At 38.5% G+C, this 246828-nt stretch overlaps 2 protein-coding genes across 12 annotated transcripts; both read left to right on the top strand.

Annotated features, from left to right (window-relative positions):
- Positions 1 to 7140: 7140 nt before the first annotated feature.
- Positions 7141 to 12633, top strand: CALCB (calcitonin related polypeptide beta). 8 transcript variants are annotated; one of them, XM_065065279.1, is made up of 5 exons: positions 7165 to 7294; positions 8420 to 8515; positions 8811 to 8942; positions 11676 to 11863; positions 12154 to 12633. In XM_065065279.1, exons 2-4 carry the CDS (start codon positions 8430 to 8432, stop codon positions 11836 to 11838), a joined length of 381 nt encoding a protein of 126 aa, XP_064921351.1. In that variant the 5' UTR covers positions 7165 to 7294; positions 8420 to 8429; the 3' UTR covers positions 11839 to 11863; positions 12154 to 12633. The 8 variants fall into 8 exon arrangements, with proteins under 8 accessions (XP_064921352.1, XP_064921351.1, XP_064921350.1 ...); XM_021300283.2 differs by lacking the exon at positions 7165 to 7294 and adding an exon at positions 7882 to 7976 and having other exon boundaries at positions 11676 to 11854; XM_065065277.1 differs by lacking the exon at positions 7165 to 7294 and adding an exon at positions 7883 to 7976.
- Positions 12634 to 31390: 18757 nt separating this feature from the next.
- Positions 31391 to 177462, top strand: INSC (INSC spindle orientation adaptor protein). Of its 4 annotated transcripts, none has more exons than XM_021300265.2 (14): positions 31391 to 31608; positions 73061 to 73154; positions 107474 to 107819; positions 108307 to 108359; positions 110009 to 110132; positions 112569 to 112682; positions 119541 to 119666; positions 151666 to 151837; positions 153196 to 153374; positions 166509 to 166575; positions 168583 to 168738; positions 169401 to 169477; positions 171441 to 171609; positions 175450 to 177462. In XM_021300265.2, the coding sequence occupies exons 2-13, from the start codon at positions 73102 to 73104 to the stop codon at positions 171567 to 171569; spliced, it is 1596 nt and encodes a 531-aa protein (XP_021155940.1). In that variant the 5' UTR covers positions 31391 to 31608; positions 73061 to 73101; the 3' UTR covers positions 171570 to 171609; positions 175450 to 177462. The 4 variants fall into 4 exon arrangements, with proteins under 4 accessions (XP_021155940.1, XP_064921338.1, XP_021155950.1 ...); XM_065065266.1 differs by lacking the exon at positions 175450 to 177462 and adding an exon at positions 172403 to 172535 and having other exon boundaries at positions 31461 to 31608; XM_021300275.2 differs by lacking the exon at positions 31391 to 31608 and adding an exon at positions 37315 to 37450.
- Positions 177463 to 246828: the final 69366 nt, after the last annotated feature.

Here is a 246828-nt window from a genome sequence, read left to right as displayed (position 1 = left end):
AGCATGGATAAATATGAACTGAAAGTTATCAAAAGTAGGTGATCAATAAAGCCTTGAGGACAGATGAAATTACTTAAGAAAGCAGGTTTAGGGCTCCAATGGCTATCCAAGGGCAGGATTCCTTGCCAGTTTCTGACTGATCAAGTGTGGGGGCAGCTTGTGCTGAATTGCTTCTTTGGGAAGGTTTTACTCATCTTAATCACAAATGGTCAAATGAACAAACTCATAGGATGAGTAAAGGTTTTTTTATTTCAATTATAAAAAAGATGGCTGAGTAATGAACCCCATTAAAGAACATATCTTTATTAAATTCTAAAACATTCTAGTCATCAAGATTTACAATTACTTTGCATTGTAAATTCTGTAAGGAGAAGTTGGAGACAAAGTAACAGGAAATGCTTGTGTTCCTGTCTTCTCAAGAAAAGCAGAAAGTAATTCTTCGACGAGGAGTGACTACACATACATAAGGTTTGACTTTTGAAGAAATATACTGACTGATGTGGCTGTTCTTTTGGTAACAATATTAAGATTCTGATGATAACTGTTACTGTTACACTCTTGAGAGAAACAGTAAGTAGTTTGCAAGTTGCACTAAATATCTCACCAACTTGTATTTAGCAACAGTTTGAAACAGGCTTGGGCTTTCTTACTCTTTAGCATTGACATCGTTGCTGTACTTCTAGAAAACAAGGTAAACCTTGATCAAGCTAAAGTGCTTTCCCTTCCTCTAATAGTGTCTCTTGTCCAGTGAAGTCATGCCATTACTGATAAAATGTCATACAGGAAAACAACTTCTTTATAGGAAGGAATGTAAAAAAATCTGCTATTTTATTTTATTTTATTTTATTTTATTTTATTTTATTTTATTTTATTTTATTTTATTTTATTTTATTTTATTTCTTAGGGTGGGACAAGGAAAAGAAAGAGTTCTGTATAGATGTGTGTAAAACAGGCATGCTTCTCATTGAAGAATTAATTTTATAAGCCCACTGACAAGTTTAGAGTCACTTGCCGATGTTATCTGTTACACTCACATAGCTCTGTCTCATCAGATCAGTTTCTAAGTTACAGTTCTTTCCTTCACTAAGCCTATAATGATGTTGGTGCTTTATAGATTTGCTAAACCAGAAAAACATATCTCAGAAAACTATGGCACTGGTTTAAAGACTGTAACTTAAAAAATATTTTTGGCATATTTTATTTGCTGGCTCTTTCAGAGTATACTTAGATCAATTTTATGCATAAATTTACAAATGTATATTTTTAATTGATAGTCTCATATGAATATTGGTTCCCAGAAACTCTGCTGTAAGTAGATTAACACATATTATGTTGTAATAGCCTTTGCCTTCATGTACTATTTACCAGCACTGAAAGGAGAGAGATCTTTTTTGGTCCCAAATGTAGCTGAAGGTAGAGGTTAAATCAGTGCCTTTGCACAAGTGTCTTTTGCCCAGCTAAGAAACAATTGCACCCCGTCCTCCTCAAGCAGAGGGCAGTGCTGGGAAGGGCAGGGATGTGTAGCCGCAGTATCTTACAACATCGGGGCAACTGAATGGTCCTGGGAGGGACTGATGGAAATAGTAAGTTACACTGCGGCTTAATCAGACCTCGGTGTTGTCAAGATAAAGAAGGAAACCATGATGTGAGATCTTCCACCTTTCTTATAACCTGTAAAGAACAAGCATGGGATTAACTTGAGGATTTAGGGTATAGTTCCACGCCATATTTTTGCTGACGTGCTCTGATGACATATAAGATAGTAGCATAACACTTACACAAGCAATCAAAGTTTTATAACCACCCTGTTGCTTAACAAGGTTAGTTTTCTGTTCTGAGGTTGTTTACCAGAAAAGAAATTTGTTCAACTCTTACCTTACCTGCAGACTGCATAAAACTGAAGTGGAAATAGGTGTCGATTTTGAAATATTTTCAGAGTGAGATTTTCCTCTGTAGTTCATCCCGTCTGTGCCACCCTTGTCACACTGCACATCTGACCCTGGCTGTATTGGGTGAGCTGCGAGTCCCTCTGAAGGGATTCCCCTTGTCGGCCTATTGGAGGTGCAGCCTGGACAGAACTGGGTCTGGCTGCAGCTCCGGGGAGTTCTGCCAGTTGTCAGAGGGTTGTCAGAGGTGCTGCCAGGTAGCATGAGACAGGGCTGGAGCCTCCGTGAGCCTGCTCAGAGTGTGAGCTGCTGTCATGCAGGGCAGAGGGTGCCAGAGCCACAGCCATCCGCCCTGTGGTCTGCCCCTGTGCCCTTGCCAAGCGAACCTCAGTGCAGGACAGCGTGACCCAGTTTGATTTAAAAGATTATTCTGTGCTGGATTTGGAATATATACAGGGAAATTGCTGCAAAACCTAACGAGTGAAAAGGCTCAGTAGGAATGTTTCAATGAGATTAAATCAGTGCAATGCTGGTCTTCCATTTGAAGTGTCTTACATACTTCATTCTGGAAGCTTGTCTAAGGTGTTTCAGAAGAACAGAATTTGCTTCCAGACTGATTCACAGAGTTCCCAGTAATTCAACAACAGTTCCACTTTCTGAAAAGTAGTCACTGAAGCAGCTGAAATCCATATTCAATGCCCATTAAAAAGGAGACACTTTAGTCCTGAGATCTGTATCAATGTTTTGGTTCTCCAGCAATACATATTTTTATAAAAACAGGCTCTTGGTTTTGGGCCATATTCAAACCAAACTGCAAGATGGACGCGTAAAATATCAGCACGCTCTCCTGAACAGAGTGCACTAGCAGATGTAGAACTTACCAACAATAGGTAGAGTGTAAAGATTCTGGTCTTAAACACAGCACTCCTGCTCACAAACAGATTTCTTTTATATCAACACGATGTTGTTAACTCTGGCTCAGCTAAGATAATTTTCTGCAGAATGGACTGCAATGAAATGTTAGCAAGATGCTTTTGTGGGAGCTCAGTAGTGCTCAGTTTCTCCCACATGGCTTTCAGAGTCTTCTTAGGTGGCAGCATTTTCTGGCCGTTCGTGGAGACAGGATCCCAAATTGGAGACTAGACGGCCACCAGAAACACGAATAAGTAGCCCCCCAGCTTCTCTTCATACAGAAAGACTGTGTGATTTTTTACAGCTGTTTTTATCATGAAATGTCCTTACTTGAAAAAGACTTAATGAGGTGCTGTGAAGAACAAGCTTAGTGAGAGCAGAGACCTGGATCATGCTCACCTGCTTTGGGAAGAACTTTCCATGTCTGTGGGTCATCCCTGCTTACCCCTTAGTTCTGTAGGGTCCTCTCTTGTCAGATAGGAAATTTTGTCTGCAGCTCACAGTCTTGTCTGTCTTAAAGAATTACATTTTATTATTGGACAGAAATCTCAACAATACATAAATGTGATATTTTTGTTTAATAGCATGTCAGCTGGTAACATGTAAGAACCTCACTGCAGTGTCTATGGCTTGTTGATGGAATGGCAATATTTAGAGTTAGAGAAATGGTTGCACTTTAAAATGTAAACAAAATAATATAAAACAGAAGAAGTATCTAGTGTAGAGAAAATCACTTGAAAGAATGACAGATTTTTCTTACAGCTTACAAATTCAAATACATTTATTTGATAAAGAAATTCCTTTTGCTTGGAGCTGCAAATTCCATGAGATAGTCTGATTTCTTAAAAATTCAGTCATTCTATAGCTCTTCATTTCATCTGCTTTGAACCTATACCCATTGATTATTTTACCTGACATATTATCAGGCACTGAAAAAAACAGAACAAGTTCCTTGGAACAGATTGTTTCAGTAAATGTCTTGCTATACTAGTGCAGTGCTCATAAGTACCCCTCTGTGCTAGTTTTTCCACGAATACTTGACATCTAATTTTGGATTTGTCTAGGAACAGGAGACCATCATCCAGTGAAAAACACTTATGTTTTTACAGCTTCAAAAACAGGCAAACTGGTCTTTGGAGTTCTTTGTACTGGCTAAACTGTCTTTCTTCTCCATCTTATGTATAAGAGAAGAGAGGTTTGTAAAAAGAAAATATATCTGGCGAGATCAGATGATGTACAGCTGAGGGGAAAAAACAGGACCAGCGCTCCAGCTGGGAGTCCCTCCATTAGCTTTGGCAAGGAGCAGCCAAAGCTCTTGCCAACATCCAAGTACTATTTCATCTATACGTGCACAAAAGTAGATCTATTGGCACTCATACCTGTTGCTTTAAATTTACGTTTCTTCCTGTGAAAGCTTAAAGTAGCAACGCTGGCATCTGAAATGCTGTCATCAGTGCACCCTACAGGCTGCAGCCCGAGGCTGAGTCGCCCTGGCAAGAGAAGGGCTTGAACTGACCGGAATCAACCACAAGATGAAATGTAACTTTCTTTTTCTTCTTTTCTTTTTATTTTTTTTCCTCTCTGAAGAACCGAAATATGCTGTTCCAACAGAGTCACCTGGACTTTTTAAGGTTAAAACAGGAGTATTCTATATGGATACGAAGTAAATAAAGCCCCAAAGTGAATGTGAACGACTAACTGTTAACATAGAAAGAGTAAAGGAAAAGTGGAGCTGGGGAGAGAGAGGGAGAAAAATGTCTGATTGGGAGCCCAGTCATTAAGTTCCTACACTTTATGTCTGTTGCTGTAGCTATACAGGTCACGTTAAAGCAGCAAAAGCGATGCTGAGCTGTTTCCTTAGGTGCTACCTAATGTTTGTGAATGCAGCCTCAGAAAACTAGCTTAAAAATCACGATAGGAATTGTGGAATTGAAATAAAATACTTAAACTGCTTCTCCCGAGAGGATTTCTGTAATGAGTATATGTGCGATAGACCTGTTATTTAAAACGAAAATTTGAATTTGTGTGTGCGGGGGTGAGGAGGAAGCCGGCCAGCGAGGAGAGCGGTGCCCGTAGAGCGGGCTATGGGGCGGGCAGGGGCGAACTGGAGGGCCGGGGGGGGCGGCGCCGGTGCTGGCACCCCATATCTGCTCCATCAGAGCCTCCAAATCCTGCTTGTGGGTACGGAGCAAGCTCGGACCCGCCGTAGCCCACACACCGTGCATTTAAACGCCCCCTTTTCCCCCCGGTCCCGTGGTCGTTTCCCTCCAGTCACTGCGGGCAGCAGGTGAGCTCGGCACGTCGGGGCGCACGACCTTCCCCGCCCCCGGAGGCTGTAACTCATGAAAAACTACGAAGACGTGTTAGAGAAAAACAAACAAACAAACAAATTACTGGTAGTCATCTAAAAAAAACCAACCTCAACCCCCCCAACTGATTTTGCAACCGTCGTTCTGCAAAACGCACATGGAGAGGTTGCGCGGCCCAGCCGGCGGGCTGGCCCTGTGCCGGGGGGAAGGGGAAAGGGGTGGCTGGGCGGGTGCTGGCACCCCGAAAGGCTGGCAGCACGGCAAGGAGAAACTCCCATCGGATGATCAGCGACTCGCGTGTGGTTTTCAGTATGTCCCTGTTCCTCTTCGAACTTCAAAGATAAATGCAACAAAACAGCACCCGGCCCGCGCTTCTCCCCAACTTCGTTCCCCTCCCGGTGAAACACGCGATTCCCGTGTCATCGGGAGCGACCAGTGTCATCGGCTTCTGCAGAAACATAAACGAATAGCCGCCAGGAGGTCCCCAGGAAAGCTCCCCCATCCGTTTTAAGTAGAGAAACGAGCGATCAAGATGCGTTCGTCGCCTGCCTCGCGGTGCGGCCGCGCAACCTGCGCGGTGCTCCGCTCGCTGCGTTCTCACCGCCGGAGCCCGCGGTGGCGGCCCAGCAGCGCTGAACAGGCGGTAACGCACCGCGGGCCCTGCCCGCAGCTACCAGGAACGATGAAGAGTCGCGGCAATGCAGGGAAGCGAGGGCAGGGGCGGGAGCGGGCGGCGCCGGCCCTGGGGTCCCGGGGACCGACAGCACCTCCCCCTTCTGGCCGCGGTCCCTGCGCCCGTTGCCGGCGGCTGCCGATGCTCGGATAGCGCCTGGGCATTCCCGCTGCTGCGGGGGCACGCACCGGCGGTGCCTGCCGGTGCCGCCAACCTCGGCAAATGCCCTGAGAGTTGTGGTGGGCAGGAAAGGCGCTCGTTAACCCCGGCGCTCGAGGAGCGGTGGAGGGGCTTTCCGTATCCAGCCGCTGAACAGCAGCCCGTCCGACCCGCTGCTCCCCCTGCCCCACGGCCGCTCTGGCGGACAGCAGTGTCCTTCCACCCATGTGTGGTGTCTTGACTCCCCTGCCCCACCCGGGGCGCGGGTGGTGCGGCCGCCCCCGCCGGCCCGGTACTTGCTGCACCTGAACAAACATCCTGCGCGGGCAGGTGCAGCGCCGCCGCGCCGTGACAAAGGGCCCTCCGCGGGTGATGCATGGGGCGGCGAGCAGCTGCCCGGTAATCCCTGCCAGTGGGTCTCAGCGTTACGCTGAGGAGGCGACCCCCTCCCCTTCCCCGGTGCCTCTTCTGTGCGCCGAAAGACACTGCACCTGTTCGGGGACAGAAGTGTTATTACGATGATGCTGATGGCTTTCCTCGAGGACCACGAGGTCACGCCGCCGACCAGCCCCGGGTGGGGGGGAGCGGTGCGGCCCCGGGCTCCGGGAAGGAGCGGCGAGGTGTCGGCCGCAGGCGTCCCCTCCCCTGCCGGGGAAACGAGGAGGTCCTGGGGTGCACACTTCAGGCAGGGGTCGGCGCTGTCTCTCCCGCCTCGGCAGGAATCGCGGCGCCCGGGGAGACGGCGGCCGCGGGCACCTCCGTACATGGTGCCCCTGCCCCGCTGCGCACATCCCTCCTCCCCAGTCACCGCCCGTGCGGGACCCCCGCCCGCCCAACCGCCGCTGCTGTCGGAACGCCGGGAGAGCGGCTGGGTACAACCGGGCTCTGCGTTGAAGCCGCGGCGGCTGCCAGGCGGGTGGGGAGGGCGGCTCCAGAGGGAGAAATCCCGGGGAGGGAGCGGCCCCGCTCTGCAATGCGGTTCCTCTGCTGCAGAGGTCGCCACGCGTGAGCGATCCCGAGGGGAAACGGGGGCGAGCCCCGGCCGCGCGGCGTCAATGGTTTTCCCGCACACCCCGCAACGCCCCCGGCGGCACCTCGCCCCTCGCCGAATTTTTTTGTGAATGGGACGCTCACGGAGTGGGGCATGACGTCACCGCCGAGCCGGGCTCTGGAGCCCAATGGCAAACCGGGTCCCGTCGGGCGGCCGAGACGGCGATTGGCTGGCGGGTCCGCGCGGGCGCCCACGCAGGCTGCCGCGGCGGCAGGTATAAAGCGGAGCCGGCGGACAGAGCGCGGTACCGCGGTTCGGCGGCGCCAGCGGCAGCGGAGCCTCACCCACGCAGCACCGCCCGCCGGTAAGCACCGCGCCTAGGGCACCGCACCTAGGGCACCGCACCGCGCCTAGAGCACCGCGCCGGCTCTGCCCGCCGCTCCCGGCGTGGGGCGGGTCTCGCCGCGAGAGCCCCGTTTTTCCCCGGGGTGCGGAGCTTTGCACGGGGCCGTGGCGCCCTTGCTCATGTGCTTGTGTACGCGCGTGGGCACGGAAGCGAGTCAAGGAAGGTGGGAGAAAGTTAGTGCTCGGTCTCTCTTCCGTTCCCCCGCCGACACGACGTGGGGTGTCCCGCCGGGCGGCTCTCCGTGCACAGCACTGCCGGTGCTCGGCGGGGGCTCTGCCGGTGCTGGGCGCCGTCCGGGGCGCCCCGGGGACCCGCGGGGAAGCGGCGCGTCCTCTGCAAGGTGCCCCGTCGTTCCGGTGAGCCGCAGCGAGAGCTGGGAGCTAGTGAAACTGGAGCTGGTGCGGGAGTTAATGGTGTGCTTTCTTGAGTGGGAGATGCCGATGCTATGAGACAAGAGGTGGATCTCGGAGATCTTCAATTATGTATTTTTTACTGATTTTGTTCCAATGACTTATTTTTTAACTGATAATTTTTCTGGTTTCAGAGTGTATGTATTTGTTGAAATTAAAGTACTTAGTCCTTGTAGTATAATCCTAACTGGGATATTAGCATGCCAACTGTCAAGAAGCAGCAGCTTCAGGTAAAGTGCCAACAGTGGCACTTCATTCTTAAAAACGTTAAACACTAAACATTTTTTTTATGTGACTTTTACCCTATAACACTGCCTGTTCGTGCTGGATACACTAACCATGATGTTGTATGCAGTAGTTAGAGGAACATGTTTTCCACCAGTTTAAAGGAAAGTCTGCATTAAGTTGAACGCAAATAGCTGTATAGAACTGCACTCTGAAAAGCTGCATTTTTATCCCCTGTAATAGTGCTAAATTATTTTAAAGTTTTGACAAAACTAAACCAAAAAGGCAATAATCAAAATAAATGGAAGCTAATAATACTTAGAAAAGGGGGGGGGGGGAGTTAGTATTTGTGCTACTTGTGGCTAGGAAAGGATGACCTCTTCAGTAGATCTTATAGGATTGAAAGGGTTGGAAAACAGCCATTGCTTGATGTACCTCTTTGTTGTAGAGAGGAAATCATGGTTACGCTGAAGATTTCATCTTTCCTTGCTGTTTATGCCTTGGTTGTGTGCCAGATGGAGAGCTTCCAGGCAGCCCCAGTCAGGTAAGAAGCTGCTCCTGTTGCTGAGTGCTGCGTCTGAATGGTGTCAAAAGACTTAATGTTTTTTAGAGATCCAGGAGGGAAATAGACAAAGTGACTGAGAAAGCTGGCTTTTTTTGATGCTATTTTTGACACTGTGGCTTTTAATTACATATCTAAAATGCTTAATGCTGCGCATGAGTCTGGTTTATGTATTCACACCAGTGAAAGACACTGTCAATGACAAACCCCTCTCTTCTGCGTGGATCTCTGCAGCAGTCTGGATTTTATTCATCCTGTTCTGTTTGCCTCTGCTTAGACCTGGCTTGGAGTCCATAACAGATCGAGTGACGCTCAGTGATTACGAAGCTCGGAGGTTATTAAATGCGCTGGTGAAAGAGTTCATACAGATGACAGCAGAAGAGCTGGAGCAAGCCTCTGAAGGGAACAGGTAAGGACTGCAGTCCTGGGGCAGGAAGGGACGGGGGGGGAATATTAAGGGTTTGATATTTAGCAAAAGCCATTTGAGCAGACCCTCTGCAGGTGAAGATTTGTTTTCTTGGGGTTATGGCTGACTGTGGTCACCTAACTGGGAAAGGATGATACTGCAGAGACATCCTGCTGGTGGTATTGTGGAATAGCTTCCACCCAGTTAACCTGCTTCTATCTGTCTTCTGCAACTGAAAGTGGAGGGCGATTTGAGCTTGAATGAGGGGGTTGTGTTTAAAATATAGCAGCAAAAGGTACGTCATCCTAGTGAGATTGCTAGAGGCCATTCAGTCACTCTTGGATTCTCTGTCGTGAAAGTGCATGCGATTGTGAGGCATGGAAAGTCCCTGGCAGGGGATGTGTTCCTCCTAATGCACGCAGCGCCACTCTCTCCCCTAGACCAAAGGCATGCAAGAGCATTTGCATTATCCTAATAGGATTTGTATTGCAAAGCATGGTGGTGATGTATGAGAGACTGAACAGCATGCTGAGTACATGGGAAATAAAACTCCCTGGCCCCTGACTATGAGCATCCAAAAGGCTAACGATCTTGCTTTTCAACAAAGTTGAATTCATTGAAAAGGAGTGTTTTCCTTCTGACTGCATTTGTATGAGCCTTCCTTGCATGGAGTGTCATGTGGAGGTGTTTTATTTATTTATTTAAGTTTCCTAACCGTAAGTGTCTATCTAGGGAAGAAATGCATGAAGGTGCATGTTTGAGATTACTCTTCCTTTGGGCATGTTGTGTTTGTGGTTTGTTTTTCTTTTCCCCCCCTGCAGCCTGGATAGACCCATTTCCAAGCGCTGTGCCAGTCTGAGTACTTGTGTGCTGGGCAAACTGTCTCAAGAATTGCACAAACTGCAAACTTACCCTCGCACTGACGTCGGGGCTGGAACTCCTGGCAAGAAACGAAATGTGCTGAGTGACGTGGAACACGAACGCTATGCAAACTATGGGGAACCCCTAGGAAACAACTAAACATGCTTATTTCTCCCCTTCTCCCTTTTTTTTAACCTGATGCATGTGAATCTAATTTTGATTGCTAATTTTGCTATGTTCATTTGATTCTGTTTTTGACAGAGAATGTTTGAGATGGACCTAATGTTAGGAAGGCAGAGAACATAACATGCATACCAAGCTAGGGGAAAAATAAATAAATAAAAATGAACAGCACTACCTTGAGATTTCAAATTATTTTCTTAGACCCTGTTTAAAAATGAATCTAAAGAATGCTCTTCATTTCTGGCTGCTAAATATAGAAGTAGACTGTTCTTTTGTGCCTGCTCATGCACTTGTTCAATAAACCTATTTTTCTATAAGGATTAGATCTGCTTGGCTTAATGACTTGTCTTAAAATCTGAGATCTCTAGATAAGCCCAGAAAAAAATTATAAGTTGTCTTAATGTTCAATCTCAGTAATTAAAGAGAACTTAGAAATTGAAATCATAGGCATTCATTGATATGTACTAATGTGATGAGGCATGCATGCAATCTTGTTAGTAAGGATCCTGAGAAGCAAAGGAATCAGAAAAGCCTTGTACAGACTTGTTCAAACAAACTAGAAATGTAATCCTGTTTAAAACTGGGTACTGAACACTTCCAGGTAAGAATTTAATGTTCTTTTCCTTCTTCCTTCTTACTTTACAACAGGCCTTTAAACTAGTATATTCAAAACTCTCTTTAAAATATTTGCATTAATGCAAGACAATATAATGTAAGTAAATTAAGAGACAAAATCCCAGATTTACAGCTCTTCTCTTGCAGTACTGCATCTCTCTTTTATTCAGAGGCTTGTTCCAAAAAGTTGACATTGATGTTAGGAGCAGTATTTGTTGTTGACATTAATGAACTGTCTTGTAATGCTTAGCTGAGAAAAAATCCTTCCTACTTCAAGAAAAAGTCATTGCTAAAGCAAAGCAGAAAATTGCTTCAGGTGAGGACTGTGTGAATGCATATGCCTGGAAGTTCCCTGTCTGGCAAGGTTATTAGCTGTAGGCTGGACTCTGAGCACAGAACTAATTCTGTTGAAGTCTGTGAACTACTCCCATGGTGAAGTGCTGTGGTAGACAGGGCTGTAACTCCAGGTAAGGGAGGTTCTCATTAAATACGTGGAAGCAGCATGTTTGTGTGTGGTTCAGCTCTGAAAGCAACTGGTCAGCTGCTGTGCCAGAGCCACCGGCAAAGCCCCTGTAGTTGTCAGTGATGCCAGGATTTTGTGTGATTTCTGGGTATTGGGGAGCATAGGTGTTAAAGTGAGAAGTTAAAGACAAGCATCTGCTTCTCTTTCAGCAGCGTTACAAACAAAACACAGATGGAAGCTTTTTGAGGAAGTGGGGATTGGTTCAGTGCTCCAGACCTGGGCCTCCTCAGCACCTCTCTGTTGGCTGTGATGTCTTGCTAGAGGCAAGCAATGGCCCAGGTGCTGCTGAAAATCTGGCTTGGCTTAGTCTTCAGTCCAGTTGCTCAAGAAAGGAAGAGCTCCCTACCTTTTGTAAACTGAGCCTGACACTTGGGAATCATGGACATCTTTTAGAGTTTGTAAGCTGTCAACATAGAAGTTGCAAATGCTTGGCTGCATAGCAAGCCTACTCCTTCTGCTATAGAGAAATCTTTGCTAGGCATAGTATCCCTTACTGACATATTGTTGTTGAGTAGATACTTCAGGAACTAACTCCCTGTTTTCCTTTTGAAAAGCAGTGTAACAGCACAGAAGAGGGCATGCAACACAGCAACCTGCGTGACCCATCGTCTGGCGGACTTTCTGAGCAGGTCAGGAGGAGTGGGCAAGAATAACTTCGTACCAACCAACGTGGGATCCAAGGCCTTCGGCAGGCGAAGAAGGAGTGTTCAAATATGAAAAGCTGAATGATAATGTAAATATGGTAAATACATTGCAATAAACAGAATCTGCAATGCAGACGACCTGTGGCATTGCTGGATGAGTAACAGATCTCTGAGAAAGCAGGGCAAGTAATAGTATTAAAATAAAGTGTAACAAATACAACAGTAACATGTTTAGCCTGTGAAGAAGGGCTTTTGTAGATGTCCTGCCTAGACAACTAGCTTCACAGTGCATTAGCTAAATGCAACAGTTTAGTTGGAATGATTCGTCTATTTTACCAGTAACATTCTGTTATTAACATATCAGTAACTCTGGGTTTGTTTCTTTCAGATTGCCATGAAACTGAAAATTCAACTTTAATTTCTAACAAAAGCAACTCTCCTCCATAAATCAAGACAGCCAAAAAGAAGATTAATTTTGCATCCTAATATTGAAAATGTTTTATTTAATATAAATGAAAACACTTCTGTTATGTATAGTACAAGAGAATCTAGTTATTAAAGTTAAATTATTGTATATCCTTTTTATATGCAGCTCTATTTCAAATAAAATGTGACAGCATCTATTATTTATTTATCTTCCAGCTTATATGTGATCTATGCTACTTATCCTGGCACTACTGCCAATACTCGGGGATTATACTAAACTGCTGCCTGGCAGGGCATATGTGTATGATATGGTGTGCTGTGCCTTGATGTAAAACAACTAACCTGATTGTACAGTATGTTTAAAAAAAAAAGCCCAAAACCCAGTTCAGTATTGTATCATTTGTGAATTTATGCAAAATTAAAAAAAAGTATTTTAGATACACTTGGATTGAGAAACTGATTTTTTATTTGAACACACTTCTGGAAATATCTGGCACTAACCCAACATGGTTGCAGATCAGATGGCCCATTGCTCTGCTGCAGCCTTGTTAACTATAAATACTAGGGTTTGAGTTGAAAGTTCAGAACAGAAAGAATAGCTGCCTTTTATATGTATTCATAGAGTGGTAGCTCAGAAATATACCACTTAGTGAGACTTCTGCTAGAAAACAAGCAAACAAAAAAGAAGCCACGGTTACATTTAATGAACCATCCAGACAAACTTCATCATGTGTGTGTTAAGACTAAATGTTTTTATACAGGATGTAGTTCAGATGAAATGGCCTAACATGCTTTGTAGATTTGATTTTTGCCTAAATTTGAAAAAGTGAATCAAAAAGGGAGAGAAAAAGGAGCTATGGAAATGTACATTTCTTTTAAGCAATCCCGAAGCAGAATCTATTTAGGGCTCAGGGATAAATAATTAGAGTGAGTAGAGAAGAGAGTAGCTGGAAGCAATCCATGGACTTCTAAGTGGTGCTGCCAACTTCCTTCTCAAAGCTGCTGCTGTTTCAGTTTAGTAGCTGAGTCAGATATTTGTTTAGATGTGTTTTGTGCTCCACAGCCAGACTCTAAAATCTGCTTCCTCAGTTCAGATGAAGATCACCCCACTGCGCAAAGCAAAGGTGAAGGCTCTCATGATATCTCTGTCTGTGTCTGCTGCAGGTGCGATAGCAAAAAGAGAAGCGTGGTCGCGCAGATGTAGGCGTAGCCAGTCAGGCCACCCAGTGACGACACCTCTATACCGTGCTCATACATGGTTATGTTTTTACACCTCGGGGAATATTTCAGCCCTGGTAAGTCAGTGTAAAAAGTAGACCTTGTAGAAGATATAAACCAGTTTAGAAGGAGAAGTTCTAGTGCCTGAATGGGCAATGGAGGAATGTTCAGGCTTGGCTTGAAGATCTGTTGCCCAGAGATAGTCTAGTGCTTTTTTCCATTTTTCTCCGAAGAAAAGTTGTTTCCTACTACAGCACCCAACAGCTTGATCTTCTCCAATATAAAATGCCTAAGCATTGGGATGAATACTTGTAATTTAATGATTCCTATTCAACAAGAAGTGAGACAATGTTCACAGGACCCTTCTTGCTTTAAAGTCTAAAGGCTCAGGCAGTTTATTTTATCCATTTACAGCCCTTTTCTGTTGAGACAACTGAGGCTGCTTCATGTAAATGTATGACAGTTGTGTTCATCTAATCTAAAACCTGCTAATCCTTCTTTTCAGTTAAACAAAGTTACACATTTTTTTTTCTGTCAGCTAAAGGGATTTCCTCAGACTAATAGTCTATGCCAAATCACAAATGTAACATGTAAAAGAGATTCCAGTAACCTTGCTGCCTGTTTTTATACTGTCCTGATTGGATAAGGTTGGATTAAACTTTTGATACTTTGAGGTATGAACACTAATATTTAAATGTTTTAAATTGTAAGGCAGCGAACATGGCAGAAAGAATTGCAGAGCCACTGGAGGCTTGTCAAATGCTTTGACTGACTTTGTGAATAAGTGAAGAAATTGCTTCCATTTTTAAAAAAGTGTTTTTCTTGATAATATTAGCCAAACTTGTCAGCTCTTAAATAAACCCCACAATTCTAACCCAGGAGAAAATCTATTTAGAAATTAGCATTTAAGAAGAGAAAGTATGGTTTCTAATGTACTTCCTTTTCCATTTTAACTGCATTGCCATTTTAAGCATGCTGAATGCTGGCAGAAAACATCCTGTTGGTGCAGTATGTGCGAGTGGCACCAAACCCCAGTTACTTCGTGTTCAGTCAGCCAAGACAATACAGATCAGTCATGCACGAGTGTGTGTATTCTTGTTTACAAGGCAGTATCACCACACCTCTGGTTTGATTCTGATGTTTTTACATGCTTGATAGTATATGTTTTCTTTAACAAATAGGTGTTTTTTTTAAAAAACTGTGTGCAAATGAAGACTTTGGGAGTACACTTTGCAAGTAAAGGCAAAGGGGGAAGGAATTTCTGGGGAAAAAATTTCTGAGAAAGAAATATCTGAGGATAATTTATTGCAGACCGTTTTCATGTCTTTATGGAATTATTCATGTCATTATGCATTAATTTTGCAGATTATTTTCTAGTGGTTTATTTTTCAGTACAAATATAGCCACAAGCACCATGCAGGGGCAGGAAAGGTGATGAATTTTGCCCCGTCCTCTGCTCTGAACTGATGGGAAGTAAAAAAGCACCATCTTGTGGCCAGTGGATAAGCACAGTGTAGGCACAGGGATGCCTCTCAGGTGAGGTATTTATCCACCTGCTTTTGCTTTTGTCTGGCTGGTGGGTGCAGCTTCCAGTTGGACACAGGTGGGTGAGCAGGAGCAGCCACTGTGGCTGGTGCTGTGAGGAAAGCTCACCTGCTCGCCTCCTGGAGCAGGCTGTGGGCATGGGGACATGCAGGAGGGTGTTGTGGACTTGGGGTGTCACAGGCCCCCAGGGCAACTGTGCAGGCCTGTGGCACCCTATGGGGTATCAGGCAGGTGATAACCAGCTGCTGCAGGGCCCAGGTGATGGATAACAGAGGAGCTAATACCAGCGCTTGTCCTCATGGACCTTTGCAGCTGCCAACACGGGGCTGCAGGAGCTTTTCTGCTGTGTGCTTTTTGCCAAGGGGCAGGTGGTCTCCTGCTCATAGTTCTGACTGAGGTTTTGGTTCAGGATCACACACCAGGCCAGGACATGGCTGCATGTATCGATAGAGCATCTTTTTAAAATAACCCAAGTGGCCTTTCACTGTGGCTCTCTCCAGATATTTAGATCCCTTTTTTCTTCTTCCGTTAGTGGAATTTAATTCATCTTCCTGAAAGCTTCCATCATCTGCAGTGTGAGAAAGGAGCAGAGCTAATGCTATTGCTTCTGACAATGAACACTGCCAAAAACAACTTATAGCAGGCAGTAGTAAATTTTGGTATTGGTTATTTAATCCAGCATTATCATGTCTAATTAGCAGATTGAACATCTCTACAAGGGGAATAGTTTAAAACATGCTGAAGAATTTGAGTTTGCGTATTTTTCTAGACTGAACTATTTCAGAAGGGGAGAATACCCGTCAGAGATGAAGTGGGCATTTCAAGCCTGATTTCATCCCTGTTGAGTGCTGCAACTTCTTTCCAAGCTGGTCGTGCTCACCGCTTCCGACAATCAGGTGAACCCTGCTGGAAGGGGTCCACAGGGCACATATCTGCTGCCTCTTTATTGTTCTAAAAGGCACCACATCATTCCCCTGTTCTGCACAGAATTGTCCTCTACTTTGGACGTTCCTCATGCCTTTTAACATTATTCTCTTCTGCAGAAAATGTCCAAGTCATATAGTACCATTTTTCTTTCAGAAAGTAAATAATTCCCATTTCTAAATTATGCCAAACACTGCAATGCTTTCTCTAGGAGAATTCCAATCCATCCTTGGAGTAATAAGAATCATTGCAACATTTCTCTTTTCTTTCTAATCTTGGCTTTATCACAGTTCCTGTTTGCACCAATCAGTCTTTTGGCTCGGGCTGAGATGTGATCCCAGCTAACTTATTAGTGTCACCTATACAAAAGCAAATGCTGCCTTTAAAATTCTGAATGTGTACCTCTGAGCAGGCTTTTTTCCCCACTAATGTGTGAGAAAATACTCATAGATCCCACTTGGTACTTCATTACATTCACATTGGCTGTCCACAAAAGATGATTAGACACTTGCTTGTTTGGCTTTTCTATTTCCTCCTGGTGTTGTGTTGCATTTCTTCTTCTTTTCAATGGCTTTTCCTAATAGCATCTTGTCACATTAGCACATAAGGCAATTTGAAATTGCATTAATCTATTCAGTGTCCATGAACTACAGCATATATCATATATGCAAGAAATCCATTTAATCTTGCAGGAGCTCTTTGCAAATCTGCAAGCCAGTCATTTCTGTGGCAAGGAGTACAGTCATCTGCAGGTGACAGTCATGCATGGTAGACATAGGTACAACAGTCTTGAGTAACCCCTACCAAGGTTGTCTTGAGTAACTGCTCCCAAGACTGCCAGCAAACATAAGCTCTCTAGGAGCTGGCAGCTATACTATAGAAAGGAAATTGTATCAGAATGAAGCAAAAGAGAGAATTTGTGTAATTACCAAGTGTGGATGCTCAAGTGTTTGTGAGCTGCCTGCCAGACACCACAGGCATTTCCCTGAGAGGCTTGCAGTTCACATCAGAGCACAGGCAGGTGGAGAGGACAGGCAGATCAGTTTTCATAACACAGTGTTTTGTCTCCTTTAGCTCTAGTTAAGTGTTGTTGGCCATCCCCTCCTGTCTTCAAGTCTCCTCTCAGTCAGGTGGGGAGGGTCGGATGTCCTCGGTGCTGGGGGCTGGCAGGCTTTTTTAGAGCAAGTTGCTCCAGGGCTGGAGGTGCTGTGGGAGCAGTTTGTGTCCAGCCCCTCCAAGCAAAAGAAAGTGGGATTGACAACTTCTGCTCCTCCAGGCTGGAGCCCCAGCCTTGGCCTCCGGCTGAGATGTTTCCCCACTGCCTGGCCTACCATGTCTCCTGAGATGCCAGCGCTGCCATGGCAGGAGGGGGAGCATCAATGCACTGCTGAGCTGCCTCTCATCAGCTCCCGTTTCCCCGCATGGGAGCAGCTGTGGTGCTGGGCATGCTGGATGGTGCCTCCTCCTCCTCTCCCACAGCCAATGGAGACAGCCAGGGACCTCAGCTGTCCCCATCTTGGTAGGTCCCACTGACCTGTGTTTGTTGCACAGTCAGCTGCCTTCCTGCAGAGCTTTGCTACAAGTCATAAATCATCATCATAAGACTTTTCTTTTGCTGTTTAGAAAACCGGATATTTTGCCTACTTTTGGTTTGCTTCCTCTCAGGCCATTTCTGCTCCATGAAAGAGCTTCATCCTATGGCTCTGTGGAGCCTTTATAGCCTTTTTGTAGCTTTGCAAACACTTTGAAAGTCCAAATCAATTATATCAATGACATTAATTCGCCCATTATTCTGCTGACAAGCTCGAAAGGCTGCTATAGGTCTTCACTGTCTCCTGTAGTGGAAGGAGCCAATAATTCTAATTAGCATATGTTCCTAAAATAGTTACATAGATAGTTTATATTTCCATTTTTAGCTCATGATATAACTGTGTTTTTATATTGAACAACATCATAGTTATTATTACTAGTGGGCAGGAATGGCCTGTTACTGCAAGTGAATCCCAAACAAGTGCATTGGAGGAAGGATGACAGCAGCAGTGCAGTGACTTTCATGGGGACAGGCAGATTTTGTCTATGGAAGAGACTCAGCAGCTTAGAGGTGCTTTTTAGCATGTCAGTCCTCCTACTGAGGCTGACGACAATGATGCTGGTGACGTTTTTGAGTGTGTGTATACTTTCCAAGCAAGGTTTTTAGTCTTAATGCAGTCCTTTCCTCCTAGACTGAAAAATTCTTGTTTATCGTTTTATAGTTAAAGGCACTATCCAAGTGTTAAATTAGTTATGAAAATTAATATTGATTTGTGTCTTTAATGTAACAGAAGCAGAGTATTAAATGGAAAAAGGAAATAGATCTGACCTCCAGATGCTGGAATTGGAGTTTAAATGAAAACCGCCTTAATTTTCATTTAAAAGACTTACATATAAGCAGATCAGAGACCAAGCCATTTGAATCACTTTACGTATATTGACAGTGAAGTCAAAGAATTTTTCATAAACTTCATGCATTTCCTGCTTCTATTTCAAGTTTTTTCCTGGTGAGGTTATACACCTCAAGGTGCAAAAGTTTTGCTTGCATTATCTGAAGCTGCCTTTTGGTTCTTTTTTCCTAAGGTTCTCAGAAAAGGCAAAATGTCTATATTGTACCTTTTTCCCACTAGACGGTGGCAGAGCTACCCTGTTTTCCCAAAAATAGGACAGCGTTTTATATAATTTTTGCTCCAAAAGATGCTTACTTTTTTACACGTATAGCTGCCTGAACACTATTTAAATTGACTTTTTTATGAACGGTAACTAGAATTTATTTTTGGAGTAAGGCTTATATTTTGGGCTTCCTCAAAAATCCTGAAAAATCGTGCCAGGGCTTGTTTTCAAGGTAGGTCTTATTTCTGGGGAAACAGGGTATGTGTTGCTCCTCAGGTACTGAAGCAATGGTTTTATAATTGTGCATTTTAAAACCCCATGCATTTAGTACTTAAGTAACTGAAATGTCTTTGTGACTGAAGTTCTTGATAGGGTTAGTTTCCCTATTCAGTTATTCCAGCGACTTTCTGAAAGATGATGGGATACAACCTTATAACAACAGCACCTACAGCTGCAGTGCTGCTAACTAGAAGTCTCAGCACTGTGTCCTGTCTCTAGGTAGCACAGGTCAACAAAGTGTCCCACTCGCAGAAAAGAACAGCCCAGGTAGCTTTAAGGTCCCCGAGACTTGCCTCTCACTGTAAACACCAGTGTTTATCCACACCAAAAGTTTTATTGCTTATTTGAATATTCTTTGCAACATCTGGAGAAGCGATGCTTTACAGGATGCCACTGCTGCCACTCTGATAGTACAGCAGGTGAGATTTAGGTAAAGCTTCTACTCTTACAGATGTTATCAATTTGGCAGGTAAAAAGTACTTCTAGTTCAGGAGCATTTCGTGATAAATCAAGACAAAAGTTAACCTGGGTTGTCTCTCACAGCCAGCCAGCATTTACTCTCTTAAGCTGTGCAAGAAGCCCCCTTTCTCCTTCAGGGTCTCTAGTTATGGACACCAGGCTTGTCTTTTTTTTTTTTTTTTTAATGGGCACACTCCCTCCTCCCTTCTCCCTCCGCAGACTTTGTTTTCTAATCAGAAATTCAGCCTGATGGGGCTTCACAAAGCACAGCCTCCAGCATACTGATTAAAAAATGCCGTGATTTGTACATTGGGTACTTTCTGCTGTGTACCATTCTATGACCTTACTTAACTTTATAATTAAGTCGGACTAAGAAATTATATCCCATAAGTCTCACAACTTACTTTTTTTTCCCCTCAAGCCTGGCATATCCAGTTTCTGGAATTCAGGTGGCATATCTTGGGTGAGCTGGAGATCCTTTACAACATTCATGGAGGACGTTAAATTGATAAAAATACAATTTGTACCCATAAAGCCCATTTATATTGTCACAGAAGTATTAAGTGCCTTTAAGGTAAATGAGATTCTAGGCTAACATTTTAATGTATTTATTTCAGTCTCAGGTAAAAATTACATCTGGGAAGAAGAGAGGAGAAGGCATTTTGCTGTCTATTTTAGTAAGTTTTTAGTGACTTCATGGAAATTAAAACTATACAAACGCACTCAAGAGAGTGATTGGTAAATACATCTTCTAGAAGCTAGAGGGCATAGGAGACACAGAAAGTCTCCGATGTAACTCAGTCATCAAGAGGTATGAGTCATTTAGAGTAACTTTTTGTTGTTTGCAAATAAAACAGCACTTGATAGTTAAGTTGAAACTGATTTTGTTCTCATTCTGAAGAGAAGTAACTCAAAAGTAGAAATATCTTTCTGGACCTTTATCAGTTTTGCAGATGGTCTAAAGGAACATCAATTTTTTGTAAAGTTATTGATCTCAATGAAGATGTTAATACATTCTTCCCATTTTTATTTCAGAATAGTTTAGTAATAAGTCTATTTTCTGCAGAAGCTCCTACCATTAACTGTTAAATAGAGAACTACTAAAAATTGTTTTAATGGAGAAGCTGAAAGGTAAGTTCATGAGCAAAAGAAGCATTGCTATTGAATGGAACAACCATAGACTTCAGATTTTCACTTGTCTAGCTGATCCAGTCAAAATATTTGGTAACTTTTCTTCACCCCTACACACTATTTCTGTGATGGTAAATCCTGCTGTGTTTTGTGTTCCAGTCCATGTGTCCGCTAGCATAATACCTGCATGAGAGGGATACTGGCAGACTTTTTGCAGTATTGACCAAGCCTTATTGTGTTTCCATTTTGAGAATAAGTTTAACAGGGCTTACCCTGATTGTGTAAGAGCAACAGAACATCCTGAGCTGCTCCTTGGAAGACCTCCCCAAATTCCAGTGTGTTTTGTTTCAAATTCAAAGTAATCCTATGCAAGAACTGAACTTTGCCACGGTCTGTAGAAGAGCTTTGATGTAGATATTGATTAGTTTATGCTGAGTTTCTCAGGTCAGCTGACTTTCTCAAACAGAAAATCAAAGGTACCGTGAGCTTGTAGGACTTCAGCATTGAAGAAAAAATTCCCTCCAGCCTTTGTGAACTGCTACATTTTTCCACAGGTTTTATACGTGAAGTCATATGGGTGCTGATGCATGGGATGATATTCCAGTAAACAAAACAGGACTGGTGGAGTAACAAAACTCCACTGAATTATTAATTGGGTCCTAATGATGCAGTAAGAGTTACTATGGTGAACAGCTCTGAAGACGGGAGCAGTACAAGGCGCAGTCCTGCCTGTGCCATGCACCTCACCTGTTTTCCTGGTAGGCCTCTGCAAAAATGCATACCTTATGTAAAAGAACTAGAACAATCACGTTTGGTAGCTGTCCGTTACTCCTCTAGAAATAATCAATCTAATTCCAACAAAACAGTTGAGTATATACTCCAGTGCCCTGGACATAACATTAAAAGCACGTTCAAGTGCTTTGCTGGAAAGTAATGGACTTCTACACACCTTTAAAGAGAAGCACGTCTTCAGGCTTGCTGGCTCAAATGCAATGTTACTTCCTAATAAATGTCACAGATAAATACAGGAACAGAGAATGCATCAACACAGAGCTGGTTCCATAAACCAGTGCATACCAATAACGCAATTTCAGCCCGTGAAGTATTTTCACAGCTGGCCTTTGGAAGCTGAGGAACTGTGCAGCCTCATCGAAAAGGTAGGTATCTCGAGGTGTGGTCAGGGTTTAATAATGATCAGTGATGTGCTAATGTACAGAGTGGGGAGGCTAAAGGAGGGTGTTCCAGCACAGGCACAGAAGCTGGGGTGGAGAAAATTGCAATGGTTCACTTTTGAAGGGTGCTGGGAGGGAGTTTCTGCTGAAATCTGCCAATAGTGGTGTTGAGCGAATCAGTGTTTCAGCCTAGAGCTCCAGAGGAAAAACTATGTTGGGAATGTGAGGAAGGAAGGAACCCCCGTATAGAATGAATTTGGAATCAAACTCATCTTCCCCAAAGAAAGTTTGTTCTTCAAAACCCCCTTACAAACTTTGGTGGAAGAAATAAAATATTCAAAATTACTGCATAATAGTCTGACTGCGGGTCTCCACTCATGGCAGAGAAGCACTTATAGGGAGAATCATGCTGTCATTTCAGATTTGTGCTGGGCTTGAATGTGGTAGTGATGAGTGCTTTAAGAAAATCCAAGAGCAAAATGACAGGTGATAACACAGGGTTTGAGAAATACAGAGTGCCATGAGGGCTAAAGGGTTATAAAATACTGTTCGTTGAGTGGCATCTGCACTGTGTACTCAGTGAGGCAGAACCTCATAGACAAAGTACAATATAAGCATATAAGTCAGGGCAGCATTTTGAATTGTGAAATAACAAGTCAAGGAAAAGCTGGAGTACTCAAGCTTCCCCACATGTGACCTCATATTTTAAATAATGTATTTTTAACACTGTATTAGTATAAAATCCAAGTACACGGTAACATGCAGAATAATTTAACTCAGCTGATATCCCCTGTCTGGCTTCCTTCTGATGGTAGTTACTGCTAAGAGCTGTTGTACTACTTGAAATTCTCCAAGAACAAGGTACAGATATTGCTTCACCATCAAATGTTGCAGAATATTTGATTTTTTAATCCTCCAGTGTTTTTTAAAAATATAATTTACAATTTCTTACTCCGTTTTTCATATTTATAAAGGGGAAAGTAAAACTTATTAGGATGCCTTGTAATCCTAGAGTAAAAATTAGCAAAACAATCCAATGCTTTGTCATAAGAAGCCAAAAAGTTATTTGCTTTGCTACTGGATGTCTAAGCATATGGCTACTGGAGTATGTGACTCTGCTTAAGGGCATTTTTTTTTCCTGATAGCAATTTGCAGGAGACTGATACATGGTTAGTTCTAAAATTGCAGGTTTTGATTTAAAGCAATATTATCCACTTCGTCCAGTAGAAGACTGCTGTCTTTGCATTTTCTATAGCTGATGCACACACCAACTTCGTTGGCTCCATTTGGTGAGACCATGTTGCTAGGCAGAGGCATGGAAAAGTTCTAGAGTTGATTCCTTGAAATTATAGGTATTTATGTCTTGCCACTGTCACAGGCCTCCTCCTTCCTGCCTGATGACTGGAGCAATCTATGGTATGGGGGTTTAGCACTTTATTCTCTGAGCTTGACTTCTAAGAGATCATGATTTACAGGGAGCTTCACTGGGAAACCATTTATTCTAAAATGTTATGTACTCATGAATTCTCCTGCACAAAAGGCTTGCAATTTTCTCTGTCTTTTTCTTTTTTTCTTTTTTTTTTTTTTTTTTTTCTTTGTCGAAACTTTGACTATAGGGCTGAAATAGGATGGTGTTTAGTTACTGCTTCTCTGAACTTTTGACACTCGCTGGCTGTCTTCTGTGTGTTATTCCCTACCCAGCCCAGATGTTTCTGCACATGAACCACCTAGCCATTCAGCTTATTTTTTTTGGATGGCACAGCCTTAATTTTGTCTTGTGATGGAGAACATTTGAGCATGGAGACTGCCCATCTTTTGTGGAAGGACTCCAGTGGCCGTGGCATTCTTGCATGATTGAGTGTGGTTACCAAGACTCATAACATTCAACTGCTGCATTAAAACTGACCTTGGTAGAAGTTACGTGATTTCTGTAGCATTTCTCCAGGTTGTGTTTGGTGCACTGCTGTTTGTTCCCAAGAGACTGTAACTCAGGCTCATGGAAGTCCCTCAGAAATGGCCCCTGAGATTACTGGCACTCCTCCCAGCCTGTGTTTGACCAATGCTGCCTGTAGCCTGTGCTCCCAAGAGGCCTGGATGTTTTAAGTCCAAATTCAGATCTCTTCCTCCCTTGAGACATATGTTGAGAGGGTTATACTCTCCTTGAGCATGACCAGTAGTATTTCCAAAAAATATGTTAAAAACTGGTTGATCACTCCTCAGACCAGATTTCCAAACGAGCTCTGCACCCAGCAGGTCTCATCAGGAGGAGGTATCCAGGCTGAGAGCTGCAGCCATAAACAAGACAAAATGGCATTTTTTTCCAGAAAAGCTGCCTTTGGCCTATACTGGCAAACCACTTGTTAAACTCCTTGTTTTGGGCCATAGTGCTTGTATGGGTGAGAAGAGCAGGCAGAAACCTCGTCTCCTCCTCAGGGCTGTTGGGGTAGGTCTGAGAAGTGAAAATCTGGGTTTCCCCTAACACCAGTGGCTTTCTCCATTGCTGGTACAACACCTTTTACATTATTAAGTTGCTGGAATAAACACATGAAGAAGGCAGAAAAGGAGAAAGGAAGCTCATGTTTGCTAGTCAGGAGATTAGGAGCAAACTAAAGCAGGAATTTTGCAAGGGCTGCGGTGTGTGCCTTACTGCAGGCACTGCCAATAGTCCCACTGCTGCGGGAGCAGGACAGAGCAAGGCTAACCAGAGATTGAGAACGCACATAAATGAGACTATATTGAAAGTAAAATAGAAAGAGATAAACTGGAAAGAGCTCAAATTCAAACGTTTAATTCAAAGAGGGAAGATTATTCTGCTTCTTCCCTGTTCGAAGTTTTTGGGAGGCCAGTTCTGGCTATAAGCTGTGCAGAGCAAGAAATGTGCCCTAATCTTAACAGAATTTGACACGCTTTTAAAATTGCATTGGATGCAATGAGAAAGAGAGGAAAAAAAGAAATCCAGGCTCAGCAGAAAGGATGGTTTTTGTTGTGTGAATGCAGTTGCAGGTTGCAACCACATCCAGCAGCCAGGAAAAAAAATAGTGTGCTGTTGGTAGCATTATGAGGACTAAGGAGCATTGGTGTCAATGGCAGAGCATATGAACAGTCCGAGAACTTACAATGAGAACAATTAATACCAGATTCCCAAGAAGGTGGTGGAATTTGCCAAGCATCCAAAAAACAACCAGACCATTTTCAGGTCCTGATTATTTCCTAATGAACTGCTTGACCCCAAGGGCCTATAGCAGCCATGAAAGTCTGCCTTTGCAAAGCCTCTTAGAATAGTTCCATTCAAATACAGACGTAATTACACCTCTCCTCACAATATTACATTTCAAATATCCTCCCAGTAATCAGAATTGCTGCAGTGTGTGAGGAGTGAAGAGCTCCTTTATCCTTACAGCAGAAAGCATCTGAACTGTTATGAGCTGAAGAAGCTTTATAATGGGAAAGGGTAATAGAAAAGGCTTTGAGGCATCATCACGGTCACAAAAAAGGCATGAGCAAATCTGAGCCTGAGAGTGAGCGACAATGCTGTGCCTTTACTAGAAAAAACTCCAATGGTGAGTGAGTGAGAGAGAATAAGAATCCCCTGCTTCCCCCACAGAAAATAACAGCTACAGAAAAGTTGTTGTACATTTCAGTTTGTTCCCATGGTTTTAATCTTCTAATTTGCTCTAATTATGCCTGTTCAAGGCTGATTTATGTTTGGCAACTTTACATTAAAAAAATGTTCCCAGTAACAGAACAATGCTCATGCTTTCAGACAGGATGAAGTGAATACAACATTTTCAGATGCAATGTGAGCCAGTCATTTGGGCAAACTTTCCATGAAAGTATCTCTGATAATGCCTGCGCATACTGATTTTTTCCTTATTTGCAGTAGGCTCTTGGTTTTATGTCTCTGCTTGATGAAGAGCAGAAATGTTGACCTCACAAAGGATTTTTTCTAGTTTGTTTCTCAGGGTTTTTTTTTTTTTTTGTACTACTACATAATTTATTTAACAACTGCATGTTTTTTACATGACCAGTATGTAACACAATAGTAAGCCTCTAAGTTTCAACCAGCTGTCCTGTGTTATGTCGTGACATTCAGAGCTCTGCTTTCCAGAGTGGAAATGAGTTTTTGTCAGTCAGACTCAGCATCCTCACATTGGGATGGTCACATTACAGCAGGAGTAGGACATGTCTGACAGCCATGTAACTGGGAAATTCTGTAAAATCCTGATACCTCATAGATACTGAGATCCACAGGTGTTATCAAAATCAGCATCCAGGTGGTTTCCTGTGAAGGAAAAGGTGAAGAATTAGTTGGTATCTTTTGTAGAAACTACCAGTCACTGTGAGCTGGAGATGAGCTGGAGGAGTCTGGCAGAAGGAAGCTGGGGAGCCACAATGGGTGTAGTATGGTAAGGAACTGAGATTAAATACTAATATAATAAACAGCATGGAAATCTATAGGAAAATAATGCTTGGTAGTTCTGCTGCTCGTACAGAGATATGGACTTTGCAGTTTCTCTTCAATGGGTATGGGTGTGCATTCACAGCACAGAGGTGGGTTGTCTGGGCAGGTGATGGTTTTTTCAAATAAAAAGCAACTGGTAATGGTAATCTGATCATGGGACAGAAAGAGCACAGAAAAAACAAGTGGTTTGGCTAAAAGAGGAGTCTGCAGTTGCAGCCAACTGGCTTCAAAGGTGTTGCTTTGCATTGCAGAAGGTGACTATTGTGCCTATTGTCACCTACACACACGGAAAGATACACAAAGAGTAAGTGATATTTATAATGGAGGAAGAATTAGTAACAAGTGAGCTATACACTCCCAAGCATTACTGCAAGAAGCTTTACTGAAACAGCCTGCAAACTCTGAGGACTGTAACCACACATAGAAACACACTGAGCTGGCTTGAGTGAAAGCCTGTAATTTCCTAGATTAACAGTTTGCAGAGATATGGTTTAGTACTAAGTAAGGGTTGCTAACTGAAAAAAGAAAAATATTGTTCAATAGATCTTGATTTGTCTAATTATATGCAGGACTTATTTAAAGCAGAAACTAGTCTGCTTTAAAAAAAAACTGTAGTGGATGAATCTGAGTGCATTTACTCTTGGAAGCATTTGGTTCCCACTTGTGGTATCATTTCATTGTTTTTAAAACATATAAGAAGACACACATTCCTTGATACTAAAATGTCTTGTCTTTGATATGGCAAAGGTGATCCCAGGTTATGCCTATGGTGCTATGAAAGTAGCATTTGACATAACAAGGGGAATTTTATATGCCTATGGTCATTGGTATTTCTGAGGAGAATGGCGAGAATGGGCTGAATACTGAGGGCTTTGTCTAAGGGAGACTCTGTGGAAAGGGCTCTGGATCTGCATGGCAAAGTGTGTGAGCTGGAGCCATAGCTCTATGGAAGCCGTCCAGGCATGATTTCCCTGTCCCACTTGGTCTCCACGAGTCGTGGGAACTGTGGGAATTTGGCTTCTTATGAACCTACTAATGAAGAGTGGCAGGTGACAAACTCCTGCTGGATTTTTTTCTCCGTTTTCATTAACCTCTGTATAGATATTATTTTAGTTAAAATAATCTTGACAGCATCTATGAAAAAAGCTGTGGGGTTGCAAGAGCAATTAAAAGTGTTGTCAAAAATGATAAGCAGCCTGGTATCACAGGAAGGAAATTAACACTCTGACCAATAATGGAACAGTATTCTTAATCCAGAGCTTTTTGTCTCTCAGAAACTCCTGAAAATGGATGGATTTTGGGGACCAAGCAATTTTACAACAAGACAGTTAAGCAATAGGTATCATAAAGTATCTCCATGTTAAAAGTCAGTGTCATACTGGTGTAACAGTGGCTGACAGCCAGCAGTCAGAAATGTAGTATTAATTAGACATTAATAACGGTATATGTGCAAAGCCTCAACTATTTTTCTAAACTTTGGATATCAGAAAGGTTAGGAATTGTGTTCAATATTAGGTCATGGCAGCGGAGTTTAACAACTATCTGTATCAGTGTCAGTGGTCTGTTTTGAGTTGTCCCCTGTGGAGAGAAGGAAATGCTGGCAGGCTGCTCCCTGTTGTGAGCAAGACAGGGTTTGAGAGCCTTCATTTCTGGATTATGTCACCTTGAGTCTTATTTTACTTGGGAGCTGCACTGAGCACATAAATGTACAGATCTTTTAGTAAATGACAAACTCCCTAAATCATAGTATTTCGCTCATCCTAAAGGCGCTGTTCATCCTTTTAGAACTGGCACTGCATTTAGGTAGGCACAACAAAAACCAAACCCTCTCTGCTGGCCCAGGTTGGAAGGTGCATTCCTCTCCCCAGCCACTCCAGGTTCAAGTGGTGCAGATGGAGTTGTGGTTGGGTCCATAAGAAAGGCCACCCAAGGAGAGGGAAGCTGTAAAAATTGCCATGTTTTTACTGTGGGAGGGGCTGCCAGGCTATTGAACTAAGGGTTGCACTCAAATGCCTCCTCATGAGAAGAGAAATGGGAATAACCCATCAGGAGGCAGCAGGCAGGGCAGATATACTCAGGCTTGGGGATGGATGAAGCTGTCATTATTCAGAAACTCTGAGTGAAAAATGGTGTTAAAAATTATTATGGTTTCTGGGTACCAGTGCGGCACTACCTGAGGTAAAATGCTTATCTAACTGTGGCAAGGGCAATGGGTGAAGGATTACCAGGGAATATAGAATCATAGAATCACGGAATAGTTTGGATTGGAAGTGATCTTCAAACGTCATCTAGTCCACCCCCACTGCAATGAGCAGGGACATGAACTAGATCAGGTTGTTCATATCCCTGTCCAGCCTGGCCTGGAATGTTTCCAGGGTTGGGGCATCTACCACCTCTTTGGGCAACCTGTTCCAGTATTTCATCACCCTCATTGTAAAAACTTTCTTCCCGATGTCTAGCCTGAAAGTCCCATCTAGTGTGAAACCGTGACCTCTTGTCCTGCTGTACAAGGCCCCGCGAAAAAGTCTGTCTGTGTCTTTCTTGTAGGCCCCTTTTAAGTGAAGCCACAATAAACTCTCACCAGAGCCTTCTCTTTTCCAGGCTGAACAACCCCAACTCTCTCAAACTTTCCTCATAGCAGAGCTGTTTCATCCCTCTGTTCCTTTTCATATCCCTCCACTGGCCCCTCTCCAATAGGTCCATGTCTTTCCTGCACTGAGGGCTCCAGAGCTGGACATAGGACTCTGGGTGGGGTCTCACCAGAGCAGAGTGGAGGGACAGAATCTCCCCCCTCAACCTGCTGGCCATGCTCCTTTTGATGCAGCCCAAGGTATGAATAGCTTTCTGGGCTATGAGTGCTCATTGCTGGCTCATGTCCAGTCTTTCATCCACCAGTTGCTCCAGCCCTGGTGTAGCACCTTGCATTTGGCCTTATTGAACCTCAAGAGGTTTACACAGGCCCACTTCTTGAGCTTGTCCAGGTTGTTCTGCATGGCATCCTGTTCCTCAGGCATGTCAGCTGCATCATTCAGCTTTGAGTCATTCGCAAACTTGCTCAGGGTACACCCAATCCCACTGTCTATGTCATTGATGAAGATACTAAACAGTACTGGTCTCAGTACAGACCCTTGAGGGATATGACTTGTTACCGGTGTCCATCCAGACATCATGCCATTGGTGACTACTCTCTGGGTGCAACCATCCAGCCAGTCCCTCATCCATCAAACAGTCCACCCATCAATCCATACCTTTCCAATTTAGAGAGAAGGATGTTGTGGGGGACTGTGTCAAAGTCTTTACAGAAGTCCAGGTAGGTGACATCTTTCTTTGTCCACTGATGTAGTCACTCCATCATAGAAGGCCACTAGGTCAGATCTTTGTAATTAAGAGTTAAATGGAGAAATTAAACTCCTGTGTAGTCAAGAAAAGGGCTGACAAGTTTGGTAAAGATAATCCCGCCTTATCCTTATCCTGCCTCCCTAAATGTAATCTAATCAGATCTGTACCTTAGCAGTATAGGTCTTCCTTTTGCCCTTCTGCCCCCATCCCCATGTCCCAGCTCATGCTCCTCTCCTTCACATTTTCTTGGCCCACTCTCAGCAAACCTGAGAATTAAAGGATGGGATGATGTCATGTTCCTGGTCAGGGAAACCTGTGTAGTAATGTTCCTGAGATGTTTCAAAGGGAAGCAAGTTTCTTGTCCTGCTGAAGCTCTAGTAGCATGTTGGTTTGTCTGGTAATGTGTGTGCACCCGTCTGCAATGTGCACTCATCTGCACAGAGGGTTTTTTCTCTCTCTTTTCCATCCCTGAAATTAAAATGAATCTCTTCATTCAGCTGAAGCTACATCTTTTAAGAGCTGTGATTTGAGGAAGAAGGAAATAAGTAGCAAGATGTTAAAGAAAGAGCTTATTCCTTGCTTGTTTTGCAATGTCCAGCAGCATAAAAAGACTGGATTCTGTTATACTAGAGACCAATTCAAAATGTAGCAAGAGATATTTCCTATCCCAAGTACATTCACACTGTAACGAAACTTGAAACATCAGAGCAAAGAAGCAACGTGTAAGTATGGAGAACCCGGGAAACAGGGGACAGTGAGTGCTTCTTTTGTTCTCTGTTAAAAAGGCACTGTTTGTTCCCCACAACACTTACTGTTACGATTGACTATTGTCTTCTAGTGCATCTCGATGAAGTCTTTGACCTGAAGGATGATGACAGCCAGCAACAGCTTACTTCATGGACTAGGTCAGAGAGAGCTTTCTACACTGAAGGAGTATTTTGGAAGGCAGCCCAGCATGCAGTGGTGGCTGGAGAAGCCCTAAGACTGACCAGTGGGGTAGGGTGGTCACTCGGTGAGCAGAACCAGGAGAGAGGAATGTAGAGCTACAAAGACAACTAAAAAAGAGCTATTAGTGAGTAGGGGAAAAGGACAGCAATGCAGGATATCAAAGGGGGACTGATGGGAGCAGAATGACAAGCAAGCCTGAAAGGGGCAATGGGTGAGGAAGCTGGACCAGAGAAGGAAGGCAGTAGGGACAAAAGTTCAGCCTCCTCGATGATGTCAGGGTTTTGGGGAATTGAACTGAAAGCTTCCCTTGTGAGGAAAGTCATGTATCTGGAGAGCTCAAGGGATCAGTAGAGATGTACATTGCATTTCAGTGTCAGCTTCCAGAGTGAATATACACAGGAAATAACCATACTGTCTTACTGATATAAGAAGAATAAAAATTAAATGTGACAGAAGAGAAACATATAATTTCCAAGGTGTTTTCCTACTTTACAAAGTCAGAGGTTTAGTTTATTTTATAAATCAGCAATAGGCAAAGATGTGAAGTACTTCTAAGGAAACACCTGTGTTGAATAAAAACATTAACATACCAGATATAACATGGGTGGTAAAACAAATGTTTAGTTTTCCATGTAAATATATATATATATTTTTTTTGCTAAAATTATTTAATTAAAAAGGCTAAGCCTACCTTTATGGAAAACACGTTGTGTTTTGTGTCCTGACAACAGTAACATTTAAAAACACAAAAGTTTTTTACAGCTTTCTTCCAGTAAACCACATCTGGATTTTTAACCTCGTTGAAACTTTTTATTGTGCTTCTACATCAGACTTCATTTGTGCTTCTATATCAGACTTTGCTGTAATGGAATTGTTATTTATTTATTTGCAAATTTATCTAGTTCCTTCTTTGTGGATGATCTTATGTTTAACGTGGTCTTTAATTACATTCCTCTACTAGCTGACCACTACAAAATTGAAATCCTCACCACAAATCTGTAAAAATGTTTCCACTTGCGCTGGGAGACAAAAATAGAATAATTCCATGTCTTTTTGGACGGATGCCTAGCTGAAACTATGCAGGGTTTGACTGACAAGAGGATGTAGTCTTTGCTGAGAGCACTTTCTTTAAGGTCCTTTTTAGTCTTCAGGAACATTTAAGTAGATGAATGAAGAGAGGATTTAAGCTAGTTTCCCTGCATTTTTGTTAACTTTGCCTGTTTTTTTTGTAACTTTTATCTTCCGCAACAAAATCTTTTCAGCTCATCGGGCTTACTGAATATATAATCGCAAGCTGGTAAGTAGTAACTTCAGGAGTTTTGATTTGAAATGGCACTCTATTCTTTGTGTACAGCTGTGGTAGAAGAATAAAACCCCTTTGTGCGGCTAAGCAAAAGTAGAGTTATTTAAATGCTCAGTATTTGCCAGGGTTATAACTGTGAAGTATAGTCTTTCAGTGGTGAATAAATACAGTTAACACATAGCTCAGCCTGCAAATGCAACGGAGAGACTTCGCTTGAGTAAGTTCAGAATTATTTTGCATCCGAGCGAGCTCTCCCCACTGTGCTGCATGGCAAGTTATCCGTTTCCTGGGGAGTGTGGATGGGAGCTTACAAAGCACAGCAGGTAATTGGCTGCTTCAGTTGAAAAAGAAGAAAAAAAAAAAAAAAGGGCATATTTGTCAGTATATACAGAAGGAAAATGAGAACAAATGGTAATTATTACCAGGTGATAATATTTGTTCGTAGTCTTCTGAGCCGCCTGTGAGATTAAATCCATACCGACCCTCTGTAAGAACAGTGAGTGTGTTAAATGGGATGTTCAGGCGACTGAGCAACTTTTTTTGTCAATGTATTTTGGACTGGAACTTTCGTATGCTTTGAACGTAAAAAGGAGGTAAATGTGTATGAGATAACACAGTTTTTCAGAATGTTTTCTTCTGCAGTTCAAGACTTGTGTTTCCGTATCTTAGTGTATATTTTTGTATCATTATTTTGAATGATATCTTCATCTATGTGAACCATACTATCTCCGGTCAGTGAGAAGTGAACATAGCTCAGCCTTTAGGCACTTATTTCTGTATTTCTAAAACTTACTTACACTGATACAAATATTTCCTCTTGGAAAGGAAAAGCTATTATTAGGTTAGATACTTTTTCTCAGTTGCACATGTGGCAGTTTCTACAGACAGACTGAAAAAAGCTGTAATGGTGTATCTATGTTTTTGTTTAAGGTATTTACCTCCAGATGTGGTGTGGAAGTATGTCAGCAGTGTATAAAGACAGTTGTACCAGGTTTCTCCTAAATCAGGGCCATTTTCATGAAAACCTTTTTATTATCTGCTTTTTCTTTCCCTCCTCTCTTTAAATAAATGAAGCATGAAGTCAAGACTGATAGATGCTAGAATAACGTAAGCTCTACTTTAATTTTCACAATATAAATACATTGGATAAGAATATCTGATGAGTCTCACAGGAATTGGTTGGCATAGGAGTATAATATTCACTTAAAAAATCTCTGCAGTTTCATGTTGCAGAACTCCAGTTCTTAGGCAGCTTGGTTTTAATTTGTTTGCTGAAAATCTCACCAAGAAACCTATGCACTGTGTTGGAAGTCAAAATTGTGCTACACATGTAGGAGGAGACTAAAATGAAATATTTCATGGATTTGTTAGGTCTACATGACTGTATGTAGGAAGGATACTTGGAAGACTGAAAAATAGATTTTTAGCACTTCATTATCCTCACTAGTTTGTTTCCTCCTCTTTTGTAAAGAGGAAATAAAATTTTTTATTTTCTTATTTTATACACTATTGTATTCTTTGAGGTGGCTTTAAATCCCCATAAGTGTTGCACAATGTAAAATGTGTACTAAAGCATTAAGGGAAATGGGGTTAAGACATGCAGTGTCTAATAAAGGGTACTAGTATTTATTGGCAGTCATCCTTTGGCCTGCGTAAATTCCTTTTCCAAAGGGCACTGACATTGCTCTTGCTCTCTTTACAACCATCACTCTGTGTGCAGGTGCTTTTTTTCCCCATTCCCCTTTTTTTTCCGTATGTTTTTTGAATGCCAAATTCTTAATGTGTCAGCTCTGGCAGAAAGCTTGGGTGATGAAAGAGAAAAGAAAATGGGCTTGAAGCAAGTTGCTGGAAAGGCACATATGGGATGGCATAGCCATGGGAAGCTCTTTCTTTTTAAGGAGTTGAGTACCAGTCTTCATGCTGACTTAATGAATACAGGAGGAAGCACATATTTTTCTTGGGCTTGGAAAGCAAATGTGGTCTTGGAGTGCAAGGTTTACTACCAGTGTAATCAGCTAGAGTAACATGAATTACCATGTGCCAACTTTCTTTTACCTCCTGTGTACCTGGCCCAATTAACTCAATTCTTCATTCTTCAGTCATCTCCCCAGGTGGCTCTCTGGTCTTAATGGGCCATAAAATAGGTGGCACTGGTCCATATTGAAATGTCTTGTGGTGTAGGGGGTCTCATAACCCTTCAGAGGGGTCCCTGAGAGTCTCAGAGGTGGCAGCACTGTCTAAAAGGAAATTCAGAGGATGAGTACCTGTGGTCTCTCCCTGATTGCTGGAAGGCTGTCTTTGGGTAATGTAGATCATCACATGAAAGCTAGATTGGTTTGGGAGAGCTGCACAGAGGACCCAATGGAATGAACTTCTCTTAGGCACAAAGGGAAAAACTTCAGCTGGGATTAGATACTGTTGTCCTTATCTCTTAAGCAAGGAGATTTCTTCTTTGCCTCTCTCTCCCTCCCTCCTGAGTAGCGATTAACCGTAACTTTTCTAATTGGACTTCTAAACGGATTGTGCTAAGTTGCAAGTGGCTCAGCTGTTTCTCTGTTACTTGCCTGTGTTTTCTGGACTCTAAGTCTCTATCTGGAGATACTGATGGAGTGGAAGGTAGCATGGAACAGATTGTCTGGTGGAAGGTGCTCACTCTACAGACATCAAAGTCCAAAGAAAAAGCCCTGGGAAGGCCTGAACTTCAGCAGGTGAAGCTCTGCATGGAGGGAAAGCACCTGGTGCTGGGAACCCAGTAGAAGGAAAGAGTTCTACAGGTTTTGGGTAGGGTCATGCTTGAAAATGCGTTGAAAACATTTTAGCAGGCTTGTGACCTTTAAAAGAGATTAGAGCTAGTTATTAGTTCATTTCTACCTCAGCAAGTTTATTGAGTAGATGGTCTGTATTAAATGTAAATAGTATGCCTGTGTGAGCTTCTGTGGGTATGCAGGACCACGGTGCCACATCTGGTGGCCTAAATGGGCATCATAGAATCATAGAATGTCCTGAGCTGGAAGGGACCCGCAAGGATCATTGAGTCCCACTCCTGTTTCCGCATATGGCAACCCCACAGTTCACACTATGTGTCTGAGAGTGTTGTCCAGTCTCTTCTTGAACACTGTCAGGCTTGGGGCTGTGACACCTCCCCGGGGAGCCTGTTCCAGTGCTCCACCACACTCTGGGTGAAGAACCTTTTCCTAATGTCCAACCTAAACCTCCCCTGCCATTCCCTTGAGTTCTGTCATTGGTCACCAGAGAGAAGAGATCAGCACTTGTCCCTCCTCCTCCCCTTGTAAGGTAGCTGTAGCCATGATGAGGTCTCCCCTCAGTCTCTTCCCCTGATTGCAGAGAAACTATGTAATAATCCATCTCACTTCCTTCTCTTTGTGTTTAGGAGGAAAAGGGTCAAGTACTGCTCAGTTTACGATGTCTAGCTTTGAAAAGTGACCACAGCATTCAACAGACCAAGTTTCTTGCCTGATGCACTTCAGACATTGACATTTTTTTTTCTCAAAAATGCTCAGTTTTGGGCCTTTGTCCCCAGTTAGATCAAATGACAACCATCTGGTTTTTGTGGTCCTGATTGCTCTCTCACATGGAGCCGCACATGGCCATTTGCAATACCAGAATGATAACTCATCGAAATTGCAACAAAACAGAGTTACCAAGAAAAATGTTTGGTCAGACTTGGTCAGACACCAGTGAAAAGCTACTTTGAGAGAAATGATGCTGGTTTTGTAGGCTCATGTCCCCAGGCTGTGTACCCTGGCAGAGCCCTAATATAGTCAGTGGAGCCATGTTAATTTGTCTTTGGCCAGGATAGCCCCTTATAGTTTTACATAAGTGGTATCTACATGAAGGAAAAATAAAATCTGTGATCTTGTATCATACAAGTGTGTTTGGAAAGCATAGAGATTAAAACTAGAGGTACTGGTGCTCATCAGATTTAGTTTAGGGACCTCTCCCTGCAAACCTAAATCCACCTCACTGACTTCAAAAATTGTTAGGGAAACATGAAACTCCCATATGGTGATAGGTCACTGATAGCTAGAAACTGCTCACTCTGATACTTTTTGGATTCTTGGCCAGGAAAGAGTTAAAACTAGTGCTAGAAGGGAGCCGAGATACTTGGAGTAAGAAATTTCCAGAGGGGGATGTGCTGGCCAAGGTTGGCCTCAGCGCCTTCAGCTGTGCTTCTGCTTTCTTAAGGTGTGAAACACGTAACAAATGCCTGGTCATGGGGGTTCATGAGGCATGGCTCACACCAAAGTCATTTGGTATTTGCCCAGTTGAAGCATCCATAAATTTTGGAAGTCACACCTGGCTTACCCTGGAGTTGAGGCACAGTGCAAGGCTGGCCAAGAACCATCTGCATTGCCCACGCCAGGCTGCCCAGCTGCCCAGGTCGAGTGCATGTGCACCAGCAACACAGGTCCTTGATTTGACTATGTGCATTAGCTGGGACACAGATATGCTGCTTTTCTCTGTGCAACCGAGTCAGGGTTAATAAAAATCTGTTGCTTTATTTTATGAAAAGGAAGAAAAAATCACACCATTGGGGCAGCATGGAGTCCGTCTCCCTTTAGGGCTTTGCCAAAACAAAATGGTGCATCTTGCCTGAGGCAGGACTTCGTATGCTGTCAGGGCTCAAATCCCCATCTCTTTCCAGAGCTGTGCACCAGACCTACAGCCTCTGTCACCAGCTCTGTGTCTTTCCTCATAAGGATGCAAACTTCTTTCAGCTTTTCTGCAGGGCACTAGCTGCTGAGGTCCTGGTGCTGCAGGGAGGCCATGGCCTGGGCCAGACCCAGGGAGGCAAAAGTAGGAGAGCTAAACAAACCTTGGCTAAAACAGATAATCTTTTGGATATTCTCTTAATTCCTGTGGGGTGTTGAAGGTTTGCTGAGGGCAGCCAGAGAATGCGTTCAGCTCCCTCCAGCCAGCTGCGTGTGCCTGTTGGGGGACTTAAACCTCACTGAAACAGTACGGCTGTGTTTGTCTTATTATTCACTTTAAAACATGGATCATCACATGTTAATTATCCTTCTCACACAAGTCAAAAGAGCTGTATGATTTATAAGTAAGAATATTACATGTGTTGCCTTTGATACTGCGTAAGTCAGGCAGTAACATGGCACAGACTGTGTTCAAGGAGCCTTTCCTGTAGCCAAGACCTGCACTGGGACTCATGCCTGCAGCACACAGAGCTGGTGACTAGATCTAAAAAATAAAGTGTCTTGGAGGCATTTCTTGAGAACAGAGCATTTTGCAAGTACGGTATTTCTAACCAAGGAGAACTGCATTAGGAACAACTTCTTTGTTTGCTACTTTCTGTTCCTAGGAGGAAGCCGCTTCCTTCCTCTCTTCATTTAAATCCTTTGCTACTTTGACCTTCACCTGTGCAACTTGCTCACTGAAATCCTCTCAGGAGGATCAGTGTCAGCTCTAATAAGCCAGCTGTCACTTTACACCAAGCAGAAAGTTAATGTTTCATTTGTTAAATGGGCCAGTTAGAATACATTGCCTTTTTCTACCATTTTCAGTTTTCTTCTAGGGGAAAGTGTTTTATGTGACTGAAAGTGCATAAAGTGGATTTGAAGCTGCAGATTTAAGTGTCTGGAATGAAGACTGTTATGTAACACTTTTCTTTATCAGTTTTGCTGAAATATGATCAATGTTACAGCACAGGATCTGGTCACAATTAATTTTCTTGTGTTTCCAGTGAGAAGATAAGAGATACACTGTGTAAGGAACGCGCTGGGAATGTCTTTTCTTTACGAAGCTGCACAGGAAGGCACAGGGACAGTAAGATTATTGCACAGAGCTTCCAGCTGCTGATGTAAGGCACAACACTGCTTCTTGTTGGGATTTTTGGTATTGACTTGACTGCAAGCAGGACAGCTTTTCTCTGTCATTTCTTCTGCTGTGTTTATTTATTGCTCCCATTCCACTGCTGTTTTGTGCTGACAAGCACAGCCTGTGCTTCTCTACACAGGTGGGTTAATTTTACACTAATAAGTTTGGAAAGTATTTGAGAGTGAGTTTTGAAGGGAGTACCTTTTTTGTGCCTTTCATGCAGAAGTTGGTGTTTGAGGTTTGAATTCAGTAGCTTATGGAGTGCTGTTTTTAAGTGGTGTTTGACAGATATGAAATCAGTGCACATCACTGACCAACCACCTCTGTGGAGACCAATTTGAAAGAGAAAAAGAACGTGACGGCTTTGCTGGGTAAGAGGAAGGCCATGGCTTTTTCCTGTGAATGTGCAGGTTGTATAAGTATGGTTGCTTCTGTGGTTTTAACATTATGGATTTTTTTTTTTTTTAAATATGCAGAAACCAACCTCGAATGTAGAGCTAAAATACGTACCAGAACTAGTTGTAAGCCACTTGTGCACCTTTATTCTCTGGCTCTGCAGTGAAAATATATAAAACCAGCCCCTCTTCTCATGTAAAATAAGGCCCCTTGGTGATGCTCTTGCAGGGACTGTCTGCTCAGTTTTCAGGGCACCTGAGAGCCTTCTTGCTCTGTATTGTTTGGTGGTGTCTCCACAGTGATGCAGTAATACCCCATGGGCAATTCTTCAGGAGCTCTTCAAGCTTCTCCTGAGTTGCTGCTGTAACACGGGAGCCTTTTCCAACAGAAGCTAATGGACAGCAAACTGCTTAGTAGACATTACAGGAGGGTGCTCTAGCTTTGCCCTGGAGATCAGCCTTTCACCCCACTGGCCACAGAAGCAGGGAGGGTAACTTGTCTCTTTGTTTCTCGGGATAGTTTTGTTCTTGTCTCATGATCTGCACAGCGTAGAAACTCAGGGCCAAAATCCCTCTTTGTTAGCACCTTAATTTATGCTCTAAATGAAGTGCTTGCAGTAACCGAAAACTAGCTAAGTCGCCAATATATTGTCCATCAATCTCTCTGAGCTTCGAGACTGCATGTGTATGACAGGTATATGTCTGTCTTCTGTGCAAGTATCTCTCAGTGTGTCAGGAAAAGCCTTGAAAACTTCAAACACAGATCCCTGTGCTTGGCTCTGCTCTAATGGCAAATAGATGGTTCTGGTTTTGTTTGTTCCGTTTTCTAGATTTTGTGTTAAAGTTTTTATTGGATGCAGCTGGCGGATGTATTTCTAAGGTGGTGACTCTTGTAGACTGGTGAATCTGCTCAAATAATCTCATTGAAAATGCTTGCAACTTTCTTGGCTGGAACACCACCTTACTCTCATCATTCAAGTTAGGCTTTCTGCAATCAGTTGTGAGAAAGGCATTTTTCAAGCCAGGGAAGCTTTCTCTGTTACGTGTGTTAATGATTAACTGGTTTAATAACTTTAAGACTACATTTCCTCCCTGCACTGTGTCACTCAGAAAAGCAGTGTTGGTGAGCACCCATAACAGTCACCAAATATGAGGGTCCTGGGTGCCTTGCCGCAGAGGTGCCACCTGTGCAAAGAAGTAGGATTGCAGAGGAATATTTACCACAAGAAAACAAACAAAATGAAACCTGAACTGGCTGGACAGTCAACATCAGGTGATTTGGCACAGAAACATAAGCCACTGTTTTTTTTGATCCAAAGTATCATTTTGAAATTAATAATGTCTCTGAAACTGGAATAAATCTTAAATATTCTTCCCAGTAAAGTGTTTTCTGTGGTTGAATTGCTATTTTGTTATCCTCTACAAATGGAGAAGCAAATAACTTCCTCTGAAATTCAGAATTCGGAGAGAAAATTTTGCACCCTCCACTTGGGAAGGTGGGGTAACTTTTTGATTCTTTTTGTTCTGTTCAACTAGACATAGTTGTGCATGTTTGCTGGTCACCCCACCACAAAAACAGCAGACACAGATAATTGCCACCTGAGTGGTAAATGTGTTCTCAAGTGTGTGCTGGGATTAATACAGCTGATACCTATGAGAGATTGTTTCAGTCAAACAGCAGATGCTCTAATTGAGTTAGTATTTTTTCTCCTGAGTATATAAATCTGTCCTCTCCCCGACTTCCTTTCTCAGAGCACTCCCAAATCTGCTTTCTTTTTCTGTCCCTAAAATGCCTTCAAGCCCCCACTACTTGACAACCCAAAAAAGTGTACAACTTTCCATTGAGGTCTTCAGGATAGCTGTGTACAGTGAAGATTATCTCATGTTGGATCTGTTTAGCTCCAGCCAAAGTTAGGATTTGTACAATTATTTTCATAATAACCTGCGGGACCCAATGCATGTTGCAGCAAGGTCAACAGTGAAATAGGTCTGGGTACTATGAACAGGTCCAAAATGATGTAACAGTAAATTGTAGTGCCATTAAGTGTCTTGGTGGTGTTGAAGGGCAGCAATGTGACAAAAATAGTCTTTGGTCTGAGAGTCATAGAGATTGTTTTCTACAGATGTGAAAGCAGAGACAAGATATGCAGTAAATTGCTGGGACTACTATGAAGCCTGTTGCCAATGTGTTAGCGTTCCCTATTCATAATAAAGTACAAAAATGGCAAAAGGGTTTCATCGTAGTTGTGAATGTGCTTCTGTTACATTTTATTTTTGAACAAAAATAAGACAAATATGCAAAACAGGGATGACAGAGATGCCATTTCGCTCTCAATTTGATCATTTAAATTGCTAATGCTTCTGGATCCTCTGTGCTCTCTTCACAATGATGGGTGGAGAACTAACCACCATCTTAATTTTGATGCTGATCTGAGCACGGTAATAATCCAGATGAGGTTAAGTGAAGACTGACAGGAACGTGCTGGTTGTCACATAGGAGACTCTCATTACAGCGTAATTCCTTGTCCAAAGCAAAGACAAAACTTCAATGATGCTCTCTGGGTTTGTGTACTTTGTTGCAGTGCTAATAGATGTAAAACAGGAGTTCAATTCTTTCTGAAAAGCAGCTTCATTCAATTGTCTTTAGGAAATAGTTTTAAAACAAACAAAAACGCAAACCAAAAGCCTTGCTTTAGAGGTAAAAGAAAACACTAGGACTTGAGACTCCTATAAATCTCTTTCTAAAAATGAACCTATTTATAAGCTGCATAAGATAAACACTATTTTTTCTCTCTTTTTAATTGTACCTTTGTGGGAATGGCAAATACCCTCTCTGTAGGTTCAAGAGCAGCATCAGAGCTCGTGGATTAGTGCTCTGTTATTCCATCTCTGATCAAAAACTCCCATGTACAGAAGAAAGGACTTGTGACAGGTTGTGATCAAGATAATATCTTTTGATTTAAGAATATTCTTTTTCTTCTCTTAGTTTTTTGGGGTTTCCATGGATAAACATGCCGTCTAAAGGAGATGCTTATAAAACATGCAATTTCCTGGGGTGAAGTTATTTCACAAACACCTCCTGGCAGATTTTGGAGCTATTTCCATGGAGACGCTAGCAATTCTGCATAAAGGACACGCAGGATAACTGTTTGGGATTAATCAGGTTCCCTGTATCTTGAGTTCTCCTTCATGGTTTCTGCTTTTATGATACTGGTTGGCAGCTCTTGCACCTGTGTATACATGGTATGAGATAATTTTCAGCTTTTCTCTGAAATCTGGCATTTTTTGGTCACAGCTAAGATGAAATTATTATTATTTGTTTCTATTTTCAGCAGAGTTTTATTTGCCATTGTCAACACCTGAGCACAAGAAGCTATGTCACAAAATAATAGTAAATAAAACTTATTATAAACAAAACAAAAACATTGATTTGCACTGTGAATCTCTGTACCATTTGCCAAAGATAGACTACCATTTAATGAGCTTTGAAAATAGAAACATTAAATTAACCAGGTCTATTTCTATGGAAAATAAATGAGGGAATTCTTATCGTGTGAATAAATTGTTCTTTTAGAATACTGTTTTGTACCATTGCTTCAAGTACCATTTATGAAATCTCCTCATGAAAAGCCTCTATAACAACCAGCACACTGGGTACGGAAAAGGCTCAAAATTCCCAGTTTCTTTCAAAAGCAAATACAGTGTGTCCAAAAAAAGAGAAGAAGGGGGGAAAAAGAGTAAGGAGATAGAACTCATTTCTTTTAATAATAACTGAACTAGCCAGGGGAGAAAAGTCATATAAAAGGGTAATATGTAAAGAGTTTTTCACACTGATTCAAGTTTTCTTTGTTAAAAATATATTCAAGTTGTCTAGAGCTTTTTTCAATTTAAAATACTTTCTGCCTTTCTTTACCTCTCCTCCCTCCGACCGCAGCCTAGGCACCTTCAAACTGAACTTGATGGAATGGGCACAGGGGTAATTGGTTTGAAGAAAATGAGATAGGGATGCGAAAGAGGGAATAATATTGCTAAAGAGAGAATAATGCTGCTTGAAGGAGGGAACTGAGCCACCAAAGTGCTGTAGAAGTATTCTTTTAGCTTTCAGGTTGTATTAACTCAATTGCTTTCTTAGTTATCACATATACTAGATATAAGTAACTATAACTCTAGGAACTGACCCACCAAAGTGCTGTAGAAGTATTCTTATAGCTTTCAGGTTGTATTAACTCAATTGCTTTCTTAGTTATCACATATACTAAATATAAGTAACTATAACTCTAGATTTTTGGAGAAATAATGAAGTGCAACTTTATGTGCCAAATCAATCTGTTCATTACTTGTTATGGATTTGATTCCATAAACAAAGTGCCCATCAGTGGAGATGAGATCATATCTTAAATGCCAGAGAAACTCTGTAACGGCTCCAGGTCTCTGTAAAGCAATACCTGCCTCCTCTTGACCTGACTGCCACTTTTGGAGAGAAAATGTTGAGTTGATGCCTGTTCCTCTCTCTCTTTTCTTCCCCCCACTTCTCAGAAGGTGTCAGCTGTCCAGAGAAAGCACAAAGGGCACAGACTAGAGTCTTCGTAGAGGGGAGACCTGTAGTTTGGCTCACACTCTGATTCATTGAGGCTGAGCCACTTCATGGTTTCCAGTAAAAATGAAAAAAGTACATTTGTGACAAAGGCTTTTCATTTTGATTGTTGTGGAGTTTAATTGCCTCAAACTGGGGCCAGCCTTTTTCTGTCTTGCAGTTAAGTAACTGGCATTTATGATGGCTTGCAATTACTGTGCAAGCTATCATTTTTCCTTTTCAAAAGTCACCATTTCTCCATGTTCACTACATTAACTAAGATATCACAATTACACACATCTTCAGATGGTACTGTGGTGTGATGAGTGTAAGGAAATGTATTTTGGGGGTTTCTGTGATAAACGTTCTTACAGAGCCAAATTTTCATGGGTGTCTGAGGAGACAATCTGGTTCATTGCAAATACTGTAATGCCTTTCCTATGAAGACTTTAGGTCAGCTATTAATTTTTAAGTGACTTATATGCATATGTAGGTAAATATGAGGTAACAAACATAAGTTAGTGAATAACCCAAGTGTCTTTTAGTCATAGGCACACATGAGAACAGGATCCAGGAGTCAAGAAAGACCAATATTTTTTTCCAAATAGGCAGTGGTCTCAAACACTGAAATTAAAACAGATGTGCAAGGAGACCACTTCCTACAGAAACTGCTAAAACAGCAGATTGGCAGTGCCAGCCCTGGGAAAACTGTGCTGTCTTGGTGTTTGTTTGTTCTGATTTGCCCTTTGGCTTCCTGGAATTTGTAGAGTTCTAACTTAAATATGTGGTACCTAAAAGCAAAGAAAGAATAAATCCATATCTTTCTTTTTTGTCAGGGGTTTGCTATTTATTTTTTCAGGCAATGCGCAATCTGCACATGACACACTGCAAGTGGGAAGGCAGGGGTTTCGTCACTGTCTGATCTCTGATATGTTGGGTTCCTAACAGCTTCAGTGTTGTGGAAGCCAAGAGATATTTACAGATGGATTTGGATGTGTAAGATCTACTGCAAAAATAGATGCAATTTTAACATAACCTTATGCAAGACACATATAAATTCTTCTGCCTTTTGCCAGTGAATTAGCTAGGGATGTTGAAAAGTTATCTCGCCTCTCTTCTGCCAAAAGCTGTAGGAGACAACTACAGTACAGCCTTTTAAGTCTGACAACTTTCTACTCTTGTAGAGCTAATTTGTCAAGCTCTTTTTTTTTTTTTTTTTTTTTTTTTAATAAGAGACAAACTTTGCAGAGGGTTGTTGATTAATAGCTTATTATACAAATGTCACAGAAGATCACTGTTTGGTTGGTTTGTTAGTGTTAACAGAGATGTAACAATAACAGTGTACAAACAATTTGATAGCTTGATGTACCAGAATGGCCAAAGACTTCAGCTTCTTGCTTTAGTTTGTTCTTGACAGAGGCTTTCATAACTTCAGGGCAGCTAGTAAACACTTACTTCATTCCACATAAAGGGCAGAATCAGCTGTGTTTATTGTTGAACAATATACTGTTGATTTGGGGAAGAAGAGACTAAGAGCAGCAGGGACACAAAATCCTGAAGCCTGGCTGTGACCATTGTTTGGCAGCCCATCTAGCATGAGAAGTCTTGTCTCCTCCTCAAAGTCCTTTGGAGTTCAGGACATGCCAGTCTTGGGTTCAATCTGCTTTCCCATGTCTATAATTTTTTTGTGGTCTGTTTGTTTGCCCCGATTTATTCTGCGTATTTGCTCATGCTTGTGCCTTGCCTGGTGGAGGGGAGGCTGCAAGCCCTACCTACAGCAGCACCACTACCAAAGACCTTCTGTCCCAAAGACCACACATGGTGTTATATGTGGCTTCCACTGTAATAAACCAAATAAGGCAGCCACCCATGTAGGACTCAAGAGCTGATTTTTTGTTTTGTCTCAGTAGTGGTTTTAACAGTGTGTTAGTACTGTGTGCCTATCTAATATTAACGAGAGAAAGACAGAACACAATTTAAAATTTGCATTTTATAATGTCTTTAGTGTTGCTTTGAAAGATGGGAGAGATCCAAATGAATTGCTCTGCAAATTCATTTGTACCGTTGATGATACATGTGCTTACATGACAAGCAGTTAAACTTGAAGTGATTTCTTCATGTGTTTATAAAAATTCTGTGGATGGGCAGTTAACAGATAATTATTGATAAAATGCTGAAAAGGTTATGTAGTAGTTAACTTTGAGTGAAAGAAGATTCAGTTCTGTAGAAATGTCTGTAATCTCTTTAATGACTTGGATACTTAAAAGCTCTCTTAGAGTCATCTGAAATGTTTTATGCTTTATAAACTTGGCACAAAAGTGTCTGGTATTACAGTTTACAGTAAGCTTGCTTGTCTGAGGAGTGTGGTACCAGGGAGGCCAGACACTTCCAAGGTGTTACTAATAAAATCAGTTATTGCCTCTCTGTACAAGTACACAGCGTGCATGGAATGAACAAAGCCCCCTCTGCCTCCTACTGTCCATGAAGCCTGCGAAATGAGAGGGTCCTTTATCTAGCCAAAGAAGTAGCTTTGTCTGTTCTCATACCTCTTGGAAACAAAAAGAAACTATACATGGCTTTGGTTGTGGCTCTGATTTGTTGGTAGCTGTGTGCAGTCCTTCCTTGGACTGTGAGCACCATTTTGTGATATTGCCCTCAAATATGGTGCAAACTATTACACAAATACTTTAAAATACCAGCAAACAGTGAGAGAACTTTTGAGATGTGTATGGTTTGTCTACAATAAAACGTTCTGAAATAACAAAAGTGATTCATCTTAGAAAAGAAATTCAGTGGAGTAGTGTGAACACTGAACAGTTGACCAAACTTCAACACAAGTCAGGTCTGTTGACAGGAATCCATCATTTTTTGAGGGGCTTAGTGTATTTTTCTAGTTAGTGCTGATCAATATTATTACACTGTAGTCCTTGTTTATGGCATGAAAAAAAAAAAAAGATATTGGTAAAAGAAAGATTAATATACTGCTATAAAATCTGTTAGGTGTCACTGCATGTAGCTGTAGTTTATTATAGTGCTACTGCCGAAGAGTAAAGCCCAGACTTTGAAGTGCCACTAGAAATTGTAGGTAATAGTATAATTAGAGCAAATGCAAGGTATGGTCTTTTTTTAATGTTGCAGTATCAAAATAATATTCTATGGTCTGACAAACTTTTGGTGAGGAAAATAAGTGCTTGTGCTGAGAAGAAGTCAGTAGGTCCACTTGATAAATGAGGTTCACAATAGTGGGTCATTGTATTTATTCTGGAGAGCCCTTATCACTCCTTTGGGATGTCAGTGTGGGATGAAGTTCTCTTTGAGCTTTGTAGTGCTGATTGCTGCAGTGGTAACTCTGCTCTTTCTAGCGATATGAAAAAAGACATTTCTTGTTGGATAGAAAAATGAGATTAACAAATGCCCATTTGGGATTTCATGACCAAATCCGTGTGCTCATGCTGTTCTGTGCACTTGCAGTTGAGTTTGAAGCCCCCAGGAAGTGTCAGACTATGGCATTCTAAGTCCTGTGGCTGTGTCTCTGCAGTAAGTATGGTTCACTTCAAAAGTGCTTGAACTACACTATGTGTGATAGAGATACACTTGGATTTCCAGCATTACCGATACATGGCATATGACCAACAATACTGGAATGTTTCATGTATTAATAGGCTTATTGTGTGTTGGGAGATCCCAGATGAATGGAAGCTCTCCTCAGAAATTCTGTGCGCAATGAATTCCTACTTTATGCATGGAGAACTTAGTTCTGTGTGGGTTTCAGATTTTTGTTACAAGGTAAAGACTAGTGGGTGTGCTGGGTTGGTACTTGAACTTGGGAATTTTTAGTGGTGTCTCTGTGAACTCATGTCACAGTCTTATATACTTCAATATATTTGTGTTATGTGTGTGGTTTTTTTTTTTTTTTTTAGTCCTCCTAGTAACCCATCTTTCTACTGATACTGTGAGTTTTCATTTTTGATGTTCAAAATACCCCTGTCTGTGCAAATAATTTCTGTATGTCCAGTTCTGGGCCCCTCAGTTCCAGAAGGACAGGGAACTGCTGGAGAGGGTCCAGCGTAGGGCAACGAAGATGATTAAGGGAGTGGAGCATCTCCCTTATGAAGAAAGGCTGAGGGAGCTGGGTCTCTTTAGTTTGGAGAAGAGGAGACTAAGGGGGGACCTTATCAATGTTTATAAATATATAAAGGGATAGTGCCACAAGGATGGAGCCAGGCTCTTCTCGGTGGCAAACAATGATAGGACAAGGGGTAATGGGATCAAGCTGGAACACAAGAGGTTCCACTTAAATTTGAGAAAAAACTTCTTCTCAGTAAGGGTGACAGAGCACTGGAACAGGCTGCCCAGGGAGGTTGTGGAGTCTCCTTCTCTGGAGACATTCAAAACCCACCTGGACATGTTCCTGTGCGACCTCACTTAGGTGTTCCTGCTCCAGCAGGGGGATTGGACTAGATGATCTTTTGAGGTCCCTTCCAATCCCAAACATACTGTGATACTGTGATACTGTATAGGATAATATTTTAGAGGATCAGAGGCTGAATGATGAAAAGGCAGACACTTCTCAGGCACTATGCTGTGTTATTCCCACAGTGTGCTTGACACGTTGTTCATATGTTAAAACAGCCTCCCAACAGACATGTAGCCCTTGTGTCATCTCTCGTTACCAAAAAGGACAGTACATGGAGAAATTCAGGGTGTTAGGAAGGAATGAAACAAACTTGCACATAACCAAAAGCAGCCTCATTTTGATGTCCCTTGCTTTTCTTTTTTCCTAAACGATAAACTAATTTCTATATGAGTTTGTGAGTTGTGACATCATTGTCCTGTGTTCAACTTCTTATTCACAAGATTCTCTCCACTTGTACTATTTTTTCTGTGTGAATCTGTCATCATTTGCAAAACCATAATTTGCCTACAAGTATGTATTTTTCATACTATTTCTTCATTGTAACACACATATAAAGTCTTGGTTCCTACACATTATGTTTCTAGTAAGAAAGCTGAGGAAGTCTGTGCAGTGTATTGCTGTATCTCATTTTTATCATTTGAAATAGGTTGCCAGCTACAATCTGTATATACTTAATTTGTCTAAAAAAAACGTGCTGGCCAAATTTTCACATTTTAGAGTTATTCAATTTACCCTAATGGTCTTTCACTGAGAATTATGTTCACACAATGGAGGATAAAATAGACTGAAAATTTTTCTCAGAGCTATTAAATTTTTGAACTTGATGAGTTCTCATCCGGTCCAGAAAATACAGGTTTCTGAGTGTGTCCCTTATACCTGTAAACTTGGGCAACCAGGAGCTAGATTTGTTGTAGCTACTGGAAGATGAAGGAATAGTTTAAAGCAAGAAATGAGAGGAATGTGATTATTTCTAATCTAGAATGACTGGAGGGCTGGATGACCAGCTTGTGTCCAAGTGACATAACGTCAGAAGCACAGCTGTGCTGAGGCAACTTGGGGGAAGCAGAATTCTGCATCTGCTCAGCAACAGCACCTTTCTAGGTAAAACACTGCAGTTATCTCCTTCTCAGAGCCTGAGAGGAAACCAAAACTTTCCAAGGCTGTAGTTTTGTTCTTGAATTCTTTATATAACCTTTCTCCTACCTCCCACAATACACACCAAACAAAATAAGCCAATCCCAAAACAAAACACCAAACAAACAGAAAACCCCCTCAACCCAAAAGAACAAACCCTAGTGTTTTTAATGACATACTTCATAACGAAGCACTGCTAAAGAGCTTAATGCATATACTCAGCGTAAAGGTTGACCATATAACAGCACTGAGAAACTTGTATTGAAAACCAAAACTGCTCCAAAACAGCCCTTAAGGTTGGTGTGCTGTGCAGACATTACCTACAAGGCATTAAAAAACTGTTTTGAGTCTAAGCAATTACGTGTGGCTACAGTCCTTTCAGTATTGTTCTTACTGAAAGCTTCTCTATCACGTTTCTCTTTAATTTCTTCAGGAGCTATGTCAAAGGCTTAGAAACCACTTTTACTTTATGCATTTTAGTGGAGAAACAGCAGCTGTGCTGAGGCCTCTGGTGGCCCATGCTCCAAACCACAGGGTGTTTGGACAAGCTAAAGGCAAGTACCGAAGGACAATGCAACTTATTTCAGTGAAGATTCACAAGCAGCTTAGCTGAGAAGTGCTGAGGTTGCTGGCCCTAATGTAGCAAAGCACTTAAGCAGGTGTCAGGTTTTAAACATGTGACATTTTTCATTCTGGTTCCTATGGACATCTTTAAGTACTTTGCTGGATTAGAATCCTGGCAGGACTGAAACCCTGGATATCTTCGCATATAAAGCAGAGTAAGTTAAAGCAAGAATTTATTTGGATTTGTAGCTTTTCCTTAAATTATATAACATAGGTATGCTATTTCCCTTTTGGTTATTCTTGCTTTTTTTGTGCTTGAAAGAGTTTACTGGTTTTTATAATATTGAAGATTCCACATTCTCTTGCTATTAGATGTGCAAACCTGTTTAAAGATCTTGAAAATAATAGAAGATCCCAATAAAACCCACAAAACTGAAACCAACAGAAAAGACTTTTTTTTTTTTTTTCCCAGAGGTTTGAGGCTGTTCATAGAGAGAACTGCAATATTTTCAAATAAGTCATTGCAGAGTGGAATTATTTGTATTCTGGCCTGCAATAAAGACATAAGTTATTTAGCATGAAGCCCAATATAATGCAGACCTAGCAACAGCTGAGCTTATGCTTTTCCATTGAAACAAAATGTGTGCAGGTAAGAACTTGCAGCTAACGGCAAACCATCATAAATGATGTAGTAGTTGTACTAGAAAATGACTGCTGTAGAGCCTGATTCTGCTTATGTTTCATGATTGCATTACACACCTCTGTGTGTCTTTGGTGAAGATACCTTTCTCTTTTGTAGAGTTTCTTCATGCTGTTTTTATCTATTATTGAAGAAGGAATTGGGATGCTGGATGGCAAATGCTGTATGCAATTAATTTTTCAAAAGGTGTTAGCTGTTAGCATAAACCAGCTGAATTAAATGCTAATAACCATCAAATGACTTTTCAGCATAGAAGAACATATGTTCCTTCTGGCTGATGAGAAGAAAGCTGAACCAATGCTGGGAGAGCTGTCATGGTTCAGGCAGCAGGAGCTGGACTGTACTTGCCCAGTTTATGCTGTAGTAGCTTTGCAGCCTTCCTGTTGTTCTTCTAAAACAGACTTTTACACATTGACTGAGGGTCTCCTTTGGCCCGAACAGAGGGAGAATGCTGCAGTTTTTCAGAGCAGAGGGAAGTTATTCAGGCAGAGAGGGGTCTTGTTTTCGGCTCTAGGTACTCTGTCTTCCCAGCTATTGAGTCTGTCCAAGACAGATGGACTTCAGCAGTTCCCAGTACTGAAAACTAGGTCAAGGAAGAAACCAAAGATGATATGATTTCAGGAAGCATTTTACTTAATGAAATAAAATATATTTTTAACAATTAAGTGCTGATCTTTTGGAAATGACCACCATTACTGCTGTTCCTCCACCTGAATGGATGTGAACTTGTAATTCCAAAAGCATACCAAATAAATCAGCTCCCAAATGTCGTACTAGTTGCCTTAATCACACCACAGACCTTATTATTATTTTGAGGTTTCTTAGATTTTCAAAAGGACTGAATCGACCCCTTCATTTCTCTTCTAAAAATTCCATTTTGGTAACAAAACACCATCTTAGCTTTTGTTCCTTGTTCCAGCAGAAGGAAAAAGAATTAAGTCTACTTTCAGCATTATGTCAGCTCCTGGCCAAGGCTTTTTTTAAAGAATATCTGATATTCCAGTTGTATTCAAACAGGTAAGTATGCTAGTGTTCACAAAACCTGTGAAATAAGTAGAGTCATGAGCTGTTCATCCCCTTCCTGGTAAGTCTGTTAAATGCGTGGTAAATGTCTCTTGGAGCACTTCTTTGACCTTAGCTCTGCTAGTGCATCTTTGTTTAGGTTAGTGAAGAGGGAGGAGGTGTAAGACATAGCAATCTCTTGGGCAATATATAGGGTTTTTTGTGTTTGTGGGTTTTTTGTATTGTTTTTTGTTCTTGTTGTTTTGTGGTATGGTGGTGTTGTTTTTTTGTTTTGTTTTGTTTGTGTTTTTGTTTTTTCCTCTTTTTTCTTAGGAGAAGTATATCTGCACTCAGTGCAGTATACAGAGGCAACATGCCCATGCAGGGCTGAAGTATTTGTTACTCTGCAAGCCTGCAGCAGGCAGAGACACACTCAACAGTCCAACAGATAGCTTGTAGGGTAAATGTCTGCTCATTTATTAGGATGGATTAAAAGACAGAAAAGTAAATGCCATGTCTAAGTACTAAGCTGTGCAACCATGCTGTGAAAAACAAATTGAACTTTACATCCATATTGTCTTAGCATACTGTCTTGTCTGTTCTTGAGTTATAGTTTTGAAAACTACTTTTAAACCTTAATGTGAGCACTTTTGTGTCACAAAATCCAAGGGAACAGTTTATGCTTTTAAAGGGAAGGATTTCTTCTTATTCACTTTTTGGGCCATCCAATTACTTTTAAGTTTCATGGGATTAAACATGCTTGTAACTGTGACAAGATGAAGTGGACACCAGAACCAAAATCTCACTCTTTGACTAGAAATGGACGCTGTCTTAATTCACAGTGATAGGGGTACCTGTTTTTTGCCTTCTTTAAGCTGCACTATTTTAACTATGGTAGTAACTAAAATGGTGTTTTATTAATAATGAAACATCAACTGATTTATTGGATGTTTTGTGTGATCAAAGTTCTTTGTAGCACACAGCTCACAGTAAATAGTCCCTAAAAGCTGTGGATGAAGTTGCAAACCTTTTGGAAGAACAGCTAAATAATTTTCTGCTTTATGTGACATCTCTTCAAACTATTTTGATATTAAAAATGTTCTTCATATAGCCTAGTTAATAGTAACAACATAAATTATTTTCTTCAATAGCTCAGTGTTGATAAGTTTTTAATATTTACAAAATTTAAATTATATATCCCAAAGAGGACTTTTTGAACCATACAGTTTCAGCCTGTGCTCTTATCCTACACAAAAATAAGCTTTTCATTTCTGCATACTGGCCCTATGCTGCAATATAAGATCGGGGTAGGGGTAAAGGGAACGTATGATATACTATACAACTGAGTTTTCTGTGTAGGGAAGTGGTATCCAGAGATGCTGCTTTTCCCCAGGGATGGTTTGTTGCACTGCATATACTGAATTCTAGTTCATCGCCTCCTTCAGGACAGCATAAAAATTTCAGAGAAAATACAACAGCTAGAAATTCACATTAATAAACCTGGGCCATAGCACAATATTCTTAGATTCTAGCTTTCTGTGGCAAGGGGAGTGAGCTTTATTTTCAGCTGGTGTAACCTGGCACTGCTCCATGATTGCCATCTCTTGTTGGAATTCATGCTGTCCTCCAGTAAAAGAGTTGTTGTTGATTCACTGTAGGTTATGTTCTTAATGAATCTATATTACAGCGTTGTATTTTATTTTAGAAAAGTAATTTTCCGATTCGTATGTCAGATGTGTGCTTTGTGTTATCCTAGAATCCATGTTCATCAAATTTAGAAAATATTTCTGACTTTTGTGTGTGTATGTTATCTTTATTTGAAAATCTGATATCTTGAGAGATTTTTTTTCTTCAAGATCTCTTCCATGAGATCTACTTTCATTTGGAGGGGAAAAAAAAATAGATGTAAACTTGTTCACTGGAATCAAATGGCCTGTTGATCATTAGCTGTATTCAGAAGACACTGGAGTACCACCAACAGGTTAAACAGGTAGAAAACATATATGCAAGAACTTTGTTGTTGTCAGAAAGAAACCGCTAGAAAATATTTTAGGGAGCAAGCTTTGAGGGCTGGCTGGGTTGTATACTTTTCCATGCATTGCAGTTGGGAAATCAAACCTGTTCAAAGAGTCAAGCATAGGAAGAATTAAAACTAGGTCAACTTGTCCTCAAAGATCAGGATCTGAGTAATTTGCAAATGTCATCTTTCTTTGTATAGAAGTACTATACTGTCAAGCATACACTGCATACATTTTTTAAACATGTCTTTTCAGCCCAAATGCGAGGGAGTTGGAAGGCATTGATTGTATCAATAGTGGACTGACCTTCTGGTATTTCACTTTTTCTGACTCTTGTTCGTTACAGGCCAGGTGAGATGTTTCAGACTGGCTGGCTTGTTTTGTTTTGCTTTTTTTTTTTTTTTTGAAGGCAGTATTTATTATGTGTCAAAAAAATCATTCTGACATTGTGTGATGGAGCGAGCAGCTGCAATGCTTGATGTCAATCCCTGTCATGGCACTGGCAGACTGAAGTGTGTGCTCTTGAGTTTCTTGGACTTGTCTTTATCAGTATTAGTTTAAGGCACTGACCTGTAAACTGTTAAGGCAGGCAAAAGCCTGCTCCTATAAGACTATAGCCACTAATACCAGGGCAAGCTGAAGACTGAGGTTACATTTTCTTTAAAAGCTATAATATTTAATGCCAGTCTTTGCCTCAGAGCCTGAAGAGTTTCTGTATATTGGATTCTGGAACTGCTGTTTCAAAACTTATTATTGGAATCACAAATTTACTCCTTGCGTGTTGGAAAGGGTTTTAGTTTGTGTTTGCGTCTAAGCTGTTTAAAGCAGAAAGAAAATGAAGATAGAAGAATACCCAGCCTGTTCTGGAGACTTTGTTTTCTTTTGCTGCTTCTATTAGCCAGCCACCATGATTTACTACATCAAGGTGTGGGTATGCTAGAAATTGCACTTACACAAATGCTTGGAATTTTCTGCTGACACTGTGATGGTTGTGTCTTATCCAAGACAGTGCAGGTGAGCAAAGCCACCGTTATCTCCAGGGCACTGTGTTCCACAGGAAAGCAGAGCTAGATGCACCTAGGCATATAGACGTAGCAAAGATGTTGATCTGGCAGCTTTAGTCTCTTGATATGCGATGTTTTCACCTTTACCTGAAATCTCACCAGAAAAGATCCAAATGGTTGTGATAGCTATACAGAGGAAAGAAAGGCAGAAAGTGAGCTTGAAACATTATTTCATAGTGGTTTTTGCATATTTGAACTATCGTGTCTTAAGAAACACTCTTACCTTTGATTTTTCTAGGTCTGATTTCTATCCCTTGTGGTTTCTCCTTCCTCTTCTCCCACACTCTACACGTATTCTGCCAAATCCAGAATAACATAAAAATAAGAAAATAAACTAACTGTCTCTATTGAGGAAGTGGTTTCCTTAGAAATGGTAACCATATGAAAGCTAAAAATGCTGATACCAAAACTATAGTAGAATATATGGATGTGGGCCCTGGAATAAAGGAAAATGGAATCTGTTTGCTAGCTAAAGGGAAAAATCTTGTTGCTGCCTAGGCTTTTTGCCAAAGTGCAGCTGAAGTAAGATTTCTATAGGTGTGTGTTGTGTGGCAGCTTTTCCTCTCTTAGTTTTTATATAAGGTGCTTGTAGGATCATGACTAGGAACAGAAGTCTGGTTTAATTTCATATTCTCATGAGATCATAACGGAAAAGGTGGGTGCATACTTCAACAATTGTATGTGGGACAGGGCTCCTAGTGCTGCCTTCAGCTGTGGCTTGTTACAGCTCAGCTCCCTGACGCAGTTGCAGTGATGTTTGGACAGACACAAGCCAAATGCTGCTCTTGCCGATCCCATTGCAGCACTGAGGAGGGGGTTTGGCAGCTAGAAGAAGTCAGAACAGCAATTGCTGGCAAGAGAGTGGGAGACAAAAACCAGGAGACCCAAGAGTGTTGTTACACACAGAGCTCCACCCTCCCTGCTTTCTCAAAATTCCCACGCTAACCTGCAAAGACACCTTCTTGCTAGCCCTGAGTTAAGGTAGCAATTCAGTATAAACACGTTGTTGGTTTTCATCCTGAAAAAATTTAGATCATCCATGAACGAGATCGATTAAAAACTTGGAGCTGGATTTCTCTAGAACTGTTAGAACATGACCATACTGCACAGCGCTGTTGGACACCAATGTATAGTTGGTGAGGTGTAGAGCTTTACGCTCATCTCTCAAGTAGAAAGATATTTGCCCTTGAAATTCTGTTATCCTTCTACCTTATAAGGTATAAACCTTGGTACTTTTATATCCACTTCATTTTTTTTCTCCTGGGACCTGCACTTTGATGTGAGTTACAAAATCAGTCAATCAATAGTTTTCTTTTAAAGCAAAAAAAAAAAAAAAAAAAAAAAAAGAAATGAATATTCAGCAGCCATAAAATGCTTTGGAGATTGTCTTCTAATAGGGGTGAAATAAAAAGCAGTAGCTGATTAGAATTCCAGAAAACGGGACATCCATTAACTTTAGGAATTTGAGTCTTCATATGCTAGATTTTGTAATTTAGTTCTCAAAATGTCCTTGATTTTTAAGCACTTCTGGAGAAATCATTAAAGGAAGGAAAAGTAAGAGGAATTTAAAAAAGAGCCAAATTAGGTTGATTTACAAAAGAAAAATGAAGCCAACATGGACTGTCTGGTTGAAGGATGCCTGAGTAAAATATAACACAGTACTGTGCCTGAAATGTGCTGAAGCGTCGCCCCATGCCAGGGACTTACTGTCTCCAACACAGACTGATGTGCTAAGCCAGAAGCGTAGGACGCAATGAGACTTTTTCATGGTGCATCTTCTCTGCTTATTTTTCAGATTGGGTCATGGACCTTTTCAATGCAGGTGCCTCCCTAGAGCAGATTTTTCTTTCATATCTATTTTCTTACGTCCTTTGTGTGTTTGAGTGCTCTTACTCCTCTCTTCCGATTTCTGCCTCTAGAGTACATGGCTTAGGAGAGCATTCTTAGGACTTGTGAGAAGAAAGTGACCTCTGGCTGCTGAGAAAGAAAATGTAAAAAAATTGCTGGACTTCCACTTCTACAAAGATGTATTGAACAGCTGCTGACATTGTGGGAGCCGCCCCTGCAAAATCTTGGGGAATCATTCTACCTTGTGCTTGTTTCTATTGAAAATACTCTGTGTATACTTTTAAAAATCTAAATTTGTAGGAACTTTGAAATTATGAAGGAGGCCATTATAGGGTGGCCTACTCAATATCTCTTGTGGAAATGTTAGTTGTTCTTTTATTTATCTAAGTGCTACCATAGCTAGAAAACAATGTCAAAGGTTTGGAGAAAAAATCTCAAAAGAAAATAAAGCAAAGCTTGATGTTATATCATCAGGGTTGGGCTCCCTAATCATCGTGCCATTTTCTAGTTGTTAATTGTAATATGAACGAAAATGCACTGTACCTGCATGAGGTGGAGGAAAATATTACTGTATTTTCGTATAATTTTACTATGGTCTACTGCTCAATGAGAGATTTTTGTGTGCTTTGTAAATAGTAATTGTATATCAAGTCCATTTGGAGCACTGGTCTTGTTTTGGAGAACCTTGTGCACAACAGAGCCAGGGCTCTTCCTCGGGGCTTGGCAGTAAATGGGGATGAGGACAGAGGAGCTGTGAATACCTGGACCTCAGCATTCCTGTCTGTACCATCTGAAAGGAGATGTTAAGTGACTCATTCTAGGCCATATAATTCCTCCCAATGGTTGCTCTTGCATTTTCTTGGCAACAGTATTAGCCACATTCTTAGGCCACCGTGGCCATGTTGTCACTGCTGGTGTGAGTGGTCTACTGAGCTGTGGTCCCACCAGCTGTGTGGGCTGCTAATGCACACCCATCACAGCTTGGTCCTGGGGAAGGCAGGACTTCTCTGTGAAGAGCTGAGGGAAAAACTGAAGTGCCACATTGACTCCTCTTGCCTCCTCCACTTCACAGTCTTCTAACTTTTCTCTCTCCAGGCAGCTTATTCTGAACAACTGTTCAGAAATATGCATACTATTTTGTACACTCAATATTTCATTTTCAGTACTGCTTAGTGTAGCTATGATGTGTAGCAGCTTTACTGGCAACGTACCCTGAATGTCTCAGTTGCTCTGAACTTTACTGTTGGGCTGTCTGAGGGATTTCAGAACTAGAAAAATACAAATGTTAGTTATTTCGGGCACAGAAGTCTATTTTAGTGAGTTGAGTTATTAAAAATGTGGATCCAAACTAACATTATCCCTGGTTTTGTTTTTGTTTATTTAATATGTGATTTTTTGTTTGTTTGTTTGTTTTTTTACAGTTTTGGCTTCCTGGTGATTTGAAGTGCTATGCTAAGTGTTTTCATTATTTTTAAGTTCTTTCTAGATTAAGGATTGGCTTGCAATATGGTTTAGCTCAGTGCCTTTCAGGCAGGTAATTTTTCAGCAGAAATGGAATGCTTCAGAGGATCATCACGTGTTTAAAGAATGTAAGTCCAAGGCTCTTCCTTGTGCACTAGGGGGAACATCAGCAGTTATAAGTATGTGTAGTCTGAGAGCAGGTGGGTGGACAAGGAAGGCATTGTAGGTCAAGCAGAGGCAGCCACTGGACACTGAAAGACCAGTTTTACTTGCTAAGGTCCGGAATTGTTATTACTGTTACTTGTATTACTGACTTGTATTACTGTAGTCTCACATAGGTGTTTCAAATGGAGAGGATTTTTGAGTTTCTGCAAATAATAATGGAGTAATCTTTGCCTAGTAAAAATTTGCATAGCAAACATAGCTTAGAGCCACAGACATTCTGAACTAAAATTTGCTTAATATATTTGGTTCTGGTAGAGCTGGAAATTAAAATCAGATAACTCTTTCATAAAAGGGGGCAGGTAGTTAGCAAAATAAGCAATAAGTATTGAACTGCAGAAAATAGGCTCTGGAGCCATTGGAATGCAGACATTCCTTAGCAATTCCAGAGATGTGTGTAGGAGGTCTTCTGAACAATATGGCCAGCACTTTTGGGTATATGGGTAGCAAATGACTGTTAAATGCATAATAGTCTAGTTACGGTAAGTTGGTCTTTTGACTTAATTCATCATTACAGCCAGGCTGGAATCCCTGCTCATGGAAGTTAGTGAATACATGCTAAGAGTAAGAAGGGTTTCATTGTGCCAGCAGCTTTAGAAGAACTGAAGCAGTAAGAAAAAAAAAAACAAACAACTAAAAAAGTAATCCATTCAAATGTATCCTTGAATACAGATGCTGGCTACAATTGTATTTTCTGTAGTGTGGTGCTAGCAGTCCCCAAGCGAACTCTGCTTGCTGGCATAGGCAAGTGCAACTCCCATTAAACTTAGCAGGAGCTTGCTTGCTAAATTTGGCCCTCTGCCTGCAGAAAATTAAATGCATTAGCAGGTTAGTCAGAGGAAAGTGTTCTATTTGGGGTGCTCAGCACTTGCTCTGAGGCACTTTGGGCTTGCAGAAGAGAATCAGGGCTAGCCAAGAGGGCTCAGACAAATTGCCTCTTCCTTCTTCCCCTCTGTATGAAATGCTGGGAGGCTGTGCAAAGGATGGTCACTGGCAGGCTCAGGATGCCTTACTTGCACCTTGCACTTTGTGTTTGCACCCACAATTGGGAGAACTTCTCCTTTATTTTCTCCTTTATGAGCTAGGGGTTTGACAGAAGATCTCGAAGTCATAGCGTCAGCCTTTTTCTAGGTGTGGTGGCCACTCTAGCATGTGTACAGTGGGGATGGTAATGTGTGTGTGCTCATGTGTGAAAGCACACACCCTTTAGCACCTGGAAAGGAATAGAAGAATGTGTGAAAAAATCTGAGACTGTTTTTGAATTATTGTAGTGTGATTGTTCTCCCTTCTTCTAGGCTATGTTTTGGCCCCAATCTACATTTCTCAAGCTTGTGATTTTTGATTATTTTTCTGAATCTGCTTCTTAATTCATGAGGGCAGCTGAGCTCTCCTTTCCTGGGATTTCATTAATTAAAAAATACCCCACTATCCAAATGCCTTTGGGAGATTCAGTCCTCTTTCTGAAAGTGAGTTAGGCACTTAGTAGTATAAATCCCATTATAAATAAATGGGATTCAGAATTGCCCATGCCTATTACTTTTTTTAATGGAAATTAAACACATGCTAGCATGTGTTTAAAAAAAAAAAAAAAAGTAATTTTTTGTGTTACTTGAAATTTTGCTTAAAATAAAGCACACACAAGATGCTGTTTACTAGCATTCCTTGGATTGTACTATGACTTACTTTAGGAGTGGGCAGAATTATATTAGCTGGAGTTGTAACACTTCAGTCTCTCTTATAATGTTTACAATAAAAATCTGATGCTGACAAGTACTGTGGAGTATATTTATCCTCTTGCTGTGGATTAAACAATTGATTCTGAAAGATTAAAATGCCCCACCTGCCTTCTTGCACACTTCTGTTTTGCCGTGTCAAACAATATAAAATGAATACTGCACTTCCCTCTATCTAATTGAATAATTTACTGTAAATAGCTGTCATTTACTTTAGAGCAGTAGGGGATCATTAGCCAAATGGATGTGAGTAAGTCATGCCTTTAATGCGTTAGAGGGGCCTAAAATGGAATCATCTAAATGGGACCATCAATACAGCATGCTGAATTAAGTCAGAGGCACTTAAAGCTTTAAGTCCTCTTTCTTGTAAATTACACGCTCCCTCGGCAGAAAAGTAATCAAGAACTTGCATAAAATATGGCAACTTTGTTTCAAACCCTTATTTTTAATGAATAAAATAGTACAATTTAGATGACGTGATTGGTAGGTATGACTGTGTTTTGGATTTCCCTCACTTTAATTACCTCCCTTCCATACTGACTGAAGCCTTCTTGCTTGTAAGCAGCTACTTGTGCTGACTAATATTGGCTCTGTTCCGTAAATAAGTAAGATGAGCAGGTAATAAAATATCTTTTCTTGACTTTTATGGGTATATGACCTGATAATTATTTGCAGAAGTTGGTATTTTGTATATGTAATTTTAGAAAGGTCTCAGTCAATCTTAACTCCTAAATGTACAATGATGTTTTTGGCTTATTTCTCCACAGAAGTCAGTGGAAGGGCTGTTGGGCAATTTCATTCATCAATCCTTCTCATTGACTCTATCTGGCCCCATCTAGTTCTTCTATTCAGTTCCCTGTTACCCTGGAAAAGGTTGTTGTTAAATTAAAATAAGAATCCAAACTTTCAATGACATCCTAACAGGAGGTTGCAATACATGTAGCAATTGTCTTGAGGTGCAAGACTTCATTTTGAAATTATTTTAATTAACTGTAACTTTGGTAGTTTGTATTACCCATAAGAGTGTTCCTTTTTGAAGTTTACTGAGGTCCCTTCAACCTCAACCATCCTGCGACTCTGTGATACCAGCTTCTGAGTCAGTGATTTTTGTGGGAAAAAGTGGCACGTTTAAAAACAACAACAAAATCCCTTCTAAGTTTTGATTTCTCTGTGTTTTATTCTTCTAATCTTTTAGGGGTTCTAGGATGAGCATGTTTGTGACTGGTTTTTTTCCATGTTTATTCCCTCCTTATTTCTCCTCTTTGTCATCTTCTGTCAGTGGCCATCCATTTCAAATTTTTAAAAAACCTTGTTTTTATGCACTAGGCATTCCAGTTTCACGTAGATGAACTCTTCAACTGTTGAGATGAAATTTGGGCAGGTATTTTAAAAACACCTTGAGGTTCAAGGGCTGTGAGTAAACAGCCCCCTTTTCCCCAAAAATATTGCAAAAGTAATCTGTCACTGCACTGAAAAGAGCAGAAGAATTTGATACACTGTTACTTCAGAATATGGGGAGGTTAAATAATTTGTTGTGTAGCTGGAAGCTGGTGACAAACCTTGCTGTGGAAAGCAGGATGATTTCCTTATTTTCATTCCCTAGCTGTAACCACTGCCCTATGTTTCCTGTAACTGATTTGTTTTATCCTTCTTAGTGATTTTTTTTTTCTTAAGTTAAATTCATCTTGTGCTTTGAAAATTTTCAGAATGTGCTTATGAACTGCTTTCACTTTTATTGGATGAGTCATGAGTCGAAAGCTCTGTCCTGTAGTTCCACCATGAGTAATGCTTAGCATTTTCTTGGGTTTTCTTTTAGAAGACTATTAAATTAAAAGAAAAATCTGTTTTTTGATATCTTAATGGACAATTAGGTGGCTGGATCTCAGAACAGATTTGCATTTACCACTGCAGTAGTTTTAATTTTTTCCTCCAATTTAAGGAGGCAACTTTTTTTCCATGCACGTACATGTTGCTGGTCATAGCTGTCCACCTTCAAATAAATAAAAACATCCCAGTTTTTGGAACTGCTGTACAAATATTGATTCTGCTTTTGGAGATATTTTTTTAATTGAGGTCTCTATTGACAGCAGCTACAAAAGCCGACCCATGTACACAAGCTTCAAGTTACCTATGTGACATTCAACTCATAGTAATGAATAAGATAGTATGTGGCTTCAGGATTCCTTTTCTTTAACTTGAGCACTGACTAAGAGAGGTCATGGGCTGTTCGCCTGAAACATCTGTGCTTAGTCTTGTCCAGATAATGTGTATCTAAAGAAAAATTCATATGTGCAGTCTCTATGGCTGATAGGGTAGACTGTCAAATGAAAGATCCTTCCTCCTCTTGGATGCCAAGGCGCATCAGTAGATGGGTATTGGCAATACCTAGCAAGTTATATGACATACCTGACCACCAGGTACTTATTGGTATAACATAAGTGCAATTGACACAGTTCTTTGGGTCAAGCTGATGCAAATGTTGGATTCTTGATAGTATCTCTAAGGTTAGGCACCCTAAAAATAATGAAAGCCACACTTGCAGGTGGAAGATACAATCTGTCCTCATGAGGGGTTAGGTACATATCTGTTTTATTGCTTAGGTCAATTACTGGCTTGAATTGTATTGGTGGTATTGGGAGATGATAGGTATTTGGAGATGAGCTGAATTTTCTGAAATACTTCCTTGGTCTTGCCACTCTAGTGTGCCTGGAGGGTTACTAGTGCATAGGCTCGCACTAAAAAGGGCTGAGCAGAATACTTTCCAAATGTAAACCTAATGTGTATCTGTCTGTTTGACTTTCAGTGAAGTATTAAGGAGCATGTTCTGTGGCATAGTCATAAATAACTGCAAAGCTCAGCCAAATTTGTGGATAAAAGCCAAGGTCAAAGTTATGTTTTTCTATGGGGAGAAAAAATAAAGTCCAGTATCTGAACATTCCTAAGCCTAATGATTAGAAAGTCATTGAGTTTGGCTACTAGTAGAAAACACTTGGCTCTAGGACCTTTACTTTCAACCAGTTTTGATGTGTATGTCTCTACTTGTGCCATCACAGACTATTATAAACTCATTATAATAGTGGGAAATATTTATCAAAACTTTAGTTATCTTTGGCAATGAGACTTGTGTTGTTTGAAAGATATTTTTTCTCTTCTTTTGATACTGCTTGTTAGAAAATCATAAGAACAAATAATACAGCAGTCCTGGAACAGACTGTGAAGTAGTTCATTGTGTACTTGAAACTTGTGCGCCAGTTCCTTTGTGTAATAGGTTACCAAACATCATCTGAGGAGCACAGTCAGTTACTGTAGTTCAGCTGATAGATGTGAAGTTGCTGGACTCCATTAACTTCCCATGTATCTGGGAGTTACCAATGAAAAAGAAGATACAGGCCGTAACTTGTATACCTTCCAAATTTGGGGCATTAGTGTCACACGTAAATAGTCACTTCAAATCAAAATACACAGGTCTCTACTGAGCTACAGTACTTGTGGGAATAGTAATGTGTAATATTATAATATATATTACTCGCAATTGCTATAAGCTGGTGGAGGATGCCATGTTGACTCTACAGTATAGCTGGATTTTAAACAAAAGGCAAAACCCAAAAGCCTGAGTGCAAAGCCCTTTTTGCTCTACATTAATGTTTTTGTCCTTGTACTGAGCGTAAGTGACAAACCCTGAAGTTTACTCCTTCCTGGACTTGTTGCAATAGGACAAGGGGTAATGGTTTCAAACTAAAAGAGGAGAGATTCAGGCTAGACAGGAAGAAGAAATTTTTTACCATGAGGGTGATGAAACACTGGCACAGGTTGCCTGGAATGGTGGTGGATGCCCCATCACTGAAGACATTTGAGGCCAGGCTGGATGGTGCTCTGAGCAACCTGATCTAGTTGGAGATGTCCTTGCTCATTGCAGGGGAGTTAGACTAGATGACCTGTGAAGGTCCCTTCCAACGCATACTAGTCTACAATTCCCATTTTCATTGAATCCTTAGTTGTGCAAACTTTTTGTTGATGGACACATTTCTGGAAAAGGGCATCCAGTTTTGTTCTGTCAGGATGGGCAATATTATAAGCTCTCAGATATAGTGCATATGTACATCCAACGACACAACAGGGTGGAAATACACACATACAAAAACCTAAAACTAACATCAAACCCCACAAAAAGTGTGCCATAACATCACATAATACCATTTGATCTTTTTTCGGTTGGCCTTCTGGAGCTTTGCGGAAGTGCTTGACACAAAGACTGAGTACAGCATGTTGACTTGAAGCAAGCTTTGCACTTCCCTCTCCAAGCTGTTCCCAAGACACAACTTGATCTCTGGTGTAAATCTAATCTAATGTGTCCAGGCTGCAAAGTCTCCTGGAGCCTTTAGATTTGCTGGGGATTTCTGAATGGCTCTGAACATGTTTCATCTGCCTTTGAGACACTGAATACAGGAATGATCCTACAGAGCAGTTGCGTCTCCAGTCCTGCTGGGGATTCCCTTTCTGCACCATAATTAGAGCTTTTTGCTCCTTCATGTTACTTTGTGTGAAGGACAGAGGGAGAAGAAAATGCCTGATGATTGGGTACTCTTTGGCAGTGGTTCAAAAATATAAATGCAGTATATTTTCCTTGAAAAGAGAAAAAGCCCACTGCTGCTCTATTAGTTGACCTTTATGCAAAATCATAATGACTAGACAACACAGTTCTGCTGACAGGCTGTCTGGAGGTATCAATTGAAGTTATTAAAGAAAAAAAGCAAGAAATATGAGCAACAACCAAATGTTGCTGTAGCTCAGAAGTTCATATTTTTTGTGTATAGGTGATTTCACAAACACACTTTTTCTTTCTTTTTTTTTTTTTTTTTTTTTTTCCAGCTTGTAGGAAGAAGTTTTTGTCCATCTACTGGTTTGTTGTCTCTGTCTAAAGACAACATGCTTAAAGGTAGAGACGGCAATTGTCATGAAGACAGCCTAGTGGAGGAGAATCACTGTTCAGTGACCTGGGATTCTTGAAAGCACATAGCTCAACCACACTTGCTTTACAAGTTCCTTGGTGTGTGTTGGCTCATCTCATGTGCTTGTCACTAAATTGTATGTCCTGTTCTTGTATTCTAATGAGATACCTTATCAGCAGGCAAAAAAATTAACACCTCTTATCTTCTTCCATTTTAACTTTTCTATACATTTTTGATCTCCTTGTCTTTATTTTATCAATATGTAGAGGAAAGGAGGAAAAAATTATCATGAACTTTAATGACAGAAGTAACAAGTTTGTTTGTAATTCAAATAGAGAAGTTGTTCAGTGACTAGAGAGAGCAATTCTTGGCCTTTTGTATTAACTTTTTGGTCAATGTGTTTTCATCTGTGTTGGTCTGAAGCTGGTTTTAAGGTTTTTTGAGTTTGGACAAAAAAGAGCAACTGCATATTAACTCTGTAAAATGAAAAACTTGATTGCTGCTGGCAAATATTGTGAAAATACCACCACTGTTTACCATGTAATGCCTTGCAATACTTCCAATAAAGATGAGGCTAGTGTGGGCTGTAGCCTGAATTAATAATATTGTTTTACTCATCTCTGTTAAAATGTCAGGTTTTTTTGTTCTTTAGAGGAATATCAATATAAGTGAAGATGTCTTTGAGGCTGCCTGTCTGACTAACTGGAATGGATAATTAAGATGAAATCCTTTCATGAAAGAAAATTGATTGTATACAGAGATGAGCAAGGTATTGCTGTCGTCTTTCCTTGCAGCTAGTGAGTAACTTGTGTAGGTCCTTATTCCTTTTCCTTTATTGAAGTTAAATACAAGGTTATAGTCTTCTCCTTGTACTTATTTGCAGTATTAAACATTGGAGTACTTGGTTTGAGTTCGTACTAGTCTCATGTTTAACTTTGGTTAAGTCACTTAATCTTCATTTCCTGCATAGGGAAAAAAATTCTCTTTTCATTTCAAGCTCCTTTTTTTTTTTTTTGTTTGTTTGTTTGCTTTGTTTTTAGGGGAATAGTGAATCTTAGCTCTAGTTTCATTACACCTAGAAGGCTCATGTTAACAAATAAGGGTAAAACAGTGATACTCTGTATAATTTATTCTGAACAGCATAATCTACACTTGTACAAGCACGTATGTACAAGGTAAGGTGCAATATTCCCCTCCTATTTTTCTTTGTGCCCTGTACAACGGCTAGTTGGAATAACAACCCTTTCACTTCTGATGTCTCCCCAAGGAGACTGGGAAGACACAAGGTCCCACCTCCTGTTGAGGAGGCAAAATGAAATCCTTCAGAGTGGATGTTGTTTGCCTGTGGCTATAGTATCAAGGTAAATCAGACCAAAGCAGGGGAATTTCACTTGAATTAATTTATCACTAATCAACACAAACCTCTGACCTCTAATACACATGCCGAGGTAAGTTTAGGGGAGCCTCCAACTGCCTTATTTTCAAGGAGACCTGGGAAGTTGAAGTGCAGCCATCCACGGTTTTCTCATGGTGGCTGGAGGCTCCTCACAATTCCTCTCATGGTGGCCACAGATCCCTCATCAGCCAAGTCCCAAGTTTGAGCTGGTGCTGTGTCCTGCCACTGAGCTGTTGCTTTACCTCAGGGCCATGTGGAACCAGTTCCAAACAGTGGGGGGGCACCTGAGGGGCCCCCTCAGGGATGGTGTGGGGGTCCTCAGAGCCATGTCTGTGAGGTACTGAATTTACAGCTGGCATGTCCCTCCTTAGTGCCTCATACCTACTCTTAGGGGTTGGAGGGTGGGGGGCAGGAGAAGAAAAGGAAAAAAAATGGCGGGGAATTGTTCTTTGGTCTGAAAGCAGCCAGGCATCTCTGAAGAGAAAGCCCTCACACCACATAGGGCCCATTGATACAGGCACTGCCATGGCTGAGGGTGATCCACAGTGAGGAGAGGTGGTCTGCAAATTATACAGTTAAAACCTGTTTATCTGTTTCTCTTCAGAAATACCTTTGGAACCAAGAGGCCATGGTCAGGCATAAGATGACCCACTGTGTTCGAATTGAGACTTGTGTTGATGCAGGTGATGTCAAATTGGCTGTTTGGTTTATTTTAAGAAGGGATGAAGAAGGCACTATGCAGTCTGTCAGAAAGCAAGGGAAGCATAAATACAGGGGAGTTGTATGTCTCAGCATTTTATGGTAGCAAGTTGCCTTAATATTGCTCTGAGAACCAATAAACATTTTTATATGGTGATTATTCTGCATCACATAAAAGAAAAAAATATAGCTCTGGAGTCCATCAACTTGCCACCTATTATTTGGTTTCTGAACCTCAAAAGTAAATTCTTTTCCAGCAGAACTGCCTCTAAAATGCTAATTGCTAGAATGTGACCACTAATCAGTTTGTTCCCATAATACTGCCATCTTTATAAATTGTTATGACCCTTCCAGAAGGGGAGATTTTAAAGTCTTTCACTGACAAAATGGAAAAAAAAATATTCCAACCAAGTGATTAGCCCAGTAGCTTTTTGCTCAAAATAATTTTAAGGAGAGGGAGGTAACGAAATCTTAAAATTCTGTTATGCACTTCTCTAATTCTTTGTTTTAAATATTTTCATAATGTAGCCCATGATGAGGTAAACTCCATCTTTCTGGAGATTTCATATTTCAATGGGAAAATTTGCTGAAGATACATTGTAAGAAAACTCTTGTCCGGGCAAAAGGAGTGAGCGTAGTGCATGTGATGACAGATCTCTTTCATTCCTAATCTCTGTGGTTATATGTGTACTTCATCATAGGGAAAGCTGAATTGCTGGAGTAACAGGTGTGTCCTTCCCATCTCAGTGCATCCAGATCTTCTGGTTGCATTGCAAATATTCTTAGTATGTTTCCAGAAGATCCACTTGCTGAAATAAAGTAATGGAATGGACAAGTCAGTATCTCTTGCTTTAAGAGCAAATTTTTGCATTGTTGTGATCAGAAAGAAAAAATTATATGGTCAGTGAAGAGATCCTAAAGGCTCTAAAATCAGAAAGCTGAATGAAGGAATCAGACTTTGTATGTAGATTAATGAGACAATGTCTTAAAGGAACAGTTTCACATTTCTCCCCGCTATTCCCCCTTCCCTCCTCCCTTGACATTTTTCATTGGCAATGTTGCAGTTCTTATGCTGTTTTAAGATTTACCAAATAATGTTCCTTGTCTGTAATTTTCAGGATGATCTATTTGAAATTAAATAGATCTTTCTCTGCCTTTTTCTGGCTATATTTCTGATATAGCTGCGTACGGTAAGGCTAAGATGAGAAAAATCCAGAATGGAAGTAGCACAGACTTCAGTAGGCTATGTTAGAGAGAGAGAGATATAGCCCCATCTATTTTTATATTCACGCATGTATTACAACATATACATTATCAATATTCAACATAATAACATAAGGTAATTATAAAATAATAATTTATAAAATATTTTAGAAAAATATTTACACAATGTAATTAGAATAATAATATACAAATCAATTTTAAAACATATTAATATATAAAATATTAATATTGTTAATAGTGATATTATTAACAGAACAATTATATATTTAAAGGGGTATTGTCAAAGTTGTTGAGCTGTGTAGATTATGCATGTTTAAAATTAGATCCTCTCTCTCCAGAAAACAGATAAAAAATGGGAAGAAATAGGTATTAAAAATAATGGCCTGTGTGAGTGAAAATGGATTTATGCTTCATGTTGTACTTGAATTGTAAGGCATAAACTTTTCAGCAGTGCTTTCTCTTCAATTGTTGGTCCTGCAAGAGCAGCTACCATGAATGATTACTGCAGATCACGCCTGTTCCCACCTCTCTCTTCCTCTTCCAGTTTTAATTTTGCATTCTAGGAGTGTAGTACATGTATCTACATACGTGCTCTCATGCTAATACAGCCCATTTTAATACATCATTTGAAGTACTTTTAATTTTTTCTTGCCTCTGGTTTTATGGCTTCTCAGAGTTGTGACACCCAGTTTAATTCCGAGGTGGCTTTTACTGTTGTAATTAATCTATGTCTATACAAGCCTGTTATAATGCAAAATGAGGATAGGATCTTGAGTCCTCAAATGGTTAATGTGGAAAAACTTGTAATGGACTAGACATGTTGCTGAAGGACAGAATGTATGTATCTACATTCTGACCTACCACATAAGTGCTGTCAGAATTTTGCTCTTAGTTTGATTTGTGGCACTCCATTAACAGTTATTCTGTGTACCAGCAGAATGATTCCCAAACTCCCAGAATTGTGAAATGAGGACAAGTCCTGTTTGGCAGAACAGAGATTGTACTTTACTACAGACAGGAACTGTTCATATTAATCAAATGATATCTAGTCTGAAATGACTTTTAGCTAATGACTTTTTATTCTCAGGTTAGCCGTATTGCTTATAGGTAACTTGCACTTCTAATTCTGATGATTATTCATCATCAAAGGCTAGATGTGTGTGTTTCTGTCTTTCAGAATGAGAAATGATGCTCTTGATTGACCTTATTTTAAAAAGTTCTTATTGTTGAAATTATTATGTTAAGGGTTAGAAATGGCGTGGCAAAAGTTCATGGATATGCTTTTTGATTTAAACCTTTATAAGGTTGAATGTGTGCAGTGAATGAACTAAAAATGTGAATTTAATTGTGTGAGTTTCAGGCTTAATTGTTCAGGACATCATTTTGCGATGGCAAACTTCCTCATGGTCGTCAGTAGTAGGAATAAATGAGTCACGCTTATTTCACCTTGAACATGTTCTGCTGCTGTGATACTTTTGTACACGGATGTATTTCTGATAAAGTACTTGGCTGCTAAAATCCTCTTTATTTCTGGCTTGTCAAATATAAGATAACACATTGAATCATGGAGATGAAATTTAAATTGGGAGATTTTACAGTGTTTCTTTTCCTAGCAGATATAACTTCTTTTGTAGGATGCTAAAGAGCTGTGTTGCACTGTAGAAGCTGCTCTCCAGCACTAAACAGGCCTGAGCAAGAGGAGGCTCCCAGCAGGGAGTTCCTGTATAGGCAGGAGGGGTTTGCTGTTGTGGAACCAGGGGTGTGACAGCTCCTGGCTGCACTTCTGTGCTAAATAGGCATTGCACAGCTTTCATGGGTGCTCCCAGGCCTGGTATAAATTAGGATGAAACTCATCCTTCTTCAACTTGCAGGTGGGCTAGCTTGACAGGTTTTTTTTAAGCTGTTTTTTAGTTCTGTGTTAGTTGCCAGCATCAGAGTCTGGTACTTGTACATAAGCAAGTTACCTCTTCCTGCTGGTGTGGTTTTTTGGCCATGAAGGTCACATCCTCTGTTGACACTACTTTTTCTGCAAGCAATGCTCATGTGTTGTTTCAGGTGTGATGATTTGTTTTCTTCTTGTGTGGTAGTTCTCTGAAAAAAGCCTTGGTTGACTGTCTTCAATGAGAATGAAATGTTCTTCGTGGTCTTCTTATCTATGTCTATCTGGTGAACATGAGGAAATAACATCTTAAAGTATAATTCAGTGTTGACATGGCAAAGAGAATGATTAAGGACACAATGAGAGCCTGCTGCCTTGGATACATCTAATTCCACACATACAAACTGCTCTCTACCAGGAGAACTAAACTGATTTTAAGTCCCTATTTATAATTGCAATGCAACTTTATGTGCATTAATTTATGTAAAATACTACGTAAGGTATTAAAAAAATTCGCCTTATAAAAGTCCAAGAGTGACAATTTTATTATTTCAGCAGAAGCGTCACTTGGGCTTGTACCAAAATGATCAGTATTGTGAACTACCAGTAGTGTTATTCTTTTAGTACAGGTTTGTCTAGATGGCATCTCTGACCAGCTGTGGGCCTCGTCAGAGGCCACTGAAGCCAGGGAAAAAAATTAATCTCTGGTGCACAGTTCTGTTAATTTTTCCTGTTAGTATGTATATACTCAATAAATTTGAGTGTGTGTATGTATATACATGCATAACATATATACAGTGCATACATATATTTTTGAGATGTTAAGTTGGAGGTGCATTTTCCTAAACGGTCACTAGAAGACAGGTCTCTGGCTTCAGGCACTGTTTCAGATCTGTAACTCTGCTTGCTGCCACATTGTCCCCACCACCTGTGAGGAGGCAGCTAGTGGGAAGGATTAAGAGGCATGTGGGCATATGTTATAGTCTGCATATCCTTGTGTGCATGTGCTCACGTGCTACATGTGTTGGTTGTGTATAGCCATGGTGTGAAGGCCATTGAAATTCTTGGTGCCTCTGCACAGAGGCTCAGACAGCATTTGCAGCAGAGGCTGTGCACATTGCCCTACCCATGGTTTTGTCCCTCAGAGAAAAAACCTTGGAGAGGTTTTCATGACAGGTTTTTAGCACATGTGTTTCTGTTAGTAACAGTAGATTTCTGTTCTTCCATTTCTGTTGTCCTGTATTTGCCAGAGTAAAGAAGCCTTTGACCCTGAAAATAATAGGATGAGGAGAAGGATGGGGACAGACATTTTAGCAGGGCCTGTTGCAATAGGACAAGGGGTAATGGTTTTAAACTAAAAGAGGGGAGATTCAGGCTAGACATGAAGAAGAAAGTGCCTTTCAACCCATACTATTCTGAATCTATGATTTTTATTTTTTTTTTTTTTTGTAGAAGATGAAACATTTGATACTCTGAATGTTTCTTGCTTTGATTCAAGGTGGTGCTTAGGTGGTCATCCACACAGTTGACTCTAGTAGGAGACCTTCTTTTTAGGAACACTGACTGGAGCTCAGCACTGTGGCCTTTAATAAAAAGCAACATCAACCAAACAGAAGGATTCATCATCTTGTCATGATCTTTACTAGGAAGTATAATTGTCTTGGTCTTACCCAGAAGAGTGCATGAGAACACCAAAACCTGAATGTCTGCCCTTGAGAACCACTATTGCCCAGCACTGGAGGAGCCATTTTGAGCAGAACCAGAAACCTGTACCGTATCGGGCACTGGCTTTTCAAGCTCTCTTGTAGTCATGAGTTTGGGCGGGTTAGCGTGGTACTTTGCTGTACTAGGGTACAGTTAATCCTCTGGCAGACTGCCAGGTGCTTGGGGAGATCATTTCCTCATATTGTCAACATTAACTTGGGCTTAAAGATTCGAGCTAATGTCTAATCATGGTCTTGAGATAGAGTGTTTGGTTAAGATATTGGTGTGACATTTTGTTATTGTTCCTGGAGCATAAGTGACCTCTAAGTAGGAGTTGATCATGTTTTTAAAGGCTCTCAGCCATAATATAAATGTATGTTTTGCGGGAAGACGGTGTATAAAAAGCTGCATTTTTGTCAGGTTTCTGATTTATAGGGAACAATGACATGCAATAATCTAATTTATGTCTGTGTACATTATGTCACTGATCACAAGTAATGGAGTACAAGCAGATGCTTTGATTTGTATGTGTAGAAATTGTGAGCTAATGGTGAAGTAGCTTTAGCTTGCCAGGGGGAAGCTGTTGATTTTGTGTTGGTAGCATAAGAGGGTAAATCCTGTGCCTGGTACAGACCAGAAGGATGTAGCTAGTGTTCATGAAGTCTGTACTTCTGCAGGCTGAAAGACTATTTTCTCAGTCCTTTACATGATAGGGTTTAGGAGAGGAAACTTCCTCCTGGAGATTAAGATTTTATGCAGATGTGTTGATCTTTGATTAAGGGTATCTTCTCAAGACAAAGGTAGTGACAATTTTGATAATTGGCTATTTCCAAAAAATCTGATTATACGATTTTTTGTATTTGGATTACCAACATCTTTGACAAAGAGACGAACAATTTCTACTAGTAAAAAGATATAAAGATAACCAATTTATTACAGCTGTTAGTGAAATCTGTGCATCATAGGCTAAATGCTTTAAAAACCACCAACAACAGGAAGCTTGTTTTTCAAATTGTCGTGTGTCATGGGAGCAGAAGGTTATATACTAGTATTTTCATACTTGTGCACAGCCCTGTTTTCAGGCAGAGCCTTTTAAGTATCTGCAATCTTTTTTAAATCAGCGAATTTGGCAACACTGAAACTGCATATATATTTATATATTTTTTCCCCTAAACAGGTTCTTCTCCCATTTTTCAATGTACTCCTACATTAGATGCATGGACTAAGAAGATTAAGTTTGTTACTTCCAGGAAAATTTGGTGGGTAGGGAGGAACACAGGACAACACCATTACCAAAGCAATCTGGTGCTAACAGTAGACAGCATGTGAATGCATTACATTGGTTGTAATACTTTTATGTACTCAGGGTAACGTTTGTGAGATCTTGCAAAAAAAAAAAAAAAAACAAACAAACAAAAAAACCAACAAAAAAACAACAAACAAGGACATGCATTAGCAATGAGATCAGTTTGCTAGGAAAGATGCTGAGGACCACTCTGTCTCAATTAAGAGCAATTTGGAGTGGCAAATATCTTAAATGCTGGCTGACTCAGCTTGCAGAATGTAGCCAATAACCAAATGGCAGAATTTCACAAGTGGCTACATCAAAAACATTCTTCCTCACTTGGTGACACAAATAGCATTAATTTCCTATGTAAGATATTTTTCTTCAGTAGTGAGATCCATTGATCCAAGATTTTTCCTCACATCTAAGAAAGCATAATTTCCCCACTGTTCCTGTTTCCTCCTCTAAATTAATTCTTCTCCTCTTTGATCTTCATGATCAATATTTTCCTTCAAATATTTTGCATCAGTTTTGCTCTAGCCATGGGGATGAGTGGGAATGACTTCACCTTTTTTTGATAGAATAAATCCTCTCTTGCTTTTGTTGAGAACATGCACTGATGTATAGTAGGTAAGGCCCTGATGTAAGACGGGGCTAATTAAAAGAAGAGGAAGGGAGACAGCAGCCCTCCTTTTTGTGAAAACAAGGAGGCTTTTTCTCCTTCTATCTTGACTCTTTCTAGTACAATAGTGTGTGTATGTCTCTCTTGGTCACCAGGTATAAAGGAAAAACATGGGTGAAAAAGACTTGCACAGCATTTCAAACTGATAGAAAAATGGAACCGTTTATCATGGAAGGATCCAATACTTCAGTAACTTAGGTATCGAGGGCCTTTTTGTAGTTGTAGTACTAAATGATCCTGAACTCATAAGAGCATACACTTGCTGTCTCACACAATCTTTCTTGCAATAACCTAAAGAATTACAATTGTACTATATCTATTTCCTCTAGAGTTCCGGTTAATTCAAAATAAAAGAGACTAAATAATACCTCAATATCAACCCAGAACTGTTCAACCCAAATGGATCTGACCTGTGCAGTAGTCCAGGAAGTTCAGGAGTATGCAAACCCTATGGTGCTTATGGCATGAAATGTACTTAATGGCTTTGGTTAACTGCTGGAGTTCTGTGGTGATGTGAGGAAAGAAAGCCCTTTGAATTGTTTTTGAGTGAGCTCCACAGATCAGAGGAGAACACCATGACACCCCAGACTGAAAACGCCTGAATTTCCCTATGTTTACTAAACAACTGTTTGTTTTCTTTCTAGATTCCAGCCTATGGAGAAGTGCACATAAGAATAGGATAAATATGGCTTTTAAGGGCGAGGACCACTTAGATTCCCTTCCGTTACCGGTTCAGCGGTAAGTGGTGCACTCTTTCATCCAGACTTGTGTGACTAAATGCTTCTAAGGCTGTAGCTGCACTTTTCTTTGAGGATCCAAAGAAGCTCAGAAACTAATTTTTAAACTCATGTAATGTTCAAATATAATGTTGAGAATTAATATGGAAATCTGGAATGCATTTCTCACGGCATTTGCAAATTCATGTACACACAGTCTGGTAAGTCATGACAGTGAATATGTAGTCATTTTAGATGGATGAAAGTATTTGCAGTAGAAACGTGACTGTGTTTACTGGATCAGTTCTTTGGCATGATGGAAGTAAGTTGAACGTCCTGCACTCTGAAGACTGCTGAAAACTATAGATATAATTTTTTAAAAAATCTGTTTGACTTTCTTCAGGTACGATATGATAATGATATGAAGGTTATAGTACAGTCCCTCCAGTCTGTGATGCTCTGGAAGGACTGGAGATGTTGATAACTTGACTAATCAACAGGTCTTTAAAATCTGGCTGTTGACTGGCATCTAGTATCTGTATGTGTGTAGTATAGTTTCACTTCTAGCACAATAGAGGTTCTACGAAAAGAAAAAATGAACAGTGAATACAACAGCCTTCTGCGTTCTCATTGAACTACAGTCTTGACATGTGGCACAACTGTTTTTTTTGGTGAGGGGGATCGGGGACTGTTGAATGCAGAAATTAAATCAGAAATAAAAAGTATTGCAATTGCAATTTCAGTTTTTCTCCTAGTCTTTTTTCTTCAGGTCCAATTGTAATTCTTTACAATAATTAACTGGCTGCTGATGCGCAATCTCAAAATGCACTGCTTTTCTTCATTGGGAATTTGATATTTTTCTACCTTTCCCTGCTCAAGTCTTCCAGCAGATGCTTTGATAATGCCATTAAGCCCACTGTCACAGTAAGACCATATGAGTATATTGTCTTCTGGACGAAATACTATGTTGAGGAGTGTGGTTTGGGGATCCCAGGTGCCAAGGTAACTGGTACTGTTAATTAGATTCCAGCCAAAATTAGTTTTAGGAATTAGTGAGTCCTAGAAGCCCTGAGTAGCCAAGCATGGAGTGGACTAGTAGAAACAGCAAAGAGGTGTCCTGTCTCACTTATTAATCTAATTTTCTTCCATGGGATGGAGCCACAGAATATAATTTCACATGCACGCAGTAGTGAAGACAGACTAATGACTTTGCTATGGAAATACTCGAGCTAACCCAGTGGTCAGATAAGCGGCCAGACATCCAGCTTAACTGCTTGGTGATAATTAACGTATTCCAGAAGCTGAATTCTGGATCAAAAATCAATGAAGTTGTTAAAGCTAACTGCCTTGCCAAGAACTTAGGTTGCAAAATGGGTCACTGAATCCTCTTATTCTCGCGGAAAACTAGCTGCAAACAGAACCAAAGGTAGTAGGTCCTGTGGATGGCTAGGGCTGATCCAGGTTGATGGTGGAAACTCCTGCAGACTCCTTATGCTAGCAACTGGCAATGTGCAGTAGGAATAATGCATGCAGCACTCAAAGGCAACAGCAGCACAGAACTGAGAAGCACTGATTATTTTTTTTATTATAAACCCACTCAACATAATAGCTTTTCCAAAGAAATGGAATTTATGTGAGCTTAGGTTGTTTCTCTGGGTTAGAGAAAGGACAGACACAGATCCTATAGGGAATTTAAGAGGATTAAGTCAGGTTTCAAAATAACTAACAAGATTCAAGGATTATTTATTCTTTATTTTTCCTGTAACCAAGCCCCAGGATTCCAGTTCATGCTCCTGCTTTTTGTGAGAGGGACTTGAATTAACTTAAAGGCATGTGCTGTTGTGTCATGTCAGAGGGGAAATGTAATGCAAATCCAATTGAGGTTAGTCCTGTGTAACACCACATCCATGCCTTGCTTCATGCTTAGGTCACAATCTTTCAGAAGTGAAAACAGATACATCCACAGGCAGGAATATCTGTCTCCATAGGAAAAATGTATGATACACAGACAAACTGATTCCAAGTGTTTCCACAGCAGACATTAAAGTCAACAGTTATCCTGACTGTATGAGGAATTTAGAATTGGGGCCTTAAACCAAGTCTCTGCACTACATAAACTGTTGTTTACACACTTCTCTCCCCTTGGATTTTGTGGGAAATCGCTGCTTGTATCAGGAAGTCTCTAGAGTATTGAGTCACAGTGCGAGTGGTTTTCTAACGCACTGTCAGACCCGCTTTCTCTAATTGACGTCTAGACTGCTATGGATACAGTATTTAAGACTATACTGTATCACAAACAAAAAAACCCAAACCACAAACAAACAAAAACCCAAACAATAAACCCCACAAACAAATTATAGTTACAGAAACTTTTTCTGTTTCAGTGAGTTAGGAACTAACAATTAGTGATACTTTCAGCACTTTACATGACCACAAAAAATAATCAGTTAGCATCAGTGACAGCCAGTTCACTATAGCATGTGAAATGTGCATATATTCCTTAGAGGTGCATGTATCTCAACATTGCAGTAGACTTATTTTAGTATAGCTTTTGAAAAATGTTGTGACTCTTTCCTCATATCTTTCTACTGGTGTTGGTTTTCCATATTTCTGGTGAGTTGTTCCAAATGACAAAGCCAATGTAAAAGAAGATGCGTTTCTCTTCTGTCTCTCCCCCTCCCTCCTGTGTAATGAAAGTTCATTGGCATTTTTGTTTTCTTCAAGTGAAAATTGTAACTTAGCCAGTTTTTTTCATGGTAGTCGTGGTTTCTTGTGCTTTCCACTTTGGATAGTAAACTAAACTTAACATTTGGAGTGCTGAATCTGAAGTCATTCAGTTAAAGAAAGGGTTCTCATAACGAAAAGTGAAATAGAATGCTGTTTTTTCTTCCTGGATTATGTGTTCAATTCAGTATTGTAATTGTGAGAAATATTACTATATTTCCAGACATTATTAGACATACTTTAAAAAAAAAAAAAAAAAAAAAAAAAGAAAGAAAGAAAAGGCCTTCTGTGGAAATTAGATAAAAAAACTGTCACCATCACCACCATCAAAAAAAAGCACAAACAAACCCAAACTCAATCAAACAAAACCAAAAAAAACTGCAACAAAATAAAAATGCCTTCATCTTGCTGAAAGATGTTGGAATTTGGGCTATATATCTTGGAGGTACTCTTGAAAATGAAGAATGGGGTGAGAACAGAGAGAATATGACTTCCTGATTGTTAGGAATGCAATACTACTGGGCTGTTTAATACATTGTCTAAATATCCTTATAACCTCAAAAATGAGAGATGATGCTGGATGTTATAATTTCAACTCACATACAAAGGGTAATGATGATTATTTAAAGGTTTGCTTATAAAAGGTGAACACTTTGAGTATGAGGACCAGGAAGATGAATCTAATAGGTGTCCATGTTTATTTTTTCTGGTTTTAATAATATTATATTGTTTTCTGTGGGAAATTTACATCATCCTTGGGATATAAATGAGAATTTTGATCACTGCTTTAGGTGAAAGAGATGAGGCAGAGGAAGTAGACAAGCCTTTCAAATGTACATGCTTGTGGTTAAGTCCTTTGTAGCATTTCATCTCTCAGAATCACTTGCTTCATTTGACCTCTCAAATCTGGAAAAGTTTGCCATAATGAACTTCTGTGGCAGAGCCAAAAATAGAATCCAGGTTTCCTGTCTCCCAGTTCTTAACCAGTAGACAGTCCTTCCTCCTTTTGTTATTTTCTTCCTTATTTTGTTGAACTAGAGCTCTGAGTTCTATGAAGGAACAGTATGAATGAGGTCATGCCTTGCATATTTATTTCTGTTCATTGCTCCTTAAAATGTACTGTGTATCTGCAGGTGTTCTGGTAACTGCTCTAGAGGATCTGCTCAGGGATTCTGTTATATAAATTAACATGCTGTTTGGAATTAAGAATATCAGTGTTAGAGTATAACTCAGCTCTTAAGAAATCTGAATTTCTTCCATTTATTTCAGCTCACTTTTTGTCTTAAGTAGTTTGTTTTTCAGTGCTAATTTTGTATTTCTGCATGGTAGCTAATGTAGTAGCTGGAGATCTGTTCACTGCATTTGCACACCCTGAAAGGAACTGTACAAGCTGTAGTGACTACGTCTGTTCTGTACACTCTGTAAGATATGATGGAAATTACTGAAGGAAACAGATTTATAAACTCACTTTAGAAAAAGTCTTATTATATGCATGACTTGACAATGGAAGCAAAAACATGGTTAATGTAAGGAAAAAAAAAAATGCCTTTTAAGTCCAAGTAGAATTGTAATCATCTTGCCCCAAACTCAAGTTTAATGAAATAAATGAAGTAGTTACAAAAAACAAACAAAACCTGGGAGTAGGTGCTTGTCAGTGTCATACACAAAAATCACTGTGTGTGTTTAAGTTCAGATTTGAAACTTTTTCTGAAGTAAGAATTTGTGCTGAAGAATGTGCTTCTCTGAAGTGCAACAAGAGCAGGGCTTTAGAAGGGTCTGTGTGAGAAGTTCCCATATGGCTGAGATATAGCAATGGAGCCAGCGTAAGGCCCACACCATGATGGCCCTTCAATTAACAGTAACTTGAGGTACACAGAGCTCAAGTGGAGGAGACACCAAATTTCATAGTACGAAAATCTGAGGACAGGTTCAGCTTGGTAATGAGAAAAATACTGTTCTGCGTCTGTGTTTCCCTATCCATGTAAAAAGACAGATTAAACTGATATTTGGAAATTTATGATGTGTTTGTCCCTTCAGATCCAGAAGAACTGGGGATCACTTAAGGTGGATAAAGAGTGAGGTCTTCAGTGAGAGAATTTTTTGATTAGGTTCAAAATCCCAACACAATACTGAAGGATTTAAGGAATCCACAGTGAGGGAGAGTTGTTCAAAATAACTTGCAGGTTTTCAGTAAGCAAACAGAAAGCAAACAGTTGAAAGACTATTCCCAGAGCACAAGGATCAATGTCTTCCATCCATGAAGAGCTGGGGACCATGTTGTCTTTCACAACTCTAAGTACTTTGCTTGCCCAGTGGGGAAAGAGGTGCTGATTGAAATTATGTTAAAACCTTTATGAAATGAAGAAAAAAAATATTTATGTTTGGGATTAATTGATATTTTGACAGATAACGTTTGGCAAAAATTGAGAGTTGAGACTTGAAGTAGAAGCAAGAGAAATTAAGAATTTTTATACTGCGTAAACTGCATTGATTCTACTTGTATCTTTGCCAAATCAGGAGGAGAAACATGCAGAACTTACGGAACACATGGATGTAACAAGATGAAAAATATGGACGTCTATAATGGATTTTTTTTTTTATAACGTAAACTGTGTTTCTCATCCAAAATACTTAACACTTGACAAAATATTCCTAGTAAGGAGTATGTGTAAAAAAACCTTTGTAAACTAAGCCATGTTTCTACCTGTTCAGGAATTGATTTATTTCAAGGATTATTCACATCAGATTTTACTTCTAGAGCTTCATATGGCCTCTGTAAAATTGAGGTGTTTTGAGAGCATTGAGTTTGAGGTGTAAGATATGTGAAGAACCTTTCAACATGTTTAATATAGTGTTCAGATGTTCTTAAGAAACAGAACCACAAATAAGGCTGTCAGGAAAAGAATGGATCCTACCTATTAAGTTTTTATCCCTAGAGTGTCTAAAACTTCACAAATACTGAATGATTTTGTTGTTAGGTTTGAAGGCAGGGAAATTATGTTGTCCAGTCATTAAAAAGTGAGTTAGATAAAATTGCACAGGTGTGTTCCTTTTTATTCAGCTAGCCAATGATCTCTTTCCCCTTGTATTATGTAGGTGGTGGGAATCTGTAGGTTTTGGTGCCATCTGTTTATCTGGTTTTAAGTTCAAGCTCTGGTTTTGACTGAATTTTGGGCAGCAAGTCGTTTGATCGAATGTCAGTTCGTTGAAACATTTCCCGTTTGGTTATCTACCTGTTTTTTTAGATATGAATCCCTCAGGTGACTTCTGTGAATTAACCTGAATAAAGGTTATTCACTTTTGTCTCTTTATGGTTTATTCTTTTTTTAACCATCTCAGTTCTTGTTGTCTTTCTACTTCATATCTGCATGGCTTCAGCATATCGTTACCACTTCTGTTATTAGTGCCTGTCCTCACAAGACTTGCCTCACCTTTAATTTTTTTGTAACACCTTGACTTCAAGAATCAGCAACACATTTGAAAGTATGCACCACTCTCAGACTGTGCTCAAGTTCATAATTACCCATCAAATCATATTTAAGTACAAGTACTTTAAATGCTTTGTCTAATCAATAATCGTGTATGTCCTTACACTTTTTAGACATCTTCTACAACTGCCGAATTCTTCCTATTTCATGGTTTCCTATGGTGTCTGCTGCTGATAATCAAGGGCTTGTTCTGTATTTCTGGCTTTTCCCACCTGCATCTGCAAACTGAACTTCCTGTCTGACAAGCACTCTGTGCAAAGTAGAAAACAACATTTGTATTTCCTGTTTGCATTATACATGCTACTTACTGTGCATAGATTTTGCCCTGATTATTTAAATCCTACTTTCCCCACAATCAGTTTTATTTGGACGGTGTCAAGAACTTGTATGTTGTGGCTCTCTAAAGCATTCAGATAAAGACTGTAAGAAACTCTTGGAAAAAAAAAAAATGCATGTTATCTGTAATACAAGTGCTAGAGCTGAAGATTTTCAGTGTGCTTATGTGGCTTTGAATCATTGTACTATGACTTTTTAAAAGCCATTCAAGAATGGAATGTTTGCTGGGCAATTGAAAATGTATTTTGAAAAACCTCTTTTTGCAGTAAGCTGTAGGAATAGAGTACTACAGAAGAAAGGAAGGTGCTCTGCCAATAATGCAATAAAGTTACCTTCTGGTGATAAGGGACAAATTCAGTTATTGCATAGCTCAAGGCACTAATGATGCCTCATATGATGACCTTGTATTCTTTTCATTTTACTCAGTTACCCTTATAACAATTCAGCAAACAGGGAGCTTGCCTTACTATGAAGCATTTCTGATTTTAGGGATTTATATTCCACCTATAACCAAGCTGATTACAGGGTTGTTTGCAGGAGTTTTCATGGTGGCAGTTAAAACAGATTGGTGTATCTGTATGGCCCTTCTGGGAAGGATTTTTAGATATGCTGGTTGACTGGATCCAAAGGATGATGTTAGTAAAGTAGTGACTATTGATTTGCCATCATTTGATGGTGTTCATGAGGAATATGAACTCAACAGATTTTTATTTTTTTCTTTGGATGCCTGGTAAAACATCTCTGTTCCTATATTCAGGATGTTAAAACATAGGTCAGCTGTTCAGCTCACAGGCAGTAAAAATAATTGCATTTCACTTGTACTATATGCATTTTTGGGATGTGCAAGTCTGCCAGAATGCAAGGCTTTTCTTCGCACTTTCTTTCTGATAGTTTTATCACTATATCTTTATATTCTGTTGTATAACATGCTGTAGAAACATATTATTTCCTAGGGCTATGCTGTAAAATATTTTATGTTGAATTTTAGAAATCACAAAAGAATTTTGGCTTTTAACCTGAAGGAAATTTGGGTTTGTCCATTATAATAACTGTAAAATTATGGTGTCTTTAAAACGCAAACAAATTGACAAATTTAAACAATCTGTTCAACTGGCCTCACTAGACCTTTTTTATTAAAGTTGGTATTTCATATTTGTAGCTTGCTGCTAGTTGGGAACTTTTCAAAATTATCCTGTACCATCTTTCATCCATCAAGACAGTTAAGAGTTTATCCTGAATCCCACTTGCCAGGGTCAGTAGCATGTTTCATAGTATGTGGCAAACATGCACTGTGAAGAGGTCAAGCTAGTGCTGGTATAGCCTTTATCATAGAAGATGTTTAGCTGATTATTTTCAAAATGCATATTTTTGAAATGTGGGAGTCTTCTGCTTCTCTTTTTGTGTGCTAGAGAAATAACAGTCTCCACCTGCCTGATGAATATCTTGTGTTCGGGACTTGGTCTTGTTTTCAGAAAGGACCCTCAATACAATGTCTTTGAAATAAGTGACAGAATTTGCCTGAATGTTAAGACAGACATAGATGATGCTTTCTGACTGTACCTTCACAACTATTGCATGAAATTTTTATTGTGATGTCAAATTAGCAATCCTGTAAACTTTACACCTTGTAGGTAGCTCTTCTAGCCATTATTTTATGGCTTTGACTCCATGGTTTGTGTTCCTCTGCAAATTTTCCTTGGTAGTAGCAAGAACTTTGCAAATAATTCATATGTTTTTTGTTGTCGGTTATATTTATTTGCATTCAGATTTTCATCATACTTGTTTTTCTGTAGCACATTTCAGAAGAAATGTTGATCAGGTTTATATGTATGTGTTGCACCACTCCAGTTGGATGTCTCTGCTCTGTTTTCGGAAGATATTCTTGCTAGTTATTTCTATGTTTAAGTTTTTGTCTTGCACATGGGAGTATTCTTTCCTCTTTGTGAATCTAGCAGTGTGAACAGTACATTGACATCAATACTTTAATTACTTTTAGTCTACCAAATGTTTTTAGTGCAGTTTGAAACTTGTCTGCTTTGTGAAGTCTTCTAACAATGTAGATGGATTCTTCGAAGTTTGGGGTATATTAGCTGTGCTATGTGAATATAATGGAATTTTTAAATTGTAAGGTAATTGTTCTTATATTGTCATCTTAGTTCTTTAACTCAAAAGTTCACTGACACATTCTAGTTCACTGATGGTGTCCCATATGTTCCCCTGACCTTTCTTCCCTGCCCCCACCCCCCAAAAAAACCCCAACCAAACAAAAAAAAGACAAAAATAAGCCTCTCAAACTGTTTAGTTTTGGTACAATCTTAAGTAAAATATCAGGACATCTTGCTTATTTACCACAAAGGCTTAGGAAAAGCTTTTTAAACCTACCGTAAAGGTTAAATAACTCCTTTGATTGAGTTGTGCAATGATGTTATGCTGTTATGTAATAATGTTTCAGCCATGGGTAGCTGGTAGGAGCCAAGTTTTTGGCTTCTGTATTGTTGATGTGAGCTTCCTGGCTTCAAATAAGATGAAGCCTGAAGTGTAAGTGTACTCTTTTTGAACCCAGTGTATGAGCTATGGGGAAGGGATGTGCAGAAGGAATCTCTCCCAGCAACTGTATGGCTAAGAAGGAAAAAGGAATACAGAGTAAGAAAGAGTGGAGTATGGCAGGATAAGACCACCACAATAACTTGGTATGTCTTGTGGCACCCAAAATAAGTCAAACTTACACTTAAGAGTGGAGGAACTCGGAGGGCTGTGCCTCGAGGAACTCAAGCCTGTATCTTGCAATCATGTCTTGTGTGGTCATAGAGCAATGCTGTGTGTCTGGCGGTGATGCTGTGCTCAAGGGGTTGAGACTGCTCTCAGATGCTGTCCCCTGTGTGTAAGATGCAATGAGCCAGAAAAGGTAAAGCTGGCATTGACAGGGCATCCTGAAACTAACTGCATCCTTGTTCCTATTCTGCTTCATGAGAGCACAGAAGTGCCTCAAACCATGCTTGGGAAACGTACAGAGAACTACGTTGCTTCACTGGCTGCAGTTTTTGTTGTGCATCTTAGAAAATTTTATTTCAGATTTGTTAGCAAGTTTGTCTGTGCATGGAAGAATTTCCAAGTTATAAGGAGTCTTCAGGAAGGCAAGTTAAATAGTATTAGCTGTAAACACTACAGCTTACAAGAAAAACAGAGAGCCTGCAGTGTCTAATCTTTGACTTGGTTCATTTCCAGGTCTTTCTGAACTTTGATGAATTACAATAAAGCGTGTACCTTTGCTTTTCCATTTACAATATAAGGTTAATATTTATTTGTTTTAGAAAACTATTGTGAGACCTTGACTTCCTATGCAATTTTACACATATCAAGCAACCTGAATTTAGTATTCTGCTGGCAAGATTAAAAATTCATCTGTTGTCTGTCATTTTAACAGCTAGGCCATAATTTTATTGTTATCATGTTAGTAATGTAGCTGGAATTGTTCCTGTTAGCCCTGGAAGGCAATTAAGGATGAAATCCTGTCTGTTGAGTTCATTATATCAAAAATATTTTTCCTGTATTAAATGCAAGCTTCAGTGAAGCATTTCAGGGATATTCACCTTCACTGTGCAAACCAAGGGGGAAAGGAACTAAGTGGTTCTCCTTAATGGGAATATACCTCTTCATGCAACTTGAAAGCAGAGATCAAAGTAATGAAGGGATCCTAATGGTCAATAAAGCAGATTCACTGAATTATTGTCATATTGTGAGACACAACAGTGTTGCCATCTGTCTTCAAAAGAACACTGAAGTTTGTTGAAGCCTTATGTTTGATTTGAGCATTATACATCATTCTTCTAGGTTATACTGCTGATTAATCTTCTTAGCCTTAAGCAAAGCACTTTATCTTTCTGTGTCTTTCCTTTCTCCACCTCAGCTGGGGAAACACAATGGAAGTCTTGATTGGTCCATCTCCACAAGTGGCTATTTTAATGATACTTATTATAGCACTTGGTATGTTATAACCTCATATGCCTTATTATGCCTGATAGGTGTACATCATTGCACTGTTGCAGGTTGGTAATGTTGAATACTCCTAGGATCTGCTTTCAGTCAATGTGAAGTGTATGTTTCTTTTCACAAAAAACAGCTTGTTCCTTCCGTGTGTTATATTTTGCCATTATTCTCACAGTGGTATTACCTGGCAAGTGAGTTCACTAAACCCTCTTTACAACCATGGTTATAACAGATGATGATTAATTACACTTTTTTTCTTTTTAATTTCTGAGGTGTTTTTCCACAATCTGGTTTTAAAAAATAAATCACCTTATTAAGGATATTTTAATGATCTTACTATTACTTGTATTCTCAGCTATTTATTAGAAATGGGGTATGATATTGTGTTAAGTACAATATTTGTCACTTCAGTTCACCCTTCCTGGGAATTTCTTCCTTACTTAATTGCCTGGTGTCTCCTAACATGGTGCCCTGCTGCCTGGGGATGGTGGGAGGATCTTGTAATCAGTTGTTCAGTAATGAGCAAATTTAAGAAAGCTAGCAGAACAATGCTACAACTTTGTAAATGGTTTTTTGCTTTTTTCTCTTTCTGACAAATAGTATAATGATCTTAAGGCATATGCTGGTCTGACCCCATTTCTAGTGTCATTAAATTTGCTAGTGTCTGTTAGTGATCGGATTTCTGAGCTTGTATTAACCCTGAGGCATTTGGAGTGGTGGACTGAAACACATACTGGAGTTTAGTATTAAAGCTGAAATGTGACTATCAGCAGTGCTAGTTGATGCTTTTTGCTCCCTACAGTATTTTAGAGAATGTGATGAACTGTGTGTGTATGTATATGTTATTTTATTTAGGGTAATGTGCCTAAAGGACTATAGATATCCCATAATTTACTTAGTTTTAAAGAAAAATCTTTGTCTTGCATGTTTAGGCTATGTTTCATGTTTTGACTGTGCCTAGACCATGTTTCAGGTATTTGAATTTTGTATCTTACCTTTCATGGATATTTTATGGTTGAAGCTATTCCAGGGGTGCAATGGAAACATAGAACACATCCACATCAAGAACATAATATTCTGTCCAACTAAAGTAAATGGAAATATTTTTTTCACTGTCTAAAAAGGCAGCAGGGCTGAGCTCGGAATAAAGATTAGACAGGAAGAAAACAGCGGAAAGCTGAGAAAGTAAAATATCAAAGGAAAAGGGTAAGACCAGGAAATGGCATCAAAGTAGATTGAGGTTATTCAAGAGACGGCAAGATAGTTGAAAGCAACTTTCTGGGAAGTGCTACAGAGCAAAAAGTCCTGTTCAGTATTGACTGTACACACATAAATGTTTGATTTTGGAATTTACCTACTTTGTAGATTCAATTAAAAACACATGGAGCAGGATGTAAGTTACTTTGGTACAGAAGTGAAAATTTATTTTTTTATACTACTTATGCAAGAAGGATAAGCTAATTTCACCTTTCAGTAGTTTAAAAACAAATAAATTGAGAACTAATGGACATTACATTACTACAGATATATGGTTTCTACCTAACCAGGAAACAAACATTCAGAGTGTGATATTCCATTAAATTTTAAATTCTGAAAAATATTCTGCTGAGTGCAGAGCACAAAGTTTACTGCTGACTGGGAGAACTAGACAGTAACTTTTACCCACCTCTGTTGTCTCCCAAGACCCACTTCTCTGGGAGTTCTGCCAGCTTTTGGCCAGAGAGCCTCAGATATCCTAATCACAGAAGATTTCTACCTTCTTTCCCCTTGTAGCATAGCTGAGGAGCTTTGAAAAAGTAGCCAGAATGTTACTTTTATTTTATTTTATTTTATTTTATTTTATTTTATTTTATTTTATTTTATTTTATTTTATTTTATTTTATTTTATTTTATTTTATTTTATTTTATTTTATTTTATTTTATTTTATTTTATTTTATTACTATCATTAGATTTTTATTAGATTTGAGTTGGAATTGTATCGTCTCTATTGAGGAGCAAGAGTTTATATGTGAAGAGAATGATCTTTAGTATGTGAAATTACTGTTTCAATGACTTTTCACTAATTCACCTTTGATTTCTGAGATTTAAATAAATCACAGAATCGAGGAATAATTTGGTTTGAAAAGAATCTCATGAAGTTCCATCTTCTACTTGCACTAAGCTATCTCTGTTTCTTCCCCTCCTTGTTGTGTGGGGCTTTTTTGCTTGTTTTTAAGAATTTGTTTATCTATCAATTTAGTTAATTATTTATCTTATTTATATATTTATTTACATTGATACCTTACATATATTTACAGACTGGTTTTCCAAACTTTGGTCGAATTGATTTTTGTTCTATTGGGGGAGCAAAGGACAGGAAAATAATGGAATTTGGAAGCAATAATATCAGCGAATGACACATGTTCAGATTGTTATTCTTATTTGTTAGGATTTGCAAGGAAGGGAGCCATAGCTGTCTACAGGCTGACTTATAGACCAGGCTTGAATTCTGTGCCAGTGGCTTCAAAATTCAAGATCAGATTTTTCTATGTTTTGTTCTATTGATGCAAAGTGTTACATTTTTCCTTTATTTTGTGAACTTTTTTAAAAATTGTCCCCTTCAAAACTAATTCACTGCTATCCAATTACTAAGACTAACATTTTCAGTATAAAATCTGGAGTGCTGGTCTGTCTTCAAGGCTTAAATGATGAGATCTTGGCAGTGACCTAGTGAATATTACAGGAATCCAGCCTGCAGCAGTCACAAGTCTTTTATTCACAGGTGTTTAAGTTGGGTTCCCAGTCTTGAGAATATCATTGAAGTCCTCAGGCTTCCAGATGTCAAGTAACAATATTTGGATGCTAGTTTTCTTATAGTCCAGTGCACCCAGTGGGAAATCAGGATGGAGAAATATGGAAATGTCTTAATAAACTTTTTTTTTACATTCTTTTGACAGAAACTTCTCTCAATAGTGTTTCAAGCATAAAGGTATGTTTTCCAAATCATTTAAAAGCAAACAAACTTTTCTTAAGCCTGTTGGAACTTCCCATGATGTGGAGGAGTAAGGGCTGTGCTTATGTTGTGAGAGTGAGTCAGGAAGTAGTTAGATCAGAACACTCCTGTTTTTTCTGAGTAGAGATTCTAACATCATATTGCTCTCGGCTAAAGTATCAGGAACAACCTGGAAAGAAATCAGATTTTTTTTAAACTTTTTTTTTCCTCCCAAGCATTTTGATCTACTCAAAAGAACTGGAATCTCACTGAATATTTCCTGTAGTTCAACTGCTGGGTAAGAATTTGACCTCAGTAATTTTGGAAAAGTATCCTTTTCTTGGTAAAATGTGAAGACAGTCTAACTAAGCAAACCGCTACAGACCTGCCGTGCTGTAAAAGAGGGAGATATTTCAGAGTGTGCATTGGACTCAGCATTGTTCTACTGTGGTTCCAGTTGCTGCTAATGCAAGGCCTTCAGTAAATGCTCAAATTGAGCATTTTTTACTATTTAAATTGAAACCTCAATATCAGTTTTCACACCTCTTCAACTGATCCCACAACCAAAAAAAACCAAATTTGGATTTTTAATTTAAGTGGCTACTGTGACATGAGAAGCAAGGACTTCATTTGTCAGTTGTCCCAGCTCCTTGTTTTGGGTTGCATGAACCAACCCTTCACAGCCCACTGAATATCTTCTGCACAGAGGGCCTTTAAGCCAGCAGGACATCAGCCTCGTAGGACTGTTGAGTGCAGCATAGCAAACAAGAGAAAATGTGCCAGAAGATGACATGTGAAGTTTGAAGACACAGAGCAGTCACCAGTGCCCTGTGTGTGTTATGAGGACTGTGGTAAGAGAGGTAAAGCAGACTGACAGCTGCTTCGACTGCACTAGGGTCAGAGCTGTACTGCAGTTGCACACACACTCAGCCTTTGTTAGTGCCAGGCAGAATGAATCAGGCCCCATGTCTTCATGAGGTGAGAAACTGGAGTAATAAAGCTTCATTATTGTCTTTATAATGGCAGATAAGTGTTTAAGCCATTTCTCCTATTCAGAGAATAATTTTAATTGAAAAAGAACAACAGAACTGAGCAAAGGCTTTCTCCTGTTTCTCCCACAAGCACACACATACACACACTGAAATTTAGTTCATAAGCAGAGAACAGAGTCATTTCTCCTATTATCTTTGTGAACTTTCCAGTATTTCTTTCCATGTTGTTTAACAAGTATGCTTACATGGAGGTCCATATGAAGAATATGTGAAACCACCCTTAACCATTTTATTTTCTTCTCCACTGACTACCTGTTTCATCCTCCAAAGAAACACCTTTGGCAAAAATTACCACTTAGACATTAAATAAATCAGGAAAGGTAAAACTGATAAGGTGAAACAAGTGTAATATTCCACAAACATAATACAGCAGTCACAAATACTTTCTGCAGGTATATTAACCTTAGCGTTATTTGAAAAAATATATATAGCCTCCAACCATTCTTGTGTTGGAATACAGCAGTACCACTTCCCAAATTAGGTCTTGAAGTAAGCAGAAGTGAGCTTAGTTATGTTTTATATCTCGAAGAGCTTTAACAGTGAAAACAGCCCATTATCATCAGAGGTCTGTATACAGACCTGCAGCTTGTTAGGACAAGTTTTACTACTTCAAGCAGACAAATGTGGGACAGATTAGCTAATTTATTATAGTTACATAAAAGAAGATATGTTCAGATTTCACACGTTCTTTTATGTCAGATACAGTTGAACTTTTTGTTAATAGGCAGCAAAGTGCTGCTATTTGGTGTGTGTCTGTGTGCGTGTCTGTGAAGCTGCCGTGCCCGGAATGCTGTCACTATTAGTTACCTGCGCAAGGGGCAGGCAAGTGGTACACTGGGCACACTGGTGAAGAGGTGGTCAAAGGGTATCCTAGCTAATAGTAGTGTGACCCAGAGATTATTTAGCATGGCCTAGAGCAGGGGTGTCAAACTCATTTTCACTGGGGACATGTCAGTATTGCGGTTGCCTTCAAAGGGCCGAATGCAATTTTAGGACTGTATAAATGTAGGAGTAGTTACATTAATGTACAAATGAAAATTTCACCAGTGAAAATGAGTTTGACATCCCTGACCTAGAGAACTGTTTTAGGAACATCTCTTCTGTAGTTCTCTCAAGAAATATGAAGGTAGAATCCTGTGTGCAGGTGTAAGATGATTATTTCACAACAGGTTAGGTCTGTGAACAAAATGAAAGAAAATAGGTGTTGTAGGACTGTTTATCAAGTCTTTGCATATTTTTTTCTCAAAGCTGACATAAACCAAATTGACAAGAATACTGAGTACAGTTGGCTGAGAAATGGTTCCTCTATTTGAATATTCCATATTTATTTGTTTTACCTTTGCATAAAGATTGTGTTTCTTGTCTGTTCCACTCGAGTGTTGGAAACCAGCACAGGAAGATCCCCCTTCTCCCAGATAGCTTGTTTCCTAAAAATATCTCTTGAAGTTGTGACTTGAGTCCAAGCTCAGTATAAATGCCCTAATATCTTTCTGGATAAACTTTATATATGTAATTATAGGTCAATGGTTCCAAAAGAACCTGTTTCATGAGACTAACGTTAGAACAGCAAATAGCCAGCAAGTGGAATATGAAGTTACAATGCGTTAAAGCAACCACGCTGTGGTCTGAGTCAGGATATACTTGGCCTGTTATTAAGCCACAGGTGCTGGGTCTTTGACTAGCATGGGTTTCATGTATGTGGAGTCCTGAGTCCTCATTGTGGCTGGAAGTCTGGTACATCAAACCTGATCTGAACCCTTCCCCTGCCCCCCTCCACCCCCCCAAAAAAAGCAGTTGGGGGAGAAGGAAAAAAAGAAGGAAAGATACATATTCATGAAATGGCCAGCTACTACCAGGTCTGATGTGTCAAACAGCATTTTGAGATTTGGTTTATAGTCTCATGAATCTAGCAGTTACTTTTTTCATATGAAGTATCATGGTATTTGATTAGATCTGTGTGTGTTTCTACAGGTAAGTATATTCATACAATGTGGACGAAAGAAAGATAATGACCTAACTGGCATATGCCATGTCATAGTTTCACTCCTGTTACCACCAGCCATCTTTCCAGGTATCTGTGAAGTACAGGAATGACTAGCTCCAGTAAGGTAAGCTGAAAAATCCAGCTATATGTTTAATAGATCAAGGGTGCAGAGTGACAAAGGTGGCATTCCCTGAATACAAGAAGGAGGATACTGCACCATCCCTCTGCAGTCTCAGTAGGACCAATGACACTTCTGTCAGTATTGTTCTTCAAAGCCTTGCTATCACATTTAGACTTGAATAGCGCAGTCTGGAGCATCTCAGGTCTTCAAAGCTTCTGAATTCAGGTCAGATGTCTGGAGGTTGAGGTGGTGGGAAAAGGTGAGGAGGAAAGAGAAAAGCAAAGACATAACCACACAACTTCTGTTGTTACCCTATTTCCCCAAAAATAAGCCCTAGCATGAGTTTTATGGATTTTTGAGGATGTTTGAAATATAAGCCCTACTCTAAAAATAACTCCTAGTTACAGTTCATTTAAAAAGTCAATTTAAATAGTGTCCAGGCAGCTATGCATGTAAAAAAGTAGTAAGTTTTGGAGCAAAAATTAATATAAGACCCTGTTTTATTTTTGGGGAAACAGGATAGTACACATCTGGCAAAATATAGACAGAAGATATTTAATGTTTTACAGATTCAATTATAGAAGTGCATTATGTAGTGGTTTGTTTTCTTTTTTCTTTTTTAGTACTACTTCTACATAGAGAATTGAATTTCAAGGTGGGAAATCATGGCAGGCTATTATTATTTCACTTGTTGTTGTGGATGAGTGGTTTAGAGTCTTGCTTGTCACAGAGCAGTAGTTATATCACTGAAAGAGAAACACGACTCAACAGAGTCCAATGGCAAGGTTCACTCTTACTGTATGGAGGAAATATGCCAAGGAGAATCAGGTGAGAGTTGTTTTAGAGTGACTTATATTTGGACAGGAGATGCAAAAGGCTAGATAGACGTGCTCCTGTTGAGTCACAAGGTTTAGAATGGACTCCCTTGCTTTCTAAACTCATTCTCAGAGAGTCTAGGTGAAGCTGGATCCAAACTTAGTCCCAGACTTGGTCAATGGTTCATGTCTAAGAAACATAGAGGGTAAGGGATTGTACATGTTTATGGCCAAAAGATTGTATGTGCACACTCGATTCTTTATATCGCTTGGCTAGGATTTCAAAGTGCCATTATTCAGCATCTCACCCTGCTTACCTCTCCTTTAGGGGTCTGGTGCCAGGTCACTCTGAACTATGGATCCTGGGACTCTCAGAGAAAGCTCTCAGGCATCAAAGTTCATTGGTGATGAGGATGGGATTGTAGGTCTCTCAAAACAAACTCTCAGGTATCAAAGTTCATAAAAATAAATAATATAATGGAGCAGTAGAGCAGCAGCATCAGCTTGAGCTGGGTGCAGAGATGCTGAGCCGAGCATAGAAGTCCCTGGGTAATTATACCCTGACAGACTATTTACCTGCCCCTCATGTGATGATTCAATCCAATAGTAATATTTGAGTCTGGGGTTTTCTTGCTTGCTCTTGGATTCTTTCACTGTCTTCAGACAGGCCCTTATTATTTTTTTAGCTGTAGAAATTGGTGACAGTCTGTAGTCACTTTGTACTGGCCTTGAAAGTGTTTTCTGTCTGAATGAATTCTGTTTTGCTCAATAAGGTGCAAAACAGGTCTTATCTTTCAGGTGTCATTAGTGGTTTGTGGCTGCTTTGTTTTCATTAAGTAGATACAAATTTGGTAAATAAGAGCAGAATTTTACAAAATATGGTTTAAGAATTCAGCAAATTTACCTTACTAAGTAACATAAAGCAGACAGTATATTAAAAATCACACTACCGTGTAATTCTAAGTTATTTCTTCTATTTGAAATGCACTTACTTAAGCTAAATGATTAATATAAAACTTAAATTGGGCTCATCCAGTGATCTGTGATTAGTAAAAGATCATTGCCCTCTAGCCCTGCTTGTCTAGCAGAGAGAGCTCCAAGTGGGCTCACCCAGGCTGTTGTATTTGTTGAATAAAGTGATTGGCTCGTAGTCAAATTGCACACAGTGGGAAAGGTATGCATGAGACTTCTCGCACCCACAACTTAGCGGTGTTGACTGTGTTGTTCTGCTTCTTTGTGGGTTTCCTAAAAGGAGTTCTGAGCTGCAGCTCAGGCTTTTACCTCCTCTGGTGCCTGTACCAAACTGCTGCTGGTTTGGGGGGGTGAGGGGATGCATCTGTCAGTCTTGTGTATTCTATCACACTGTTTCTAATGCTTGTTTTTTGACCAGCCTTAAATAGGTTAATTGGCATTTGTTTTTAACTGTCTACTGGAAAGGGGTTGTCTTCAGCTTTAGTGTATAGCAGTAGTGAGAAGCAGGAAAGTGGGGGAATTTGCCTGTTTAGTTTGGTGTGTATGGGGTGTTTAATGTGTGTTTTATTGATAACAGAGAACAGAAGTATCTGTTAGTGCCTTTTGAAGAGCACACCTATTAAAATTATTGATTTCTTGAATATATTGAAGATAAATGCTGTATCTTTCCCAAAACAGGAATTGTGTGGATTTGTTCTTGTCTTCTAATTTCAGGAGGAAGCTTCAGTTGCTTTGCTTTTCATGGATAATCTCCAGTCTAATAATGAATTTACTTAAGTGAAACTTTTAGGGGAAAGGGACAGTGGAGAGAGAATCTCCATTACTCTTCAGGTTAGAGATGGCCCAAAATGCACAGTTTCACTCCTGTTTCAAATGTTTTCAGGTTTAGGATCTGGATTTGGGGGTATTGTTTGAGTCCTTCCAGAAACAGGTGTCAAGTGAGGGATGGAATCTGAATTGCACAGCCTTTTGCTTGCAGTCAGTGTGCCAATTTATCTCTGAGCTTCCTGACTTTTTTTTTTTTTTTTTTAATATATCAATGGCTGTTATAGAAAAATATATTCTGCTTGAGAACTGATAGAATTTGAGAAACTATTGAACCATGTGCCTTGAAAATTTTAGGCAGTGATGGCAATCCTTTAATAAAACTATATTGACTTATTTTTGCACTCTGGAAAACAGTAGAACATAGAAATCAGATAGAAAACTGGATCTACTTGCATTTGCTTCTCTACATGGTGAAGTCAATTATATTATTTTCTGGTTATATGATGGCAGCAGGAAAGAACTGTTAATCAGACACTTGACAAATCCACAGAGGGCTTTTTTCCTTCCTCTGCACACTTTACTCTCATAATAAAGACTGAAAAAGGAAAAGTAAAGGAGAATATTCAATGAATAAGCAATTTTTTTTTTTTTTTTTTAAATTTTGTGCATCAGATATGTATTTCCCTTTTGTGAGGAAGCTCTGTTATCCCACAGTAGTTTAAATGAGGCAAGTTTCTTTAGCTAGGGCTGGTGACTATAACAGACTTTATTATGAAATATTTCCTTGCTTCCATTTCTGATACATTTTCACATCCAATTTGCTTGCTCTACTGTGAGGTATCATAAAGCATTGTAGCAGGACAAAACCTAGTTCCACTTATCCTTTAATTGTTTTTTAATGCAAAATATTGTACTCACATAAAATACCCATTCATTTATATTTGGTGCCAGAGGCTAATTCACTGAACCTGGGTTGTATTATTGCAAAACAATGGTGTTCACTATGTTTTTCGCTCCTGTTAGCTGTTTCCCAGGTTCCTTTCATGGCCAATGAAAGTTTATTAGTGCTAGATAAATAATTAAGGAGTGATAATTGACTTATTTTTGTGCAATGATACAAGAATGATGCTTTTTTTCCTGGAAAACATAATTGTTCGGTTTTTATTGCACTGTAGAATGTGAAGCCTGCATACCCTTATTAATCATGTATAACTCATTTGTTCCAAAGTTTCACTGACAGTGACCCAAACCCTGCTCTCACTAAATGAAGAGGAATAAATAGATGTGCTGTTTCATTCTACTCACTAAGAAGAAGGGAAAATAAGAGAACTTTTTTCTACCTTCTCTTCTTGTCATCATTTGTAATACTCTCTCAGTCCCCATGAAAACCACTTGGTTCTATCCTCCAATGTGTGTAATTCTTTTCACCCACTCCCTTCTGAAGATGGAGATTAACACAGGTGGAATGGGGCTCTTAGCAGCAAGATTTGCTCTCTCCCTTGCTCCTCTTTTACATCTGAGATTACCAGAGTTGCTGTGGACAGCAGTAAGGTGAAAAGTCTTCACTAATGATTTATTTCCAAAGAATGAACAATCTGTGAGGCTCCTAACCCACTCACCTTCACTTTCACTAGGAAACTGGGCTGCGGTTGTTTCCTCACCTCGCTCAGTATTTTGAAGAACCCTTCTGAACTCTTGTCTTTTTCAGGTGTTGGAATCCAATTGCTTTGGATTTTATATTTTAATGAGACTGTTCTAGCTCAGACATTTTTTCACACTTCTGCTGTTGTCCCTCATTGAAAAGCAACTTTATGGTGGTAGAAGTAACTACTCATTTCCTTTCTCCTTTTGCTATTTAGCCTTCAGAACTTCTTTCAGGATTGCTTTGAAAAACTTAGATTTTTGCCTTTCTCCACTACATGTGTTACTGTAGCATCTGGAAGGTCCAGTCAAGATCAGAATGCTGTGCACAATGCACAGTGTAAAAGTAAGAAAGTGTCACTTCATATGCCAAGCAGAGGGGAGAAACAAAGTTTAACAGGAAATAAGGAAGGCAGAATGTTGATAGGACAGCAAAGAGGGGAGCCCAGCTTTTTAAATTTCTACTCAGTGAGTCTGTCTATAAGATAACTCTGATGTTCTGAGTAAAGTTATTGTGGCTGGAGGACCACACAAACTTTACTTCAGAAAATACAAGTCTGGCTGTGCACAGCAGATGGAATACAAACATCTCTTATTTCTGCTTGGCTCAAGAGCCTTTCTCTGGTAAGGAAGCAGTGGATATGTAAGCAGAAAGAGCAAAACAGCAGTACCAGCAGAAGGAGGGAAAAGGAAGAGAAATCAGAAATTTGAAGTACATTAAAAAGGCAGGAATGAAACAGTCTTTTCCAATTAGATCAGAACCTTAGACATAATGTGTTGTTTCGGAGGGATGTAGAGTGTAGAAAAGAGAAATGTCATATATATATCTGTGCATGTACACACACACATACACAGAGTAATTAGTGTTATTGTACACTAATTTGGAGCATAAGGAAGTGTCCAGGTGAGGAGACTGACAGGGGAGGTCTGAGTTTACTAAATAGCCTTTTAAGGGGTGATTTGACTGTCTAGGGCTCTAGTCTAGTATACACTGTCAGTTATACTTTTTCCAATGTGATTTTTGTTCAGGAAAACAATTTACCGTGTATGAATCTGAATTCAATAACTGCACAGACTAATATAGAAGGTTCAGTGTGGAGAAGAGAAGGCTGAGAGGGAATCTCATCAATGCCTATAAATATCTCAAGGGAGGGTGTCAAGAGGATGGGACCAGACTCTTTTCAGTGGTGCCCAATCAGAGGATGAGGGGCAACAGCCACAGACTGAAGCACAGGATGTTCCATCTGAATATGAGGAGAAACTTCTTTAAGGGTGAGAGAGCACTGTAACAGGCTGCCCACAGAGAGGTTGTGGAATCTCCTTCTCCGGAGACATTCAAAACCTGTCTGAATGTGTTCCTGTGTGATCTTTGAACCTGTTTTAGCAGGTGGGTTGGACTAGATGATGTCCAGAGGTCCCTTCCAACCCCAACCATTCTCTGATTCTGTGAAATGCTTACTTTATGTAATTACTAAGGAGTAGATATTAAAAGCAGTCATAGTACCATGACTAAATAAAGACTTAATTTGCAGTGCAAACAGGAACATTAACCATCTAATTTTGACTCTGTCAAGTACGTGGAAAGAGAAAGAAACATATCTAAGGGACAATCGATACACAAATGAATCTACAAAAAGCATGAAAATCTGTTCAGGCTGCTGAACTTGTTGGCAAAATTTTTTAGTGACTTCAAGTGAAAGGAAAACATAATGTTTACATATAAGTGGTGAGAGGGAGTGAAATAACAGATAACTGGAAAGGAAGAGACAATAAATTCAAGAAAATTTCAAGTATAAAGTAGCTGAAGGTTTAGGATTAAATGGGAAATGGGACGCCAAAACATGAACCTGCCAAAGATAAATTAAACTAAATAATCTGCTATTGTTCTCTGATAAGGTGAGTCTCCCCATCCCCCCCTTTTCTCTTTTAACAAAGGAAATTCAGGGAGATTATACATGTGGTGATTTACTAGTAAATTCAGAAAACAGTAACTATTAGACAAAGGGTAAAATGGCAAAGGGTAATGGCAAGGGTTATTTTTGAAAGCAGGGAAATAGAAGTAGAATTCAAGTATTGAAGAAAAAGGAGGAGTAACTGAAGTCTCAAGATTATGCATTGAAAGACTAAGAACAAGAAAGTGTACGAAAATCTGTAGCTCATTCAATGAAAAAAAAAAAATAGGAGGAGGACCTATTTATACTAGTTGATAATGAGCTCACTGTGACTGCATTTGCCAGTAAGGTGTGGTGATGAAAGCAGCAAGATCAGTCCCAGGCTGTACAAAGCGAGATGTTTCTGATGGAGATAGGGGTATACTAGTGTCACAGAGCAAGTTACTCTGAGACTTTATTTGTATCAAGCATGATGTCAAGTCTTTCAGTAAAAAACGGACTTAGCAGCAGCTACAGATTTGCCAGGCTGCTTAGGACAGCGGGAGTGGAAAGCGATGTAGTTTCGTAAAAGGAGCCTAAAGAATTTCGCTTGTTCAGTCTTCCAAAACAGAAGCTGAGAGAACATGTTTGCTTTCTAGAAATGCATTGGAAGATAAATTTTTATTTAAAGGATGAAATGAGAATGAGCTGGATCTGAAGAAAATCAGATCAGAAAAAGAATTTCAAACTGTCAAAGCAGTGCAATTCTGGGATAGCCACTTAATAGAACCCTTCTGAGCCCACAAAATTATCTTTAGAGTTGTTTTTTTAAGCCATTTATGAACAAATTATTCTGATCTTTTTCTTTCTGGTATCAGAAGAGTAGACGACATAGAATTTCATTTTCAATCCTTTGCCTTCTATAGAAGTATATAATTATTTGCTTAAATATCAGATTTGTTTGATTAGAAATGGCTTTCTTATTTGAATGAAATGACCTAAGGTATTTTTTCCAACTCATTCCATTATTTGTGAAACTGTTGCTAGTTTCCATATTTTCAACTTGTCTATTGAGGGGTTAATGTCCTACTGCGAATCTTTGAAAAGCCAAGATTCTTTTCTTACCATTTATTTTTTCTTACCCTTTTTTTCTGACAGTTTTAACCAGAGCTGCTGTGCAATAGATATGATAGAGGGTCTCCAAATTTCTGTAGTCTCCTGAGTGATACTGATCTCATAACTCCCTGTAAAATGGTTGTTGCTTCCTTCATTAAGTAATCCAGGCTTTACTTAATCAGTAGGGTTAGGACCTTAAATGAGTGAATAGTAAAAGGTGAAAGGCTAATGGTGCTGCTCATAATGCATGTCATAACTGCTTTGAAAAAGGCACAGACCACTGTACTGTTTGTTATTAAACTACAAAATAAGGCAAATTTGAAAGAAGGTAAAAAACATTCAATGAGCTACTGGCACTGTTTTCATGGACTCTCATGTTAGTTTCCAAATTAGTCCTTGCTTGTGATTGTGTCTGAGCATTTCCATGATCTATGGCCTCAAATTATTTCCAGTGTTGTTTTTCTCCTTCTCTCTTTCATTTCTGTTTCACCCTCCCTGCTAGTTGTTTACAAGGACTTCTCTCTTACAGCATATTGTTCATATAAGGCTATGAGGAATATTGTCCTCGGAAATTACAAGTGTAGCCTGAGCATCAGGAAGCAGTGAACTGGGATCACCTCTCGGGTTAATATCTTGAGCACATTCTCTCCTGCTGATGATCTTGTCTTTTCTGTCACACAATCCAGGAAACATGCCTAGCTGTTTATGGGAGTGAGAACTTTGCATATACTCAGTAGTTAGCAATTTAAATTCATGCTGGCAACACTATCCCTTCAAGATTATCAACCTACTTCAGTCACCAAGTCAGACTTAAAGTCCTGAAAGAAGCTGTAAAAAAGTTCTGAGTAGATCCACCTTGTGATGTTCCATCAGGCTATGCTGTTCTGCTTACACTGGGCTAAATACAGTCCAAAGTAATGGATTCTGTCACTTTGCACAAAGCTAAGATCCCTCAGTTCTGCTATCTCTATGTCTATGTAAATACAGAAAAACTATAACTGTTTCACGTTTTTGTGAGACTCAGGCTGTTATTTGCAAAGAGAATAAGAGTGGTTTGATCTTGCCTCTTCAGCACTGCTTTCGTCTGTGCATTGGAGAATAGTTTCTAACTTCAGGACCTAAACTCAGAGGAAGGGAATGGCTATTTCATCCAGCTCATCAAAGAACAATTTGCCTGAGGAATGAAGGGAATCTGCTTACTCACTACAGAATAAATGATCAAGTAACAAAAGAACCAATGTTTTTCACAAATCATAGTCAGTGGATTTTTTTCTTTCTTTACTTCATGTATAACTCTTCTATCTATCTCACACTGACATTCTATAAATATCATTAAAATGAACACGAGCTGATCCAAGAGACAATTCATTGGATGATGTTATCCTATATATATATATATATATATATGTGTGTGTGTACTTCGTGCAGAGCACAAAAATGCAATACTGCTTGGCAGGTTTGGCTAAGTGACAAATCTCATCTAGGGGAACATCCAGGCCAGTGTAGCTGATGAAGTGCATACTACTACTGAAATGAACTTGTAGAGGAAAGCAGAGTTTAGATGATGATCAGTGTCCTGTTGCAAATAGGTTTTATCTGACCTTCAGTGAATAACAGACTCTCTTATACATAGAATAAAAAGGGCCAATATTAAAAAAAAAAAAAAAAAAAAAAAAAAAGAAAAATTTCTCCATCTCAGAGTTCTACTTAATTTGATAAATTCACCTTCATTTATTGTTTTGACAATGGGAAAATTGAGATTTAAAAAAATAACTGATAGGAACACATTTGGGTGAAGGGACCCATGAACAGTAGGACCTGTGGGAGAGGGAGGACCACAAACATGGTCAGAGGGCTGGAACACCTCTGCCATGAGGACAGGTTGAGAGATTTGAGGTTGTTCAGCCTGGAGAAGAGAAGGCTCTGTGGACACTTTATTGCAGTCTTTCAGTACTTAAAAAGGGCCTCAAGCAGCAGGGACCATGGGAGAGTATGTTTTTCCCTATTTACCGTATTGTCCAAATTGTAGAATGTCTAAAATTGCCTTCTTTCTAAGGCTGGTGGATTCCTCAATTTGGACCAAAATCCATCAGGTCTGATCTGAGTCTGTAACAGCTTATTAAATCTGAATATGCCAACATTACAGGGTTTACCAGCCTAATTCATTTTGGACGTTTTATTCAGTTTACTGGTTTATAAGGACACTGCAAATGCAATAGTATCATTACTAGTATGAATTAATAATACCATATGAATACGAATTCAGCAGATATTTTTCAGTTGGTGATCTTTGTGACAATGTTAGCATACTGCCTGTAAGCAGGACAATTAGTAGCCTTATACTGTCATTAATTTGCCTATAGCAGGGTTTATTTAACATTTCCTTCCTTCTGTCAGGAAATTACATTCTCTTTTACTGCTGTCTTTACTTTCTGTGAACTCAGTGGCTTATGTGCTTGACAAAACAGCTACTGTTTTAGCAATTTAATGTACCAGGCATGAAGTAAAAATCCACAAAACCAGTTTGAACTAGTCCTTTTGACCTCCTGACTATCTCTTCGGTTGAGAGAAGCTGGAAAGAACCTGGCCCTACTTGAATTCTAGCCATGTAAAGAAAATTAATATGTAATAAGTTTATCCTAGACTTTGTGGAAGCTAATCAGCAAGCTGAATTGGTCTGTGATTTTATATTGTCTTCCACATGTTCTATAGTGTGCCAGTAATTCTGGGATCATATAATATTTCTAGACATTTTTAAAGGGACAACTTACAGCAAAGACTTCTCAGAAAATGTGAAGATCTAAGAAAAGCATTGGTGCAGCATTTAATGCTATATTATTTATGTGGCTTTTTAAATAGGTGTGATGAAGCTATGGTTAATTTACACATCATACCTTATATTTTATAAGTGTTTATAGTGTTTTTACTTTCCTTATAGATATTTCTATATTGCTGAATGCATAAGGTTTAAAAAATACAGCAGCCTGCCCACAAATGTTTAGTTCTACGTTTCACAGGCTGAGCTCCCTGCAGAAGTTGGATGGATGCTTAACAAGGCATAAGCTGTCTGTGTTTTAAACACATTTTTCTCAATTGTAGCATTGATTTTGAGGGGGCTGGTGGTTTGATTAACTCCATCATCCCAGGGTGGAGATGCCAAACTGAATTTGGTAATACTAAGTTTCAGTAAATTGCAAGGAAGGGACTATTTTTGGTGTCAGGTCAGGTGAAGACATTAATAGATATTGGTTACCAGAAAAGTAGCAATATTGAGGTATCCCTGTTCAACAAAACAGTTAATACCACTATTGTGATACATACATATTTTGCTTGTGATCTTTGAGTAATTTTGGTTTTGTTACCAGTATTTCTTCATTCTGCCCATTGGCATGCTGATTCCAGAAACTAGAGGTAATTCCTCTATTACTTCTGTTTCATTTCTATGTTGTTTAAATCTATATCTAAATTAAGTGGAAATGTTGAAGCATAGAAGGGTGATTGATGCTGGCTAACAAGAGTTCTGTGTTCTACAACACATTTCAGGATATCTGGCTGACTACAGTGTACCTTTACTTAAGTTTCATTTTGAGAAAAGTTTCAGGGCTGTAGCTCACATCTGTTACAAACTTCATTTGGGGAAATTGTTAAACTTTGGAAACGGTAATGACTGAATATTCATTGAGGCAAATTAAAACACCTTTTTAATATAGCCTGTTAACTTTTTTTAATAACTAGGAACTAACTTGTTTTTATCAATGTTTTCTTGAGGTTTAAAGAATTAATTGTAAGCTTTTATTTTGTCCTAGTGGATTTGGATTGCTGATTTTCTACTGGAAAAGAACAACATAAAATCAAGGGGAAAAAACCCACAGTGCAAATCATTTGACTAATCTTTTAGATTGCCATATCAGTTACAAATATCAAATATTCATAGAACTCTGTTACCTTAGGAATGATTTACAGAGCGAGTGTGTTCACTTAAAAATCAGGAATCTGGTTCGCAGCTACCTTCAAACTATTATGTACCTTCTAAGCTAGCTAACTAGCTCTATTTAATTTTGCTAAATTAAATGCAAATACAATATAATAGATCTACAAGACTCTTATGAAATTAATATTGTGTAAAACAACTTGAGGATAAATGGAAGACACCTCTATGGCTCTTCACTTCCACTTATCCTTTCACTGAGAGCTGAGTTCTGCTGTCCATTGTATTGATGTAGAAACTGGCCCTGGGTATATAGGATATCTATGAATAATTTTGAAAAGATGAATTAGAAAAAAATTAGAGATGATTTATGTTCAAAGATTGGGCTAAATCCATTCAAAAAGTTGTTTGTTGCCAATTAATTACCTACCACTAATTAGAATAATAAATTTGAGCACAGTTGTAAGACTTGGCATTGACTTTCACTGTAGGCTTATCTGGAAGCTATAATAAATGCTATCATTGGAAGCTGTAATAGGTCTGTCATAATAAATGAAAATTGGAAAAAAAAAAAAAAGATGAGAAGCCTCGAAAACATAATTCGACTCAGCAGAAGTCTTTACACTTTATAAATGTGACTGTTGGAATTATTTGCATGAATTGATCGGCTCAGACTTGAACACAATGTTATAAAACATGAAACTTTTGCACTTAGTGAAACTCAGTCCTAAAATGGAGGTATAACTCTTTTTCAGTATAACATTTGCAATTTAAAAAAGAAGTTTATGTGCTGCCAGTAAAATTGTAGTAGAGAGCTCCAAGCTGGAAGTTTTACACAAATGATCTAGTTATTAATTCTTTGGTTTTGTATTCATCTAGCATCAACATGAGATAGAGCAATATTTTATATGACAATCTATCTTGTCTATCCTAAAGATCTTGTGATGTGTCAGTTAACAAATTCCTTATTAGAGGACAGAAAATGACAAAATAGAAGAAAAATGCTGATAACAGATCTCTGAATATGATAGGCCTCTTTTTAGAAATTTCAAATGGGAATTTTTAATACAAGTATTTCTCCAGGATGAACTTTGTCTGCAGTGTATTTATATAGTGCAGTGGTATCTGTATGAAACCAGGTCTGAACATTTTTTGAAGAAATATACTTTTAACATGCTGTTACTCTAAGGTGGTCTCAGCCATTGACACCTAATGATTTTCTCAAAATAAGAAAATTTTTAAAATACCCTGGGTTTTGGCAAGCACACTAGAGTTCAGAGTATTCAAATTGCTGGTTACTTGAGTTCAGCTGAGTGCTCTTGGAAACTTCATCAAATATTTTACAACCTCAATTAAAATATAATGACTTTGAAGAAATGCTGGAGACTTTCTCTTGAATTTTTACTTTGCACTGAATTATTTTTACTGCTATTTTTACAGGAAATGTTGATTTTATAGTGTAGAGTCTAGATAAGTTGTTTTTTTGTCAATATGCCACGACATACTAAATTCAGAAATTCTAACTGGCGGGGAACTACTATCTATGTACATCAGGATCTCTGCCAGTTACCCAGCTGCTGTTTTTTGATTAAACAGAACTGGGGAAAATCACACCAGCAAGGTCTTTTATGCTTGAAACAATCATGCTTAATGTATTTAGCAATCCGAAAACTAGTTATCACAGCAGGACATCACTTTCCTGCTGATGCAAAACTGTTCAGGTTAATTTAAGATAATGTGCAAACACAAAAAGTCTCACAATACTGAGTCACTGAAATATAAAATGCCAGAAGAAATTATATGTTAATGAACATAAAGTAGTGCATGTGAAGAGGGGTAGGGATCAGAAGAAAATCTCTTTCATCATATGTATAGGATAGCGAACCATAAACTATGTATTATCACTCATGGAAAAGATTCTGAAATCAAAATAAGTAGGTTTTCTGCAAGGTAAAAATGAAACAGTCTATGGAAAACACTTAAGTATAAGAGAAAATTAATTTTGGGTACTCTTGGAAAATAGGGACAGTGCAGAAAATGTAATCAAACTGTAGAAATCCATAATTTACCTGAATCTTGGATTATTGCCTGCTGTTCTTGCCATCACATCTCAGGACATATGAAAACCAGGGAAAGTTTTCTGAAAACATGGGGAGGGTAAGTGGATGATCAGAGGAGAGTGGAATCATTTCCGTATGGTGATAGACTGAGTTTCTCTACCTTGGAAATTAGATAACAAAGAGAAGATAGAGTAGAGCAAATAAAATAATTATATGAAGTGGATGAATGTAGAACTATCATTTTAGTATCTCTTAACATGCAAGAACTAAAGAACTTGTGTTATTATCTCCGGGCAGCAAGTTTAAAACAAAAAATAAGAAACACTTTTTCATACAAAAATAATCAAACGATGTGAGACACTGCCACTTGATGTAAAGGCCAAAAGTTTAACCGAGTTCAAAAAGGGTTTAATGGCTACTTTTCATGAATTGCAAAAACATCCTGCTCAGACACAACTTCTGGCTTTAGGAAGTTCCTAAACCACTAATTGACAGAAGATGGGAAGGAGGGGTTGCTCAGCTCTTGCCATGCCTCTTATAATCTTTCTGTATGCATCTCCTAATGGCCATGTTGGGAGCAGGATAATGGGCTAGACAGATGTTTTTTTTTTTTGGTCTAACCCATTATGATGGTTGTTTTTATTTTGCAGGCATAGTTTTTTTTTTTTCCAGTAATAGACAAAATAGAATTTTTCAACTTGTTTTTATAGTTCAGTAAATTCTGTCTGGAATATGATTCTTAATACCTAGTTAGGAATGATTTTAAACTTTATTTTAATATATAAACAATTAGCACACAAATTCATCAGCTGAATGCTTAGGAAGATTTTCTCTAAATACAGGAAGATATGGACGAAGGTAAATAATTTCTGTATTTCACTTCAATAATCATGATATGTGTATTTTAAAACAAAGGTTACATAGGGAGCAGGGGAAGTTTTTTGTGGTTCTTCTCTCTGGAAGGAGGTGAATGGCATTATTTTTGCCATTCTTGTGAGTTAAGGAACACTATATTTCAATGGCAGCGCATCCTAAATTGTACATTGTATTTCTGACAACTACTTGGAACAGTAAGATGAAGGGCAACGGGCACAAACTGAAGCACAGGGGGTTCCATCTGGATATGAGGAGAAACTCCTTTACCTTGAGGGTGACGGAGCACTGGAACAGGCTGCCCAGAGAGGTTGTGGAGTCTCCTTCTCTGGAGACATTCAAGACCTGCCTGGATGCGATCCATTCCAGGTGAACCTGCTCTAGCAGGTGGGTTGGACTAGGTGATCTCCAGAGGTCCCTTTCAACCTCAAACACTCTGTGAGAGTTTCTTTAACATTTGTGCCTTTTTTGTACAACTCTCATTCTTTTCTCTCCTCAGAGTGAAGATTGATTTTTAGGATTAAAGGAAATATGATATTTCTTTTTTCTTCTTTTCTGACTAACCTATTCTAGTTTTTTTTTTTTTTTTTTTTCTGAGTTAATTTATAATGTGGGAGTTTATTTGTACTTACTACGCAGAGATTTAATTAATTATCATAGTGCACTTTAAAAATGAAAAATACATCAGTCTCTGTCAAATTAGTTTATCCTGTACTGCATGCAAACTACACACATCATTATAAATCATGGTCTCAAACTTCTAAAGTTGTTATTTTTGTTTATTAGGAAACCTTGCTTCAGATCCAAAAAGGCAATAAGGGGACTACACATAGCAAGAAAAAAGCAACCCACAATCGATCATGAAATGCAATTACGCAATCTTCAAAGCTGAATGAAATAAAGACCTTAAATAGCAGTAGCCCGTAAAGTTTAAAATTAAAAGTAGTTTCATCACTTATGGTGAAAAGGGGAATTGGATCAATGAAATTGATCTCTTGTATCTTGTTTGCTGTTGATTTATATGAAACTATACTTGAGGTGAGCCTCCTTTTCATACGTATGTTAATAAATGTTGGTAATTTGTGGAATACTACTTCAGTGGTCTGGAAGGACATTTCTTGAGTTCAGCTGATGCTCTGTCTATAAATGGAAGCACAAGAAATAAAAAGGCCTTCCACCTGCTCACCTGTATCTTGGCTAATGTGATTGCAGATTTTGTTCTAACATTAAGGTTTTACACAACACAGAGCATTACTGCTGTGATGCTGAGTTGCAATAAATCAGTATCTGAATTAAAAGAATGTGGGCTGTAAAACAAACTTTCTTTTTGTCCTTTCTGACATAGCATCTTATAAAACTGCAGCATGTATGCAGAAAGTTCACAACAATCTGCTACCCTGTCAGACTAGTTGTAAGATGCCAATAGAAGTTTGGAAAAAATAATTAAGCACATTGTCTCTTGCTTTCGCTTAATTTCATTTCTTCAAATTTCATCTTCACTTCTTTGGAGTTTTTCAGCATTGATCCATCTTTCACTAGGAGAAGAGATACTAAAATTTTGAACTATTTCACGTTAAGACTTTCCAAAATTTCAGGCTGATGAAAACTGCCAGAAAAAATATTTTATTAATTGTAGATCAGAAATCTGAAATTTGTGCTGAGTAAAGTGACCCTTTTGAAAGTGTGTTGTGTATGCAAATTCTGCTTTTGTTGGTCATGTGTGTGTTTGTAAATTCTGGAAAAGCTGGCTTAGAGATATAAAAATCTCCTATGCCATGGAGACTTGCAGTGATTCTTTGAGCTCCTGACCTCCTGCTTTGCTTTATTACTAGTGAATGATGTTGCATTGAGAGGGGATATATTGGGCCTAGTAAGGAACAGGTATTGATAAAGTCAGTCTTTAGCATTGCAACCGTGGTTAATTTCAGAAACTATGATTGAGAATCTTTTAAGCTTTTGCATGAAGATAAAGAAAGTTTAAGTAATTTGAAAATACATTAAAGATTTATTTTTAGAAATAACTTGTATCTTTTTCCCTTAGCGCTATGATTAGATTTATTAGATTTAGCCCATTAGATTTATGTATATATATATATATATTTATACTAATATGTATTATATATCTACTATAACTATGTTTCATATATCTGTGTTTGTGTATATACTTACCAGAGAAACTGGTCTTTTGTGAGGACTGGGGAGGGGAAATGTAAACTGAAACAATCTGAAAAAAAAGAAATTGGATGTAGGGTATTTGGAGATGAACAGTGTTTGTTCTGTCCTTGGTTTGGAATAGAGGGTCAGACAGACCCCTTGGCAGTGATGCTCCTTCTTTGCGGAGCACCCTCCCGCAAAGGGAAACAGTTCCAGCCTCGGGTATGGTAGGTGAGTCAGACCATGAAGCTCGGAGCCTCTGTTCTGTGCAGATGGTCTGAGAGACTGTGGGAGGCAGCAATGGGCCAGACAGACCTCAGAGGGAGGGAGCAAATTTCCAGGGAGTCAAGACATCAGGGTGTTGCCACTAAAAAAGTCCATGAGCTAAATGAAACAAAAGCAGAAACCATAGCCTGTCTCCAAAGGCAAAGCAGGTAAGAATGAATGCGGTTATGGAAACTTCGCTCTGTCTGACCCAGAGTCCTATACCTGACCTTTATACACTGTTAGATACAATGTTAGTAACACTAGTCATGTTTAAGAAAACCTGCCTCCCTACGTGTGTATGGCTGGGGTGAGGATTAAGGTTTTTTTATTAGGATCTGGACATCTCACTGTAAGGAAAAAATTCAATGCAAACCCTACCTCAAGGCTCTGGGGAACGTGGGATCCCTCACATAGATGAATTCGGAACAGCTCAGTACAGCTGCTGTCTCAAGTATCACATTTGAGCACTGGAGGGTTTAAAATGCAGGCCCATTGCCCTTGGGTCAGGGTATACTCACCAAAGAGTTTCTTTCAGCCTCACTGGTTCACAGTACGTTTTTTGTAGCGCGAAAATGTGTGTTGGAAGTCAGATGTGCAAATTGTACAGAGAGTAGTGAGAAAGAAGGGTGAAGGTAAACGACTGGTCAGGAAGTGGAATCCAGCTGAGTTTTGAGGGATTATGATATGACAGAAATGGATATTGCAGACCGTATCATTCACTGTCTTGGTTTGGCTGTGTCAGTGTGGGTGGAAGGGCTTTGGAGAGATGCTGCCAAGCAAAATTTCAGTTAAGTATCTAATAGGTAAAGTTTCCAGAAAAAGCTGACAGTATAGACCCATAAACAACAAGCAAACACGCCCATAGTTTTGCTCTTTTATCATATTAAGGTCTGAATGTACAAGAAACATTTTTGCCAAGAACTATAGTCTAAATTTCTCTTATTTACCTATCCCTAATGTCTGCTTGTTTTTTGCAAATAATTTTATGGCAGAATATGTGATGTGCAGGTGTTTAGAAATCCAAAACCTGTGTTTGGAATACAAAGCTAAACATGTCACTGTGTTATTACAAGCAAATTGTTTGTTCTGTTCATTAAGTTACCTTTTGTCCAGAAAGTGCAACCTAGCAGATGGATGCAACTGTATTTCTGGTGGTTATTCTAAGGTTGTTTTTCATTACCTCATTCTTCCTTCTCTTTCTCGGTCTTCTAGCATGCATTTAATTCAAGTGGACTCTGTTCAGCGATGGATGGAAGATTTGAAGTTGATGACAGACTGTGAATGTATGTGTATTCTCCAGTCCAAGCCAATCAGCATTGAGAAGGATGAACAAAATGAACTTCTCCTTTCCTCACAATATAGCACATGTGATAACTTACAGCTGATATTAAAAAGGGCTTGGATCATAAGCACAGAATTGACCAGAATTGCTCAAAAGCTGGAGAAGAATAGATGGCAGAGAGTCCACAGCATGACAGTAAGAGTCAACTGCCATGTACGTTCAATGATAAATGAATACAATACATTCACTATGAATTCTTCAGAAGAAATGCACCAGGTAGGTTGTCTCACCTATTGTCATGCTTGTCTTGTTTAATTTTTTTGTTGTAATAGTTAAAACTTTAAATAGTGGGTAAGAAATCCTTACATATTTATACTGGTCCCTTGTTTAAGACCTTCTAATCCCTTTTCAGCTATGGAAACATTATTGACTCATTTTGGATCCTGTTTTATCATAGGCCTGATTCTGAATTATAACACTGTTAAATTATATTGCAAGGTTTTGTTTTTGAGGACTACTGGACTAAACTAACTAGATGTCCCATCCATGAGTTCCTTTGCATTTACAATGTAGAAAATACTACTTTTTTATTAACTTCAGTTTTACCTCTAGTTGTTTTATGCAGAAAAGTAGACAGAGGGTGTCCAAATGAAAATTATGTTTCTGGAGGGTTTTCACCTAAATATAATGGAAAAATATTCCGTTTTAAAAAGCAATTGTATATATGGATATTGCTTTAAAACCACTTTTTCTTTCTCTGCAGTTTGAAAAACTCTTAATAGACAAGTGTTCAGAATTTACAGCATTCACAGAAAGGTAATTTAAGTTTTCTAGTTGAAATATTAATTTTGTGGTTTTGTTATGTTGTGAAATTTCTAATGAGGAGTACAAATCAGCCAACAATCTCAAATGTCTGAACTAGGCCCCTGCAGCTCTAAAAGGTTTTCTAAATGTTAGCCTCTGGTGGGTGAAGTGAGTTGCTTTTATCTAAACTGCATCCTAATGAAAGATGGGATCTGCTGTTTCACAAAGAGCCTGGCATAGACACAAAGCTGTGTGCAAGTGGAGTTTTTGGGGTTTTTAGACACCAAGGGAGAAAGTCTGGCTCTAATGATATCGGTGACAAAGTTCCCTTCAAGTTCTGTGGAGCCAAGATTTCAGCTGGTGTGAAAACTTACATTGTGAGACTGTTGTACTGCATGTTCTTCTATGCATATATCAAAGTGTTAGTAAATCAAACTCAAATAAATACACATTGCTTTAATTTGCAATTGTAGGTTTACTCAGCTCCATGCACTCCAGAATGCCGAGACTGGAAAATAAGAATCTCTTTATAATTCTTCTCATGATATTTCCCCACCTATCTTAAGTTATCCTGTTTCCTCCAGCACAGCTCAATCAGTCTTTTTTGATTTATTTTAAACACTCTGCAAATCATTCTACTCGGGGGATCATCAGGGAAAAAGACACCATCTAATTATCAGGAAAGAACATTTCTTGAGCACTACTGCTTTTTGCCAAACCCACACAGCTCAGACTTTACTTTTATATTCTACTGTGAGGCACACTGATTTAACGAGATCTCTGATCTCATAATGTCTGCCCCGAATCAGCCCTCTCCCTCCTTGTCTGTTCGATAAAAAGCTGACATAGGTGAGTGAAAGACAAGTGAAGTGAAAAGGGGACCTAATGTGTAGATGGAGGCACTGATCAACCAAACTATATCTTCCATTACAGTGGCCTGCCTAAGTAGAGTATGTTTCGACAATTCAAACGAATGCATTTCTGTGAGGAAGTATTAGTTATTTCATTTGAACTGTATAAAGTTTTCCATCTTTAACTCATTTATTCAGTAACAGCACAATATCACTGGTTACAGGATAGTTAAACTAATTTTGTGAAGTTGCTGTATGTAATCTTCCTGCATAAAAGGCCAAATTTTACTTTTGAGTATGCTGTTTAAATTTAAATGAACTTTACTCATCTGGGCACACGTTCATTTTGGGTCCTTACCCTACTATCATTAAACTATGGCAAAGAAGGTAAAGAAATTAAAGTTATTGAACACGATTTGGCAATGAAGGATGGATGGATATACATAGCTGCAGCTGAAATGCAGGCATCCTGTAGTGGCTGTAACTAGAAGCATAAGTGGAAAAATAACAGCTACACTGATACAAATACAGCATCTACAGAATAATTTGACCTGCAGTCTGTGAAGTAAATTTTGACCCCAAAATGATTCATTAATGTTCATGAATAAACAAAGTTCCTGCATAGAGAAAGATTTGATTGAAGTCTGGTGTGATGCTAATGGCACAAAGGCTGTGTCTTCATATGAACAGTTGAATTCCCATTATATCCCCATTGTTCACACAGAGCTCACCCACTGCAATCAGCTTGATAAAACAATAGTTGTCTGTTGCGATTTTTTCTTCATCCCTTTCCTTTCTCATTCTTTTCAGGTGCATACAAACTGAAGATGAACAAGCACTGAAGTCCATGAAATCTTGTATTAATGAAACACTCACCACTGTTGCTCAGTATTTTGGCCAGTTAATAGAGCTGGTTTTAGCACATGAGGCACAGGTTAGTTTATAGATTTATTTATTTATTTTTAATGAGGCTATCAAATCGTTGAATATTGAGGGAAAGCATCAATTAATAGAAGGATTATAATTACAGCTCTCAATTTTCAGCAAACTTATGATCAGTAATTCAAATACCTTGCAAAGAGATGTAGGTGTTTGTGTTCTCAAATTCTCCAACAACCTCAAATCTCTACCACAATGGTCTTGTGGATCAATATGTTAGTTACTTCTCCTGATAGGTTGTCTTCATTGCAAGGCATCTAATTTCTGTACAATATCTTGTTAATAAGACCTTTGGACAGATTTTCTCTTCAGGGAGAAAGTGCTTTTCTTTAGAAACCTTGAAAAAAGTCTCTCAGTGATTTTTATTGAAAGTTAAACTTTTTAGAAGACGTTTATATAGCAAGTATATTATAGCACACACTTTAACTGTATTTTGACACTACAGTATTTTGTACAGGTTATATGTGTGTAACCTTCCAGAAACAATGTTGTGTCATTGCAGGCGTGACATATAGTTTCTGGTGGTGATTAAATGTAGATGAATACATTGAGTAATAAGACTGAGACTACAAATGCATTATTTTTTTTTCCATTAGACCATTCTTGAAATAATAACAAGTTGTAACTCTAACCAATCTATCTTGGCTTACACTGTTTTTTTTCTTGAGATCTCAGTAATGCCTTTGCATCCTTCAATCTTCCTGAAATTAAAAAACGCAAATGTAATTACCTTCAATTAATTTGTCCATATTTTAGAGGTGATGTTATGATGAAATGTTATGTTGTCCCTACAGAAAAAGACGAAATGAGAGAGTTACTGAAGAGGAAATAATTAAACAGTATTTACTACTGTGCTAAAACAAAATTAGTGCATGATATTGGTTACATTTCAATGTACCTTGATGCATTAAAATTAAAAAAACAGTTACATCTCTTTCAGAAACATCCCTTATAGTTTTAAAACACTGTTGCTAGGAAGTGAGAATCTCCAGAATACTTCTGCAGAGTTACTGTCAAACTAACAAGCTACTTGCTAATGTGCTGTGGTTAGGATTTATGAGAGCTAAATGAAACGCCACATACGAGCTGAAGTGTGTAAATAAATTTGCATATTGCAAATTCAATGAGTTGCTTGTGGTTGTTTTGACATTTATTCTTTTTAATCTGAAGACTAGTTCCTCATTGCTAACAGTTCTGTCTTTGGGCACTTTGATACCTACCGTCATCTGAAGTCCAATTCCTTTTTTTTTAAGGGAGCAGAATTAATTACTCTGCATCATCTGGTGTGTATTTGCGTGGCTGAAGACTCAGATTAGAGATCATTAATGAAAGCATTTTTGAGAATAGTTTTCTGAGCCATTTAGTCAGGCTGTGTGTCCATATCTGCCACACAAGTGCATTGTCTGTGGGTACTTTGCTGCTCTGGAGCAGACAAAGTGTCTGTGTGAGAGGCCAGAATTCTCAGCTTAAATTGTATACTCAAGAGCTTTCTTTTCCAACCAAGGTATCAGGATTTTATTCAGGATAGGTTCATATCAAAATGTGAACTGATAAGTTATGTCTCTTATGGAATATTTTTCGAAGAGAAGATGCTACAGGTGGGAGAACACAGCCTCCTCAAGGGAAGATAATTGAAATTTGTATCAATGACTGTAAAACGTGGGATATTTCTTTTCACTTCTTTCTAAGTTGGATTAAATATCAAAATGCTTGCCTTCTTCCTTCTAGCAAATATGATTAATTCTACCTCTAATGATAGAATGTACTTTCGGAAAGAGTAGAATTAAACATCATATTCTTCTGACAGCTGTGTTTCTTTATGGAGCTGCAATGACATACAAGGAAAAGCAAGATAACTATTTACAAAGACAAAAATACTTAATCTATTTCATACATTGGAGAAATAAACTCTATTTCTGTAGAGAACACCCTGCGTTGGTCAATGATGTTTTGTGCATACCGAGAACAGTGATGAGCCTAGAGCCTTAGAAATTAATGTTAGAAAGGGTACTGCAATGTTCCATATAAAAAAGTTGGAAATCCTGTATCACCTTGTGATACACCTTCAGCACTAAGACAATTACTTGCCTTCTGAAAATTTTAGTTCAATCCCAGGCCAAACCCAATAATAATTTACTAAATAGCTGAAGAGTTCTTTATTGAATGTTCTCACACACATAAAAATAAATATGAATAGAGTAAGAAAACACTTAAATATCACTATTCTTGGTTATATCTATTCAAATGCAACCATAAACATGTTAGTGTTATCAGTTTAACTCCTGCCCATGTGTGTGGTTTTTTTTCTTTCTGTGGGTGAGAGGTAAGATGATAGGGATTAAACGAACTAGACTTTCTACTCCATTTTGTTTTTAAATATAATACTTTTTTCATTGGAAGTAAATTATTTTTATTATCTTATGTCACACAGAACCTGCTGAGACAAATAGAATTGTCGGATAGCGTGTACATCACTGAGTCAGCGATTAGTAGTTTATTCAGCCTTACCCAGGAAGGTGCTCATCTGTGCCGTATTATAGCTAAGGTAAGGGGATTTATGGATTAATCCAAAGGAAACTAGTAATACAAGTGTGTTGCTTTACTTAACACAGAAGTCATTACAAGTTTTGAAATGTACCGAACAAGACGAAATCCTGTATTTCAGGGGACAAATCTACATTAAAGAACAACTAAATTTTCTATGAGGAACTATTTGTTTTCTTCTTCTGTTGCTTTTTACAAGTCTTAGTTACAATTATACTATTAGATAGTAAATATATATATATGTGTGTAAAATAATAATAATAAAAAATAAAGACCACAACCCCAAAATATTTTATTCAATAAAGCACAATGCTTGTACAAGTAACTGCAGTAGGATGGTAAGCTCCAACAAGCTTCTGAATGCTGATCCAGCTACAGTTGTCTTTGTGCCACCTGATGCATTATCACTCCCTTCGACATCTTAGGCATTTTTCTAGTGTTTCTCCTGAGAGTATCAGACACAGAAGTGGAAAGAAACTTTACAATTGGCCATGCATATAGCTGACAAGTATGCAGTGATACAGCAAGATTCTTCAGCTGTGTGTACAGAGAACATCAGGGATATTTTGAAAGATGTAATTTTAAAAATACTTTGAATTGATTATTTTCCTTTTATGGAGGAACATCATTACAGTTACTTCTGGCAGTGTGTGTTCTCATTCACTGCGTATTTGATGCTAGCTTTTGGTGTAAACAAATTATTCTGCCAAGATCAACGATACTGGCAATCCGTGCAGTGTTGGCACCTTTGAGGATGCTTGGATCTTGAAAAAGTGAGAAAGGCATGGCATTGTGTGAGGTTGAGAATAGGTTAACACCATCCGCAGTGTATACAGGAAGAAGAAAACCTCCTTTCCCCAGCTTTTGCTTATGGAGTGGTGTGCCAATCCCTTGTCCTGCTCAGAAGTGAGGTTAAACAGAAGCATTTAATTCATTTTACTTCTGATCTGCCTTTAGATGGATTTTTGCACCATGAAAGTTACTGCTCTGTTCTGAAGATAGAGAATAAGGTAGACTTAGAAATGCGTGGTGGATCCTGGCAACAGCCTGAGAGGCTTGATTTTTTCTAAGTTGATATTTGAGCTCCACTCAGTGGTATCCAAAAACAATGTTAAAATGTTAAGTATTGAGGAAGTGCAGAACTAACATATGGAGGAAAACTGGTATTGTGCTTTTTATCATTGTGTGAATTCCAAAACAGTTTAATTTAGCTGAAATCTGACCTTCCATAAATCACTAAATGAATTTATTGCTAAACGCTGGATGTGTCACAGGTTTATGAGTGAGGAAATGCATCCCCTTATGCAAATAACCCTAAGTGGTGTTCGGCTGCCAAATTACAGTCGTTACTGCATCACCTGTCCTGTGTGACTCTTTGTGCACTGTGAACAGCATTCATCCTGACTCACTATCATCATTCACCCTCTGTATTGCCTCAGTTATCTACCTCAGTGAGCAAGGTGGTGGAGGAGTTGTAACAGATCAAAATTTTGAATTCAGTCACTGGAGGAGTTAGCTATGACATTGAAAGTTCAGGGTGACTTAAAACAAAAAAGCCAGAACTGTGCCCACTCATTAAGGGGTTAAGAATGTTTTTGTAAAGATCTCAAAATTTCCCACAGATACAAAGTTCCCTTAAGAGCTGTCATTATCTTTGTAAAAACTAGCTGGAGAAATGGAATATTTGTTTACAGCAAAAGCAAAACTCAACAAATGTGTTGATGTAAACTTGATGACTTAGTCTCCGTGACAATGTCTGATTTTGTGGAACACTGCTGATAGCCTTTTCTTGTCCCAAGATATGAAGTACAGCTCTAAAGCACACCAAAGACTTTGACATGCAAACAAAGAACCTCGATAATATTGTAAAGCTATAATATTACAGGAACTGGTTTCTCACTTTACGTTTTGGTAAGGGTTTCAGTATTCTCTTTCAATCCCTCTACTCGCCCCACCCTGCTGCTGAAGTATTTTTACTAAAATTTTAAAAAAGCTTTGAAATGGTAATCCCTCATGCTGAAACATCACCTATAATTTTATTCCACCTGGAGGTTATTTTTTTTTTTTTTTTTTTCTTTTAGCATGTAACTTTGTAATGTGCTGTGAAAGAGTCATGTTGCTGACTCACCCTGGCAGCCCACTAGTTGTTCTCACAAGCTGTCAGAATTATGAAGACTGAAGTCTCTAACACAAATGAGTAGTAGCAAGGGCAAGATAAGAAATGAAAGGAAAAAGCCTAAATACTACTACTGCTACTACTACTAATCACTCTTGAATTCTGACCTAATAGAATACCCAATGTTACGCTATGATACATAGTAATACATAGTTTTCATCTACAAGCAACTTCACTGTTGGCAGCATAATGAAAAGTCCACGGGTTTAGATAATTTTAAAAGCAAAAAAAGATGAGGAAAGGAAGAGAAGAGCCAAGTAGAGAATTACCAGGTAAAAGTTTTAGCCAAGTTTCTTTCTGCAGATCAGTTTCCTACCTTTGGAACTAAATGTTGATAAAATATTCCTCTATCAAGTCTTATAACACATAGTTAAACATCAAACAATTTGACTAACTTGCTGTATCATTTTCTGGAGTTGCACTGCAGGAATGTGTTCACAAAAGTATTTTTTATTATATTGTAGATATATGGATTTTTTTTAAAATTACTTTATGGATGTATGGATTTGATGGATAGACTCCTTGGTAGATGAGGAATGGACTGAATGTTTGCATCAAGAATGGTCAACAGCTTGATGTCCAGATGGAGATCAGTGATGAGGGATGACCCACAGAGGTCCATATTGAGACTAGTACTGTTCAATATCTTAATCAATGACACAGAGGCATCAAGTGCACCCTCAGCAAGTTTGCAGGTGACACCCAGCTGAGCGGTGCGCTTGATGTCTGAGGGACCTGGATAAGCTTGAGCAGAGGGCCCATGTGAGCCTCGTGAGGCTTAACAAGGTCAAGTTTAGGTCCTGCACCTGGGTCAGGGCATCCCACAGTATCATGGCAGGCTGGGGGATGAAGAGATTGAGAGCAGCCCTGCAAAGAAGGACTTGGGGGTACTGGTGGATGAAAAACTGGACATGAGTTAGCAATGTACCAACTATATCCTGGGCTGCACCAAAAGAAGCGTGGCCAGCAGGTCGAGTGAGGTGATTCTGCCCCTCTGCTCTGGTGAGACTCCACCTGGAGTCCTGTGTCCAGCTCTGGCGCCGTCAGTACAGGAAAGACATGGACCTGTTGGAAGCGGGGGCAGAGGAGGGACATGAAAATGATCAGAGGGTTGCAACAATGCCCCTGTGAGGAGACGCTGAGAGAGTTGGGACTGTTCAGCCTGGAAAAGAGATGGCTCTCGGGAGATCTTATTGAAGCCTTTCCATAGTTAAAAGAGGTCTTCTAAGAAAGATAGGACAGACTTTTTAGTAGGGCTTGTTGTGACAGGACAGGGAGTAATGGTTTTTAAATTAAAGGACCGGAGATTCAGGCTAGACATGAGGAAGAAATGTTTTACACTGAAGGTGGTGGAGCACTGGAACAGGCTGCTCAAAGATGTGGTTGATACCCCATCCCTGCAGACTTTCAAGGCCAGGCTGGACAGGGCTCTGAACAACCTGCTCTAGTTGAAGATGTCTCTGCTCATTGCAGGGGGGTTGGACTAGATGAACTTTAAAGATGCCTTCCAACGCAAACTATTCTATGATTCTATCTATTAGATTTCAATCCCAGGATCTTTCATATTAAAAACTATAAATTAGTCCTGGTTGTTAAAACTATAACTTTATGTTCTGAGAGCACAACAAGACACTAAAAACCAGAAATTATAAATTTTGAGCGGACTTGAGCACTTGAAGTAAACTTGTTCTAAATTGATTTGGCTTCATAACAACCAGATGAATCAGTAAAAATCAGTTCTGGAGTTACAACAATAAATGTTGGGACACGGTGACACAGGGAAAGAAGTGTTAATAAAACCATTTCACTGATCATAATTAGAGTCTAATACCAACTGTATTGAACTGGGTGCTATAATAATAGTCTCCTAAAAGAGAGAGAGAGGTAGAAATTATAATGAAGATAGCCATACCTGCTTATCACACTCTTCTTTGGAGAATGCTTGACTATTTGAATCCCATATGGATGTGCAGCAGATCACTTGCTCTGAGAAGCTTCTCATACATCTTATCTTTACCTTTTTGTATATCAGTTCCTTTTCTAGCAAGTATTTACTATGAAAACTTCTTCATAGATCATCTTTAAAGTTAATTATAATTGTTGTCCTCTATCATGAGGAAAGACTTGATGAGAATTCACTGCACTTTGAGTGATTTCAGGCTGAAACTGTGAAACTGAAAATGTTACACCTTAGAGTTGGATGCCTTTTCTCTCTCCTCTTTATTCATTCAACTCACCATGCACAGTGGGGTTTTCTGTACTCATTACTTCCTTCAGATACTTTCTATGGTTTTATTTCAGGTGATTTTGTTATCTATTGCTGGCCCTTCCGGATAGCATCTCAGGGATGTCTCCAGGAAACTGAATTCCTGTTAACCCAATACAGAAGAGAAATAGGTCATCAAGCAGTAAAGCAAGTTCTGTTTTCAGATACTGCTTCTCAGAGTATGTGAAGCCTGTCCTGAATGAAACTTGAATTACAGAAAGAGCAGCTTTTCATGTGTTATTTTGGCACTTCCAGATTTTGACCAGAAGTCTGCAAAGAATAGATAAACGTATGCTTAGACATATCAGGAACTTTTGGAAAGGTGCAGGTTTATTTCAAAAGGAAGCAAAGCTCAGTGCTGTTATGTTTCTTTGTCTGAATGGTACTGTTTATTCATTTGAATAATTTATATGTATTCCTGTCAGATACAGCTTTGTCATCATTCCAAAAGATACAGGAGACAAATCTTGGAAAAGGTGAATAAATTCTGGGGAATGCTGTGATCCCATTGAGGGGAGTGTTGTTGACAAGCCATAGAATCAGGCTTCGTATTTCCTACACATTCCATATTTCACTTACAGCTCTCTAGGTTCATTATTTGTGATCAATATTTTACAGCTTGGTGATGGTACACAGGGCACAAAATAAACAGTTTAGATCTCCTTCTGACAAATGTGATGATAAATCACTTCCTGTCCATCAGAGGCAGAAGCAGGGCACAAATTTCTCATGCAGAAAGCTTGAAGCATATGTGCCATCGCTTCAGCTTTACTAGTGTTGTCCACAAACTTCTGCTTATGAATAAAGTAGAGAATCAGGTCATCTCTGTTGAACCATGGGGACTTTCAAACTGACAATAAAATAATAATTAAAAAATCCCAGTTACTTTAGGTTTGGGGACAACACTGTGATAGCTTTTTTTTTTTTTCTATATTTTTAATGGATAATTCAATTACTGCTTGGGTGAAATATCAATATCCTTTTGTTCGATGCAAAATACGACTGAAACTTTTTTTGTTAGTGTACTGCCTTATTTTTATTTTAAAGGCTCAGGTATATCTTTCTGCAGTAGGTTATATATAGAAGTATGAGATATAAAATAACTCTTAACAGATACTTGTGCACTTCTTACAATTCCAGAAATACATTTTACCCTTAGCAAACCTCAGTAAGCCTACTGTTTTTACTGATCTCATGGAAATTACATATATGTGTGCAAAGACATAATATAAATATTTTATCTTGTAAATATATTGAGGTGTTAATTTTGTCTAATTTTCTTATAAATTGATATATATTTTTGTTAGACTGAACATATAGCTTTGCTTGCCCTATTATTCTCTACTCTATTCCAGCAGAACTATTACACTACAAAAACGCAGAATTCTGAAAATGAGTGGTCTGAATTGTAGTCCAGAGGTTTTATGTCAGTACAACCTGTTGAGATTTCAAATAAGAGACAAGGTGGAGGAGAAAAAGATTTTCTGTGAATCTGAAAAAGAGGAGTGTATATTACACTTGCTCCATGATTCCAACAATTTTAATTTAGTAGTGTAGTCTGAGTACTTCAGTCTGAGACCTTTCATCTTTTTAATATTTTGAATGCTTTCCTTCTCATTATATGTCTGCTCTTACATATTATAAGGCATCTGTAGTCTACCTGATGGCATAACATTTTTAAATGTAGGAGAATAAAAAAAAATACTGAAAGAAGTGCACATATTGTCTGTATTTATTTATATCTTTCAATTTTTTATGTGAACTTTGCTAACACTTATATGTTTACAATCTGTGTTGGAAATTATTAAGTATAGCTACTGTAAGGATGTACATGTACTCATATATTTGTCATTATTGCCATATTTAAAAGAAAAAAATGTAGGAATGAGAATTTCATGTATTGGAGGATGAAGTTATGACTTGTACCTGTATAGAACTTGACAGCTATTTCCACGTTATTTTAGATAGGTCTTCAACCATCTGATCTTCTCTTTCAAATTTTAACATTAAGTAAATATTGTATGGAACTCATATAGAGCAATGGGAAAAAAAAATCAATTTTAAACTAATAGCATATTGTTGAACTGTCACTTAAATGTCATTGTAATTGCTGCCTATTGATAATTCTTGGTAATTTTTGCATGAATGTCAAGTTTAATTTAAGTTGCACTTATAATTGATAAAAGTCAATCACTTAAGCACACCACCTACTGAGGCTATATTACTTTTTCATCACTTAGTGTATAAGCATTAATCAACCTGAGCTCTCTGTGTGAGCTTAACATCCTTTTTGTTGGTGTTGTGATGACAGCTAATTTGGATAAATTATTGAAGGATTCTGCCCACCATCCCAATCTGAGTTAAATACTGGGGAGACATTCAGTTTTACTTCTCTGATTTTTGCTTTTCCCCTGCAGGAAGGAGGTGTCGTCACCCTCTTTAAGATCTGTCGCCAGGATTGTTTCAGGTGCCTTTATCCCCAGACACTGAGAACGTTGGCATCCATTTGCTGTGTAGAGGAAGGGATGCACCAGCTGGAAAAGGTAAGCACTTCAGTGTTCTCTACTGATTGTGTGTCATAAAACAGACAAGTCCTGTTTTTAATCTCTTCTAGGAATTCTAGGGGTGTTTGGTACCATGCTCCATGCTTTTCACTTTTTCTGTGCTGAACACATCTTCAGTTTTTACAAAGTTAGTCCCAGCAATAACATTATCCTATTCAGTTGCTTGCACAAATAAGCTTTCTAAGTGGGGATAATTCTCATTAGACAGATAAATATGCTAGTGATGATGTCAAAAAAAACCAGAGAACTCATAATTTCTGAACTCCCTGAAGTGTTTGTTTAGAAACTCCAGTGTTTCAAATGACCCTTAAAAGACAGAAAGCTCCATACCTCTTTCCATCCTTTCCTGATGCTCAGGTAGGGCATTTGTGAGAGTTGTAATTACACGGAAAGAACCGGGACACATATAGAAACTGACCAATAGAAAAATGTGTCTGCTAATCAGCAGTGAGTCTCATACAGGCCAATTTTAACTGGGATGGCAGACATCAAAACATTATCCAGATAAAATTATATCAAATGCTCAGGTTCCATTCCTTTCTCACTCTTGCTACATACTGCTGTGTATTGGAAAATGAACACTTCTGGTCACTAAATCATGATCTCATCCTTTGTATTTCATAAAACAGTCATCTTCTACAGCTGAATAATGGCCTCTTCAAGTTAATGATAAATGATTTCACTGCCACTTTACATTGACATATCTTGTAATTTACTGCCCTGAATTCAACCAAACCATGACAGAACATCTGCAGCAAAAAGCAAGTATCTGAGCTTACAGTAAATGAAGATGACTTTTTTTTTTCTTTTTTTACATAATGCTGGTTCAGACTGACACCAGAATCAGTCTAAAAGGATCTTTCATTATGTCCACTATAGCAGTGGAATTAATAGAGTTAGAAATGGAAGAGATTGATTCAGCTCACCTGGTCCAATTCCTGGTAGTCTCAACATGCATTTAATGTGGCCAATATCAAAGCTGACAAAACAGGAGTCCTAGAAAAAGTGATAACTCTCAGGCTCATATGTCTTTGATCTGCTTTAATGTTGATCACAAGCAAAACTGCTCAGGGTAAACTTTGTCACAATCAGGACCAGAGTAGGGATTAAGGGATGTTTAACTGAAATCCCTACCCCTGCTTTCAGTAGTTCGTTTTTCACCTGGGCCTTCAATTCTTAAATAATATCTTGGCAAAACCTCAGTCTGTGACATGAGAGGCTGGATGTTAATCCTACTCACCTGACTGAACAGACAGAAGCAAATTTTCTCTACAAGGAGAAAGTGCTAGTGGTGGTTGAAGAACAGAAGCCAGTAAAATGTTATGTCACCAGTAAATAATCTTTCAGCTGGTGACAGCCCAGGTTTGCCAGTTTATAGAGCTGCAGAAGGATAGTAAACAAGAAAGTTTTACTACTCTTCGTACTCTGTTTTCACTGTTCTTGTATACCTATTTAGAAGTGGCAAGACATTCTGACCCTAGGGAGGCAATGGAAAGTACATGGATCAGATGACCAGTATATTGATGTGAACAGCACTCCAGTTTTTCATATTGTCTTCTTTAAATAAGGACTCCTTACCTGGCAGAAAGGGTGGCTTCTATTATCCAACTAAGTACCTGGGTGGTAGGGAAGCATTTAATTTGCTTTAATGCAAATATAATTATGCCACCTAGTGCATTAAAACATCAGTGCAATTTGAATTTGATTTTTAATGGCAAAAACTTCATTCAAACAAAAAAAGCTTGGTCTCCAAACAATTCAGATTAGGTATTTCAGGATTAAAAGAATTATTAAAATATTAAAAAGTATTAAAATATTATCTCTCTCCCTCACCCAAAAAAATCCACCTTCTCCCTTTGTTTTTCAATAAGATTTCACAACCATTAAAGTGTTTGAAAGACCACTTTAAAAAAAGCAGCAGGAGCTATCATTTCTAATGGAACATTTCTCTGGGAGGTGAACTAAAAGGAGGCAGTATACTTTCTGCAGCAATTGCAGTTCTTAATTACTAAAGACATTAGGAATATTGTATATTTATCCAAAGCTCTTTTATCTTTCCAATTCAGTAGCAACACAAGAAGGGTAACAAGAACATCTATGTTAATGCAAATAGTTATTTAGAAAGCAAGCAAGGTATTCAGTAGTTCACAGAAGGCAATCCAAGCAGAGAATACTTTAACATTTTTCTTGCATTTTAAGATACCTGAATATTAGACTTTCTTTATAATTAGTGCAAATCTAATGTGAATTATGTTATACTTGTCTTAAAGTGTTTGTCTTGAGTGGATTTTTGGATTGCTATGTGGAAATACTGTCCTCATTTACTAACAAATAAAAGTAACAGTTGAGTGTTCATTTCTAAAAGTGTAGGGAATTGCCTATTCTAAACCAATATATTTTCAGTAATGAATTATGCAATTAGGCAATTAAAGTAGAAAGATAATGAAGAAGTAGTCTCATTTTGTGATTGAGAATCATGTGTAAATAAATGTTGTTCTGTGAAAACTTGTGTTCCTCAAGTGGTAATTCTGGTGCTCCAGGCTGTTTATGGATGTTTGGTTGTTTGTTACACTTTAAGTTCATAATCCATTGTGACACCAGCAGGTTTGAGACCATTCGTTGGTCTCAGCTGCCTGACCAGTCGCATTTCAGAGGAGTGGTGAGACCCTGGCAGAGCAATCCGAAATTTCCTCCTTTACATCACTAGTGTAGCTGCCTCACCCTGTGCCAAAGACAGTTTTGTCAACTGTGTCTTGTGGAACTTGAGCATGCTAAGTTTTTAGGAGAAAGGTCGCTGCGTCAGAAAGGATGGTTATTTTTGGTCTAGGCACTCCAGAGTTTATGCAGAGACAATATATAATCCAGATATAGATAATATATAATATAGGTAATAGATAATACAGAAAATAGCTGAAATCTCTAAAATGAGAAGAATGGAAAAGACTTTGGAGGAGATGAGCATGACTGGAAACTGAAGAACAGTAGTAGTGCTGCACGTGCAGACCTTTTTGTGTATCCAGCTCTGGACAGAAATGCAATGATATAGAAGGAAATTGGTTCTCAACACAGACATTTGTTGAGGGTTCTAGAGGGAAGAATATCTGAATCTTCACGAGCGTGCTTTGACAACCTAATTCACCTCAAGGGTTCTCATGTAGAAAGGACCGTTGAAGGCGCAGAGCTGAGAAAGGTTAACGTATGCATTTCATGAAACTTAAGGTAAAAAAAAAAAAAAGAAAATGGTGGCCTTGGTTGTCTGATAATGTACATCCTGCAAATTACATTAGGAATAGCTGTACTTCAAATACCATTTTTATTGTCAAGACACACATAAAATCTAACAGATTATTGTCTTCAACATGAAGCAACCTTGCCTGGAGAAAGGGTTTGTATTTGAATACAGTCATATGTCTTCAGCATGTTGTTTGCCTAAAGCAGCTCTTCAGCCCTTTCGCTTCCTGAGGCTGCATTATATTCTTGTTTTGTAAAGTCCTTCCTGTACAGATGCTGACATGTGGCCTCATTAATGTCTAGAGACTCTGGCAGTTTTTCTGCTTCAGGTCTGTCCATACAATGCTTGTTGTTGACTGATGCTAGAAGGCATGGCTTTCCAATTTTTGACATGCACTGAAGCTCAGTTGTGTGATTTTCACTGAGGCAAACTTCCTATGTGATAAAAGAACTGCAGAGTTAGTCCAGAAATGAACAGTAAACAGGTAGTGCAATGTACTGCAATTTCTACTGTGCATGTGAAACATTATTACACTTAAAAGCTGCAACTCAGAAGGGACCTAGATTGAGGCTCATCTGCCACAAAAACATAATGATTTATACAAGTAGTCATTCAAGCAGCTGCCTAAATATTAACACTGTGCGGTGTATGTTTACTTACACTATTTAAACTGCTCCAGAAAGCAAGACACCTGGAATCAACTCATTAAGAGAAGATATTCCAGAGAGGCTGGTGACAACTGTAGTTACTTTCATTAATAAAACCTCCTTTTAAACAAATAACATTGTTTTTATCACTGTGCTTTAAGCAAAATTGCCAAGGTATAGATTACAAATTACTTTACATGCTTCGTTTAAACCACATCATATCAAATTACTTCCCTCCAGAAAAATAATCTGAAGAAAGAGAAAGCAAGTACAAAGTGTCTCATTTTTGTGCTTTGGAAACTATATGAATTTCGTGAAAACTTCTTAAACACAAGTAACCTAAAATCTGTTGTTTACTGTGAACCTGGTCTGATTTTTAAGAACAACTGTGCTTTTATATGGAGTAATAATTTCTGCATAACGGGGATGTAGTATGTCAATGATATATTTGAAAAATGAGCTTTTGGTGAGAATTAAGTAAAATATTTATTACAGAACCTGCAACTACAATTTATTCATAGCTTTTGGGTGAATGTGAGCTGATTAATTCATTCAGCTGTAACTGCTTTGAACTTTCAGTTTCCAACATTAACCTCAGTCAAAGCCGGGGAGTAACTGTTTCAGATGAAGTTTATGTGTTGCCTTAAATTTCAGCTGCTGAAACCACTAAGGTTCGTGTAGCTCAAGGGTGAGACAGAAGTGAGAAATATGGAGAGGGTTTTGATTATGAGAGCTTGGATGGCCTGGTATTGAGGGTACAGTCACTACTCCTAAAATCTGAACACAAAATTTAGCTGGTGGCCCATGGATTTCACTGTCACGGCATATAAATGGTCCACAATCATGAATGTTTTTTCTTTTCGTAGTGTCTGGTATGTGATGGAAATAACTTAGTACCATACAAGAGAGAGAAAATTTGCCTGATCTGAATGAACCATATGGCTGTCTTCATATTTACATATTCCGAATGCAAAATACCAGGAGAAGCAGAATATTAGTAATGGTCTCCTAGAAAAGGTGTGTGAGTGTGCCAGTGTCTAGGAAGGAGAGACCCAGAAGTTGCTACATTAAAAAAAAATATCTGCAGGTTGTTTTCATATTTTAAGTAATGCAGGAGTAGTGTGCAGCTTTCTAAGAAGCAGTGAAATGTTGATTTTCATTATGGCAAATAGCAGCTTATTCACAGGATCTCCAGCAAGGAGAAAATCTCAGGAAGTGCAGAGCTCTGCCTTAACCTGCTGGCCTCTCTCACTCCCCAGAGAAGGGCTTTGTGCTAAAATTTCTTTTCTTAGTTTTAGAACAAGGGATTAGATGGGCTTATAAGATGATAAAAATTGCATGGATATTATATTCTAAAATTAGTTGAATTCAAGAGCTTAATTGTTTTAAGAAAAATATTTTCAAAAAAAAAACCCATAGTTTTCAAAATTTACTTTTAGTTCACAGAAAGTCAAATTCCATGTTACTTTGTCTCCTGAGTGAGACAGGGCAAGGCTGGGCATTAACAACAAAATAAAGGACTTTTAAAAATCATTAGAAGGGGATACGTTGTTGAGGAGTCCTTCTCTTGTCTCTTTCCCACAAGAACAGGTAACATTTAAAACTGTAATCGTTTCTGAGTGGATCATGTTGATGAAAACATTCTCAACACATTTTTATGAATGGGAATTTCACTCTTGTTTGTTCCCCAAAGCAGTTCTTCTGAAGTTTCATGGATGGGAAGAGACTGGAAACTTTCTTTCTGCATGCTTAAAACCACAGAACACTGGCTTGTGTGCTAAGAGCATGTGAGATGATTTAGATGGAAAGAGTTGAAGAGATACATTTCTTTTACAACCCTTTGGCTGATGAGTCAACTCTCCTGGTTTGCATAATGCACTTTTCTCCATCTGAGAACATTGTTTTGGCTCATCTTCTGTGAGCGTTTGTAGCCAGGCTTTGAAATCATGCTTGTAAACTTACAAACAGTGAGCAGGAATGGATAAAGAGATTTCTGTTGTTCTGAATTTTGAGGAGAACCTTTTACAGACTAATTCAAGCAACTTTGGCACGCAGTGCAGAGCACACTGAAACTTAATGTCATTGATAGCTGGAGTTGGGAACTTTGTCTCACTTGTCACTGGGTAATTGTGTATAATAGTTCACAGGGGAATGAAGAGCTACAATGAGACAGAAATATAAGTCAGCTTTAAGGAATAGTGTGGGGAATAGCATTTTCAAAAGCTGCTTCTCACATAGCCTTTTTGATAACCAGGCAAATCTATTTCAGTAGCTGAGTTTGTGGTACAATTAGATAATGTAAAGTTCTACTCTTGCAGCTCTTTAATTTACTGGACACTTCTTCACAGTAAGGCTGTTTAATTAATTGGCAGTGAAAAATGTGCTGGGTTTGGCAAATTACATTTCTGTCAAAGCCCCTGTGAGATTCATTAAATTATATCTAAGAGTGCAGGAACAGCCCTTCCTCAACTGCTGGTTTTGTATCTGTTAGGTGGTGTTTCAAGTTTTACCTCCTGATTATACAGCCATGTATACGTAATTAGTAAATGCAGCTTCTTTCAGCACAATCCCAGATGTAGGGTAGAATACTTTGGAAGTCGTGGAAGGGACTTGTTTCTGAATACTGAAAACCAGTGTGAAAACAGCCTCTCCCTGTGCCCCCCCACCAAACCAACCACTGGTGGCTAATCTATGCAGTATCTCTATTGAAAGCCTTCTGCCAGTTACACAGCAGATTAACATTTGTTTGCTTTATCACAGTACCCACTTTATCATGCAAAGAAAAAAGCAAGGTTGTTTGTTTTGTTTTGTGGTTTTTTTTTTTTTTTTTTTTTTTTTTTTTTTTTTAATTTAATGGGCGTGTTATTCAAGAGACATGGAACTGAATAAAGACAGACATGTTAGTGCAGGATTATGGGACATTGCCAAATCTCTGTAGGAATAAAGTATGCACAAAATGCTTTGGCTGAGGTCACTGCCATTATTCCAATTCTGTTAAAATGACTAATTAAATTATAGTGGTTGTGTTGTTGTAGGCCTGATGGTCTAAGGAGATATGTATCAGTTGCTCTAATAAAAGATATTACCTCTCCTTACAAACCTTGCTTCACTTTAATCATATTATAGATTTTAGAAGAGGGAGAATGGAGCCAGCAAGTGTAGCACTAAAGATAAACATTTTGATAATACTGGTAAAGTAGGAAAATGTGAGACTTAGCTAAGGAGTTGGTGAATAGCTGCATTTGGAGGACACAGATTCTGTTGTTTATCAGTAGATCCTCATTTAGATATCAGGCCTGGCCCAGACTCTGCAAATATATATGCATGCACTTAGCCTTAAGTGTGTGAATAATTGCATTTAAAAACAAAAGAACGACTACCTGTTAAAAATGTCAACAGACATGCATGTCCGTTGTTTTGCTCACAATTGAGGTTTCAGACTGCAATAAGTTTCACACAGCAAATATTACTTGATGGTCACTGAACACATAGTGCTGTGGAACAAAGTGAATGCTTCAAACTCAGATCAAATAGGTTCAAGACTTTTTTGACAAACCTTGTCTGTCTTTTCAATAAGAGGCACAGCAGGCAGTCTATGAAATGATATATAAATCTATCTATAAATTGATAACAAAGGCGCAAGCTGTCTTCTAACCCCAAAATGAACATTTTTTTAAGGCATTTGCCTTTATAGTCCTTTCGTGTCACCCACAGATTTAATCTTTACTTTCCTTTGTCCTGTGCTTAAAGTGACATATTGCTTAAGCATGGATCTGTGATAACATGTCTGCATGCAAGAATTTCATAACACTCAAAACAGGCCTGCTTTTATTCAGGTTTTGTCTTGTTTCTGTAAGATTTGATCAGGAGAAGCCATTGCAGTGGCATTCAGGTATTATCAATGATGTGCTGAGAGCAGATCTTGTCACTGCTCTGTTGTTTTTTTCATGGCTCCAGAGCAGCGTCCAAGCGGAGTGAGAACTGATAAAATTAGGTGGACTTTGGCATTGGTTCCCCTATATGATGCAGTCACTGCAGGAGGAACAGCATTGCTTCTCATCTACCCCTCAGCTTTGTCTTTTTATACATCTTAATTTTTCTAGCTGAGGTGCAGAAAAGAGTGTCTTCAGAATTTTTCTTTTTGTTTTAAAAAGATAAATTGCACTGAAAGAGATTTTGAAAGCAGAAAAGGAAAGTCCTCAGACTATGCCAGGTTACTGAGGTGCACACTTCAATGTGCAAGATCAAATTGGAACATTGCCTGTAGATTGCCATTCCCTGCAACGTCATTTTGAAATTTTGAGCTGGTGCCAGCTTACCACTCTGCACTTGTTTGGCTCCCATATAATTTACACATGGTTTTTGCAGTCAGTTATGTTGGTATTTTATGCTAGCTATTGATTTTATATTTCACAAAGTATTTTATTTAAAGTGCTCCAAATAGCTCTAGATTTATATTTCAAAAGTCAGGATGTTAAGAGAATTTTATAAATGAAAAATAATTTGGAAATCACCATATGATGATTTTTCTGTAATGACTTAAAATATTGCTTAAAATGATGACAGTGATCAAGGCAGCAAAGTGATCCACAAATGACATTTGAAGGAACAGAAGCCAACACATAAAATGACAGGTGGGTTTTCCCTACCTAATAATAATAATAATTATCTATCAAGCAAATTTAATTTTAAGATGAAAGAAGAAGCTTACTCAGCTCCTAAACTGAAGGTAGAGATTAATGAGAATCAATGGAAGCATTTAAAAAGAGTGAGGGAGAGAGCTATTTTGGACCTCAAATATTCCTCCTGTCCCTGATAGAGGCAGAAAAGAAACTGGAAACGCAAGGCCTTACAGAAAGACCTATCAGATGAGTTGCTTTCATAATTCTTCTCACTCAAGAAACTGTTGCATTGCATATCTGCATTTGCATCCATATGTAAACACACATACTAAATGTGCTTACATAACTCAGCTGTATTGCACTACATCGGGAGGAGAGATAGGAGTAAAAATACTTGCTAAAAGAGACAGACACATTAGAAACTCCCCCCTCACAAAACCTCAGTTGCAATTATATATGCCAGTCTAACTGACCCATCCGGCTGCTGACTAGATGACTCAGAATTGTTGATGATTTTTGTGACTCATTGGAAAAGTCCAGAGGGTTTGCTGCTCAGACTCTATTTCTTGTCTGGCTGACCTTTAACCTTGCTTAAAACTGCACTGACTTCAGAATCCCCTGCAGGAAGAAATACGTACCTATGTAGACTTGGTTACACAACAGGGATTTAAACACCTTAGAACCTGATAATGCATTACTAGCGTTATATTATCTTCTAAGGCTTCTGTCACATTTACTTTCCTACCAGAATTAACTATGACTCTCAAAGTTTCCTAGTGCTCTATGTGCTTTCTTGTACATCTATTCTTGCTCACATAACATTGCCTTTGAAAATTTTACACACATTTAATTTTGAAGGACTGAACTTTCCAGATGCACATTGCTAAAAAGCAAGAGGAGAAAATCCTTTCTTCATCTAACTGCAGCTGTGGAACTCCTCACTAGTTTAAAAATACATGTACCTGGCTGGAGGTGCTTTGTATTTCTTTTCTTTGGGGTATACCAGTTGGAAACAGCTCTGTACGTTCCATCTGTCAGAGCTTTTAACTTGTCCGTAAATTAGTTGATCTCGGTCATAGCTGAGGACAACATGACGGGGGCTACTAGACAAGTGACTGGCTTACTTTTATCTGGTAATGAATATTGGTCACCTATTGGGGTGAGAATCAGGACTTAAAAGCACTGCAGAAAATTGGTTATTCTCACGAAACCATCTGTATTCTGCATTAACTTCTCAGCTTGACCACTTCCTTGGGCTTGTTTCTTAGTAGTAGTTCAAACTAACAAAACACATAAACCTCAGCTTACACCTACCTTAGTCCTTAGCTCTTTTCCAAAACCATGTTTGTAATTTTTGTAGTTCATTCTCACAAGTGTTACTGCCCTTCCCTGGGTTCAACACAGGGTTAACAGGCCTCATGCAACATCAGGGTTCACACTTGCTTAGACAGTGAGGCTGTAAGAGACCTGCTGCGACACAGGGTTTGGAGCAGGTGAAAGGCAAGAATCTTTTCTAGCTGCAGACACTAAGTAGCTTTTCCAAACTGGGTCCCAGCAGTAGTGTGCAACCTCTCTATATGGTTACTGAGAAGGAAATTCAGAAATTTGTGTTTTGTGAAATCTCATTTTATATGTATAGAGTTGCCTGTATTTTTTGTTTGTTTTCACCCACTGTTTGCCAAAATTATATTCAGAACACATGGTTGAAAATCCCTTTTCTCTTTCCTCCTCTACAGTATCACGCACTGCAACAAGTTGGGACAATGCTTTACAAAACAGGGGAAAAAGTACATACAGGAAACATTTTTATGATAACACCTTTGACCAGTTCTAGCACTGGCCATTATGATTTAAACTTTTTACCAGTAGATTTGCTTGGTTTAAATGAGTGCTTATCAGTTTAACTTTCTCACCTGAACAGCATCTTATAAACTCAAAACCGTCTCAGGGTTTTGCTGTCAGTATTGGTATATTCTGATTCTGTTGCATGCTCCAAATGCTTACTCTTGCTGGAGCTGAGTTTTTTAGCGAGAGCTAGAGTCACATAAAAGAAACAGAGGAAATCAAATGCAAGGTAAACTGACTAATTAGCTGAAACTTGGTATCCTTCCCTTATGAAATGCATTTTGAGGCATGTGCCCCTAACAGAAATAAAGGAAGTTAATTGTATAAGTTTTTTCTTTTCTCATATATGTTATTAGCTAAGAGCTGCTATGTGGCTTAGCTGAAGCTCACCCATGATATGTATGAGTCTCCCTGTATTTCTTAAAAGAGTGAAGGTTAAATAATAAGTCATGGCAGGTGATGTAGAGGCATGTGTTTGCATCAGTATAAAGTTTTTTTTACTTAGGTTTGCGTGCAGGAAACCACTTAGATCTGGCACTCTGCCCGATTTACACTAAAACTTTCATGTTTCATAAAGCATTTCCAAAAAACATTTAAAGAGCTGTTAGAAAAACAATCTCATCTGTTTAAGATAATCATCCTGGTTTTGAAAAGCTAAACACGTAACAGCATTGCTTATATGTTTGCTCTATCTGCTGTTGTCCATCTCTAAGTTCTCAGACAATAGCTCTTTCACTGACTGTTCCTTACCTTGCTAGTACTGTCTAGAGCTTTTCCTTTGCAGAAGGCTTTCATTTTGTTCATTTGCCATCCCTGGGAATAGATGAGCAAGTTTTTGTACGGATCAGGGTGTACCGATATGCAAAATCAGTCTCAATTTTCAAGAGAGACTTTGCTGCATGCCATAGAATGGCAGGCTTCCCCCTCCAGCTTGCAGTTTGGTGGGAAGGTAAAGTCCACAGATTTATCAGGGCTGACATAAACCTAAACTACAGACTTAAGCTAGGTGACTTGTGTTATTCTTTACTTTGGAAGTAATCTGGAGTCCTGAAAATTGTCTCTTATGCCTTGTTGTGCATAGCTGGTTTTGTTTAACTCTGCTAGCTTTTAGACCTCAGGTAAAAGTTTGATCTGACAAAGCTGAGATGAGGTCTTGCAGAAGGAATCCCTATGGGACCAGTGGGTGGAATTAAGAAAGCAGAAGTCTTTCCAGTTTTTATAAGAGCTCATCTCTGTCAGTTTGTTCTTGCAAAAAAGGGATGTAGGAAAGGTTCCCCAATAACTTGGCTTCACCAGGGGCAAGTCTTGCCTGACCAACCTAGTGGCCTTCTATGATGGAGTGACTGGATTAGTGGACAAGGAAAGAGCTACTAATGTCATGTGTCTGGACTTCTGCAAGACCTCTGACATGATCTCCTAATACTTTAAATCCTGCTGTACTGGGTATGTATGTACTCGTGCCCCCTTTATACTTTGTATATAACCTACAGATGACCTTATTTTCCTTTCACTGAGTACAAGACATTTTATTTGAAACAAACTGTTAGTTTCAATCACAAGAAAAAAGTTTTACACTTTTAAGAGAATAACAAAATTAACAAAGCTCCAATATTTGTCTTATTTTCATACATGTTTTACAGTAAGCCACTGTAAGGGTTTTTTTTCTTACAGCCGTTGTTTCTTAGGGAAACTCTGTGTTGATTTGCTACTTCTTGTGCAGGGCCAGTTATCCAGTGTTAAAACACGGGCAACTATTAGAAGCGTTTTGTTTTCCTAAATGCTCTATTTAGTTGCAGTAACGACATCATAGAATTTGACAGCAGATTTAACATAAAAGGTCAATTTCACTGACAGAAGTTTTAGATCTCCTTGGGTTCACACCCTTTGGGTGTGAACAAGGTTTCACAGGATGTACATAAGGGAAGAACTTGGCTTCCCCTCTAAATCTGCTTTCTGAAGTATTCATACCAATACTGCCCAATCCCGATAAGCTCACTTTTAAACACAGACAAGAAGGCTTGAGGACTCTTGCAGAGACACGTAAATGTGGCATTATGGAGACGCAACAGAAGTTAGAAAAGAACTTTCAGTTGCACCAGCAGGCTTTGGATTACACCCATAATAAAAATAAATGGGTGAAAATGTCATCATAAAGAAATCTGCACATAAATCAAGCTGTTTATGAGAGAAAGCAGTGGTAATGGCAGAGTTATTACTAGCATAATGCAACCTAACCAGTGACCATCGCAATCTGTCCATGAATATTGAAATCTATTACTCGCCCAACGCGATGGCAAGGAATGTGCCGGTTCTCCAGCAAGAACTCACCCCACTGCGATCCCCAGCACATGCTGCTGCCCTGTCTGAGTGCTGGAGTTCCTCCACATCTGTAAATGGAGCTTATTTGCACTTTTGTTTGATTTTTCTTTACACTCCTTCTAGTGCAAGTACAATTTAAAATGTTATCTTATATGCAATGCAAACACATTAAACATTCAAATAACTTAAGGAGCCAGAGGTCACAGTTTTTTTCTTCAGTGTGAGGAGAGCTATATCTTAATGGCTTTGGTTCTGCAGTTTCTTTGCTGAGCTTCCATGCACGTCTTTGCAGCCATATCCTCTGAATGGTGACAAGCACACAGGGTGGGAAACAGCACATAGGGAAAAACATGTGCTGTTACAATACCAGGCATGGTGATGGTAAGCATGTAATAGTGGCATTGCTTAGTGATAAACCTATCCATAATAAACCTGTTGAGTATGTTTTTCTTGTATAGTGGCTGCTTGTATGAGTGCTAAGAGGGACTCTCATCCTCCAGATCCAGGCAGATATAAATGAAGAAGAAAAAGAGAAAGGAATATTATTTTCTGAGAAACAAGCATGTCTGTGATGGGCACTGTAAAAATAAACCTAGCTATACTGGCATAATTTACACCATGCTCCTAGCATTAACCTTTGTCGTACTAGTAAAGCAGTTACTTTTAGCAGATCCCTGGCATCCATGAAATCCAAAGAAGAAAACACACTGTTGTCAGGAAGCTTAAATTCATCATACAGGTGTCAATAAATCAGAGAGAGCTGAGAACCCTCCTGTCTATAACAATTCTGATTCTTTCAAAAGCAAACAGGACACAAACCTTGTAATTACCCTGACCTGAGCCAGCCCTCTGTAGAAGAGCTGGCAGAGAGAATGGAGGACATGGAAGATGAGAAGCATCTGTGCAACGAAACTCTGCTATCTGATCTCACCATGGGAAGGGGAGGTAATGATTTAATGCAGAAAAAGGATAAGGTCACTGGCATCAGTGTAAAGGAGAGGGATCTTCCTCACAGCCAGAGCACTGAGGGGTGCTGCTGTTGTTACAAGGATGATGATCCTGCTGTCATAGCAGAGAATGCTGGGTTCCGTTCTGAGAGCTGCAGCAAAGCAGAAGAGTCTACCCAAGAGCATCTGTCTGTGGAGTCAGAAAATGAAAATGCAGCACTGAGGGGGTTGTTCAGCCTGGAGAAGAGAAGGCTCTGGGGAGCACTTATTGCCACCTTTCAGTATTTAAAGGGGGCTTCTAAGAAAGTTGGTGGGAGACTTTCTAGTAGGGCCTGTAGTGACAGGACAGGGAGTAATGGTTTTAAACTGAAAGAGGGGAGATTTAGGCTGTAACAGGTTGCCTGAAGAGGTGGTAGATGCCCCACTCCTGGAAACATTTAAGGTAAGGTTGGATGGGGCTTTGAACAACTGGCTCTAGTTGAAGATGTCCCTGCTTACTGCAGGTTGGGAGGACTAGATGACCTTTAAAGGTCCCTTTCTACCCAAACCATTCTATGGTTCTACAATGCTAACTTTTTTTGTGATCTTGCTGAAGGAGAAAGCAACTTCCTGTAGAAGCTGAACTCTCCAAAGGTTAGGTAGCTGCTTCCAAATGGCAGAGCTCTTGATGTAGCCTACTTGTTAACTTCAGGGCCTGTGAACACTGATATCTTTGTAGACAGGAGATTGTCTTATTAGTTTTACTAGTCCCTACACTGTTGTCCTTAGTTACAATTTAGTGCTAAAAGCACTGTCTCTAGCCCTCAGGACTTTATACCCTTCCTTCCTGCCACTTTATGCATCCATTTTTTATGAGGAAATATGCATCTTCTATGTATATCTTGAATTTTCAAAGGAGTCCTTCCTGAGAGGAGTGGGTGACAGCTTTGATCTGACTAAAGGCAATGCAGAGCTGGATGCTCATGAGGCTGAAGCTGACATCCTATACCACTGGAGACGTTGTCACATGAAGATGTGCAACTAGAGCCATGCAAGATCTGCACGTGATGATATCATCACGTGCATGTGATGAAATCATTACCTGGTCAGTCTATTGTCTGCAAATCTTGATCTATGCTAAGTAGTACTGCAGTTTGCTGTGTGTAGCTGACAAATAAGTAAAATGAGACAGCAAGGCTGAGGTTGAAGTCTCTGGTAGCCTGACCATTGCTCTGAAGAACTCTGAAGGCAGAACAAGACACTTTTAGAAACTATTTCTGGTGGCTGTGAGCAGCCAGTTTTCCTAACCATTGGTGAGGTAGGAAGGAATATACATGTTCTAGATTCCTGGAAGTAGGACTGGGCCTTTTTCTTACTGGGAAATTTTTAGATCAGCTGTTGATGGAAAGACAGGGATTTTCCATTTTTGTGATAGCACAAATTGATTTATAAACCTGACCTTCTTCCCACCTATGACGTTTCCTTTACGTCAACACACATATGTCTAATAGCCACATACCCATTTAAAGAGCAGGTAGATAGCTATTTTATCTTGTTGCCGTTTTTAGTATGATTCAATAAGTCGGCATTATAGGAGAAACTACGTGGGTGATAGTCATTCCTGCAGAGTTTGCCATGTGTGATGAACAACAGCCTGCGTGCTGAGAGCCCTAGCAGGGCTGTTGTAGTAAAGTGAAAAATGTTGCCTCTGTCTCAATTTTCTTTTGCAAGTACTTCTATTTCCTGTCCTGGGTGAATTTCTTGAACTTAGCATTTTATCTTACCAAATGAATTGCGAACTCTCTTTAGCTAAAAACAGCCACTGTGAGTTTCTCAGCAGTGCAGGAATGGTCAGACTTCAGGGCATTTGGCTTGTCTATTGCCTCTAGCCCTGCACCACAGACCTGTTTTGCTGCAGGACACTGATTTATCCGGCTGTGAAAAAAATGTGGGTCAGATGAAGATTCAGTCTACTTGCTGTTTGCTTCTGTTCATTTCCCTGTTTTGTCATGCAGTCTCTTTCTCTCTTCCTGCCATATATTATTTTCCCTAGAGGAGCCTATACTGTCAGACAACTGCTTACACGTTCTTCTTTTTTGCCTGTCTCTGTGACAATACAACTGATGTTGGCAGAATCATGTAAGCCTATGTTTGTAGGAAAATCTGTGTCAGTATATAGCAGAACTTCAGGAAAGTATTCTGGATTTCTGCTAGAAAAAGGCTAAAATCCTTTCGAAGGTCAATGGCTATAGAAATTTCTGTACTTATCAATGCTACCGTCTACCAGACAAGACTGTTGACAAGAGTGAAAGACCAGACACTGAGGTAAGCTTTATAAACAGTGAGACACTGCTTCCCCTGTCTTCATCACCTTGAAACAATTGTGGGTATGTCAGTTCTGCCAAATGAATAGTATAACAAATGATTCTAGTATGGAGGGATAGCATGAAATCTCCTTTTAACAGTCTTTTGCCTGGAAGATTTTCTCACATTTAGTGTAAGCTCTCAAAATCTTCCACTAGGTAAGGCTGAAATGAAATCTTGTTATTATTTATTTTTTTAATGGAGGCCCAGGAAAACAAAATAAAACAAAATCCAAGTATAGGGATTCTGTGAAACAGACAGACTAAAGGTTACTACATTGTCTAGCCAGAATTTTTGAAAGTAATCCATGGCATTAAAGTTCAGCATTTTCAGATTCCAGGTTAAGTCACCAAAATGAAATTTGATATTTAGCAAGTTGTGGATATCCACTGGCCATCAAATAGAAATTACATTCATTCCGTAAAAATAATACTTAATTGCAATTAAATTCAAAGGTAGGCTAATAATATATTTTCAGTGTTACTGCCATCCTGATGTGCACACAGTTTACAAACACTCACTAAATGTTGTTATGGTCACCTACAGGTTTGTGGTAAGGTTTTACCCTTGTGGTATTTAAGCTGTCATCAAAGCACTTTAGAGGGAGATGTGGTTATTGTCCCTTCAGAGGTTAAAAAATAAGGTCAAAATAGGGTGCTAATTGATTATCAGCCAGCACTGAGGAACAAATCCACTCATGGGGCTAAAAGGAACAGAATTAGGGAAGAATCAGAGAACTTCTGCATTCGAGCCTTTTAGCTGTAGTGATCTAGCAAGAATTAAATCCTCCTTGTATTGCTGTCTCGAAAAGAATTATGATATAGCATTTCAAGGACATAAAAATGAATGTTAAGTCTCTGAATATGGTTGGAAAACTTCATGAGAGTGAAGTGCCAGTTGAAAGTCGGTTTTGCAAGTTTGTTGACTCATGCAGCATAATCCACTCATTGCGTTATACAATAGTGGCACCCAGTGGAGGCTGGAATTACAGCGGAGTTTCTGTTTCTGCTAGCTAGGGCTTGCCCAAATGAGTTTAGGACTGTGGACACAGATTTGGGAAGACAGGTCTGTGAGGACCAAAGCTACGTGAACAACTTAAGTGTTCTCCTAAATCAAGAACTCTTACCTGTCCACTGGGCTTTTAATTTGAAAAGTTCAGGCTATCTATCTATTCACAACAACTTCTGGATAGTGTGAGTGCCTTTTTTCCTACAGGATAGACCCTCTGCACAAGCTGCATTTGTTCTAAAACCTTAAGCAACCTCTAATGTAAGAACATTCTGGGGAGCGGAGGGAATATACGCTCTGCTCCTACTGCCTGGAAAGTAGTGCTTGAATAATGACAGTGTCAGCCTCAGAGGTTTGGAGAGAAAGCGAAGAGCAGTAGGTGTGCATGGGGGCAAGGGGAACAGACGGAAAGCCTGGCTCCTGATTCAGTCTGGGCTTAGATGCAATGGTCTCAATAGACTGGAAGGTATGTGAGAGAGGAGTGAGAACAGGAGGAATGCCAGATGTGTGTCATGTAGGTGGGAAAGAAGTCTGTAGGGAGCATATTTTAACATTTTAAATTCAGGCAATGGTAACAGTAGCATCATCAAAAATAAATGGACATTCATAATAATCTGTAAGCAGATCAACCCCCCCCCCCCATAATGTAGAGCCCTCGATGTGTTACATTGTGTCTGGAATGTCGGATTTCCCTAAAGTATACATTATTTGCTATGATGCTGGTCAATGTCCAGGGGGAATGAGGCTATATGTGTCATCTTCTGGTTATTGTTTTCTCAGCAGAAATGTATTGCAAATACTTGCGGTGAGTAGGGATGTGGGAGTTACTGACTTGCAGTGCCAAAGAGAACAGAAAGAATTAGAACAATGTTCCTGTGTACCTCATGCTGTTGAGCTCAGATTTCAGTTCCAGGCTGCATGCCTACGCAATGTCTGATATTATCAGAAAAATGTGATTAATGAGGATGATGATCTGAGTTCCTCCAAAATTTTCTTCTTTAACTGGTTTAGCACCATCTGTTCCCATTTTTTTCTTATTTGTTTGTTGTTGGTTTGTTTTCTTTTTTTTAAATAATTCATTTTAACTTTTCATTGTAAGTACTGTATGCTTTAACATTTTGGCCAAGCTGGAATTACTTTAGATCTGCAAGGAGAGGCTGAATTCAGGAATTAATTTTCAGGTAGCTGTTTTGCAGTCAAGAAAGAGTTTAAGAAAGAGAGAATGACAAGTTGGACCAGTTTATTTACACACTTTGGAATTGTTTTCATAGGTGCAAAAGTCATTAGGCAGAAGAAGCTGCTTATTAAGTATGTGCTCTGTCACTGTTGCAGTACTATATTTTGCAAGTGATCCCATTAAGTCATGAGGACTCTGTTGATTATGTTACTATTCAGTGTAAGATATACTCTCGTAATTTCTGGAGAAATGACTGCCCATTTAAATGATAATAGGTAGTATCATTACAATGGCATTTATCCAAACATTGTGGTGGTCGGTAAGTAGATTATCTTCACTTTATAGCACAGTGTGTGAGAGCAAAATTAAATCACTCAAGTAAGAACTTGCCTCAAAAGTGTGATGTGAACTTCATGGCTGATCCAAATGTGATGTTGTACTACTGTCTAGGCTGAGGAAGGAATTATAATGAAAGAGAAAGCAAATCAGAGCTGTTGGAATAGGTTTGCAAATTATTTTTATCTCAATACTCATTTTGTTCTGAGCAAAATTATTAAAAGCCGTAGGACGCTTTTTCATTACTCACTAAAGAATGCTCCTATCTCATCCTGTATTCTGGAAGAACTGGTTTTCAAGTCACAGGATTTCACCTAGCAAATACTTATGGATGATGCCACGTGTCTCCTGACTTCCTACTCCCGTTAGAGGAATTTATTGTATGGGTTTAAAGGCTGTAACAAATTGCTTTTCCTCTTACTCAGAAGAGGATTAGTGATGAATTGTGCCCCAGGGAACTGGCAGCTTGTGAATTCCCCAGCCCATGGCACTTCTGTGCTGCTGTGTCAGATTATGTTGAGAAGCCACCCTGCACCTTTAGTGTACTGGTGTTGCCATCTCAGTTGTATTGCAAGTGATACTGATGTTATACTGAGTAAAAATTATTTGTGCTGTTCCCCTTCAGTTAATCTTCCCTTCAGGCTAATTTCAACATGAAATAACACAATTGCATCTAATTTTTGGCACTGTTTTACCACTACTCTGCTAGAAGGATTTCTGTCTTCTATGAACTAGACAAAATGAAGGATTTGCCACAAAATGTGTGAAGAAGGTAAGGCACCTGGGGCATTGGAGAAAGCATTAGGACAAAGAAGTCCAATTAGTCAGATGAAGACTTTCATCCTGGCAAAAGGGCGGGTGATTGAGACATACTCATGTAATTACAATTGATTTCACTCACAGAAAAAAAAAGAAGACACAAAATATGGCAATTGCTGAAAGCGGTAATGGAAAAGGAAGTAATTTTAGAGATGACACTTACTTTTTTCTTTCCTTTTCCCTCTTAGTTTTTAAAGAAAGCTATGAGTGCTGACTTCTAATCCTAAAAAGAAGCCAGTAAGGGTAAGCCTATACCAATAAATGATATTTCAGAGTCACAGGGAAGAGAAAATCACAGAGAAAGAGGAGAGGAGAGGATATAAGAATCAAAGACCTTCTCAGTAACATGGATAAAGATTTACAATTGAATTAAGAAAGATCAGTTGTTCAAGCTCATTAAAAGATGACTGATTAGACTTTTTTTTCTTTTTTTTTTGAGCAAATGGTTTGTGGTCAGCTGTTCTGAATAGAAACATGATTGTGCTTTCCCTTAAAATCCTTCAGGCTTTGGAGTACCTACTGTCTTGTATTTTGCCTTGGCCATTCATCTTGGTTTATAATGACTTTCACATTTTACCTCTGGTTAATGGTGCTTTTTATTAAGACAACCAAGGATCTGGGCCATAAACCTCAATAAAAGCCCAGCCAATATCTCTGTTGCAGCTGGGCCCATAGTCTGTAGTGGGTAGCAATGGAGATGACAAAGAGACACCCTGCAGGCTTTGTGCATAAGGAGTGGGAAGCCTTAGCTTTTTGCTGTGGCAAGGAGCATCTAGAAGGTCATTCGCATCTACTTTGCTCAGTGATGTGACTAATGAATCTCTGGAGTCCATGGTGAATGGATTTTTGGACCTGCAAATATCTGAGTGGAAATCAACAGTTAATTAGAAGCAAATGTATTGTTTCTAAAATTTCCTGGATGCCTGATAAAAGGTGCTTTACAAAGCAGTTTAAAAAGTGTTTTAGAAAAAGACTTGAAAAAAATCTTTGCTTGTTGCTCTGCCAAAGTCTGCATGCTGTTATAAACATACATGTTGTCTTTGGGGGCTGAATCTTAAATGCAAAAATTTTACTCTCTGAAATTGTCAACCAGCCATTGCAACTTCCAAGAATGACATAATAGTGCCAGGAAAGAAAAGCAAGTTGGAAACGAATTTAAGATGTGTGTATATTCAAAGGCAAAATCGTGTACATATGAATGCTAACCTAGCTGCCTTGGGACTGTGAAGACACATCTAGTAAATTTACTGATAGATCTCATGGTTAAGAAGATGTCACATTTTTGTGACAAACTTTTGTTGATAGGTTTTCAGGAAGAACTGCTAGAAGTTGTTGAGCGAAAGAATTTAATTAGACTACTCCAACAGTGTTGCTGCTGTCTTTGCTATTGGCAATATGGAAATTATTTTAATGTGGAACAATATGAAATAAATGTTATTGGTATTTGACTTGGGTATTAGGAAAATCACAGTCACAGACCAAAACTCTATGATGCCAACTATAGTATGTGCAGACATATACACACAGAGTCTCTTAATAACTGTCAATTCTATAAATATTTTGAAAGCAAAAGTCCACTCATTCAGTATAACAGCTGGTGTTTAGGTTATTAAACAGAACTTTAGAGCAGACACTGTGAACAGATCATCTAGAAGTCTAGGCAGTCCAAGGTTATTCGTAACTGTAAAGGCTTCTAGTGAAATTTGGGACAACATAGGGTGCGGAACAATTCTTAGTTCAATGAAGTCCCTGTGGAAAGACTTTCTATTGATGACTCCTAACTTCACAGGGGAATGATAAGACTTCTGTTTGTAAAATTATTAATGTGCCTGAATTGCAAGGCACGTTTCTCACGTTTTGTGTGAAACTAAACCTGTACCATGCTCTTTGTTCATGGAAAGCAAGAGAGACAGTTGTTCTTATCACATCAGAGACTCAGTCCAAGACACAGTTTTGAATAATCTTTAGTAGAATATCTGTTCCTTTAAGCAAATTATATGTAGAGAGCAAAAGAAAATGTGTAAGAGAACATTTTGCTTGGAGGCTACTAATCTAGTGATAAGCAAGAATAAAATGTGCAGATTATTTAAAAAAATGATTTGCACCGATTGTTCTTTTTTTCCTCCAGGATCCTTGTTGGCTTTGAATTTGGCATACTTCATTTATATAGTGTTTTGTTTTGTATGGCTTCCCTTCTTCATCAGACATTAGTCAAAGTAAATTTCAGAAATACACTTAATTCATCTCTGGTAAAAAGTCGTGGAAGTGATATAACCCAGACTTTGTACTGGCTTTTCCCCAGCAGTCGCTATCATTGCTTACAGTGCCAGCTCAATTGTGTTGCGACACTTTCCCATGAAGAATATGGCCAGGGCTCTACTTGCTGCCCAATGGAGCTAGAGAGGTGGCTGAAGGAGCTTTTATCCTAATATAGATAGAAACATGTTCACAGATATTGTTTCCTTTCATTCTTTGTCAGCTGTAGAGCTGAAATAATGCAAAAATATTTGTTTTAATATTTTACTTACAATCTGAATTATTCTAAAATAGATGTCTAAGCAAATAACATTTATTCTGTTCATTAGTGCTGTTAGAAAGGGAGAACGCACTGCAAACAAGTCTCAGGAGAGAATCCAGTTAGCCACTATTTTATTCTAGCATCTGTCAAGGTGCTGTCCCTTGAAACAGCATTTTCTTTTCCCCAGATTATTTGATCTTTAACAGCATTTGAACCTCTTCTACAAGTTTGGTAAACTTTGATCTAAAGTTATGTACTTTGTTCATAAGGGTACTGTAGTTCTGATTTCTAAGTGATGTGTTTATACCCATTTTTTAATTGTCATGCTTTTCTAGTACTTCTTCTAGATGTCCCATGGCTTATCTGTGCTTCCCTCTGAAAAAAAAAGAGAACAGATTCTAATCCTGGGAGCCTGTCCTGGAGCCAGGGGAAGCCCTGTACTGTTCTGTGGAGAGCTGCAGTGGCTCTTCTTCAACTATTTGTGGACTGGCAGGTGGCAGAATCAACCACAGAATCACAGAACGTTGGAGGTAGTAACGGACCTTGACAGATCAACTAGTCCAATCTCCCACATAAAATTTCTTGCTCAGACTTGGGCTTTACATATTTGGATGATTAGGTTGGTTTGGAATATGGAATGAGAGGTTTTTAGTGCTTACGTGAAATGAACCTTGAGTGTTATTGGCAAATTCTAATACTTAGTACTTGCTATTGGAGTTGTTAGGTTCCTTCTGTCATGACATCTCTTGTGAGTATTATTTTGAGTGAACCAACTGACTCATAAATTAGGGACAGTATTAGAAAAACAAGCAGTGAGTGGGTGACAGAAGCAGAACAGTATTTGGGACTTTCCTCAATAACATGCTTGTTTTCCCAGATTTGGGCAACTTCTTTGCTAAAATATGGCAAGTTGAGGTTTTATCTTTGTCATAACATAATGCTTACACATTTCTTGATCTAAAATAACCAGAAAAGGTCTTGGGCTGTTGAAGCTGGAACTTCCTCACTAGGTAAATTCATTTCCAGTGAGTACTGACATGATTTTCTGATGTGAGATCAGTTTATGATCACAAGCCTGACTTGCCAACTATGATTTTGAATGCACATTGGGAGTGCCTCTGTATCAAAGTGCTGTGTTGTAGCTATCTTTGCTTGCTGAAAGAAAATCTCTATTGAAAGTGTAAGCAAATATATGGTTTTGTTCCTACTTCAATGTAGCGTTCAGACACTAGCTCAACTTTAAATATCTATGTTTGCTATCCTCGATAAGGATGCTTATTTCTGTTAAGACCTGGTAAGGGAGCAAACAATATTGAGTAGAAGAAAAATAAAAAGTCAGCTTGTAAATATACCCCATTTTGTCGGCCTTTTAGCATTGTCCTTATTTATTCTCATATAGAATCAATATAGCAACTGTATTTGACCAAAGAGTGCTACTGGGAGGTGTTAATGGAGAGAAAAACCTCTGAGATCACTTTACCTGATGGCTCATAAAGATTCCATGAAAACATCTGATCTTAAACTTGAATTTCTTATGCTTAAAGCAGTTTTGAAATTATTTTATTGCCACTGCAGTCATAGAAATAAATAAATATTTGTAGGAGACACTAGGAGATTTTCCTAACTGTCAGGAGAGGAATCTTAGGACCAAATAGCTTGAGTCTGCTGCAGCCAGTAAAGTTACATCAATTTTCACCAGATGAAAAGTGCTACATTTCTACTTTTTTTTGAAATTCTTGTTTGAATAAGGGTAGCAATTTCCTCTGTTGTTATTACAACATGAATGGATTCTTATTGAGTTGCTCACTAAAAGTTTTATAGCTAAAGTGCTGTGAGTGTTTTCATTATAAATGGCTATCATAAAGCTGTATAACTTGCTTGTAAAAATTCTCTGCCAATAAAAATCTGGCACATACAAGGTCAGCTCTGGAGCTAATTTATTTAAATTAATTTATTAAAATAATTGAGCAGCCATTGTGAAGTAATGAATGTAGCAAACAATTCTTTTAACGTTTGGTGCCTCATAGCATTTTTCATATAAGCAACAAAAAGTTTTAGAAAGAACAACATGGGTCAAACACTCCACCACTTTTGGCAATTATGTGAATTTAGACATAAAAATATTTTTCTGGACAAGTCGCTGAATATATTTAATATATTCTATTGGATAAATGTCCTACTGTTAAGGTGCATTTAATTAGTTTGCACGTGATTCAAATACAGTAGAGGTCTTGCCTTTTAGAGTCTCTGGATACTTTTTAGACTCTCTGGATACTTTTTAGACTAAACTGACTGACACCATTGAAATGAGAAATATTTGCAGGAAAATCGTTTGTCTAAGGTTCTGTTTCTGAATTCATTTGCAGAATCTCATATTTAAAGTAATAATTAAAAAAGCCACATCCTGTACTATTTCCATTGCTCATTCACTCTCTGCCTTTCTAATGTAACTCTCTACTTTCTGGTGTGGTGTTTTCATTGTCCTGCTTTGAACACAGGGTGGGGTTATGTTTGTTCCTAAATTCATGGTATAATGATCTGCTCAAGAATTTGAATCTGATGAGAGGAGAAGTTGTATGTGAAATTACATTAATAATAAATAATAATATGCCCATGTTTTGACTCTTTAGCATAATCATGTTAAGGTTAGAAAGTATTGACTTAAATACATCCAGAATACTTTACCTGAGAGAAGAAAGATACTACGAGGTGTTAGATTAGCGGCTATATGACAGATTCTCTGGCTGTGACCTCCATGCTCTTTTTGGTTAGAGACACTTTCTCATTATTGTAATAGATGAAGAGGGTTCTCTACAAATGTGGCATGCATAGGATTTTTTTTTTCTCATGAAGAGGTACACTAACAGACACTTCCTGAAAATAAAATACATGGTGTCACACCCAAACCTAAATGATACAAAGTAATGAAACATGTTGAAAGAGTGTTGTTCTTTTTAAATGCTAGACACCAGGTGTTTGAGAATATGCCCTCATGCAATTGAGTGTCTGTGACATTATTTATTTAAAACTAGATGATCGGAGCATGTTCTTTTCAGTAAGCACATCTCATTTTCTGGAGTGCCCTGCTATGTATAACCCTGGAGCCCCTTTTTGTTTATAGGGATAGTTGAGGTGTTTGTTTTCTCAGACTAGGATCCTCAAGGGAAAATAAAAATGAGGGCTATGTGAAAACTACTAATATGAAAACTATTAATGTATGGTCTTTCCCTAATTCAGACTTCAGGTCCCAGTATCTTGTTCAGCATTGTTATATAACACGACACTTCCTCTAATTTTGTTGCCAAGTCCTTTTTGTGTCTGTGTGGCTTCATTTTAATGGAATTCAGATCCCAAAGTATAATATATAAAGCCTCATCCATTATTTAAAATAAATAAGTATATACTTTCTGGAATTTGTAATACATACATCAAGAAAATCCTACAAATAGGAATAGATTCCTGCAACTTAAAAACAAGCTAGTATGTCCAGCCTTCCAAAATGTAGCGCAGATGAATCTGAGAAACCTTTCACTTCTTCCTGTGTCACATAACTTAAAGAAATTAATCTGTATCTATCTTCTGTGAACACAAATAGTCCTTCCATATTCTTATATGCTCCTGAGATTACAGATTACACATTATTTTGGTTGTATTTTAACTGTGACAGAGCAGGAAAAAGAGAATGTAACAAATGTTGAGTTCAAAGGCCATTGCAAACATCTTTCTTTTTATATATATATATATATATATATATACATTTTTTTTTTTTTTTTTTTTTTTCCTCAAGCCACCATACTCATTTGTGCTCAGTAGTTTTCCTCCTGTTTTGTCAAGACATCCTAATTCTATAAACACCAATGATGGCTGAGTAGAAGGATCTGTACTACAGATTACTTCTACATAACTGCAAGTGAATTCCTTTGCAGTCTCTTCTCCTGTCCTTTGTAGTCACTGCTATCCTGTAGAATTGGAGGCATGAGAAAAGTAGATCAGAAAAGCTGAATGTATCCTTGGGTGGTTTACCTATGTTTGTAGAGGGTAGTTTGAAGCAATGTAAGATGTGATTTAGGGAGTAGGAACATGTGAGTTGCTTGGCTAATAGCACCACAGTTCCTGGTTTCTTATATCAATTACAGAAGTAATACTTTAAAAGACTGTTTTATCCTTCATTTCAGTCCTCAAAATTGAGGGAGTTCAAAGCCAGGTATTCCTTATCCTTGAAGTGAAGATAAGAAGTCTGGATGTTGATCTTATTGATTTTGTCCATCCTTTCTGTAAAATGATGTATTCTCTATTACCTCTTTGCAAACAGTTGTAGTTTTTATCTGCAACAAGCTTAGAGCACCTCTGAGTGCCAAAGAACATGCACTGTGAGGTGTCTGGCTCCTTTCTCCAGGTTTTGCAGGGAGAAAAGGCTTACATACTGTTTATCCTTTCATTCCCAGTCAGCCCAGAATAAGGGAGTTATTTCATCTTGCTCTGCAGTTTGTTTCTTCCTGCAGCATGGCTGCAAGGTGGTTACCTGGGCATTGTCACAATGCATCCTCCAAGTTCATGCAGCCAACTCTCTCCTTTTTTTGAGAGAGAGAGAGAGATTGATATACTTTTGTTTCACACCATGTAACAGTATTCCCCATATAGATAAGATCATCTTCACATTGCCCCTTGATGGCTAACCATGGGAAGAATGAATACCTCTTCATTAAGTTGACCACATTATGAAGGATGGAAGTTTAAAAGGGAAGCTTTAGTTGAAGTTGCCATGAACCAAAGCAGGCACTCACAGCCAATTTAGATACAAAGCTAAGGTTATTGCCAGCAGTTTTTAAAGCTACTGAGATGGCAACCTTTCAAGCTTTATTCAGCCCCACACTTTCTGCAGAGGATACAATATGGCTTATAAATTAGGTCCCACGGTCACTTGCACAGCAGGAGTTACAAAAATCATTGCAGTTTTGTTCACTGGTCACTGCTGCTGCCATGGAATTGCTGCAGTAGCTTTGATTACTTGGAATAGTATTTGTGCACATTTTAATTGCATCACTCTATTAATATATCATCTCACTTTAAAAATAGCTGACCAAATCTTAATCTAGTGTCAGTTAGTGAAGCTAAGGCAGTTTTTATCTGCAGAGCACTTGGCAGGGCAACTGTTCAAATATGAAAGATCATTTTGTGTGAGGTAGAATACTTTTGTCCTTTTCTCTTCCTGTCTTTCAACATAGAAATTCAACAAGACTTGTAGGCCTTCTACAAGTGCAGAATAAGTTAGAGAAATTGACATCGGATATACCTCAGCCTTGAATGATAAGGAATTCATTTAATGAGTAACAAGTCATCAAAATAACAGCATAGAGATTCTGCTAGATGACATTTTCAATGGAGCTGCAGAATAGTGAAGTCACTTCATGGTTCACGTGATGGTCTGGCAAGTGAAAAAGATTGTGGTCAAAGAATGCTGAGCAGGATTCAAAAATTTTCTGGACAGGATAATCCCTCCCTCCCTTCCTTCATTCCCTCCTTCCTTCCTTCCTCCATAAATTTTAATGTGTTTGGGTTTTTATCCAGCTATGCAGTTTCTATTTAGTCTGTTAACGTTCATGTCTTCACCTATATAGTTAACCTGTCCTTGCTTCAAGTTTGAGGTACTAACACACAGCATGTGTGAAAGTATAAACCAACCACAACTCTGATCTGTCAGTTCTTGACTGTTTGATGCAGCCTCTGCATTCGAAATGCTCCTCTACCCTCCTGGGAAGGCTGAAACAATGTTTAAGATGTTTGTGATTTTCTTTCCACATTTGCTGTCTTATATCTGGATCTCAACATCTACTTTCCATTCTTCCTTTAAAACTGCTTTGGAATCTGCTGGTGCTGCCTACCAGAAGCACCTAGTTGTAGGCTGATAGTGTTATCCACAGGATATTAGCCGATAGCCTGTAACGTTTTCCAGTCTCAGCAAGATGACTTGGGAGATCAATTTAGAGAATAAAAAAAACCAAAACAAACACACCACCACCACCACCACACCTTTGAGAAAGTATACCAATACGTAGAGCTCATCAGATTGTTAAGAATGGACAAACAGGAATGTTGGAGAAAGTCACAGCATGAGAAAAGGCCTTCAGCAACATTTTATACAAATGAAGACAGTCATTATTCAAAATAAGGCAATTGGTTTCGTCTCCCAGAGTGACATGGAAAGCCTGCCTTGAACTTCCTTCTGGAAAGTAGAGAATTAAGACTGTTGTTGTGTATAATATTTCAAATCATGATGCTGTTAATGCAATTAATCCCAAGTTCTGTATTGGTATCTTTAACAGATGCCTAGCTTTATTTAATATTTTTATGAGGTACCAGTATGCTGAAGAAAGAAGAGGTCTGCCTCAGAACTCATTCATTCCTGTTGCAGAGAAAAGGAATTATTTTCTTCCAGAAGACTTAATATAGGCAGTAAAGTGGTCACGTATTTATTTTGTCACTTTGATTAAGTTTCCGTAACAGGGGTATGCTCACAAGGATGTAAGGTATTGGCATTTTTCCAGTTATCAATATTGAAATATTAGTGATCAAGCATTTACTGAACGCCATTCCTCAAATGCAGGGTTGCCACAGCATCTTGTTGCATTCATAGAATTCATTTGTTTGCATTATCTGGCTAACTGGTTCTTTTGTATTGCCAAGGTGATGAACAGATTTGACATTTAGCTGATTACTTCACCAAAATTAAACAGAAAACAGGGCAGCCATCCAAAGTTCCTTTCAGTGTGAAAGCTAATTATAAAAGTGCTTTGAGCAGCAATTTCTTTTTGGATGTTAAAGTGCTTTTATTAGATTGTTCCCCTGTCATTTTAAAATTTATTGCTAGACACTTATAAATGGGGTTGCTTGCAGGAGTAGAATTATTTTCTTTTCTATGTTTAAGATGGGAGACAAAAGTGTATAGAGAAAATTTTAGGCTGAATTTGTTAGTATTTTCCATGATTCTGAATAGAAAGGATTAAAAACAACTGGTGCTGGCTTTCATGGACCCAAAATATGTATCCTATCTGAATGCTGAATAAAAACATAGATCCACTTCTATTTACATTTCAGCAACTCCCAATCTCCAAAAACATTTACTTAGCAAATAAAAAAATCAAATATATAATTTAATAGTTGAGTACAGCCCTTTTATAGTTAGAGGCTTGTATTTTAGCGTGTGGATATAAACAATCAGTGGTGATGGAAAGATCTAGCCATGTACCTGCACCTGTTTTTCTGAAATAGGATAAAACTACTCTAAAGTCATTTTGTCAAGGTCATTGAATAAGAGTTGACCAAGTGAATTTTAAGCAGCATATTTAGAGCTGAAGAGTACTGTATCCTGTTAAGAGATCTTAGAAGAAGTTTCTTGTTAAATATTTTCCGAATGCCTTGGAATGTATTTAACTTTTTATACTGACTGTTGCTATTAGCATCCTTTGGATCCAAGACAAGGTGTGATCTGGGGAGGTTTCAAGGTGATGAAGTTGGAGGGTTTTGCATATGATATTGTCTAGCACACTTTTGCTACTAAATCATCTTGTGAGGACATATATTAATTCTTGACACTGAGATCTATTAATATACCTTGAAGCCAAGTGAATTATGTGAATCTGCTGTTTCAAGCTGTAGAATTCTGCCATAACTAGGAGGAAATATTTTGCTGTAGGTAGATTAATGTTGAAAGCTTGTCAAGAAAAAGTTTAATGTTGAAAATTTATTCTTCGTCTTCTTGCCAGTACTTGATCTCCTACACTAGATCCAATTTGTAATCTGAGGAAAAATAGGGATATAATTTCTTTTGTATTTATCTGTGTTATTAGAATTCCAATGATATAGTCTGTTGCCTAGTAAAAAGTGCATCTCAATGAATGATCTTCCAGAGGGTAATTTTTGCTCCCATCAATCTGAGAGCTTTTCTTGTAAAATAGAGTAACTGTCAATGCTTATCAAATAACTTAATTCATGCCTATTGCGGGATAGGTAATTAAGATAACTCAACAATCTGTATTAATAAATAACAAAAATGTGAATATTAGATTTGCTAAATAACCTTCTTGAATATAATGGATAGGACCTACTGTGCGTGTTCTGAGGAAGCTTTGAGTAGACGGATAACAAGATCTGAACAACAGACCTAAGACAGCATCTTGGTAACTGTACAACACAAATGAGGGTTTGTTTTTGTTTCACTGTTAAAGTATATTTCAGTGCTAAACCTTAAAAAATTGTCTTTATGTTTATAAAGTGTCCAAGCAACATATAAAGCAATTGACCTCATACTTTTTCAGAACTTCAAATAAATAAATGAGGCCAGTTTTTAAAACAGTTAACTTGGTGAAATTTATAGAAGTTCTCATCATTTGTAAACCACCCCTAGAGTTCAGTAGTTTCACTTATACAAAGATTTTAATTAGTGGATCTATGTGGATTTGACACAAACATATCCATAATTAATTACATCTATCTTCATGCTCTCTCCCCTCTAAACATGTCTACCTACCTGCTTAACAACATGATGAATCACAGTATCATATTATGTTTGGGCTTGGAAGGGACCTCAAAAGATCATCTAGTCTAATCCCCCTGCTGGAGCAGGAATGCCTAGGTGAGGTCACACAGGAACATGTCCAGGCGGGTTTTGAATGTCTCCAGAGAAGGAGACTCCACAACCCCCCTGGGCAGCCTGTTCCAGTGTCTGTCACCCTCACTGAGAAGAAGTTTTTTCTCAAATTTAAGTGGAACCTCTTGTGTTCCAGCTTGATCCCATTACCCCTTGTCCTATCATTGTTTGCCACCGTGAAGAGCCTGGCTCCGTCCTTGTGGCACTCACCTTTTATATATTTATAAGCATTAATAAGGTCACTCCTTAGTCTCCTCCAAACTAAAGAGACCCAGCTCCCTCAGCCTTTCTTCATAAGGGAGGTGCTCCACTCTCTTAATCATCTTTGTTGCCCTACGCTGGACCCTCTCCAGCATTTCCCTGTCCTTCTTGAACTGAGGGGCCCAGAACTGGACACAATATTCCAGATGGGGTCTCACCAGGGTGGAGTAGAGGGTAAGGAGGACCTCTCTCGATCCACTAACCACCTCCCTTGTAATACACCTCAGGATGCCATTGGCCTTCCTGGCCACAAGGGCACAGTGCTGGTTCATGGTCATCCTGTTGTCCACCAGGACCCCCAGGTCCCTTTCCCCTACACTGCTCTCTAATATGTAATTTCCCAACCTATACTGGAATCTGAATAATTCTGTGTTTTGTTAAACAGGGGTGAAACATAGTCCTGTTAATTTGAAAGTTCACAGATTATGTCCTTGTTGTCTACAGAGAACCTTCCTTTGCTGGTTTGGTTATTAACAGATGTTCTGTTGCTGCAGTTCATGCCATCCCACTGGCTGTGCTCTCCTGCAGTCTTGCCTTGTGTCAATGGGTCTCCTTTAATCCAGAGCAAGGCGTGCTTCTGTGATGTATCTACCTAAACTGTAAGAAATGGGCTTAGAACACTTCAGATACTCTAAAGCATAAACCTATGTACATTTTACTCATTTTTCTGTTTCTCTTCCAAGTAAGCAAGGAATATACAGACTAGTTTTAATGTGAGAGCTGTGCAAGCTTATCAGGTGCAGTTTGGCCAGAGGTGCTCCTTAATAGTATCTTTTGATCCTGCATTGGCTTTGTGACAAATTCAGAAAAAACATGGCAAAAAAAAAATGTCTGTGAAGAACTTCCTGCACATCCAGGCTCAGATCTCACAGTGGGACACACTCAGATAAGTGCTTAAATGAGGCTGTGGTATAGTAGCAGTTAGCATTTAATTCTCAGAGCTTATTTTTGGACTGATGTTTCACTTGAGATGTCTGTCAGAAGACACTTGTTTGTTTGACCAAAATCAATTGAGCAGAAACATCAAAGGAGAAAGAAATGCAAGACTTCGGGCTGGTCAACAAACTTTTACACTGAATTCATTTGTATTTGCTAAATTGAAACTTCTTGTGTCATAAATGCCACCAAGTTTAACTCATTTTTGAAAATAAACCGAGCAGTTTAGCCACAGCCAAGAAAAGAGAACTGTAAACCCATCTTCAGTTGCAAAAGTATTTTCTGGAGTATTTCCAACTTATACCTATTGTTTTTCCATAGGTTGATGGGATACTGTGCCTGGCCGACATTCTTACTGATAACACCCATTCTGAAGCTACTCATGCAGAAGCCGCGGCAGTAATTGCACAGATCACATCTCCACATCTCACATTCACTCAGCATCTGAGCAGCTTTCTGGAAAATATGGAAGAAATTGTAACAGCACTTGTCAGTAAGTTCTTTATGGGATTTCTGAGTTTTTCCATTTAAAATAATACGTTGGCACAGGACTCTGTTTCATTAGAAATATTCCCTAAACAATGTTTGCCAATCTTTCCTTAACAGGTAAAAGAACTCAGACATTTTAAATTCTGAGTCAGGGCATTCTGCAATTACATAATATTTTTTGTTCCAGTCCAGAGTAGTTTCTATTAGTTGCTAACTTTTATGCCTGTTGAATTTTCTAAACTTGCTAGAACTCAAGCTCACTACTACATCTACATTTGTATGATACTTCAGAGGGAAAGTACAGTATTATATAATCTGTGGGCATTGTCACAAGAAAATAAAAGATCTGTCTTGTCTAGGCATCTGATCCATGGTAATATGAGGCAAAGGTAACAAAATTTTCTTTAACCTGGGCCAGTGAGGACACTTCAGAAAAATAAGATCATATTTCTCATGACTTTCTGAAGAGAGGTATGTCTTATTTCTGCCACTGTGCTCCAACCGTCTCAAATACCAGAATCATTCTCTTCCTCTCTCTGATCTGGAAATTCAGAGTTTGACAGAGCTTCATGTCAGAAAGCACAATTTGGGTTACCTAGTTTGATTTCTCATGTATGATAGATCAATAAATCTGGATATTTCTATCCTGAGCCAAATGGCTACATTTAAACTACAGCACTTCGATTTTCACAACGTAGTACTGCCAGTGCTTGAGGATTCTGCAGTGGCTGGGAATTATCTGGGGTGTATTTAGGCATTCTTTGATGTGTCCAAACAGAAATAGTGCTGCAGATATCAAGGAAACAATTGACCAGGCCAGAAACAAACATTGAAGGCTCGGCCCTGAACCTGCCCTGGATTCCAGTGGGTGGAATTAACTTGTGCTGAGCTTGGTTCTGCTGTAGCTGGACTCCTAGGGGCATCTGACCTGACTTAAGATGATCTTCCAGGTTATTACAGTGTACCACAGTCAAGGGACAATCTAAACAACCTATCCAGAAGATATTAGTAGGTGTAACATTTCCCTGATTGTCACTGTTCCATGGGAATTTTAGTAGTATATACTCAAGAAATCTGAGCATTAAAACCAGAACATGTAGAATGTTTGAAACGCCCTTTCAGTAATCACATACTGATTTCCTTTTGATACTTATAACTCAGTAATTGAATTACTATAATATATTTAATTTTTAAACCATGCTGAAATCCAATTGCCAATCATTCACATCTTAGTTAAAATACATGTATGCAAGAAATGTAAAGGGAGCTGTGTCTTCAGCACTTCTTCAGCTTTGAAACACCTAACTATCTTTTTTGCAATAAAGGAATTACTTTTGTTCAACTTATTTTCTGCATTCCTAGAACTGTGCCAAGAAGCCTCGTCTGGTGAAGTTTTCCTGCTGGCTTCAGCAGCTCTTGCCAACATTACTTTCTTTGATAACATGGCTTGTGAAATATTACTCCAGTTAAATGCAATGAAGATTCTTCTAGCAGCATGTTCAGACAAACACATAGTGGATACACCATATTCCCGAGATCAGGTGAGTGGTTTCTCAGCAAGATGTTGTCCGAACACATTTGAGTAAAAGTCAACAGGTTTCAGATCTACGTCTGTATTACAGTATCAGAGTATGTTTGGGATTGGAAGGGACCTCAAAAGATCATCTAGTCCAATCCCCCTGCTGAAGTAGGAACGCCTAGGTGAGGTCACACAGGAACATGTCCAGGTGGGTTTTGAATGTCTCCAGAGAAGGAGACTCCACAACCTCCCTGGGCAGCCTGTTCCAGTGTCTGTCACCCTCACTGAGAAGAAGTTTTTTCTCAAATTTAAGTGGAACCTCTTGTGTTCCAGCTTGATCCCATTACCCCTTGTCCTATCATTGTTTGCCACCGAGAAGAGCCTGGCTCCGTCCTCGTGGCGCTCACCCTTTATATATTTATAAGCATTAATAAGGTCACTCCTTAGTCTCCTCCAAACTAAAGAGACCCAGCTCCCTCAGCCTTTCTTCATAAGGGAGGTGCTCCACTCTCTTAATCATCTTTGTTGCCCTATGCTGAACCCTCTCCAGCAGTTCCCTGTCCTTCTTGAACTGAGGGGCCCAGAACTGGACACAATATTCTAGATGGGGTCTCACCAGGGCGGAGTAGAGGGTAAGGAGGACCTCTCTCGATCCACTAACCACCCCCCTTGTAATACACCTGAGGATGCCATTGGCCTTCCTGGCCACAAGGGCACAGTGCTGGTTCATGGTCATCCTGTTGTCCACCAGGACCCCCAGGTCCCTTTCCCCTACACTGCTCTCTAATATGTAATTTCCCAACCTATACTGGAACCTGGGGTTGTTCCTGCCCAGATGCAGGACTCTACACTTTCCCTTGTTAAATTTCATCAGGTTATTCCCCACCCAACTCTCCAGCCTGTCCAGGTCCCACTGGCTGGCAGCACAGCCTTCTGGAGTGTCAGCCACTCCTCCCAGCTTAGTGTCATCAGCAAACTTGCTGATACTACGCTCAATTCCCTCGTCCAAATTGTTAATGAATATATTGAATAACATTGGCCCCAGTACTGACTCATGAGGCACTCCACTAGATACTGGCCTCCAACTAGACTCCGCACCATTGACTACCACTCTCTGGCTTCTCTCCTTAAGCCAGTTTGCAACCCGCCTCACTACTCTATTGCCTACACCACACCTCCTCAACTTAGCTGTGAGGATGCTGCAGGAGACTGTGTCAAATCTAAGTTGCTTTCATATCTTCTGTTCTTGGTTCTTTTCAATATATGGCTCTGTTCCTTTTTATGATGAGAATTATGAAATATGACAGCTTTTAATGTGTGTTGTTTTTTGTTTTTTTTTAAAAAAAAAAGCACAAAGTTCCATATTTCTAAGATAGCACAATTCTTCTTTTCATCATGAAAATGGCCAGACAGTGCCACAGAAGCCCAGAGAGGCTGTGAAACCTCAATTTCTGGAGGTATTCAGAACTTGACTGGACAGAGCTTTGAGGCAAATAACCTATATATGGAAACTGCAGCCTAATATACAATTGTCAGTTCAAAGATGAATTAGCTCTAAAAGCTGAATAAGGATCTGATTCTCAGCCCATTGACGTCGGTGGGGTTTGGATCAAGTCCTAACTGCATAGTAGATGGTTTGAAAGTTTTATGTGTACTCTTGCATCTCCATTTCTTTTTCACCTTTTTTTTTTTTTTTTTTTTTAAGTAAAGAGTCAGAAAATTAAAGGGCTTTGCTAATGCAGAGATGAAGTCAGAGGGAATTCTTTAGTTCCTCACAGTTACCTCCATGCAATGGGGTGCTGCAGAGGCACTGTTTGTTTGGCATCACCTCAGCAGAGTAATTATTATGAGGCTTGAGGGTTTCACTAACTTTTACTAAGGGACAGAGCTTGCTAGTCTGTTGTGTTAACCTACTTCTCTTTATGAGACATCATGAATATAACTAAAAGTCCTTAATTCAGGCCTCACAAGCCAATCCCCTTCCCACCTCGGAAGTTGTGGAAAGATGATTTACGGTAGACTTGGGATCCGCATTGCTACAGAAAACTCTGTACCCTTCAGCAGGGCCCAGGCCATGGAAATCAAGGCACAGGGGACCTTAGTAACTGAGTATTGGTGTTCTAGAGGGTTTACTAGGACTTCTTTTGCTTATATTAAGAACACTCAGTTTTCCAGGTCAGGAGTCCATATGAAAAGATGGAGTTAAGCCATAATTACTGTATTTCTCTTTGGGCAAAATCAAAGATGTGAGCTGTGGTGTTTGACGTGGCTGTGTACAATTGTTACATACGTACAATTCTTCATGTTCTTTTTTTATTGCTGCTATACGCTCCCATAGTTTTGATTATCTTATTTATTTATGCCCTCATCTTAATTCTGCTGTCAGCTGTGAGTTTGCCATTTGCTCTGTGGGTAGCATAGCAAGCCCCTTCTTTGTCTGAAGAAGGCAGACATTTAAAGAAATATGTATGACTTGATCAGGTAACAGGCTAGTTACAGGCACTTTGCAGCTTGCAGGACATCTCATTAGCTATAGAAACAGAGAACTAAATGGCTTCCTTCCAACTGAGGATATTTCATCCCAAATAAACCCTTACATTCCTTCTTTGAATGAAAAACTTGATCAGAAAGATGTGACGTGTTTCTGTGGTATGCTGCAGTAAGTTTCTGAGCTGACTCCTTGTTATTTCTGCAGCAATGGGGACTATGAAATCCCGCCTTGTTTTTCTGTTACTGAGCACCTGATGCTCATGTGGAATCTGGGTGCTGCTCATCTTGGCTTAAGAGCTGTCAGTGTTGTTAATCAAGCAGTTTTTGTAATGCAGCAGCCTTAAGAGAACTCATTCTTTGAATTCCCGAACAAACATGTGTTTGAGTAGATTGCTTTCTTTTCAAAAAGGTAGTTATTTCAGTGTTGTATTGGGGTGAAGGGAAGGATGTCTGCCAATTATGACAGTTTTATGGAATATTTTGCTTTTAATTTGCTCTGTGCCTAGTTGTTGCAATGAGGAAAACACAGAGAGAAAAACAATGATACAATACTGTATTTTATAATGGCATTCTAAATTGCCATTTTTACTTTTGATATACATACTTTAGTTCCTTTTAAGGGACATGATATCATTACTAACTTTTCCCATTATATGTATTATTATGTCCCAGCCAGTAGACATTTGCCAAAGGATATGTATATTAAAGTTGAAGAGGTTTGGAAATTTTTTGATTCAAGGTTTTATTTTGGAATACATTTCCATGGACTAATGACCATTCTGAATGATCAAGTTGTCATGGCCAGTAAAGCAGATGAATTAGAAGTAAGCTATACTACATGTTGATACAATTAAATAAAGCAAGAATAAGATTCATAACAAACACAACAAAATATGGTCTAATTATCTTTAAATGTTATAAAAGAGCTCCTCAAACTTAAATGCCCTGTTTTTCATACAGAGCTTTAACTTAGGTGACACAGTTATCCTATGGAAAATTACCCAGTATTTCTAAATACATTACTACTTTAGAATGACTGCTGATTTAAGAAAACTGATTTGTTAAAATAGACTGACGCATTCTCACTGTAAGCCAAAAATGAGAGAAAGATAGCTGATATGCAATAAAGAAACAGTGAGTTTTGTTTTCATTTATGCCATTTTATCTTCAAGTCACAGTATGTCCTTCTATTCAACCTTTCTAAGGACAGCTAGCACTGATTAATTATCACCTTCCATGATAGTATAAATAATTAACATTCTGCCCAGGAGCTGGATGTACTATGTGTTGCTTGCAGAAAGTACTTTTCTGCTCAAACACCTCTAAAAGCATATTTTCTTAATTTCTGAAAAGCTTTTGTGAGCACATGATAACAAATTTTTCCTGCCTTCACTATCTGAAAACCAATCTCCTTCCTCTTTCATTTCCCAGGCAGTGGTTGATTAGGCCAGGTGAGAAATCTAGAACTGAGTGATGAATGTAATGATGAACAAGATAATAATTGTCTGTTTGATAGAAGCATGTATTGTTTCTGCAAGCAGCAGTATTACATTGAGAATGCTTAGTCTTACAACAAAATACTTTTTATAAAAGTCATCAGATAAATAAATAATTTTCAGATACCTTAGCCTCTAGTTTTAGGTCAAAATATCTATGAATGTGCCATGTCCTTTTTCTTGATGCAGATACTTATTTTTTGGATAGCAAGTTTTTTACCTCCAAGGAGCATCAAAATATCCTTTCAGAAGGGTTCATGCCTGAATTCAGCTGTGTAATTTGTACAGTCAGATGTCTTAATGGAGTTTAAGCACTGTCAGAAGGAGGGTTTAGTCAAAACCCTTATGATTCAGAGCCTTCTTTACTTTAACCATCATCTTAGGCTCTACATAGAAAAATATGAAATATGTATGTTTGCGCACAGTATGTTTATGTATAATAAAATTTTTCTCTCTGCATTCCCACTTGTCTCTTCAGTGTTGTTAGTATTCTCACCTTACCTGTGAAGTTGTGGAGGTACAGTCTAACAGCTTCTGATCTTCTGTTATTGAGGCAAAGAATTAATGTGCAGTGAACACATCAATTTTAAAGTGGTTATGTCTAGATCCAAAATCAGTGAATTATGTTTCAAAAAAAGTTTGAGGTGAAGAAAGTCTTAAGTTGGAAGGACAAAATGGAAATGGTTGTTGCTTTTTTCCAGCTAAATTCTTTCCTGTTTTCTTGGTATTTGGGAGATGGCACAGGCTCTGAAGCTACAAGACATTGTGTCTAATTTAATATTTGAAAACCCTTAATACTATTCTTCTAGGTTACAGATCCTTTTGTCTGCCCTTCCTCTTTCTTCCCCCCACCCCACCAGGTATTTTCTTCTTTATTTTGTTGGCCTTCCCCCCCTTTTTTGTCTTACATGGGAACTGTACGGTCAAAAGGAGAGCAGAGACAGATGTTACTTTAACATAAATATTTTTATTATTAGATTTTTGCCTAACACGCAATGAAAGACTTTGAGAACAGTGTTTTTAATGAGAAGAATATTAACAGGTCTTTTAGACTTTTGAAAATCCCTGCCTGGATGAAAGGAACTTGTAGTACTGCTTCTTAATCTGAGTTTCTTGAATGCTGGGGAATTTATTACTCCTTGCCAACTGCTTTTTGTTTCTGCTTATGGTAATGAGGACTGTGGGATTCCTGACTCCATTTGTTAAATTGACATCCAAATTTTCCTGTGTGCATGGAAGCCGGTATGGGCTAACAAGAACACAGAGCCTGAAATAGAATTTGAGCACCACAGCCTGTGTTAGGTGTCTTTCTTCCTTACATCTGACAAGAATTAGTAACCAAAATCATTGCTGGTTAGGTGGAGGGCAGTTGATGAAGGGTCCTCATTTGTGCTTTTTAAAGTTCTCTTCTTGGAGAACGGATGAAAGGGGGAACTCCCTCGCCCAGTTGGATCAGAAGAGGAATAATCCTTCCACTGCTGAGCCATTGTCAGAGAAGAAATTAATGTGATACCCTGGGACTAGATCCCCTATGCCCAGCAACCAGTGACAGTGTTAGGAGCAGAGCTTGGTGGGCCACCTCTGCCAGGTCTAAATTCAGTGGACCTAAGCTTCCTGTCCCTTTCTCAAAAATTGTTTTCAAGATCAGCTGCAAATAGTATTTAATAGTCCCAAATGGTTCAACTGCATGCTCACACATCCTTTCAACATACTTTTTTTAGATTTACGTAGTATGGATAAAAATGCAACAAAGTCTTTACATAAAGACAACTAGGTCATAAAAGGTCATCTGCACAGTTTTCTTGCACAGGTCTCCGTCAATATCCAGCTCTGACATTCACATAATGATGAGCAGATGAGTGGTCAGAATTGCCTTCCCTCTCAGTGTTCTGGCTGTGAACTGTGGTTGGTGAACTATAGGCTAAAATTGTGTGATCCTTTCCAGCATTGACTAGATCACATTGAGAAAACACATTTTCAACTAATATAGCTAGAAAGAGAGGTGACAAATTACATAATTAATTTATTTTAAAAACCTTGAGAAATTAAACAAGACTACCAGTAACAGATGCAAAAATGAAAATTAGGCCAAAGTTACATGACTGTATCTGAACTTTAATCATGGCATTGTATCATTGGTATCTTAATTAGTTTGCTGTATAAGACTGTAATCACTTCCCTGATGTTCTTCCTTTAACTGGTTATCTCTGTCTTTCTATTTATATTTCAACGATATAAAAATATAAGTAACAGTATCACCTGGCATTATGTGGTCAATGTTATGGATTGTTATATTTCAGCAGTCCAACACTGACTCTCTCTCTTAAACATCAAATCTTTTTGAGATAGAATTCTTCCTTAGTTATAGTTCTGCCATGCACATTTATATTTGATACAGGATAAGACAATGTGCTCCAACTCACAAAGCAAGAGGTTCAGTTGGAAATGTAAAATCTCAGCTCGGTTGAAGAGCTTTGCTATTTTTTGCTAGCTAAGCACGGTGAGGTTTTTTATTCCTGGGATCAATTCCTAATATTGCTGCTGCTCTGATTTTGAAGAAGCAATTTAACTTCCCTGCATTTTGTTTAATCATCTGTAAAGTTGGGCAGACATTACACTTAGTGTAAAGTCTCTCTAGAGGAAACATACTGTGTCAGCACAATTCATTGCAGTTTTTGTTTTCTGCCCCTGCCTGCCAGGTTAACAGTACAATCGGGCTGACGCTGGGCTGTTTACTGCAAAAGCTAAAAACAAGAGACTTTGCAAGCTGTACCAATAATAAAGTTGTAAGTCGGAGATGGTTCTGTATACATTTCGCTGCATTTGTCACCTTTTTATCTCCAGTCCTTCAGGAAATGAGATGGCAGATTTTGAACAGCCTATGAATTTTGCCACTGATATATATTTTTTTTCTTCTGAACCGGAATCACTGCCTAGGTGAAGGCTGTGATTTCAGTCTTGATTCTGAGCAGGTGGGCTCATAAACAGTGTTTCTACAGATTACAGTTTCTTATTTTTTCTTCCTCAAGCAGAAAATCATTCACTCCTAGGATAGGCACCAGAAATTACTTCCTGATCACTCTGCTGGAGTTAGTGGCAGTCAAACTAGTTTTCTGCACTTTCTGCCTCTCCTAAAAGGGGAGTAATTAAGTTTCCCTCCACATACTCAAACTTTGATTCCAATTAGACTAGTTAGACAAACAGTTTTTTCCTACAACAGTGCATTAACTTATGTCAAACAGTGCTCTCTGCTCTAGAAGACCAGATGTCTTAGGCATCTTCAGTTGATTGAGTCAGTTTCAAAATCTAAGAAGCTTTCTAATATCAGGAAGGATGTCTGAGGGATGATCATTTTTTTCCTCCAGATTTTCAAGTGAAGGACAGAAAACTGGCTGCAGAAGTGAAGGAGGAGACACTCTAGCTCCATCACTATTTTAGACTCATCCAACCTGGTTTACAGGACATGCCCATTCACCATGCGACCCATGCAGAATGCATTTCCTATGCACTTCTTTAAAACAAAAAATGTGGCAATCTGGTTATTCTGCCTACTCCTTAGCTAGATTAGTCTGCAATATGAAGTAAACAAAACTATAGCAAACACATCCTTCATTCCAAAAGGTAAGTCTCTGTTACTCTGCCTCAGCATACTGACATTATAGTTCCCTGACTCATTCTCAGAACAGACCTAGACTTTGCAAGCAGATCCTGTTTCTAACTGCTAGTATCATTATATGGCAATATTTGCCTCTTCCAATCAGGTGACAGAAGGGCAGACAGAAGGTGTACTTATCTAGGTATATTTATTTCTCTGTTTTCAGGAAGGAAACTGAATTTCCAACCACAAAAATGATTATCAGAAGTAATGGGAATGAAGTTTTCTATTTTAAGCAGTATAATGACCCAGAGCAAGTTTCTAGAGATTTCTTAGCAAAGTTTTTTTTCTCCCAATAAATAGTACGCTGAAAGGTTTTTCTATCTAGAATTGATGTGACTCTGTAATTCTGTGACCCCTACTGTGTGTATTCTTTTGCTGTCTCCCTGTGGATTGATCTTGAATTGTGAAGTTCAGATCTTCTAAATTTACATTCAGAAACAAAGACTCCATCTTGCTTCTGATTAGTTGTCAGATGTCTCTTTGTTTCTGAAGATGGGTGTCTGAAATTTTGCAAGCACACTCTGATTTATCCTCAAGTCATTTATTTGAATGAATTACAAAATACTCATAACATGTAGAAAAATTAATTTTACTTAGCGATTAATCAACCTTAAAGGAGTAATTAACTAAGAGAATTAGCATTCTACATTGATCTACTTTGCCACTCAATTAGATTACTTGCTAATTATCATTTGAGCAAGTGTCTTTCTATTTGTGTTGGGACTGTCAATAAAAGCTTACTGAACAGCGTGCATTTACTGTCAATAAAGGTATATTAGCATCACGTTGTCCACCTCTGTAGACACCTCCCCTTCCCCCAAGAGAGGTATGTGGCCCTCAAATGTGGAAGATATTGCTCCTTTAACAGGCAAAAACGTGTGCTTTCATCTTCCAAATCTTATTACATCTTTCTTCTTGAGTAGCTGGTTTCACAATAATGAGAAACACTTCTAGATCATCTTAAATGTCCTGTTAAGGGAAAGTTATCAAAGCAGCCTTCTCTTTCTTCTGTGCTCTTTAGGGTTTAATCTCTTCATTACCTAAAGCATTTGAGATTTCCACTCTCAGTGTATGTATCTTAGTTTATAACAAAGCATTTTCATCTACTTTTCACTTTTGCAACTAATGTTCAGTACCTTTGTGAGCTGGTTAATGAACATTAGTCACCATTAGTTGTTTAGAAGGAAAAGTGATATTATAGTTTTAGTGACTAAATTGTTTTAGCAAGAGAATTTCCAGCCTGACTGTTGTTCTTCAAGAGGTTTTGAACAAAACTGTCTTAAAGGTTCTTAATTAACCATTGTTTCTCAAATTTTAATAAATCTTGACAACTGAAATCCCTATAGTTCAGTGCAAAGCGGACCACAGAACTGAAAAGTAAGGTTCATCGTTCATAAATTCGATATATGTGAAAGGCTGGGTGAGTTGAAGGAAACTATGTGGAACTAAAAACAATTTTAAAAATTATAAAAATATATTTAGTTTACTAGAGTAGCCATCAAGATCAACACTGTCAATTTTATAATAAAGGATGAGATTGTCACTACAGAGAGGTATCTGTGTTTAATATCTCTTTAGTTATTTTGCTTATAGAAATAGAGATTTTTAGTTACATTTTAGATTAGATTACAGGACAACTGCGAGACTAGCCACATGAGGCAGTACTAACATTCTAAAAGTATGAAATATCCCTATTATTTTAAGTTTAAATAGGGAAATTTGCCATGAGTCTAAAGGAGAGCCCCCTACTCCCCAAATATTCATGCATACTTAGTTCATCAACAAATCATTTAAAGGTGAACTTTCAAAGCTTCTTGATTTGGGGTATGTTTTTTAAGCTCTGAAGTTTAACTCCTTAGTCTCTTAGTCTTGTGAAAAATCTTGCTAGTCCACTGCGTGTTAATATTTTGATAAGTTGGTACCTCTTCAAAAGGTGCTAAAACTTGAGCTGGTCTGAGAAGTCTCTTCCTGGCATTTTGTGTTTCACTGTTCCTCACTATTACATGGTTTAGGTGTGTAGTGAGTAGCACATATTAACAGGTAGGTGGTGGACACAGGGATAAATCCCAGAGGCCTGTTCCTCTGATTGTTTTTAGTAGTGTAAATAATATGACACTGACCTGGATAGATCTGCTTTCATCTGGTGGCAAACAAATGCATTAGTTCATTACTTGTTGATCAAGTCTATTTTTCTGTGGCGTTCATTACTGCAGTGATTTTAGGGCTGCACATTCCCCCAGAGAAAGCTGCAGCCACCAGGTTTATCATAGTCCTGCTTCAGAGAAGCACACACGCTTTTTGATGGGTATGGATAATAGAGACCAGATCGTGGACTAGCTTGGGTGAGTTTCTTGGAGAGCTCTGATAGAATACAGACAAGGGAAATGCACAGATCAAGATCCATCTCAAGAGCAGATCTGCCCAGCAGGCATCCAAGTGCTGAGGCAGGAAATTATGCTGGATGGGGTCAGTTCTTGCAGCACATGGTTTCTTAGACTGTTATATAATCCTGCCTTAGGTTTTGCAATAGAATGTGAGATCAGATGATTCAATAAAAACTTCCACATATAATGAAGCAATTTCCCCCATCCCCCAACCCTCCCCGGAAAAATCTCTGTCAGTATTTCCTTTGTAGCACATCTGCAAATCCTACTTATCAATATATTCCTAGGGTATGGAATTTGTGGGTGGCTTCAGTGCAAATTTTCTGCATGGTATGATAGCACTGGCAGATGATCAGAGCACATGAGTCCTGTCTTCAGGATATCTTCTTTTTTATGCTTCGAACTGAGTACAAGTTTGTTGCATGGCTTAGGAATCCAGAAAAACTGCAAGAATCATAAATTGTCTCAGGAACCAGTCCTTTACAATCTTAGAGTGTAACATTTTACAAGAAATGTCTTGAACTGTTAATGAAAACTGATACTAAATATTACAGTTGAAGAGTAGAGATTCCATGTTAAATATTTTCAAGTCTTTCAGTTCTTTCAAATTTATTTCAATTCTGAAGGAGGTTTTGGTGCCTATTGTTTTTCCAGTAATTTTCCTGGAGGAAATGGCGCTTATGTGTGTTTATGTGCTTATGGTGTTTATGTATATGTGTTTGTGCACTGCATGTTACATCTGAACTTCGCAGTTATTTTTGAGAGACTCCCTAAGGCTTTATGAAATTTGGATCCAGATAATGGGGAAAAAAGAGGCTAAGATAAAGACTGCAGCATGAGCCTATGTATCATTAGACAAAAAAAAAAAAAAAAAATTCTACAGTGGGAGAAATGTCACTGGAAAAATTCTGTTTATGGTTTTTGATCATCTCTAAATCCAAAAGAAATGAGACTTCATTATACCAGTGCTCATGGAAGTGTTGCTTATCGAAGTAAATTGAGCCTACATTTAAGTTTGTGTTTTCCTCTAGAGGTTTCATCTTTAGTTTTAAACTTCCTTGAACTTTGGTCTGTATTACAGAGGAAGTTTTTGTGTAAGCTGCATGTATACTGAATTTTAAAATAGGCAAGTATTGGAGAAATATAACATTTAAAGTCAACTCTTTATACAGCTTGACTACTATGGGTTTATATTATGCTGTTTCATGTTACATTGTTTACATCACAGCAAAATGTGATTTTTTTGGGAGGGGAAAGAAAAATTTGTCTGTGAGGAGTGAACTAAGCTATAGTTCACCCAGCTTCCAAATGCTACTAAGATATTAAAGATAATATAGGTAGAACTTGATGGTTATTGATGATAAGGGTCTTTTATAAACACCTCTGGAGAAGGTTCCATATGAGCTCATTAGGTTAGTTCATAAATACATTTCAAAATATAGGGGGCCACATAATTAACGCGTAGGAAGTATAGATACAACCTCAAATAATTTTTGGTGTCAAAAGAAACACACAAAATATTTTTATGTATGAAAATACTTATTAGACAAAATAACTTGAAGCACTGGAATAACTGGCACGTATTCAAATTGTGGTTAATTGAATTCTTCATCTGTGGCTTAGAGAGCCACATGGGGTACAGATTCTGCATAGAGGAAGCAATTTTCATTAACAGGATATAATTTAGAATGAGAAAACATATACACTCTGCCTGAAACACAGTTAATAATTACTATGGAATAAATACATAGACATATACTGAGTTACCATATTTCTACCTGTCACTCTTTAGAGTTTCAGCAACTCATTTGCATCCTAAGTAAGTGTATTTATTCAGAGAGATGACACTGTAACACTACCTTCAAAAGTGGAAGACCTTTATGTCACAGCATTGAAAATGAGTCATCCTTGCCATTAACATGGCAAAGTGAGATCAGAATGGTGATTTGATCTCATGCCTACTTACATCTAAGAAGTTTGCTTGTTTGTGAACTGACTCTGTACTGTTAAAAGGCTGATAAAGAGTTCTCAAATTGATCATTACTTTTGAGACTAATTGGTTTTTTCTCAACTAGAATATAGAAAATTTAAACCCCTTAAGAAAGAATATTATTTCTATTTTGTATTCTAATGATCTGTAACATTTATTATTTGGTTTCTTACATATGCTGTTACTATTGAGATGAGTTTGCATGCAGGAAGCAGTTACTTGAAGGATAAAGTAAAAAACAATTGCAGGATGTATGAGAGAAAGTATATGATAGCAGTGAAGGGAATAGCTGATTGAAAGCCAGCAGCTCCATGTGATCCAGTTTCTGTCAGCATCTTGCAGCACCACTTTAAGCAAGCTGAGTTATACCTAATCTTGAAAACTGTTAGTGTTATTTTGGATAAGAAATTTTGTAAATAATGATCTCAAAATGTGCTTCTCTTGGAAAAAAATCTAATATTGGCTTTAGGTCAGAGAATGTATAAATGGATTTTTAAATCCAGAAAATTTTGGGACAGTCATTTGACACGTACGTAACTTATGGCTTCAATAACACTGAAAAGTATTCCTTAAATACTACCTTGAACCAAGGCTCAAAACTTAAAATCTGTTGTCAGGATTTCTCAGTGTTTCAGCTGAACCATGAAGCTGAAATGTAGCAATAACTTAGTGCTGCTGAACATATGCTATATGCTGATTCTTAACCTTCACTGTGAGCTCTGCCTGAGCTGGAATGTGACTACAGGGTTGGGTCCTGAGGGTGGGCAGCTCCTGGCTTAATTCTTTGTAGGACTCCAGGGGTTTTTTTGGTAGGTTGGTTTCTATAAATTTTTATCTTCCTCTTTCTATCAATTTGACCACTGAACAAATCTGCTGCATAGGATTTGCATGAGTATAAGAATGTGAGAAAAAGAGATTTTACTTTCCTTGTTTGGATTTCAGTTAGCAGCCATATGTAAGATAAAGACCACTGAGAAATCACAAAGGTGGGAGTTGACTGTTCAACTACAAGAATGCTTTTTAATTTTATAGGATTAGCCATATTTCTGCCATACTAATTTAAAAAAACCTCAGTGCTATTTAATATTACTGAATTGTAGGGCTATACTTCACATTTCCTTCTCTTTTTTAATAACAGGTGATAACAATATTGGCAAACATGTCTGTCTTGGACCAGTGTGCTTCAGAAATCATTCAAGGAAATGGTACGTATTTTAGCTGAATTATATTCTGTATTTGTTTGTGAAGAATGTGAATAGATGGCAAAGTAGTGGTTACAAGGTCAAGGAGAAAGTCTTCACTAATAATATTTCATTTTACATCCTGTCTCTGCTGGATATTGCACACTGCTGCAGGGTGCAAAATGAGTCCTTGGGATGGTTCTATGTAACTGAAATAAATTACCACTGTTTTAGAAAACAGTGTTAGGTGTTGCACTTTGAGACCAAATTATAAAGCAGAGGTTGAATGGATCTGGATACTGAAGCAATTTAATCAGAGATACAAGCAATTTTACGGATTAGTTGACTTCCCTGTCCTGTGCAGAAGACAATGCAGTGAGGGGGAAGAACAAAGCAGGTTAGCAGGGTGGTTTCTCATACAATCTCCGTGTTGAATGGAAGGGATGGGGCAGTCCCAAACAGAGGTTGGTCAGGTCCACATGGTACTCCTGCCATGCTCCCGGTGCAAGCTTCTTGTGTTCCTGAAGGTTGGAGAGGTGGTCGGTGCAGACGCATAGGGTTTTCCTACAGAGAGGCTTTTCTGGAAGCTCTTGGTAAGGCCCTGGTGTTTCCCAGAACCCTAGATGTCTGTAATTACAGGACTGGGTAGAGAATACTCTTGTCAGTGATTTGTCTCTTTGTCTTGTGCTGTTGTTTTCTGATTTGCTCTTATTAGAACTCACAATCCAGATATGCCCTGGAAGCTTTTGCATTCCTTTATGATTAACAGATTGGTTATGTAGTTTGGCTGTCTATTTCCTTAAGGACACCAAAACCTGTTTTGTTGTTTGGGACTTCTACTACAGCAGAAACTTGATTAATGAAATTATACTAAGATCTAGGTGAACAAGGCCTAACTCATGCTAGATACTACAGTAGGTGGAGATGTACATTGTGTGTCAAGCACAATGTGATGAAGTAAAGTTTGTGTATACACTCCATAGTGGAAGTACACACAGAAGCATGTGCCCCCAGGCTTTTGAGAAGGGTTGACGCTCATCTTGTGTATAAAGGCTCTTCGTGTCTGCCTAATGTTGTAATAAACAGATGCTGGCCAGAAGCCAGATTCACAAACTGAGAAGGGTCTTTGAATCCTGGAGAGTTTAGATAAGTATTCTTCTCAACTTTGACTTATTTTGTGTGTTGACTGCTTATTATCTAGCTGCGTGATTCTGGTGCTAATTCTCTTAATTATTTATGCAAATGTTCTAACAGTTAAAATCCTCTGATGCTACCTGAAGTAATCTGAATGCCTAATAGCATATGGAGTCTAATAGCAGATAATTGTCCTTACATTAAAAATAATCTAGAAAATAGAAATCAGTACAGTCTCACATGTTTTCGTGCTGCTACAATAAGAATTTCTACCCCTGCAGGCAACAATAAGTTAACGAAACCATTTTGACACAGATGACATTGTATTTTCTGAAGAGTTAATCAGACAGCAGACTTCAAGAGGTGGAATTTCATCATTTCCTTCATTAAAGGATTCTCCATTCTGAAATACCCTTAAACAGTTTGAGATGGAACTTCCAAAGACTTCTTTAAAAACATATCAACTGGAAAAAAAAACACTTTACTTTCCTTTAATTCAAAGCAAAACTTCATGTAGAGACCTGCAATATGCCACTACAGGTTTTTTGGTTAGTGATTACTTTCAGGTTATTTTAGAAGCAAATAAAGAATTGCATTTAGTTTGACCAAAATAAATTTGTAAAATCTAAAATACAAACTTGTAAAGAAGTCAAGAAGTTGGAAGGGGAAAGAGATAGTGCATTTTCTCATTCTAGAAATTCTGTAGCTTCCTAGTGAAGGCAAAATTATGTGCAGATCAGATGTAGCTGACTGCCGATGGTCAAACTGCAGTTCATGTTTATGCATTCTTCATGCCCTATTTGGGCAGTGATTGGTCTGTATTTACCTAGCTTGCTTTTCCCTTTACTTTTTTGGACTGAGTTTCAGAGGATAACAATGGCTTTTACCTCCTCTTAGGTGTTCAGCTTTTAATAGAAATGCTCTTTGAAAGATCATCTTCGGGAAATTCAGCTGAAGTTGCTGCTTGTGAGCGAGTCCAACAGAAATCTGCAGTTACGCTGGCCCGGCTCAGCCGAGATCCTGAAGTGGCAGATGCAGCCGTAAAACTCAGCTGTAAGGATGTATCACTAGCTTATCAGCAGGCTGAAAAAGAGGGGAGGAGCTGCCAGTCATGGAGAAGCTCTTTTTAATATTTAGCCTCACTTGGTATACTTTATGGAATAGATTCCCTGTACAGTCTGTCCACAGAAGTGACTGGGGAAGTTGTGCTAAATGAAGCTTTGGCTCATTTCCCGGAGGAACCTGAAGTGCAGCATCCACTCAACACATAGCTGTGGCAGACTGTGTCAACTGACAGTGCTGCCTCCTCCATCCTTTCATTTAAACCCTCATGCAGCATCTGTCAGTGGACAGAAAACTTGGACCCCTGCAGATGTGATGAATCTAAAAGGAAGCAACCTGTTATTTCGGACAGAGTTTTTTAAGGGTGTGTGGGAGGAGTGATAGAGAAGAAACGGAGGTCACAATTTCCACACTGAAACAGCAATAGCGGGTAAAAACTATGCATTTATTTGTTTATGGTTCACATCTATTAATTATGACTGCTCTGAACTGCATAGCTCTATGGACAGTCCCTTAATATTTTCATATCATCTTTGCATTAGAGTTCATATCTGCTAGGGACAATAAATATGAAACATCTAAAAAAAAACCAACTCAAAATAAGGGATTTGTTTTTCTAAATTATTTCTCCTGATACTCTTTTGTGCACTCAGGTATTCCTCGCCTAATCAAACTTTGCAGATCTCCCACTGAAAGAAATAACAGTGATTCTGTTTTAGTGGCATGTCTGGTAGGTACATTTTAATCTTTCTTTCATGATTATCCTGAAAAATGCAGAAAAAAACAGTCCTTTAGATTTCAAAATGCACGAGTATTGCAGGAATGTTTTAAGTTCATGCCAGGGTCTCCTGCTTTTCCCTTAAGCATAACCCTGTACAAAGTCAATTATTTATCCTCTGATTGAAGATTTAAGCACATAAGGAAATACGGCTTAATCTTCACATTGTTGAGCACTAAAAAATTTCACTGTAACACTTCAAGGTTTCAGTAATTCTTAAATTCCATTCTCTCTTGATGCTATGTTTGCTGAAATGAGCCTTGAATTACAGGGGTAGCAGCCCTTTATCTGCACACACAGATTTGTAGGCAAATATTTCTGTTAAGTGGCCAAAGAGAGTAAAGACATTTCTTGCTTTCACCATGATCCTTCTCTTTCTATTTGAGTCTCTAAGAGAATATAGTGTCCAGTCAAGGAGTGGCCAACAGAAGGTTTAACACCTTCTCTGCTCGGGAGAAGGATCCCAGTTGTGGCCGTGCACTGCCTGGACCGTGAGCCCCAGACAGCTGTTGAAGCTGAGTAATTTCACCCAGCATTCTGTGAGAGGAAAGCGCCCTGGGGACGAGGGTGATCTGGGGTTAGGAGATAGATTTTGATGAGTATAGACTGAAGAATATTGACAGTGCTTTTTAGTATTAATGTTATTTTCAAAATAAAACTTGGTTAATGCATCTTTGATTAACAGCTAGCTTGGTAGCAGCACGTGAAAAATTTTGTTTGTTTGAGCAGGACTCATTTGAGATAAAGAGAGTAATAATGTGAGCATAAGAAATGGAGTGATTATTCTTCATACATTCTGAGAAGGCTTGTTAATCTTGTATGGCTAGAGCAGAGGCCACACAGTGGTGACAGCAAACCAGACCGCGATTTTTCTGTCTCACTGAAATTGTTGCTGCACATTCCTTGAATTCACACCTGTTGCTTGAGATGTTGCCTGCCTGTCCATCTCAGCAATTCTGCTTCTCCTGATATTTTAGTAACTGCCTGATGACACTCTGATAAACATATGCAAAAAATATTGTCCTTTCAAACATAAGCTCTGACAAGTATTGTCACTAAAGTCTGACAGTTTGTACTGTTTCATATTTTTAGCTTGTTTATTTACTTTTTGTGTATTTTGAAGTGAGTGATTAAGTCTTGTGCTAGTGCTTCATTGACAAACAGCACAGAGATAAGATAATCACAACTATCAGACCTTACTAATGGAAGACAGCTTTTGTTCCTGAGGAAAGCCAGCCTGCTTTCCAGTTGCATCTGTTGTGTTGGGTTGCTAGAAAGTTTGTAATTGTACATTTTTCTCTCATGAGAAAAACAAGTAACGTCTTAGAATGGAAGAGTTTATGAAGATAACAGTAACATCAATGCAATTTGTCTTGTGCAGCGTTGCCACAATTGGAACAACTGGCAGTTTTGTTTGTTCCCAAATGGTTTGAAATGTACAGCTTCTTTCTACTACACTAGTACCTAAATATTTCTGTTATGGGCATTGCACAAAACTGCAATACCAGATGTTTTCTGAATCAGATGGCTTATAGTTGTCATAAATAAGACAAAAGATGAGAGGAGAGTTGAGATACAAAGAGGTAATGTGAGATGTGCAGCAGATCAGAGATCAGGTTGACAGTCCATGCTCTGCCTCTCACCTCTGGGTTCTTTATCATCACACTGTCCCTGCTCCTCAAGTCTTAGAGTAGTGTGCCCAACAAGAATTGCCATTTAATATCTGCATTTGAGAGGAAATTCATCTGACAGGTGAAGACAGTAAAAAGAAGTTAGCCAGGTGGAAGCATCCATAGATCTGCACAATTCAGTTTTGAGTCTTGGCTGTTATTTAGAGATAGTTATAATGGATTACTGCAATAAAGACTTTGTCAAACCTTAAGAGTATTGCAATTACATTGATTTGTTTTTCTAGGCAGCCTTACGGAGACTAGCAGTTATAAGTCCTGATGGACTTGAAGATTCAGATTTTCAGCAACTAGTAAAGCCCAGACTTGTGGATTCCTTTCTGCTATGCACAAATATGGAAGAGAGCTTTGTATAAATGTGAGCCAAAAACCTTTGAAAAATAATCAAGATGAAAGGTATACAATAAGATAATACATATACATTTTTATTTAATTTCAATTCTATTGTTATTTATTACTTACTTATTTTAAAACCATGAACATGTGGTTTGTAGGAGCAAAGAAACAGAATGAGGAAACTTGTTTCAGTGGTTTGCAAAGTTTTCCTGCTAAGTTATGTCAACAGACTTTATCACTGCAACTTAACAAAACATTGTTGTCTTGTTTAATAAGGTTAAATCAAGGTAACAAAGCCAAGAATTTGGCGCTCCGATGTTAAATGCTTCTAATAATATTTTATCACTGATATGTTTTCTACAGTTAGAACATTCTGCAGGTTTGTGGGGTTTTTTTAAGAAATGCTTTAGTCTCATGCATTTGCTGCATTAGAAGAAAAATAATCCTTAAAGCTGCAAGTTAGTACTTTGAAACAAAAGAGGTATTACAGTCTGAGTCCAGTTCTTAATGGCTGTTATTTTTTTAACAGATTAGCTGAGAAAATTTTTCAGGAAAATTTCAAATATGTCTTGGAATGTTGCTAGATGTCATTCTTATGTTGTATGAAGATGTGCTTGACTAGAGGATACACACTTGAAGATAACTCTTTTATTTACATTTACTGAAGTTTCCTAAAGAAACTGCAAGAATTCTAGAAAAATCTTTATGAAATCCAACATGTCAGCAGTGTGAAGGTGTCCACATAAGATTCAAAATCATTACACACTAGATACACTAAATAACCAGATAATAATAATAATAAATTAATTGTAACGTTAATTTCCACTTTTGTTGTTGTTGTTTTTCTATCTAGTCCTATATTTCTAAAACTGTGAAATGGGACTTTCAGGAGCTCTTGGAGTTGACAAAATGAGATTCTACTAATGGATAACAACATAAAGCACAGAGATTATTTCATTTTTTTTTTTTTTAAATGAACACCCCTCTTAAAATTTGCCTTTTTATTTTCATCAAGAAACCATATGCATTTAAAAATACCCAACCAGCAACATCCTGAGAGTGTTTTTCCCCAACTTTTTACAAAACACTCTGTAGATTATGAAAATATCTGTAATTTTTTCTTTGGATTATTTTATGATCAGCAGCTTTAGGGTACTAGGACATCTGCCAAAAAAGTAAGTACATTTCTTCTTTACTGTACTTACTTTGTAGATATGTTAAGCAGCTTAACTCATTAATGTTTATTTAGTATTATGTGGTGTTTAGATGAAAGGCACCAGGAAATTGCTAAGCTCTGTTTGCCTTCTGCATTTTCTATGTCTGAGAAATCTGCCTCACTTCAAGCAATCATAAATGGTGGCTAGTTTTCTCTCACCTCGAGTACATGGGTTAAGAAATCTCTGCCTTAACATTTCTTCTTTGTGATAATTTAACTGTGAGCTCTATCTTGACTGAAGTTTTAAAACATTAGAAACCATACAATGCCCTTTGTCTACAGCAACTACTCAAAGACGATCATTGAATCAGATGTTTCACAGATGTAATTTTCTAGTAAAACCACAGATGAATTCTGCTTTGTTTGCTTACTTTGAGAGAGCTCCTTAAACTTCTGAGCTTGTTAAGACGTATAGTACTGTACAGCTTTAAAAATATTACAGAAGTGACAGACCTTAACACTTTCCTCACTAAGGAAGTATACATGTAGAACCATGGATGCTTTAAACGGTAAGACTAAAATTCGTGGTATAAAGATTGGACTCATAAATCTCATAAAAAATGAACTCAAAAGGTCCCATTGCTCTCATGTTAATAGTGTGACAATCCCTCGTAGAATAAAACCCATAAAATTATATTCTGAATGTGCTGTACTGAACCTTGTTCTGTCAACTGCAACTAATGGATACTGGTTTTTAGATGGGGTGGGGTTTATCCCATAAAAGGTAAATTTAAAATCTCATTAAAAAAAAAAAGTCCACACATGTAAAGTGACCTGAAGTAACTATTAAGGAAATGCCATTATGACCCATAATGTTTTAAAACCATTTCCAATAGGTCGGTCAAATATTGAATGAGCAGGCCAGTAGCAATGAATGAGTCTAATTTGCTCTCAGATGCAATGATATGAATCCACATCTATTGAGAGTATCTGTAGTAAAATCAATCTGTAAATATGTGGCCATAATTCTAGGTCCATATTGTCCATTTACATGTGTTCATATTATGAATATGGCTCTTAACGCTACAGAAACAAAATACATTAGAGGTAGATCTCATATTTTATTAGAAAAACATACGTTGAAGATCCAGTTCAGGTCTGTTATCACCTAAATGTCATTGAAACAATTTTTGCTAGGTCTGAATTTTTCACCTAAAGTTGTGCACTTTATATACTAAAGTTTATGAGAAAATAAAATTACCTCTTCCTTTCCTCTTAACTAACTTGGAAACAAAAAGTCATAAAAATAGTGAAATATTAGTTTCTCATTACTTCTGGATGAATTCTGGATTAAAAATTTTTGCTTTGAAAGTGACTTTTCATTTTTTAACAAACAAACAAAACCCAAAACACTTTAAGCCAGAATAAATGTGTTCAATTTCAATTTAGAATGAAACCAAGTATTTAATATCAAATTATTTTCACTTAAATGGGTACTTTGATGGATCAATATTTGGACTTCATGTATATATACATGTACTGTAGTGAGGTAGAGAGTATGTATAACACGTTTATGTATCAATTCATATATATGTACTCATTGACCTACAGAGTTTGCATGTAGGTTATATATTAGCTTAATCATTCTGGAAACTGAATATTATGCTTGTCAGAAATGTTGTAGTTTCATTTATTTTTTTGCTGAACATTTTAGATACTGCATGAGATTAGAAATAGAAAAATGTTCAGTGAACTGCAGAACTCTCTGTAACTTTGTTTACATTCCAGTGTCTTTGCACAATATGTTCAAATTTCAGCTTTAATTTGGACTATTTACAGATAGATATACATGGCTGGGATCTTTCATTCATAGAATATTTATATTTATTTTCATAGAATATTTATTTCTCATTTTATTGTGCGTTTGGTCCAAGAACCATTTACATGGGATGTTATTTGTCTGACCTGTTCTGTTTAAAATAATATTTGTATCTACAAGGGCTAAGATAATGTCTTGGTAAGTTGGATATTTTACCTGTTTTTTAGGGTTGGCTGTTAGTATCCCAAAGATGGGACTTGGTCTGTAGGGTGTGACATTGCCTTAGTACAAGACTGATTTTATAGTTTCTCATATGGCTTGTTCCAAATATCTATGTTGACAATCTTAAATAACAACAGTCAACTGTCAAAATAACATTGGCTTTTGTATTTTGAGAAATCTGCTTTGATTTTCAGTTTAAATTTATATTATATTTAGTGCATTTAAATTAACACTCTAGACACTGTAAATTATTCATTAGTGTTCTCATTTTTAAGGGGAGGAAGGGAAAAAGGCATTGAGCATTGAAAGATACACCTACAGTGAATTTGTTCATTTGAGTTGGAACTGCTTGTCTGGTGGGGAGGCGGGTAAATAATTTCAGCCCTTGAGAGGCTAAAGAACCAGGAACAAGGAAAACATGTGCCCATCTATTTTAGATACTTACGTGCTTTGCAGATATCCTTATCTCTACTTTCTAGCTTGCTTTTGGGTCAGAGTTTCTCTAGTTGTGATAAATTTATACCTCTTGGAGTTGTTTCTGTAACTATTAGTTAAAGAAAGTTAAATTCCGAAGTCTGGTCCTGTTAATTATTGTGTTGATAAGGTTTTTGCTGAGAGAAACTAAGTAACATAAATAGCTTGTTGAATAGAGGTACTCTAGATTACCTATTACAAAAATAAATGTTTATTGTTCCCACAACAGGGAGAAGAATCAGTGTGTTCTTCAGAAAACTTCAGACAAAGCATAGGTATAATAGTCTACTTCCAGGTATTGGTACTTTTACAAGCAGATTTGATAACTGAGAGTTTACAAATTGATCGGTCCACTGCCAATAATCACTGAATCAAAGTAATAAAGGAAAACCACTAGATCGACAGAGAAAACACGGGGAAACCAGAGATTTTTCTCTTTCCTTTTTGACAGCCAATCAATGACTTTGTTTTAATAATTCAACTGTGCCTTGAACTCAATGGAACCTATGGGAAACCAGTGGCAAACAAACAAAAAATGTAGTAGGTAATTTTACTAATTTGCTTTAGAGAGAAAACAAAAAGGATAAAAAGGCTTAAATGGTGTGAAAAAGGTGTGTCTAGCCCGGTACCTTTTCCATCACTGTTGTGATCACCTGTGTCACAAATGTCTAAATGAAAGGTACACCGTTTGTATTCTTTTCTTCAAGCTTTCTGCATATTGCCACTGTCTTTTAATGACCTTTTGTCCATGTCCTCCACAATCTTTAGAATGTGACCTAACGATGCACACATCTTCAAAGTAACTTACTGATTTTGGTAAATAATTATGGAATGGGCCCAAATGATCTAGGGGAGCCATCTTTGAAGCCATGGTAAGTCAATGTGCCTGCACTGCAGTAAAGAAAAGCCAGAGCTAATGCTTAGGTTTCAAGATTCTTGCTAGAATTAGAACTGTAGAGGTCTAACACATAAAATTAAACAAAATCTCGCAATATGAAGCTGATTATAAGTGACTTATAAAATTTCATTATAAACATGAACATTTATGGGGTATACTTTGTACATTAAGTGAAGTGCTTGTTTATACATGCTGGCTTCCATTTCCAAAGATAAAATGACTTTTGTCATGGCTCTTTACTTTTGTACTGCTTAAGTATTAAAAAGGCCACACTTTTTTTCAGAGCCGTAATTATTACAAATTAGTGATTTCAAAAGTTTACCCTGTCTTTAGGGATGGATAAACACGGAAGTGACTAAATACCATGAAGCCAATCATCTACACTTGTGTCTCATCCTTAAAAGAGCAAAACTTTATGGAATGAGATAGAGTAATTATTGGTTTAGAACATCTGGAGTAGAAGTAATCTACTGTGCTTTACTCTAGAGGAGAATTCTCGTCTGTTTTAAAGTTCAGTTCTGCAAGTATCATCCATATCAGGAATTTAGGCACTTTCTATAGACCACAGAAAGAAATGGACTATTCTTTCTCTTTGAGGATGACTGCCCAGGATATTATACATAATACCATGGAACTGCCTATTTTTTTTTCCCCGAGTGGCCATGGAAAACAGTGCCAATGATTTGTTTGGAGGAGCCGTCTAAAGACCTCAATGTTCAGATCTTGTGAGACGAATCCCAGACTCAGTCTGGAGACAAAAGGAAGGCACTTTTTCAGCTGTGGTTTTATGTGTTGTTCATGTACCAAACACAATTCCCACCAAACCAGAAATTTTTGCAATGTCAGACTCTCTGTTTGAAATGACTAACTGAGACATTATCTTCTCGTTTGGTGTACACTAGATGGTGGGTCCTTTTTGGCAGTGTTGTAAAACAAGGAATAGCTGTACTAACTCATCAAACTCAGAATATTATACCAGATTATACACTGTTATTAGAGAAAAATCTCTTGTATTTAAAGAGAGCGGTAAAGAAAACATGTCACAGGACACTAACTCAGAGTGGTCTCCAAAGTGAGCTATCCGGGACAATATGTGGAATACCATTGAGCTCGTAAATAGCATTGCACATGTCAGGAAAGCTACTGCTCACCAGAAAAGAAGAAAATACGACTCCAAGCCTGCATCCCTTCTTTCCCCAAAAGTAGTAAGCTGAGCTATAAGGAGAAAAAAATTCCTCTTACATTTCTAACTTTGTTTTAGAATGGTGTTGTATGGTTATTATCTTGTTTTTACCTGTGAAGTTGTCATCTTTGGCTTTACTTGTATTAAAGTTTTCATTATAATTACTGTTATACTAATAATTTTTCTTTCCTTGAGCTCAAATGTTTAGCTCTAAATGCGGTATTAGACAAACAAAACATGAAAAAATGAAAAATGGGTGCTGAACAGATCTCAACCTGAAACTTGAAAAATTTGAAGAGATTTCTCTTTAGAAATGCATTTCTGCATAAAGATGTGTTAAAACAAGTGTTCCATTAAACAGCTTCCCAATGAAAATAACTGAAAAATTGTGTGAAGATGTTCCTTTTCAACATAGTGAAAAACCTTATTATGATTATACACAAATTTGATATTTCCAGCTCTTAAAAACTCAAGGAAACTTCAGAATCCATGTCTTTTGGGAGTTTTTCACTTAGCTGTTTGAGACAATGAGGTGAGTCTCTTATAAATTAATATCGTAAGATAAATATTAGTGCAACTTAAAACCAATGTCCATTAATGTGCCATTTCACAGACATCACTTTACAGTAAGCAAGAATTACAGAAGCTCTTGGATATACTTTTGCTCTACTGCAATAAATTCCTTTACCTAATTTTTTCCCCACAACAGGGGAAAGAATAGAGGTGACAGAATTTCCATATCTATAGATGACTTCGTCAACATCTATATTCTGAATTTTTGCACTTGGCCAGACAGCTACCAGACTTGGACCACAGGATAACAGTAAAGAAAGACCCCTTAATTGCAAGGCAGAGTCTGGGACCTAGCATCACGAGCAACACCCTGATTAATTTTGATTATTTCCAGGCCATCCTTCTGGAAGTCATGCTGGCATGCTATAAGCATAAATGGAAGTTGCTTTCTATCAAGACTATTGCTAAATCCTTCTACGGAAGTCTCTGCTGCTGTGCTTACTGTAGCTTAAGCACTGAGCTAGCAAATCTTAGCAACCCTTTCTTGAATCTTGAATATGTTTTTCAGCAGTGTTGCAGATGACAATATCTGGGTGGTGGTTCACAACTATGTTACTTTCTGATTTTCTATGTACCTTTCCAGCTGATGTCAACTGACTAACGCTTGCCTTCAGAATGAATATGAGCTGAAGGATTTGCATGGCCCGATATAAAGAAGCAACTGAAAGAACAAACACAACATCTGTGAACCCCACGACAGCGACATATTTTACAGTATATCTGCTGGTACTGTCTCATTGCTCAGTTACATCTGCATCAAGGCAATCTCTTGGTCTGGTGCCTTGGCTAAAAGTTTGTCTGTTTTCACGTTTCACAGTTATCTACATCTGACAAATATTTCTCCTCAAATAATGAAATCTTATTTATTTTTCCCTTTTGAAAGCATTTTACTTAAAATAGTTACCAAAATGCTGAGCAGTGCAATCACATAAAATTTCTGGATTCTGCTGCAAAGATTAGATGAATGTGCATTAATTGTTTCTACTCTCATTCCTAGTCTCTCCTATGTAGACTAAAAACTACAGGGGTGTAGTGTTCCTTTCCATCTTTTTGTATGATACTAAGTTCTCTAAGATTCCTCATTTCATCTGAGACCACTTAAAGATAATATATTAAAAATAAACATTAATACAAAGGCCAGTTCCTGTGGCAGTACCAACATGTTCTTTGTGTTTGTAGCCCTATGATATTCCTTGTATGGAAATGTCTTTGTAACTTGTTTTGCAGTTACTAATCTGACATGGCTTTAACTGAGATGGTGGCCTTTTGTGTCCAAGCACATTTTCAGCTGCAGCATTATTTCAAAAAGAACTGCTGAATTCAGACTTCTTTCCATTGATACATCTATTGTTTGCAACCTCATCTGAGTTCCCCTTTCATGTGGCAATGCATTTGCTGCTTCTCATACTCAACTGCAGTTCTGCCTTCTTCATTTATCCATTGATCACCTTCATAATTTGCTCACTTTTCTCATTATGTGTATCAGTAAGAAAATGTCCCAGATCTGAGAAATTTTTCTGATGACGGTTTTATTCATGGTAAAGGATATGTTTAAAGATTTAGTTGTTGCTAATAAGGTATGAGATCTTTCTTTGTATGCTGAAATCCACCATCAATTTCAGGTCCAGCTTCCACATAAGTCCCACTAAAGCCTTCAGGGGAAAGTTCAGGTGTCAGTGCTGCAGTTGTAACCTTGTAAAGTATAATTTTATTATTTTCTCTGTAGCATTTGTTACTTCTCAAATGTCTTTCTAAAATGATTAGTTCTTTTTTACTTTATCACACTGCTGTCTACAGTAGATAAATTCACCTGGTTTTAGCTGAACAGAGTCAAAAGTACACTGAACCCTTTTTTTCCCTTTGTTAATTTAGAACTTCAGTTCATGTTTTTGTTCTTGCGGTTGTCAATGATTAATTGTGAATGATCTGTGAAGCATTAAATAGCCTGTATACTAATGATACATTAACTATACATTACCCTATTAACCATGAAACTAGAACACATGTATTGGAATTAAGGTGAGAAGGAGAAAAATATTAATACACCACGATTTAATAATAGTGGAGAGGAGGAGAGTTACTTTGTCAGGCAGGCAAAATCTTCTTGGTGATTGAAGAATAAGGCTCTTTCCTTGGATCTTGGGGAGGTGGAGAAACAAGAGAAAACTTGCGCAACTGAAGTACTGGGTGTGGAATTGCCTAAATCAATAAACTTTCTAATTCTATTTGGAGAATGGCAACTATTACTAAACTTTCCCTCCAAGCTACTTTGACGCCCTCCCAAAAAAATGGGGAGGAGTGGGTAAGTTTTAATTCCAATTTAAAGACTGTAAGCTGTTGGGGCAATAATTGAAAAGGCTGCTGAAAATTAAATAATTAAAATGGGGTTTTAGTACAGAGGTATTATTGACATCAGGATCTCGGACTAAGTATTTTGAATTGGTTTTCAAATATTTAGGAGGTAGAACATATTTCACCAAAGAAGTATGGCTATATTTTTTTGCAAAAATTTTCTTTCTTAAATAGGTTATATTTTTAATTACAAATGTTTCTATTAAAATAAACACAAATGAACATGGCTATTTTAAAAGGCTAACAAGGGAAACTATATAGTTTAGAGGAGAACTGCAACACAAATAAGTGAAAAACTCTTTAACCATTACTTTGTTTTCTAGGGTCTTGCTGCATATGAATAAATACTTCAGGTTATATTCTGATGGGTGTCAATAGACAAGCTATACATTTTATTCAGATTCTGAAGCTATTTTCCTAAAATAAAACTATTTCCAAGTCTTAGCTGTAATCAGTGGAATAAAAATATGACTGTAGGTAAGTAAAAAGTTTAGAAGTATGAAGTAATTATTTTAAATAAATTTCAGTTTAGCAGTTCTTTTAGGGCATAGTGACTGCACTAGTGGAATAAACTTCTCAGTTACAAACTGTGCTAAGGTCCTGAAACAACTCTTCACTGCTTAGTAACAGCAGTTCTAGATCCTGTGTTTGCCTTTCCATAAGATTTTGCCAAACAGGCTTTCATACTGTTTTCTTTCAGGACATTTGTCAGAGGTTGCATGTCCCTTTTTGCCCTGAGCCCAGACACTCCAGCATCAAAGGACCAAAGAAAATCTAATTTCCCCCAGGGGTTACTTTTTCAGTCACATGGAAGTGCACAAACATCACATGGTTTTACCTGCAGCACTTTTGTACTCCTACCCTTCAAACTGAAGGTCTGTTTCATGTGGGAGGCCAAGAGGCAGGAAATGTGTGAAGTATAAGCAAGTGTAAAGGCCTTGCTGAAAGTGCTTCCTCCTGTTGAAGATTTAATGAAGTTGTCATCATTTGGATGCTCCATGGCCCCTAATGAGTCCAGGTGTCTGCTGCCTTCATTCAGTGTCCCGTGGACCTGTTTACATTTTCAAACAAACCTCTTGAGCTGTAACTTCTCTCTTTTCACACCAAGACAGCTGAGAGCTGCAGCCCTGTGGATAATTCTGATTTTTTCTGCATAACTCTGTTTTTCTGCTTTATCTGTAACTCTTGCCCACTGAAGACTATTTGCTCATGACAGGCTCTTCTGAAATCTAGAAAACTGCAATCAAATTCACCACATAACTAATGTATTTCTTCTGCTTACAGACAGCATTTTTTTAGTAATACTGAAGCATTTTCCGGAATATTTAATAATTAGTGAATTTTGTCAGGGGCAGTTGCTCATATTATTCTCCTCTAGTCATGTACTTTCAGTAAAGTAAATAAATTCCTCTTAACAGTTCAAGTTAAAAGTATTGTTTTCAATTTTAACTTATTTTTAAAGAAGGAAAAAAATTAAAAGCTTAACATGAAAGTTAGATTTTTGAAAGATAGAAATCAATCAGAAGAATCTTGTAAAAGGAGTCAATCCTCATGTAGCAGCCCACGTTTTTACCATAGGCTGCATTTTTCTTTTTTCTTGAGAAGGAGTACAGAGTTGCTATTGTTCAGTTCCATGTTAGTTCTGGCTGCTATTCTACAAATCCCATTGACAATATAGTAACCTAGAGGCCCCTTTACAGTTGGGTGGGAAAGGAATTCAAACAATAATATTTTAAATATTCTTTAAAAGTGCTTGATAGTTTTGTAACTCATTCAAGTGACCCAGTCACATGAATAAAGACATTTTAAAAGTCTTAGTGAGGCACTTGAGTCTTATCTCAGTTCCTAAAATCCTTAAGAGCTAATTTTCCTTACATGTGTAATGTCTCTAGTCAGTTTGGCTGTTTTGATCTGGTTTAAATCTGAATAAGATTAAGTCATTTACAGACCTGCAAATGAACCTTTCCGAAGTCTCTAAAACACTCTTGAATTTATCAGAAATACATAATCATTATGCACTGCTATACATTCAGATTATCTTCCAAGTCTTAAGGGATGAATGTAGCCAGAAAGCCAGTTTCTCTTGGAGCCACCTGGTCACATGAAAAAAAGCCACACAAAACATTTTCTTGCACTGGGAATTGTTGAGAATTAATTTTGTCTTCCAATAGTCTTAAAAAAAAAAAAAAAATAAAATTTGTGTCTAAAGAAGAATAATATTAAATTATTCAGAAAATGAAGTTCATACTACAGAAATTTTTTGTAACAGAATAAGTTTTTCTTAGCTTGGTTTTGCATATTATAATGGATTTTATTTTATTTTTAAAGAGCAGAGCAAGTAACTTTTTGTTTGATTCCATGATGCAGTAAAATATAAAGTGATGAAAAGTTATTAATTTTATAGAGAACAATGAAAGGTGATACAGCTGCCAGATGCAAGGAGTGAAGGTCAGTATAAGCAAATGAATATCCATTGATGTTGTGTCTCAATCAAAAATCCAGATTTTACCTGGCCTTGAGTTTAATCGGATATTTATTTAAAGATTTATGTTCCCATGGAGACTTAGCGTGCAGCTGGGAATGGAAAGTACCAGGAATCTCTGTCTGGATGTAGCTGGCCAGAAGGAGTATGAGCCCTCCTCCCATAATGTGGGAACTCTAGGCCTCATGGGCTTCTTGTTCCCAGTGGGTTTGTAGAAAAATATAGCCATGAAAACCAGGCAAACTGAAGCATGAGGTCTCATTTTTCAGGAGAGGACTGAATAACAGCAAGTGAAAGTTGAAAAGAATTGAACCAAAATGTTTGGGAAGGAGACACTATTGGGGCTTGTTTGACCTTGGGAAAAACAAATGTTGCAGGGACTGGATGTGAACACTATAACTGGGAAACCAATCAGGGTCACAAGGAGGGCTACAGTTATAGTGAAAGTGTCATTGAAAACTTTGATATTTATGAAGTATTAAATGACATAGGAAGAATTAATACAACACTAGGTACTGTTTTGTATTAGCAGTGACATTACTTTGCAATTGACAGATAATCTGTGTGTGGTTTGGTTTACAATGGTGGCATGAGTTCTATGATCTCATTAATTCATGGACAGAGATTAGAAAAATGGATACATTCTTTTTCTGTCAAAACACGTAGATGTAAACAAAGCAAAATGAGTCTCTCTGCTTTCTCTACTCATGATGTGTTGCAAACTGAGTTTTCAAAAGCTTCTTTTAGTTGTACTTAAGGACTTGCTGGGGGAGAAGTGGTGACATCTACTGGAATTTTAAAACACTTCATCCTGTGTTTCCAAGGCTGCAAGCAAGACATATTTGATTTAGGTCTAAAGTTGGATGAATAATGCAGAAACAATTTCTACTTATATTTGTGCAAATTTGGAAGCAAATCTTCAGCCATCTTGGGGTTGCTTTTGGTTTCATTTCCTGCACACACTCATAGAGTTATTAAACTTTAATTGTATAACTGTTGGCAGAAAATAAATGTTAAGCTCACACAGGAATACTATGAAAAGCGAATTTCTAATATGCTCTCTGTAAGCCTGTGTACCACAAATCTGATGCCATGAGTTATGCTCATTAGATTGGAGGATGGAAACAATAATAAGTGATTTATAGGACCAACTGCAATTGAACAGCAAGTTTGTGCTTGGAGTAGCAACCTATTACTTTAAAAGAAATTTTTTTAAAAATTCAATGAGAAAGGAATATATGAAGCAAACTGCAAACCGCTTCCCACATTTCATGGAAAGAAAGCAGGAAACTCATCCATCATTAAATGCACTCATTAAAAATTATTCACTCAGATCCATTTAAACCTTGTTCTGACTTCAATCTCTTGATTTCTTGGGGCTAAGTTGTGATGTGTACTGCATGCCCAATAAGAGTGTGAAGGCTGTTCTCGCATCCTGATGTAGGTTACTTGGACCTTGGGATGAGGCCTGCAGGAGCAACAGGGTTATACATCAGCTTCCTCTCTCCCCAAGAGGGAGCGTGCAGAGGGAAAGGGGGATGGAATTGCAGAAGATGAAGCGATCTCTCTTTGCACACAAAAAACTCTGACTGACTTGCTGGGATTGGCTGGGGGTCAGAGTTTCCCAAAATTTTACTGCTATGAACCAGTGGTAAATAATTCCCTCTGGGACAAGGAAGTTGCAGGCAATAAATTGGCCTTTGAGATGTATCCTTGAGGTGTATTTTCCAAAGTTCTCTGTGTGCTATTGAAATTTACCTATCCCACCCTCTTCAGTCTATGTCTAATATTCAGTCCTTAAAATCAAAAGAATTTATGACTTTACATAATTTACGGCCTGATTGTATGATGTGATTATGTCATACAATTAAAAATCGGAGAAAATGAGGAGTAGGAGTTTTCCCACTCTCCTTAAACTAAAAGCCAAATTACCAAGGTCTGAAATAGTTCAACAGGCTCTCAGCAACTCTATTTCACCTCGCACTTTGCGTTCTCAGCCTTTGCATACAATGGACTAAAGAAACTGTGTGATTGCAGGTGGGCAATGTTAAATGATTGTTCAGGGCCTGATTGAAAACTACCCAGTGGAGTCAAACTCATCTTCCTTGTAGGAAAGCTAATCACTTTATGATTTTTCTGCAATATTTAAAGTAAGAAGCACAAGAAATACCAGGCAAAAATGGAGAATGATGCTTCTTGAAGTCCCACCAGCATTTTTCATTCTTACTCAGAACTGTTTCAAGTATTACATATGTAGCTGGTTCACATTATTATGCCTGTTTGGTTATTTGTGGGTCTTTGTGGGTGGTTGTTTATTTATTTGTTTTTTCATTACATAATTTTTGTTAAAAATAGTCTGATCTGTGAGAAATTTTCTGTAAGGCTTTACACCAAGTTTTCCTAAGGATTTTCTACTGTTAAGGAGATTTATTATTATGGTATGACAAAAGGAAACCATCTGCTCTCATTCATCAAAATGCAAGTCTACCACCAGACTTACCTCTAATTCTGAAAGCTGCCGATGGGTGGAGATTTTATGTTGATTTTTGCACCTGTGAGCATATGACCTGTTGTAATTCCTGTTCCTGCAGCCTTCGGTTGAGTCCTCTGAATCAAAGCAGATCCCCAGTCACAAGAGCTTTTCTAGTAATGGGAGTTGTTTCACTTAGCAGTGAGCTCTGGTTATGAGTCTGCATGGCTAAAGAGATTGTGAGTGTGATAGTCTATCTTTCCTACTACAAAACTGAATCTGTTTGGCTGTCAGTTAGCATTATGGTGAGAAACCCTGACATGACAGTTTTCTGACTTTATTAATACATTTAAATCCTCTGAACAAATTTTGTTAGTTGATTTTGACTTCTCTGCATTGTTTCTCTGGTTTGCTAGACTGACAAGTTTCTGTGAATCCATCAGTCTTACTTAGCTGGCCTGATGCTCACAAGTTTCTCTAGATATATCATTACACATATAACACATTCTTAATTTAACAGAGATTCCCTTAGTCTGTATCTATATCCACATCCATTTCTAACCATTTTTATGGCTGAAACATATTCTTACTATAGACTTTTAAATATCAGAGATCTGTACACAAAGCTTTTGTACATTTTCAGTTAGTACTTTCCGTAATTACACTTTACTGAATCAGGCCAGGGTACTCAGTCTGTTTGGGAAACGTACCTGTGCGTAAGAAATGCAAAAAGTTGCCCATACCATCTGGCACAAGTTCGTAGTATTTTAGTGCTACACCAGCTTATAGAAGCTGAAGATCTGGCTGAAGACACAGCTACAATATGCTATGTTAAGCTAGTAAGACAATAAATGATTGAGAGTGCAAGTACTAAAAATCTTCCCCAGACAATAGTACATGATATCCAAATAATAGTTATGGTAAATCTGTCTGAAATGTATTCCATATAATTTGTGGCAAGATTTGCTTTCAATCAGAGATTATAGAGAACATTTACATTAGCAATGAGAATTACCCTGAATAACAAGCTCATTATTTACTATATTTGCATTTTGTTGAGCTTATTAGTAGCACTGCCTGGTTAGATTTTGTGGATCCTTTTCTATCCTTTCTGCCTGAAAGCCCAACTATGGAACATTTCTGAAAGCAACAATTGTGATTTTATAATGAACCACAAGAGGGGGGAGAATGAACATAAATGAAAGAACTTGATTTTAATGAACAACTGTTACATTTAGGACAATGCGGTATCAATGCTGAATTTAAGAACCTTGGCCAGGTGTTGTCTGTGGAATGAAGAGTTTAAACTAATGGTGAGATGCTGTTCCTAAGATTCATTTTTCCAGGTCTGCTGGTTTATAACTGAGCTTCACTTAAAGCTGTGGACAAACCACACTTCCAGAGTTGCAAAATACCATGCTGGGTGCTCATCCCTTTCCTTATTGCTGTGATTAAACAGAAAATAATTGCTGATGAAATGATAAAAATAGAGATCTCTGTGACATGGATAATCAGTTTTAAAGCCTTCTACCCTGCCTTTTAATTTTTCTCCCCAATTATACAAGGGAGTTATCTAACTTAAATAATCAAGGAATTTCTCCCTGGTGCATAGATGAGTTTTGGGTGTTAGTTCAAAAATTAAATCATCCCACTGTTGTGATCAAGGGCTTACACAGAACTGGTGAAGTTGCAAGAGTGTTTTCAAATTACTTTTTAAAGAAGGCTCATAATCTCCTGCTCCTCACTATAGTGATGACAAAGCTGGGGACTCCTAGAGATGGTACTCAGGGACTGCTGGGAGCACAGATCCCTCCAGCTGGATCAGCTCTTGGGAGAGTAAGCGCAGGCAGCTTGGACAAACAATCAGCTTCCTAAACCCAGGCCTCTGTGCGGCTGGTGGCAGTTTCTATAGCCAGAAAGGATAGAACACGGATTTCAATAGGCTACCCACTCCGCCCTCCACCTTCTCTTGTTTCAAAGTGGACAGGCAGCTTTTCCATTTTTTAGTCCTCTGTATCTCATGTCCTGGTCTAAGTTGTCAGTCTCTGGGGAGATGGATAGGAAAGAAAATGAATCTTACTTCCCCCCAGAGTAAGAAAGAAGCAAAGCAGCAATTATAACAGTAATATGAGGATGGTATTGCAGCAGGTGGTTGCAACATGGCAAAAAATGGTAGCACAGGAGCAAAACTTTTCAGTTATTCTCTGCAAGTAACCGTGAGTAGCCCAGTAGACTATAACTCCAATAGAACACCATGTAATGTTATTAGGCAAAATTATAATATCCTTAATTTCATGTTCAAAAGCTGAATGGTGCTGAGGGAAGCTTGAAGAAGGAAATTAAGATAGTTACACTAGAAGAAGACAGAATGTCAATTACCAGCAGCGAGATATCTAGATTTGACTAATGGCACAGTTATTGTATGCATAAGCCCTAATGGTGTTTAAGTGGTTGCTAGAATGAATGCAATTAATGTAATTTATTTGTCAGCATCCAAACACCATAATAGTCAGAATCGGATGGGAGGTCCCTTGCCTAGCATATAGCCCTATGAATATTTTTCAGTGTCTCTTCTCACAAGCACACAAAACCAATGACTCTGATTTTTTACTTTTTTTTTAATTCTCAACATATTTGAATTACAGATTAAGCTTTTGAGACTTCTCATTTTATGACTGTGCTTTTGATGTCACATTTTTGTAACCTTCTGACCATTTCAATATCTTTATTTTGTGTTTTGTTTGTTTGCTTGTGTTTGTTTTGTTTTGATTGGTAGGGTTTGTTTTATTTTGTTTTGGCTTTTTTTTTCCACCAGATCTAAATACCTCACAGATATCAGATATGTGGACAAAACCACCTTAGTGCTCTTGGTTGATAATTTCCTGCTTACTCAGGGAGTGAGGGGCATCAATCCCATTGAGAGCTATTTCTTTACATGATATAGTTCCTCCAAATGTGTATAGTAGCTCTACTGCTACTCTCTAACCTCTATTTGCGCTCGTGTGCAAACACTCTTAGCTTTGGTGTTATTCCTAGTCAAATCAGAGCAAAAGCAGATTCATTATTATTGACAAATGAAAATTATTGGATATGTTAGGGTTAATAGCAAACCATCAACATGCATTTTCTTTTCAAGTAAGTTATTAAAAATATTAAGAACCTCTTTAAGTTACTGCTCCCCTCTGCACTGAGAACTGATATGGTAGGACTGTGATGAACCATGTTTGCCTTCAGACTGAATCCAGACCAATTACCTTACTGTGAAGCCACCAACAAGAAAGCTATGACTGGGCAGTATATCAAAGTTTAACACAAATAGGATCTGTCAAAACCATCAGATTAATTATTGTTCATTAATAGTTTCTTGTTCTAGATGGAGAACCCTTCCAAATCGAGGCACAAAAAACTTGGAACTGCTGTTTATAGAAGCAGATATGTATTTTGATGAGGGTTTATGGATTTCTCAAATTATTATTTACATGCTAAATAATATTTTTTACACCCTTTTATATCAGGGGTGTCAAACTCATTTTAACCAGGGGCCACATCAGCCTCGTGGTTGCCTTCAAATAGCTGAATGTAATTTTAGGACTGTATAAACGTAACTACCCCTACACCCCTGTTCCATTGTAAATAGTGGAGCTATACAAATTTATATGACTGCTTCATCTTTATTCCCCTGGATTTACATGACTAGCTTGAAGGCAGCATCATGTTTAGAATAGATTAAAATAGCATAGAAATATTTCTCTTAAGACATATAACTACAAATGGAAGGCTTCTCTTTTTTTCTATGTCAGAGTTTGGCTAGCAAAATGCACCCAGTAAAGAGCATAGTTAATAGAGAAGCTTCTTGTAGTGAAACAAATAAACGGCTAAAAGTAGCAGTCTTGTTAATCAATGAAAGACCAAAATTTAGCTCTGATTCAGATAGCAGTGAGAAGCTTAATTTAACATAGTGGTTGAATTCTACCATGCATTATTTCCCATGTATACAATCTATACAATGATAAACCTGTGCTACTTGAGTTTTTTACCTTCAACAATTACCACTTGAAAACCACAAATGGACATTTCATTTTTCCCCTTGCAAGAGCTTTAAAACAGAAGGTAAATCCTGCTGCCAAATCACTTTTACGGGAACCTCACAATCCTGTTCACTAGTTTTACTCCAGTTAATTAAAAGCAATGCTCCTGCCCTTTGCTGTGGTTTCCAAGATATTCACAGGGGCACATGCCCCATCCAAAGTCCTGAGTGAGACTGAATTGGAGGTCCTTGGTGGGTTCATACCCCAGGGCTCCTACACCTGGGGATTTGAGCTACAGTGCCCATAAAGTCCTCTTCTCCAAAAGCCATGCAATGCTGAAATGAGCAGGCCACATAAAATCTAATACAGCGATGAAAATGAGCTTACTCAGTCTTGATTCTCTTGTTTGTTTCAAGTAGGATGGATCATTTTGATGCCTCTTTAAAGAGGTGAAATGAAAGTTTAAATATATATTTTTTTAACACATTCCTGTCTGTAAAAGGTCTTTAAGCATTCTGCATTCTCCTTTCTTTGCAATTAAGTTTTCTGGTCTTTCTAATATGGTCCTCTGGGTGCTGGAAAGTAACAAAAACAAGAATGCATTTAATACCTGGCCTGGTGTCTTGGCAGCAGAGCTTAGCACTCCAGTGTGGGGAGTAGCAGGTTCAAGACCAACCCCAGGAGTCTTACTACTTGGACTGGTAGAGGGCTAGCGTAATGCACAGACAGTGAGCTCATTCTGCAGGTGGAGTGTTCAGCTGCATTGATCTTGTGGCAAACCCAGCCTGCAAAGGTTTTGGAGAAACATTGGCTCTGATCTAAAAGGAAATTGTGCTGCCTTTCCCTGTCTTTCCACTAGTTTAGCTTGCAAGCTCTAATAACATTAAAACAAACTTTTAGAAAGAAGGCTGACACAGCTACAGAAACACAAAGTAATTTCCTAGAAATAGTAAACACAATAAGGAAAACTCTCTAATATCTCATTAGGTAATTGTATTTTCGTGGGGTCAGCCAGCCTCCCTGGCCAGGTTGAGGTCAATTCTAAAATATGTGAATTATATACATTAGGCATCTGTTAATGAAGCATAAATTTCATCAGCAATCTGGGTGCCAAAATAAACTAATTTGGGTACATGGTTTGCATCTACAGTGGTGTCTTATGGATTTGTTCCATAGCTGAAACAGCGAGTTTGTGTAGATGACATGAATGGCACATAATAAGGAAAAAAAACAATACCAGAAGCATCTTAGAGGACCAGAAATCCTCTGAATTTTTGCTAGATGAAATGCAGAATTCAGTGGGTTTTAAGATGACGGTAAATAAAGGGTAAGGAAGAGATCATCTTACCAGAGCCAAGAACATCTGATCAGTGTTAATAGTTATTTCCTTTGATGAAGGTGAAATATAAGTAGATAAATATGAAATGGAGCTTCAGTTTAAAAAATCACCAGTATTTTGCTAAGGTACATCACAAGTACCTTTGTAGAGCATCAGCAAGATGCCACCCCACCAGCAATCAAGCAATAAGCCCTCATGCTTCTTACCTCTGTCAGCCTAGGGTGTTAAATGTAGGATTTGTTCCCAACAATGGCCAGTCTAGGAATGAGAACAGGTTCAGTAACCCTGATGCTAAACCTTATGATGATGATATGACAACAGTCTTCCTTTGCAGGCACATAAGCAAAAACCACTTGCCTGCTTTGAAAGTGAAGTGAGGCTATGTGTTCCCTCTCAACATGCAGGCTGGAATATTGCTTTGTTTTATTTAACCACCACAGGGTCTAAGGACAGCAGTGATTTTGGCCATTTTTTATTGCCTATTAAAGTGTTTCAGAGTAGCAACCAATGTGAAAAAGAATATTAAATGAAATAAATTCTTCAGAGTTCAGAAACAGCCCCATTTCATTCATTAAGTTTCCATAGCTGAGCACAGGATTGGTGTGTGCTTTGGCAGTGAAAAATAACATTTCAGAAAGAGCAAACTTTACCAGTAGCACATGTTGGAGCAACACTATAGGCTCTAAGTTATGTTAAGCCAACTGTAAGTTTGACAGCAGAAATATATCAGTCTCTTTAAACAAATAATCTGAGGAATATATGTAGATCCATGTGAGCTGTTCTCTTAGTTTTACTTCAGTAATTTTCATGTGAAGTAAAGGTGAGATTTTAGTAGGCAATAGCATGAACAAATTATTGGGGAAAAGAGCACACCATGCCAAGAATTGTCCCGCAAGACACTGAATCCCGGTGGGAACTGATGACCAGCAAGTGTGTGAGGGGAAAAGATGATCTCCTAAATCTTCATTCCTCTTCCTTCCCCAGTTGAGGAGAGGATGGGTAAGTAAAGGCAAGTTAGTCCTTCTTACTCCTGTGTATCTAAACTTCAGGGAGCAAGGAACTGAATAAACAGAAATATGGAGAAGTGGGAGGGGGGATATATATGTGTGCTTGTATGTGAATAGGAGAAGGTAGGTACAGACTGTTACCAAATCCAAGCCACAGCCTGACACTAGGTACCTGTATATGTATTTTAAATCTCAATTTTATGCTGCTTAATAAATAAACCTTAAAGCTTAGATGAATCAGAGTAGAGCATACATTACCTGTTAGCAAGAGTAAACTTTATGTTCTGACTTCCTCACAAAAAATTAAAGAAAGTATTTCTGTTTTCCTAAACTATTAATAGAAAATCTGTCCCTTGAAGACAATGATCCTGTCAATTTAAATAGTGAGATATATTTTAAAGTATTATGTAGGCATCTAGTTACAGAACTCCATGTAGATTTTGTTCCTCACTTGAAAATGACATAGTTTTCTCACTCTCTCAGAAAATATTTATTTACTTAATAAAGAGCTTGATAAACTCATTTCTTGGTGAAATCCACCTCTCTCATGGACAGAGACCACTAAACATCCATTTTCTTTAGAGCTTCTCCAGTTGTGCCACCTGCTGCCATTCATCATGCGGTTCTGTTCACACAGTTTGGTAGCTTAAATGATTAGAAGGTACTATGATGGATGGCGCCAAGCGGTAAGCAAAATATGCCCATGGATACTGAAGAGAACTTGGAATATTCTGGTGGCTAATATATGTATATGGTATAGCGATAAGTATCCAGCAGCAACGTTATGCCTTTGTACATTATGAGTTATTGCTAATTCTGTAACCACTGAGCTTTTGTGTTCAGTTCAAGTCCAATTATTCTGAGCTCAGTCTGAGTGAGTATCTCTCCTGCACAGCTAAGGAGGAGGTTGACTGCAGGACAAAATACTAAGAGATAGTAGCCAGTAACAGAGCACAAAGTTTTGATAAAGAACAACCAGTGAATGAATAGGTTACATGGTTTGAATATAAACCAGGACATTTTTGAGACAGAATGGTGTGTGTCAGAAAGGACACATGAAGGCATGACCCTCAAGAGTAGTTAGCATTCATATAAACTGATAGCTTTTCATTAGTGGAAATGCAAAACACATAGACTTTTCTATGTGCATCCATACCTGGCTGTAAAACATAGTGAGACCCACAGAATCCCATCCATCTACTTCAGTGGGCTTTGGGACAGACCGGAGATTGCCACATTGGAATGACGGTACCTTTAGAGAGGCTGATGGTTTCCATTCTGCTGCAGGTAACTGTGTTACCATGTAATGTTTAAGACATGTTTTATGTGTACTAGTTGAAAAGAAGCAGATCCTGATTGCCTCTGCAAAAGAGAGCAGTGAGACACCTTACGTTTTTAATACTGTCAGCTTCCTGGTCAAACAGGACTGATTCTCTTTTTGAAAATCTCTGTTCTGTTGAAATTAGTACAAACACTATCATGAATTTCCTGGGAGGAGGGAAATCAACGACATATTTCCCCCTTTATCTGTCTAGCTCTGGAGAATGTAATGCTGATGAATACGCTGGCTTTTGTAAGAGAGGTAAAACAGAATCTGTGATCATCTGTGGTCATTAAGGATCACTTTTTTTTCCTTTTTTTCATGAATAGAGGTGTTAGTGAAGGTGTTCTGGCCTAATTCCAGCTCCAGTAATTGGATTTTTTTTTTTCCTACACACATTCCTTCAGCAGTTTCATTTGACTATGTGTGTTGGGCTCCATTCAGCATTGCCCCACTGGCTCCCCTTGTGTCAGCTAGACTGATGCAAACAGTCACTAAGACAACTGTAATCTCTCCTTTCCCTCCCATACAGCCCTTCATCCCAAGAATATAATGTTTGATACAGCTTCACCACATGTGTCTTCAGTGGTATATTTGTACCAGTCTCCAGGAGTGGATGGTAGCAGGTCATTTCTAGATGGTAGTTATCTTGTATGGACATAAAAAGTGAATTAATCACCTATTAGAGAAAGACTGGACTTTGGAGGCTGAGTTGTTCTTCTAACACAATGATTTTTAGCTCTGTAGTGGCACACAGGAACGCTGTCAAGTCAGTTTGTGGCAGGAGGTGTAACCCGCTACATGCTGTGCAGTTGGATTTGCAGTGATGGATGGTATTGGCGAGAGATAAGGATAATTCTGTCTCTCTGTGTAAAATGTTTCCAAATTTGTCAGGGAGGGAATGAGTATGCTGAAGACAGAAGCACAGTATTAGATAGGAGAAAGGAAGAAACACATGAGGCTAGGGTCAGAAACTGAATCAAAATAATACGTCCTTTACTCTGACAGATACGAGGATATAATGGAAAATAAGGTTGCCGTCTTTCTTCTGCTGTGGCTAACTGAAGTCACAAAGGATGATGAAAGGTCAGATCCAGTGCAAACCTCTCATTTTTCATTTAGACTTCAAATAGTTTCCAATGTGCTATATGCTACCAGTTGTAGTCCTTCTACCTTTTGTTATAAATGGGCTCTTCAGCCAGGCATGAGACACCCTAGGATTGTTAAACAGTCTGGAGGTGGCTGAGGTTTGATGAACTACTACTAAACTGTCTTTTTTGTCTCTCCACAGACATCAGCAGAGCTAATATGGGGCCAAGCAACCAAGCTCAGAGATTTCCTTTCAGACATTCCTTGTCCTGTGTAACTCCATGCATGCCACAGTTTTAGATCCACAGGTAAACCCTTACTTCTGCATGAGAAAAAGTCTTTTCACTCACGGAAGAGTGATTAGGGATCACCTTGTATTTGGCTAGACTGGAAATTTCCCTGTTCCTCCTTGGAAGTTATTTTTAAATAAGGGTGACAGAGGCTCCCAAATTAGAGCACAGTCCAAAACTTGGGCTTAAAAGCCTGCACTGAAAACTTAACGTCAGGTGTATTCTCACACCTCAGGTGACAGACAGTGCCTCTGACCCCAGGCTGTGACCATCAGCAGAATGGGAGATCACCGACATGCAGGACAGAAAGGACAGGTATCCAGGACAGAGAAAAGCACTGTGCTTAGGAAAACATGCACTTATTGTGCTAATGCTTACTACTCTTTTCAGGAATATAAGTGTGCTTGCTCGTAGAAAACTTCAGCATAGGCTATCAAGGGTTAAAGAAGCATTTCAAAATCCGCTTCTATTGGACTATTTTGTTTGGCCAATATCTGACATGGGTTGTACTGAGCACATTTTGCCACCTGGCCAATTTTTTTTCTTGCCAAGCAATTCACTCAGGCTTGTGGTGTGAAAAATAGATGTTTAATAGTCAATGAAGTACTATAGTGGGTAATAGTTTATAAATTTCCATGACTTATTATGCTCAGCCTAAGTGACTGTTTATTAAGTGTATTTAAAGCCCCCCATCTCATTAACTTACAGTACTGGTGATTCCCTCCTCCCACCACTGCAGTTTTTAATGGAAAATATTCACCCATGTTTTTGCCTAGGGCACGTGAAACAACTCAGTGGAAAAAAGCCTGCTTGGGTAAGAACAGGACATCATCCTTGGCTAGGCACAATGTGTTTATCATTTTCGGAAGTAAAATAAATCTGAAATATGAGATATATATATATGTTGTGGACCAAAAAAACCTATAAATGTCCTTTGTATAAAATACAGCTGCTAATATCCTGCTATTTTCTGCTTTGGGTTTACAGTGAATGACATGGTCAGTTTTATCAGTAAAGCGTGTCTCACGTAAAAAAAATGTTAAACCAGCAACTTAATTATGAAATACTGCCTTTATTTTCTTAATGAAATTCCATAGTACTTCAGGGAAATACTACATATAAAGGTTAAATAAATTCTCTGTTAACAAAAAACAGGCCCAGTCTCAACTTTAGGGATCTACTGTTAGCTGTGCAATGGGAAGGTAAGTTTTTATATCTGGGGAAGGATGCTAATTATAAAAGAACACATTATGTTCCCCTATATTTACCTCTAGAATGAAAAACATAATTGGTTGCTCTTGATAAATTCTGTGAAATTTGTCAGAAGAATCCCACTGACATCAATAAGTGTCTTTTTGTCATGTATAACATTTTAGTAGTGCTATGTACATAAAACTCCAGATTAATCCTTAAGGTTATTCCACTGAAGCTACTAGGAACATAATACAGTCAAGTTTAGTCCTCTATTACTTGGCTTACTGCTTCACATTCTTTACATGAATTTCCTGAGATTCTCTTGGAAGCTGAAGATAAACATGAGATAATGACTATATGAAAACAGAAAAATTGCTAAGTATTATGACAATGTGAAGAAATGGCTCTAATAAAGGTAAAGGAAGTTGTGCATAAAATATTCTCTGGTAAAGAGCATCTGAGAATACAATTTTTCCAAACTGGGATGTTAAGTTGACACAGATGTTACAGAGGAGCCTCTTCTGTATAATCCTGGATGCCACCTATGGAAAGAACCACAACCACTTCAACCTGCAACTGTGTCGAGCAGAGCAAGAGCAGGGTCACCTGTGCTGCAGAGAGGGAAAGCCTCTCTTTTGGCCTCCTCCCGTGTACTTCTTCACAGCAGATATAAAAATACGTACCCCTGGCATCAAAGGAGTTAATGTGACATTGCAAAATGAGCTTTGCTATTTGCTGTTTTGTTTGGCCAATAGCTGACACAAGCACATTTTGCCACCTGGCTAATTTTGTTCTGCCAAGTTATTCATTCAGGCCAGTGGTGTGAAAAAGGAGACATTTAATAGTCAACAGAGCACTATATAGGGTAATAGTTTATGATTTTCCATGACTACTTAGATGCCGTTCAAATTATTCTTGATTGAGCAAATTATTCTTTTTTAAAATCATCCCATTCATTTATTTACTAATGATTCTATCCCTTCCCTCCCGTACACCCTTTTTTTAAAATGGGAACAATCATCAGCCATTTCCATGTTTGAGGGGATTTAGCTGAACGAAAACTAAGAGCACATTATAGCTTAGATAACAACTTTGAAAGACGTTTTGCCAAGGCATTAGAGACAGAGGAAAACTACTTTCTGAGCTTTCCAGGGAGCCCTGCACAGAGGTGAGGTGGGTTGTGTAAAAAACACTGACATCTTGGTTTAACAGATGCAAATTTTAACCCTCCTGCCCCAACACACCCCCAAATATTTTATTTTTTCACCAGGTAGTTGATTGGTTGGTTGGTTTCTAAGCCGAACCACATCCTGACAGGGATGTGTCAGCTTATGTGACGGAGACCTTCAATGCCAGGGCCGAAGGGGGGGCAGTGTGGATATGGGCAAAGCCCTGGGGCAGGGTGGCGAGGGGCCAGGCCCTCTGCCCCTGTGTGCCAGAGTCCTGTGCTGCAGGCAGTTGCTGTCTCGCTCCTCTCTAGCACTCTCTCCCTGTCTCTGTTTTTATTTTGGTTTTAGTTACCTAGTTCAAAACCCCTCCACCCCCCACTGCCAGGGAGTTCTTGCCAGGGCCACTCAAGATTAAAGTTGGAACGGCAGGATCTTCCTCAGAATGGCCTGCCTGATGACAGATGAATTATTTATCCTGCAGGGTTCTGGTACAGGCACTGACGTGCATGCCAGAGACAGCGTTCTGTCGCAGCTCTTTTTGGTACTGGTTAGTTTTAACATATACTTCCTGACGTGATGGAAGTACTCAGGAAAGGCAATCTGTTGCCTCTCATAGCAAACACACTAGCACTGTATGTAAATTGGATTTCCACACTTTTGCTTACCTTGGTTAAACCAAAGGGACAAGGGCAGATCAAGCCATCTTACTTCACTGATGCTCATTTATTAAGCTACGATGCAAGATGTTGTCAAAGCAAAATTAAGCTCATTTTGTGAGTTTATCTGATGTCATATAGTTTAGAAAAACCCTGGTGTTAATATTCATTGTATGGCTTAATTGGTTTGATACAGAGTAGCAACATGAGTATAGCGAGATGCTTGTTATGTAGGTCTTCGTGTTGTTTCAAAGTCTTTATTATTATGACAGCAAAGTCTTGTTCATTAAAGTTTCACAATCCATTTTCATTAGGATGAAACTGGTTCTGTAAATGAACAGTTGCTCTGAAAAATCAAACCCTTGCAGCTATCACAGGGGAGGTACAAAGTCTGTATTAATTATCAGGAATATGGTGTCGATCGAAGATGTTAATTGCCCTGATGGTTAGTTATTTGGGGAATTGCCATGCATTTCATGCAGGGATAATAAAAATGAATTTTTAAACAAAGAGATCTTAAAATAATATATAATCTGTAGAGAATACCAACATCAAAGCCTTATCTCAAAGCTTTGAATTTTATCTTTGTGGTCCAAAATGTTAAAGATGAACTGAGCAATATTTCAGCTGGTTCAAGTTTGTGAGAGGAAAACAAAACAAGAGTTAATTAACTGTTATTACAAACCTTTTCAACTTTAATTTGACTTTCAAATATTAGCATTTATCTATGAACTATGCTTCTGGGTTTGACAAATTAGCTTTCACGGAACAAGTTTAATTAGGCTTCATTGTGCTTTTATGTCACTTCGCACAGTTCCAGACAATGAATGGATTAACTTGCTAAAAGTCATATGTTTAAAAGAATTTGTTGAATGCTAAAAAGGTTGACAAAGTTGCAAAGCTTTACCAGCCTAATGCAGAAAAGATGCATCCTATTTAGCATGATAACACGCATTCTTTGCAGAGAACAGCTGGTGCTGACATACACAACCCTGCCTGGCTGCTCTCAGTACCCACAGGCTGTGTCACCCCCATACCACTCTGAGAAAGTGTGAGGTGTGTGTTTACTACCAAAGCCTAATACCTGTGAAAGAGGAAGGAGAGTGTGCTACAGGTGAAGACTACATTATTCGACATGCTGGTTCTCTAGCTGGAATAAAATTATCTCAGTGTGAACTTGTGTTTCTGTTTTATTTTTAGAATTTTTTTATTTATTTATTCATTTATTTTTACCAATGGCATTAGAGATGTTCCATATTTATGCCTGAGAGATCAAAAAAAGCAAGAAAAGACTCTGAAGCAATATAGCTGATTTGACTCAACATAGTCCCAGGTGAGAGTGGTGAGTGTTGTATTCAAGTCAAAATAGCTCCTGAAGTTTTAGAAACATGTCGCTGCTCTTTCTCACAAAAGGATATGTCACTTTAGGATTCACTACATACAGATCTGGCTATATAGCAGGAGCTATCTGTGTACAGGAGAGCTTGTTTTGTGGCTGGGTATCAGACCATTTCTGGTTCTTTCCAACTTCTGTTCCACACTTTTAACTCTCAACTCTGCCAGGGACATTGTAGTGGTAAAACTTTTTTGTCTAGACAAACTAGCTGGTGATCAGCAGAGTCTGGAGACCTTGAAGAGACCTAAGAAGTGACTCAATAGAAATCATGCTTGATGACAGAAAGTCATGGCAATTTGTGCTGTGGAGAGAAAGAGGAACAGAATTTTTCTAGGGAGTAGAGCAATGTGTCAGACCAAAGAACATATTGGTGATGGCTACATGTAGGGAGGCAGAAGGAAATGCTTTTAGAAACCGAAAATGCTGAAGCAGCAGCAGCAGGTTTATGCATACTTACCCATTCCAAACCCCATAGCCATTTCCTGGTGGCCAGTATTATTTAGGTTAACGTCAGGACTGTGCTAGCTCATGGTTGGCTGATTGCCTGCAGAGTTGTTCCAGGGGCTGATATGGCAACAGGATTGTCCAGTCAGGCCACTTGTACTCCAAACACATCCTGTATTCCTTGGACAAGAAAAGTCCATGCCATATATCCTGATTTAGTGGATCAGTGCCAGTTAAGGATTTTCTCTGTGCAGGAGCATTGCCTGGTTTCCCAGCCAAATCCTGAGGATGTGTGTTGTGTTAACTTTTGGGTAAGAGTACTGTGTTCAGCTGTGGGCTAGCTGAGGAAGCACAGTATGTTTGATAGACAAAAAGAAAGGTCACATATAAGAAAGGGACAAAAAGGAGGTTAGGAGGTTCAGGAAGACAAAGTAGGGAAGGAGTGTGATGGACAGAGCTGAAGGCAACAGGGAAGCTGTTACTAAACAGCACTGAGAAATAAAACTAGAGAAGTCACAGAGGGAAGAAAAGAAGTGACCTGAAAAATACATTGCAGAGCAGTAATAGCAAGCTCAAACAAAACTTAAGAAACAGTGAGCACCAGGCTGCCAGTTAAACCCCCGAGGCAATCAACATCAAATACCTCTTAAAGATACCTTTGCTGTAGTGACCATTTTGTAAAGGGACCTTTAAATCTAGGACGAAAGGCAGCTTTAGCCCTACCAGCACACTGTATAGCTGCACTGTCTCTTCTAGCTGGCAAGTGCCAGCTACTCTGTTTTTCTGTATGTCCATTATTGGAATTTTCCAGGAACTTTGCACAGTTCACACAAATATATACAACAGAAATCTAGATGAAACAAGTGAGGAGGAAATTGGAGAAAACATACATTCTACCTTTATACTTCAATCTCACATTTCTCTTATCAGGATGTGTGGGTACTCAAGAAGGATGGGCCCACATTAAACAAGCACCTTTAACATTATCTTGTATTTTCCTAAAATTCTACCTAAAATATATATAAAGTCTAAAAGGTTGTATGTATAAGAACTGGCTGGAAAATGGAAAAACGTTTTATGGAATACTTTAAAATATTTGACATCATTTCTGGTTTATAAAGTTGAAATATGAGTCATGTTTGAAAAATACTCTCACTAATTTAGAAATCAAGGGTTTTTTCTTACCTCTCTTGTTTTTCCCTTTTGGTACTGAATCAGTTAAAATCCACCATATCTATACTTGCTTACTTCCACCCTTCCTCCTGTTTTCAGTCTCTCTTCTCTGCTTTATTTATATTGGGAAAGTAATAAATAAATAAAATAGGAGCCCCTTATTTCCTAAGTCCAAGAAATAAAAAAAAAAAAATCAGTTCCAGAATAGAAATTTACATGAAACTGAACACTTTACTTTGCTAAAGAACATTTCTCAACAGCTTTGACGTGTGAGACTCTCATATGTAATATCTTGATCTGAAAACACCTTTCAGTACTCTGTTCATTACTTATCCTGATTGATTCCAGTATGAGATTTCTGAATAAGAGTGGTGTAAAATATTAAGTAAGGACTTTAGGATTTAGTGTGCTTTTGTTAAAGTTCCCAATGATAGAAAGGTTTATACATTTGCTTTAAATGTGTGCACTATAAGTAGTTCCTTTGAAGTCAGTGGGACAAATCCTCAGTTCATATGAATTGCTATTCCTCTGCTGATTTCAGTGAACTGATAACATTTACAGTAGTTGAAGGCCCAATCCATAGGGACTAAATGCTATTGTAAAGTTGTGTGCTTAGACACTTTTTTCTGCACTTACTCCAAGTCTATTTCCCCTCTGTTCCCAGGACTTTCAAGCAGCCTTTTATAGTATTTCATTTCACTGCAGTGATGACAGGAGTTTTATTTCAATGATGGAAGAGAACCCTATACTTCTGCGGAGCATAAAATGCTATAAACAAAAGGCAAGTGATAAATCAGATCCACATACTATGTTTTACTTATATACTTTCAATGTATATAGTTTGCTGCTTGTACTGGTATGGAATTCTTTCAAGTGTGATTTTCAGCTCTGAAGAGAGAGTTCTCCCTTGTGCCATTTTTCATTCTCCTGAATTGAACATGGATTCCGTGAAAATGTGGTGATTGAGTTTTTTGTTTCGGTTTGGTGGGTGTTTGGATTTTGTTTGTTTGTTTGTGGTTTTGTTTTGTTTTGTTTTTTCCTTCCTGTTGAAAGATGAAATCAAGTCAGATTTTTCATCTATATTGTCACATCTGACAAAGAGCTTACAGGACAATTTATACTCTCAGTTTTCACCTGTGCAGCCCCTTCTTTTCTCTCAAGTGTTAGGCTGATGTTAGAGTATGTTGATCAGCAATCCCTCTCTGAGGCTTCCCCATGTTTTCTCTTGTAACTTTTTATATGCTTGTGTGTTGCCAAGTGGAGCTTGGCTGTATGTTAGGCCACAACATGCAATAGTCAATGTTTTCATGACTTATCCTCTAACGTTCTCTACTATATGTTGTTTGGATTCAGTGCCTATGATAGCATCAAAATGAATGTTTAAGTTGATTTTCATAAATTTGTAATTAGACCCAGAAATACTTTGGGAGGGAAACTGAAAACAAAACCAAAACAAACAAAAAACCCCACAAACCCAAACACACTATTTTCCCAAATTAGCTATTTCAGAAGATAAGATGGAGCACACATGTTGGTACTGGGGAGAGGTGTGAAGTTTTTTAAAAAGCAGGCATCTGCATTAATAAAGGTACAAAAATCTGAACTTAGGTTCTTCCACACTGGAAATCCTGACAGATGAACTTTGGGGCAACAAACTTCAGCTGTGTGTGAGACAATTGGGAAAAGACAGGAACATAAGATGTAGCCAAATCATTTTGACATGGCAGTCCTTTCATAAGCAGAACACAAATGTAAGGCTCAGGCTAAGCCTTTTAGTGCTGAATCAGGGAATATAAGTATTTTCACACTTCTTTTCTGGAAAACAGCAAAACGATCTTGGGTAATTAGAAACAGTAGCCTTACTTGTAGACTCAGCAATATATAAACTCTATAGCTACCTTTTTTTCCAAAGCATGGTTCCCAGACCCCAGAAGACATGGCCCAGGGCCAAAATCCCTAACCCGCCCTTCCTCAGGGGAGGAATTATGGTCTCTTGCTGAAGGAAGAATGTGTGCCGCTTGCTTCTGAGGTAGCAGCACTGTGAGTGTACTTAGTCCTTACAGGGGGGGACATTCTCTTATTTTCTGGAAGCTTCTCCTGTCAGCTTCAAATGCTAAGTCAAGTTGTGTCCAGCTACCTTCAGCCAGAAAATGACCTGTTGGATGAAAATGGGGATGATAAGAGGAGGTAAAACACAGATCCTCAGATTTTAGGGATTTTAGATTTTCTTGTGTGAAAAATGTAAAAAATGAAAAGATGTATTCTTTGGAGGTATTAATCCTTAAGAAATGTGTCACTGTAAGGACTTTGGGATGTATTTACTCCATGGAGGCTATCTGTCACTAGCAAACTATGCACTTTGCTCAACAATAACCTATTGTTACTGCAGACTTTGCAGGTAGATTGTCACCCATTTGCTGAGTTGTTTTGTGCAATCTCTAAATCATTGCAGGCCATCTATTTGAAAAGTGTTAGTGGAAGAAGCATAATGTGCTTTCATGGTAATGTAAAATGCATTAGAAATGAATTGCATGATGCTTACCTCTCAAATTACAGAAAAGACAATGACAACCATATGTGAAAATGCAAATTATATATAAAAATATCACAGATGAATCCCTGAGCTATAACACTTGTTGTTCATTTCTATAAATATTAACATATCAGGATTTATTTTGACATACCACTAAGATAAGTGCTAGAACTGACAATAATAATGTATAATTTATGTCCTTCATATTACCTTAACATCACTGTGCTTACATTATTGCATAAATTAATTTAATGTTTCTGACATGCAGCAGATTATTCAAGCATTTGTTCTTTTGTCTTCTCCTGGTTTCTGTTGCTGTTTTCCAAATTACAGAATATTATTATACTCTAATGTTTATTTTATGGTACATACAATTCATAAAGTCACTTTAAAGTTCTGAAAGCTTTTATTTAGCACTCAGATAAACATGTGTTGTTATATGATGTGGAAGGAGCATTAAAGCTTTTGTATATTAAATAACTTTATGCTTGTGATGCAAAGTGACAATAGCTGAGAAGTGCAAATCTCAGGATAAGTTGAATCTGCAGCCTGTACTGTTAGGGTACTTAGGAAATGTATGGTTGGTATTGGGGGAATGTGTGTGTGAGAATCTCTCCCAAATTCACATTAAAAAGTCCTAGCTTTAGCAAAAAATCTGTTGGAGTTTTGTCAGTTTTAACCATAGACCTGTCATTACCTGGCCCAAATGATAAGTTGTGTATAATCAAGTGTGTATTTTCATCTGGCCACCAAATGCACAGTTATGTGCTTATTGCATCCCACTGATCACACTGGCATTTTATTTTACACTTGAGGCATGAATTCAACTTTTTATTTCATATGAAAATTCACCTCACAAAATGCAGAATATCCTCTCTGGACACATCTTTTCCTTATGTTAAAAATAATTTCCTAAAAATTGACAATTAAACCCCTTCATTTCTTTGCATTTAATAGAAATGAAAAAATAGTTTCATTTGAAAGAAAAAAAAGAAAAGAAACCAGCAGCATTTCATTTCCTCTGTCTTGAATTGTTTCAACAATCTCTAATTGGAAGGATTTTAAACATGCAGTAACATTTAATAGCACAGAATCACAGAACATCCTGAGTTGGAAGGGACTCACAAGGATCAAGTCCAACTGCTGTCCCTGCACAAGACAACCACACAGTTCACACCATGTGTCTGAGGGTGTCGTCCAGACTCTTCTTGAACACTGTCAGGCCTGGGGCTGTGACACGTCCCTGGGGAGCCTGTTCCAGTGCTTCACCACCCTCTGAGTGAAGAATCTTTTCTTAATGTCCAACCTGAACCTCCCCTGGCACATCTTCCTGCCATTCCCTCAGGTTCTGTTGTTGGCCACTAAAGAGAAGAGTTCAGTGCCTGCTCCTCCTCCTCCCCTTGTGAGGAAGCTGTAGATGACGCTGAGGTCTCCCCTCAGTCTCCTCTTCAGGCTGAATAAACCAAGTGACTTTGACCACTCCTCCTATGGCTTCCTCTCCAAACCCTTCACCAACTTTGTAGCCCTCTTCTGGACACTCACCAGTAGCTTGATATCTTTTTTATCCTGTGGTGCCCAGATCTGCACACCTACCTCCAGGTGAGGATGCATCAGTGCAGAGTAGAGCAGTTGTGCATCTTCATCAAATCTGGAGAAAAGAGAGTGTAACAGAGCCAAGCTGTTCACAGCTCAGCCCAAGCTGATAGCCTGGAGAACTCCAGGTGAAGGATTCTCAAGCTGAACTCCTTTGACTGTTGCAGTGTCCCAGGCTAGTACCACCCTTTTCCTGGGGCTAAAAGGAACACAGCATCACCTTTGGCTGTAACAGCTCCGGGGTATGAAGGACATAATACATACAGCAAGAATTTTCACTGGTAGATTATTTGGACTGCTTTCTTTGGTCTTCAGAGTGTTCAAGGCTACATAATCACTACCTGTTAGTATTTCTAAAAAAATAAAAAAATAGATTAAAAAAAACGGTATGGGCACTGGCTTTGTCCTGACTCTACTTTGTGTATTCTCAGAAAAGAAACAACATTGGAACAAAACGGATTTACAATTTAAAGGCCAGATTCACCTGTAAAGTGTGGTAGTCTTAGGTGCTTGCCCCCAAATCCAAAACTGCTGTAGCCTCATTTATACTACAGTGAATGTCTTCTAAAATTAATAAAAAATGTTCAATACCAATACTAAGTAACAAATCATTAGAAGTATCATAGGCTAGGGGTTTTTTGTGCTTGTTTACTGCATTTGTTTGGATATCAAATAACTGGATCTTTTCTGACAAAGTGCTACAGAAGGGCAGAGCTAAGGTCAAGATTATGTGTCAGCAATTTGGGAGAGACAGGTATAAATATATTAATATTGTAATAAGTCCAAACAAACAATATAAACATTGGAAAGACCTACTAAAGATTTGGACACTTTAAATTTCAGTGCAACAACCAGTTTGCAGGCACCTGTTCTTCAAGGTAGAATCTATAACCTTAAATTAGATCTCTGTCTTTTCTGTGTAGAGACTGATGAAACTTATTCTGCTCAACAAGATAATCTTCAAAATAATTGTCATCTGTGAAGGGAGCTACTAAACACTGGACAGTAAGGAAATATCAAGCAAGGGTGTTTTCTATCCTCCTGCAGCTCTCCCAGTATAAGGTCCCAGTGGACAGGTAGAGGTTTCTATCCATCAGGGACCCCCGTGGCAGGAAGGTACATCCAGCTGCCTTTCAGGGTAAATTCAGCTTTATTGAAAGGCTTGCACTGCCACCAGCTCACTCCCAGTTGATGTGTACACACATTGCTCCTTCCTAGGCATGATGATAAAAACTGCATGGTCAGGGCAAACACTATCCCTTTATCAGAATGTCCCTGTGTCAAAAAGAATGCAAGATGCTTTGCATCAGAACTGCATTCTATGTCTTGTGTTGGGAGATTTCTGGGGTTTAATTTTACTTCTTAAGGAACGCTTTTTTTTTTTTTTTTTTTACCTGCAGTGATGTATATGGGATAAGAGGAAATAATATTTTTCTTAATTGCATTTTATTAATTGATATACATAATGTATTTCTCAAAGAAATGTCACTAAAGACTTTTACACTTTGACTCTTTTTTGAGAAAACTGGTAGCAACTTTAATCATTTCTTTTTCTGAAGACATTAGTTATCAAGGCATTAGATTTCTGTCCTGAAAGTCTGTTAACAAAGCAACCCCTTGTGCATATTTGCAGATTACCTCTGATGCTGCTGAGTATGGAGCCTCTTTGGTGGTGCTGGCTCTGCCACTCTTGATGGTGGCTGACACAGAACAAAGTGGCCTGTTGGAATTTAATTACTACCTGTGTATTTGTATGCTGGGAATTATAATTTTGCAGTACTCTTGTCGCTAAAAGTTCAACTTAAATGACAGATTTAGGTGGTTCAGTTTAAATCCCAAGAAAGAACAAGACACTTTTTTAAAAGGTAGTACATTTTGCGGTTGTTTAAATCAGCTATATAAAGGAGCATTAAAAACAATCTTTAAAGGAAAAACATTCAATATTTTAACAGAGTTGTTGTTTCTGCCCTGCCAAATGTTTGAGATGCTGAACTGTATTCTGTTTAAGACAGTTTCCCATTTTCACTGGAGTCTGCTCTCAGAGGTATTAGAAAATAGAATGCTCCTACTCTTCTGGCTTATTTTGATGTAAATTAATCCCTTTATGATTTGTCTTTCTCCCTTATTAGCAGGAATAGTACTGTGCTTTTATATATATATATATATATATATATATTAGGTTAAAAGCAGAAGAGTTATTAAAAAAATAAAACACTGCTCTGCAGACACTCATGTGGAGCAACATCTTTAGAACCTTACTGATTGAGAGGCACAGGGGAGGCAATTGTGTTCTCTAGTGTCTAACTGCAAAATTTGCAGGCTGACCAGAGCAGAATAGGTTCTTAAATGTACAAGAGAAGCAATCCTGTTTGATAGCTGGTGTGGAAGCAGAAATTGCTTCCCACAGAAAGAGATCCCAGTTTGAAAGAGAACTACAGGCAGGAGGCAATAATACTTGAAAGAGATAGCAAAACTGGGAAGGGGGTGTAAGTAGTAGTAGATCAACACTTTAAAGCACAACTGCAGCAGCATGTCAGGGAAGGTATGCTGCATAGTCCTTTAGGATGAGAAATGAGCAGCTGGGCAAAGCCTATAACCAGGTGATGGAACTGCAGCTGATTGCAATTATTAGCATAGGCAACAGCTGCAAACGAGAACTGAGCCCAGAAGATCAAAATCTTTGTGGAGAGTGGAGAGAAGGTGACATATCTGAAGTCTCTAGAGAGGTGGTGGGACAATTTGATTTCCTTTCTAAGTTTAGCTTAGTGTCCTGTGATACTCCTACAACAAGCAGTCAGGGCAAGAAAGAAAGGCAAGAAAACAAGTAAATATACTGAATGTAGCCTTCTGGCAAAAGGATGGAAGAGTGAGATAGCTTGAAGCAGCTAAGAAGAGAACAAAGCAGAGTGAGAAGCTTTGCTGTAATGCACTCACATACCTCTGCTTCAATGAACAATTACTAGCTGTGGAAGTAAAAAATGTGTGAGGTATGAAAAAGAATATATGGAGAAGAGCCCTACTACTAGAGGACACTGGAAGCCATACTGCAGGAGCCAGATAACTTGGTAGGTTGGCTGGTTGTGTGTTTTTTTTATTAGATGGTCATGGTTGCAGTCTCAGAGAGACCCACAGACACACTCGTGTTGGCCAATGACTGTTAGGTCGAGACCGAGAATGTGCCTACACATAAAAGTCAGTGATGGCAGAGATGTGAAAGTCTGTACACCAGTGATCCCTAGTCTGGACACAGCTGTACTGACAAAACTAACTCCCAAGAGAGAAATTAGCTATGCTGGCAAAAGTTCAATTTTGCTGGTAAAACCACATATATACTAGGGCCTTCTGCCAGCACAGCTGCGATGGTTGCAAATCCCATGTCCTCACACCCCTGACTTTCTGTTAGCAAAAGTTTAGTATAAGATTTGCCTCAGAAAGAAAATAATAGGGAGATTCACTTGTCTCAAGTGATTCAAGGCTACTCCTTTTAATATAGAAAATAAGGCAAAAACTCCATAATGTTATAGTTTATTCAGTCTCTATTTAGTTATTTTCTCACTTGCAGTTCTTAAATGTTGATTTTTATTTTGAGTTGAGCACTTTAATACCAAACCATCAAAAACGCAATCTGGTAACCTGAGCCACGTTACAACACTGCTGCATTCTGTGCTAAACCACAGTTCTTTGATTAAAAAACATGATGAAGAGCTACATTGTACTAAACACAGTAAGCCAGCTGCAAATATTCCAGGGTTATCCAGTAGTAAATAGCATAAAGCACAGAATGTGTGGAGGCTAATGCTTTTGTTCATTCCTGGATATATATTTTTTTAACATAAAAATCAGATTGAGCAATCAATGTAAAATCTGCCTACCATCAGCTGAAAACATCAAGAAAACTAAATGATTTTATCGCTTATCTGCCAAATGAGAAAACAGTGCAAATATAGATGTACATTCAGAGCTCTAAACTAGATTTAAGAGTGAGGTAAAGCTCCAGATTCTTTCTATTCTGTGATTCAAAAAATTGGGGTTGGACCTTGCTTTCATGTGTCAAATCATACTGATTTTACCCCCTTGAGAAAGAAAACTTAGAAGGGTTCATATTCGTGGAGTCACTGAAATATGTCATATAAAAAAAAATCATGTGTTATAAAAATTTCTGCGGAAAAAGTGTATACATAAAGGAACTGAAGATGTAGGCTTTTTCCAAGAGGCCTGTATAATGAATGAGATTGATGTACAGGACCTGTCTGCCCAGCTTGTTTGTTGGTGAATCTGAAGCAGATTCTCCTTCCAAATGGGAACAGAAAAGCATTGACATTGCTGTGATAGTGTACAGACATGCACAAGTGCAACCAGGACAGAATATTTCTAATCTCTGAGTTCTAATGTTGCTGAGCCACATGGATACTGACAGCAAAATAAAAGGTAAAAGCAAGTAATTCCAGGGGCACAGGAGCTGTTGCAGACTGGCTTTTGATGGAACTGTATATAATACTTGATAGTGAAATCTGTCATTTTCCTGTGGCTCGGAAGGATCTCCTATCTTTACCCTAGGGTTACCATCCTGTTTTTTCAAAAACATAAAATTAGTTTGGTCTCCCCAGTGTAAACTTTTCTGGGGACCACTAAGTACACAAGCCCAGCTTTTCCTTCTATTGATGGCCTGTTTTCACTCAACATAATGTCTTTGATACTAGTTCTACTTGCAAATGTGGTTTATATGGGAAGCTTTGAGGAAAAACATATAAACAAATGTGATTGCATCAGCCTTGTTTTCTCAGGAAACCACACTTGAAAAACCATTTGTGCATCAATAGATAAATAGGAGAACTTTGAGTGACCCCTTCATAAAAAAGATTGCTTAGTAGGTAAATATCCTTTTCCAAAATGCTACCTGAGTCTAATATGGCAGTTGTTGGAAAACTCTCTTTTGCCAGGCATATCCTAAAGTAGTGCCAGAGGCTTGCTGGCTTTGAGGCATGTTAGGAGTTATTAATAACTCAGTGTGGGTACTTACTAGCACTGGAATTTGCAAAGTGATTTTTAAGAAACCCACACAGAATCTTCAGAAGATGGTCATATTTGATGTAGGATTTTTCATGCTATAGAGAGTGTGCATAAAGAGTGCAAGGACTTGAAATTCCAGACTTTTCCCAAGCAGACAGTTCCCACTTTTTTTTTTTTTTTTTCTTTTTTCTTCCTTCTTTTTCTTTTTTGGTCATGCTGTGGCCAGGAGATGAGTAGGAAGTATGATATTCATTGTATTTTTGTCTTGGCAAAAATTACACTTGTGTTGCTATACTTCTGAGTGGATATCTGTGATATTTAATTATGGCAGTAGCACCAAAGCACTAAAAACATTTCTATACAGTCACAACTTGTCAGGAAGAAAGCTTAAACTCACATTTGTTTAAGTGATTTCTGTTTTGTTTTCCCAGAGCTGTTAACACAGGCTAGGCCTAAGTCTGGCTATGCTGAAAAATAGCATCTCTGCTGAAGATCCATGAATGTTGTAGGTACTGTGGTCAGCAAAAGGAATTTTAATGATGGCTTGTTTTTCATTAAAAATGAGCAGCTTTGGAAGTAGACAGCAAAACTAGAATTTGATCTCTTTAATTTTTTTTTTTTTTATTCTGTCTTGTCACGTATTAGTTTCTTAGGCCAACAAAGGGAACAGTGCTAAAAAACCTCCAAGTAATAGGGTGAATGGGATGGCTAAAATCTATGCAGCATATTTAGAAACACTGCAAGAGACCTGAAGTGGTTCTAGGTGACAAATCATGCAGCAGAGCACATAGATGTGACTCACTATATGGTATAGACTTTCATCATGATACCTGTTTGAGATCGGGAGAGACTTGGCTGTATCAGCTGACCACAGGTCAGTATTAATTACTGAAAAAAGATGGTGGGTGAAGGTCTCTCATGTGACATAGGCATGGCATAACAATCTTGGCAGAGCACAGATGAGAAAGAATGTGCTGTCAAACATTCCTGCCACCAAGGCTTGAACCACTTGCTAGAGAAACATATTAAAAAAAAAAAAAAATTAGTCTCTGTGCCTTTTTTCTTCTAAAAATCTTAAAGTAGTGAAATTTATTCTGAAAAGCTGAACTTTTGAGTCTCTTCTAAAACCATAAGTTCCTTTTGTTTTAATTCTAACTTCCTGAAGATTGTTGTAACTCAATACTTTTCATAAGCCTCAGGTCAACAGATCTCTAAATATATTTCTTTCCATGGTGATAAAATAATCTCTTCATGAAAGCCTGAGTTTGTAGGGGACTTTCTAAGTCATAGAATACTTCCAGCCTCTGATAACATTGAATAAATTAAGAATTTGTCTGCTCCCTTCTCTACAGAGATACATCCCATATGTTTGTTGTGCTTATTGTCAGTAGAAGGAGAGGTCAAACAGCTATTTCTTCCTGTACTGTTTTGTGTCAATGTACAGGAGATGTGCCAGAGAAGTTTGGGGTCTTGCATTCCAGCAGCGAGGAACTTGCCTGCTCTATGACAGAGAAAGGGTTGTTTGCTTGGTTTTTCTTTTACTTGTGGAAGGTGCATTGAACCAGCCTCTATGTTAGGAAGTAAATAAATAATGTTTTGGCAGTCTTTTTGGCAGTCTTTTCAGATTACGCAGAAAATGTGAAGTTTACAGGAGATCATTGGGATAAATAACTTCCTTTCTGCAAGTGGTTCAGTGCATGGCTGTAGACAAGATGGAGCAATTTGAGCTGGTGTGAATTAACGGCCAAACAGATGGTTATCCCCTTACTTGCCTTGGGGCAGATGTGCTTTTTCATGTTGCCTTTTTTTTTTTTTTTTTAATTAGAATTACCAAGTGTACACCAATAGGTGATGTAAGGAGATTCAGCTGCCATTTCTTTTTTTCTTACCTGAGAGAGTACAGTCTTGATCTGTAGAAATTCCCCAATATCAGATCAGGCTAAATTACAGCTCATTGCTTCACAAACTCATTGCTTTGGAGCTTGCCTGTCATTTCTGGCTGCTGAATATTGAGCAACTTAATTGCGGGCAGGGCAGAGGGAAGCCTTGGTGAGGATCGCCCTTCCCCAGAGTGCAGTGATCCCTGTGGGTGACTAATTCTCTGAGGCTGGAAAGAAGGGGTGTAGGGCCACTGCTGTCTGCACTTTCTGACCAGTTTTGCAGTACAACGCCCCTTCTGATGTAAGAAGGAGCAGTTTGTAGTGTGGGCATTTGGGCTGCAGCATGAGCTGGGGCATGCACGGTTGACAAGGTCCCTGCCTGCAGCCTCCCACCCCTTTGGCAGAACATGAGTGTGGATAGAGCTTTTTTGCTCTAATGGCTGTGAAAAGCAAACTCAAGTGGAACGCACTCTGCAGATCGATTCTGAACTGCTGAGTGAATGTTTTCCAGAAACATTTTATTTATTTGCCGATTTGCCTTTTTTTTTTTTTTTTAATTTTTACTTTTTCTATGCTGTAGCTTCTAGCCCTTCTGGTTTGAAAGGCAAAAACATTATTTCAAAACCTTTAGGATCCTGAAATCAATAAACAGAGAAGATTCTTTGTTTTGTTTTTGAGCAGCACAAAAGGACAAAAGCCACCCCTTCGGGATGCAGACACACAGAGTGAACATAGATGGGTTTTGTGTTTCTGTAAGCACTAGTACAGTGTATCACTTGGTGAAAAGAGGGGATACAAGAAGAGGAATTGTTGAATGACAAAATAGTCATAATCTGCATTTGGTCAATGATGTTTGGGGGCTTCAAATCAGATGACCTGAGCCTGAAGGCTGTTCTGAATTCAGTGGGAACAGAATTTGGGGATCAATGGTGTTGGTTGCGGCTCCTCCTCTTCTCTTTCTTGGGCCATCCTATATGGGAAAGTCCTAGTCTTTAATACACGCACTTCAAAACTCCTGCTGAGCAGGGCGATTTGGGAACTCCTTATATGGGCTGTAAGACCCCTAGTTAAAGAATACAATTGGAGTGTATTTAGGGTTCCCTGTCTGGGAAATCTGTGGTGAATCCGAGCAGCCTTCCTCCTAGTAGAGAAGGGCCTGGCCTGCAGGAGCAAAGAGCTTGCTGTTTGTCTTCACAAGGCATAGGACACCCCAGTGCTGCAAATATCCAGAGCTCTGGTGTGGGGGGGAATAGACTGCAATCCAGAGGGCTGCTTTTTGCTGTGTGTCATCCATATGTGTGAACAAAGGTAGTTAACAGGCCAGAAGCCCTTCAGGATATGGGTGGAATGAGAAGCTCCTGGAAGGAGGACTCGGTTATGTGAGAATCGTTCTAAAGAGGAAGATAGAAAGTACAGAAAATGAAGTGGATTCCCAGTGTGACGGCATGTGGCAAGGAGAAAGGTGGCCAATACAGAGAGTTAGGAGAAATGGTAGTACGTGGGAAGTGCGGAGGTGAACAGAGGGACAAGCAAACCAAAAAAGAAACAAAAACAAACAAAAACCCCAAACAAAACCAAACCAAACAACCAAAAAAAAAACTACAACAAAAGAGGCAACTTGGCTGTGATGAGTTGTGAAAGGCAAAAGGAAAGAGAAATGAAGTCAGTCTCAAAATGCAAAATACACGTTTTATTAATTGGATGTATCTGCCAAATGAACTCCTTTCCCTCAAGTCACCAGGATAATCTCTTTATTCTACTGCAGCTCATCCACTAGTGTAGCTGGCATGAGTTATAGCCCTTTACAAAATGGGCATGCACTGCAAGCAAAGCAGACCTGTAAAATACGAGCTTTCTTAAATGGGCTATGAGAAAATTATTTGGCTCCATCCACATACAAGATTACAGTCTCCTTTAATGAAAGTTTCGTATTAGGCTTTCCAAAAGAGATAGAGGGAGGCCTTGCAGCAATTGCATAATTTTAAATATTAAGGGTGTAAATTTGATAAAGCCTCAAACCATGCTTGCGGCTTAATTTTTCCATATTTTCAAGATGGATTGTACATTGGCTTATGAATTTCAACTTTGTTTCTCATATTTTAAAATTGGGTTTACTTTCTAGTACATCTTTGTCCTACTAGTTAGTTTCCTGGATTATAAATAGGACAATAGAGAGATTCTGTTACATGTGCTTCTTTGAAACTTTGACCCTTTAGGGATGTCCTTGTTTTCTTGCAATGATTTTTCAGAGTTTACATTTACTTGAGAGAGAGGAATGTATAATGAGTCTCTGCTAACTTTATTAAGGGTTGTTCTCAAAATGAAGGATGGTGTGGGACTGACACTTACTGCAGTAAGTGGTTCACAAACCTGAGCATTGGTCCGTTATTGCAACTCAGTTGTAAGAACTACTAACATGATGTGTGCTGGGGCAAATGAATGGTGTGTTTAGTCCAGTATGTTTTCTTTGACAATTGCCAGAAGCAGAGACATTTCAGAGAAAACAATCTTGCCTCTATGACTCCACTCTGGTAGGAAGTGTCCTGCAGAACCACTCAGAAAACTGACTTTGCTATAAATAGAACTAAGAGCCAAAGAATACTTTTCTGCCTCAGCAAGCATAAGTGTTCTTACTGACACAAAAATGAAGTCTATGTTTTTGCTTGTGTCATGTTGAGCTGCTTGATGATTCAGTTACTAGTAACAATTGTGTGTGTTATATGTACACACATTCAACAGTATGCTTAAATAAATTACTTGCATAATTGTGCAAAGTGGAAATGAATAATTTGCTTTCAAGTACATCCTTGCAAACAGTAATTTACCCAAGAAACTCTTAAGGACAGCATGGGTGACAGAGAGAAGAGATAGGGAGAAAAATGGAACAACAGAGGAAGCAGACGATACAGAGGAAGTGAAGATGCAAGATCACTGAACACTGGGGAACACACAGTATGAGATGCCCATGAGTAGATTCAGGTTGAAAATCAGGAACAAACCCAACTATCAGAACAGAGAGTCTAAAACTGCTTTCTATGAAGCCCTATGGACCAAAACTATCGTTTCTGACATAGAAATATATGGCCTTATGAAAGGCCCTACATGAAGTGTGCAGCTATGAGGCCAGGAGCTGATAGCCCAGATAGCACTCTCATGTTCTGTGTTTCTGCAGGAGGTTTGTGCATATGGTTATCCTGTGTACATCTTGGAAGCGAACATTAAATTACCATAACATGGTGCTTATTTTCATATGTTAAACTGTCGTCTTGAGTGTAGACAGCAGAAAGTTAAGGGTCAAACTGTACATTGCAAAAAATCTTGACATACCTTTTTGTTTCAAAAAATATACTATTAATAATGTCACAGTAATCATTATGAGGCTGCAGCTCATCTTGCATTCAGAAAGTGGAAATCTCTTTTACTAAGTATTTCTGGATTTTTTTGTCATTAGTAGTTACTATTTTATATGCAGTCACATAATCACAGTCAGTCACATGATAGACACATAATAACACTAGGCAGTAAATGGTAGTAGTCAGGCAGATTAAATTTGTTTTTAAAAAAACTTTTCTTGTGAGACTCAGTCCTCACCTCTACTGAGAACAGGCAGAGAGATGTGGGCAGAATCTGTGTTAAGGTTATTACAGCTTAGCGTACAAAATTGGTGATGTTCCATTTTTAATCTTCGTGTAGATTCACACATGAAAATTATATGTTGGGGTTTTTTTTAATAATAGAAGAGAGTTTGCGCACAAGTTGATCGATTCCTAAATCCATCTGTTCAGACCAGTATGTTATGCACTGTAAATGAGGAAAATCATGAAAAATGAAAAGCGGTGTTATCGTATTAGAAAATTTAGCTCTCTTTTTCATACATAATGCCAGTTCCCATACTCAAATAGACTTTTCCCCATACTTTTAGAAGCCTGCAGGCTAAATGGAAGCGAATGCCATGGGCATTATGGTCTTGATTATATATATATATATATATATATATATATATATATATATATATGGTATATCCATTTTAATATCCTGCTTGTCCGACCATAGCCTCTGGGCATCTGTAACAGAGGAACAGGTCTACTAACTCCTGCATTTCTTACTTGTATCTGCAGCTGCGCTTTATAATGGTTTGGAGTACTTCTGCTGTTAAAACTGTTGTAAGAACTATTTTGAGTAAGTCACCCTGAATGCCTAATTTTGTTCTGGCTATAGGGTTTCACAGGTACAGCTCCTCATTAGATCCCAACTATTCTTCCCTGAGACTGCCATACTTTCCAAGCTCTATTTTCATTTTTTTTTCACTCCTGTTCCTCTTATAATCAGTGTCCCCGTGGGCACCTAAAAGCTTACCTAAGCTTGAGTCACTTAGAACAATGTTTCAGTATTAGGTTTCTATGATGAGAATGCAGGGTGTCATGCAGAAAACAATAAAATATGCTTTTATAGAAGACTGAATTGAAGGGTAAAAGACAAGAAGGAGGTATAGGGAATTTATATTTTACTTTGTCAGTCTTCTGCAAAATAGTATCTTGCTTTTCATTCTGAACTCAACATTTCTATTGTTGGAAGGAAAAAAGTATGAAGAAAAAGTAAAACTATTTTATTTTTTTTCTCTGTTAAATGCGCTGGGTTTAGTTTCTGGAGTTTTGACTTCTTTCTCTGTGTTTCAATATACCCACATGAATATACATTTGTCAAAGAAAAAATCTTGGTAGTGCTAATGGGAGCTAACCAGAGAAGTCACAGAAACTCAAAGTAAACAAGCTGAGCAATCTTTTAATCTTTGTGAGGTCGTCTGTTTTCCCATCTTGAAACTGCTCTTTACTTACTGTCTTCTCCTGCACCTTGTCCCTGAAATAATGACGCTGCTTCTCAATAAATTTTTTCCTCCAAAGCTCTGGTCACCCCAGCTGTGGATAGTCTACCCAGTGTGTGTGTATATACATATACATATACATATACATATACATATACATATACATATACATATACATATACATATACATATACATATACATATACATATACATATACATATACACTGAAATGTTCTCTCAAGTCATGACTGGATGAAAATTTCCTTGAGGATCCTGTTCCCAGAAGTCTGTGCCTTGAGCCTATGGGTACAAAAACATATTTAAACAACAATGTTTGTCGGGGTTAGGGTGGTGATATTAGCATGGTATTTTTTGTTATTTTTAAATTGTGGACAAATTTGTAATAGAAAGATTCAGCCTGAGTAGTAGTAATTTAAAATAAATGAGTTTCTGTGTAGTGACTTGCAGCTATTTGACCTGCCTGGCTTGCTTTATCTTCTTTGATGTGCTGTTATCCTGCATGGGAGCAGGACATGGTACCTACATGTGCACAAATCGGAGGTCCAATCCTCTTGGCTGGTTGTACAGAAGAGTAACTTTCTCCACCTGTGCTTTTGCAATGGTGGTGCCACTTGCACCCCCAGGGAATCTGATTCCTTTTAAAAAGACTTTTGTCAGTCTGAAATTAGTGCTCCTGACAGTCTTGGTTAGTGTCATGCAGCTCACCTGGCCAGTTAAAGTGGGTAACCAGACCCCTGCAAAGAATGAGGCCTAGGACATGCTTTCTCTAGCATTAGAGAAAATGGTCCTGTCTGTGTGACTAACCTGCCTACCTGATTTTATGACAAGACTATGAAGGCTTGGGGGGAGGCTTATGAAAAATCAGGAATGAATAAACTGATAATAGGCTGATTGGGTAAGGATGAGAGATGTAAAGCTGTTGTGAGAACCCTACAAGTATCCCACTCTAATAACTAAATTCTGTGTGTGTGTATGAGCAGCTGTTGGAGCAGTTATGCTGGATGTGATATATACACAGAAAAGGCAGCCTTTGCATTGAAGCATTCATGGTTTCAAAGGGCAGAGAGAAGAGAAGAGAAAATATTTCTGTTATTCCCGTTTTACAGAAAGCAGCAAGAAAGAGATTAAATGTTTACCTCAAAAATGCCCAGGAAGCATACGATAAAGTAGGAAACAGACTGAAGCTTTTGTGTCTCAGTCAGCGTTTTAAAGAAGAACCGGCTTTTAAGAGGCACATGTCCTGAATACACTGTTATTAATAGTGATTTACATAACAGCTTGTAGCCCCATTTCAGTATTACAGAATAGGACTCTTCTTTTGTGAAAATGACCTGGATTTGTATCAGCAGTAGTAAAATATTGTTGCAGTGAAGGGCTGTGAAAAGGGGGGAGGGAGTATGAAACTAAAAATAAGAAATATGTACAGTACATAATTCTAACAATGTTATCTGAAAGACAGTAAAAATAGACCCAATTAGATATTGTCAGAGCTTTTTTTCTCCATGCAGCTGCCTAGCCAAATATGACAATTTTTCAACAATATAAAAGTTCTAACACAATGCATGATACATTGTACTGAATTCATTAACACTTTGCTACCTTAAGCATCATTGTAAGGAGTAAAATAATGTATGGGAAGCTTGTCATTTTTTGTTGTTGTTCCTTTTGTTTCTGTGACATGTTTGGAATTGCATGCCTGCAAGAGTTTTGTGATCTAAATTTAATGATCCTAAAAGGGATTTAGTAAGATATTGTTCTTTTCTCCTACAGACATCCCTAGGCTGAGTGCTACATGAAAAGTGTGACTCAATTATACAAAAAATGTAATTTATCTTTAAAAATAAAAAGCCTTTTCATGCAGTATTTCCACAGGGACATAGCCTTAGTATAGAGTTTTCCTAGCTCTGCTTTGCAACAGTGTAATTCCTATAGAATGAGAACTTGCATACAGTGTACAGAATATCTGTGTGCACATGTTTCCCCCCCCTTTCATGAATAAAGACATTATGATGACAGTCAATATATTTGGCTTTGCTTTGGCATTGAGATCTGCAGATCTCTGCTTTCATTCAGTGTTGTCAGTGTACAGAATTAATAAAGTGGAGAGCTGGGGCACAGTGTAGATATTATGACTTTAAAATTCAGATCTTCAGCTGTGTTAACCTGCATTAGGCTGAAATGTTTGGTCCAATTCTAATACTTGTTGTGCAAACCAGCTCTTTTAGCTACTGTTTTCTCACATAGTACTATGTTCAAGATAGGCATTTGAGAAATTATCAGGGGTGATGTTGGAGTTAAAAATAGGAATAACATGTTGATCATATTAAAAAAACCCCACCTCATTGCTTTGGGGATGCTGTTGGGCTTAAGATTATTTTTTGTGGTTTTAATGGGCTGCGTCATGTACATGTGGCTTGAGCATCTCACTTGAACTACAGGGAAAGTCTCTAGGAATGAAGAAGAATTTGATGCAGTTTTGAAAGAAAATAGGGCTGAAGACTGAGAAAACATTGATTACTGGGCAATATCATAAACTTACAAATCTCTTATTGCATTCTGGTTTGTTCACTTCAGTGCAATATGTACTTCCAGCAAATTAACCTGAAAATACTGCATTCCAAGTTGGACAAAACTTAACCAAGGTTCTTTTGCTATGTCCCTTACCCTTAGCTCTAGGAACCAGAATAGCTATCCCATGTGCTCAAAGCATGAGCAAAGAAAATTGCTGTGATTAGTTAATTGGGTTTTAGTAGGTGATGGCAGTTGCTTTCTGTGAGGTTAATCTTCTTCTCTCCTAACAAGGAATTCATAGCTGTATAGATATAACTTTCCTGTTGCTGTCTTGTGTGGCCCCCATCAGAAGTGGTCATTCATTGCTGTTTGGACTGTATTTTTTCCAGAACTCTGCAATTCCAGCGCAGGAGTGACAGACACGTAGAATGCCGCTTTGGCATGGAGTTTGCATTGCTACATATACAAGTACCTGTGTGTACTCAATTGTCTGTTTCACCTTTCTAAAGTGGACTTCAGAAAACTGCTTCCTCTTTCACATATTGATCAGACTTTATATGGAAAGAGTTATGGAAGCTTATGCGGGTGAAAACTACACAGAGGAATGAATTTCTGTAGGAATCTGGTCTTAATACTTTCACAGGATAACTGATAAAATGTTGCGTCTGACAGCGGCCTATTTCAGCTCTTTAAAGATGTTCTCTGCATAAAATGGTAAGGTTCTTGGCAACTACATATCAAAATCAGGAAGGAGATATTTGAACTGAAGAACGTTGAATTTGTAAATTGCTGCAATGACATTTTCACCAATTATATAAAGGCTTCATGTTTAGTTGTGGTATCTTAGCCCAAATAAAGCAGGGTTCTACACAGAAATATACTGTACCAGTCAGACATCGAAGACATTAAGTCAAATGAAGACACAGTAACATACACTACCTGCTACGTGTTTAGCATGAAAGAGGGAGACAATATTTATTAGGGAATGATTAAAAAGTTGAAGCAATAAAAATTATGCTGGAGATTCGGAAACACCTTGTGCCAAGGCAGAACTCTTATGTTTCATCTTCTTGCTTTTATTGTGAATAATACACCAGTCTGCACTGGCAAAAAAAACACTGAAATAGATGAAGAGGAAAAAAAACCCTGAACTTTGACTGGACATCTACCTGGAAACAGACTGGCCATAAAAGATATTTTAGTCATCACCAGTATCTTGGGAATAAAAGACAACATGGGGAACAGCAGCTGGTTTAATGACATGTGAGGAGGGAAACCAGGAAAATATGGAAAATATGGGGTTTTTTTTTGAGTGTTATAGAAAAAGCATGCCACAATGGACATTCATGCCCATAGGCGTAAGAAAATTAACTCCATCCCAGCCAAACCAATGGGAGCATGTGCCAAACTTTGGAAAAAGTTAGTTTATGTGAAGCCATGGTGGAAAGACATGGAAACTCAACAATTTTTTAATTTTTGTTTTCTCTTTTTAAGGTATGAAGGGATCTCTTAAACTCAGTCACTTTCTTCATAAATCTCACTGAGTTCGTTCTTCTTACTATTCCACACTGTGTAATGATTACTTCAGTTCCACGTGATCTGACAGTATGCTTCTGTCATAAACTGGAACTTTTTAAACAAAGTCTGCAATTACAATTACATTTAAACCACACTCAATTGTACGCATATACTAGTAAAACATTTCTATTGCATCTATCTATCTATAAAGCGTAGAAGAACCTTAAAAAGACCTACCCAACTGAAAAATCTGAAAGAACTTAACAGAGATGATTTGAAATGTATTAACTTGAATTTTTTTCAGCTCGCATGGAGTTTGTCCAGTAGTATTTAAGGTCTGACAGGCAGCAGTACAGATTGATTTGTGTCTCTGCATCAGGTCATGTGTACTTATTTCATGGCACTTTGCTGGACTGAATGTCTCCACTCTGGTGTTGCTGCATGGCCATGACATACAGCTAAATCCTGCTTCCATCAGCTGAGGCCCTGTCCGGTATGGCAATCAGTCTTTGGTGATGTTTTTGTTAATTCTTTTCTAATACTGAAGTAGGCCACTAGTAGGCTCTGTGATGGCACTCTTCAGAGGGTAAAATAGCAACATTACTAAATTATTTAAATTATGTCTAGCCACTTCTAATTTGGGAATATGCAGTTTACTAATCCTCTATTTAGGAATACAAAGCTTGATATCTTAGAGTTCAACAGAAGTAATTACACTTTGTCAACAGTGTTGACAGTTGATTTATTTACTTTATGAATTTTACCTTGGGAACCAATGGGAGCAAGAGGGAATGGAACTATGTTGCGCTAAATTCTGCTAATGTTTGCTAAGGCACCCTCTGCTGCTTTTCATAACATTGCTATGAACTTTCTAAAAGTCAAAAGCTTTCTGTTCCAGAGAGGTTTGGGTTTGAGCGGTGAATGAGTCCCTCATCTTAATTACAAAAGTGTCCAATTTTTAGAGCTCTTCAAGATCCTTTCAGATGAAAAATGCTAATAGATGTACGATAATGGGTACATGCAAGTTCATCGTAATTAATAAATATTGAAGAAAAAAGCTCTCTGCGAACGATGTAAAATAACACCAATGAGTATTTAATCTGCTTTTTTAATTGAATTTTCAGCTTAAAGAGGGGAACTTTTCCCCTTGTTTGAAAAATTGAAATAGAAAAATGAATATTGAAATGTATTGGCTTGGGATTTTCAACACAGTTTAAATAACTAATTAAGAAAAAGTTGCAGGGAGGAAAAACATTAAAATATGCAATAATTTATTTTTAATAAGTGTAAAACAGATTATTTTAATTACCACATTTTAAAAAATATGGGGTAAATGCCTTAAATTGTCATTCATAAAGATTTGGAATTGAAGTGTAGAGATTAAAGCCTTTTATCAGTAGACGTAGACAAAAGGCTTAATGAATAACGAACACAGAAATTAGCTGAAATGACAGAACTCCCTGTGCTATTTTTTTTTTCTTGGTTTCCCATGTTCTACTGGCTTTTTTCACTTCTATGGTGTTGCTTTTTAGAATAAGCTGTTAGCCAGGTGAGGTTTCATGGTATCTTCTATATTAGTATGTCCTTTTTATAAAGCTTTTAAACTGCTTTTAAATACGCCTCCTTGTCTTTAGAATAACAGCTATCTGGTTGACCTCTTCTGTTGCACAAGGGCTTGAAGGTAGATGCTAGCCCATGTAATTTTTTACACTTAGTTTCCAGTTGCCTAGGTTTCCATTGAAATCTCTGTAAGCAACATTGCCAAAATCACCTAATGCCAATCAAGTTTTGGCAAAGGCTGCACACCCTGGCTGGAGTTACTATTTTTATATTACTACATAAATTCTGGATCCAAGTGCTCCCTGCAACTTTTCTGGAGAGGTTTGGAGGAGCCATTCTGATGTCTGTCAGTGCAGGATCTCAGTTCTTTGAACTGGGGTGTCTCTTGGAGAGCTGGATATGGTAGTCAAGATTTCTCCCTTTTGATGTAACAAATGCGATGCAGAAATAGAGCACAACTGAGCAATATTTGCTGTGTTATGTCAAGTGAGGGTAAAGTTTCCTTTTCTGTGTAAACAGACTTGCTCAAAAACGTCTAAATGACATGCACTCTGTTATTCACTTCATGTTTATCCAAAAGCAGAGTCTGACCCTGAAGTGCTGTATTTGTACTGGTTGTTATAAGACTTTATGCTCATCGTGCATAAATGAGTAATTGTCCTTTAGAGGCCTGTGCTTTAGTTCAGTCTCTGAGGGCTGTTGAGCCAACAAGCACAGAAAGAGCTGTATTTTGGCATCATCCCAAAAAGTTAGAGGTCGTGAGCCAAAAACCCCAGGAAAGCCTTTTGGTTTTCCCGTCAGCCCAGTGTGCTGGAGTTCAGAGCTGGTGATCTCACCTGGAACCGGGCAGCAGCAGGAGCAGGGGCAGCTGTGTCCAGGAGTCTACAAGTGCTCCAAGTCTTCCAGCAGTGGGGGAAGCTGTCCTGCTACCAAGCAGGCAAACAAGTCATCTTTTGCCTCTGGTTTTCATGAGAAATGTTTGTTCTCCTTTTCGCTTCTCTTACATGTCTGATTTTCCTGCTTCTTTAAGGGGGAGAAGAGATGTTGAGAAACCTCTGTAAACCAGGAGAGTTCTGTCATTTCTCCCTCTCATTTTGGCACTCCAGATCTTCTTCTAAGTGGAGAAAAATAATCTGGGAGGTCACTGGCAGTTTTGCTGTTTCATAAGAAAACATTAAAGATAGGAAGATTTGGCCCAATAGTAGCTGAAAGCACTCGGGCTCTGCCAGGATTTAATTCCTTGTGAATTCTGACCTGGAATGAATGCAACATACATGCTACTGTTCCTCTATAATTTAGCGTCCCTTTTTCCTGTGTGAGTTTTTTTTCTCCCCCATTCATTTCTGCTAAACCCGGCTGAGTGGTTTACCCTTTATAACTAGTATTGCTGCAAGGGAGAGACTCTCACTGTTTTTACAGGCCTCTTAAGGCTCCAGCTAAAAGGTGCTGGAGATTTGCCTTCACTTGCATTAGTAATGTTGCTGTTTTTGGATCCCAGGGCCTCCAGTTCAAATCCCCCCAGTAGAGTTAGATTCCTCACAAAGTAAAAAGGCACTCCTCGGATTAAAGGAACTGATTGAATGCCGCTGTGTAGACCACTAATGTGCTACAAGGGTACTCAGTTCTGTAGCAGGGATTGTGGTGTGCTGCTTGGGGACTTCTCAGACACTGTTGCTGAGAAATTACATGGTGCTACACCAGCTCTGGGACTTGTAGATTTGCATTCACTCGGCAGCTTCATTAACAATTTTAACTGGGACATATTTAGACTACTCAAGCTGCTTCTATAGGGTTGATTATTTTGTCTTGTCCTTAGAAAACAGCTTATCCTTGTGAAAATAACATATAAATTGTACTATTATATTTAGTGCTGCAAGCTTTGCTGTTACTGTTAGTTTTCCTTTCGAAGATGTGGAATTTCTGACAAATAATGCCTTCTGAGTTAAAAACCACCATCATAAGAACATATTCTGTGCCTTTTCCATTCTTTCAGTAAATTCTATGAACCTCTCTCATTAGCATGTTTATTGCCTAGAGAATAAAAGAAAAGGCAGGAAGGACATCTCAGAGTAAGACACAAGATGCTTCAGACTTGTCATCTGATCTAGGGAAAACTATTCAAGCCCCACATACCTCCATCCTGCCTATAAAGTGCATGTACTAATATCTGCTCTCCTCTGAAGCCCTGTGTGTGCCTTAATGTGTTGAAGGACTTTTAATCTCTCCTATGGCAGCTTTTATAGAAATGAAAGTGTTACTCTTGTGACCACAGGTGTTTTGTGGTTTTCTGGTTGTGAAATCTGCTGCGGAATTGCTGTCCTTACATGGAGCTGTGGTCCAGAATCTGTGATTTAGTTGTCAGTGTTGAACTGCAGGAAAAAAAAAGAAGTGTAAATATTTCCTTTCCTAGCACTCAAGTGTCCAGAACAGTCTCTCTAAACATAACCTGTTTTGCCTCCTTTAGGCTGTCAGTGTTGAGCCTGAAATGTGATGATTACTGGTTTTGTCATAATTAAAACAACTTTTAATTATTGCAGGTATATCTGCAACATACATGTTCATTGGTACTTCTTTCATCTTTCTGTCCTCAGGAATAGGAATATTCAATGTTACAAGCTGTAGCTACTTAAATAGTTCTCCACAGAACTACATGGAAATAATGAGAGTGTACAGATAAGGTCTTAACAGCTTTCAAGGAAACTAGATAACACAGAAGCAAGTAAACTTTATGTATTATTCCATTCACTTCATTTTATATCAGAAAGATCCAGCTTATCCAAAATTAAATAAAGCTGCCACAGCATTTTTAGGACTCAGTGGCATTTGAGATTTAATTTCTCCTGTGAAAGCACTGTTCCTTTCAGTGGAATTCTGCAGGTGCTATGTGTTTGTATGACTTGAGATCCAGAAGGTCTTAAATTTTGAGATGTTCACTACATTCCATTTCGTGCAAAGCCTACAGTAGGCAACCTGTCAATTAAAGAATATGCCTCACCAGTTCATCCAAGTGTCTTATGTGTGTGTTTAAACAACAACAACAACAACAAAGGACAAGGCTAAATACTCTGTGCTCTTTCATTGTTTTATGTGAGTAGCAGAAGATAATTATCACACTTGATAAAGCTCAGCCTTCATAAGAAAGGCAATGGAGAGCAAACTACGCACTAGAGCATAAAACAGCTTAGAGTAGATCAGTGATGAAAATGTGTTGCAATACCAAATTGCTTTTTAGTGTCTTCTCTGAGAAAAAGAAACAGTTTTTCCAAGGATTTCTGAATAATCTCTTCAGGCTTCTTATATTGCCTGTGCATTTTGTTATAGTTTTGTATGCTGGAAATCTAATTTGGAGTCGCACAAAGTCTCTGACTGAATAAGATAGTCTGGGAATTAAGCTGTGACTTTGTTTCTTCATTGGAAATGTCCAGCTTTACCGATCCTACAGACTGTAATTTTTGTTATCCTGTTTGAGGAATGCAGGAGCCGCTGGATTTTTTTACCCTTCTACATTTGATTGAGGAGTGTATGTGTGTGCATGTATTTTATTATTTGGTTATCCATAGTGTGTATCATGAATCAAGTAAAGCATGAAGAACATTTGCAGTGACTAAGAAAACACTAAAGACTTTTTCTTCTCTGCTTTGAATCCACCTATTTCTCTTTCCCTAGTTGCTGAAATTGATTAACTCTTACCATTTACTCTGTAATTATGCACTGTGGGTGAGCTTTCCTGTCACAAAAGGCTTAACAATAATTCTCATCTGGTTATGAGTTTTGATGTCATAAGAAATGTGATGATTTAATAGTGTTTTTTAAAAAAACAAATACAGCATTCACTAACCAACTAATTTGCTTTGCTATGGAATTTGGACAGCACTAAACTTTTGGTGAGAATCACACTTGTTGAACCAATTTAAAGAGCAGCCAGCTAGTTTCTGAAATAAATACCTGTTTATTATTTTTGAGAAAACACCGACTGCTTATTTTCTTTACTATGTTTAAGTGCTGATAATTTTTCTACATACATCTGCAAGAACTGCCATCTGCATTTCTGATGGTTGCCATTGGGTGGTGCCAGGCAATCAGTATATACAATATGAGACAATGGTTTCTTTTTGTACATACCAAAAACCAAACTAGCTTTAAAATCTGATCTCGAATAATTTACAGTGCAAATAAACGAAGCAGCCAGTGCAAATAGTTACTTTGATGCTTTTTTAAATATACTTAACACAAAGGAAGGGTCTGTCTGATATATGCTGCTTTGTATGTTATATGTGCCTGCTTGTGGTTGTATGTGTGCATATCCATATGTGTGTGTGTAAAGTATGACCTGAAATGTGTTTTTTGCCCCAAGGATACTGATGCCTTGTTTTTGATCAGGTTGTGCTAATGTGGCTTAATTAATTGCCCTCTTAACGTCTCTGTTAATGTTCAGGCTTTTCTTGCTTGCATGTGTATTTATTACAAACCTGTTAAGTGTTGAAGCTGACTGGAGACAAATGATGATTTCCAACTTTGGAAAAACAATACCTATTTCGTGCATGTTTAAGGAAGACTAATTTACTGCGTAACCTCACAATTGAGTGCCCAATGAGAGCAATGAAATATTAATATTTTAAAGTAATTTTAAAATTTCCAGTCTACCTGGTTCAAAATCTATATTATGTTAATGATACAGATGTACTCATTTATTCTTTGAGCTATCTAACTCAGGTTCTAAAGTATTTGGGTTATAATAACCAAGGGGTAGAAATTAGGGTTGTGGTTAATGAGAGGGAGATACAAATGTTTATTGAATATCACATTTGAATAGGCTACCGTCTGTGTCAAATAAAATCATAATAGCTGAGAAATATTATTGGCAATTGATTATGTAGATTAGGACAGTCTAAAATGCTCGACTTCACATTTCTGTTTATATTCACTTTTAATAAAGGGGTTGAAGGTTTATGTTTAGAAAATCGTATCTTGGGGGAAATTAACATTTACAACTCATTTGCTCTTGAGCACCTTTTGTTAATGTATTAAATGAAATGCAGCATGTGGCCTTGCAACAGAATGAGCTAAAATTAAAAATTATTTGTTTAACTTACATGGGTTTGTAGAGCTTGTGAGTTAGATGGAGGAAAACCGCAGTTCTTGTGACAAATTTTAGATAATGCTGTTTTCTTCACCAAATAGTGGTAATTAAAAACAAACAACCAACCACAACAAAAACCACGCAAACAAAAACGGAAAAAAGCCCAAGAACATCAACAACAAATACACCACAACACAAAAAACCCCCATAGAAAGAAACGTCAACAAACCAAACAAAAAACCCTCCCATCACCAAGAAAAACCCATCCCACAGTCCTCATTTCTTTCTAATTTAAAAATAAAATTAACCTAAACATAGCCTAATAAATGAGTTGAATAATTTCAAATTCACAAGAATAACTTTGGAGGATTGGTGTAAATAACCAACAACAGCCTAACAACACGAATCCTTTGTGATTCAACCTTCTTACCATATCAATTTTCCCCTCAGTGAATAAGAGTAAGATCTACTTGTGTCTCAGATGATGCTCTGAGCGACATTTTTAGGCTAAAAGCCTCTAAAATATTTGTCATAATTTAGATAGTGATTGCCCTGTCTAGACCTTTTACTCTTTGCTAGACTTTCATTTAAATGTTGGCCCTTTTTTTCAGGCCATAAATCAGTGGCAAATGTGCACATTTGGACTCTCTGAAGTTTCACTTTGAGAATGTTTTCTTAAAGCATTCCAAAACACTGAAATCCTGGAATGGTAAGGAAAAAAAAAATCGAGGCAAAGGCAAAAAGCAAAAATTATTTATGGAGCATTTTGTCTCTAATCCTAAAACTGAGCGTACTAATAGCAGCAGTGATGAGCTTAGCTGATTCTTGTGGCTAATGCTTTTCATGAAGTCAAATTTGATTGACATCTCATCATAAATTTCTATTCCCCTTAACAAATATATCTTTTCCTCTATTTGTAAGTGCCTTTTTAAGATGCTTCCTTTAAAACAATGTAACAGTCATTTGCAGCTTTTTATGGCATCTAAATGTATGCTGTTATGCTGGCTTGGTTCTACTGACATTTTAACATTGTTAATAATCACTGGCCATTTGTGTGTGCTGTGCGAGGGCATAATGTGCTTTTATATAAAGCACTGTTATGAGGGCTCATTATCTTGTGAGGCAGCAGTTATAATGAAAATTAAACAATCGCAAACTTGCTTTGCCAAGTGTTTTTCAAATAAATTTCACCAGGCTGATTCACAGCTCCTACCTGATTCTGCGGGGTTATATTAATATATCAAAGCTGTTGGAGAGTTGCACGCATAAATTCCTCCATGCAATCGTGAGCGCTGTGTGCAGTAGGCTTTTCAGTGCTCTGCTAAAACTGATCAGGAAATGCTTGTTACACAGGCAAGATCCTAGCAGGGCATGAAATAAGTGTAAACCTTTGAAACTAGTCTCTGTGGTATCAGTAGCTAAATGGAGTTTACAAATGACCTTTTACTTACAGGTAAATACAGAAGTACTGGATATGCAATCTGTAATCTACTCCTGCTGTTTTACTAAACACTCAAAACACTGGCTATATAAAATTGCATGATTAGAAATTACTGAAGTAGATGCATTTTCCAAGCTAAGAAAAGGCTGAGAATGCAAATATGGGCTATTCAGGTTTTTGTTTACAGACTGTAAGGTTTTACAAAACACTTTACATAATGGACATAATTGTTTACGACTTTGCTAGTGTTTCTACATTAAATATTTGAACAACAACTACTTCTGTAATAAAGTGAATGAATTATGAGAAATCCAGGTAGGCTTCTCCATGGTGTCTGTGTTTTAGAAGAGTTACTCTACCTGAGGATCTTGCCATTTTAAATTCACTTCTAAAATGACTGTTGCTGAGTAGTCTTTCAAATCTGAGGTAAACAGTGCAGTTTCTGTAATTTCTGACATGCTTGCCTTCTGTTAGGATACCAGATTTGTCCTTGTAGGGGCATATTCTACTGTTCCTCTGTCTTTTATTCTAATGCAGCACTCAGATGCAGATTGTTCCAGTACTGCAATAGTTAGGCAAACTGAATTTCCTTTTTATTTTTCTTTGCTTTTTTGCACACGTTTAATTTTGAAAGCTATCAAGGCATGAAACAATAATTCAGTGAGGCTCTGTTTCAAACTACCTTTCTTCATTAAAAAATAAAATATAATATCCAGGAGGTCTAGCACATTATGTCACTAAGTCACACAGTAAGAGGGACCATCAAAGAATGGCGGGAATTATCACAGCAGCTTGCTCCTTGTTAGAAGCGTTTACCTCATGACCCTTTCATTTGCCTACTGCCACTTTAGTTTAAGAGTGACAACACTGTATAGCACTCTGCACTTTCCGTTTCCCTCCACCCCCCCTTCCCTTTCCCTTAGCACCAGATGCCTTTGTAAAGCAGGCTGGTGAAGCAGTGAACAAAACCTTGTGGGATAAGTCTGACACTGGAAGTTAATGATTATCAGTCGAAACAAAACACTTGTTTACATGTTGTAGTCATTAGAGGTTCCAGTCAGTCATACCTCGGCTGGGATTCCTGCCAAATGTTTTGAGGGTTCTTTCACAAGCTGTGCAGTTTTGTAAATACAAAAGCACTCTTATTAAGCCTTTTTAGTATTAGACTGTGCAATTAAGATTATGGGTAATTAGATTCCTTTATTTGGAGTAGAATGGTCCAAGATACACACACAACTTTCTTAGCCAGAGGATACCATCAGATCTCAGTTTGGGTGTTCTATTACAGATCAATGACTAAGAGAAACCCTTTTGTACTGTGAACATTTTTTCTTTATTAAAAATTGCACTCAGAACTTGGGGCAGTGTGGATTTTTCCTTACCTTACTGTCAGCACCTCCGTCACAGCCATAAAACTTTCTTTTTTGATTAGCATGTCCCAATTTGCTGGAAACACTCTGCTTACATCTCTCTTAGTATTGCTGGCTTTTCATTTCAGTCTTATTATAACTAGGATTAAGGAGGTGATTTGACTATGAAGGAATTTAGGAAAATTTCCAGTAAGCTAAGGATGATTTTAAGTTAACTGCAGGATAACAGGGTTGTAAAAATGAATGTTTCTTTTAACACTTGTGAATTAATCCATACCTGAAGAAACAAATTATTCCTTTGGTATTTGGAGTTGGTATAAAATAGCTCAGATCCCACCATTTTATTGTAAATACTTTAATCATGCAAAGATGCATCTAATACAAATAATCATGCGAGCTGGCAAACCTGTTTCACGTACTCTTCTGCTTTGACAGAATTCTCTGTATTGAGCATGATGGTAAATTATTTAAGGGTTGGGAGGCCATTTTTTTGTAACTGTGAATTGTAAGACAACTGAATCATCCATACATATTTTATCTCTATTTTTTCTTTGCCGAAGAAGATATCAGTTTTAGTTGCTCCAATGCAGGACTGCTGGCTTTGACATTTCCCGGTTGTCTGTAGTGCTAGGCAATAATTAAATATCAGGTGCATAAGCTGCTCTTTAATTTGACATGTGTGCTCCAGGCAATAAACACATGCAGTGCAACGTGGGAGTGTAATTGCTAAGGAATAAAATCTTGTACCAAGTGAGATCATTGTATCAGGTACTGTGTGACAGCTCATTTGATCATTATGCCCAGGCTAAAGAGGTTGCCTAATTAGTTTCCATTAAAACTCACCCTTTAATCAGGAATTATTCTTGCATAAAGAATGTCACTTGGTCCAGATGAATGAACAATGGTTCCCCCTTGAGATTCAACTATCTGTTACACTTGGGATGCCATATGTCTTTTCAAACAATTCAGCTACAACAGTAGTCTGTGAATTTGGATCTCACAGCACTAGGCAGTATTCACATTTGCTTGATACTAGCTAGTGTTCTATAGAGAAATCACAATGGTATTCTGTATATACTTCATCAAGCCAGAGAAACTATGTTCAAGCAGCAGGAAGTGTGTTGTAAACACACAAATGCCTAATGGGCCTTTCTTAACTAATGTGTCTTGGTTGTTGTATTTATTTCATAAGTGACACACGTAGCATGTATGCTCTTACCGGGAGCTAGACTTTGGTCTCTCCCCTAGAAACGTCAAGGTTCATCTAAATTTAATATTTTTAAGGGAAATAACTTCCTAGCTTTTTTCGTGTGACAATAGCTTTGTCAGCTGAAGCTGATCACAGAAGTAGCTGTGATTTCCCACCCCCACGCTCCCTCCAAGCCCTGAATCTTGCAATTTAAGCGCCTACCCCCTGCTCCCGCAAGATGTATGAGGCTCAGCAAGTTACTGGGTTCATGCAAATCACAGACATGGAGCTCAGTTGTTGGGTATGTTTCAGTCTGAGACACTTCAGCAAGTTCCTGGTTGTCCAGCTGCATTTGTTCATCTGCCACATAGCAATGGCAGTGGCTCATCTGAGGTGAGCAGAAAGTGCTCTGCAGGAGAGGCATCTGCCTCCAGCAGCACAGGCTGCTGTAGGCCAGGTGGAGAAGAAGAGACTTTTAAGTCAAAGCCCAGCAATATAGTCAGTGGCCTCAGTCAACTCTCTTAATATATCTTGCTTCTACAGATGTGAACTGATTTCCTAGTGTTTGCAAAATGCCATGGGCTGGACTAGCAGTCTGAAATCTAGCCTGTAGGCAAAGCTGCTGCTTTCCCCAGCGACGTCCTGGTAGTAAGCTGTGAGCTAAGTTTCTCTTCTCTTGTGGAGGGATGATTCCACAACATGTAAATGCCTGTACTATCTGCCAGTGTGATGTCCATCCTTCTTTTACTTAAATTGTTTGTGGAACATCTGGGAAAAAGGGTCTCAGAAATAATTCCCAATCTTTTTGCAGCTTAGACTGTTGCAAACCCCTGTTACATTTAGAGGAATAAAAAAATGTTTTGCGGACAATGCCTTTTACAGAAACAACTGCAGTCTAAGGTTGTGTGAAAGATTTCCACAAATGTTAAGCCATGTGGTATGGAACATGGCAGGAACAGGTAGTATGCCTGTTCCAGGTTTGTTCTTGGTAAGTCTGGGTTCTCTAACTTTCATACTTAAACCAAAGCCATATGAACATTTACATTGCAAGAATAATCAAGGCAATGGAAGGACATGCATGCAAGGTGAAATTAAAATCGATATTTCTTGTTGGTATCGCTTCAAGTGCTCCCTTTCTCCATACCCAATAGATGATGTGTCATGGCTTAAGCACATGATTTAACATCTAGAATCTGAGGAGAAGGAGTTTGATCTAATGTGATTTCCTGAATAGCAAAGGCCTTTAATTTACTGTTTCTCATACCTTGAGCTATATGTTTAGGACAATAAGTATTCTGTGTTGTTTGAGAGCTGTCCGCCTTTACCTAACACTTTCTTTCTGGCTGTGGCCAATCTCTGATACATAGGAGTAAGATGGAAAAAAAAGAATAGAGTTTCTGTGAGCACAGAAACTGAATTCTGATTTCCTCTGGCCTCCTGTGGTTAATCAATATTATTTTGGCATTCTTGCATGTATTTTACACTCTCTTCTACTATCTCCTACAAACACATCCTTAGTTCTCTTCCATGTTCTCCATGCTACACTTAGTTTCTTTCCATGCCCCCAACTTGTATTTGCCCAGGCTTCTGGAGAAATACGTTGTGGCTGATTCAAAGTTACGGACATCCATTTGTATCAGTTGCTGTTTCTTGATTATTAGTGAAAGAGGATCTGTTGCATCTTAGTTACTTCAGACCCAACAAATGCCTAGAGGGCCTCCATTGCGATGATTTATGCAAATGATTTAGTGAAGCTCCTAGATGGTATCAGACTGCTCTGCTGGTATGCAGTTATAAAGATCAGTTATCACTAGAATGATGTGAATGATCTGGCTGTGATATCTTTATTTTTACTTAGGTTATTGGTAGCTCAAAAGCAAGGAGATATGTCTAATAATCATGAATGAAGTGCCTTCTGTTCTGCAGGCCTCTCCCTTGGAAGCCTGTGCATTGAAGAACACATGATCTTTGTAGATTATTTGTCTCAGATCAATCCTTTGGCAATAAAGACTAACATAACTCAGAATCATAGACTCATTCCTGTTGGAAGAGACCTTCAAGATCGAGTCCAACCATAACCTAACGCTAGCAATAAACCATGTCCCTAAGAACCTTGTCTAAACACCTTTCAAACACCTCCAGGGATGGTGATTCCAACACTTCCCTTCCTAATATCCAATCTGAGCCTCCCCTGGTGCAACTTTGGGTCATTTCCTCTTGTCCTATCACTTGGTACTTGGGAGAAGAGACCAACATCTTCCATGCTACAACCTCCTTTCAGGTAGTTGTAGAGAGTAATAAGATCTCCCTTCAGCTTCCTTTTCTCTAAGTTAAACAACCCCAGATCCTTCAGCCGCTCCTCAAAAGACTTGTGCTTCAGGTCCTTCACCAGCTTTGTCGCCCCCTTCTGAGCTCTCTTTAGTACTTCAATTAAAATGGAGGAATACTAATGCTGAATTAATAATGGGTAAATTTCATAGCATTAGTAGCAGTAGTAATATTTGGTACAAAGGGCAGTGTGAGAAAGAGGAGAGTTCTTGTCTTGAATCAGGTTAACCTCTTAACCAGTCAGTTTTTGTACTAAGCATTATGTTTTATATTCTTGGGTTTTTGAATGTTCTTGCTGCATTTTCCCTACCCAACTATGATTTTTGATTATAACAACAAATTCTACAGGTTACTTATAATTTGAGGTTTAAATAAAAGAGAGTAACTTCTTTATCACTTTAAAAAGAGCGTGTTTGCAATCTTAATGAAAACTCCCTTATTCTCACATTGTGGCAAGGAACATGAGAACATCTGAATTCCCTCATATCGTGTTGAGTGCAGTAGCTCTAGCATGTTCCCTCCCTCTTCCCCCTGCATTTCCTCTGCAACAAAAATTGCAAGTGTTTCCAGCTTTCCTTCTGTGGATGTATTTCTGTGACTACACTCATGCCTGTTGCCTGGCTTTGAATCCTGTCAGCTTCACAATTCTTTCTCTCTGTTTTTTTCAAGGTAGGATACACAGAACATATAAAATTATTCCGAAGTTGGGTATCCCATTGATTTCTGGTATTGAGGATATTACTTAAAATTTGAACTTTCTGAAGATAAAAAGATACTTCTATTTTAAATGCAATGCCATAAATCAATATGAGTTCATTCTAGACTTCACCTAACCTTACTGAAAGGTTCATGAACTTAAGAAACTTGGCTCAAATATTGATGGAAAGCTGCCCTGAGATGCATCACATTTTGATTAAAATCTTGATGTAACCCTACTATAATTATTAAGCATATCTAATTATCTTCAGTAGCAAGCTTAAAACAAAAATGACCCAAGAGAAATACTTCTGCTATAAACAAATACAGAGGCTGAAACCAGTTTTGTCTGAGCATTCAGGGCTTCTTTTAATCTCTCCAAACCTGTTTGCCAAGATCTGAATTCTATATCTTTTCCACAAAACACTGTTACAAATATGTATGTTTATCTTTGTATTATAAAGTGGGAACTTTTTTTATTATTCATGTTAATAATTCAAGTAATCTTTTGTGTTTCTATAAGAAATGCACCAGAGTGGAATCAAAACATTGTTCACTACAGAATTAACCTTTCCCATATGTAAGAAGCAAACTGAACTGCGGTCAATGTAAATACAGTAAGAGCCATCAGCATTACTCTGTGTAATATCCTGATACTTTACAGTCCTTTTGGACCTGAACATATCAACCATACTTCAGAAGCCTTCATAAACTTGTATAAATGTTTTCTTTTGCAATGATTTTTCAAAGTTTCCAGTAACAATCATTTATTGGCCTCTTGTGAGTTGTACTGCATGGATTGAATATTATCAAGGAAAATAAACTGGTTTTGTTTTATTTCTCTGAAGTGCTTTCTAAAAGAATTCTCTTCAAAATGTACATGTTGGATCATACTATAGCCCCTAGCTATAGTATCTGATAAAATGCCGTTGACTTTATTACAGTCCACTTTGACTCCGGCATATTTCCACGTGCTCCAGGCTGCCAGTATAACTGAGGGGGGAAAAATTGACCTGGGGTATGTTTTGTTTCAGAAAGAACTGAATTATTTATCCTCAGTGAGGAAAGTAAAGTAATTCACACATTATACACACTAAGATGGAATTAATCCTAGAGTCCTGTTGTAAAGGTTCCCTCTTGCAGAGCTCCCCAGTAATGTGCTTCCCGGAATATTCAGCTGCAAGCACTCATACATGGGCAACTGTGCTCAGCTTTGGCTTGTGGCTTCTCAGGAGTACGAAACAAAAACTGAATTTAGGCACCATGCAGGTCAGGGGCCAGGGTGAGTTCTGCTGTGAGAAGGAGAGGGACTGGGAAGGAGACCAAGGGCTTTGCAGCATTGGAGTCATTGCTCCTGATATGATGGGAAGGATGAGGGCAGCAAATGCTCTTGCTGCAGCAAGGAGGACCATAAGCATGAACCAACTGCAGTATCCCTGCTGGGGTGAGCACTGCCCTCATCAACTTGACTTACTGGGGTCCTTGTAGAAATGAAATAGGTTCAGTGACAGCAGGCAACTTTGACACACAAGCTGATTACTGGTCTAGGAAATGACCATAATTCTTTGTCTAGTTGTGGCCATAACGGTGCAATGCCCTCCGCCCACTAAAGAGTACTGAGTGGGTGTGAGGGGTCAGTGAGTCTAGATAGGTCTCTCTAGCCTGGAAAACCTAGGTCTAGTCTACATGAGAACAAGGAACGGAAGATGTTTTAAAAAATTTGAAATGGCATGTCATTTGCTACAGACTGTCCCTCTGTGCAGGTACTCTGTCATGAAACAAAAGCCATTTTGCTTTGAAATAACTATTGTGAGAAAGATAATTTATTTCAACTGGAATATATTCTAGAAATTTGTCTGTGTATTGAGTGAATGTTTTCCAGACTTTCTCTCAACCATTAAGCTTGTAATTTTGTCTTTTTATTACTTTAGATATTAATACTGCTCTCAAAATATGTTATTCCAGAAAAAAATACCAAATATAGTGAAATTCAAAATAACAGTGTTAGAACTGGGACCAATGTTTATTTTTTTGAAATATACAAAATTTACAGCAGGAATGATCTACACATCATCCTTAAACATTAGATTACTACAACTAGAAGTACAATGAAAAATCTAATTTTAACAAGATTATGACGTATTCGTCTTTGAATTTGTTCTGAAAATGTAGAATTTTCATATGTGCTATGCCTTCACTTTTCAAATGTTGTTCTCTAACTTTTTAAAAGGCCAACTTTCATGGGAGCTTGCATCTTCAGTTCAAAAAAGAGTATGCATTTACAGCTGACTTCATTTTGAAAGCTTTTACTGTTCATTCTTTCACATAGAACATTGAACACATAATATTCACAGCCCTCATGATAATAGGTTTGCTGGGACTAGGAAGGCGTCTTTCTTTCTTGTTCTATTTGAGTTAATACATCTGGTTTAACCACTTGAGAAATAAAGTTGGCATCTCCAACCTCTAGATCCCATCCTCTGTGGTCTGTCAAGAGTGGTTATGGAAAGGTCTCTTTTGAGCTTTGAAGAAAAAGAATTTTTGCTCATGTTTTAAACTTGGTTTAAAATCAACTTTTATTTATTACTGTTATTTTTTGTGTTTGGTAAAGCTACCAGCTGCTAAAACAGGACAGATGTACATGTTAAGTTGGATTGAGAAGTGAAGCAGAAGCACACAGATTTCACAAAGGGGACATGGAAGATCTCTAATGCTTTTCTTACAGAAAAAAAAATGCACTCGTGTGGTTCTTAGAAAGTGGAGTATAAGCTTTCAATTGCAAATGACTAGAAACATATTTTTCATGTGGCCCAAAACACTGCAATCACTAATATCTGTAGGGAGTAAAAGAAGAATCAATGCGTGCAAGTGCTTTGGTTATTTATTTGGTAAAGTGACATGATTCTCTTAAGTCACAGGAAGACATTGCCATTATTTTACCTGGAAAATAACATAAATAAGAATTTTGATATATTTATACATGCTTTAAGAAAACCACAGATTTACGCACATCTCAATTTCAATGTTTACTTATGTTGGCAAATTTTAAGAATTTGTTTGACGTGCATACAATTTGCACATTCTAGCTACAGACTGCTTGGCCAGAAAGTTGAACCAAGAATAGTATCTAAGCTGACTGCAGTCATGGTACAAGAAGCAGTTACATGGATAGCAAAATAGCCCTACTGCCCCTCCATTGCTGGTACACAGCCTCGGGTGGCTTGGGCTGGCTTTGGCTGGAGAAGCGGCTTGATGTTGCTGGAGAAGTTGAGCACACAATGTGCTCTGTGGTTATTCCTGGCAGGTGGAAGCTGCGCCCACTACTGACAGCAGATCTGGCACAACGGAAGGCTCTCCCGTGGGATCTTCTAGTCTTCTGGCCTCTTGTCCCTGTTCCCCCTTGGCAGAATTAGCTTGTTCCCTTCTTGTCAGGATGGCAAGTCTCTGTCTACCTACCTGAAACAGTTCTGCATTATATATGTGCTACAATGTTTTAACAGTTTAGTGTGTTTTAATGAGATAAGGACTAACCAGGTGGGCTATAAGGTGGGTGAGAAACTGGCTGCACCAACAGGCTGAAGGAGTTACTGGTTCAGGGTCCAACTGGAAACTGGTCACCAGTGGCACTCCTGAAGTGTCAATATTAGGGCCAATATGGTTTAATTAATGTATTTGTTGCCAAATTGGACATGAGATGGAGCATACACTCGGTGAGTCCAAGTATGCTGATGGGAAAGCACAGTGATGCAGAGAAACCTTGGCATGCTGGAGGAATGGGACAACAAGAATCTCATGAAGTTCAGCAGAGCCAAATGCAAAGTTCTGCACCTGGGGTAGCAGATTGGCAAGATGTACTTCTGCAGAAAAGCACTCGGGGCCTTGGTTGATAACAAGTCAAACCTGAGTCAGTTGTGTGTCCTTGTGTCCAGAAAGGTCAGCAACCTACTGCTGTCTCAGCAAGAGAGCAGCCAGTAGGCTTAGGGAGGTGACTGTTCCCCCTCCCTTTGGTGAAAGTGAGATGGTATACTAAGTGTTGTCTCCAGTTTGTGGCTTGTCAGTAGACATTAGTAAAGAGAGGCAAGTCCAGCAGAGGTCTAACAAAATCATTGAGGATGCTGAAGTACACAATGGAGCGACTGAGGAAACTGGAATTGTTTAGCCTGGAGAAAAGGAGGTGGAGAGACCTTAACGGTCTCTTCAGCTACCTGAAAGGAGGTTGTAGCATGGAGGGTGTTGGTCTGTTCCTCCAAGTACAAAGTGATAGGACAAGAGAAAATAGCCTCAAGCTGTGCTGGTGGAGGTTTAGATTGGATATCAAGAAAAGTTTATTCACAGAAGTGGTTGTCAGGCACTGGAACAGGCTGCCCAGGGAAGTGGTTGAGTCACCATCCCCAGAGGTGTTTAAAAAACACATAGATGAGATTCTCAGGGATGTTCTTTAGTGACAGTGCTAGGTTGATGGTTGGACTTGATGATCTTCAAGGTCTTTACCAACTAAAATGATTCCATGATTCTATATACAAGGAGTATCTTGAGAGTTTGCTCACTCTGAGGAAGAGAAGATGAATTATAGTGCTGTCTTCAACTGCTTAATACATTATAAAGAAGACTAAGTCAGACTCTTCCTTAGATGTGCCCAGCAAAACAAAAATGGGCAATGGACACAGGTTACAACGTGAAATCCTGTTTTGATATTAGGGAAATTTCACACTGAAGGTGCTCAAACATTGGTAGAGGAGCCCAGAGAAACTCTGCCTTTGAAGATAAAGTACAAATGAATGAGGCCCTGAGAAACCTGATTGTAACTTTTGCAGCTGCCTCTAACCTTGTCTATGGCCCTGCATTTAGTGGAATGTTTGGATCAAATGACCTCCAGGAGTCTCTTCCAACTTAAATTAATGCATGCGTCTATATACATTCTTGTATTACAGGATGACTTCTTGCTAATAGCAGCCTCTACAAATTGAGAATGTTACAGTAATTGTAACTTTTAAAATGCAGATTCAATGTGAAAATTAATGCATTATTTTACATCTTAATGCAAGACACACAGTATAAAATCCCCTGATGGATTATTTTTTTGCTATAGATTATTTGTCTTGATAGTTTGAACTATTTTGTCAACTATCCTGTTTCAAGAAAATACTTTTCTCACACCATTGTTTTCCTGTGGGGTGATCAACTGTTTGCTAGATACTATGGCCATTACAGTATCCTCAACCTAGGTGCCTGACAGTGAATCCAAGTTCTTTTTTGGATTCTGCTCATTTCCTGAATTCTCTGGTCTTGATTACCCTTGTCCGATGACCAGTCCCTAATCCTCTTCTGAAAAACATACTGAATCATCTATTTTCCTTTCTTTCTGATGTGAAACTGGTAATTTCCCTTTAAATTTTGTCACATGAAACTTTTACAGATCCTCTTTTTCTAATATCTACTTACCTTTTTAGCTGGCTGCTTTGCACATTGCTCCAGAGTATTGGTTCTGTTGGCAAAATTGTGTAAATGGAAGTACTGAGCCTCAGCTTCCAAATGCTCTTCCCTCAACAGCTGCCTGCTTCTGTTTACTAATAGATCCTTGTCTCTCACCTAATAGATATGCAAAAGAGAATGCTATGAAGATATTTGTTACACAGCAAAACACCAACATGAAAACTTTGATCAATTCATTAATGGGTGGGCAAGGAGGGAGAATCCCACTCTTCAGGATATTTTGGCAGAACTTTAGGGGCTAGTTTTCTTGGCTACTTCAATTAAAGCATTTGGAATTGAAGTGATCTCTCCTGATTGCTATAAACGCAGAAACTTTCCTGGCTTAGGCTTTTGGCTGATGTCACCTGAAATGGTTCAATATCTGTTATAAACCCATTACAATGAGACATTCACTCAAGTTTTTATTGTTGTTTGTTGTTGCTGGTTTTGTGGTTTTTTTGATTTGTTGATTTGTTTTGGGTTTTGTTGTTATTTGTTTGATTGATTGATTGATTTGTTTGAGTTGTGGGAGGGGAAACAAACCAGAACCTTGTGGTTCTGTTCAGAAGGGCTGCACTTCATTAAGAAAACTGCAAATTGAAGGGAAATATTTATTGTGAATGCCTTTGAGTACAGTAGTGCTCTGAGAACATGTCCCTGAGTGAGAGAGAATCTGAGAGACTACTTATGGATAGGTGTGGTGAGAAACAGACATTATGTGAGATGCTTTTATTCAGAGCTGATTTGGAGATCTCAGAAGATTCATGAAAAGACAGTAGTATTGCAATGATATAGTTTTTCTATAACCCTAAGAGGTTGTTATAAGTACTACAACAATAACTATACCTACAACATTTTTCTCTTTACCTGTAGTCTGATTTTCCCTAAAGCTGGCCAAAGGGGACAGAGGTCTTTATTTGTGGTAGTGATGGATACTATTAAGATGCTCTTGTTTGATCATGGTTGTGCAATGATCCATTGGGAAGAGCTATTGGTTCCTCAGGGATAGAGCCTGCGAGGGCAGGGGCTGCTGGGCAATGGCTGGCAGCAGCATGGGGTCATGCTGTGCTCCTATATTGGGAAATTATGGTGGGTTGCAGGATACACAGTAATCTTCCTGGAGCCCCCAAAAAACAGGATTTGCTGCTGTTGGGAAACCAGGCTGGAAGTGAGGGTGTGTTGACAGAGTAACAGTATTTGGTAAGAACTTTCCCTTTTTTTGTGAACTACTTGCTGTGAATTTGCTTGGGCTGGAAGAGATGTCAACATGTGTGTTTGCACCGGGTCATTCCCTCAAACCATCCAGTTTATCTGAGGTGGGTCTCCCAGGGGACAAACTTTTTCAGACAGAAAAGCAGCTGGCTGCTCAGAGGAGTACAGACTGCTGTCTGAAGTAAGAGTGCAACCTGGAGCTGGGCATGACTAACTGGACTAACCTGGACTAACCTGGAGTATTGCATTTAGTCCATTCCCTAGAGACTGCATTCAGGCCAGATTTCTTGCCTTTATGATCTGAAGCAGCCCTAGAGTGCATAGTAGAGAAGAGCAATTTCAATTTTCTCTCGAAACTGCACTCTTCCACAACGTAATTTCCTGTAGTTACTGCATGTACACTTCCAACAACGATACTGATTTCTATCATTCTAAGGCATGCAGCTAGTTTGTGAAGCTACAACACTGGTATGATCATTAGATCACATCTAGGGAATATTGCACAATTCTTGTGTTTTAAGGTCAAAGACTTCTTCAGCAGAAGGCCCTGTTGTCTTGTTGCAGAATGTAATTTTGCAAGGATAAATCTCTAGGGATTAGAAAGTTCGTCATCTCAGTTCCAACATGGTATGGCAAGACTGTCTTTGAGTTTTCAGAAGAAAAGCTATTAGATTTGCTGGCCAGAGGACATGAGAGTAAACAAAGAAAATAAAGGGGATTTACACTGCTTTGCATTGTTCTTTATATGCATTTACGTAGAGTTCTGTCTTACTTGCAGGAGTAATACATTCCTAATTACTGATTGATATTATTTGGGGTAAACTACTGTCTGGTAAATTAATACGAGAGAAAGTTTTGTGCCGCCTGGAGGGCTTTCTACAGCAGTTTATGTCTCTCCAAAAACTATGATAGTTGTTTATAACCCTAAAGAAAAAAAATGATTTATCCTGTCACTGAGTTACAACTGCCTTTTCTAAAACTATCAATGGACAATGACATCTTTCATTTTCATTGGAATTGCTTCTCATATTTGAACTATAAGTAGCCTCCTACAGCCCCTACTTTCTCAACAATTTCTTAATAAATGTTATGCTGTATAAATGTTTCCCATGCTGACCCCAGTGAACAGAAAGGTTAATCTCAGAAGTGCTGGAAGCCTGAACTCTCTCCCAGGGGCTCTGCAGGTTGGTTCCTCACTGGAAGGGACCAGCCTGGGGCTTGTAAACCATGTGGAAGTTGAGGCGATGGAAGTGCAGCTCCAGTGCCTGGCCCTTGTGGTGACCAGCACCAGGGCTGTGATAATGTGCTAGGGTTGTTAATAGTCCAAATTCATTCCATAATGAAATAAGAAATGGTGAGGCTAGTATGACCAAATGGCTGGAAGTTATTTTTTTCAGCAGAGAAGAAAATGTTTAGGGAAACCACTCTGTATGAGTTACTGAGGGCCATGGTGTACTGCTGCTCTGTACAGAGAACTTGCAGTTTAGAAAGCCGGTCTAGATGGCTCAATGTAAATAACATTACTTGGAAAATAATCTTAGGAAACAGGGATGGTTAATTGAAGGAAATAATTTTCCTGTATATTGATTGTTCATAGAACTTGCTGGTGGGTAAAGTGACCTACCTTTCTAATTTTTGTACTGTTATTCTCTCAGTTTCCAAATAAAGCTTCATATGTGCATGTGTAGTGAACATTACATTTTTTCCCATAATGGCAAAGGCATAGATAGGCATTGTCCGTCCATCCATATTAGAATCAGGGTTGAACATAAAGATTTTTTTAATGATGCATGTGTTACACTTTAAGCATATAGGAGAAAAACTACTAATATAAAAACTTACATTACTTAGATGCTAGAGGTATAATAACTTAAGTCATGTCTGTACAAATTGTAACTGACTTTGTCATGAGAAGCCAAACCATCTTTTAAAAGGACTGCTACATGAGTTATTTAAGTTCAAGTTGATGTACTTTGTTTTCAGTCACATTGGCTGGCCAGAAACTTTTATAACTTGGCCACAACTCAGCTGAAATCAGATTATTGGACAAAAAATTATTATAGTGGTGCCATTAAGCACTTTCCATTAGCCAGTGCATGAAGAAAAGCATACAAATCCCAGACTGGATGAGAGTGGACATCTGTATGACCTCTGGCCAGATGTGGTGTATAAGCAATGGACTTGTGGCTCCAGAGCAAGACAAATTGGTCTGAAAATAATTTGTGATTAGGTAATTTTAAGGCTGTAGTTTAAAGAAATCAGAACATTGGACTTTGTCAGATGTCAAAAATTCAGTTAGCTGGCATGGCACCTGAGGTGGGCTGGCAGCAGGAGTTAGGGAAAATTACATCATCTGCTCTTTTTTTGCTTTTTTTTTGATTTTTCTTTTTTTGTTTTCCTGGGAGAAGGGAAGGAGATGTCTTAGAAATGGCCTATTTGTGGTATAGGCCATAATAAGAAGTGCATTATAGGGACTTTCAGAAGTTGTTGTACTTCAAGGCAGACAATTATCTTTGAGATGGTGGAGGGCAGCGTGTCTTTTCCTTATGTTGGAGGTTACAGAGGAAGCAAGCAGACAATCGTGTCCTCTGTCTTCCTTATCTTGTCTGAATGCTAGTGGCAGTGAGAAAGTTGGACTTTCCAAAGCCTTCTCTCAGGAACATCTTCTTGTTTATTGGTGGGGTTTGTTCGTTTGTTTGTTTTCCCCATGTATTCTGTCTTTTTTGTCTTGTGTCTCTTCATCCAGTGCTCCGCGATTTCTTTGCCTGCTTCCTGTGTTTGTAGAAAGGGAAGCAAAGAGGAGTGATGGCCTGCTCTGAATCCTGAGATCTTCTGTCAGAACAGCTTGCCATTGCAGCTGTAAACTGCTATGTTAAGGTCTGAGCTGGAGCCTGGCCGGACGAGGGTCAACAGTGTGGTGGTGTGTGTGCTGTTCTCTCCTCATTCGGTGGTAAGGCAGTGAACAACAAGTGAGGGAATGAAGGATCAGAGCAGCTACCACATCTCAGTGGCCCTTCACTTTGGGAAGGTAGTATTAAAATGAACAAGGAGAACTTATGCAGAGACCGCATTGTTCCCTGAGGCTGCAAGAATCAAAAATCAGAATAGCTGGAAAGCGAGGTCATCAGAGAAGCTGATTGCAGAGCTGGAAACAGGCCCCAGGATCTATAACTTTCTATGTTTTTCTTTGCTAAGAATTCTTGTAAGAAAGCTTATTAGAAGAAAAAAACCTTCAAATCTCATCAATGACAATAGCTGGCAGCTACACAGAAACTTGAGTTTTAGTATTTCAGTAATCATGCAAATATCTGTTACAGTGAGAGAAGAGGGAATTAGTTCAGGTTTTTTTTAAAAGCACCTCCTGAAGTGAAGATCACTAATGAGTAATTTGGGATTGTTGTCAGTTCACTGGCCAGATATGAATTTGCAGTCAAGCATTGATATTGCTGCCTGTTAACAGCGATCTAATTAGCAACAGTAGTTCTAGGCTTTATGTACGTCATCAGTCTATGTGAAGAAGTTTTCTGGAATTAACAGGTGTATATTTACTGTTGCCAAACAGTTCATATGTCTTTGAACCTTAAGTATTTTCTGAGCCTTTCCAAAAACTAACTTAAAAAAAAAATTGCTTATGCTTCCATCTGTACCTCTGTTAAAATTATCCAAGAAACGTGTGGGACCCCTTTACATCGAGCTATGTAGCTACAGATCAGATTCTAGCTAATAAAATATGAGAGAGGGAGCTGAAGTGCAAGGGAACAAGCATGCTGAAATTATAACAGACCCATACTTATGGAGTTATAATTTTCAATTATGCTTTAAAGAAAAGAATGAAAACCTTACCACCTACTTCCCAAAATACCTTTGTTACTGACTGCTGCTCTTCTGTAATGAATAGCTGTTTATAAACAGTATAAAATTATTTTCATTCGACTTCCAGATGAAGTCAAATGCAGAGTTTGCAGGCTTTTACAAACAAGCCTAGAGAATTGTTGAGCAGCAGTCAAAATATTCAGCTGAGACATGTAACCTTAATCTTCAGCAAGTTATTTATTCTTGACTGAATAACAATGGACCTCTGGGCCAGTGATGAGTGCTGACTTTCATGAGTGGTGTGCATGTGTTCACGTACCAAACCCGGCCCGAGAAACCCTAGGTGGTTAACTTGCCATTTATAAACAGTCTGTTCAATTTAGAATAGAATAATAGTAATTTAACATACTTGAGCCAAAGTAATTACCTTTCACTGTTTCCACAGCATGAAATTACAGTCTACAATAACTTTGAAATATTGATTCTTTCAGGCATCTGATGTTAGCAGTGTTTCTTGAATACATTGTGCATACTAGAAGAAAGTGAAGTTTTTACATGCTGATGTTGAGTAATTTGACTTCTTTTTAAATACAGTATTTACTGTATAGAGTCTCATACTACTGTGTGGTTTGAGACAGTCTAACAGCTGCAGAGAAGTTTCCACTGAAATTCCTCATACATGCACCTCAGGTGCCGTCAGGTTTTGTATGTTTTATGAATTTCTAATATGCAAAATATGCATGTCCCCAAGATAGGCTTTCTTCCTGTTTTTTCTTTGAGTTTTCTCTTGTTTCTGTATCTTATTGAAAGAAATCGGTTTTGCATGGAGAACACCATTAATAATGAAATGCAGCCTATGTGCTTTCTAAAAGTCTATTTCTTCCTTATAAATAAATGGTAATTTGTTTTAAAGCGTCATTGCACACAGTGTTCAGCTGGTTCTCATGCATTCGATTATTTTAAATAAATGTACCATAAATGGAACAAGTTCTTTCTAATTTGCAAATGATATGCAACATTTTTCAAAAAAAAGAGAGAAAAAAGAAAAACTGTAAAATTTGTTCTTAACTACATCTCATTAATGTGAAGCTGTTCAATGACCTGTAAAGATTAAAGAATTAGTGAATTGGTAAAATTATCAGAATGAAAAATCTGTATAATTTTGATTTCAATTTAAAAATCTGCAAAACAGTCTAGGGGCTTTAGGAAAGTATATTACTTTTTAATATCTGTTCCACAAATGTCCTAGTATCAGTGTTACAAATGGACTGAAATAAAGGCGACAAATAGTATGTTTAAATGTATGGTGTTACAACATTCTGTTAAAGCTTTTTTTTTTTTTCTTTTCATTAAAACAACTGAAGACATTTAATTAAGTGACCATTCTGCTAAGTGGAGCAAAAATTAATACACATAAATGAATTTATGTGTGGGCAATGATGCATAATTAAAAATATGCTTCAAATAAGGAGTTGAGGAGAAAGAAAACAGTTTAACAAGAATCTTCAAGACTATTGCCTCCTGAATTTTTAAACTCAGACATGTGGTGAATTTACTTATTGGCAGCTTTTGAGCTAAAATTTATGACAAAATTGTCTTCAAAATACTGGAGCCATGGTATTGTGGGATGATGATTTGCTGAAAGGTGGTCTTGACCAGAGAAATCATCTTACTACCTTATAACTATTGCATGTTACTCAGCTTGCTGAAAATGCTGCTTTCAGGCATACCTCATCTTTGTCAGACTTATTCAGAACTTACTGAAGTTCTTATGGCAAGATATGTCAAAGCTGGAGTGCATGGAAAACACATATAAAAACTGAAAGATGTGGAATATAAATGTAAATTTAAGGAACACTTGTTTGACATGGATGGTCATATCAGTCATGTTATCTCAGTTGTTGACTACCTATCTGGGATAGAAGTTCACTTTTTATTGCGTAGTAGGTGGACGTCAGCAAATAAAAGGAGTGAACTTTCTTTCTTAAGTGAAACATAGGGTCACTAGATCTTCAGATCCTTGAATGTTTCATAGCAATAGTTGTCCTTTGTGGGATGTAAATTGTGGAGTATTTTTTTATGATGCAGTCTTCGTAAGAAATGATTTGAACAGCCATAATTCCATTCAACCCAGGGTTTCAGGTGGTTTCTCCATATTTTCTCTGTCTAGTGAACAAATGTCAGAATGATGAACATAAAGATTTTACCTGTTGCTCCTCTCCCATTCCAAGAAATCGGCAGCTGCCATTCTGGTAAGGGTCAGGTTCAGCTGAACTTCCATCCCCACTAAAAAAAAGCCAAAACAAAACACAAAAAAACCACAAAACCCAAAACTCCTTTACCCCCTGTGGTATTTTATTGGCAAGTTTAGTTTGGTAATGGGAGGGCACTTTGGGGAGTACAAAAGCTGGAGTCCCTAAGGCCAGGTATAAAGAAAAGAACCGCAACAGTTCTTTACTATTTTTTACTAATAAACACATGTACCAGTAACTGC

This window comes from Columba livia, chromosome 5, assembly GCF_036013475.1.
Source record: "Columba livia isolate bColLiv1 breed racing homer chromosome 5, bColLiv1.pat.W.v2, whole genome shotgun sequence".
NCBI classification, from domain to species: Eukaryota; Metazoa; Chordata; class Aves; order Columbiformes; family Columbidae; genus Columba; species Columba livia.
Note: the sequence above shows the minus strand (reverse complement) of the source record. Positions and strands in the feature narration are given on the sequence as shown.

What these genes read in the sequence shown, in the direction of transcription:
- INSC (XM_021300265.2), top strand. Translation starts at nt 73,102, where the DNA reads ATGGCTTTTAAGGGCGAGGACCACTTAGATTCCCTTCCGTTACCGGTT. An exon ending in CTTCAGAAGAAATGCACCAG is followed by an intron (nt 107,820 to 108,306) that starts GTAGGTTGTCTC and finishes CTTTCTCTGCAG; the next exon opens with TTTGAAAAACTCTTAATAGA. An exon ending in CACCATATTCCCGAGATCAG is followed by an intron (nt 153,375 to 166,508) that starts GTGAGTGGTTTC and finishes TTTTAATAACAG; the next exon opens with GTGATAACAATATTGGCAAA.
- CALCB (XM_065065280.1), top strand. Translation starts at nt 8,430, where the DNA reads ATGGTTACGCTGAAGATTTCATCTTTCCTTGCTGTTTATGCCTTGGTT. An exon ending in TTCCAGGCAGCCCCAGTCAG is followed by an intron (nt 8,516 to 8,810) that starts GTAAGAAGCTGC and finishes GCCTCTGCTTAG; the next exon opens with ACCTGGCTTGGAGTCCATAA. An exon ending in CAAGCCTCTGAAGGGAACAG is followed by an intron (nt 8,943 to 9,760) that starts GTAAGGACTGCA and finishes CCCCCCCTGCAG; the next exon opens with CCTGGATAGACCCATTTCCA.